Genomic DNA, 288358 nt, shown 5'->3' with positions numbered 1-288358 from the left:
TTTCTTCACTCCCCTCACAGGTTGTCACTCCGGACTAGGGCTAGTTGCTCGCTGAGCATATCCCTCAGGAAATTTTGCAATTCTAGAGAGGAACCAACCTTCCCTCCAAAAATTGCGCAAATCTGCTGGGCAGCCTGTTGGGCTCATAAATTGCGGAATGAAGTCAGACAGTCTTCCTTATGAAAATTGTGCAATCTGGCACAGCACTACAACTCAACCCATAATTTGCGAAAATGAGTTGGGCAGACTGTTGAGCTCCAAAATTGCACAGAGAAGTTAGACGGACTTCCTTGGAAAAACTGCACAATCTGGCCAGCATTGCAGCTCAGCCCAAAAATTGCACAATTATGGGCAACAGTCACTTGTTCCTCCTAGAAATTTCACAATTCCTCTGGGACAGGCAGACTAGCTCACCCTAGAAATTGCGCAAATTCCTCTCTTAGTCAAGCAGGTTGTTGCATGTGCCTTCAGGTTGACCAGTTCCCTCTAGGACCGAGAAAAACTGATTTGCATGCATGGGTTGCTCTTCCCAAAATAGCAAAAGGCGGCATGCAAAAGGCATCCCTAGATCTAGTGATCTATTCATAGCAGTTGGAGGTTACATGCAAAGCTCATTTTAGAAACCTCTCGCTAAGTGTCACATTTTCCTAGATTTGTGGCATGCGTGTCATAACCTTGATCTTATCAAGACTCATCAATCAAACGTTGAAAATCTCATTCCTCACATCGACCTTACAGCTCTGACATCCCACATTGCATCCAAGAGTCTTCGACACTTTCAACTTAGTTGTTTCATGGTAAGTCTTCTTTTCATGTCTTGCGTTGCGTTACTGTCACTTTTTGTGTTTCGCTTTCTGTGAGTGTTGTCTGCTTGATTTTAATGAGTGCTTATGTCATTTTAATGTATGTTATCTTGTAGAAGCACGTTTTAGTTTTCATTCGCATCTCACTATCGTCGCATGCATGACACTTTTTTTTCCACCAACAGTCGTCATTGCGGAGAATTGCTTCACATACATGCACGCTTTCTCGTTTTCTAAATCTTGCACTTACTGTTCACATGCATGATCATTCACTCTTGTTTACACTTAATATCACCATGCATTCAGACTTCTCATGTTTCTAGGCGCCCGTCGGCGGGTCTGGATTGCCTTAGCCTGGACCTTGCCTTTCCTGGATAGCATTGCGCATTTCTGGAAGTGAAGGCTCTGTCTTCCCTCTAGAAATTGCACAAGTCTGGCCTACAACTGACCTCCAAGCTTGCATTCCACAATTTTGGGAGGCAGTGCCTTGCTGGCCCCAACAATTACGCGATGCAATTTGCTGGTTTTCATGTTACTGCTAACTGAAATTTCACATTGTGCAGTTTCAGTCCTCAGCAGGCTAGGCTAGACTGGGCATTACGTAGTTCTAGCAATCAGTCAGCCTCCTGACACCTTGGACTGTGCCTTGTGTAGTTTTGTCAGTCAGTCTCCCAGCCTCTCGATGAAAATTGCGCAATCTTCATAGACAGTAACATAGGTATGTCGCATGTCAGTCCTCCATTTTGTTTTGGTTTTCGACTGACAGGTTGCTTGTCATGAGTGTTGCTCTGCCTTCCCTCCAGAAATTGCGCAAGTCTGGCCTAGCACTGACCTCCAAGCTCGCATTGCACAATTCTGGGAGGCAGTGCCTTGCTGGCCCCAAAAATTGCGCAATGCAATTTGCTGGTTTTCATGTTACTGCTAACTGAAATTGCACATTGTGCAGTTTCAGTCCTCAGCAGGCTAGGCTGGACTGGACATTACGTAGTTCTAGTAATTAGTCAGCCTCCTGACACCTTGGACTGTGCCTTGCGTAGTTTTGTCAGTCAATCTCCCAGCCTCTCGATGAAAATTGCGCAATCTTCATAGACAGTAACATAGGTATGTCGCATGTCAGTCCTCCATTTTGTTTTGGTTTTCGACTAACAGGTTGCTTGTCATGGGTGTTTCTATGTCTCCAGGTATCACAAATGTTCGTATGCCTCTTAGCAACACAGGTACAATGGATTACAAGAGAGCAGAGTTGAAGACATTGTTCAGAGCACAATTGGGGATGCAGTCGATCAAGTGTCTATGAACTTTCCTATCTATGAAGACATCAAATTGTTCATGGAAAAGGATATCAAGATGAAATGGCAATGATGTCACAATGAGAAGCACCATCAACAGTAGTAGAAGGTACCACACCTGCAAACGACAAATGCAAGTGGAAGGTTGTTGATAGTGCAAAGGTGGAACAAAGTTGCAAGCTCAAGAAGATCCACTTGTGATGAGAGTAGCTTTGGGGACTGAGGCTATGAGGTGATGATGTGACAAGAGGTTCGTGTGAAGGTAGAGAGAGAAATAGAGAAGGAGTTACAAGTGCTGAAGCAATAGCTCAAGGAAGAAAAGAATTTGCACAGATAATAGAAGGAGTTGCAGCGGGAACAAACACAACAGGAGGCGCAACATGCACAGACTGATGAAACTGTGCCCATATAGGTTATGGACCCATCCAGGAGTTGGCATGGAGCAGACAGGGTGATTAGTGTTTTCGATCACATGCAAGGGTATTCAGGAGCATGGATGTCATTGTGTGGACGCATGCGATCCTAACCATTTGGCACACTCACCAAAGTGAAGACAAGAAGCAAGTCCAACTGGAGCTAAACATGTATTTCGACAAGTTGATGCGCATGGTCACCAACACACACTTGGAGATCAGCACAAACACTATGCATCAGTATGTTGCTAGTCTAGTTGCACTCAAGACGATGATGCGCATGTTATCAGACGAGTTGGACAAAGGAGCCATATCAATCTACCCAGATGCAATGAAGGCAAGAGTTCGCTTTCAGCAAGATGTCACCATTGAGCGCATGGACACCATCATGGACGACCAAGCTTGGAATCAATTCGCCACCGTCGACCATCATGAGGATGTCGAAGAGTTGGTCGTACCACAATTGTCCGAGTATTAGTAATAACTTGCATGGCGTTTTCAAGCCTATTTTGTCTCACATGGGTACATGTGCAGATTGCATGTAACATCTTGTCAACTAGAAGTTCAAGTGTTGATAGTTGAATGTAACCGTCATGTAGTAGTTGAAGAGTCATGAGGGTAGGTGAATAGTCACAAAGGGGAATGTCAAGGGTCACCCCACCATTTTCTATTTATAGTACCTCATAACTCATTGTAGAGGCTTTTGGTCAGCCAAGCTTCCAATAGGAGTATCTTAGAGAAAGCTTGGAGATTATTGTAATGAGCCTTGGCTTTTCCACAGTGCAAAGCTAGTATATGACTGTAACGTTTTTCTATCGGGAGTAGTGGTTGGTCATGGTTGTAATATATGATTGGAACTTTCACTTCTTAATATAACAGAGCCATCACGTTTCATGCATATGTTGTTATTGTATTTCAACTATCTTGTTTTCTCTAATGATATATGTATTTGTTTTCTTACACATGCATGTATGGACTCTTTCTGTATAAGTATGTATGAATTTTACTGATATGTGCTATTGGTTTAACCATCACTTTGGATTGCTAGCTTACTTGCTTTCCAGTTTGTGATGCATCTTCACTCGTGGGTTCCCTTCCAAGCCACGTGCTTCCACAGGTTTCCAAGGGACGCACTCACCTCATTTTCCATGTGTTAGAACCGTTCATGCACCTTCCTTGGCTTGTTGCGCATGTCACACCCTTGTTACCAACAAGGACATCTTACTTGTTTCTGCATACAACCACGGTCAAGGCGATATCGTACGACCCACTGTTGGGACTCCTACACCAAACGGTCTGAGGTCTAGTTGGGACTTCTTGCCGGGGAGATCCCCTAACATGTTGGCGGATCTAGCACCATCAACAGGGATTATCGTAGAATTTTCTCAATATGAAAATCAATCATGGTCAACCTTGGTCAATCATGATCAACCATGGTCTACCAATGTTAGTCATATTCCTACGGATTAATAATTAATAATAATAATAATTATTCTTATTATCAATTAATCAATTAATTATTATTATTATTAATTTTTAGTATGATTATTAATTATTAATTAATTAATAAAATATTGTTTATTATTAATTATAATAATAATAATAATAATAGTTATTTTTGTAATACTATTATTATTATCATTTTTTTCCAAAGAAATATCTTGACAAATCCACCCAAAGGGATCACATCCCACTAACTTAATAAGAGAGCCTAACCCCGAGAGCATTGAGGAGTCGAGGAGATTTGACCCCGTGACCTCCATTGGCAAGGTGCTTTAGCAACGGGAACTCGACCAATTTAGCTAACCCTCAGGGCTTATACTATTATTATTTTTATTATTATATATTTATGAATATGAATATTAACGTTATGATTAATATTAGATCTATATCATTAACACCTATCAAAAAATTTTAACCACATTTACTAATGTGGTTGTGCATGTGATTGATATATGCTTATCGATGTATATCAACCACATTTATTAATGTGGTTGTGTTAGTAAATACTTGGAATAAACATGCTCTCATAAAGTCCCAATAAAATATCCTAAAATATACCAGCAAGCGAGTAAAACAACAAAAAATCCTCAGGGCAGATTAACAGGGGATTTTATAGTGGTATTAGAGTTGGTAGTCCTTCCAAGTTGTAGGTGGAATTAATTTGATGTTTCCAGAACATATCCAAATTAGTTGTGATGAAATATTGATTGTTTCAATGAGGAAGATGAATTCCACACAAGATTTGATTCCATAGTTGTTGTAAACCGTTCTAGCATGCAACTAGAATCTAACAAAATTGTTAGAAAAATATGAGCAGTTGGTATCCCACTTACCAGTTGACAGGAAAGTTCAAGTTAATAAAAATGGTGTTTCCGGGGAATATAAGTACGAATGCTAAGAATGCTAAAAAAAAATTGAAAATTGGATTGCAAGAGGATGATGATGATCCTTTTTTTGCGATTAACACTACCCTAGTTCCCATCAAGAAGTAGGGAAAGGAAAGAACACACAAGAAGATTATATGCGGAAAATTTCCTCCAGACTAAAAGAAATAGAAATGAAAATTCCAAGACTAGGAATAAATTATTTGCGAGACAACTCTACTGGATGTGACCAAAAGTTGTTGGATTCAAGTGATTTTTTTTGCAAACTAGCTAAGTTCAACCATGACCACATCTCTTATATGAAACTATTCAATCTAGCATTATAGAGAGTTTTGCAAGTTTTGCATCTGCATTATCTACTATGTTAAGATTATCTTAGGCAGGAATCTTTACTCTTGGTGACATATTAATGGCATGTCTAATACATTGGGGATATCCTAAAATTCATTAAATAATTCAATAACACATGTTTTGTCCCAAAATATGTGAAAAAAGTATTAGAAATACCATATGCAAGTAAAAAAAATTCATTAACAACAAAAACAAACATAAACTAAACATAATTTGATATATCAACAACAATCACAAAATCTACAACAACAGGTCAGTCCATAGGCTGTGGTGAAATTGGTTTGACCAGATGAGCAATACTATGAGGGGTTTGTCACATAATTGGTGTCCCCAAATTTATCAAAGACTTATTAGCATTGATTAAAGAGAAAGAGACATGGCTGAAAGGTGCCTTCAAAAAATCATGCCTTCAAAAAATTATGTTGATTTTATCATCTCCATTGCCACTACTTTCTAAGATTGTTTCTACAAAAATCAAGTAGAATTTACTTTTGAATATGGAGAAGTTGTTGTAGAATAATGGATGTAAAGTGTATTTTATTCAAGCTTGGGGATGGTTTATTCGCTTACTTGGGGAAAATGTTATAAAAAGCAAGTCGCTTGTTAACAAGATGTTGAAAATACCACAACAAACTTTTATAGATCTAGATACACAAGTCAACATTGCTACGCAGGCTACATGGGAAGCCTTGATTGATGCCTTCATTCATTATCCTGTGCCAAAAATGGTAGATCATACTCCAATAAAAAAATTGTCACTAGAGATGGTTCTTTTGAAAATATTAGGGGAAAATCATAAATTGCAAATCCACCCACCTCTCAAACACTTAAAATTTCTTATGATGCCCTTAGTGGAAGTCATGTCTAGTAAATGTGATGTCTCTGTGAGATTTTCTTGTTGGAAGACTTGTAACTATATTTTAAATAATCATGGTAGATTAGTTAATGATCTTGTTTTAAATCCAGTTTTTAAAGCTATTCTTAAGATTGGATTGAACAACAAAAAATTATGGATATGGAATCTTTGTTTGAACCTCGTGGAGGAGTTTGTATCTGTAAAATTAAAACATGATGAATTGAACATTCATGTAAAAAAATGAGGCCATATCCCTTAATACTCCACCCGTGCAATTTTCTCAAAAACCAACAAAGAAAACTTTTTCTATCTCCCTATCAAATGGTTACCTTGGAACCTCAATCGAATTAAGCTTTTGCTCAAATACATTGGAATTTTATGGAAATGTGGTTTTAGGGGTAACCAATGCTCTAATTTTAGTAGTTTAAATTTGAGTAGTTCCTTACAAATATTCCATTTGATTTTAAAAAGGGTACACAATGATTTAAATGAATGCTTAAAGCCCCTATAGGAGCATGTGCAAACTATTCACTTTATTCTACGCTTTGGCAAGGCTTATGTCAATATTTTTCTTTAAAAGCTTCCTTTGATTGTACCCAAAGTCCAAAACTTATCATTTTGAATTTAGTTGAAGTTATGAAGGATGAGTTAAGACCTTATATGTTGGTATCATTTGAATCCTTCCAAGTTCCATTAGATGTTGTTAGTTTTTGTAGCATCGAATGATGTTTTAGTCTCGATACTTTGTGGAGAGGCTAAAGCACAGGAGTTCTCCAAAACCAAGAAATAGTTTCTCAAAAATACATATAGAGATGACTCAATTAAATTAATTGACAATAATTAAAAATTTCTTAAGTCTTACTAAGGAAAAATAGTTAATTAATAGGAATTAATTTAGAAACATAAGAATTCTTTATAAACTCACATAGATCGACTTGGAGATGATATAAACCATAGATTAAGTTTTAATCGTGGTCTTTGAAGTCTCAATTGGGGATTATAAGAAGAGGTTGATGCGTAGATGGAGAACAAACCAGTGCAGGTACTTAGATGAATAGGTGGTTCTAATTCTCAATAGTAGGAGTGACTCAATAGGATAAACCAAGCCAGTAGATAGAGTAGTAGGTGGCAGAGGTGAAGTAGAGCAGTATTCTAGAGGAGTTTCCAGTTCTTGAGAGTCAGAAAGAGGAGGCCAAAATTATTCTCTAAGGGGTTGCGCAGGGGAAACATAGAGCCTCAATTGAGTAGTTAGATTTAGCTTAGAAGAAGCTCATTTTTAATTCCAGAGGCCAGAAATATTTTCCAGAGTGTCAGAGAGATGGTTCCCAGCTAGCAGTAGGCGGGACGACTTGATTTGCAAGAGTTCTGGGCTGAGCATATAGTAGAATGTGCAAGACGTATAGCAAGTTGGATGCCTTGCTTTTAAGAGGAAGTCAGGTGTCGATATTGCTTGGAGAGAGGGTAAAATACCTCATGTTACACAACATTTTGTCACTATCCCTGTACTCCCCATTCCTTGATCCTGAAGGACCTCTACAGTGAACCATACATGCTCTCCCTTCATGAAGAAACTCCCATTGTGTCCCTCTTCATGAGCATAACAATTCCCTTTTGCACCATTTCCCGAAAATCTTCTGTTTTTCCCAGTTTACAAGACTGACACTAATGACCCTTGTCCTCCTCACGCCGATATGTAGGGATTAACAGTGTCCCTAGTGCTGATTGGAGCGACTGAGCTTTTTTCTAGGCACGTTGATCCTCTTATGGAAAGTTTTTTAAATAAGGAGCTGAAGCTTCCAGCTCTAGAAGCTTCGTAACGAAAGTCTGGTAAATGGTTTGGCCGGATGGGGTTGAGGATGTCAGTTTGGGCTCCTTTCCCCTATAAGGATGGAACTACCTCAAGAGATAAGACCTTCTCCCATGAAAAGAGGAACCATCTCCCATCCATTCATGTTATATAAATCTCCATTTTTCCCAAGCACAAGCTAGTGTTAAGGTTGGTGTGCTAGTGCTAATTAAGTTTGGAGTAAACAACAAGCTATTCATAGTTGTAGCTCTCTAGTTGTGTGAGGGAGAAGTGTGAATTTGTTTTAGTGTGAAACCTAAAGGGAAGAGCCTTAAAACTATCATTGTTGAGGCCATCATGGAATGCTAACGGAAGTGTGTGGGAACCTAGTTTTGCCGGAGGAGAACAACAACATCAAGGCAATGTTTGTAATCTCTTCTTGATTCAATATATATGAAACTATCACTTGATTTCCTACATAATGTTTCATCTTACATGTTTGTGGCTTAATTTTTCTTGACTTGTTAAGTAGGTTGAATTACAATTTGTATATTATCACGGTTGTTGTTTACTTGTTTTAGGTGTTTGAAGAAGGAAACAAGATATAGCTAGAGAAATCAAGTGAGGTCATCATCAAACATGATAAGCGTACTAAGAGTTAGGCCCTCTTAATTGGTTCGAACCTAAGGAAATCTTCCATAGAATGTATTGGTTGTGACTAGATCCATTATCGGGCTAGAGGAATTGTTTGTGTCTGCACTCATAATTTTACTTCACCACAAATTGGTGACTCTGCTGGGGAATCCAATCCTTTTGTTTATTTGCTTGGAATTTCATTGTTTTGTGTGAACTTTTATAGTTCCGCTATTTCCCTTTGGTTCTATTTGTTTTCCTTTGTTTACTGGTCTGAGTTTGAAATTCATAGTAGCAAGTCTGGTCCCAACTTTAATTTTTATTTTTATTTTTAATTTTTTTTATTGGCTTCCTCGCTCAGCCCATTTAATTCACTGACAGTCACGTTGATCAATGCGATATGCTGAGAAACAGACGCATCGACCCCTTTCTGGCACTTGTTGTCAGTTAGGCAGTGGCGCCAATGCCTGTAAGTGAAGATTAGGGTTTGCCCCAAATCTTGGCCAGTGTGCTTTGCTCTCATGATTTCGACCCTGTAAGCCTTTTAGACTATCTTCTCCCTGACTAGAAAGTTGCTTTTCATTTGGTTTGTTTTCTTGTTGATTTATCATATTTTTGCTTGATTCCTTGGGTCATTGGATGGTTAGTGGCACTAGGACATCTAGATTGTCATCCATTCAGCTGATTGTGAGCTCATTGGGTCGAGTTGTTGGTGCATTTACTTCTTGCATTTCGTTTACGATCCTTCTACCACTTTGACCTCTATTACACAAAGTTTTCGTTTTCTTGTCTAAACATTTCTTTTCTGGCATGGATCACATTGCTTGTCTTGTGTTTGGTAAAGTCATTGTTTCATTAGTTTGAAAGAGATTCTCTTTTCGTGTTTTTTCATTTTCTTGAAGAGCTTATTGTCTCAAAAACTTTTCCATTGAAGTGTTTTATGAGAAAATTCATTTCGTCATTTCATGAAAAGTATAAAATTATAGTTTGTTGCATTAGTATGCTACGATAGTTAACATCACTGAAGACTAGGATTGCATTGGCATTTGAAAATAAAAAGAACTCTCTTTTCTTTTGAAAGGACTGTTAGGAATGTACTTGTCGGGAAATTAGGAATTGGAATGTATTTTTCATTAGTTTATTTTCTCAAAAAGAGAAGTAGTGAAAAATCATTTTTCTTTTGGTTGCTCAGTTGTTTGCATTCAATTGATTGTTTTCTACCCTCTCTAGTGTAGACAATTCATCGAATTGAAAGGGTATTGTCTCATTTAGTTGCATTTAGGGTTTTTTGAGTCACATCGCTAAGATCTAAAAACTGAGACATAACTCAAGATAAACTTTAAAATGAACTCAATTAACCTAAGGTGCATTTGAAATCTAACGATCACATATAGAAGGTCTAGGCTAGAGATGTGTTCCAACATCTTTAAACCTAGCAGCTGTCGTTAGCTTCAGCACTAGCCAAAGCTAGCACGGATTTGTGCTCCTCGTACCATCGAGTATATAACAGGAGACCCCTCTAGGTTGCAATCCTTTATCCATAGGAAGGTGAGTCGGCTGCCTTGCAAACATGATACACCAAACACAACATTCGGGGAGATTGTCTGCTCGTACTTCTCGGTTCGTCGGGAGGTATTTCGTAGTTCACGGTTGCCTGGTAATCCTTTTTACCGAAATAATCCAGAGCATTCATTTGATCTTTTTGACTCATTAAACTTAAAATATCATTCGAGCGCTTGTCCTTTCGAGATCGTTTCCAATCGAAAGCGATAGAGTTGTCTTTGTTTCTTTCTCAACTCTTAAAACATGAAAGAGCACCAATTTATTTATGCATCTTAAAAAATTGATCGCCCACGATCTTGTAACATCATGTTAGTCTTTTCTAGACCAAATCGTGAGTTTTCCCTAAAGAACATTTTAAATCCTTGAAGTTAACTAAGACAAGGATGTCGTGGCTGAACCATCTGGTTCACCTAGTTCCTCTTCCTCTCCTCCATCTGAAAGATTGCCTAAGGAGTCGTCTCCTGAATTACCAGAGTCACTCGAGGACCAAAGTGTTGAACTCAGAATCATTCTGAGAATTCAACCTTTGTCATCACGTCCTCCACTTACTTCATATACTGGGTCACTTGCTGATCTTGGCTCGGAATCTCTGGACAATCCTGTTCAAACTCCTAAGAGTTCGCCGACCACCGACGGTCAACTTGGACTGGTTATCTATTCTCTGAATCTTTTATTCGACCCTGTTTTGGTATCACTGTAGCGTCCATACAGTCTGTATGATCAGCCGGGTGTTCCTTTGGAATTATCCCCTCGTACCTCTTCGGTCGTCCACCATCGTTTGTTCCCAGCTATGGAACTCGAAGGCGATGCTCCACTCACCTCTCCGGATGAGTAAGAAGTTTCTACTCCACACACTATCGAAGAGGAAGAACATCCATTTCCTCCTGAAGGTTTCCCTTATACAGGGAGGATTCCTATCAGTGTGTATCGAGAATTTCCACCTAATTATGTATCCTTGGCACAATTGGTTTCAAGAACACCTAGTGCCTCATCACTTTACCATAACCCTGTTTGGGCGTCTGGCACCATGCCTACTACAGGTCTGTTCATTGTGTATTCGACCTCCCAATAGGTCGTTACCTCAATCCCAGTGCAACCCACCGCTCCAAACCCTCTTGTATAGTCTGTCCCAGTCACCTGTCCAGTTCAACTGACAGTCTCAAAGAATGTCACTTCTTCGATCCCTTTAGTAAGTGACTAGGCTGTGCCACCGCCTGGGGGGTAGAATCTGAGTGTTTCTATGGTGTCAGACGCCACCAATGTGAGTAGCTCACAGGCTCACATGGTTGGTATGAACCAACCTTCTTCTGGCGTTTTTCAAAACCCTGATGGTCCTGCTGGATCAAGAAATGTCTAATACCAACAGGTTCAAAATCCCATTGGTACGTCTAGGTCAAGCAATTTCCAGTATCAACAGCCTTATGAGGCTCAAGTTTAGTACCAAACTCCTTACGTTCCATATGGTTCTCAAGGGATGGTCAATCCGCCTTACGTCCTTCAGTCTGGGCAGTATGTTTAGCCTGGCTCATCCACTTTTCAGGGTGGCTATGGCCAGATTCAGTTCGAAAATTTTCCGAGTACTATTCAAGTACCCTTGAAACAGCGAGGACAACCTCTGCAGCAACAAGGGCAACCTTTTTTGTAGCAAGGGCCATCCAAGCAACATAAAGGGTAGATGATATCACAGCAAGGTCAACTGCGACAACCGCAGGGGAAACCCTCGCAACAATTGCAGAAAACCATGCAACAGTAGATGTAGTATGCTCCACAAACCGCCCAGCCTATGTCTTCATAAGACCAACCGATGTAGCACTAGGGAAGCTTTTGCAATCGCAAGGCCAACCCTTGCAACAGTAGAACCAACCTGGGCAACAACAACCCTTATATACATATCAGCAGGGTCAAACCTTGCAAGGACAAGGCTAGGGTCAAGTCCTGTAGCAGCAGGCCCAAAATCCTAATGTCCTAGGCTAACAGGTATACAATCATTTTGGCCAAGGGCAGCAGGTACAAAATCCCTATGTCCAAGGGTAGAAAGTGTACAATCCTTATGCCCAAGGGCACCAGGTCCAAAATCCTCTTGTCCAGGGGTAACAGGTTCAAAACCCATATGTTCAGAGACAATAGGTACAATATCCATATGTCTAAGGTTAGCAGGCTCAACAACCTCTTAACCCATATGTTGCTTATCAGAAACCTATGACTGGATAGTTCCAAGGTATTCAAGGTTAAAATCCTCCCTACATCCAAGGTAACCCATAATGGGGGCAGAATCAAATGCCATATGGCCAAAATCCCCCACTATGGAGCCAAAATCCTTACCAGCAGGGATGGACTCCTTCGGTTGGACCCACTTACCGACCTCCAATTCCTTTAATACTCAATTTCCATTCTTTGCCACACTATAGTTGCCAAATGTGTCTCGCCTTACGAATGATCAAATCCTTCATTCACCATACTAGCCTCCGGTTCCATCCAAGATCTCGAGCGATTGTCCTAAGTTTGATGGAAAAGCCAAAGAAGATCCTCAAGCCCATGTGATGACATATCACCTCTGGTGCTCTTCAAATTCTTACGTTGATGATTCTATTCGTCTCTGTCTTTTCCAACGAACCCTCATAGGTGCTACAACCAAGTGGTACATCGAGCTTCCTCGAAGTACTTACCATGACTTCAACTCTTTAGCCATGGCTTTCATCACGCATTTCCAGTTGCTAGTTCATTATGAAACTGGCACCTATTTACTCATGTCACTTAAGCAAGATATTGCGATGCATATCTCCGATCACATTCATGAATGGAGACATAGACTTCACCTGATCAAATTTGATATTGTCGATCGGTTGTTCACCATATGGTTCACTAAGACATTTGTAGCTCCAATTGCACGTGATATAGCTATGGGTGGATGCGTTAGTGGAGAACAAGCCATTGCTCATGCCCAGTACTTAGATCTAGTTTACTCTCAGTCAGGCACTTTGTATGAGTTATTACCTAATGTTCCACGACGATCTTCCGATCCCATGACATCGAAGTCGTAGGCTACACCTCTTGTGATGGAGTAATTGGTTTAGTGTCCTGTTTCTGGGAAAACTAGTGTCTTTTCGATCTGCTAGTCCCACTAGGATTGGTAGCTATCCTAGAAACAAACAATCAAAGCAATTTGTGATTTCCTTTATGTATGATAGATAAGAGAGAAGCAAAGGGACCAACCTGGATCTTCCGCTTGACTCCTTGCTTGATTTCTCTCTCCCTTGATAGAGTTTGCGCCTCTTCTCCTACTTATCCCACTCATTGAATACCTGTAGAGACAAAGTAACAAAACACCATCAAAGCATATCGATCTATTATGTCATAAACAATGCAGAATCAGAAATACATTGAACATACAATAGCATTCACAAATAACAACATTCGCAAATACAGGAATGTATGGAGGAAAACTCAAAGAACTTTATTAATAATAGAAGGGAGAATTAAAACCCAGCTGCCTGATCAAGCATCATCCTTCCAGCATGAAAGCCCTCTTCACCTAATGAAAAGCAAGATCACCCAACAATACAATGTCTTTTCTCAAAGACAAACTATCAACACTTCCTTACAAATTACCAAATTCCAACCTTCAGATCTCTCAGATGAGGGATCCATTTATAGATGTCTGCAAGGGTGTGAGTCATCTCTGGGTTTTTTATTAGTGTCATTCCACTTGTTGTTCTTGGTTCCACTTGGAGATTTTTTGGATCTCTTACTCATCTTTGGGCGAATTCAGAGAGGCAAGTGTCATAGGAGAAGTTTTTGGAAGATTCCATGAGCATCCACTTAGCAAATTGTCTCAGACATTTGTCCATCCTCGCTCATCGCACCCCACAAAAGGCCTCTTCAGTATGCATCACACCTGGCTAGTGTAGAATTCAGTATGCATCGTACCCTGACAGTGGAGTAGTCAGTATGGTCTAGTTTTGGCCAGTTCTGAGTGGTTTCTCAGGTGGAACTTTTGGGGAATGATGTAATTAGTTGACCATGATCCTTTAGGGTATGAAACAACACTTTTAGGGGTTAAATAGCCCTTGGTTTATCGACATATAAGATTGGGTTTGCAGTGCCCAAATATGTCTATAACATGTCCCAGACCCTTGCTAAATATTCTTCCAAACAGAAGTCAATCTCAAACACTGCTTCCAATAGTTCTTACCAAAATCCACCTGGCCCTGGTAAAACCTTAGAGGTCCACGCTGTCCAATCTACCACAACGGACAAATTCTCGAAAGGTAAGAAGAATGGAAAAGGCAAGGGTAAATTCGATGCCCCAAAACAGGGTCGTCCTAAGTCGTCTGCTGGTGATTCTTCACAATGGAAGCCTAAGTATCCATGCCTCATTTGCGAGGAGGATAACTATACCAAGGATTTTCTCCGACGATACGAAGTTATTTGTTTTCTCAAAGGGACCCCAGTTGTCCTAAAAGAGCCATTTCTGTCTCAGCAGACCCAAATGGTAGAACAACCTCAATCATCTTCTTCCTCAGGATATCAAGCATTTATGATGAGTACGCCTATTAATGTGGCCACTAGATCAAAATATTACCAAACTCCTACTCTGAAAACCGGGAAAGAGAGAGAGGCCACCCCTTCTTCTTTTGCCCTGAGTTCTGGCCCTCTTCATATCGAGCGCCCTAACCCTGATTCCGCTATTTGGCCACCCTCTCAAGGTGTGCTAAGGGAATCCTCATACAATCCCAACGCTTGAGCCGCTTAGCACTATAATATTGTTGAGGATTTGGCTTAGGCGCCGTCTTCTATGTCAGCTCTCGAGGTGCTCCAAAGCTATATGTTTCAATGAAAATATTTGTTGTCAGCTATTGGGGGTATTGATCCTACCGATTCCAATTTGATATGTTTTGATCTAGAGAACCATGTTTCGTGTCTGCCGCATTAGATTTCCTTTCTCATTAAGCTAATCATTAATGAGAAGACCATCCACAAGATTGTCATCAATGAAGGTGCTTCGACCTACATCATGTCAATCACATGCTGGAAGGCCATTGGTTCTCCTACTTTGAACCAGTCCCTGAACACTTTGGAATATTTCGATGGGCATGATTTGCGACCCTTCAGTGTCTTACTTAACTTTTCCATTACTTTGGAGGGAAAAACAATACAAGTCAAGGTAGAGATTGTTGACGCTAATCTCAATTATAATCTTCTACTCGGCTGGAGCTGGACCCATGCCATGCATGTTGTGGCCTCCTCCCTATTTCGCGTGATTAATTTTCCCCATTAAGGGAAGATTGTCACTATCGACCAGCTGTCCTTCTTTGCCTCTTCCTCCTCGGATGGAAATGTTTCATATGTCAAGCACAATGGTGCTCCCTATGAGAGTGTGGGGGCAGGTCTTTTTAAAGATTCTACCTTGATGGGAATTTTTCTGCTCCCACCTCCTCATGTTGCCTTTGTCAACATGATCTCGGTCAAATCTGATCCTTGGGTCATACCTTCACCAGATCTTGTTGATACCTAGGGCGAGGCTATGCCTCTTAGTCTTGCCGAAATCAATTATGTGGAGATCATTTCAGCCTTAAGTTCTGTATCCTATAATTCTCCTGTTTCAAAGACTTCTCTCAATACGTATTCTCAATCCCCATGGCTTGGTGCTTCGGAATCTTCTCATCCCTTAGCCGAGAATTTTCTTGATGACGAAAGTATCATGGAAGTAACGTCTCTTGAGGAACCACCTTGGGATGATACTCATCATCGTTCCTCGTTCCTACCTTGCCCAATAGTCATGTCTATGTGTCTTACACAGTTCTCTTCTCAGCTGCAATGGGGTTTCCATCTGACTTGTAACCCTCCCTCACCCAAGGGGCATGGGGGAAAAGCCTCATATGAGTTCCACTCCATTATTTGGTTGAGTCGATGCTTACTCGTCATGGCAACGGTAAAACTCTGATGTCCATCTGTGTTGATTGATTACCTGAGTCCTGACATGGACTTTCTCTCAAAGTACTATGCTTAGGTCATCTTGCATGGTTACTTGTGTACATTAGTGTGTCATTCATTTTTTTGTAGTGTGGTTTGGTGTGTTAGTTTTCAAACAAATTTCCTGTTTACTATGTTTTCCTTGCTTTGTAGATGTCTGTGACTCCCCACATTGGTTTCGTTGATGGTGCTTGCCGAAGTACCCAGAACCTATCATCCGCGGCATGGGTTATTTATGACCCTCACGGTGAGTTGATTGATCTTCAAGGTATTCGTTTAGGTCGCACAACTAAAAAAATTGTTGAATACAACGCAGTCATCAAACTATTGTCAGAAGCCATTGCTCTTGACATTCGAGAGTTGGTCGTCAACCTGGATTCAGAGCTTGTCGTCCTTCAACTCAACAGGAAATATTCCGTCAGAAACCCTCAGATATTGAGAATGTATCTCCATATTCGTCTACTGGAAAGACATTTTGATTACATTACATATCATCATATTCCTAGACGAATGAATACATTGACAGCTGCATTAGCAAATTATGTGTTGTATAGACATTTGCAAAACATATGAAAAACCAAAACAAATCATTTGTGCCATAGTAAGCAAGAAAATACAACATATAAAGACCACGGGGCACTATTAAGGCACTCCTTGCGATAGGTCACTGGTTCAAATCCCCTATGGGTGCTTACCTACCAAAAAAAAAAATATATAGCATATATATATATATATATATGGTGATAATGTTTGATACATCAAAACCCAAAAAAATTATATGTGGGTCCAAAACAACATTGGCGGCTCGCGGGCCTCATATATCCGTGGCACGTAGGCCTAAAAAAATGTAAAATGATGGACCTAGGAACTAATCAGCATTGTGATTGTGGTAACATGACACGACTCATGCAACATGAGTCAACAATTGGCAGATCGATCCGATACTCCCACCGTGTGTCTCTGGTACTGGTGAGGAATGTCTCCCACCCGAGCATACTCTGGGGTACCGCGAGTCAACCCCTCAAGGTTCCTCGTGATCTCCTCCTCGTTGTCACTTCCCTCTTGATAAGGAGTGACAACATCAAACTGGAGAGTGACGCGCGTGGCTATTGGGGACATCCCAACAGGACGCTCTGGTCCAACATTTGCATTGACAAAACGAAATGTTATGAACACATATATATATATAAAAAACAACTAAAAAATCACAAAATTAAAAAATCAATTTTTTACCTTCATCATCAAAATCCTCTCCATTTGGCAGCATAATTTATGGATCTCCACAGAAGTCAGTGCCACTATATGGCCAGTCCTCCACGACGATCGATTGTTGTCACAACCATGAAAAGAATGTGGGCCTGTAAGACATGTGATGGCCCCCAGTGATCCTAGGCATCAAACGACTCCAGCAGGCATTTTGTCACTGTCCTTGTACTCCCCGTTCCTTGATCCTGAAGGACCTCTACAGAGAACCATACATGCTATCCCTTCATGAAGAAACTCCCATTGCATCCTTCTTCATGAGAAAAACAATTCCCTTTTGCACCATTTCCCCAAAATCTTTTGTTTTTCCCAGTTTATAAGACCGGTGTTAATGACCCTTGTCCTCCTCGCGCCGATATTCAAGGATTAACATTGTCCCTAGCGCCGACCAGAGTAACTAAGCTTTGTTCTAGGCGGGTTGATCCTCTTAAGGAAATTTTTTTAAATAAGGAGCTAAATCTTCCAGCTCTAGAAGCTTCATAATGGAAGTCTGGTAAATGGTTTGACCGGATGGGGTCGAAGATGTCAGTTTGGGCTCCTTTCCCTTATAAGGATGGAACTACCTCAAAAGATAATACCTTCTTCCATGAAAAGAGGAACCATCTCCCATCCATTCATGCTATATAAACCTCCATTTTTCCCAAGCACAAGCTAGTGTTAAGGTTGGTGTGCTAGTGCTAATTAAGTTTGGAGTAAACATCAAGCTATTCATAGTTGTAGCTCCCTAGTTGTGTGAGGGAGAAGTGTGGATTTGGCTTAGAGTGAAACCTAAAGGGAAGAGTCTTAAAACTATCATTGTTGAGGCCATCATGGAATGCTAACAGAAGTGTGTGGGAACCTGGTTTTGTTGGAGGAGAACAACAACGTCAAGACAATGGTTGTAATCTCTTCTTCGTTCAATATATATGAAACTATAAACTGATTTCCTACATAATGTGTCATCTTACATGTTCATGGCTTAATGTTTCTTGACTTGTTAAGTAGATTGAATTAAAATTTGTCTATTATCACGGTTGTTGCTTGTTGTTGTTTACTTGTTTCATCTGTTTGAAGAAGGAAACGAGATATAGCTGGAGAAAGCAAGCGATGTCATCATCAAACAGGATAAGCATACTAAGAGGTAGGCCCTCTTAATTGGTTCTAACCTAAGGAAATATTCCATAGAATATATCAGTTGTGGCTAGACCCATTATCGGGCTAGAGAAATTGTTTGTGTCTGTGCTCATAATTTTATTTCACCACACCTCAGTGTATTTTTGCTAGTATTTCTCTTGGGTAGAATATCTTGTTTGTTGACATTTACTCTACTTAGAAATTTTGTTGTTGCATAATAATAAAAAACATCACTAATGCATCGGTTTTTCCACATTGGGTTTTTCTGGGGACAATTGTCCAAAAATAACGATGTCATAATTTTTGTGTGTGCGTTAGCATTTCTCAGTTTCCGATATTTTTATTTCCACAACGTTTATTTTATGTTGTGAAGAAATTGCAATGTGATTAATTCGATATTAATTGGGAAATTAATAAACTGAATAACTAGTTAGGAGAATTAATTCCAGTTATTGCATTTCAAGGAATTTTCACATTGTGTTAGAGCATAGTTGACAGATAGGAGGCTCAGAGATGAAGAGGGTGAATTTTGGCTCAAAGGGAGAAACAACTTGAATTTCCAAGGGGTTGCGCAGTGCCTGGTCAAGCAGGGAAAATTGTTGGACAAGGTTCGATTTTCCAGTTGCAAGTGGCAAGAATGATCAATTTTTCCATAAAATTGATTCTAGTAGGCAGAGGCGAGTAACACAATATTTTCAAAAAATACATTTCTTGTATGGGAATAAATGGTTTTGCATCAGTTTTGTTAGGTCCCTATAATACTAGTATAGCCCCTTATTGTTATTGTTAGTGAATCCCCCTTGTTGTTATTATTTTTCCCATGTAGTCCCCATATTTTTATTATTGTGCCCCATAGAAACCCACTATTTTAATTATTTTTCCCTTACATTTTTATTGTTGTGTAGACTTTGATTATATTGTGACCCCTTAGACTCCTATATATAGAAAGGAGGCATTTTCATTTGTATCATCCAAGAATTGTTCATTTATGTAATGTAAAGGAGGTTTCCCCCTTGAAGAGGATAATTTTTAAGTCATTGATATAACTATTTGTGAGTTGGTTGCATAACATGTGGTATCAAAGCTTTGGATTCTAGGGTTTCGCTACTTCAAACGGGTTATCTTGGAATTTTCGTTATAACTTCTTCTTTTTTTCCTGTGAGGCTTCAAAAGATAAAATTGAAACCACGTGGAGTCAAAATCTTGGTGAATTTCATGTCGATATTTTAGATCTTGGTTTGCTATATTTTTAGAGATATGATCTGAGGAAGTTAGGGTTTTTGCGGGCTCCAGAATTCATTCTCAAACAAGTGACCTAGGGAGAATCGTCTTAACTTTAGTTTCAGGAATCTGATTTGAATTCTGTAAAAAGTGGTTGAAAGTACACAGACTTTAGTTTTATTTTTAATCAATGTTAGGGTTGAAGGTTAAAACAGTGACATGTGGCATCCCGTACAACTTCGCTCTATTGAACCAATCCATGATCAGGTCATCGTGGGACATGTGGCATAACTCTTTCTTGAAGAATCCAATCTCGGTTAGGCTTGTGGGGTTGGAAATAAGACTCAGAGGGCTACCAAAGTAAGAAATTACAAAACTTGGAAATCCAAAATTACATAGTTACAACCATTTCAAGATGAAGCTCCTATATGCAAGAAAATGTGTGTATGTTTTTCAAAATTGCATAACTTTTGTTTGAAAAATCAATTTGAAGAAATTCCAAGGGAATATTGAAGCATATATATCAGTATTGGGTTCTAAAATTCCTCCCAAGAAAAATAATTTTACACCCATTAATCCCTCTGAAATCTCTACTATGGCACATGAAGAGGAATAATTGTGGCATGATATATATAAATTATTGGACCAAGTGAAACAAAATTCACTCTCACAAAAAGCAACCAAAGATGAACTAAAAGGGGACATGAATGGTTTAAAATCATAAATAAAAGGCGACATGAATGGTTTAAAAGAAGACATGGAAGGTTTGAAGGATGGCATGGAAGCTAAGATGGATGGATTGAAAGCAGATATGGAAGGTTTGAAGGATGGCATGGAAGCTAAGATGGATGGCTTGAAAGCATATATGGAAGGTTTGAAGGAAGGTTTGACAAAGTTGTTGCAAGAAGGGATTCCTGGTGGTAACAAGGTAATCCATGAAAATCGTGATGAGGACAAAAGGAATATGAATTATGATTTTAGAGACTCCAATGTGAGGTTTAAGAACCACCACATTCCAAATATAGATATGAGGAAGTTTGATGGCAAGGATTCAGTGACATGGATACTATAGATGGAGAAATTATTTGATCTACATGATGTGTCGAACACACAAAAGGTAGCGTTTCATCTTTATATTTAGAAAAAAAATTAATTTTTATGGTATCGATGGCTTTGTTCTCATAAACCACTTGTGACTTGGTCAATTTTTACGGAGGAAATGATAGCACATTATGAGGATACAAAGATAAATACCTTCTTTAGCCAATTGATGAATCTCAAACAAAAGGGTTCAATGTCGGAGCAAATTGAGGACTTCTAAAAATTGAATATAAGGGTAAATGATATTCTAGAGGAGGATAGGATTGATGTATTCATACGAAATTTAAAGGATATAATCCAACATGAGGTTAGCCTTTGGGAACCTGATTCAATGGAGAAAGCATTTAGGGTGGCAAAAAAAGTTGAAAGAAAAATTATGGAAACAAGGAAGTCCACCACTCACAACACAAAGATGTAAGTGTTGCTCCTAGCCTTCCACAACCTACAAGGTTGACACCACAACAAGTGGAATAAAAAATAGCAAAAGGGATTTGTTACAGTTGTGATAACAAATACACTAAAGGTCATAAGTGTGATGAGGAGAAATTATTATACATAGGTTATGAAGAGGAGGAAGAAAAAGAACAAGAAATGTCAAAAGAAGAGGATATACACCAGGAACCAACCCCAGAGAAAGAAGAAATGAATCTGACCATATGTTGTAATGCATTAGCAACAATTACCACTCCTCAAACTCTCAAGATAGAAGGAAAAATCAAGAAGAAAAAGGTAATAGTGTTGATTGATTCGGGTAGTACCCATAATTTTATTCATTTGTAAGATATCCAAGGAATTGAATTGCTTCCTATATCCAACACCATAGTGTGAAGTGATGGTTCAAATGGAGGAACTATAAATTTCTCTAGAAATTTCCATAATATAAGGTTAACCATGGGGGGATATGTATTGAATAGTCCAATTCTTTCCATTCCAATGGGTGGTGTTGATATTGTACTAGGAGTCCAATGATTACAATCTTTGGGTACAATAGCTTTTTACTTTTCAAGAACTTTTCTTGCAATTTTTTTGGGAAGGAAAGGAAGTTGAATTGAGGGGTATCACAGGGAAAACAAGAAATATAACCAGCTCTAATGGCATGAAAAATCTTATAAATAAAGAAAAATGGGGCATAATTTCACAATTATGCTCACTAGAGGTTCAAATATCGAAATCATCTATTTCTCCAGATCTCTAAAAAGTATTGGAAAATAATTCCAAGTTATTTGAGACTCCCAAAGGTATTCCACCTATTCGTGATGATGCATGCTATTCATTTGATTCTAGGAAGTGTTCCTCCAAACATCAGGCCTTATAGATATCCCCATGCCCAAAAGACTAAAATTGAACGTATGGTTGTGGAAATGCTAGAGGGCGGTATAATTCAACCTAGTCAAAGTTCTTTCTCTTCTCCAGTAGTATCGGTGCACGAGAAGGATGGATCATGGCGCATGTGCCGAGATTATAGGGAGCTCAACAAGCTCATTATTGAAGATAAATTTCCCATTCTTATCATTGATGAATTATTTGATGAATTACATGGAGAAATTTACTTCACCAAATTGGATCTTCATTCAAGATATCATAAAATTAGAATGAAGACTGAAGGCATTTCGAAAACAACGTTTAGAACTCATGAAAATCATTATGAATTTTTGGTCATGCCTTTTGGCCTTACCAATGCACCTTCCACATTTCAAGGTTTGATGAATTCCATTTTCAAACCCTTCCTTAGAAAATTTGTGTTAGTATTTTTTGATGATATAATAATCTACAACATGTCTCGGAAGGATCATATTCAACATGTTGACAGGGTGCTCAAAATATTGGAGGAAAAACAATTATATTAAAAAACCTCCAAATTTTTCATTTGAGTACATGTGGTCGAATATCTGAGTCATATTGTATTACATGAGGGTGTTAAGGTAGACCCTAACAAAATTAAAGCCATTAAGGAATGGAAAATCCCCACAACCATAAAGCACCTTCGAGGATTTCTCAGGTTGAGAGGGTATTATCAATTTTTTTTTTAAATTGTGGGAGAATAGAGGCACCTCTAACAACATTACCGAAGAAAGATGCATTTTCTTGGACTCCAGAAGAAACTAAGGCCTTTGAACATCTTAAAGAGGCAATGTGCCAAGAATCAGTCTTAGCTATGCTAGACTTCACAAAAACCTTTATTGTGGAATGTGATCCATCTGGAAATGGAATTGGTGTTGTTTTAATGCAAGAAGGAAGACCCATTTCTTTTGAAATTCTCTCAATCAAAGGAAAGTATTTACACAAACCTATTTATGAGAAGGAAATGTTGGAAATACTACATGTACTAAAGCAATGGAGACCTTACTTAATGGGAAGACACTTCAAGGTAAAAATAGATCATGATAGTCTTAAATACTTTTGAGAACAAAGATAATCTTCAAAAGAGAAACAAAAATTGGTTACAAAGATGTTGGGTTATGAATTTGAAATCATCTACAAAAAAGGGAAGCAAAATGTTGTTGCAGATCCACTCTCAGGAAATGATGAGGATGTGGAAGCATTGCTTTGTGCCATTTCTATTATCCAACCAAATTGGATAACTGAAGCAAGGGATGAATTGAAGAATGATGAAGAAGTCTGGACACTCATTAAAAAATTGTTGCAAGATCCCAGGACATCTGATACATTTAGCTAGAAAAATGATTCATTATGGTATAAATATCACTTATATCTTTGTAAGAATTCCCAACTCAAACAAAATATTATTTTGGAATTTCACACATCTCCCTTAGGAGGGCACTCGAGATTTTAAAAAACTTACCACAAGGTCAAGAAGGAATTTTTTTAGGATGACCTTAAATATGATATTAAAAAGTTTGTGGCATAATTTATTGTTTGCCAACAAAATAAAGTTCAGACAATTAAGATCCCTTGGTCTATTACAACCTTTAGCCATTCCAAGTCAACGTTGGGGGGAAGTCTCAATGGATTTTATCACAATTTTATCCAAATCCGAAGGAAAGAGTGTCATCATGGTAGTAGTTGATAGACTTACCAAGTATGCACACTTTTGTGCATTATCTCATCCATTTAGATCCAGTACAATTGCTATTGAAATTATGGAAATAATTCAAAAGCTACATGGAAACCCAAATATTATTGTAAGCGACAGAGATCCCATTTTCACTGGAAATTTTTGGACAGAATTATTATATTTTATGGGTACTCAATTAGCTCATAGCTCATCTTATCATCATTAATTTCATGGGAAAAATGAGATAGTTAACAAATGTTTGGAAGCATATCTTCGTTGATTTGTATCTAGTGTTTATCTCTGGCTAAATGGTGGTATAACACTTCCTTCCATACTACAGCAAAAATGACCCCATTTATGGCACTTTATGGATATCTTCCATCGTCCATCACATCATATTTAAGAGAAAAATCTAAGGATCAAGTAATGGGATATCACATCGAGCATCAACAACAGGTTCTCCAACTCTTAAAGTATAACCTCACTTTGGCGCAGAATCGAATGAAACAACAGGCCGATCAGTATCGTAGCGAAAGAAGTTTCGATGTAAGTGATCGGGCATTTTTATGGCTACAACCATACAAACACATGTCCCTCAAGCAAGCTAGAAAGGATAATAAATTATCACCAAACTACTATGGTCCTGAAAAGGTGTTGCAAAATATTAATACTATGTCATACAAAGTGGAGCTTTGTGCATCCTCCCGAGTGCACCCAATTTTCCATTTTTCATGCTTAAATAAGGTTATAGGTGACAAGATCCCAGTTCAAAAAATATTGCTATAACTTGACAAGGAAGGAAAAATCATATTGGTACCTGAAGTAGTCTTGGAAACAAGAACTTGAAAATTACGAAATCGATAAATTTTAGAGTATCTCATCAACTAGAAGAACTTACCCACTGACGATTCCACATGGGGGGATGAAACTTTTTACATAAGCATCCATAACTACTCCAGCATTGAGGGAAACATTTTTTCGAAGGAGAGGAGCATGCTAGGTCCCTATAATACTAATATAGCACCTTATTGTTTTTGTTAGTGAATCCCCCTTATTGTTATTGTTGTTCCCAGTAGTCCCCATATTGTTATTATTGTACCCCATAGAAGCCCACTATTGTTATTTTTGTGCCCTTACATTATTATTGTTATGTAGGCTCTAATTATATTGTGATCCCTTAGACTCCTATATATAGAAAGGAGGTCTTTTTATTTGTATCATCCAAGAATTGTTCATTTATGTAATGTAAAGGAGGTTTCCCCTCGAAGAGGGTAATTTTTAAGTAGTTGATCTATCGATTTGTGAGATAGTTGCATAACAAGTTTGCTAGAGAAGAATTAGTCACGAGTGGTAGAGAAAGTGCACACATAGAGGGAGTTTCTCTCATAAGGTTTCTATTGCAGAAATCCAATATTTCCAGTTGCAGTCGACAGTAGCAGCACCCAAATTTTCTCACTCCAAAAGGGAGTGTGAATAACAGAGCTCACATTCAAGTAAGATAAAGAGGGATATTTCAACTTCAGGTTGAGTTTTTGCAGATATGGCCACATTCAGGGTCAGAGATCAAGACAGATATGACAGTGCCTCCAACTATGTCATTTGGAAGGCCAGAATGTCCTTTCTCCTTGATGATCATGGTCTGAAAACTTATGTAGACAATGTTGTGGCAGAACGTACTGATCAACAATAGGTAGCAAACTTCAAAAAGGAAATGGCTAAGGCGAAGTGGATGATTCTCCATGGAGTTCGAGATCATGTAGTCTCACATATAATGACCATGAACATGACCAAATACATGTTGTATGCTCTCGTAGGGTTATATCAGAATTCTTCTAACAACGGAAGATGTTTCTGAAGGCGAAACTGCAGAATATCAAGATGCAGAAGGGTGAAGTCATAGATCCCTTTCTCACCAGAATTTAGGATATCCGAAGTCAACTTATAGCCATAGGAAAAGTGTCTCAAGATACAAAGCTTATACATTTGGCCTTGGACAGTGTCTTTGAGGATTGAGAAATATTTGTCCAAGGAATTTTAGGACGAGATATATTACCAAGGTGGGAAAAAATGTGGTCAAACCTATAGCAGGAGGAGATGAGGTGATCACTAGTGAATACCTCCATTAATGGCAACAACAACAAGGGATAAAAATGTGTGAAGGAGGAAGATAATGTGGCACTTGCATCAAAGGGGTAAGCAAAAGGTCCCAATCAGGGATAAGGCTCACAGGGGGAGAAGAAGAATAAACAAGATCTATCTAAGATCAAGTGGTTCAGGTGTGGTGAGTTTCGCCACTACATTACCCAGTGTCCTCAAAGGAAAAAGGACAAGCAAGAGAAGTAGGATCAAGAGGAAACATCTGCAGAGATTAAAAAATTATCCTCCAGGTTAGAGGAATATTTCACCATGTTTGAAGTTATACCTCCAGGAGTGAGGTGGGTTAATATAGAGATTTATCCGCAGAGTTTCATAGATATTTGGGAAAGATCTAATGAGGAAAGCATCAGATGGTGTTTGCATCAGATGGTGTTTTCTCATGGTTTACCCTTGCTATAGGGGCCCACAAATTCAGTAGAAATAGGATCAGTTGGTTGGTGCAGTCAATTCCAAAGTGTCAGTTGAGACTAGTTGTAGTAAGATGTTGAGTGTAGAAAAATGTTGATAGCATAGTAGAAGGCTTAGTAGCATAGTTAGCAGTATTGCATATTTCTTAGTGGACAGTGAATATAATAGTAGCAGTCAGAGACTTAGGAGACAGTTGTACCACAGAGACATATTTGATTCAGTATTTTGGATTCTCCTCAATTGTAGTGGTTGCAACAACAACAAAAATTGAGAGGGAGTGTTATATCGTTACAAGATGTAGAGTTGGAAACAGTACAAGATGTACAATGCACTATCAATAGAAACATAGATGCAGTTGTTTGATTTAGCTACAGTCAGTGGTAGATGAATTAGAGTTAGCACAGAAGTTAGTGGACAATGGTAGGAAACTATAGTTGTTATAAATCAACATCGTGTATGGAGGATGTTGCATAGCCAGGGTGTTATGGCAGATTGTGCAACACTAGAGAGAGAACACCTTCCTCACTAAGAGGGAGTGTTAAGTTTTTCCCTCATCGGATCATGTTATAGTCTTGATACTTTGTGGAGAGATTAAAACATAGGTGTTCTATAAAACCCAAAAATTGTTTCTGAAAGTTGCACCTAGATATGGCTCAATTAAATTAATTGACCATAATTAAAAATTTCCCAAGCCTAACTTAGAAAAAATAGTTAATTAATAGAAATTAATTGAGAAAGGTGAGAATTCTGTAGAAACTCACACAGATTAACTTGGAAAGGATCTCAACCATTGATTAAGTTTTTATTGTGGTTGTTGAAGTCTCAACTGAAGATAATAAGAAGAGTTCGATGGGTAGATGGAGAACACATCAATGCAGATACTCATATGCCTAGGCAGTTTGAATTTACAATAGCAAGAGTGATTCAGCGGGAGAAACTGAGCTAGTAGATCGAGTAGCAGGTGGCAGAGGAGCAGTAGAGGAGTATTCTAGAGGAGTTTCCAATTTTGGAGAGTCAGAAAGAGGATGTTAAAATTATTCTCCTGGAGGATGTGCAGGGGTAGCGCAAAGTCTCAATTGAGCAGCTTGATTTAGCTGAGGATAAGCTCATTTTTAGTTCTAGAGGTCAGGAAAATTTTCTAGAGTGCGTAAGAGACAATTTCCCAGTTAGTAGAACGCATGACAAATTGATTTGTAGGAGTTCTGGGTTGATCGTGTAGCAGACTCCACAGGGGTGATGTAGAGGCTGCGCAGATCATGTTCGACGACTTGCTTTTTAGAGGTAGTCAGGTGTTGAGATTGCTTGGAGAGAGGGTAAAATCCCTCAGTATATTTTTTCTAGTATTTATCTTGGGTAGAATCACCAGTTTGGTGACATTTTATTATATTCATAAATTTTTTTGCTGCATAATAATAAAAACCCTCAATGTTGCACTAATTTTCCCACATTGGGTTTTTCCAGGGACAATTGTTCAAAAATAATGGTGTCATAATTTGTGTGTGTGCTAGCATTTTTATTTCCACAAAAATTATTTTATTTTGTGAAGATATTGCAATGTGATTAATTCGATATTAATCGAAAAATTAATGAACCAAATAATCAGTTAGGAGAATTAATTCCAAATGCTGCATTTCAAGGAATTTTCATAGATGTAAATGTAATTTGGAAGATTAAAGTGGGGGGGGGGGGGGGATTTTTAGACAGTTTTGGTCACAAAGAGAACATTTAAACATTTTGAATTAGCTTGGAAAAAATTGATATGGTTACTCAAATTGTTTATCTTACATTGCTATGGTAGCATCTACTAGCTCATCTATGCTCTATTGAATTAGAGTAAGAGAAGTTACTAGAAAGAATGGAAAAATTAGCTCAAATTGTATCTTCTGGGGTTGACTCTTTGGAAAAAGTTCAAGTACTTGCATGTTTACTATATGTAGTTGGATTACAAGAAGGGCAGTATGTTTTAATGAAAAAATACCTTAAAACGATTACAAAATATAAAGCTATTGTTGAAAAATCTCTCACTACTCCTCAAACATTGGATGTCGAAAGCTTGAAGTTTCTGTAGTTGAAGGTTTCACAATTAGAACAAGAACTCGATGAGGCAAAGCTTGAAAATGAATAGGCTGAGAATAGGGAAACATCACAGTTGCAACATAGGAACACAATGATTAAAAAATACAAAACACTAAAGAGAAACAAGATGAAGTTAAGTCCATGCATGAAGTAATTAGAGTAACTACCACTGGAAGGAAAGTTCTCATCTAACCAAAGGAAGATATCTGGAGAAAGATAAACTAGAAAATTTTGACAGTACGGTCCTACGTGGTAATTCTCCCAGATTATGAGAAGGGAATAATTAGAAGTGTTAATTTGGAAGCCAAATGTACTTCTTTTGTGCTTGAAGAAAGATTGAAAGATATAGATCAACTTATTGATTTTATTAACACTCTCGAAGAATACATTTTCGCTCAGATGAACCTTCCTAAGAGGGACGAGTGTATTTTCTCCTTATACATGATCAAAGAAAAACATAACTCTATGCAACTCATGAAGGAATAATTTGAGAGAGCTACTAAGGAAATTGAAAATTTTAGAAATGATTGGAACTATTTGGGTAGGTTCGGAGTCTGTTCCTTTTGGGGGAAGGATATTTGGTTAATATCAAATGAAGTGTTCTACAATAAATTAAAGGTTACTGAACAAGATCTCTGTTTTTTATCGATATGCAATGAAGAATATTTTTCACCCCATTTGGTTATCAAATCCCTATGTAAGGACTTTACTATATTGGCCAATATAGACAAGCTAATCCAAAACCTCCCTACAGCTCATTATCAGATCAGATCAAACTTAATAGTGGCAATAACTAAGTAAAATAATGTACCCTACCTAACTCCAACTAATTGGGAAAAAATCACAAAGGTTAGGAAATGTGTGAACTAGAACGTCGTCTTGGAACAAGCTGCTTCCAACACTCAAGTGGTCCAACCTATCCAGCCAATGCAATTGGTTACAAATCATCTGGAGGATTGGGTTGAATGCCTACGGCAAGAATGCATGGATCTCAAAGTCCATCCCTCGCTACCACTTCTAAAAGGACTAAAGCATCCTAATCACGAAGGAATTCATAAGAAGTTTAATTTGTTTACCTTTAATTAAAGTTGTTTTAATTTTAATGTCAGTTAACTTAAAGACAATTACTATAAACAATTATTTTTGTAAATTTTAGAAAAAGACCTTGTGTCTCGCTCAAAGGGGGTCGATGACAGAAGAACAATTTTTTGATGTTACTATGTCTGAACATACTTGAAACACAAACTTCTTGTTGGTAGAATGATATACTCATGCATCCTTGATAAATCTATTTTTGATTATTTATGTGCTTACAGCAATTTAGAATGTTTTGAACGTTGAACTTGTTTCATATTTTGTAATATTTGATTAATTTAGTTACTTGGTTCTTTGATATTTACTGTCTAATCCAATGATTAGAATATTGAGCATTTGATTAAAGTTTAAGTCCGATGAGCTTGCCTCTGGAACCAAAGAGAATTCACTTACTCGATAAACTTTAAGACTATTGCATTTTGTTTTTCTTTACTGTGTTGACAGTAATTTGTGTTTACTATATGAATGGATCTTGAATTAATTATGATTTAGTGTTGATTGGTTACAACATTATCATCTTGATATTTATTATTAGTTCACGGTTTGTTGTGGGATTCACCGGAGATGAAGGAATGACTACACTTGCTACAATGTTCTCTACATTTTATCGCTGAGATAATATTTGTATCTTAAACATCTATATATAGTTGTGCTATCTTAATTTTATGTTTGTGTTTATTCTTTTTATCGTTATACTTTAAATATTCATTTTTGATGTATGAGATATGTCATCCATGAACATTAGTTGTTTAAAATTTATGTTGCCTACACCATCTTATTTCTAGAACATCTCCTTTTTATCAATGGCTAAATCTATTTTATTTGCCTATTGAAAATCATGTAATTAAAACCAGGGAATATTGTTTCTGGTGTACAGGAGACTAGCCTGAAGCACCTAAATCGAGAGGATCCTTAAAATCCTCAATGAATGCGTTCTTGAGTGGTTCCCATCAAGAACAATTTGAGAACCAACAATGTGTAATCTAAAAAGCACTAGAAAAAAACTGAAGAGGGTATAATCTTTGCACTTTCCCCCAGTGTGACCTCATGCTCGACTCATGTGTTAGAGGAGCTTCCAAACAAGTGATCTGTTGTAGTGTTTTCTTCTCAAAAATGTACGAAAAGAACCCACTTAAGATTGTGGATGACAAACAATCTCAACAATATAAATGACTACTAAACATTGTAGATCTGTAGCAACTGATAGAAACAAAACCTGCCAAAATTCTAATCGATGCCACAATCATAGTTAAATAGCAAAAAGAAATAGTAATATCTCTAATCATCCAATGGAAACGAGATATACAAAGAATAGATTTTATTATAACACCTATGAAGGGAATCGATAAATGTTACCTATCCCCCTCTATGGGATGGGTTCTTGGCTATCCTCAAACGTCTTCAACTTGTGTAACGCCTCTCTCCTCTATAATGTGTAAACCCAGCAAAAAATGGTGTGCGACAATCAAAATAATTAGAGTTATAACAATGAGTGCAACAATGAAAATAATCAAAAGTGAATAATGAATGGAAAACCATCCTATTTATAACAAAATATTGAATTATCCTCGAATAATGAGCAATAATAAAATATTATTAACCCCATTCTTGGAATAACCACTTGGAGTATTTTATTATATTTAGTTAGGAGGGAAAAAGTATTTAAACTTGTATTTAAAAATAATAAATAAATAAATTATTTATTTATCATCACAAGGAATTGGTTAAGGAATAATAAATAAATAATGATTTATTTAATTATTCCTAAGGGATTTAGTCAAATTTGACAAAGAATAATAATTAATTAGTGATTATTCTTAGAGAAAAATAAGATAATTAATGATTTATGTGTTCATTTTTCATAATTGGGTCAAATAGGACAAGGAATAATAATTTCACAATGGTTTAATTAATTATTCTTAGAATAAAATCAAATAAATAGTGATTTATTTAATTATTCTTCATGGGTTTAATTATAAATTAATTAACAAAGGTGGTTTATTAAGTAATTTCTCACAGTGAAAGCAATTTTACTATGGTAAAATTGACTTTACATGGCGTACTTCGATCCATGTAGTAAACTAGGCTAGATGATGAATTTTTTGGTGATAACATGATCTATGAAATAGTGGGTTTTGTCACTCTCCAGTGATATATAAATTCAATTTTGTTGTCTTAAAGAGATTCATCTCAAATCGTATGTCAAGGCCCTACACCCTATACTATGTTGGCTTTTTATAAACACAAATTATTTAATAGATTTTATTAATGTTTATATTTTAATATTTTTTGTTACTTAAAGGGTATAGAGTGATTTTTTTACAATGTTTTAGAAGATGCTTAACCAATCCAAAAAATGCACACTACATGCAAGATACACTTCTTTCAATTCGATGAAATTTATATAAGGAAAGGTAAGAGAGAACTTTCCTTTTTCTAAATGTCAAAAAAACCTCACAATCTCTCAATGGTCACTCATGAAATCCAAATTTTCAAAAGAAACTACTCATGAACTTGTTCATTCAATCTAAGGCTGGTAATGCAATTTTCAATCCCCAAGCACTCAAAAGAAATAAAATAAGGCTTTGAAAAAAAGTATGAGATGTTTTAGCTATATATGGGGGCAAACAAGGATATAAAAACAGTTAACAAAGAAATTTTTTATTTGCATGACCATGAGGTTAGTTTAAGAGACCAATTCCCTAATATCTCCACAAGGAATGAGATATTTCAAGTGAAATGAAAGACAAATACTAATTGAGAAACAAAAATAAGTTTTGATCACCTAATACCTTACTTGGATCACTCTTCACCAAACAAAGCACTCGAGTAACACACGCTAAGGAAATCAATTCAAAATGAAGAAAAATAAACCCTAATTTTCCAAAATCATATTGATATACTGAGGAAAAATTGTTTTAGTCTTGATACGCAAGGGATATTTCCATTTGACAGCGAAAAAAACTAGATGTAAGCCTCAATAGGGAGAAAAAGACCAAAATCTCCATAAAAAAGACACCCTACAGGCACCATCACTCTATTTAGGTGAATAACAAGTAATGGCAATAGGGTTATCACTTCCTTGCAATGTGAAAAAATTGGATACTTTAGATAAATCACTTTGTTAGAATATGGATAGAGTGATGGGTTGTTTGAGCTATATTTTTAAGAAATTTAAGATTAGATATAAGAAAACAACTGTAGATCTAGCCTAGAGAAGAAACTAAACAAGTAGCAATCATCATAGAGTTGCTAGAATACAATAAGAACCATTTAATTTCAAAGGGATGAGGAGAGATCAATGATCTTTCCTCAATATGGTCACTGGTTCTATTTACATAAAATTTCCTATTGGGAAAGAAGTTTTTGCTCCATATATCTTTCTTGTAGATCTACTAGATAGTAATGATAGACTACTTATAATTTTCCCCTAGATATTCTACACAATTCAATTCATATTCATGGAAACAAAGAGTAATATAATTGAAATACCTTCACTCTTCCCATGCTAGTGTGGGTTTCAACTAAATCAGCTACATAAGAGCTTATCTAACTCCAAAGATCCTACTCGCATAGTAAATTCTTGTATATATATGGGTGTAAGGTCGTTCCTTCCTAGTTACCATAGCTCCTTGTCCTTCTTGACTCACTCACTATGATTAAGCTCACTATAACACCATAAAGAAGTATTTCTGAGAAATTCATTAGCATAAGGGTGTTAACTATGTCTTTATATCTCTTTCCCCTCCCTAAAAGCGTCTCATTATATAGATTCTCATAGATCTTGGAGGATGGATTACAATGCTTAGGGCTAGGAGAAGTTAGGCTAAAAATTTCAATTGTTGATCTCATGCTAATTCATCTTATCCCAATTCAAATTCATCATCTTGGGAGAATAAAATATAGAAGATTTTACCCCTCATTTCTCTCTTGTTGAAGGAAATAGTTATGTTGAATCGCCCTTTGGTAATTGATACAAAGCGATGCATCTCCCGTTTGTTATGGATATGGAGTGATGAGGGATGAAAGTATGGTTATCTAAGGATATGGGAATGGTATCTCAACCCTCAACTAATATGAGTGAATATAAGGTCTCTCCTCCATACTAAGAGTGAAAAAAAGGCATATAACAATTGTGATCTTATAATAACTAAAAATTTCTAAAAAATAGGTATTTCAACTACAAGGGACCCAATTTAACATTAATTCAACATATCATCTCTAAATAGATAGTCAAATAGAAGTAATAAATAAGTGTTTTAAAAGTTATTTATTATGCTTTTTTCCTTGAAATGACTAGCCCAATGGGTATAGTGGCTAACCCTTATATAATGGTAGTACATTACCTCTTGTCATGGTGCCACAAATATGTCTCACGGTGAGTCCATTTATTGATAAAAATCCCCATTAATGGTCTCCTACCTACAAGGCATGACTTACGATCGAGAGGTGGATAAAACCCCAACATATTGTCTTATCACTCTTTCTACACTCAAGGGTACTTTGTTGTTAGCATAGAATAAAATGAAGCAACATAATGGTCAACATCAATTTGAGCACTACTTTAAAGAATCAAGTGTTTCTTTGTCTCCATCCCTCTAAGCAAACATCACTCAAGACGAAGAGCTACCAAAAGTTACACATAAGTTTTGTGGACTGTATAATATACTCAAATGTATTGGCTATGTTACTTATAGGTTGTGATATGTTGAATGTTAGTTTTTTTGTGCTAATTTCAACTTCAGATTTATAAACACATGTTTGTCAATTGCTTCATGTGCATAGGTTTCCTTATGGTGTTTGCGAATGTAAATAGGTAAATTTTATCAACTTTTATGAGAAATTCATGAGAAAAATAGCATGAAAAACAAGTTTTGAATAGCAGCAACTAAAAGTACAACAAACCATCAAATTGAATACTTAACACAACATTTTGATGAAGGAGTTCACCCCTCCTGGGCTACATCTCCTTGGTCCAACTTCCATGGCTTGGGCCTCTGTATTATCTCAATAATGGAAAAAGTGTGTTGTTGATGGTGTTGGACTCGCCAACATTTAGGGGATCACCTTGGTATGAAGTCCCAACTAGACCTCACGCCATTTGGTGTGGGAGTCCCATCCGGTATGATGGCTCGATTTCCATTATCTTAAGGATTTGCCTCAACTCTTGCTTTTCATCACAAGAGAGTGGTTCGCTTTGTCTTCAAGAAATGAGTTTCGCGTGCCTGGTGAGTGTAAGTGTACTTGTGTCAATGGTTCTTTCATTGTGCGGGGGAAAAGGTGAAGGTGAGTTCCAAGTTGAAAGGGATAAGTCCCAACTCAGCTAGGAACACACAACACAAAGGACATATACAGCTTCCAGCAGAGCAGTTCTATCGGATGTGGAAGTCACTACATACAAGGTAAGATAACATGTACAACACTCACGGATCAGTCTGAGCGAGTGAACGATTGTTACAGCAAGGTTCATGTGAAAGGTTTGTTTGATGTCTGTAAGAGCAGTTGACATGGATGGGACACCATTAGCAACATATACAACACATTTCCATTAATAGATTATGCATTTAAAAAAATGAATCAGTTCAGATGTATAACACAAGTTAAAGCAACATGCATTACAAGTGTTAAAGACCAGTCTTACAAAAAATACAATACATGTTTGAAAACGTGTTGGCCTATTGACAGGCTTCTAAATTAAGCGAAAGTTCCAAGACACATCGTTACACCATACATCACTAACCTCGTCAACGGGGCGTTGGAGCCACTACTTACTCATCAAAGAAAATATTACAGACCCTATTAGCTATGTGGGAGGAGCTGAGGTGAAAAGTCCTTTCATGTACAAATGAGGGGGGTATTTATAGCCAAGGATGAAACTAACCCTTGTGGTTGTTCGAATACCCTCATGACCGTTCAACTTCCATGACTTTCCAACTTACATGAGTCTATGTTCAATAAGTGGGTATCTTGGACTTCCACGTTACATCACATTGATTGAAAAAAAGCCCATAGTAGAGATTTGGGCAACGTGACTCATGACTTGACTCGACATGACAATGCTGGTACATTAGTGCATGCATGTCAAGCTGCAGTGCTGCTGGGTGATGGATTTCTTCATGGTGTATCATAGCTTCACCTCCGGATGGCGAAGTGCGCAGAGTCTTCGATGGTGCTTGGTTTGCTTGATGAAGCTCTAGCATGTCGTTCCTTACTTTCATGTTGGAAGGCTTGATAGGCTCACTTGTTCCGGAAGGTACATGTTCATTACGTTCGTTCACTTCGCATGCTTTGTTTGTTCGTCCGCTTCGCATGTTTCATTCGTTCATCCATTGGTGAACCTGTCCATCTGCATGTGCTCCCTTCATTCATCCCATTCATTGTCCTGACATGTTTGTTGGTGTACCTCTACCTGCAGTCACTCATGATGAGATGACATCAAATCCAAAACCTCCTAGTCTACCATGACATATGATCATTCGGATGCGGGTGACTGGGAGAGGCAGCAGGGTCGTGATGCGGGGTGATGGCTCCAGATAACTGTTGATGACAACTATGCAATAGTCACTAAGTGATGGAGATAGAAATTCTGAGTCGACAGTGACTGTCTGCAAGGTTTGGCTTGGATGGGAGGCAAACTCGTGCAAATTTTGGGAGGGACAGTCTGGGCTGCTTGAGGGCAGGGCAGACATGCCCCGCATATTTTCCAAAACGAACATTCAGCAGGGGCTAGATAGCCAAATTTGCACAATTTTCCAGTCGAACGGTCCAGGCTGCATGAAGGGTCAGCAAGCAGGGATTGCACAATTTTCCTAGGGACCTGCCCGGGAGGTTGGTAGCTAGATCTGTGCAATTCCCAGAGGGAACTGCTAGTTGGCTGCTGGGGACATTGGAAGCCAGATATGCGCAATTCCCAGAGGGAACTTCCAGTTGGCTATTGGGGTCACTGGCATCCAAATCTGCGCAATTCCCAGAGGGAACTACCAGTTGGCTGCTCAGTTATTAGCAACAGAAACTGCACAATTCCTAGAGGGAACAGGCAGTCTGCTGTTTGTAACTGTTGGCTGGGAAAATTGCATTAAGGCCAGGAGGCTGGCTTGCTGATCATCTCTGTGTAATTTTAGAGCTGAGCTGACTAATGGGCAGTGGGAGCCTTGCTCATGAGCACTGCGCAATTTCTAAGATGAACAGTCGGTCGACTGTCTGGGTGGCCAGCATGAGTGCTAATTGAATTGCTTGCGAGAAGCGCAACATGAAAGAAATAGCTTGATCCTTCTGCACTATTTTGGTTGAAATTCGATCGAGTCGAGAGCAGGGTGATGGTCTAGATGCCAGTGAGGAGTTTGGCCATCAGAACTTAAGCAAAAATGACTAAGTGTGTGAATAGTCGAAAGATGCATAGGTGATCATACGGAAACACACTCGCATGACTTGACGACGAAACGACCAAATCATCCGGACACACATGTTCAACATGACTAACCAACAGTGTAAGCGACACTCATGATTGATTGTTCATGATCAAGACAACGCTTGTATGATAGTGAATGTGACTTCGTGTGTGAGTGCGACAGATGCTTTCATGGCAAACACATCAAACACATATGAAGCAAAGACTTTAAGCATAACCAGAACACAGTTGCAAGCATGACTTAGACATCAACATGTAGAGACTTGAGTGTAATAAACAAGCAAGGTGAATGTCAAGACTCACACAAGCTCATGGAGTGAACCCGAGTATGTGCAGTCATCAAGTGAAACTCTCTATGGGAGGCTTCGAAATTGGTGCAGGCCAAAACTTTGGAGGGTGGTTGTACTTGCTACAAAACTTGGTGACACACTGGTAGAACTCCAGCGTCTCTGCTTAGGTTCATTGCTAGCACAGGGCCTTGGTCCTTCGGGGCGTATTGAATCACTGTGCAAGTTACTTTAGTTTCCTCACTTACCCTATGGACATACATGGTTCACCCTTTGCCAACTCATTTAAACATAAAAAGTTCAGCTTAGATCTCAGTGTTTCGAATCTGGGAAGGGTAGTTTAGCTCGTGAGTTGAAGATTTTTAGAGTATAATTTTTCATCTCTGGTGTTTCTCTGCTACCAGCAGGTCTGGACAGTACCCCGACGGAGTCACACGGGAACACACACATTTCTCCATTGCCAGCGAGCCTGGTTAGTACCCCGGTGGAGTTTCATGCTCCACCTCTCTGCGCAGGAAGCCTTTCTCTACTTTCGCCTTTGTATTTTTTAAGAGAATTGTGCATAGGCACTTATTTATTTTTGGGGAAGAAGAGGGATCCCGACTTATTGAGAGCAGAAGGGGTTGTTCCTTCAAAGAAGCATGTAGGACACCTGACATAGGTTTGATCATTTAGATTTTTCCCCTTCTTCGTTTCTACTAGTTGGATTAGCTTAAACACATAGAGCAGAAAGCTAAGTACAGGCATGGGGCTTCCTAGTTTGGACACAGGATCATGATTGGACCAAAGATTCCCTTACAGATAGTTCGTATTTTCCGTTAGGACTTCATCGGCCGAAGGTTGTAACCAAGCATAGAGAAAATGGACATAGGACTAGCCAAGTGTTGTAGTGACACAAGTCTCTTCAAATTTCAGCTACATACTCCATTCAAAATCCAGAACATAGTAGTTGGTAGTAGTTATTTTAGGAAAAAAAAATAGTAATATATCAAACAAAAATAATTAATGTGAACACAAATAGTAAGCAGAATAAAACAAAGCGAAAGAAAAGATAATAAGCAAAAAATATTGAATGAAAAAAATAAGCAGCAAGCAGACTATGTACATGGAACGGGCGTGGCTCGGCCTATTGGAAATAATGCTTGAGATCTTGGCCATTGACGGGAAGGTTGTCAATCCTCACATCGAGTGATTGCAAATGATATGTGTGTGGTTCAAGCTTCTCGGGAACTGTGTATGGGCCAATCCACAGGGATTGGGACTTCGTATGTTTGCCTTCGTCTTCATGGGGTTTATCCCATTTCAGAACTAAGTCATCCTCGTCGAAGTTAGATTTCCCTACAGACTTCTTATTAAACAACCTCTTGATACGGTTCTGGGTGAGCTTTCATCCTTTCTTCCCGGAGCTTATGGAGAGCATCCATCCTACGTCGAACTAGCTGGCAAGGCTTGCCTTGGGATTCCTGGGAAAGTTGAAGAGTAGGCAAGTAGATATTTGGCGGGAGGATGGCTTCTTTACCATAGACCAAGAAGTATGGTGAGGTGTTCAGAGAAGGCTTAGGTGTTACAAGGTCAGCCCATGGTGCATTAGTCAGGGCGGTATGCCAGTTATGTGTTCAAAGAAAACGATCTTCTTGATTATACGAATGAGGTTCTTATTTGTAGACTTTGCTAGATTGTTTCCTTGTGGATAGTAATTTGATGAATGCTTTAACACAATACCATTCTATAATGCAAATTCATATATTTTCAAAGACAAAAAATAAGTTGCATTATCAAAAACAAGTGATACCGGAATGTCGAAGCGTGAGATGATATTCTGCTGGAGGAAGCTGATTACCTCTTGGTCGTTCACTTGTTTGAGCGGAACTGCCTCTATCCACCACGTAAAGTAGTCAGTTGCTATTAGGATATAGTAGTGTTTCTTTGACGAATGAGGGAAAATTTCCCCAATAATGTTCGGGCCCCACTATTGGAATGGTTCAGTCACTGCAACAGGGTGTGGTGGGGCTACTGATCTTCATGTTCTATTGGCGCATCGCTGACAGACCGAGAATTTGTGGGCCAATAAAAATCAGCCCGTGTAACCTTGTGTGTCATGGTATTTCTCGCAAAGTCACCCCTGACAGATCTATCATGCAGATCTTGAAGTACCTTCTCTGATTCCTGTGCCTCCAAGCACCTAAGAAAAATTCCATTACTGTGCTTTCTGTAAATCACTCCATGCACCAAATGATATTCTAATTCTTTCAGGCGTAATTCCCTCTTCTGTCTGATAGAAAAGTGAGAGGGTACGGTGCCATGATCAAGGCACTGCCATACATCTACGTACCAAGAGGTTCCATTTTCCGTGGGGTTTGCTCACCTTACTTCGTACATTTCAATCTCCTGGTCCCATCGGCAAGCTCTTCTTCGTTCTCCAGAGCATGTAATACTTTAGCTGCAAGTCTGCAGAGTCCATGTCCTTTTATTGTGTGTACTGGCTTTATTTCAATATCATATTCTTGGAAACCTGTCATCCAGTTCGCACGCCATTCTCCCAGCTCTTTTTGTACTAGCAATGTACGAACTGTTGGGTGGGGAACAAAGACTATGTAGTGTTTCTTCAGCAAATAGGGCCTAAAGTGTTTCACCACCTTGTAAACTGCATAAGCCTATTTGTCAATGGCGGGGTAGTTAGGCTCTGGCCCCTACATGCTTGCACTCATGAAAGAGATGGGACATTCATCATTAGCCTCGTCTTTCTAAGTGAAACTGTAGCTAGTGAGTCATCGGAAGCAAAGGTGTATAACAGAAATAGTTTTTGAAATCTGGGTTGTAAAGTGCGGGCACTTCAGTGATGGCTTACTTAATTTGGGTGAATGCCTGCTTTTATTTCTTGCCCCAGGTGTACAATACATCTTTCTTGATCATGTCCTGCATGGGCTTGACTATTTGCGCATAATCGAAGATGAATTTTTGGAGGAAGTTTATCTTGCTCAAGAAGGACAGCATAGCTTTCTTGTTGACTAGGTGAAGAATCTGCGTGATAGCTTGGACCCAATCCGGATCCACCTTGATCCTGCTCTTGGAAACAATGTGTCTGAGGAGGTTTCCCTCTAACACGACGAATACGCTCTTCTTGGGATTCAGGGAAAACCCGTATCTTCGGTATCGCTCGAAACTTTTCTTAAGATGGCGTATTTGGTCTTCTTGTCTTCTTGAGAACATAGTCACATCATCGAGGTATACCACCATGCTCTGCCAAATGAGTCCACAAAATGCAATGTCCATAATGTGCTGAAATGTTGCACCTACATTTACAAGCCCAAATGACATTCATCTATATGTGAACATAGCCCACTTGGTACGGAAATTAGTTTTGAGTCTTTCAGGTTTTGCTACCAGAACCTGATTGTATCCTGAAAAACTGTCAAGAAGAGAGAACATCTATGCCCCAGATATTGTTTGCAAAATGTGGTCCATAGACAACAAGGGGTAGTTGTCTTTGTTCGAGGCACGTTAATGTTCCATAAATTGACACACAAGCAGATTTCCTAGAACTTCTTGCGCATAGGCACAAGGTTGGAGACCCAAGTGGAATGATGAACTTTATATATGATCTCTGCATCCAACAATTTAGTAAGCTCTTTATGTATGAGGGGTTCAAGTGACGGATGTAATTTTCTAAACTTTTGTTGATATGGCTTGACCCCTTCATTGATTGGGATGATATGTTGGATGATCTGGGTATCATAAGTTTTCAAGTCATCATACGTCCACGCAAACACATATCGGTACTGTTTGAACAAGCAGATGAAGGCTTGTCGTTCTTGCTATGTACAACATGTGCCAAGATTAACAAACTTTGGATCCTTTTCTGTTCCCAGGTTTATCAGTTCATGCCTCATGGTGGAACTATGGGTCTTGCTATTCCTTGGCCTTTGGAACCACTCTTGCAAGTCATATAGCTTTTCCAGTGATACCACACCTTTTGTGATAATGTGGCCTTTCATGTCATCAACTCATGTTTATAGAGAGCGCTCGTGCTCGTCGTCGTCTATTGTTGCATCTTTATAAACGTTAGCATTGGCCATAAAATGTAGTATCTATTGATCATCATTAAACACATGTAAGTTATTTATGTTGTCCAGGATAGACAGTTTGTACAAAATTTCAATAGTGAATCTATCCCTAATTGGTGACATTCTTGAGGCTGCATTTGCTAGTGCATTGGCATTTGCATTAAGCGTATGCAACACAACAATGATATTAAATTCTTGGAAGTTTGAGATTAGTCACCATACCTCTTCTTGGTAGTTTTTTAGATGTGGTGATAAATAGTGAATGGTGTCACGAACCTGTCATACCACTATCTCTGAATCACCTACCACTTTGAGGTTGATGGCCTTCTACAAGCCCAACATGAGTGCTTCATATTCTGCTACATTGTTCATGAACTCAAACTCCAAGCGACTTGACACCAGATGCTTCCTGTTGCAAGGGTCGATCAGAACACATCTATCTCCTGAGTCGTCTTGTGTCTTTATCCATCGAAGTCCACAACCCATCTATACGCGGATCACTTGATGTGCTAGTACTGCTGCTACTACTGTCGTTGCTACTATTGGTACAATGTGTTGTACAAGTTTCATTACCATCAGTTGGGCAAGGAAGGAGTCCCAACTGTGTGTCTAGTGGGGTTGGAGCTGGTTGTATAGGATAACACCCCAATGTTGTCTCAAGGAAGCAGTTTTCGAACATGAGTTCTGCGAGGGCCAATGATTCATTCTCGCCATTGATGGGAGTGGCATTATGTTTCATGTACCTCTCAGATTCTACCTGGATTTGGTTGCACTTGCCCTTGTATGGAAGCCACATATGATACTAGTCTGTAGTGAAATATCCATCTAGGTTGCAGGACCAGTCTCTGCTGAGTAATAAACCATAAGCTTTTGGTATGTCCACATAAACTATGTTGATGCATTGGTGGACTCAACTGTCATGGAATAGTTGGATGTTCACAGCTCACAATTCACCAATGGTTGGTATCGATGTTCAATCAAGTTGGATGATTCGAGCGGATGTCTCACTCCATTGTGCATTGATCTTCTTAGCAATGGAGAGTGGCATGACGTTGATTGCCACGCCAGAATCAACCAAGAAGTTGTGAACATTGTAGTTAAAAAATTGAAATGGAAGTATGAATGGAGGCCAACCTGAGTTTGCTTCGTCCATTCTGATCATATTTAGCACTGGGGAAAGTGATCTGGGAGGTGTGCTTGCTCCCTAGCTGGTAGAGGCTGCACTGTCTATTGCTGTCTGTACCAAAACACATAGCAGGATATCTCGCTGACTCTGGATCTTAGCCAACTTGAAGAAGATGATATTCACTCGCGTTTTCTTCATATCATTAACAATGTTGTAGTCCAGAGGTGGTTGATTCACCGAGGTGTCTGAGGTGGAACGGATGTTCGTGTTTTCTGACGGATTGTTTCGCAACTTTCTTCTCATGGATGTACTCTTATTCGCCGTTGTCTTCCCAGACTTGCTTTATGTTTGTTTCTTTGAGGGAGTCGGCGGGTCAGTCTTCCTTATCAGCAGTCTGACCTTTTATTGCATCTCTGTTAGTGTGGGGGGCACCCCTTTGCTTCTAAGACTGTAATGGTCAGCTTGTTTCTAGGGATGCTTGTCGGTGTTCGTCTTGGCCATTGTTTGCGAGCACTAGTATGTGTTCACCACATGCTCAGAGATTGATGGTTCATCAGGTGCAACCTCTTCATCATTGTACGTGTCTTCTGATTGCTCCTGCATATTTCTTCCCTCCTCAAGTGTACGACTGTAAAAAGTATTTGTGACTTGCTTCCAGCTCGGACAAGAGTTCTCAAGATGATGTTCTTTGTGGAAAGAACAAAATTTCAGGTCTGCACATTTTTCGAGCTGGAACATGGGCTTCTACATAGTTTTTAAAACGAACTCGCCACTACTTGCCTATCTCTACCTAGGCAAGTGACTACTTGCAAATGTGTCGGATCCATGTTGTTTGAGTTCGAACATTTTAGTGGACAAGCTCTTGACAAGATAATTGAGGGTCTCAATGTCGATTGCTTCCTTGTTTCTACCCTTGCCTGGCGTTGCTTGGGACTGCATGCTCGCATCCTTGGAGTCTTTCGTCGATTGATCATCCTTGATGACTCCAGCTGCACGCAGGTATTTCTCAACACTGATATCCTCTTCACAGTTTTCCAATAGTGTTGGTCTCCCAGCTCACTTCATGAACTGCGCAATGTTGGTTGGCAGTGCGGACATGTAGTAATCAGTGGTGATGGAGTCATGAGGCTTAGTGTCTGCTAGGAACCTATTCAGTATACACGTAAACCTCTGATTGAAATCACTCACTTTCTCTTTTCCCTCCATCTTGAGGCCTCCCAATTATTTGAGTAGCATGGTTGGGGTCTTGTCATCAGCAAACTTTTCAAGGAACATATGTTTGAAAGAACCCCAGTTCTTTACAAAGTTGGGTGGAAGGCTATGATACCAAGCAGCTGCCCAGACGTGCAAGTTACATGGAAACAATCTACATGCTATGTCATCATAAAGTACATCAAGGGTCTGCAGTTGTAGGTAGAAGTTATCTAAGTGGTCTTCTGCCTTCATCGCACGATCAAGGTTAATCTTGATGTTCATTCTCTCTGCTCGCTTCAGCATCTTGTGCAGAACAGTCGGGAGAGCCAATGGTCCCTGAGTCATCCATTCAAGATTTGGGTCAACCATCTCTTCATCCTCTTCATACACTTCCTCTCCTTTGGAGTCTGATGTGTCCAACTCTGAGTCCATTGGTCCGTCTCTGCCTCCACCTCCTCTGTTGCCTTCCCCTCTGCCTCCTATACCCAACTCTGATCCCAAGACCACAAGAGTGCCTTGTTCACTTTACCAGAGGATGGGAGATTTCTTTTCGTCTTCGATAGCTTCTCCTATACCTTCAAGTGTGGCAAGGGTTGCTTCTTCCACTGATGATACAACAACACTCGTGGGAGTGGCCTTTGGCTTCCTCGCTGCACATGGAAGATGTTGTCTGTCTGGGATTAGTCTGACTGCTTTCGCAAACTGGCGAGTGATGGGGCGAATAGAGCGAAGGTGTTGATCTGAAGTCTCATGCTCAACACTAGGAGGTGAGGAGTAACCAACCACTGAGTCGCGTGTAGGTGAGAGAGAGTGCGAGTTACTGCCTTGACCATATGTTTGTTGAATGAGTGTGAGGGGAATTTCAGCCATGTAAACTGGTTGCCCTCCTTCTAGTGCCAGAAATGTTGACAGTGCCCGGTATGAAGTCCCAACTAGACCTCAAACTGTTTGGTGTGGGAGTCCCATCCGGTATGATAGCCCGGTTGCCATTATCTTAAGGATTTTCCTCAAATCTTGCTTTTCAGCATAGGAGAGTGGTTCACTTTGACTTCGAGAAGTGAGGTTCGCATGCCTGGTGAGTGTAAGTGTACTTGTCTTAATGGTTCTTTCACTGTGAGGGGAAAAATGTGAAAGTGAGTTCCAGGTTGAAAGGGATCAGTCCCAACTCGGCGAGGAACACACAACACAAAGGACATACACAACTTCTGGTGGAGCAGTCATCTCAGATGCGGAAGTCAGAACATACAAGTTAAGATAATACGTACAACACTCATGGATCAGTCCGAGTAAGTGCAACAGTTGTTATAGCAAGGTTCATGTGAAATGTCTATTTGATGTTCGGCAGAGCAGTCGACACGGACGGGACAACATTAGCAGCATATACTACACATTTCCATTAATAGATTATGCATTTCAACAAATGAATCAGTTCAGATATAGAACACAGGTTAAAGCAACATGCATTACAACTGTTAAAGATCAGTCTTACAACAAATACAATACATGTGTGAAAATGTTCTGGCCTATTGTAATGCTTCTGAATTAAGCGAAAGTTCCAAGACACATCGTTACACCATACATCACTAACCCCGTTAGCGGGGCATTGAAGCCACTAATTACTCCTCAAAGAAAAGATTACAGACTCTCTTGGCTATGTGGGAGGAGCTAAGGTGAAAAGTCCTTTCATGTGAATATGAGGGGGGTATTTATAGACAAGGGTGAAATTGGCCCTTGTGGTTGTTCGACTACCCTCATGACCGTTCGACTTCCATGAATTTCTGACTTACATGACTCTATGTTGAACAAGTGGGTCTCTTGGACTTCCACGTTACATCACATTGATTGAAAACAAGCCCATAGTAGAGATGTGGGCAATGTGACTCATGACTTGACTCGACATTACTTGATATGACAATGTTGGTACATTCGTGCTGCTGCTGAAGTGCATGTTGAGCTATAGTGCTATTGAGTGATGGATGTATTCATGGTGTATCATAGCTTCACCTCCACATGGTGAAGTGCATGGATTCTTCAATAGTCCTTGGTTCGCTTGATGAAGCTCTAGCATCTTATTCCTTACTTTCATGTTGGAAGGCTTGACAAGCTCACTTGTTTGCGAAGGTGCATGTTCATCGTGTTTGTCCGCTTCGCATGCTTCATTTGTCCGTTTGTGAACCTGTCCATCTGCATGAGCTCCATTCGTTCATCTCATTCATTGTACTAGAATGTTTGTTAGTGTACTTGTACCTGCAGTCACTCGTGACGAGACGACATAATCTCCAAAAATTCCTAGTCTACCATGACACATGATCATTGGGATGCGGGTGACTGAGAAAGGCAGCAGAGCTGTGATGAAACATGATGGCGCTGGGCAACTTTTGATGAAAACTACAAAAGAGTCATTGAGCGATGGAGACAGACATTCTAAGTCGACAATGACTGTCTCCAAGGTCTGGCTTGGCTGGGAGGCAAAATTGTGCAAATTTTGGGAGGGACAGTCTGGGCTGCTTGAGGGCAGGGCAAGCATGCTCTATACATTTTTTGGAACGAATAGTCAGCAGGGGTTGGGCAACCAAATTTGGGCAATTTTCCAAAGGAAGCGTCTGGGCTACATGAAGGGTCAGCAGGCAGGGATTGTGTAATTTTTCTGGGGAACTTGTTGCACAAAATATTGTCACCATGGCATTCTGCAATCGGTGTGAGTCTATCACCACTCATACTTTCTTCCTTTGCAAGTCTTAAACCACAGTTCTTCATCTCAAGCCTTGAAAATAAGAGAAATCCCTTAAAAGTCTCTAACACTCTAGTTCCACACTTTCTCTTAGCATTACCTGCGGTCCTGCACCTAATGGTCATGTCCCCTACGCACCTGACCGCTTTGTCTCTGTGTAATGGGTGGGAACCCCTATAAAAGTCAAAAAGGCACAATTACATTCTTAAAAACTCACTTTTAGTAATTTATGGAAACTTCTAGAAGGAATCTTGAGGTGGCAAGTTCGCTCCTTTAAGGTTCATGCATTCCATACCTTAAGGAGCTAACCCCTTGATGTGAGGAGCTTATCCCTTTGAAGGAGGACTCTATCCCTTCATAGGTGGACCTGTAACCTCCTTCCTTTGCACTATAAAATGAAGCATTGGGCTGGTTACTTGAGAGGTTGAAAGCTGAATATTTTTTAGGTGAAATGCTACTGAAACTTAGTCTTCCTAATTGAGCTTTGTGAGGAAAGATTACATACCTCATTGATCTCATTTGGAAGAGTGTGAGGCTTTTCAAAGTAGAGGAGATTCCTGTTTCGAACCCTGGGAAGAGCTTGTACAACATCAAGGCACCAAAGGTTGTAAAGTTCTTCTATTTTCAAAGTTAATACAATCAAGTTTATTTTTCTCAATAATCTGTGTTTTATGGTTTATTTCATGGATTCCTTGATCACCATGATGAACATGATTTATTATATTAGCTATGTAGGTGTTATTTGATGTGTGCTTGTTTGTGATTGCAGGTTCTTAAAAGGAAACTCTTTTGGACGATCGAAGCATGGCTGCCACAAACTAGCATTGGACTTAAGGTAGGGTCTAAAACACCTCTCTAGCTTTTATTAATGAACCACAATATGTTTATAGAAAGGTAGATTTTCTTGTCCTGTGCTAGATATCTTTTGATACTAGGGAGATCGGCCTTGTCCGCAAGAACAATTTATCCGTCCAACAAATTGGCGACTCTGCTGGGGAACTGAATTTGGTTTTTTGGTGTTCCTTTTTCTATGACTTGAGAAAATTGTTCTTGTTTATGGTTTTTGATTGATGTGTGTGGGATTGGGTAGTTTTTAGGATCGGGATTATTTTTTGTTTTCCCGAAGTTTACAGGGAACCGCACTTTCTGTTTACAGACAGTGTGTACTTCTCCGTACTTTTCCTTTAGTACACAGAGCGGTGTCGCATCTAGTTCTACTGGAAGCATGCGGACCCTGTTAAATTTTTGAAAAAACTTAAAATGTTTTCTTCCAGTTAATTTTAGGTTTTATTTATGACTATTAGTGTCTACCAAGATCTACATGTGTTTTGTCAAAAATCTCTTGCAAGTAAGTTCCATTGGCATTTTTGTTTTAGATGATTTTCTAGAAGTTTTACATGCCTGGATTGGTTTTCACTTGGTATTTGTAGTGACTCAGAGATTAGAAGCCTAAAAAACCTTAGATTACCCTGGTCTTTTTTGTCTTCTTGATGAGTCTGACTAGTTTGTGAAATCTGCCCTTGGTGAGAAATAGATTTCGTTCTCTTTGCAAAGCTTTGAACGAACTTGCTTATAAGTTTTGAATTTCATTTTTATAAAAGAAAACACATTTGGATGTTTTTTGATTGATTTTTTTTCTGAATGAATTAATCCTTAGTTTATTGAATAACTAAGTAAAACGTCCTCAAAAATATTTGAAGCTTTTATACATTAGGTTTTTCAAGTTTTTAGATCTCAAAATTAGTTTTTTAGTTTCGAGTGTTTTCTAGAAATTTTAGGATCTCTTTTGAAAGAAAATTGTTTTTGTAGTTTTTGAATGTTGAAAAAGAAAAGGAATTTTTTGTGAGCTTTAATTAGTAGTCTCATTTTGAGTTCTTATTCGAAAAGAAAAAAGGATTTTCTTTTCATTTCTATGTTGAAAGAAGGATTTGTTTCTTAAAAGAATTGCATTCTCAACTCTTTCTTTTAGCTAGAAATTCATCGAAGGAAAAATGAATTGTTTATCATTTTTGGTGCATTTTTAGTGTTTTTGGAGTCGAGTCTTCACACCATCAAAGTTTCATTTCCATACATATTGACTTAAGGAACAAACCATAAAATTAACGCTTAAATAAAATTGATCTAGCAATCTTTTTTATTTCTAGGGCTCTTATCACCAATATAGCTTAGGCTAGTATCTTGGAGTAGGGAGTAATTAACTCTCCAAGATAGTTAAAACAAACAAGTAGCTATATCTTGCGGTAGGAAATAAATCCAATTGTAATTGATATAACCTGGGAAGCTTGTCTTTAAGGAGTCAATCACGAGATCATGTCTGAACCTTTGAGACAATCAAGTCTGTCTCATTGGGAAAGATAGAAGATTTGCACGTATTAAAAATGGTAAACCTCGGATTAACCATTGTCGAGGAGCTTGGGGTCACTTGTTGGTAAACCTCAGATTGATCATGTCGAGGAGCCTTCAAGGGGATTGAGCTTTGTTAATCTGCCCTTACACGTAGATCGGATCGTAGACTGTTCCCCCAGTTGTATTTGTTACTGTTGGTATCCTTAGTGACCATAAACTTAAGATTATTTCCTAAGGTGACGGTGAAGGACGGGTCTCACTGTACCTGGAGCAGACGTCGACTAGACTCACTAGGACTCTCTGGGGGGTTCTCTTCACTCGAGACAGTTTCGTGAAGAAACTTGTGCCAGTCTGTTTCATTAAGCAGGTTGTCGGGGTAACTGTTCCAACTGCCCTTTCTGTATTGAATTCTGCGACATTGGATTTCATCACCAACTAGTGTTTTTGGTATGGAAAGTTACTATTTGTGTGTGGTTTGAACTCTTAGATTTTTTAGGCGTGTGATTCACTTGTTTGTTTCTTTAGAGACTTTGGGTGCTTTTATTGAAATTTTCTTTGTTTGCGTGTGATAATTTTCATCCTACACCCAGAGATTATTATCCTTGATAAATCATGTCAAGACAGTCATCCATGTTTTCCCAATCGCCAGAAACATTTTTATATGGAGGTCCTATTATTCCTTTGGGGTACCAGTCACTTTCTGGTACTTTTTCAGGAGCAACTCCTCGACTGACTGAACATCAATTATCACCTAGTAATAATGGAACTAAAACTTTGAACGTAGAACAGATCTTTATGACGTCTGGTAGTATTCCAAATCCTCAACCTCAAGGTAGTCAATTACCGCCTGGGGGAAAGGTAGTCAGTTACCGCCTGGGGGGCAAGGTAGTCAGTTACCGCCTGGGGGCAACCTCAAGGTAATCAGTTATCACCTAGGGGGCAACCCCAAGGTAGTCAGTTTCGGCTTCGAGGGCTATCTCAAGGTTTTCAACCTTCAGGATAGTACATACCCCAAGGTCAACCCCATATTCCTCAGGATGCTTATCAACCCAGAATCAGTACATGCCTCAGGGTTATCAACCTCAAGGTCAGTACCCAATTCAAGGTTTCCAACCGCCTTCTGGTCAGTCATTTTTACAAGGAGCTAGAAATGTACCACCTAATTATCAGCCCTATGTTCAACCAGGTTATGGTCCTCCATACGTACAACCTTTTATGGGTATCGAAATGAATATGGTGTGGGATCTGTCTCAAACTCAACAGACTTTGCAACCTAATGTGAGGTTACCTTATCAAGCTGGACAACCTTTGGTTTCTGGTCCAATCCAAAAACTTGTCCAACCTACGGTTCAAACCTCTGCACCTGGTTTAGTTCAGTCGCCTAGGCCTAGCTCACCATAGACTCCACCTCGAACTGTTGTTGCAACTGCTACATTTTCTATTCAATTTACCACACCTATTTCTGGAGTATCTGTAGCTCTGGTTTCTACTATCCCTGCATCAGTGTCAACTCCTCAAGTCTCTGTACCCCAGTCAGGACCTACAGTTCAGACTTCGGTCTAGATGCCTGTAGGACAAGCTGGTCCAAGTACAATTTCCACGAGTCAAACGTACCAGGGATAGTATCAATCCGGTCCTACTGTACAAAATCCAGTTTATTAGTATCAACCATACCCTGGCTATACTTATAAACAGCCTCAACAACCCCAGTTTGGTCCGGTTAATCCTGGTTTTCCGGGAGGTTATAACATTCCTAATGCAAATCCGATTCCAGGTTATCCTGGATATCCACCTCCTGGAGCTAGTCTCATTACAGAAGGTTTTCATGAACCTAACCGTGAGTTACCATTTATTGCAACTTTGGACTTACCTGATTTGTTGTGCCTTACGAACAATTCGATTTACTATCTTCCATACTAGCTGCCAACGCCTAATAAGTTGCCTAGTGATATGCCGAAATTCGAGGGTAAGTCAAGTGAGGATCCATCAAATCATGTGATGACTTATCACCTCTGGTGTGCATCTAATTCCATTGTTGATGATTCAATTCGATTGCGTCTTTTTCAAAGAACTCTTATTGGTCTTGTCGCCAAATGGTACATTGAGTTACCACGAGGCTCTTTTTATAATTTCAGTTAGTTAGCCACTTCTTTCTTAACTCATTTTCAGTTGCCTATCAAATACGACAATGGCACGGAATTGTTAACTTCACTAAAACAATCCACGTCCACATATATTTCTGATCATATTCATGAATGGCGACGTAGAAGGCGTTTAGTGAAAGTTTTCATTTCGGATCAAATTTTAGCAGAATGGTTCGTTAAATCATTGTTACCTAAAATCACTGAAGATGTAGCTAAGGTAGGAGTTGTCACTGAAGAGCAAGTCATTGCTCAAGCTCAGTATCTTGACCTTGTCTATACGCAGTCAGGTACTTTACACGAAAAAATCCCTAATCTTCCGAAAACTACAGCTCCTTCAGGGTCTCATGCTGCTGATGGTATGCTTGGTTCAGTTAGTATTAAAAGCAAGAAGAAATCTTCAAAGAATTCTTCTCCTACAATAACTTTACCTGATTCCCTGAAAGGAGATTCTTCCATTGAATTTTCTGCCAATGTCCATGTCATAGATTCATCTACGACCAAATCCAGTAGTAAAGAGAAGGGGAAAAACCAAAACAATCAAAATTCAAAAGATAAAACAAAAAAAATGAATCTATTGATGAAAAACGAAAACTTCGCTATCCTTGTTTCATTTACGAGGAGGATCATTTTACTAAAGAATGCCCACATCGAGTAGAGTTTTCAAATTTCGTTAAAGGTTCTCAAACGCCTGCTATCTTGAAGGATCCCTCTCCTACTCAAGATAGTAAAGCAATTTCTTCTTCCTCAAATACCTTGGAAGAACCCATTATGATGATGTCTCATGTCAAGATTGCGATGTGATTGCAAGATTATGGTAGTAAAAATCCTGTTGATGGTAAGGAAGCAGAATCTTCTAATTCAAACCCATCAACTACACCTCCTCATGGGTCTGCTCCACTACAGATCGAGAAACCCAACCCAAACTTAGTAACCAAACCGTCTGCTAAAGGTACATTTCGGAAATCATCTTTCAATCCACATGCGAGAGCTGCTCAGAATTATAACATTGTTGAAGACTTAGCTGTTGCCCCTTCAGCAATGTCGGCTTTGGAAGTGTTGCAATCATGTCTAGCACATTGTAAATTACTATTGTCTGCTATAGGAGCTGTTGATCTTCAAGATTCGAACCTAATAATCTTCGATTTAGAGAATAGTACACCCGCCTTCCTCATCAAATGGCTTTCCAAATTCCAGTGTTAGTAAAAAACAAGCCTTTTTTCCAGACTTGTAATTGATGAGGGAGCTTCTACGTGTATTATTTCGATCCAGCGTTGGAGATCGCTTGGTTCTCCTACACTCAATCAGTCTCCGACAATTCTAAACGCTTTTGATGGCCAAGGGTTCCATCCTGTTGGTATTTTGGAAGATTTACCTATAGGGGTCGAAGGCAAAACTGTAAATCTAGATGTGGAAGTGGTTGATTCCCCTCTAGCTTACAACCTTATTTTGGGTCACAGTTGGTCTTATGCTATGACTGCTATTGTTTCATTGGTCTTTCGGCTTGTTAAGTTTCCTCATAACGGAAAGATCGTTACGATAGACCAGCTGAGTTATTTCTCATCTGACCCAGCCTCTACTGATAGTGTTCAGCATGTCGGTAACATGACTATCCCTTACAAGGATGTTGGCGTAGGATTGATTAAAGATTCTGGTTTACTAGGAACTTTTTCCGTCCCTCCTCTTAACGTATCACCTTCTATTGCATCTATTCATATGATTTCATCGAACACAATTGTTTTTTATGATCCTTGGATCGTACCTTCCGATTCCGAGGTGGATTCATTTGATGGCGCGATGCCTTTGAATCCCTTTGAAATTGCATATTAGGCGGTACAGTTGTTTTCTGATTCCTGACCTATAGCGAGGATAGTTTGTTCCCGTCTCAACCTTGTTAAAAAATGAAATTGGATGTTGCAAGGACAGTTCTTTTCCCGTGTCAACCTCGTTAAAAATGAAACCGGATGTCATGAGCATAGTTCCTTGTCTTGTGTCAAGCTCGTTAAAAAATGAAACAAGGAGTCATCGAGGATAGTTTGTTCCTGTCTCAACCTCGTTAAAAAAAATGAAACTGGATGTCATGAGCATAGTTCCTTGTCTTGTGTCAAGCTCGTTAAAAAATGAAACAAGGGTTTTGAGGAAAGTTCTTTTCCTGTGTCAACCTTATTAAAAAATGAAACAACTCCCTGTCTTTCCAAGATCTCGAAAGTGAACCTTCATTCCATCCACTTGTTAAATGCAATGAAGCTTGGGGGGCATGTACCTTGTTTTGCATCATTATGTTGGGGGCATGCAAACTTATAACAAGCAGAGTTCTCTAAGGTTCAAGCTTGTGTAAAAATGAACCCATACCCAATTTACATCTCGTGATTGTCGTTTTTATCCGCTAAATTCTGTTAGATGAGCCTTGGTTGTTTTCATTCCATCGCCCCCATCTCTTTGGCTAATCATATGCTTTCACTTGGTTGTTTACCCTTCCTGAGGGACTGCATCTATGAGTGGTTTTATTAGCCAGCCTCTTAACCATTACATGTTTTGAGCAGTTCCTCCATTGCCAGAACTAGTTGCTACCCTTTATACCACTCGTTCCTCTAGGACGAGTCCTCTTTAAGCTCTTTTCTGACTCGTGAAATATGAAATATTGCCGAGTTTTTCCTTTTTAACTCGTTAAAACGGAATTAAAAGGACATTCCACTTACAGCTCTTTTCTGACCATATAAACATGAAAAGATTGCCAGACTTTTGTCGTTTCAAGTTCGATATTGGTTATAAAACGACGTGTCTTTGATCGCTTTTTTAATTTTTCGGATCAAGACCACTAATTATGAAAATTACTCCTTGATCATAATGGTCAAGTGGTTCTCTCAAGTATTATTTTATACTTTTTCAGGTTTGGGAGACACAAATTTATGAAAAAGGACATCCATGGAATTTTCTTAAGTTTTTCTTCTGACTCCCTAAAATTGAAAAACACTGAGTTTCTCCTATACTGGACTCGTTAAAATTTAACAGTAAAGGACCTGTTCAATTTTAAACAGGGACGAACCACTCCTTCTTAGGGTTTGATTTTAAACTAATTTGGACTCATTTGAAGGATGAGCTTATAATCAAGCAAACGTTATCCTCCTCAAGCTTGTCAAAAATAAAGAGGTACTTGCCAGAAATGGTGGGGGAAAGAGAGAAAAATGAACATGTTTGTTATACTTTGTGCTTTAGAAAAGTAGTCAACCACTCTTGAACACGACACTTTTGTTCACCTGGGTTGGGAAATCCTTTGCCTAACAGTTAATCAAACCATATTAAAAGCCTTCAGCCGGTTTCTGGGTATTAGCTTTGGGTCAATTGTCACCAAACCATCTGCAATGTCGTTATGTGTTCAAGAGGTCAGTTCAAACAAACCATTCATCTGCAAAATATATGTCATCCATCTTGACCATCCCTGAGTTATTCCTTGCCAAATATGTTTCTTCAAACTTGATCTATGATTTCGTGTTGTGGGCTTGCCTATGACAGATTGCTTTCTATCGACTTCAGCTCATTATCTAGAAAAATGATCTAGAAATCATCAGTACCTTGGAATCTGCATGCCCTAATGGAAGGTTTCTCGCCTTCGACGACAGGTTGCATCATTGACCTTCGATCAAAGGATTCTATGACATGTTCAACATCGGCTCATCTATTCACATTTCATGGATTATACTGAGTACTTTGAGAGCCATTGACATTACTGGTAGTTTCTCTCACACTTGTTAACAGTTCACATCATTGACTGGTAATCAAGTGGTTTCTACCATGTTCGACTTCGACACATTCATTCACATGGATAGAATCATACTATTTCGGGAAGTAAAAATCAAGACCCTGGATCTAGTTTCCACCATCCAAGCTACGAGGAATTTTGTTATTCATTATACAGTGGACTATTCATACATAGATGGTTGTGCCCATACTGCATCTACATATGTCTATACTTGTGATGTATTACAAAATCATTCCTGTATCAGAGCATTTTAGTTAGTTTTCTAGTCAGTTTTGATCTGAGCATGGGAATGCCTACCTCAGCAATGATATGTTCACATATATATATTTTGTATTGAATGTTTTTACATGTTTCGACTGGGGTGTCCACAGGATGATCCTTGAAATGATAAAGTACTTTACTCTTCTTAGATGACAAATGCTATCCTCATCTATTACAGACTTTTCACTTTAGGGGGCAATCTGTTGCACAAAATATTGTCACCATGACATTCTGCAATCGGTGTGAGTCTATCACCACTCATACTTTCCTCCTTTGCAAGTCTTAAACCTCAGTTCTTCATGTCAAGCCTTGAAGATAAGAGAAAGCCCTTAAAAGTCTTTAAAACTCTGGTTTCACACTTTCTCTTAGCATTACCTGCGGTCCCGCACCTAATGGTCATGTCCCCTGTGCACCTGACTGCTTTGTCTCTGTGTAACGCGTGTGGACCCCTGCAAAAGTCAAAAAGGCACAAGTACATTCTTAAAAACTCACTTTGAGTAATTTTTGGAAGCTTCTAGAAGGAATCTTGAAGTGGCAAGTTCGCTCCTTTAAGTTTCATGCATCCCATACCTTAAGGAGCTAACCCCTTGATGTGAAGAGTTTATCCCTTTGAAGGAGGACTCTATCCCTTCATAGGTGGACCTATAACCTCCTTCCTTTGCGCTATAAAATGAAGCATTGGGCTGGTTACTTGAGAGGTTGAAAGCTAAATATTTTTGAGGTGAAATGCTGCTAAAACTTAGTCTTCCTAATTGAGCTTTTGTGAGGAAAGATTACATACCTTGTTGATCTCATTTGGAAGAGTGCGAGGCTTGTCAAAGTAGAGGAGATTCCTGTTTTGGACCCTAGGAAGAGCTTATACAACATCAGCGCACCAAAGGTTGTAAAGTTCTTCTATTTTCAAAGTTAATACAATCAAGTTTATTTTTCTCAATAAGCTGCGCTTTATGGTTTATTTCATGGATTCCTTGATCACCATGATAAACATGATTTATTATATTAGCTATGCAGGTGTTATTTGATGTGTGCTTATTTGTGATTGTAGGTTCTTAAAAGGAAACTCTTTCGGACGATCGAAGCATGGCTGCCACAAACTAGCGTTGGAATTAAGGTAGGGCCTAAAACACCTCTCTAGCTTTTATTAATGAGTCGTAATATGTTTAGAGAAAGGTAGATTTGCTTGTCCTGTTTGTTGCTAGATATCTTTTGATACTAGGGAGATCGACCTTGTCTACAAGAATGATTTATCTGGCCAACAGAACTGCCCAGGAGACTTGTAGCCAAATCTGCAAAATTCCTAGAGGGAATTGCCAGTTGGTTGTTGGGATCACTGGCAGCCAAATCTACGCAATTCCCAGAGGAAATTTCTAGTTGGATGTTAGGGTCATTGGTAGCCAGATCTGCGCAATTCCCAGAGGGAACTACCAGTTTGTTGCTGGGGTCACTGGAAGCCAGATCTGCGCAATTCCTAGAGGGAACTGCCAGTTGGCTGCTCAGTCATTGGCAGCAGAAACTGCGCAATTCCTGGAGGGAACAGGCAGTTTGTTGTTGGGAGCTGCTAGCTAGGAAAATTGCATTAAGGCCGGGAGGTTGGCCTGCTAATCATATTTGCGCAATTTCTGAGCTAAGCTGACTGATGGGAAGCGGGAGGCCTGCTCATGAGCACTGTGTAATTTCTGAGATGAACAGTTGGTCCACTGTCCGGGTGGCTAGCATGAGTGCTGATTGAATTGCTTGCGGGTAGCGTAGCTTGAAAGAAATATCTTGGTGCTTTTTCATTGTTCTAGTTGACAATCGATCGAGTTGAGAGCAGGGTGATGGTCCAACTATTAGTGAGGAGTCTGGCCATCAGAACTTCAACAAAAATGACTAAGTGTGTGAATAGTCGAAAGATGCATAGGTGATCATACGAACACACACTCACATGACTTGATGACGAAACGACCAAACCATCCGGACACACATGTTCAACACGAGTGACCGATGGTGCAAGTGACAAGTGAAACACTCGTGATTGATCGTTCATGATCGAGATGATGCTTGCGCGACAGTGAATGTGACTCCGCGTGTGAGTGCAACAGATGCTTTCATGGCGAACACATAACAAACATACGAAGCGAAGACTTTAAGCATAACCATAACATGGTCTCAAGCATGACTTAGACATCAACATGCAGAGACTTAAGTGCAATAAACAAGAAATGCGAATGTTAAGACTCACATGAGCTCACGAAGTGAACTCGAGTGTGTGCAGTCATCAAGTGAAACTCTCCAAGGGAGGCTCCGAAATTGGTGTAGGCCAAAATTTTGGAGGGTGGTTGTAGCCGCTACAACATGTTGTTTACATTTCTCTACTGCTCTCGAAACCTGCTTCAATGCGCTCAGAATGCCAAAATCAGCTAGGAACACCTTTTCTTGATCTCCATTTGGTCGAATTTTTCTCCAATTATGATCAAAATTGTTTTCCCTAGTAAACCTCCTCTAAAACTAGAGGAACTCCAGTTAATCTAGCTAATTTTGGAGTTGCCGCCAAAAATGGAAGAACTGCTAAAAGTTTTTCGAACTAAACTCTAGTTTAAATAACATTAAGCTTGATTAATTAACGGATTTTGTCCCTTGAGTCCCACTCTAAGGTATTCGACATTCCCTCTCTTTGAAGTTTTGGTTCTTCTGTCAAGTATGAGATCTTGTTGTAGCTCATCAAGATATTCTGTCGAGAAATCATCTATTGATGGCAGCTGAACATGCTCTCCTTGATCATCAATCAAAGGAGGCTCAAACAATTTCAAATTCTCAACATTAACAATAAAGTATATTTGCATATAAGGAGGCAAATCTAGCTTAAATGCATTGCTACCAATTTTAAAAGGACCATAATGGATTGGCCTAAGATTTTTACCTTCCCCTTGAAGTCTCTCTTTGCAAATATATAACCAAACTTCATCACCAACTTGAAATTTATGATCAACACAGTGTTTGCCATGCCTTGCCTTGTAGTTTCTCTGAATCTTTTCAAGTTGTTCGTGAACTGTGTGATGTATCAACTGAATTTTCTCTATGAACTTCCTTGTCTTATCGATGTCACTATGACCATCGATGGTAACATATTTCTCAAATATGAAGTCCAATGGAAATCTTGGTAAGTACCCAAAACATGCCTCAAATGGTGATGTGTTTGTGGAAGAATGCTTTGCCCTATTGTATGCATGTTGTATGTAATGCAATTGTTCATCCCACAACTTGGGATGATTGCTGCAATATCCTCTAAGAAGATGAATGACTGTCCTGTTGACCACCTCGGTTTTTCCGTCTATTTGTGGATGGAAAGTTGTACTCTTCTTCAACTTAGTGTCCATCATGTCCCACAAATTTGACCAAAATTCCCAACAAATCGAGAATCTTGATCATTTACAATGGAAGTAGGAAGACCAAAATGAACCCAAATATTTTGAAAGAAAAGATGAGTTGTTTGTTCAGCTGTAATTTTCTTTTTACATGGTGTTAGAATGGACATTTTGTTGAACCTATCTACAGCTACATACAAGTAATCGTGACCTTTCCTTGACAATGGAAGACCTCCTACAAAATCCATTGATATACTCTTCAATGGACGTGAAGGTACCAGAAGTGGAGTGTACAATCCTAGTTTCCTATTGCTAGGCTTACTTGTTGCACACAAAGAACATCCTCTAATGAAATGAGATACATTATCAAACATGCATGGCCAATAAAAATACCTTTGGAGATTCGTTATTTTCTTGCCTACACCAAAGTTTCCAACAATCAATGAAGTGTGTGCCTCCTTTATGATAATATTCTTTCTCCCTATGGAATACATTACTTTCTCAAGTGATACAACAAACTGTTATGTACATGGTAATCTAACTCTTCAATTTGGTTTCCTTGACTCAAGCTTGCATACACATCTTGAATGTCATTATCATATGCATATTGCTCAATGTAACTTTCATGTAAAACAGAATTGTGCTTGAGTATAATAGATGAATTTACAATAGGCCTAGAAACCATATAAGCTACCTTATTGTAGATTCCCTTTTTGTACTTGATAACGAAATGACATTGTTGTAGAAAATTCATCCATCTGAAGTTTTGTGATTGCTGCAACTTTGACTGTGACTGTAAGTACGCAATGGTTGATGGTCGGTATGGATAATGGTCTCCTTCCCCATCAAGTAGTGTTTCCATTTTTGACACTTTGTACCAATGCATAAAGTTCTTTGTCATAAGTGGGATAGTTAGTCACAACACCATTAAAAATTTTGGAATGAAATGAAATGGGATTACCATGTTGCATAAGAACTGCTCCCATGGCATAATCACTAGAATCCTTTTGGATCTCAAATGGCTATCTAAGATTCAGAAGAGCCAATACCGGTGCTGAACTGATATTTTGCTTTAAAGCGTCAAATTTTTTTTGCTATACATCTCCTCAATGGAATACTTTCTTGACACTAATCAATACATGTAGTGGCGTTGTGATGAAAGAAAAATTAGCAATAAATTTCCTCCAATATTATGCGGTCCCAAGAAAGCTTCTTACCTTTGTAACTATATTGAGCTTGGGCCAATTCAGAATGACCTCAACCTTAGAGGGGTATATCTTCAACTTACCTCCTCCAATAATGTGTCCCCAATACACTAAAGAAGTCTTTCCAAATTCACACTTTGACATCTTTAAAAACAACTTTTCTTTTCTCAAGACATCAAGTACTTTATTCACATGCATGACATGTTCATCTCTGGATTCGCTGAATATGAGAATATCATCTAAGTAAACAATGACAAAGTCATCTAGAAATTGTTTCAATACATCATTCATAACTTTCATGAAAGCATCTGGAGAATTTGTAAGACCGAAAGGCATAACAAGCCACTCAAACAATCCTTGTTAAGTTTTAAATGTGATTTTCCAAATGTCCTCTTCAGCTATTCTAACTTGATGATAACCACTTCATAAGTATAAATTAGTGAAATACTTTGCATACCTCAATTGATCAAGAAAATCATCTATTATTTGGAGTGGATAACAATTCTTTACAGTTATTTTTTTCAGTGCATGGAAATCCGCACACATGCGCCAAGTCCCATCCTTCTTTGGCACCAAGACAATGGGTGAACCACATGGCGAAGTAGATGGGTGTATGATACCTTTGTTCATCAATTCTTGAATTTGCTTCTTGATTTCCATGCTCTCCATAATCAACATGCGATACATGCTAATGTTTGGAAGTGAAACATCCTGCTGCAGCTACATCTCATGCTGAATTCCCCTCTTGGGAGGTAACCCCTTTGGTTCCTAAAACATCTCGCCATGCTTGCTTACCACATCAAACAAATCAGATTTTAATTTTTCATCACAACCTTCAAAAGATTCATAATCAATATCATTATTTTTCTTGATCATGAGAAGCACAAAATTTTTACTTGCATTTACTAGTCTTTTCATCTTCCCTGCATTAATCAAAGAAATGTTTAGCTTTTTGCGATGGGCTCTCACAATGTGCTCCACCCCATCCTTGAGCAATAGATATTTGTTTTCATGGTGATAAAATACTGCTTTCCTATCATACAAATAAGGAATTCCCAAAATGATTCTTGATATGTCAAGTGGAACTACATCTAACTCAACTTCATCAATGAACTTTTCAGTAATGGCAAACTTGAATAAGCACTTCCTTGTAACCTGTAAATTTGCATTATTGACTATCCAACCCAATGGATATGGCTTATGATGAGGTACAATTTCAAGGTTAAGCTTTTTGACCAAGTCTTTTGAAATTAAGTTTGATTTTGACCCACTATCAAATAATGCATCATCTTTGTATGATTTGAAATTACCCTTACATGGAACAACTCTATTCTTGATCCTTCATTTGGAGTGTTATTGCGACTATGTGAGGAACTAGTGCTTCAAACAACTTATTTTCCTTTTGTGACCATGGCTGAAATCTCGGTATCATCACCCGAATATGATCCAAGATGTTGTGTGGTAGCGGTTGTCTTTTGTTTTCCCTTATTGTTTGGTTTCTTAGGCCTTAATTCAGGATGTAATTTCCAACAATGGGTTTCATCATGCCCAACTTTGGAACAATGTTGGCATATAATTTTCTCCCCTTCTTTATTCACACTTGCATTCTTCTTTCCCTTCCATTTTCCTCCCTTCTCTTTCTCCTTACCCTTGAATGGCTTCTTCTTACTACCCTCTACCTGAATGTTCTTTCCTCTTGCTTCAAGGTGTGTGGCTTGCACACATACCTCATCCAAATTGCTTGGATTGAACAGAAGGGTAGTATGTTTTAAGTAGGAATGTAAACCCCCAATATATTTCAATAGTGTATCTTGGGAGTTCAAGTTTATTCCTAACAACAAATCCCTCTTTCTAAATTCATGGGTATAGTCTTGAACTGTTTGGCCCTTGAGTTGCCTAAAATTTTTCCAACTCATTATGGCTTTTTGCATATAGGCTAAAGGATAAAATTATCTTTTAATTGAAGAAACAAATTCAACCCAGGAAATGGATATCTTACCATGAATTTGCATTTCCTCTTGAGTCTTTGCTTCCCACCAGACTAATGCTACTCCTTCTAGCCTCAATGAAGCCAACTAGATGTTTATGTCATCTTCTTCAAGGTTCTGAATTCTGCAATAAACCTCCAATTGTCGAATCCAATTGTCTAACTTTTCTGCATTCACCTCATCATTATACATGGGAATTTCAAACTTAATGTCTAATTTGAGAAGGGATTTTTTTCCTTTAGGGTTTTTGAATGAGTATGAGCATTTTTTGTGGTGGAAGTGGAAGATGATGTTGTTTGAGATGGTGAGGATGATGAAGATGATGAGGAAGATGATGGATATGGTGGAGATCGAGGTGGATTTCCTCCACTACCCTTTGAATCCTTCTCCTCATCTTTTTTATCTCCTGAGCTTCCCTCTCCATGTGGAGGCTTAGGACTCTCTCTAGCCATTCTAGTATTCCTCTCTTCATAGAGGACTCTAACCATGGCAGTTAAGTCATATAAATCTTTCTTGAATGCTTCCTCTTCTGAAATACATTCATTCTCTCTTGCTCCAGACATGATGGCTTTGGATTCAAGCTTAGCTTCCGGTACTGCTTGTACCTCCTAAATCTCAATTGAAGGTAAAACTTGAGGTGTTTCAAGTGCAGCTAGGATTGGAACTTTGGGTGGAGATTATGGCCTTGCGGCTCTCCGTCTTTTGGGAATTACCTTAGGAGTTGCAACCAATAGTTTCCCTTCTCCTCTCTGCAACTTTAACCTTGTAAGCATCACAATTTTGCAACCGTTAAAACCCTACGTGCACAAAACTCAAGAAATCAAGCAAATAACCTTTGCTCTGATACCAACTTGATCTATTGTTGAATGTTAGTTTTGCTATGCTAATTTCAACTTCATATTTATAAACAAATGTTTGTCAATTGCTTCATATGCATAGGTTTCCTTATGGTGTTTGTGAATGTAAACAAGTAAATTTTATCAAGTTTTATGTGAAATTCATGAGAAAAATAGCATGAAAAACAAGTGTTGAACAAAAACAATTAATTATAGAAAACCATCAAATTGAACACTTAACACAATGTTTTGGTGAAGGAGTTCACCCCTCCTAGGCTACATCTCCTTGGTCCAGCTTCCATGGCTTGGGCCTCTGTATTAACTCAATAATGGAAAAAGTGTTTACAATGTTGTACTGCTCTTGAAACCTGCTTCAATATGCTTAGAATACCCAAATCAGCTAGGAACACATTTTCCTGATCTCCATTTGGTCGAATTTTGTTCCAGTTATGGTCAAAACTGTTTTCCCTAGTAAACCTCCTCTAAAACTAGAGGAACTCCAGTTAATCCCGCTAATTTTGGAGTTGTTGCCAAAAATGAAGGAACTGCCAAAAGTCCATCAAACTAAACTCCAATTTAATTAACGTTAAGCTTTATTAATTAATAGATAACTACGGATTAACACAAATGTAGCACAGTTATGTGAAATAGTTAGCATAAGGGTTGGCGGTCTCCGCAATGGTGGACACATGATGACAGTTAGTACAATACCCACGCGGTTATGGTGACTATTTTCTTGATGGTTATGTGTAGTGATCACATGGGAGGGCTAGCCCTCCTAACCCCCAACTGCAATTACATTAAACGTTAAATATATGCGAAACCCATTACATGTTAAGACTCATGGTGCGGGTGTAATGGTAAGACACAAAGGTTATATAGTGCAGGTCCCGGGTTCAACCCCCGACCTGCCATAAAATTTTATTGTGTGCCATAACACAACCTTTGGGGAGGGACACATGGCGACCTCCGGGCTTTCCACTTGTCCCCTCCTCATTATTCCTCCATTAAACAATAAAAATGAGCCACGTCACCACACCTGCAAACCAACCTCAACGCGACACTTGGAGTAACCTGATTGGATCATTGACCACCGTTGACTTTGCATAGTCACCTGCCACGTCAACAGTACAACTGCTAACTGTGCAGTGACTATACATTTTTTTCTTTCAAAAATTCCACTATTTGGCAAAGCAAACAGAACGCGATATCTTCCTCATACGAACTCGATTTTCAGTGAAACGAGTTGCGTTGGGATCGTTTCACCGAGATGGGTGTGGTCGTTTAGGTTTCGAGTGATTGTGAGAACTTTGATTTTTGAGCTAAATACTGAGCACTTGATTAGGTTGGCCATTTAATTGGGCCACTCTAACATCAACATAATATACTATCTGTCATGCTTGATGAAATTAATTCGGTCAAATTGTTAAGTTCAAACAATCTTCACAACACTAGATGATGAGGGTTCCATTTGGCTGCAACTTGAGGCCATTTTAGACAAAAAAAGAATGTCATATATGTCAATGCACTATCAAAGGAGTCTTGATCCTATGGAGGGATACATAACCCAAAGATACCATGTGCAAACTAGCCATGATCCTATAACAATTTTCACTCATCTAGCCATGGGGACAATATTTTTTTAAAAGGGAGGAGGGCTTGATAAGGTCCTACCCTAACTTCTGTAGTTTAGGGGATATGTTGTTACTTAATGTATTGTAGCAATCCCTATTGAATTAGGCCCACTAAATAGTTAGAGTGTGTAATCAATAAATGTAAGGTTGTCTCATTAAAAAAATTCCACTAATTAATAGTCTCTTTAATGAAAGCCTTCAAAATAATTAAGATTTTTCTAAGAAAAAAATATTTATAATAATTAAAAACCTATAATTGAATATTAAATATTAAATATTATATTGAAACTTTGCTCTATTAAAAATTACCCATTAACCAAGAACCGGGTTAATATTACCTTTTTTCTTCTTCTTTTAACCGGAACATTTAATATTTTATCAAAGATAAAGTACATCCAAATTACATCCATATCCCTTGTCATTTTCATGGTAGAAAATAAATAAAAAAGACAAAGATATCCTCTCAACAAAAAAGAAGCCAAATAAGACTTGAATTCACTATTCTATCCAGCGCCCAGAGAGCTATATCTGACAAAACTTCAAACAACATTCTCTAGAGAACAAACATCTTGTGGCCAAAAGAAAATATATGTCCATCCACAGACCTAGGTAACAACATAAATTAGACCAAGTACCATACACCCAAAGGTGAAAGGTATCCACAGAGTCAACCTTGTTGCACCATTAACATAAAACATAAGAAAAAAATCGACCATTGCAGCACCCGCAAGCATCACAGTCTCCAATTCCAATGACCAAGAGTTAGTAGCAAACCCCTTGATGAAATGTCAAACCAATGCCTAATGTAATTAACAAGCCTTTCCATCAAGCATGTTGAGACCATCTATGGAAAATTGGTTGCATACCCCTACTTGCATCAAAGTGGTTACAAAAAGAAATGGAAACCACAATTTGGGAGCATAAAATTTGGCATGGAAAATAATCTTCAATACCTTGTTCATACCAAATGATTTGCACATCTCAGAAGTGACCAAAAAACACCATAGGATTCCACATGTTTTTGTACCAAAGATGAAGCAAAATGTCAACATCCTTGAAACAATTTTGATAAATGGTAAACAAAAATTTTGATACGAGCTATTACTCTTGGTTTGAAGAGATGATTGTAAGATCTGGAGTGTCATCCACTGATGGATCCGTGGGGCCAGGAGGATCTGTGAGGTCTCCTGAAGTAGAATTCGATACTAAAAACCTTCCACCCTACTTAGACGAGAGTCAATATTTTCAAGACATAATTTATGATGCCTTAACATGCATTTAATATCCTCCAACCCAAAGAAATCGTTGTAGTTTTCTACTTGTTTGACCTTAAAGATTAAATGTAGCAATGTGTCCATTTGTTGATACATGGACACAAAGTGCAAGAAACGGAGTCTACTCTTCTTAAAAACGTCCCGGATTTAGAACCCATTTCAAGCCATCTTCAACAACCTCTGAATCAGAATGATAAGGGTGATTCCCTAATTCCTTCAATTCCAACAACATAATCTCCCTCCGCACTTCAAGGGGGACTGCATAATTTTTTTTTGCCAATGAGTCATAGGAAAAATTTCGAGTTTGTTTGAACCCAACATTGTCTACTCTTTTGCTCGTCATTCTCTAGCGAGGAGGCATAATTGCAAAAGCAAAGGAACAATGTAGACATACACTGATGGAACCACAACCAAATTAACAGTCAAATGGACGAACTACCACCACTTTAATCCCATTCCAAAAGATTAGCAAGTCAACCCCTAACTTCTAAACCAAAGGACTAAGTTCAAGCGAGCTTTGGAACTCACCACACATTAATGACATAAGACAATTAAATAACCAGAACGCAAGGAAATCTAATTGTCGATTGTTCCAGAAAATCAGACTACCCATAACAACACTTTTATTATTTGCAATCAAAGGAAATGACACCAGGAACAAGGTAAAAACCAAATTATACCAAACTCTTTTGACCAAAATTAAGAAATTGACATCCTCAGTCACAAGTCTACATTATACCAAGAACGAGAGCAAGAGAGGTCTGCGTAAAACCTTAGATATGGACCAGGACTCAATAACTAGTCAATACCACAGAGATATGTAACCAAGATACCAACAACGAAAAGCGAGAACTATGTAGGGGTACGAAATACCTTGAGAATTGCTATCTAGAAAAGGAAAAATTGAACAGATGGCCACCAACTTGAAAACAAGCCCAACCATTGTTGCATACAAATATACAACGACAAGCATCAACTCCACAAATTCTTTAGACTGGGCGAGAGCGACCAGAGTACCAAACTTGCACTAACAAGACAAACCTCTGGAACATGCCAACATAAAACCAAAGACCTGATATCAAATGGGTACATGTGAATGAGGATGAGGAATTACCCTAACCTCCATTCACCACTAGGGTGCATTACCTCTGCATTTATAACAATGCGATAGCAAGTACCCACTCCAAGATTTGACACTAGTTCGACGCCACGCAATTCTGAGAAGACGATAAGTGTAATAGAAACATGGAAACGGTGTTCGCTCGCACCCATTAGGGAAGTTAATATTACTTCTTATTTAAAATGTTATTACCATTTCAATATTGTAATTCTATTTTATTTATATTTATTAAATATATGAAAATATATGTTACAAACTAAGCCATTATAATTTTTCACCTAAATAACAAAAATTTCATTACTATAAATTATGAACTATAATAAAATTCACGCCCATATGCCCCATGCTATATTGCTCTGTACGACATAAAACAATTTTCAATTTTAATGTGTTTGATGCGAGATTTCAATATATAAGGTTTGTATGACAATCATGTATATTTGAGAGACAAATATTTATAAAATGCAATGATTTAGGCCCTAATAGATTAGGCACCTTTTTAGCTTCTTTTCGTACATACTTGGACTGATGTAGGTTTAATAATTGAGAGACTTTTGGAGTCATATGGCCCAACTGATATCTACATAGACGACTAGAGTCATTAAAAAAAAAAATTAGTGGCCTGCGGTGACTTTTGGAAGATACCAAGTAGCAACCTATACAAGGCAAAATAATACCTAGTTTCGACCTGGGAGTCTGATTTTTTAAAATGATGACGCAGCAATAATTGGCCACAGCAATGGCAGCCATGAAATTCCAAACATGTTTTAAATCTCTTTTGTTTGAAGCACGCGATTGGCGTTGAAGATTGATATGGAAAGAAAGAATAACCCAAACTCTGTATTTATATGGAAAGAAAGAATAACCCAAATTCAAATACTTGTGCAAAACGTTTCTGTACCTAGTCAGTCAAATCTCTATACTGTGATGAAATGACAGGAAAGTCAAGGTTCCATATCAAATACGCTAACACAAATCCAATCCCATGTTCCGTATTCTCTTCTTTTTCTTTTTGCCGTGTCTATGAAGCTTAGGCCAGGACCAGTAGACTGAGATTAGGCCAGGACAGGTAGGCTGAGCTTTAGGCCAGGACCAGTAGACTGAGATTAGGCCAGGACCGGTAGGCTGAGCTTAGGCCAGGACCAGCTCTTATATGGGAGGGTAGAAGTGCTAACAGTGAGATGTTTAAGCCAGGGCCAGCTCTTATATTGGATGGTAGAAGTGTGGACAGTGAAATGTTTTCAAAATTCCAAAATTGTACAAGATTAGATGCCCTTTGAGAAGTTTAATTGCCCTAAGTGAGTTCCATCCCAAACCCTCTATACCTCCATTATTTAAGCGAGAGGGATTAGCAGAAAGTCTTTAACTTGTCACCTGGGAAGTTTTTCAATTGATTGCAATGAGTGTGAGCGATGTGAATTGTAGCATCAATACTGCTCCGTCCAGCCCAGGACGGAATAGTTTATGCAGCAATCTGAGCGATGTTTTTTATTTGAGCGAGCCCACCAGTCCTACACATTTTCTCACCCAGCTTCTCCAAAGTTCCGAATCCCAATTGGGCAACAATCTGACAAGATCAGTTGGGGAGGAACACAGAAATGAATATATAACTGCACAGAACTCAAAAAACTGTGGAGAGATCCAGGCATTGAATGGTGTTGGTGACCATGTATCCAGTAGCACAAGCTTTGAGTTTGAATTCAGCTCACAACACTCTGAGATGGATGGAGATCAACCCTTTGCAGAAGAGCTTTTCGTCAATGGTCAAATCCGTCCTTTAAATGAGCAAAGACGCCTTCCTCCGTTTTCTGGATTGAATTTAAGGTCGTTTAATGCCTCAGGGGATGAGGATGAGTTTAACGTTGGTCATGGCGCTTCAGAGGGAAAAGATGATACAAAGATCAGTAAGGGGCGATCTACTTCTCTGCGTATTTTTCTTTGGGAGGACTCTGTGAAGGAGAATAGAATTCATCAAGGTAAGGTGAAGGTTGAACCTCAGAGAGATTCTTGTGGTACAGGTTCGAAACGTTGTAGACTCAAAGATTTTCTCGATAGACGCGGCAGCGACAGAAAAAGAGGGAAGGATATGCTGCGGAGATTGCCCAGCCTGAATATTCCTCCTGCAAAGCAAGCACAGAAGCATGGCATAAAGAAATATAATATATTCCAGAATCAATCGAAACAGGGGCGTATAGATAATTCGGCATTGAAGCCTGCAGCATGTACCGGGTATGATGAGACCAAAACATTATTAAAGCCCCCCGGGGGCGGAATTAGGGTTAATAAGCCGAATGGCGCGAGGATTTCGGCCTACTCACCTCAAGAGCTTCCCTGCAAGGAAAAGGGAGGTGAGGATGAAAAGGGGAGGAGATCCTTTCTGCCTGACACACGGAGCTTACTGAGAGGCTTGATGAATGGCCTCACAAGAAACTTGCATCCCTTCTCTTCAATATAGCTCTCGTTTCTGGGTTCCTCTCCTTTCATGTCCTTTCTTATATTCCCAGAAATTGCAAGGATCCTTTCGAATCTCTAAAGCAGGTTGGGTGTATTTTTCCGTTTCAACATTCAGAGTCCAGTGAATGTGTCCAAGCCTTTTCAGATCTTGAGAAGCAAGCAGTTAGATATATATTAGAAGAACATTCAGAGTCCAGTGAATGTGTCCAAGCCTTTTCAGATCTTGGGAAGCAAGCAGTCAGATATATATGAGAAGAACATTCAGAGTCCAGTGAATGTGTCCAAGCCTTTTCAGATCTTGGGAAGCAAGCAGTTAGATATATGAGAAGAATATCATCATGTTGTATGTTGCACTGTTTCAATGTAACCGAATCTTAAATTTCTACAAGTTTAGTGTAGTATGCACAAATGATTTAAATTTTGCGATTTGCACATTCCTTGAAACCTGACCTCAAGAAATCTGTTCGCCTCATTTCTGGTGTCAAAATATAGTTATTACTATGATTTTTTTAACGATTATGTCTATCTTTCTTTCTTTTCTTCCTTTTTTTTTTTAAATATAATTGAATGGTTTATAAATGCAGTATAATTACTCTGATATCTTTAACTATTAGGTGGATTATGTGATATCAGTAAGGTTAATTTTTTATTATTATTATTTTTTATATATATAATTGAATGGTTTATAATTATTTGATGATAAATTTTAATATTTCATTTATAAATATTACTAAAAACATTTGAGAATATTTTATGGGAATTAAATTTTTATTATCTAATTATTGATAATTAAATTAAAATTTTGGAAACAATATTCCAAAATATACATGGTTATTGACATAATCATAATCACTCGTAACATCAATTGGATTATGGCCTGTATTACCTCTCCATCCTTCAGTGTTCTCATCAATGGCTCGGCCTCTCACTTTTTTCACTCTGAAAGGGGGCTTAGGCAGGGCTGCCCACTATCTCCACTTCTCTTCCTGATTGTCATGGAAGGTCTTAGTCGTCTCATTGCCTCTGCTAAAAGGAATGGTGATATTTGCGGTCTCAGGATCTCGGAGGATTGCTCTCTCACCCATCTCCTATTTGTGGACGATGTGCTCATTCTGTTGGATGGCAGCATTCGGGACTCCAGAACCTTTTCTAAGATTCTTCTTCTTTTCTCTTCCGCTACGGGTATGCTCGCAAATCACTCCAAATCCACCATCACTTTCACCCGCACATCCGTTCATGAATCCCAATTTGCTCATCAGGTATTTCCCTACAGCATTCATCCCTTGGATAGAGGCCTCAAATATCTGGGTTTCTAGCTAAAACCCACTTGCCAAAGAATTGCTGACTGGGTCTGGCTTGTCTCTAAGCTGGAGAAGAGACTGTCAGTTTGGAGCTATAGATATTTATCAAGGGCAGGCAGACTGGTGCTTATCAAATCAGTCCTGGAGGCCACACCGGTCTTTTGGATGGCACTTGCATGGATTCCCCGGAACATTCTCGCTCGTATAAAACAACTCTGCAACAGATATCTCTGGAACGGGAATCAGGATAAAAGGTTATTTGCCTGGATCAGCTGGAAAAAGATAGCCCTACCAAAGAAATGGGGAGGATGGGGGCTCAAATATCTTCCCCTTTTCGCACAAGCTCTAGCTGCAAAAATGGGCTGGTCACTGGTGACTGGTCAGAATCTATGGGCTCATATTTCATACCACAAATACATCTGGCCACAGAGCATATTGGACTGGATCAGACTACCTACTTGGCCGTCGACGGGCTGCTCATCGGTATGGAAGGCACTGCTCCATACCCTTCCCCACATTCGAGACAATTTGGCATGGAGAATCAACGATGGCTCGCTGGGTAGGATCGGGCAGGATCCATGGATTGGCTGTGGGGGAAGACACATTCTTAATAGAGACCTCATCATGTACCTACACGCTCGAGAGATAAGGGTATTCTCGCACATTGCAGATCAGCAGAATACAGACATTTTCTCTCAGGCATGGAAGTCAGCTCAACAGCTTGACCTCCCTCCTCAATGGCATCAGGAATGGCATGAATTTACCTCAGCATTATCAGAATCGCACATAAGAATCAAAGAGGGACCCGATGAATTAGTTTGGGTTTTGGCAGAGAATGGAATTTATTCACCCAAGACAGGCTACTGCTCACTCATACAGCACAAAAAACCTGAACAGTGTTTGCTCTGGTGGAGAAATATCTGGAAGCTTACCACCCCCCCGCGCACCAGACTCTTCTTCTGGTGTATTCTAAAAGACATTGTGCCCACGGGGGAACACCTTACTCAGAGAGCGATTTACGGGCCATCCTGGTGTGTTCTGTGCAAAGAGGCATCAGAATCCACGGAACATCTCTTTCTACACTGCACAACAATCCGCACACTTTGGCAGAATATCTCCACACCTATCGGCTCTGCTGGGTTATGGACTGGTCTCGATATACACAGTGCTTGGGAGGAATGGTTTCACAGACATATGGGATCCAAGTTACAGAACCTTCCCTTATTGGTTAACTGGCATATATTGCAGGCCCGAAATAGATACATATTTGACAACATGGCCTTGTGCTGGCCGCGCATTGAGGCTGGCATTATCTCATCATACAATGATTTGCCAGAACCTATTCCCCCCAGGGAGAGACGCATTCAACCACCTCCCATCATTGATAAATCTGTCCCCTGGGCCTTCTTTGATGGGGCCGCAAATCAACATGGTTGTGGAGGTGGTTTCATACTCTACATAGATGAACACCATAGCTACAAAGTTAAGTTGGGGCTCGGTGCAGGCACAAACAATTTTGCGGAACTCATTACCCTCCGACACTTATTACATTTCTCTTTGGGTCATCGGTGTCACAATCTTAACATTTTTGGGGATTCAAAGATTGTTGTAAATTGGTTCAATCACACAACCATTTGTCACATTCACACACTCAACAACATATTGCATGAAGTACATACTTTCAAGGCTGCATTTAACTATATCTCTTGTAACCACATATACAGGGAATATAACTGCAGCGCTGATCAATTATCCAAGGAGGCCGCGCTACTACCCAGAGGAGAATGGCTAATACTGGAGCAGAGAGGGACTGAGGAATACCGCTATTATCACAGGCCATATATAGACCAGCAATATCAGAGGGACATTAGTCCCTGAACTATAAATGTTTTTATTGTAAAGATCTAAAGTTCAAATTTTGTAATCTTTTGATATATATAAAAGACACACCGAAAATGGACCTTGCGTGGTCATGAACAGGCTTAAATACTTTGATAGACTAACTTTTAAATAGCTATTTTTTGTACTTACAGTCAGATCACCCTGCGTGGTGTATCTGGACCGCACAGAACCCCACATGTTAGCACATGGATGGCACTGTTTACAGCATATGCTACAACATTTACAATATGTAATTTTCTCTATATTAATGAAAATTACGGATTTTTCCAGTGGAAAAAAATCATAATCACTCGTAAATACTTTAATTTATTAAGAATATTACTTTTGACATGAATTGATGTCAATCTATTCACTAATATGGTAATGGATTTGGATAAGATAAGTTTTTACAAACAACTTTATCTCTTTCAAATAAAACTAAGTCTTTTTTTTAAGAAATTTAATATTATTTTCATTAAATATATTAAACTATATAGATTTTTTTTAATTGGTTATAATATTTTTATAGTTTTGCTAATAATATGAAATTTACTATTATAATTTATAAAAATTAAGTTTGAATTTTTGTATAAAAATTATAATAATTTAAAATGATGATTTATAATAACTAATTTAAATCTATCTTAATTCCAGATCTATCAAGGGATTGAGAGGGGTTAAATCCCTTGAGGTGCAAACATCTTTTATGAGTGCAAAATTTGAGGAAAGGTTTGCACAACAGAGATTTGATCCTTCTTGATGCTTGATAAATTTGAGGTTAAGATGAATCTATGATGGTTTCGTTTGTGTGTAGCCATGGAAAATTTGTTGAACATCTAACTATTATGATTATTTTTAAATTTGTTAAATATGTTTAAGATTAATCTGGTCATTTTTATTTTAAATTTTCTTAGTTACCTTAGTTTGTTGAGATGATAGAGACTGTTAATAACTTGAATGATGAAATAAAAAATTTCAATGCAAAGTGACAATGTAATAGTGTTGAATAATAGAAAATGTGAATAATAAAAATGTAGTTAATTACAAATAGTTTTCATTGTGATCAATTTCAAAGTATTTTCTTTTATTGTTCTTATTGGCACACTTGTTAATTTTTCTATCTTTTCATATAAATTATATGAAAAGGAAGGTTGAAATCATAGACTATTCAGCTCTTTAACTCGGTCTATTGTAGTAAATGTCATATATTGTCTCTCTTGCTCTCCAATATTAGTAATAGCTTTCTCCAATGTCAATCATTGTGACTTATGGAGTGTTAAAACCCCAAGTAAGTGTCAATGGTAGTTGTTTTATATTATCTTGTTTGAATGCAAAGTGATTAACAATGTTGAGAGATGGAAAATGAGAATAATAAGAATGTAGTCAATTACAAATGGTTTATAGTTTTAAGAAGCAAACATTTCAGGTAAGTGAACATTTAATTTAAAATGAAAATTCAAATATTTTATTTATGGTTGAATTAACGTAACACATAAATCAATGCACATTGTCAATAATTTTTTGTGCTTACACTGAAATCAATGTATATTATTAAGATAATTATTTTGAAATAAATGCACATCATACATCTATATACATTAAATCGTAAATCAACATCTACACTGAAATCAATGCATCTAGTGCAAGCAATCAAATAGGATTAAAAGTCAACATCTATACTAAAATCAATGTGTCTAGTCCAATAAATCAAATAGGATAGAAATCAACATCTACATTGAAATCAATGCATCTAGTGCAAGTAATCAAATAGGAGTAGAAATCAACATCTACACTGAAATAAATGCATCTAGTGCAAGCAATCAAATAGGATTAGAAATCAATGACTCACTGAAATAAATGCATCTAGTGCAAGCAATCAAATAGGCGACTACACTGAAATAAATGCATCTAGTGCAAGCAATCAAATAGGATTAGAAATCAACGACTACACTGAAATAAATGCATCTAGTGCAAGCAATCAAATAGGATTAGAAATCAACGACTGCACTGAAATCAATGCATCCAGTGCAATTAATCAAATAGGATTAGAAATTAACATGTACAATGAAATTAATGCATTTTTTAGTAAAAAAAAGAAAAATGTTAATATCAAAGTAATCTAAACTCGAGTTATGACCTTACATATGCTTACCCATTTAATTTAGTGAAATTTCAATAATTTTTGGTATCTCATTTTTTATTTGATTTTGAGACTTTCATGGCATTCTAAATCCAATTTCTTTTATCTTTTCTAAAGATCTTACTTCATCTTCCTCTATGATTAATAATGTTCAATAATAATCACAGTATATAATTTTAAGCATATATAATATTATATTTAATATTACAATATTATATTAAAACTCTTCACCCTAATGTATTAATATATATTATAATGTATTAAACCCCTCTCTCTCTCTCTCTCTCTCTCTCTATATATATATATATATATATATTATTACCTTAATATTATATATAAGCTCATATTAAACCTAATGTTATAACATAATATTAGAACCTAATATGTTGAGCTTGTGGTTCCAAATATCGTCAACAACAGAGGGATTATTGATGAAGGGCATGGGGTATTCAATGGAGGGGATCTTGAAGTTGAGATGTTATATTTAGATACAAAATTTGTTCTAGACAACAATGGCATTGAATTCATTTAACGAGTCCACTTGATATTCCCGTTGAGGCAACCCATGTTTATGGATCTGTTCATTGGTAGTTTTTCATGGATATGTTCAATGGCCCTATGTCCTTTTGTATGTTTTCTTTCTATCCTTGAATGGATGGATGGATGAATACACATTGTGTATATATGTGTGGAGGCTTTAGAGTTTCCTGCTCCAACCATTCACTGTTATCACCACTACACATTACTTATTGGTTAAAGCCCTTTACTTGACCTTGGGAACTTGAAGCTTGTAGTGTTTCATCTACCCTAATGACATTAATTATGTTGTAGATCTTAAAAAACAAATTTCTCATTAATTTTAGGGTTAAAACCTTATGCTTCTTTGGTGGATTTGTTATTTAATGTATGTAGGGACTTGTGTAGTAGATTAGACTTGAAAGCTTTGATTATATGCATTAGCAAGGGTCCCTAGTCCTCAACTTTGAGATCTCCTCCATCAGACACCGCATGCCCTGCATAATTTTGAAAGAAACTTGAAGCTTTGGCAACTAAACAAAAATAAATTTTTGTGAAAAGAAATTTCGAAATCAAAGAAAAGTTGGAAATTTTAGGCATACCTCACTTCTTCAAATCTCTTAGCCGATGTTGCTTCACATTAATTTATGAGGATTGAAACACATAAGAGGTTGAAACCTATGAGGATTGAAACAATAAAAGAGATTGTTATATGTTATAATTTTTTAATTTTAATTGAGCTAGTTTTTTGTTACGTTTTTTTTTTTTTAAATTTATTTATTTATTTACCTGAGATTTAAATGTTTACACTCATTTACAACCACTAAAACATCTCCCCCATATTGGTCTATAGATCTCCTCTTAAAAGTCTTTTTTAATTTCATGGTTGATATTTCTTTGATGGGTATGGGCATTGGAATACCTCAAAAAATATGTTACTTCCCTTCATCATCAAGACAAGTGAATGCCTTATTATAAAAATATATGATAGCATGATGCTTGTCCAACTAATCCATACTAATTAAGAAATCATATGAACCCAAAGGTATAATGTTCAAATCTTATTTTGTGCTCAATTCATTCATATCCATTGGACATTCCTTCTATAGCTCATTGATCCTTATTATAGATCCAATAGCTAGTTGTGTAGGAACCTCCTAAATACTAAAAAAATATCGTTTATACTAATGGTGCCATACATACAAGAAATCTTATCAACAAAATAAACTTTATATCCTAAGGTCACAAAATTATAAAAATAATAAATACTAATAGTTTCTATTTTTAAATTAATTCATCCATGGAATGATTACAACCAATGTAAAGGATTATGCACATACAAGTAATTCATGGTACATATACCATAAATCATCAACTTTGCAATTATGAAACATTCCTTCAAACCTCTACAATCAATAACTAGGCATTAATAATATACCAAGAGTTTTGCAAAGCCTATTGCATAGGACATGACAACCGATAGTAGTGCATATAGAAAAAAATTTAAAGACCATAGATACCATGTACCGTGGGGATCGAACTTGAAACTCAGATTCACTGGTTCCTTGCACTCCCTTGACATAGTCCTTGTGCACATGCAGAATTATTGCATCCTAATTGAACTTCCCTGACTCACCAGTTGACCTCCTAGCCTTTTCGTAGGTACTCTTCTTCCCCGTGGACCCTCAAGCTGTCATGGAGCTATATGGAAGGAGGAAAAAACACTAGGAAGTGGAGGAGAGCCCTTAAGCTCAAGAGGCTCCCACTCACAAAGCCTCCACTTTAACCAAACTCACCATAGATCCAAATAGTCATTCTAAGTACACAATGGCATCAAGATAGTCATCCAACAATATGGTCCAAAAGTGCCTTTCTCATAAATTGCTCATTTTTTAAAAAGAAAGTTTCAATAATGAAATTTGTCAACTCATGCAAAATAATTATTTTCTTTATTCCAACATTTTTATTATTCATCAATCTATGTGTAAGCCCCTCACCTTTTTTTTCATGGCATTATTTTCTTAATTTCATATTAAAAAGACTATTTTTCCTCAACCACACATGTTTCCCTATTTCTTCTCCTATTTGTCCCTTCATCCCAATTTATACTCCCTACTGTGTGTTCATTAACTTAAGTCAACCGCTAGGTCTCATTATTTGTCCTTCAACTACTCCCTAATTTTCTCAAGTTAAAATATTAGTTGGAGATTTTTTTGTTATACTCTTGCCACATGGAGGTTTTCTAATGAAATTCAATTTTTAAAAAATATAAATTATTATTCTTTAGTTTCATGAATAACCCCCTTTTTCTTAATGAGTGTAATTTTTCAATGGATTAATGTTTCTATTTTAACATTATGCCCCCTTTTCTCTTTGCTATTAGGATAGTCTAGATACTTAGGAGTTATATATATATATAATTATGAATTTAAGGTTTTCCAAGAGTGAGGATGGTAGGGTTACTTATTTGGTTCCACTTATATATACATACATACATACATACATATATACATATATATATTCTCCTTTTCCCTAAGGTTTAACTTCTAATTTAATTTTCCTCTAAACTCTCTTACTTACATTATATGTTTTAGTGCTTATCATTGCATGAGCATGAAATATCATTTTCCTTCCATCTTTTTCCTGATGTCAAGGGTTCCAAGTTTGTTGTGCTCTTCAAGACCTTCCTTTTGAAGTTCCAAGGGTGTTATGCCACTTTCCTTTCAAACATATGTAACTGCAAGGGGAACCTGTGCATGACTATGGAGACCATTGTCCTTTCTAGTTCCACCCTTCGTTGTGAGACTAATGGTGTTAGGGATCAAGGAATATTCCTTGATGCGCAACCCCCAATAATTCCTTGTGAGTGACCCAATTCAGGGTCTTCCCTCATGGCATCATGAGTTTCAAGGCAAAGGAATCCCAATATCTTCTAGCCCAAGTCACAAAGGGAGTGCCAGAGGATGGAATAAAGGATGTTGTCCCACCCCTCCTATGAAGTTCCATCTGTGTTGTACAACCCATGATCCATGTGTGAGTCATTCGACTAAGTGACTAGCATGTGCCTACAACCACTATCATAACATAATTAACCATAACAGAGTATTAGTTAAAAATTTAAATTCTATTATAAGTAATATACAATTGATCAAACCAAAGGTCATTGATTCATCACATACACATGCATCTAGGTGGCCTCTTGCCACACTCAAATAGTCATAAGTAACATATGATCATAAGATTAGTCATTGATATAATTTCACATGACATAACATCACTATGACATAAACATAAACATAATCACTAACTGGAATCAAGAAAATAGTCCTCAAAATATGTAAAAAAAACAACATATAATGAATTCATCATCACAATTACATAAAATCATCAATTTGGTACATCACAGTCATCGTCACAACCAATAATAACATTAATTTGATACATCACAATCATCATCACTTCTACTAATGGCAATAGTAAAAATAACTAGATCCTCGACTTGAGGTCCTCAAAGAATAATGTATATGCCATAAGGATATAGAAAGATTAATATAATATCAAATTCAGTAAACTAGAGTGAGGCACTACATACACCCCTCTTAACTATAAACTACATCTTGAATTCCTCAAAACATGAAAGGAAAATGATGACACATCTCCCCGACATCCTTCCAAGTCGCCAACTGGGGCTATAACTATCTACTAAACCTCCACTTGGTCCACCAATTTCCACCTAAGATACAAATTTTATTGGTCTACAATGCAAATTGGCTTGGCCATCATTGTGCCCTCTCTTGAGACCTGCAAATGACTCAAATCAATAAAATGAAAAGGATCTGAAAGGTAATATTGACATAGTACAGACACATTGAACACATCATGCATACGTGTTAATGATGTAAGGAAAGCAAGCCTATATGCCACCAACCCCTTCTTCTCTATGACTTCAAATGGTCCCAAAAATCATGGAGACAACTTCACACCCTTCCCTAACCTTATGAATCTCTTTTGAGGTCTTACTTTCAAAAACACCCTATCTCCTACTTCGCCTTTCTGGTCAATCCAATGAGCATCAACATAACTATTTTTTTGATCTTGTGTTTCCTTTAGGCTTCCCTTAATCATGATCATTTTCTGTTCCATCTCTTACAATACTCTGAGTCCTATAATTACCCAATCCTCTAGTCAATCCCAGCTGAGAGGCATTCTTCAAGGCCTCTGATATAGGAACTTGAATGGTTCCATCTTGATGGAACTCTGATAACTGTTATTGTAGGAAAATTCCACCAATGGTAAAAGATCTTCCCATATTTTATGTTGGTCCATCACATACATACATAACATGTCGTCGAGGATTTGATTAGTCCTCTATGTCTAACCATCCATCTCAAGGTGATAAGTAGTGTTAAATATTAATTAGGTTTCCAAGGCTTCTTGGAAACTAGTCAAAAATATTTCAATGAACATCACACCCCTATGTGATATGATCTTTCTTGTTACTTTGTGCAATCTCACAATCTTGTTGGGTAGTGAAAGCCCCGCAGAATGAGTGTGGGGTACGAAACCCAGAATTTTGAGTAATATTAGGGTAAAAGACTCCACGGAAAGCACGAACTATAGTAGGTTGAGTCAAAGGGTAGTCCCACCAAAAATAATGTAAAGAAATAGTAATAGAGTCAGCCTGCGGAGGGATCGCGTGCCAAGGGAGAGTATAAATAGAGTGTGGCTCTACGAGGGAAAAGTAGTTCTTTTAAAAAGATGAAATGTAATGGGTCCGTGAAGGCAATATCTTGAAAGCGTCTGTAAGTCCGAGTCGAGGGAGTAGGGTAGAAGGTAGAGGCTTTGTAGCTGTGTGTGCAGAGGCCTGGAAAGTCTGCAGCTTTGTGCGCGGACCCCTATAGCTAAGTGCGTAGGGTGGATCTGGATGTATTGTGGAAGATTGATAATAAAGATAAGTTTCTTCTAAATTCTTTGTTGGTTGCGACTTTACTCTTTTATGGTAAATGAACTATTATGATTTCTGCATTTGCTATGGTTGAATTCATGTGAACTGGGTTAATCTTGATGCGCGAAGTAACCAAAAGTAATAAATGTTTGCTTAAAGACCGTTTTAACTAGATCAAACCAGTAATAAGTGATTCAATCTATAATAAACGCGATAAGGGTATTCCAATTGGCGAGGATCTAGCATAGCGCGAGGTTGCGGAACAATGGCGATCCCTAAACCACATCCAAGACATCCCCAGAGTGCGGAAACTTGGTTCCAACACCCTCCCCTGCTACCTCGGGTGAGACCTCAATCCGTGCTTCGCGGGCTATTGCTGAAAGGGCCGGTAGCTGCGAGATTTGTTTGGCTAAATAATTCTTCCAAACTTGGGTCAAGCCCATATAAGCCAAAAAATGGTTCTGTTGCCGGGACCAGGATTTGCCTAAGGGGTGTCTGTTGTGAAAGGCGGGCACGCTAGAGGAAAGAGCGACGAAGGATCAGGATGGTAGTAATGGCGAGTGCCATCCAATTACCAATATTCAAGGGAGCAGGAAGTGAAGATCCGGAAACGTTTTGGTTTGTATTAAATTCAGTATGGAACATGCAGCAGATCATGAATGATGATATCAAGAAATTCGTCTTAGTCAGCACATTGCAGAACTGAGTGCTAACATGGTATATGAAGTATTCGGGCATCAACCCAACGGCGGGGATAGCGGACATCTACACAAAGTTAAAAAATGGGTTTAGCTGGCCAAAATCGGAGTAGCATTCGGTTGTAGGATTCAAAGAAATCATGATGATGTCTGGTGAGACCCCATGGGATCTGGATAAGAGGTTAAAAAGCACTATTCGCAAAGCCAACATGACCCTGACGAATGCACAACACTGCGCTTGGTTCATCGCATCACTAATGCCATATCTGAAATCAGCTTTGTCACAACATAGATCTCAATCCAAGTAGAAGTGCTGGAGGCAGCAATGCGGCTGCACGAAACCCCGGTACAGGACCCAGGGTTGGGAGTTCAACAAATCCAAGCGCAGGTCCAAAATTTATGTTTGGAAATACAAAAGTTAAAACAAGACCAGTCACCAGAAGTTCGGGAAGAAGTTTGGTGCATCAAGTGTAGGGGCCAGGGACATGATAAAGACCATTGTCCAGTCACAGTAAACCTGGTGGTCATGGGGGGACAAACACCTTTGCGACTAGAGGCACAGGTAGGGCCAAGCGTGATCGCCCCGCTCTGGTGCGCAATCTGTCAAGTAGGAGGAAAACACAACACGGATAATTTCCATCTGTTGCCAAAATACAATCAGACCCCCCAACAGCTCTTTTGCAACTTTTGTAGATCGGTGGGTCACGAGGACAGAGATTGTCGAATGTTGGTGGATCAGGCATCTGCTTACCGAATACTGACTGCAGGATGAGGTCAAAATCCAGTTGCAACATTTGCGCTCGGGGGATTCCAAGGATAGGGTCAAGGACGAGGCAGAATGGGACTAGGAAGGGGTCGAGGATAGCTAATTTGTTACAATTGTGGAGGACTAAGACACTATGCGTGGGATTGTACAGATCCAACTCAAGTATCATGTCCCTATTTCGAACAATTTGACCATGAACTGCTAGATTTCCCTGTGCTGCTAGCACAGATTCACGAAGAAAGGACAACACCTCCTGCGCCAACACAGAATGTCCAGATGATGCGTGTGGAACCCCACGAAGAGGACACTATTATAAATATGGTGCGAAGGAACGGCACAACTGAAGGAGGGAACACAGGAGGGGAGTGAGGCGACCCGCCTATGGGGAACTATACTGTTGAACTAAAGCAAGGAAGGGCGGGGCCAAACGAAGATCAGCTGAGCTTCACGAAAGCCGCTACCTCAAGTGAGAAGGACCAAACGGAAGCCAAAATGGACCCCTACATGATCACCTCCTTTCTTGACGCATTCATAAAATTGCTGCGGAATTAGAAGGCTGTCCAAGGGCTATGAGAGTTGATTACCAAGAGCACCGAATTCAGCGAACCCTAGGTGGTCCAGAGGATAGGACAACATGCTCTACACACTGGACGAGAAATGAGAATGATGGTGCAAATAGGAGATTATGAGATGGATCAAGTCATCTTGGATTTAGGCTTGGATGAAAATATACTACCTAAGCAAACTTGGGAGCGTATAGGCAAGCTCGTACTGCAATGGTCCCCGATTCAACTATGAATGGCTAACCAACAAAAAATCTTACCAATGGGCCGATTGCAAGGGGTGACAGTGGATATCGATGGTGTAATGACCCAGACCGACTTTGAAGTCATAGAGCTTATCGATGATAGCAATCCTTACCCTGCTTTGCTCGGGATTGATTGGGCCATCGACATGAAAGGAATCATCAACTTGAAAAGGCGCACAATGACTTTCGAAAAGAAGTCACTTCGCGTAGTAGTTCCGCTGGACCCAGCGGAAGGGGAGCGCTACACAGAACCCATCCGCGATGAGGAAAATAATGATGAACTAGATTGCATTTATCAGATAACGACGCAAAACCCTGGTCAGATGCATTACAATGACAATAGAAGAACCTCATGGGAATGTGAGAGTATTTGCACTATCGATTTTGAGGAGGAGACAGAGCACTGGTAGAATCGATTGCAGGGAGTTACAATACTCAACTGTAATAGGGTGACTCAATTGGCACGATGTGAAGAAAGACACCACCCAAAAGAGCAAGACGCAACCACTGAAGACCAACCCACATGTGTAATACAAGAACCGCCCAGTGCGTCGGCAAACAGGGCGCGCGCACTGATGGAAGGATCGGGGAAGCTCAGATACACGAGAAAGTTTCGACTCCAAATTGGAAGATATGCGCGGTGGTTAAGTTGGCATAAAACGAAGAATATGGGTGTATGGCGGACGACTGACACCTCAAACAGATCATAGTGGACCATAAGATCATCAAGCTAGAGGGAACTGCTCCCATACGACCCAATCAACCACTATAGGCATAGCTTCTCCCATCATAGATGGCGTCCGTGACACAGTTCAACAATTGTGGGTTGCCATTCGGCGTGCAAAATGATGACTTGATGAGTTGGAACAAATTGAGGTCTGAATTCATGACCACAGTATGAAGTTGGATAAAGCCATTGAGAAACTTCAATTAGAAGTGGCCGCCCTAGACGACCGAAAGGAATTGCCTACGGAAACCAACATGGCTGGCTTTCTTACCTTGAAGCCACAAGGGAGCACACACCATAAATCCGTAATAGAAGCAGAAGGACATCTCGAGTGCTCACGACTCGGGTCAGAGGGGAACTAGAGGACCCACGGGAAGGGTTCGCCCTTCTGACTATCCATCGAAGGATCAGTCCTAGCACCCCAAGCAGTTGAAAGAGGGTGCATGACTGTAAAACAGGTTGCAGTATAGTGGCGCGATACGACCACTGGCTCTCTACAGAAACCGCATCTGCATCCTTGGAGATACGTTGCTGCAAAGGAAAGATGGAAAGTGACCATTGAAAATATTGCTCACAGTAGGATGGCACATTTAAAGCACCTTGAAGCGGGTAGCGGGTTAGTAAGGCAAAAGCATAATCACCCGAGTTGCATTTATGAGCTACCATGAAAACACACCATCGGTTTCCAAGTTCCATCAATATATAAATAAATTAAAGGTCACACCACCACGTCATACTATCCGGCAAGCGGGTCGGTTTGTATTGCCTACATCATGAGCAATGAGGAGGTTGAAGACAGTTTGTGGTTTCAGGTAGTGCCGCAACATTACAAAGAAGTCATCTTCAAAGCTCATATCTAGCCATGGTTGGATGAGGCATTTACAGTTTCAACCACCATAGAGCATAAGGTAGCACACATGAAGGCCGAATGCACTAGGATGGAGACAACCGAGACATGAGCAGAAATATTGGTACCACAGGTGGAATGGATGTAGCGCATGACGAAAGAATTTGCTGCTAATACCAGCGACGCACGGAAGTTGTTGACTGATCTCCGCGCAAAGATGGATGCACTAGCTCAGTGACTCAGGATGAGTCATGATGATTGTGTTGGGGGACTATTGGGTAGCGAAAGCCCTGCGGAATGAGTATGGGGTGCGAAACCTAGAATTTTGGGTAATATTAGGGTAAAAGACTCTGCAGAAAGCGTAGAGCACAAACTATAGTAGGTTGAGTCAAAGGGTAGTCAACCCAAAAATAATGTAAAGAAATAGTAATAGAGTCGGCCCGCGGAGGGAGCGCGGGCCAAGGGATAGTATAAATAGAGCGTGGCTCTACGAGGGAAAAGTAGTTCTTATAAAAAGATGAAATGTAATGGGTCCGTGAAGGCAATTGCTTGAAAGTGTCTGTAAGTCCGAGTCGAGGGAGTAGGGTAGAAGGTAGAGGCTCTGTAGCTGTGTGCGCAGAGGCTTGGAAAGTTCGCAGCTGTGTGCGCGGACCCCTACAGCTGAGTGCATAGGGTGGATCTGGATGTATTGTGGAAGATTGATAATAAAGGTAAGTTTCTTCTAAATTCTGTGGTTGTTGCGACTTTACTCTTTTATGGTAAATGAACTATTATGATTTCTACATTTTCTACGGTTGAATTCATGTGAACTGGGTTAATTTTGATGTGCAAAGTAACAAAAAGCAATAAATGTTTGCTTAAAGACTGTTTTAACTAGACCAAACCAGTAATAAGTGATTCAATCTGTAAAAAACGCATTAAGGGTATTCTGATCGGCGCGGATCTAGCGTAGCGCGAGGCTGCAGAACAACGCATGAGCCCCAAACCACATCCAAGACATCCCCAGGGTGCGGAAACCTGGTTCCAGCACCCTCCCCTACTACCTTGGGTGAGACCTCAGTCTGCGCTTCGCGGGCTGTTGTCGAAAGGGCCGGTAGCTGTGCGATTTTTTTGGCTAAATAATTCTTCTGAACCTGGGTCCAGCCCATATAAGCCAACAAATCTCATCAAAGAAAAATCTAGTTATTTAAGGTGCCTTATAAGTACTCTTGATTGCAATGGAATGGGAGCTTTTGGTTAGTGTTTTCACTACTACAAAATAGTATCATGTCTCCTTTCCATCATTTCTAGTCCTAGGATGAAGTCCATTAATATAACTTCCCACTTAGACTCCAATATTTCATGGGGTTGTAACAACCCTGTTGGATGTTTGTGCTCAACCATTACTCGTTGACACTCTAAATACCTTGCCACAAAATTACAATGTCCTTATTTATCCCCTTCCAGAAGAATAGTGGTTTTAAGTCCACAATCATTTTCTTAACACCAATGTGTGCCATGTACACTGCTCAATGAGGTTCACTCAATATTAGTTGGTGTATTTATTCATCCAATGGAATTTATATCCTCACATGAAATCGTAATAGGCCATCATTATCTAAAGAGTACCCAAAATATTTTGGAATCATCATTTCATATTCCCTTACACTTTGGCTAACCTCCTTGTACCAAATGTCCTCAAATTGTAATTTAAGTAAATACTCCTTCAAATTTGTCTTTAGGGCAATCACCGAAAATATTTGAGGCCTCCCACTTAAGGCATCTACCACCCTATTTACTACTCCATTTGTGTAAGTAATATCAAAATTATATTCACTTATTAGCTCACACCACCTTCTTTCTCTAGTGTTTAAATGGTCTTGCGTGAATATGTGTTATAGTCCACAGTGATCAGTCTTAAGTTCAAACTTCCTTACTAGCAAGTAGTGTCTCCAAATATTTAGTGTGTATATAATAGTCGCCATCTATAGATCATGTGTCACATAATTGTCCTCATGGGGTATATTTTTTCTTGATTCACACGTTATTACATTTCCATCTTGCATTAACACACACCTAAGGTCTTCCATGGAGGCATCGGTGCAAACCAAAAATTCCTACTACATGTTCAGTACCTTGAGATTGAGATTAAAGCAATTTTTAACAACTCTTTTAACTTCTTGAATACTTTTTTCACATTTTTTAGTCAAAAAAAAAAATTCCTATTCTTCCTTTGGATTTCAGTAATGGGGCTTTCTACCTTTGAAAAACCCTCGAAAAATATGCAACAATACTTAGCCATTCCCATAAAACTACATATTTCATGAACATTGGTTGATGTCAGCCATTCTTTGATGGCCTTGACCTTTGTACGATCCACTACAATACATTCCCTAGAGATAATGTGTCAGAGGTGATGGATCTTGGATTGCTAAAAGGAACACTTAGATAACTTCCCATATAATTGGTCCTCTTGAATAAACTACTAACCCTGTCTTGGGTGTTCATTATGCTCCTCTAGGGTCTTTCAATGAGAAAGATGTCATCGATAAATACTTACACAAAATTATTTGGAAATTCCCTGAATATCTCGTTCATTATGCTCATGAAAACACCCACGACATTTGTTAATCCAAAAGGTAATACTACAAGCTCAAAATGCCCAAACCTTGGCTTAAATGTTGTTTTTGGGATATCCTCTTCCTTGATTCTTAATTGATGATATTATAATCTCATATTTATATTCGAAAACACATTTCCCCCCTTATTTGGTCGAACAAGTCATCTATCCTCTGTAGGGGTATTAAGTTTTAATCATCAACATGTTTAGCTGATGATAGTCAATGCACAATTGCCAAGAACCATCCTTCTTTTTAACAAAAAATATAGAGGCTCCTCGTGAAGATACATTGGGCTCCTCGTGAAGATACATTGGGCCATATGAACCCAAAGTCCAATAATTATTTTAATTGGATTTACAACTCCTTCGATTCTAGAGTTGACATACGATATCATGCACTTGCAATAGGCTCCATGCTTAGTTTAAGTTTGATGGTAAATCGATCTTCCTTTTTTTGGGTATCCCAAGAAATTCTTCTGGAAATACATCCCTAAATTCAAGAAGAATTGTATGTTTATCTAGATTTCATAGTCATCATTACCATTTATTGTTGCAACCATGAACACTTGACATCCCTCTCTCCTACATTTTGTTAGTTTCATTGACAAGATGAACCTTAGGGACACCCCTTGGTTGCTTCCTATCAAGGATTTTCTCCAACCTTCATTGTCTATGAAATGTAGTATGTTCTCCTTGTAGTCTAGAACTGCCTCATGTTGTTCCAACATCCATTCCTACAACTACATCATAGGATCCTCACACTATAGAATATAAGGAATTCTTTGTCTTACATATGGCTAGATCCACCTCACAATCCCTTACCAACTTACCTACACTCCTTTTCATTCCACGCACCATCTCTACATGCCTAGATAATGTTATGTAGTTGCTTCATGTTTAACTTTTGACAATGCAATTGGAGAAACAAAATATTCAATAGCACTAGGATCCATCAAGATAACAAAACTTTCACCATCAATACTACATGTCGTCTCAAGTACAATGGGCTAGTGCTTAAACTGGCGATTGTTCACCACCGCATGGATACAATGAGATTTTACCAGTTCCCCCACTATGGCTTGTGGCTGAGATTTTTTAGAAATACCTATTTTATGAGGGAAATCCTTTTCTAAGTCTTGACCTTCACAAGTCCAACACCCCCTCTTAGGAGATTGGCTCCTACTATTAGCTTAACTAGGGGTTGGTCTGGAACTCTGTTGATAGGATTTATACTATTGCACTATATGATGTTGTAGTGTGCCATGGTGCTATTACATAGAATGATACTGTAATAACTGATGGTTTTGCATGGTAATATATCACATCTACTGAGATACATTGCATGAATACTGAGTTAGATATCGATATGATGGACATCGATTTCCTCTTGGTTAGTTTTGAAGACTATGAATTAGTCCCCTCTAAAAATTTGTGAAATCCATATTGTTTCCATTAGAAACTCCTAATCCGACAAGATTTTATGGCATGCTCGGTCCACTATTTAAGATCTCTTCTTCAGCAATAATCTCCAGCTAAACTGCTTCATGCAAGGTATGAGGAATCAAGATTCTAACCGTGGCACAAATGTTAAAATTTAATCCATACAAAAATTTGTTTTCTCTGAGCTTCTTTATGTTTAAGTGAGGGGCATAATGAAGTATTTCCATGAAATGAGCTTCATACTCATGTACTAATCAAATTCCCTACTTTAGTTTATTGAATTCGTTCAACTACCTTCCGATGAAATCCTCTGAGAGGCAACATTCTCTAAAATTTTGTTCAAACGACTCCCAAGTTACCTCTGATATATCCATTCCCAACTAAGGTAATAATTTTTTCCACCAAAGAAATAGACTTCCTTTTAATTGGAATACACCCATCTTGGTCTTCAGATTTGAGGTGTAATCCCTCAAGGTGATGCACATGGCCATGTTTTCTAGCCATGCCTATGCATTTTTTTCATTCGTGGATCCCTGAAATTCTAAAAACTATACTTTTTCCAATCCTAATGTACCTCATTTCTTGTTGGGTTTTGGGGCCCTTCATTATGTGTAGCAGGTCCTCCCCGCTCTCATTCCGAATGAGTTATTAAGGCCTCTGACATATGCTGGAATGATCTCATTAAATTCAAAACTTCACTGACAAGTATTTGTTCCTATGTTGTGTTGTGCTCCTTGTCATTGGGTGGGTGACAAGAGTTGGATGTTGTGGTGGTGCCAGAATTTTCCCTCAAGTAGCCCTACTCCTTCTTTCTCCTCTTCTAACCATGATTACCTATTCCAACCACATCAAATTTCGTACAAGCTATGATATATAAAATTTATGTAATCTCTATAGATCCTCTTTATAATATAATGTTGCCACTATCAATAACTACACATAGATAGGAGTTTTCCAACCTACCCAACCCTTCTCCCGTATTTTAATTAATCAACTCACTAAAACATATCTTTACCCAAAATATATATTATATTGTTTTTCTATTTTAACCATCGAATTTGATAACATAATTGGTGACAATGGGATTTAATACGACGTCATTATTTAATTCTTATAACACTACACCATTGTGTCAATATATATTTCCACAAAAGTGTTGTTGTAATGCCTACTCTAATTCATCATTACTCTGGAGTTGTCTTGGTGTGTTTATAGTACATTGATCATGTTTGATTAAAAATTGATGAGCTTCAACACTAGTAATTCATCATTCTTTTATACATACAATTATGCAAATCCATGAGAGTCCGTTAGTGATGTTTTAGCCATAAAATATAACTTGGGATGATTATATTAAGTGAGTAAGATACATGCTCTAGTATACTCATTAATAAATCACTAGGTCATATTTTATGGATATCAAAACAAGACACATACCCTCGAAAAGGTATGGAAACTTTAGAGTCTATATCTTTAAGAAGAAATAAAAATGAAAATGAAAATATGTAATTCAAGTTTGTTAAAAATAATTCAAATAATGTTGGATGATGCTATATATATATATATATCATGGTAAATAGGTTAATCTCCAATTTGGTGATAGTTCGTAAACTCCCTTATTTATATATTCATGTATTCTAACTAATTTAGTATTAACATCTATATCCCTCCTCTCTCTCACACATATATATCCATTCATTTCATGTTAAAAATATGCCATGTATTTTCATGTTAAAAATATGCCATGTATTTTTATGTATGTTTGTTTTTATTATATTTTAAATTTAAAAAGTGAATACCAAACTTATAGATCAATTCGGTAATAAACTATTCACTTATTATGAATCATTCCAAGTACAAAATTTGTTAAAAAATCCTCTATCGTGTAAATTTATGTTTATGTTACTTTATTTACCCCCAAATTCTGGCTACATTAATTATAAAAATGGATTTCATCACCAAAATCCAAAGTTGTTATACAATCGACAAGATTGTTGGGTTAATTAACCCATGATGAGATGGAAAAAAAATATAATACTAATGCACATTTTACCTAATTATTAATTTTAAATTAAATTTAAAGGATCTTCATTACTGAATCCTAGACTTTTGATGCACAATGATAAGATTGTCGTGTTGATTAACCCATGAAGAAATAAGTAGCAATATAGTTTACCTAAAGCTATTCCATAGTGGTTGACTTTTATTGGGAATGTTATGAGTATTCTCGACATTCCTCCCCGATGGGGGGTGATATTCCTGTTAAGATTCATCGGAGAAGATTGGATGGTCATTTTTTGGCATCGAAGTGTTCATAAGCTAATGGGTAACATGCATAGGTTTTGGGTGGCCAAGCTGGAGGCATCCCTTGGGGAGCATTTTAGTACCTCCCCTTGGCTCACCATTCTCGGCGTGTGCATAGGTATTAGTGTGTTAAGGGACGCAACCGTATGGTGGATGGTTTTGGCATTTATTTCATGAGGGTGGGTAGTGGAAATGGGATTGTTTTATACCACATCACATTATGTTTGTGTGTTCAACACAAGGATGGAGGAGAAGGCAAATGGGGGATTGGCTGTAGGATTGATTTTCTCTTACAAGTTATCGTGTTTCATTTATGATAGTTGTATCATGCAAACCGTTGGGCAAGTAGAACTCAGAGTGAGGTTTTACTTGGTGCCTAGAGGGTGTCTAGTCTCGACTTTGTTTTGGGATTGGGATAAGCTGAGATTTGTCTGCAAAATTATATATAAGCTCACTTGATGCATAAGGGTGGCGAATATATGCAGTATGTTCATGGTGGCGTCTCCCAGTTAACATCCACTCAGGGTATGCTTTGGATGTTCATTTCTTCCATAGTAACTCTACTTTAGAAGATATATTTCACTTCACTATCAAAGTAGCTACTCTAGTGCTTTTTTGCAATAACTTTAAAGGTCCTGGTCTTTTCAAGTCATAGTACTGGTCTTCGTTATACATTTATCAATGTCCAACTCATATCAAATATCTATCTATTCATTTGTCTCTGAGGTATTTATGTTGCCATTCTAGGTCAATTATAGGTATATTGCGTATCGTCGTCTTGAGTTCTTTGTGATTTAGTCTGTCCCAAGTCTCGTTGTTGGGTATTGTCATAGGTGGGGGTTATCTTTGGTAGTTTCTGTAACTGCCTCCTCCTATATTTACCCACTTTCACCGATTTTCCCAGGGTAAACATGAGCTGAGGGTCACTATTATTAGTCTCAACCTCCTAGATGACCTTAAGGAAATGGGGGCAACAACTTAAGATGCTACTGACTTCCCTCAGGTGGTTCCGAACCTCCAGGGGCTACCCAACCCCTTCAGGTATCCAACCCTTAAGTTAACTCTCCCTTTTCACTGACCTAGAGCCTTAGTTGCTCCCTTGGCAAGGCCGCCAAGTGACTATAAGCCTCCAGTCTCTCCCATAGGCCTTCTTCCTAGTGAATATGGACTTTTCTAGTCAGTTCTACACCAATGACCCCAAATTTTGAGCCACGTTTTCAGGGCTAGGACTCATGCCTTTGCCCAAAACTCAATGAAACTTCCAAAAATGATAAATAACATAGAAACAAAGCTTCTAATCCAAAAAATTGAAAAAAGACTTGACTTGACCCCTCCCAAGAAGGTCAGATGTTCTGTCAAACACATGGTAAAAATGCAACCTGAGATCCGAAACTTATCTGAGGTTTAACAAGAAGGACCAATTCCTTCTCACAATAGTTTTCACAACACCAATTAGGTCATGCATTCATTAACCAGACATTCATTAATTAAAATATGATAAGAGCCATACTTAAATTTTTCATATAACCACGATAATGAGATAGATAACAATGATAGAACAACCATTAAAGATGCATAAAATCAAGTATAATTACTCATTAAAGACAAGAGGAACTTATTTTTTCCTAACCATATCCGAAACCAACCAAGTCAGTGACTTCCACGTACCGCTCGGTCATAGATTGGCTGAACCAAATCTTTCTTTCAACCAATCACCCCTGTGCCATATTCCAAGCATGAATTTGGGATCTCATGGGATAAACCAATGGCATAAACAACTAAGGGAATCTATAGGTTAAACCACCTCCACCCTCATCATACAGTGATCTCACCTAAACTGGTTCTGAGATCAAAAAACCAAACCGAGCTTGGATGCCTCAAAATTCCTTCACATCCCTCGCGAAATTTTCCTGTCTCCACCCACCCGTTGAGGGCTTCCTAGAGAAAAACCATCTCCACCCCCAACCCTTGGGATTTTCCTGAGACCACCTCATCCAGGTCCAAAACCTTCTGGAAATCCAAAGATCAACCAATAAGGAATCCCATCACACCATGGCTATCTAGAAATGGCTAGGCAAGGCTAAAACCATTGTTGAAACCAAACAAAACCCATGCTAATGACAAAAAATGATCCAAATATACACATGCATATACCATGCATGCCAAAACCATTTAGGAAATCATACATGCAACCTGTTACTTGCAAGTATTCTCACTGAAGCTTCTTGATCCAACCTTTCCTTGCTTGATCCTTGCGTTCCTTATCCTTCCTTTGCTTTCCTTGTCCTTCCTTTGCTTTCCTTGTCTTTCCTTTGCTTTCCTTGCTTCTCTTGGTTCTCTTCTCCCCTTTGAGACTAATTCCAAAATTGACTTGACCAAAGGCTGACAAAAAGACGTGAACTAATCCTCTGAAGACTTTTTATTATTGATGCTTCTAATTTATTTATTTTCCTTAATTTTATTTCAATTTCATTCTTGCATGCAACTTGTGACCTTTCACCTCCCTTTTCTCCTATGTTCCTTTATTTTTATAAATAAAATGCCAATAATACATTTTTTCCTTTTCAAAACCTTTGTCATTTCCTTTTTCAATTTTCCTTAGCTGTAATACACAAGAAGTGATGTCGACTAGGATGTTTTTCCCAACATTCAACTTGGAATAAGTGTCCCATGACCTTGGTCTTATTTTTCCATTATTAACTTTATTACATGAACTTTTAACCCAGGGCGGTTACATACCCCTCCCCCTTAGGGGAACAATATCCTCAGTGTTATATGACACCTACAACCAGTAAAACCACTAAAAACCAAAAAATACTGCCCGTGGAGCTTTATAACCCAATTCGTTGTAGTATTTACAATGAACAACCTGCTTAAAAGCAAAATTATCATGACAAACATGACAACATAACAACCATACCACTTATTGGAGCTTTATAATGTATCTCATTGTGGTATTTACAATAGAAACTGTATATAAATATGCACAAATACCAAAATCACATTTGCCTCTACCGGCAAACAATGAAGGATACATAGCCCGCATCTATTAAGCCATATCCCATGTAGCTTCATTGGGCCTGAAGTGCTTCCACTGCACTTTAACCTACTCGATTACTCTATTCCGGAGCATGAGTTTTTTCTCCTTCTGGTTCCACCTGCAATACCGACCAATCAATAATACGATAAACATCCTTTAAATATCCCTTAAGCAATGAAACATGGAAAACATCATGGAATTTCACTGTCGGAGGCAATGCAATTCTGTAGGCCACAGTCCAATCCTCTCAAGTATCTTGAAAGGCATGCAATACCGTGGTACCAACTTGGCACATGATCCAATCCTCAAGGAGCTCTTCTTGGGCTTGATGTGTAAATACACATGCTCCCTGACCTAAGAAACTCCTTAAATACCCCGTGTTAGTCTGCATAACTCTTCTTCTGGTCATGTGCTACCTTTAGATTCTTCTTTATAACTTTCATTTCTTTTTCCATTTTCGCCAACATATCTGATCCAATAAGTACCCTGTTCATTAAATCATTCCAACTAATGGGAGCATTAAAAATCCGACCATAGAGTGCCTGAAATAGACTCATCCGAAGTGACTACTGATAACCATTGTTGTAATAAAACTAGACCAATGGAAGGTACTCCTCCCATCTCCTCTACTGTTACATGACATACATTATCAACATGTCCTCCAGAATCTTGTTGACCCACTTTGTCTGTCCATCTATCTGTAGATGATAAGCTGTACTGAAGGCCAACTTTGTCCCAAAACTTGCAAACAACTCCTTCCAAAACTTGGAAGTGAACTTAACATTTGTGTTCAATGCAATATTCTTCGGATAACCATGAAACCTCACTATCTCCCTCAGGAAGAATTGTGACACCTCACTAGCTGAATAAGTAGTCTTCACTGGAATGAGGTGAGCTACCTTTCTCAACCTATCAACCACAACCATGATAGAATCATGTTAACTCGATTTCCTCAGAAGATCTGTAATGAAATATGTGGAAATTACCTCCCATTTCCATTTTGGAATGAAGCAACCCACTTGGATGCTTACACTATGCTTTCACCTGCTACGAGTCCAAACATATAGCCAAAAAATTTACCACTTCCTTCTTCAGAATTGGCTAGTAGTAGAAATTCTTCACTATTGTCAATGTCGTCTAATATATTGGGTGACCTGAATATGGATTGACGTGAAACTCCCTCAAGATAAGCTTCTTGATCCTACTAAGATCCTGTCTTTGAATCTCACAAAACCATTTGTTGTGAGATGATAGTTCACATCCTAATCACTTGTACCCTATTGTAACATGTGTCGAATCTCCTTATACCTTTCATCCTATTGTCCTTTTTGTAAGTTTCGATCGTGTAAATTTGTCGCATATGAGCTCATCGCTGCAACATGGTTCATCTGCACTGTCATACTGAGAGCATATGCAACCATGTTCTCCTTACCCTTAATGTATCTGATCTCGAAGTAAAAATCATTGATCATGGCCAACCACCTGGATTTCCTGACAATCAGATTTGGTTGTTCAAACAAATATCTTAATCCACTATGATTGCTCATCAATACAAACCTCTTTCCAAGAAGATAATGCATCCACATCTTCAAGGCATGAATAAAAGCTTCCAACTCATGATCATGAGTTGCATAGTTCTGTCCGTGCTCATTTAGTTTCCTGGACTCATAACACACCACCTATCCCTCCTGCATCAAGACTCTATCAAATCCTCTTTTGCAAGCATCAATAGATACCATGAACTCTTTATTTGGATCTACAATCTTAATAACTAGAGCATTTGTCAACAATTGCTTCAATTGCTCAAAATTGGTTGCACATTCCTCTGTCCATTAAAAATTCTTATATTTTCTTTGCAATGATGAAATAGGATATGAAACGTGTGAGAAATTCCTGATGAACCTCCTGTGGTAGCCTGCTAACCCCATAAATGATCTAACCTCATCCACATTCTTAGGAGCTTCCCACTCCATTGTAGCCCTTATACTTTCCAGATCCACTGTTATGCCTTCCTTGGAAACAACATGACCAAGTAATGTACCTTTATCTAAAAGAAACTTCACTTGCTAATATTTGCATATAACTGATGCTCTCTTACCAATCTCAATACCATTGCTAAGTGTTCGACATGCTCTTCCTCATCCTTAGAATATATAAATATATCATCAATGAATACGATAACAAAATTGTCCAGATAAGGACACAATATATTATTCATCAAGCACATAAAAGTAGTTAGAGCATTAGTCAAACCAAAAGGAACCACAACAAACTCATAATGCCCATTCCTGGTCTTGAAAGAAATCTTGTAGATGTCCTCTTCTTTGATGTGTACTTGATGATATCCATTGAAAATGCAAAAAGAAAATCCTAATTTAATTTTGTCCTTGAATTAAATTAGGAATAAAATTGTAATTCCACATCACATGACAACTTGTATTAGTTAACTAGGTTAATTTGACTTAGTTGGCTCAGTTAATTTGAGTTGAGGGTCTAACTAGAGTCATGTAGAGTGTCTCCTACATTATAGGAGCCTTGGTTGAGTTTATTTTTAGTTGTAATTAATTAATTTAATTTAACTGGGTTAAAGTCAGTTAAACTAGTTCCAACTGATGGAGGAATTAGTAGGAGGTCAGACAATGGGGTGTTGCTTCATGTGTTCAACTAGTTAACTGATGATTCACTCATAAATAACTCATGCATGTCAGATTTGAGAGTTACCCAGTTGAGATTGGAGTTTAGGGACAATGTACTATCAGTTGTATAATCATCTGAATTATACAGGTGGTGCATGAATTTAGAAGAAGGCCTATGAGGATTGCGCATTTCCAATAGAGGAATTTCCCTAATTAATAGGGAATAATTCCCAAGGAAACAAGATAAGGAAATAGGGACTTGGGAAAGTAGAAAATTGGTTAATTATTGGCCTAGGCTTGTCTAGGAAGTTGTGAGATATATAGAGATAGTGCAGAGGTTGCTCGGGCTTGAGAAAATCATTGTAATCTTCTCATATTTTCTTACTAATTCAATATACAGATAGTAGGGGTTTTTAGCTATGGACTTCCCCAGGAAACCATTGTGTAATGTGTTGATTAAATTATTTCTCTTGTATGTTTCGTGATTTCACAATCATTTAATTATTTCCGTTGATAAGAGATTAGATTCAAGTCTATTATTTTAGTAAATTACAATTAGTAGTTTGAATCTACAAGGAATCTTTACATGGTATCAAAGAAAAAATCACTCTAGAAGAGGATAATACGAGTTTGTCTTTTGCAGGTGAAATCAAATTTGTAGTATCATTCTTTATAGCCAACAGGATGTCATTCTATGGATTGAGACTCGAATATGCCCTTGAGGGTAGTTAAAACTATATTACTTGGAAGGACAGGATTGAGGCAGTGTTGGAAGACAATGGGCTTAAGGAATTCATAGACAAAGATATTCCTAAGCCTCTTGCAACTGATGCTCAAGATCTGGTAGAGTGGAGAAAATGTGTTGCAAAGGCGATAAGGTTTATCCTAGAAGGAGTTCAAGATCATATTGTCTCGAACCTCCACGGTAAGGGGACTCAATATGCAATGTGGAAGGCCTTGACAAACTTGTTTCAAAACATTAATGACCATAGGAAGCTGGCACTAAAGGAAAATCTCAAGAAAAGCAAGATGGAGAAGGGTGACACAATACCAAATTACTTGACCAAGTTCACCCAATGTCAGGCTGAGCTTGGAAGTGTTGGTTTTATAGTTTTTGAAGATGATCTGGTCATCCTAGCACTTCTAGGCCTTCCCAAGAGTTGACACAACTACTAGGATTCGGTAAATGGGAGGATAAGCTACTAGAGTGGGAACATTTGTGGTCCGACTTGGTGCAAGAAGGATTTGTCAGAACACGAGAGATGGATCCTCATCCAAGCATGATGATGAGGAGAATTGTTGCTTAGCTAGAAAGGCAAAGAAAGGGAAAGGGAAGTCATCCCATTCCAAATCAGATTCTAGTTAGGATGGAAAGAAGAAGGACATGTCTAAGATTAAATGTTTTCACTGTCATGAGCTAGGAAATTATGCCACAAAGTTTTCACATAAGAATGCCGACAAGAAGCCCTTAGGAGGAGCGATAGGTAAAGCTCTTGCTTCACCATTCGAGTTGGATTTCACACCCATCACTTGCATGGTGACATTGGTGATGGGTAGCGTGTGGTATTTTGATAGCAGAGCCTCATTCCATATGACTGGAAACAAATAATTCTTCCATGACTTGGAGGATAAGGACATCTAGATGCACATCAAAATGGGAGATGATGGAAGGTATAGCGTGATCAACATCGATATTGTTACTTTTCAGAGAGAGTCTAGTTCTCCTCTCACATTAAAAGATGTCATGTATGTTCCGGGTTTGAAGAAGAATTTGGTTTCAGTTGCTATGTTGGAGGACCATGGCTACGATGTGATATTTAGAAAAGGAAAGGCTTTCCTTCGTCACATAGCCTCAGGACAAGTGAAGCAGATTGAGGTTCAAGTGAAGAACCTCTACAAATTAGATGTAGAATATTGTGTTTCTTTGAGCACAAAAGAAGAAAAGGTGCAGAGCCGAGATATCGATGAGTTATGGAATATAAGATTGGGTCACTTGCACCATATATTTTTGAAGATCATGCAATAGATTTCTGCAGGACTTCCCAAGGGTACAATAGAGCAGAGAGATACATGCAAAGGGTGTACATTGGGGAAGTACACCAAATCCACCTTTCATGATAAGGACCCTTGAAAGGGTTCACTCGAATGTGTGTGGACCATTCTCGACAGCCTCCATGGCCAAGCATAGCTATTATGTAATATTTGTAGATTATTTCTCACGTAAGTGTTGGATTTTCTTCATCTAGAAGAAAGATCAGACGTTCTCTAAATTTTGTGAATTTAAAGCACTTGTTAAGAAAGACATTGGCAGGAAATTGAAGGCTCTCAGGAGCGATAACGATGGAGAATATGTGTCGAATGAATTCAAGAATTTATGTGCATCAACAGGCATTTGATGAGGGTTAATAGCACCCCATAGCCCACAATAGAATGGGATGGTTGAAAGGAAGAATATAAGTATTTTGGAAGCTGCACAAGTGATGTTACATGATCAGGGTCTACTGTTGCACTTGTGGATTGAAGCCTGCAACATAGCTGTATATGTGCATAACATGAGTCCTCATCAAATTCTCGGGATGAGTACACCAAAATAAGTTTTTTTTAGGTAAGAAACTAGATATGGCATAGATCAGGATCTTTGGTTCATCATTTTATTGTCATGTTACCAAGTATGCAAGGAAAAAGCTAGAACCGACAGCTGAGTTGGGCATATTTGTAGGGTACACTGATACACCTCACAACTATCGGGTGTACTTGCCATCTCACAAGATGTCAGTGTTTTGTAGTGATGTGAAGTTCAATGAAGAGAAGGCCATGAGATGTTCCCTTGAGAGGCAGATTCAGTTACATGCAAATGAGGAGCTTTTAGCTCCAAAGGGAGAACCTCAGGATTGTGTGGAGCAACCACATGCAGAGTAGAAGAGAGTCTAAGCACCCACTCATGTAGAGACTTCTAAAGATGGAAGGAATCACACCAGAGAGGATGACATATTTATGAATGATGCTAGAGAGAATGTGGGATCACCCACTTCACAATGCTGGAAGAGGAGGTCACTAGATTAGTACACTGGCTACATTGATTAGATGAGCAAGAGTGTAGAGATTGAGCCATCCTCATGTGAGGAAGTAGTGTAGAAAAAGGTATGGGTTGATGCCATGGTAGAGGAGTATGATTCCATTATCAGAAAGAGTGTTTGGGAAGTTGTCCCAAGACCAGCAGACAAGTCAGTGGTGAGTTCCAGATGGCTTTACAAGTTAAATCAAGTAGCTGATGGGAGTGTGGAGAAACAAAAGGCTAGATTTGTGGCAAGAGGGTTCTCTTAGGCGGAGGGAATTGATTACGAGGAGACCTTTTCTCCTGTAGCAACATACTCTTCAATAAGATATATTCTACTACTTTCAGCGCAGATGTGATGGAAGATACATCATATGGATGTGAGACAACATTCCTCAACATAGTGATTGAGGAAGAGGTATACATTGAATAGCCAAAAGGATTTGATAACTTCAACAGAGATTCGCATATGTGTAAACTCAAGCGAGCATTGTATGGATTGAAACAAGCACCCCATGATTGGTACACCAAGATTGAAAACTATTTCACTAGGTTGGGCTTCACCAAAAGTGAAGCAAATGTGAACCTTTACCATATTGTGGTTGAAGGTAAATTGTTGATTATAGTTGTTGGCTTGATGGGCCCTGAACCAAGTTCAACGTTAATTAGCTAAGAAAATCCCTACACTACTGGTCCTTTCGGCATTAATCCATAGAGCGCGGACTAAATTCCCACCCAAAACAGTATGGGGGGATGCACGAACCAAGTTTCCGCACCTTGAGATAGTTGTGATGTTGTTTTATACCCTAACCCTTCCTTTGCGCAGATTGAGAAGCCCTTTAGAGCTTATTAATGTACTTCTCTTATTTGGCTTCAAGACCTTCGCAAAGGTCTGCGATCGTCCTTCGTGTACCCTAAACAAGCAATTCAGATGCTTATGCGCCTCTATAATTACCCTTACTTCTGTGTCTACTCAGATTAGCTTAAGTATTGGTTAACTTTAATTTGCATTATGATTATCTTCGCGTAAATAGATATTCATAGTTGTGTTCATATGACAAAGTAAAACACATAGATTCGCGCATCAATGCAGTATTAAATCATAAACCTTGTATTCAGCATAACATAACCACATACATTCATAATAGAAGTAAAGTAGATCATACACTAATATCTACATAATAATTCTCTTTATTGATGGTTCAGATCTTCAATACACACTCTAACTTCCTTGCACACATAGTTGCAGACTTCTACCCTAGGCCTCTGCGCACTTAGCTACAAAGCCTCCTTCCTACGTTAAGACTCTTCACTCTTAGCTCTCACAGACCCATTACATCAATCAATTTCCAAAAAAATTACTAGAAATGAATTGCCTTAGACTCCCTTTTTATACATTCCCATGGTCCGCGGTCCAAGGGTGGATCTCATCAAGCCCACACAAGCTACCTAAACTAAGGGTGGAAACCCTTTTTGAATGTTTACATCTTCGTGCTCAGTGGCCCCAAAATGCGGAGACTTTACATTCTTTATGAAAAACTTGGGCCTTTAGCCCCAAAACTTGGGCTTTTCACCCTAAAATTGACCCTAGGGGACCTGTTCCCAACAGACCCCCAACACAAATATGGTGACTCGCCCCGAGTCACTTAGTCAGTGCAAAGTATTGTCATGAAGACCTCCCAACTCCACCTGTACTACTGCAACCTCAGTGGTACATTGCGTCACCGCCTGCTTAGCTTGCTCGACCAGCTGCTCCATCGCTGGTCCTGCGCTATCTTCCTATATTTTCTATTGTATCGCTTGCAGACTGGCCAATTTTCCTTCAATAGAGACCTGGAGCACATAGGCTTCCTCTAGCCAAGGCCTCAACCTGGCCTTCAGTACTGCCTCCTTGCATTAAGCTGCTTCCACGTGTTCCTTTAGTGCCTTCGCTTCCTGTAGCTTTTCCAACCTTTGCGTGATGGCGACGATGTGTGTCGTTGCTTTGACCTTGTCGTACCTCTGTTGTAGTTCCTGTTAGCACTCGAATTTGCCCCAGGCTGAGGAAAGAAAAACTCAAGGCAACATCAAACCACGCTCAGCCTCGTAGCTAGCCCTACGAGGACAGGAGAGGGCTCTCTCCGGGTCAATCTCGGAAAAATATAATCAATGAGGCTCGAGATGACTGAAAATGTAACTAATATTAGGCTAGGTATTAAGTGCAGAGGCTTACAGGTGATTTTTTGGGATTTTTGTTAAATCAAGGGAAAGGCAATTTTGGGTGTGGGGATGAGACACAGTTTCTGCAGAGGTCTGATTGGAGCAGGGTAGGCAATTGTTTTGATGCTTTAAAAGCAATGAGGTGAAATAGTTTAGACAGGTGAGCAGCTAAGGAGAGCAAGAAAACCTCAAGAGTTCTCCTTAAACAGATGAAAACATAGGATATCAAACAAACTTAAAGGCAGAGCATTACAGATTATGAATTCTACCTTAACACTTCATTTGTTCAATTGTAGAAGATGAGAGAAGGAAAATGATACACATAACAAACTTACAAGTACTGAAAGAAGCACTCCATCAAGACATAAAGCCACAAGAATTCCAAACAGTGCTGCAAAACCCTGGTCTTTCCTTTGCCAAAATGCTGAAGTAAAATGTACAATAAAGTCTCAAAGCCTCTTCCCTAAGAGTCCAACCATGAAAATGATTTAGAAAATACATAATATAGGCAAGCCAACCCATTCCCTTGCCTCTACGGGTCGAGCTCCTCCTTCTAGGAGCTGTTTCAACCAATTTTAAACAAGGAACTGAAAACTAGGTAGTCAAACAACTAACCCCTATATGCTAGGAAACTGATTCATTCATTAAATTTTTGCTATTTTGTGAATGAATCATCTAGAATAGGTAATATAGTGCCAAAATTACATCATATACATCAAATTACATCAAGGAAAACCAAAAATTACATCAAGAGGTGAAACTGGTCAAAACTGGCCGAAATTCTGAGCTGGAAGGTGAAAAATTGGCCAAAATCCTCAATGCGCAGCGCCCTGATCTCTACGCGCAGCGCACTTTTCAGGCTGATTTTGAGGCACTTTCTGGCATCCAAATTGAGCTCAGGTTGGCTTGTTGGAAAGCCCTGGATGTCTACTTTCCAACCCAAGTGGAATTTTCCCATTTCGTGTCCATTTGCCCCCTCAAAATTGCATTCTCCCAGAGGTACTTCCTGTGTGTCCAACAAGGGGTAGTGAGGTCATTTTTTGCATGTTTTTTGACCCTTTGGGGACCCAAACCTTGATGAAATGCCTTGGCAATAGCTGAGCAGGTATATTTCATCATGAAAAATCCAAAAATGCAAACCATTTGTGATTTGGACCTCCCAATCTTATGGGTAGCGCGCTGCGCGTTGAGCCAAAAAACCTGTTTTTAGAGCCAAAAAATTCAAAATTGACAAAATTTTCTCCAAATTCCTTGAAATTTGGGTTGGGGGTCCCCAATCAAGTATCATGCTCAGCCAAAGAGGCTTCGGCCAAAATCCAAAGACGATCAAGCTCTTTTTGTCTTTTTTGCTTTTTGACCGCTTTCTTCAATTTTGCCTTTAGACTCCTAATTCGCGCCTTGCAAACTAGGTTCCGGGCCTTGTAATGCATAGCCATGTGTTTCAATAATGCATTGTCTCTATTGGCCTTTTTCAGTCATTCCTCCAAGTAGATGTTGACCCTCTCAAGCCAAGTCTCCCGGTCAGCTTCTATCTCCTGCTCAATGGGTGTCATCTCATGTATATGTCTTCGGACATCTTGTCGGTCTTCACGGATTTGTCGCAGCTCCATAAGTGTGTGTTGAAATCAAAACTTCAATGCATACTCAAAACCCAAATATGTTTACCAAAGAATCATGAAAACCAAGCCATAATGGTCATGCTCTGTTTCAATGAATTGGCATAAAACAATCACTGTTTGACAAATGGACAAAAATATAATGTGTACCCTTTGCAACGTTGACTAGAGTTTACAAATGAGTATGGGACTGTTGTTCATCAATAGAGGATGGAAAATCTTCACAAAACCACCCGCATGTCCTTTAAAAAACCCTTAAGGAGTGATTTTGACATGAACATAGGGTTTCCGTTTTCAAGAGCCAATACAACAAATTTCCCATCTTGAAACACACTTCAAACATTATAACATTGACTGAGCAGCAAGGAAATACCTACTTGCAAGTTTTGGAGTGGATTTGGTATGATCTGGTTGCATGGACAGATTTTTCTTGTTGCTGTAACCCAATGTGCAGCACACACACCCAACGCACAGCGCACCCCTCTATGCGCAGCGCCCTTGTTAATTTACACTGGCCAGTGAGGCTCAATGCGCAGCGCACTTCTCTATGCGCAGCGCACACTTTCTATGCGCAGTGCATTTTGCAGGAGGATTTTGGAGGCCTTCCTGGTGTCCAAATTTAGCACGGGATAGCTCGTTGGAAAGGTATTTGAGTCTAATTTTCAACCCAATTAGAATTTTTCAATTTGGAGTTCATTTTCCTTGTCAAAAATTAAATCTCCCAAAACTGGTCAAAATGTGCCAAATGAGACTGCCTCAAGGCAGAGTGCTGTTGCAGTCAACTTTTGAATGCCTTCATCAACTCCAAATTGAGCTCATGATAGCTCATTGGAAAGATATTTTCGCCTAGTTATCCTTTGACTCATCAAGAAATTTATTTGACCAACCAAGCTAGGAGAAAAATTGATTTTCCCAAGGTCACTTCAGAGGTGCATCAATTCTCCCAAGGCGATTGTATTTTTTGACATTTCTCAAAAACCATGACACCTGTGTAAAAAGTGAAGAAGTTTTTTCTTCCTTGGCCTGTTGTGGACAAAAACCTCTCTCAGTTTTCCCAAATTCATCTTTGATTGCTCAGAAACATCATTTGAGTGAAACCTATCCCGATGTGTGAAACAAGGGATTTTGTCGAAATGAAGCGAAATGAAGGGGATAAGGGGCTTCTAAATTCTTGGGGAAATTTTTGGAAGTAGGGAGGGATGTTAGGAAGCAAGGGAAAGTGGAATCTCAAATATTGAGTGAGGGGAAGGGGTCCAAAAGCGCAAAACACAGGCCCAACCTAGAAAATTGCCAGGTTGTAGCAAGAAACTAGGGTTTGTGCGAAAACGAAGAATTTGGGGGATCTCAGTGATGGGAAGTGTTTAATAAGGTACATTAAGGATAGGGGAAGGTGTATGAACATCAGGATACAATTTTTTCCAATGATTTGACCATCCAAGAGAAATTACCTCCAAAACCCTAGGAGAGGGAAATGAACCTTGCCTAGGCGCAACTGAAGCATGAACAAGGTGTAACATGACCCAATGGAACCTGAAATGATGATGACAACCCTCTGAATGATGATACAATCAGCTGAATGATGACATGGAATGACATTTGGGCAACTTTGAAAAGAGTGAAAGCAAACCCTAGATCTAATGCCTAGTGACCAAATTTTGCTTGAAGACTCACTGAAATGACAAAATTTGACCTTGACACTCTAAGACCACTTTGTAAGAGCATATTTGATCACTGGAGGAAGGCTGGAAAGACTGACACTAACATTGGCTCCAATGGGGATGGTAGCTCCTTGGAGGTGCCAAGAACGACAGATCTCTGGAAGAGCTAGACAGTGCCTTCATCCATTGGGCAATGGAGTCAAAAACTCAAGCTGAAATGCATGACTGAAAACTGATGACTTGACAACACAAATTGACTCTCACTCAACTAAAAACTGACTCGATACTTAAACACAACCGACAAACTGAAAATAATGCTCAAAGGGGAGCTTATTCATCACAACCTACTCTAACAGTTTCATTCATCACCTGATCAAGTGAAATGAAACAACCATTGCAACCAAGTAAGTATTCCATCTGCTGTTTGAATTCTCCGCAAGTGCTCGCTTATGAACAACAAGAGAGAACTACTGAAAGGCAACTCCCATGACAACTTTGAAACAGATCTGTTGAATGATATGGATTCTCTATCCACCTCCAAAAACACTGCATAAGGATCTTGAAATTCAAACACACTGGAACTTAGCTCATCCAATGGATTAGTTCTCTTTTTCTCATACCATGAATGCAAACTTTGATCTGAGCCTTGTGACAAGACCTCTGCTGAAAATGAAAAAGAAACCGGCTGCCGGATCAAGTTTGTATCAATACACGTTTCAAGCTCACATGTAGTCAATGGAGAAGGATTTTTACTACAAACCTCATCCAAAACATCAGCTATTGGATCATGAAAAACTTGAAAAGACTGCTGCAACCCATTTTCTATTGGTTCCAATGTGATTACATAATTGCCTAGATGCTGCTCATTACTTACTGAAGATTTACTTTGCAATTTTCCCTTCAAAAGTTGAAATGATTCAAAACAGAAAGGTAGGGAACCTTCTTGGATCATTTGATCATATGTGTCAGCTTCCATGCCTTCATCTGCAACTTGACAACCAATGGCATTCAGGGGTTGCAATTCTAGATATGACAAGTCTTGAACAAAGTTTTCATTGCTCTCAAGATGGTCCAAATCAAAACTTGTTGACAGCTGATTTCTGATTGCATGGAAGTTGTCTTTGATGAACTGACATGAATCAAAACAAAATGGCAAAGATCCTTCACTTATTTCAAAATTTGCTGCACTTTCCTCGTCATTGTCATAGCTGATATGTGATGGCTGAACATTGTATTCAAGCTGCTGAAAATGAACTTCTTCCTCCGACAAACTAGCTGCTGATTTGTCTGTAAGATTAGCTTCTGTTTGGAGAACATAATCATCATCATACTGATCAAACTGAGGCAAATCATTGGTATAAAACATATCATCAAGCATACATGTCATATCAACAGTTCTTTCTTCGCCAAGGTGATCTACAAAACAATCATTATCAGATCTATGACAACTAGGATAAGAAACAAAATGTTTTGGATCAGCAACTTGTTCTTCTTCAATCAGCGAGCCATGAGCTTGAACATCATAATCATTCCTTGCGTTGATCTTGTCCATCATCTTTTCCACTGCACTTACCAAAATGTCAAGCTTCACCTCTAGAGATGTTGATTCGGCTGGATCTATGTTTTTCATCTCTTCTTCTTTCAACCTTGCCCGTCGGATCAGCAGATGAGCCTCTACATTCACTGCACTGTTTGGCATCTCGTGAAGTGTTGCAATATCCCTTTCTCTCAGCTTAAACTCCATCTCCGGATCAAAGGCGCCCGGATAGTGCAAGAGAGCAGATCTAGGAGTAGGCCTTATCTCAACTGGCATTGAATAATAAACTTGATTAAATATGGCCGAAAATTGTTGTACTATCTCCCCTGGTAGTCTTTTCAGCTGGTTTTACTCTTCTATAATTAAGAAAAGGTTCTGTATGATCATCCACCTGTCGAGAAAAACTTTGACGAACTACCGGAAATCTGAGATGCTCGCATCAGGCAGGGTTTTGAACCAACTCTTCACTTTAGCTTGCAAAGAAAGAGCAAAAAGCATTATACTAACATCTTCATCATCAACTTCAAAAAGGTCTAGAAAAGACTCAAAATTCTGCACATGTTGCTTAGCGTTGACATTCTTACATTCACCATCAAACCGCGGCAAGTATAGATCATAGTTTTTGGGGAACACATGGAGAACCAAAGGTAAAACAAGAGGTTTATACTGATCTAGAATTTTACAAGGTGTAGGGGTATATACAGCAAGTATAGAATTAATCTTGGTCTCTTGAGGTTCATCAATTTGAAGATGGTCATCACAAAATTCGGAAAAAGGATCCTGATCAAGCTCAAAGGCATGTAAATCTTTGGTATTCACAATCTTCAAAGGGAAAGAATCAACTGCAGGTCGAGGATCTGTTCTCAAATACAGTATACTTTGCAAAACTGTCTTGACATTCTCGGGAAAAGGGAGGAAACAATTTATGACAAAGAACAAAATGTCTTGGATGAAATTCCAACTTGAATACCTGATCTTGCCATGTTGACCTTTCATGTTTTTGCTGGTCAGGATCATCCTCCAGTGGAGTCTTTGGATCTGATCTCGAAAATGATTTAGAGTCGCCAGGTGAATGATTTCAGCCTTGTCAGTGCCTGATCGTTTTTCACCATCAACCATCAGATCTGAACTTGATACATGTACTGGGGCAATTAACAAGTTAGATGTCACGTTTACAAACTAGACCGGAGATTGACTAAAGCAGTGTTTATCTACTTCCGCTAATGCAAATCAAAAACGTTTCGAAGGCTACCTGGCATAACTTCAGGCTCCGTCTGTAGCTATAAAACAAATGACATCAAAAAGCAAACCATTTTCTTCCCTAGTATGGTCGCCACTATGTTAGCGCTCGAATTTTCCCCAGGTTGAGGAAAGCAAAACTCAAGGCAACATCAAACCACGGTCAGCCTCGTAGCTAGCCCTACGAGGACAGGAGAGGGCTCTCTCCGGGTCAATCTCGCTAAAATATAATCATTGAGACTCGAGATGACTGAAAATGTAACTAATCTTAGGCTAGGTATTAAGTGCAGAGGTTTACAGGTGATTTTTTGGGATTTTTGTTGAATCAAAGGGAAAGGCAATTTTGGGTGCGGGGATGAGACACAGTTTCTGCAGAGGTCTGATTGGAGCAGGGTAGGCAATTGTTTTGATGCTTTAAAAGCAATGAGGTGAAATAGTTTAGACAGGTGAGCAGCTAAGGAGAGCAAGAAAACCTCAAGAGTTCTCCTTAAACAGATGAAAACATAGGATATCAAACAAACTTAAAGGCAGAGCATTACAGATTATGAATTCTACCTTAACACTTCATTTGTTCAATTGTAGAAGATGAGAGAAGGAAAATGATACACATAAAAAACTTACAAGTACTGAAAGAAGCACACCATCAAGACATAAAGCCACAAGAATTCCAAACAGTGCTGCAAAACCCTGGTCTTTCCTTTGCCAAAATGCTGAAGTAAAATGTACAATAAAGTCTCAAAGCCTCTTCCCCAAGAGTCCAACCATGAAAATGACTTAGAAAATACATAATATAGGCAAGACAACCCATTCCCTTGCCTCTAGGGGTCGAGCTCCTCCTTCTAGGAGCTGTTTCAACCAATTCTAAACAAGGAACTGAAAACTAGGTAGTCAAACAACTAACCCCTATATGCTAGGAAACTGATTCATTCATTAAATTTTTGCTATTTTGTGAATGAATCATCTAGAATAGGTAATATAGTGCCAAAATTACATCATATACATCAAATTACATCAAGGAAAACCAAAAATTACATCAAGAGGTGAAACTGGTCAAAACTGGCCGAAATTCTGAGCTGGAAGGTGAAAAATTGGCCAAAATCCTCAATGTGCAGTGCCCTGATCTCTACGCGCAACACACTTTTCAGGCTGATTTTGAGGCACTTCCCGACATCCAAATTGAGTTCAGGTTGGCTTGTTGGAAAGCCCTGGATGTCTACTTTCCAACCCAAGTGGCATTTTCCCATTTGGTGTCCATTTCCCCCTCAAAATTGCATTCTACCAGAGGTACTTCCTGTGTGTCCAACAAGGGGCAATGAGGTCATTTTTTGCATGTTGTTTGACCCTTTGGTGACCCAAACCTTGATGAAATGCCTTGGAAATAGCTGAGAAGGTATATTTCATCATGAAAAATAAAAAAATGCAAACCATTTGTGATTTGGACCTCCCAATCTTATGGGTAGCGCGCTGTGCGTTGAGCCAAAAAACCTGTTTTTAGAACCAAAAAATTCAAAATTGGCAAATTTTTCTCCAAATTCCTTGAAATTTGGGCTGGGGGTCCCCAATCAAGTATCATTCTCAGCCAAAGAAGCTTCAGCCAAAATCCGAAGACGATCAAGCTCTTTTTGTCTTTTTTGCTTTTTGATCGCTTTCTTCAATTTTGCCTTTAGACTCCTAATTCGCGCCTTGAAAACTAGGTTCCGGGCCTTGTAATGCATAGCCATGTGTTTCAATAATGCATTGTCTCTATTGGCCTTTTTTAGTCGTTCCTCCAAGTAGATGTTGACCCTCTCAAGCCAAGTCTCTCGGTCAGCTTCTATCTCTTGCTCAATGGGTGTCATCTCATGTATATGTCTTCGGACAGCTTGTCGGTCTTCACGGATTTGTCGCAGCTCCATAAGTGTGTGTTGAAATCAAAACTTCAATGCATACTCAAAACCCAAATATGTTTACCAAAGCATCATGAAAACCAAGCCATAATGGTAATGCTCCGTTTCAATGAATTGGCATAAAATAGTCACTGTTTGACAAATGGACAAAAATATAATGTGTACCCTTTGCAACGTTGACTAGAGTTTACAAATGAGTATGGGACTGTTGTTCATCAATAGAGGATGGAAAATCTTCACAAAACCACCCACATGTCCTTTGAAAAACCCTTAAGGAGTGATTTTGACATGAACATAGGGTTTCCGTTTTCAAGAGCCAATACAACAAATTTCCCATCTTGAAACACACTTCAAACATTATAACATTGACTGAGCAGTAAGGAAATACCTACTTGCAAGTTTTGGAGTGGATTTGGTATGATCTGGTTTCATGGACAGAGTTTTCTTGTTGCTGTAACCCAATGCGTAGTGCACAAACCCAACGCGTAGCGCACCCCTCTATGCGCAGCGCCCTTGTTAATTTACACTGGCCAGTGAGGCTCAATGCGCAGCGCACCTCTCTATGCGCAGCGCACACTTTCTATGTGCAACACATTTTGCAAGAGGATTTTGGAGGCCTTCTCCGTGTCAAAATTTAATGCAGGATATCTCGTTGGAAAGGTCTTTGAGTCTACTTTCGAAAAAAATTGGAAATTTTCAATTTGGATTTCATTTGCCTTGTCAAAAATCAAATCTCCCAAAACTGGTCAAAATGTGCCAAATGAGGCTGCCTCAAGGCAGAGTGCTGTTGCAGTCAACTTTTGAATGCCTTCATCAACTCCAAATTGAGCTCATGATAGCTCATTGGAAAGATATTTTCGCCTAGTTATCCTTTGACTCATCGCAAAATTTATTTGACCAACCAAGCTAGGAGAAAAATTGATTTTCCCAAGGTCAATTTAGAGGTGCATCAATTCTCCCAAGGCGATTGTATTTTGACATTTCTCAAAAACCATGACACTTGTGTAAAAAGTGAAGAAGTTTTTTCTTCCTTGGCCTGTTTTGGACAAAAACCTCTCTCATTTTATCCAAATTCATCTTTGATTGCTTAGAAACATCATTTGAGTGAAACCTATCCTGATGTGTGAAACAAGGGATTTTGTCGAAATGAAGCGAAATGAAGGGGATAAGGGGCTTCTAAATTATTGGGGAAATTTTTGGAAGTAGGGAGGGATGTTAGGAAGCAGGGGAAAGTGGAATCTCAAAGATCAAGTGAGGGGAAGGGGTCCAAAAGGTCAAAACACAGGCCCAACCTAGAAAATTGCCAAGTTGTAGCAAGAAACTAGGGTTTGTGCGAAAACGAAGAATTTGGGGGATCTCAGTGATGGGAAGTGTTTAATAAGGTACATTAAGGATAGGGGAAGGTGTATGAACATCAGGATACAAATTTTTCCAATGATTTGACCATCCAAGAGAAATTACCTCCAAAACCCTAGGAGAGGGAAATGAACCTTGCCTAGGCGCAACTGAAGCATGAACAAGGTGTAACATGACCCAATGGAACCTGAAATGATGATGACAACCCTCTGAATGATGGTACAATCAGATGAATGATGACATGGACTGACATTTGGGCAACTTTGAAAAGAGTGAAAGCAAACCCTAGATCTAATGCCTAGTGACCAAATTTTGCTTGAAGACTCACTGAAATGACAAAATTTGACCTTGACACTCTAAGACCACTTTGTAAGAGCATATTTGATCACTGGAGGAAGACTGGAAAGACTGACACTAACAGTTCCCGTGCCTCATTTTCTAGCCTTTGCAGGTTGGGATCTTCCTGTAGATTGGTAATTAATTCAAGCGCCTATTCGAAGAGCGCACTGTAATCCTTTACTATTGTATTGACAGCTGCAACAACTTCTTTGATAGCAGCCTCACACGCTCTCTGACTTCTGGTGGAGTCGAAGGTTCGGCCCTCAACTCAAGTTCTGTGATCTTTAGGTTTAGTTCAAATTGAACCTTAGCTAGCTTTGTTCATGCGTCGTGCACACCTGCAGCGAGCTTCTGGATCCTTGCATCGACTGGCGCATCTTCTAGGATGTTCAACTCTAGAACAGTTCGGCATGCCTCAGCCACCGTAGCTATTGTGCACTCATTTTTTTCTGTGACCTTCTTAAGAAAGTCAATCACGGACATCTTTTCTACAAACATTTGGGCGTTGTTCACCTTCTTCTCACTGATAAAAATCAAGGCGCATTGTTCTCGAGCCCATAGTTCCGTGATCACACCATCCTGTAGGGTGTGAAGGGATTCACTTGGAAGCATGGCCAATTTTAACCTGACCTTCTTGAGGGCGCTAATAGTGGCCCTGTCAGCCTATGTTTCTATAGTCGATGCTCCATCCATCAGTGTGACGGCCCTGGGATCCATTGAATGGACCATCTATGTTGCATCTAAGGTTCTAGGCATCAAAAATATTAACGTCACGCTGCCTTGCCCTACATTGGTCTGCACCTGAGTAGCCTGGATCTGCAACTCGTGCAGACCCATTTGAATGGCGACCAAGGCCTGTTTTTACTGCTGCTCAAACTATTGCATCAGTTCTGCGATCGCGTCCCTCACTATATCACCAATATCATTCAAATCACCCTCTGTCAAGGTGATTGGGTCAAGGGATGATTTGCTGGCCTTGGACTTCTTTCGCGGCCCTACTTTCTCCTACTCCCTTGTGTGCTTAACTCGGAATGGAGTAGTCTCCAGGTCTTCTCCTCCCTGTTCTGAGTGCTATTCCTCCTCCTTTTTCTGTGGAGAAGGTGACTTCTGACTCCTATCAGAGTTGCACTCTTCCTCTTCCTCCTCCCCTTTTGCCTTCTTTTTGGCAGCGCGCTCTACTTTGGCTTTGTACTCAACTTCCTTCCTCCATATTTCGGCCAACTGCTCCATCTTTAACCAGGCCTCTTCCTTCCTTTTCTTCACGGCAGACTTACTAGACCCAACTGATAAGTCTAAGGTTACGTGCCACTCTGCTGGCCAACTCTCCAGAACTGCGGCGATTGCATCATCTGTTGCTAGGTATGGAATATCATACCATTTTTGTGTGGGGTCCTTTTGCACTCTGGTGGAAACGCAGTGGAAGTTTGCCTTGAACTCCACATATTCGTACAACTACTCAAAGACAGTCAGTGAGAGTCACATCTTGCTATTGACTACGGCATGGATACTTGATTCCATGAGAATAAAAAATATCTTTCTGTCCTTGACCCTTTGGGGGTCCTTCGTGGCCCAATGCGAAGCGAACTTCATTGCTTGTGGCAGCTCTGCTGCAATTGGAGGAAACTAATGGCACTCCGGTGAGTCCCACGCAACTAGTACAATCAACAGCAGCAGTCGTGCATAGTGGAAGGTCTTGCTTTGGGCTTGTGCTACTCTGTAGTTTGCGAGGAACTCGCTATAGAGGTAGCACGACCAATTAAATTGTACGCCCTCGACACACTGGGCTGGTAAAGAAACAACCGGTGCTAGCACTTCATCTGCGCGACACTTCCTCATTATTTTCCCCGCCAAGATCTGGGTGGCTACTTTAACCGCGGGGTCGGTTATGTCAGAGATGGAGTAGCCACATGGCTTCTTGGAAAGATTGAATTTGTCCTTCATTCGCTCGGCAAGGTCGCGCTCACCCATCTTTCCGCCAAATGCCGTGGTCGAATTCAAGCCTGAATGCGGAAGAAAAGTGATCCTATGGATTAGCATGTTAGTGATCGGTATCGGTTCTCCTAACCACAGGAACCCATCGTTGCAGGTTCAACAATCCTACCTTATCCACCCCTTTTGTCCACTGTCTTAGCTCTAGCGCAGTCACACCAGAGTCTTTATAGAAGATGCAGTGCATGAGTGTATCGGTTGCCAAGTGGGGAAAGCGCTCTATATCTGCCAAATCCCAATCCTCCAGCATTAAATGGGTGACGTGCGCTAGGTGCGGACCTTCAAATGTGATCTTGTCTGGCAACAATAGTGTGAAAAGTGTGCTTTTGTTCTAATCGATGTCCTTTGGGACCTTCACCTTGCCTCGATATGGAGGGATGTATGTTGGCAGCTTGGAGATAGTGTCTAACCCCTCAACGTCAATTTCTTCTGCCCCCATATCAACATCTTCCATGCCCATATCAATGTCTTCTATGTCCTCGTCAGGTTCCAGGTCTACTACCTCGCCCTTCTTCTGTGCAGTGCACTTTTCTTTCTGTAGGTGTTTTCTAGGTGATGCACGCACCGGCTGTGCTGCTTTCTACTTATCCTTCTTTGGTTGGCGTAGGCCTCGGCCTGGGTGACCTTAGTGATTTGGGTACTTCTGCAGGTATCTCTACACTTGCTACCTCAGGGGCAGCTCCTGCAGCTACCATTGCTTTTCCAACACTTGCAATCTCCACGAGTGCCAACATGATGCCAATTAAGTGCTCCTGAGTTTCCTTTTGTAATTTCTCAAACACTGAACTCACTACTAAAGCCTCGAAATAGTCAAGGTTCATATGCGCCTGATAGCTCAACACCTCAATTCTCAAAATTCCAAGTGTTTTTCGTTGGTCAGCCATTTGTAATTTATAGGCAATTTCGAATTTGAATACGACCATTCCCCCCAAAATCTGTTCATAAATGCTAGAGTGGCAGCAGATTTTCAAAGATCTTGCTCTTAAATTCTGACTTAATTGTCGCCCCCCCACTCCATTTAGCCATTTTCCCACTATCAAATCATGAACAGTGACCATAACGGTCACTTTCTGGCTGCCCTGGGTAGTCTCTCTTTCAATAGTGTAGCTCCCTTCGCGCTTCTACTGACACTATGACAATCCTCCATTCCGGGTAGTACCCCAATTGCGTAGCTCTATAACCGGGTAGTGTAGTTTATAGTCTCGCGCCTCCTTTCAGATGCCTGGAGCGCTAAGACTGTGCTTCCACCATATAGTCATCTAGCTGGATCCCCAGTGTATGGCTTCAATTGGCTACCATTCACCTTCCCAGGAAATGGCTCTCCCTTCAACTTCACCAACTGAACTGCTCCACCATCGGTAATCTCCTTGATGACATAGGGCCCTATCTAATGCATCCAGAATTTTCTTGGAAATTTATCAAACTCGATATCATATAATAACACTAAATCATTTACCTTGACGGTGCGTCGTATGATGTGCTAATCATGCCATTCCTTTTTGCGCTCCTTTTGAACTTGTGGATGGAATCCAATAAAAAACCTATCTTCTTCCAGTTCTATCAATTGTGCGAGCCTTTCTTCCATGGCTCCATGATCTACCATTCTTGTGAATGCTGCTATGCATAGACTAGGTACAATGTATTCCATTGGCATCATAGCTTCAACACCATAAACCAGCCTGAAAGGCATTTGTCCAGTCAGCTTCTTACAAGTTGTTATGTAAGCCCATAGCACCAGAAGTACGTGCACATCCCAGTCATTTCTTTGTGAATTGAAAACCTTCATCAACGCACTCTCCAGTATCTTATTAAATGCTTCTACCATTCCATTAGCCTACAAGTGACATGGTATACTCTTTTGATGGTAAACTTGAAATTCCTCCATCAACATGTTGATCGTTTCATTAAGAAAATGTGTATGATGATCACTCATCAAAATGTTTGGACAACCAAACCTTGTTAGCACATACTCAAAGATAAATTTTGATTTTGTTGCACTTGTACAGTCCTTCACAGACTACACCTCTGCCCATCTGGTTAAATACTTAGTTGTTGTGATGATGTACCACGCACCTGTCTTCTTTCCTGGGGGCTAAATTGGTCCTACAAAGTCAATCGCCCACTTCTCGAATGGTTGTAACGATATCTACAGATTCAAAGGTAGCTCATCCCTTCATGATGGTCTGCCAGTCCTTTGGCATGCATCGCATGCCCTACAATACGCTTTTGAATCCTTACGCAGTGTTGGCCACCACAACCTAATGCGTAGAATCTTATGCACTGTTCCTTTTCCCGTATAATGTCCTCCCGTGGTTCCTCCATGAGCCTCAATGAGGATGCTGCTTCGTTCAAATTCTGGAACATAACATCACAGTATGTCATTTGATCCCATTTTATACAAGTGTCCTGTAATGATAGAAAAGTCTATCGCGCGCACCACCAATTCCTTCTTTTGTTGGTTAGTATATCCTTCTCGAACCATTCCCGTTATTAGGAAGTGTATAATATATTCAAATTGACTGTCAGCGAGTGCACCACAAATAACTGCACGTTAGGTAGTCCTTCCTCCAAATTAGTAGGCTCCTCTCCTGTTTTAATGCACAATAGATGATCTGGTTCGGGATTCAATTGTCTTGGTTTCACAATAACTTCAAAATCATATTCTTGAAACAACAACAGTCATCTGCATATTTTTTCCCCCAACACAAGTTTGTTCACCAATTACTTCAATGCAGAATGGTCTGTATACATCTTAAAGTGTTCTCTTGACAAGTAGTGCCTGAACTTCTGGAGCACGTATAACATAGCTAGACCTTCACACTCTGTCGTTGAATAATTCTTCTCATATTTAGATATCTTCCTACTTGTGAATGCTATAGGATGATCCAGTTCTCCCTCACTGGATTGTGTCAGTACTACTCCCAGCGCAATACATGATGTGTCCACATACACATGAAATTCCTTCTTCCAATCTGGGAAGATGGGGATCGGTGTGGTGACCATTTTTTCTTTTAGTACATCCAAGCTCCTCTGACATTCTTCATTCCAGAAGAACGTAGCATCCTTTTTTAACAGTTTCTCCATCGGCGTGGTAATCTGGGCATAGCTTTTGATGAACTTTCTATAGTACCCTGTATGCCCCAATGTTGTGCGCAATTGTTAACACTTCTTGGTGCCTCCAAATTGATTATAACCGTGATATTCATAGGGTCTACCATCAAGCCTTGTCTACATACCGCGTGACCTAGTAAGATCCCAAAAGGGACACAGAACAAACATTTCTTCAGATTGAGTGTGATCTAGTACGTGGCGCTTTACCAATCCAAACACTGTCCAATCGTCAAAGTATACCTCCATAAATTTGTGAATGAAATCTTTGGACACTGTGATGACTACACGTGAGAAGACCGCTGATGTGTTCTTCAGCCCAAAAAGCATCATAGTATACTGGAAGCATCCCCATTCATTCACGAAGGTCATCTTACTTCTATCCTCCAAAGCGATCTTGATCTGATGGTACCCTAAGAACCCATTAGTAAACAAATACACTTCTTGGCTGCCAACATTATCCATCACCTCATCGGTGAATGGAGTTGGGAAAGGATCATGCACACAATCATCATTAAACTTCCTAAGATCTATGCATATCCGTATCTCATCCTTCTTTTTCTTGTCCTAAACTACCATTGGGCTTACCCAATCAAACTCTTATACTGGTTCAATGATGCCTGATGCAAGCATTTTATCCAATTCCAAGTGGACCCTTTCTTTATAATTCAGGTTGAGGTGGTAAGGCCTTTGCTTAATTGGCTTCATGTCTAGTTTTAGAGTGATCTTCATGACACCCAAGTCCCCTATTATCCCTTTCATATCTGAAAACTTCGTAGGGAACGGATCCTGATATTCACAGAGCAATTCAACAACCTTATCTACTATTGCGTCATCCCAGTAGTTCCCAATCTTTGAAAACCTCAGCTCTGCCTCCATGCCATTGTTCACCTGTCTAGTTTTGAGAGGCTCGGTGATGTCTAGATTCTCTAGTTGCGGTCCTTCAACTTCACGGTGACCTTCAGTCTCTAGAATATTAATATTCCTTGGGTCTTCATCTTCTTCTTCTACTGTCACATTGTAGCACTCCAACGCGTGGCTCAGCTGGGTAGTCTAATTAGGTTGAATCAAATCTAGAGGATCCTACGGTATCCTGAAGATCACTTCCTTGACCTCCTGCAATGCTTCATCAATACATTCAAACCCATCCTCAAAGCTAAACGTCATCAAAATCCTTGGCACAAAACATCCCATTCTTCAGTGCCATGGTGAAGCTTTGTCTCCAAGTACCAATTCATCGGTATAACATCCAAGGTATGACAAAATAGATGTACCCACTTTGGCTGAGGCTCCACTCCATACACTTCAATCCATTCGACCAAATGGTCACACGGGTCATTCATCCCATAATATTTTTTTGTTAGCCACACTTGTGGGTGACCAAACTACACTCTCATCATTTTCTATATACCCACCAATCATCAAAAATATCTTGTGTGTGCCCCACCATCTTGTAGGCGTAGTGCGCAGCACCCAGTCCAAGGCCTGGAAGTGATGCTTCTCTGGCACTTCTCTCTCGAATGCATCCAAAAAGTTATCAACATCAGTTAAACCATCATAGTAAGGTAGATTTATTACCTCTGACGATACACAGCGCAACGACTTGGTCATCATGTTACAGCGCAGCGTAGATACTTCATGTAGTCAATTCTGCCAGTGCTCCAATTCTTCATCTGAATCTGATGTGCAGGAACTTTCATGGTCCCATGCAATATGCCCATCTTCTGTCAGATTCACCCAATCTTGATCTCACACTATTATCTCGTAAATCTGGTCAAAATCATCATCACTTTCATAATCGCGGACCTGTTCAATATAGCGCGGTCCTTCTACAAGGTTTAGGGGCACCACTACGTGGAGTGATTTCTTCTCAAATATCATCTTCCACTTCTTTAAATTAATTAATCCATTCATGTCAATGGCCTAATCGATCCCAAGGTGTGCGGGGTGGGGATTTCTATCATCCACAATCTCTATTACTTCAAAATCATCTATGTTCTCGCGCCCTCAATATCAACCATTACTCCTTGCAATCTTCCATGGGGATTATTTTCTGTTGATTTTCCATTCTTAACTGAATCAGAGACCACTGTAGCACAGGTCTCCCCATTCTCTCCCATGTCTGATTTGGCAAAACATTCGTGTCCGACCCCAAATCTAGAATAAATTGATCCATCTCATATTCTCCTATCTGTGCAGTGAGCCTCATCTCATGAACCGTTCTCGCCTTATGCCTGCCAATATTCTTGACTACACGTGCTTTGTTAGTACCATTTTCCTTCCCAGCGCACCTATTGATCAGCTCCTGCAGTCCCTTCATAGCCTTGTTATCGCGAAACAACTTCATACAGGTTTATAAGAAAGTAGTAATCATGGACGGGTCCATTTCTTCAGCTGGCTTTTCCTGACTTCCCGAGGTAGAGGCCTCAACGAAACTTTTCTTTGCTTCCATAAACATTTCTCTTGCACGTTCTAGATCAAACCCGGTCTCTTTTTCTGGTGCTTTGCAGAACCACTTATGTTCTTTATGCTTCTTTCCCTTATCTTCGCCAGTCATCGCTCCACTCTGCAGCACAACATTTACCTTAGGATCTTCCTCGCGAGGCTCAACCCTCATCATCTACCAGTTCTGAGTCGGCTGCTAAGGTTGCACCCCCTTTTTGCGTATCTTAGCTAACAATATGGGGCAATCCTCTATCACATGGTCAAACTGAGTACAATAGTGGCATGACATAAGATTTGGGTAGTCTCGCACTTAGTGTCCTGGTCCCCCATAGTTGTAACAAATGACCTACCCTTGACCTCTACCAGGTCCTCCTCCACCTCAACCTTGTCCGCACCTCTGATACTTGCCTCGCGCTCCCCCAGTGCCTTGGTCTAGAGGCCAGGTTTTTTCCTGCACCCTATATGCAGGCGTTCTATCCATCATTAATTCGTAACTACGACAATTGCGCTCATCATGACCCACCGATTGACAGAAGTTGCAGAAGAGTTGTTGCAGTATCTTTTTGGATTTCTACACCAAATGGCAATTATTTGTCACATGTTTTCTAGCTACCCAATAAATAGCACACCATAGCATGGGCCCTGTATTGGGCCCTACTGGAGCTTCCGACCTCAGTGGCATTGGTCCCCCTGCTGCAACATAATTTGTGAAAACTAGACAATGATATTTGTCATGCCCCTCGCGTTTGCGTTTCAGGCACCAAACCTTTTCACGCACCTCGGGCCGAGTTGTTCTATCTTTCTTCAGACTCTGCATTTCTAGGCAAAGGTTTTGCAACTGTGCATGAATTTACTGAACCCCTAGATTAGCATCTTGCATCGATGTCTCATGCAATCTCATCGTAATTTCCAGGGCTTTCGCCTGGGTTCCAATCTTTTTTTGTGATAGCGCAACCCTTAGATGAGGCAGGAGCGAAGCCACAAACCATTCGTGGTGCTTCCCATTAGTCAGATTCATGTTAGCTTCATGGATTGTACACTTCAATATCTGATCCAGATCCCAGGGTGTCTCGCTAGGCTTCATCATGATCTCTTTGAATCCCATAATTGATTGCGCTTCAAACTTAGGTCTACTGAATTCCTTATTCAGTGTAGTCAGGATATCTACCAACGCAAACGCCAGTTTATCATTGTAGTACTTAATGTACCACGTTAGTGCACGATCCTGCAAAGCACTAACCAATGTGGCTTTCTTCATTTGATCATCCATGATATCCTAAGCTTCCCATACAACCTTCGCGACAAACCATAACTGTCTGGATCTTCATTTCCCACGCCCTTGAACACATGTAGCTTTACTGAGTACACCATATTGAATGGTAGCAGAGGTGGCGGTGGTGTAATCGAATGTGTATGTGGTGGAGGTGAAGATGGAGATGGAGTGGGTGGATGGGGTATTCGTGGGAACCCTTGCTCTATCAGCTGAACAGTGCTCTGTGAAGATGCTTGCGTTGCTTCCTCATCATCACTCAGAGGAGGTTCAATTAGTAGGCTATATTCAGGGCCTGTTTTCCCCTTGTTCCTGAATGGCCTTCCACTTTACGTAGCCCCAAACATCAAGGTAGCTGCACAACCCACTTTTCACACAAGAGCATCTTAATCTAGGTATTTAACGATTTTAAATACTTACCTCACAGCCCCTTGAAGAAGTGGCACTCTACTTCATTGTAACTGACCGAGGTATTGACTGCAAACTCTGTCACAAACCTTCCTATGGTATGATCAAGCCAATGATCGACAACGCGTGTGATATTATCTTTAGAGGCTTCTAATCTCCACACTAACTCTGAGGTCCAGACTATTATACCGTCAAGCCTCCACCTTCCTTGGTCGTCTGCCAATTTCATGATCCAATCATACAACTCGACCGTGAAGGAATAGAAGAAGATCTCATGTATCTCTATGTACAAGTATCTATCCAACCATTATTCTTTCATCAATCGTGGATTCATGTTGTCTTGCGTTGCGAATTCGTGAATTTTTCTATCCAACCAGTCTTCGATCTCCTTCTTAGTTAGATTCTAGTGATGTGACATTGCACATCTCATTATGCAAATCCCGGTCCCAGCAATGAAACCATTTGTTGGCTTGATGGGCCCTAACCCAGGTTCAATGTTAATTAGCCAAGCAAATCCCTACACTACTGGCCCTTTCGGTATCAATCCGCCGAGCGTGGACTGAAGTCTCACCTGAAGCAGTATGGGGGGATGCACAAACCAAGTTTCTGCACCCTGAGATAGTTGTGATGTCATTTTATACCATAACCCTTCCTTCGCGCAGACTGATAAGACCTTTAGGGCTTATCAATGTACTTCTCTTATTCGGCTTCAAGACCTTCACGAAGGTCCGCAATCGTCCTTCGCGTACCCTAAACAGGAAATTTAGATGCTTACACGCCTCTGTAATTACCCTTACTCTGTGTCTGCCCAGATTAGCTTAAGTATTGGTTAACTTCAATATGCATTATGATTATCTTCGTGTAAAAAGATATTCTTAATTGCATTCATATGAAAAAGTAAAACACATAGATTCGTGCATCAATACAATATTAAATCATAAACCCCGTATTCAACATAACATAACCGCATACATTCACAACAAAAGTAAAATAGATCATACACAGATATCTCCAGAATAATTCTCTTTATTGATGGTTCAGATCTTCAGTACAGACTCTAACTTCCTTGCACACACAGCTGCAGGGGTTCGTGCACTCAGTTGTGGACTTCTACCCCAGGCATCTATGCACTCAGTTGCAGAGCCTCCTTCCTACGCTAAGACTCTTCTCTCTTAGCTCTCACAGACTCATTACATCAATCAATTGCCCAAAAACTTACTAGAACTAAACTTAGACTCCTCTAAGACTCCCTTTTATACATTCCCATGGTCCGCAGTCCAAGGGTGGATCTCATCAAGCCCACACAAGCTACCTAAACTAAGGGTGGAAACCCTTTTTGATTGTTTACATCTTCGTTCTTTGCGACCCCAAAATGTGGAGACTTTACATTCTTTATGCAAAACTTGGGCCTTTAGCCCCAAAACTTGGGCTTTTAACCCCAAAATTGACCCTAGGGGATCCATTCCAAACAATAGTATTATATGTCGATGATTTAATTCTAACAGGTGATGAGAAGCTCGTAAAATCTTGCAAAGAGGATCTTGCAAGAAAATTCAAGATGAAAGACCTGGGGCTCATGCATTATTTCCTTGGTATGGAAGTATGGCAAGGAGATGAGGAAATGTTTCTCTTAGGAAAAGTATGCTAATGAGATACTGAAGAAGTTCCACATGGAGAGAAGTAAACCCATGGAGACTCCTCTAGCACGGAATTGAAGGAAGGAAGATGCTACTTCAAGTGAAGTAGTGGACGCCACTATTTACAGGAAGGTTGTGGGTTCACTTATGTATTTGGTGAACACATGACCAAACATATGTTTTGCAGTTAACCATCTTAGTCAAGCAATGGTTAATCCAACCAAACTATATTGGAAGGCAACTAAACATGTGTTGAGATACCTCAGAGGCACCACTCAGTTTGGTCTTTGGTATAGATGGATAGAGGGAGTGAAGCTGTAAGGCTTCACAGATGCAGAATAGGTAGGGATCCCATCTGATAGGAAGAGAACATTAGGGGGAATATTTAGTATTGGGTCAACAATAGTTTCTTGGTACAACACGAAGAAAATATCAATTTCACTCATTTTGGTAGAAGCAGAGATCAATTGCACTCAGTTTGGAAGAAGCAGAGTACTTGGTTACTAGTCAAGAAAATTTTTAGGCTATCTAGAGGAGGAAGACCTTGTTGGGTTATTTGTTCAGAAGATGGATCCTAAAGTGATTTACTGTGACAATCAAAGTTTTATCAAAATCTCTGAGAATCCAGTTTTTTTATGATCGATCCAAGCATATCAACATCTGGTATCACCATCTACGAGATTGTGTGCAGAGGAGAATCATGTTGTTAGAGTACATTCCTACAGAGGAACAAGATGCAGACATCTTGACTAAGGCACTCTCAAGAGGAAAATTCGAGTTCCATAGAGGCATAATCAGGGTAGCAGATAATCCCTTTCATGTTGAGAGGGAGTGTTGAAAATGCAACAAGAAAATCATAATTTAATGTTGTCCTTGAATTAAATTAGGAATAAGATTGTAATTCCACATCACATGACAACTTGTATTAGTTAACTAAGCTAATTTTAATTAGTTAGCTCAGTGAATTCAAGTTGAGGGTCTACCTAGAGTCATGTAGAGGTTCTCCTACATTATAGGAGCTCTAGTTGACTTTATTTTGAGTTATAATTAATTAATTCAGTTTAACTAAGTTAAAGTTAGTTAAACTAGTTCCAACTGATGGAGGAACTAGTATGAGGTCAGTTAGTGGGGTGTTGCTTCAACCATTTAAATGATGCATCACTCATAAATAACTCATGCATATCAGATTTGAGCATTACCCAGTTGAGATTGGAGTTCAAGGACAATGTAATGTCAGTTTTATAATCATCTGAATTATATAGGTGGCGCACGCAGTAAGAGGAATGCCTATGAGGATTGAACAATTCCAATTGAGGAATTTCCCTAATTAATAGGGGTTATTCCCAAGGAAACAATGCAAGGAAATAGGGACTTGGGCAAGTAGAAAGTTGGTTAAGTTTTGGCCTAGGATTGTCTAGGAAGTAATGAGACAGATAGAGATAGTGCAAAGGTTGCTCAAGCTTGAGCAAAGCATTGCAATCTTCGGATATTTTATGAATAATGCAATATATATATAGCAGGGGTTTTTAGTTATGGTTTCCCTAGGAAATAATTGTGTAATGTGTTGATTGAATTCTTTCTTTCTATGCTTTGCGATTTCAATATTGTTTAATTGTTTCAGTAGATGAGTAGAATATATTCAAGTCTATTGTTTTAGTAAATTACAATTAGTAGTTTGAATCTACAAGGAATTTCTATAATATCTTGATCTTAGATCAATATTCTAGAGCATTGTTTCTCCCTTCAACTGATTAAACAAGTCATCAATCCTTAACAATGGGTACCTTTTTTTGATGGTCACCTTGTTTAACTTCTTGTAATCAATGCAAAACCTAAGAGTACCATCCTTCTTCTTTACGAAAAATACTGGTGCACCCCATGTAAATACACTTGGCCTAATGTATCACGTATCAATAATTTACTTCAACTGCAACTTCAACTCTACTAACTCTAGTGTTCTCATCATGTAAGGTGCCTTTGATGCTGGTGCTGCTCCTGATACCAAATCAATAGAAAAGTCCACTTCCCTGTGGGGAAAAAACTCTGGAATATCTACTGGAAACACATCATGAAAATGTTGTAATACAGGGTACCTCTTGAAGATTTATTCATCCTCAACATCCTTACCCTTTTCACTAGAAATATGTACTGCAAACATTACACATATTTTCCTACAACTATCCTTAGCCTCTATAGTTGTGACCATCCTAACTAATGTAGGATTCTTCTTTTCCTACAAGATTCTCTTTTCCCCATTATCATCTAAGCACTCAATAACCATGTCATAAGAATCTACTTTGGTCCTATGAAGGTACAAACAATCCATTCCTAAAAGGATACTATATGATCCGAATGGAAACACGTTTAGATGTGTTGTTGTAGGAATACCATTAAGCTCAAATGCACAAACTCTTACCCAGTAATGAACTTTATTCTTAGTACCTATAGCCAACTGCACCAACCAAGACTCAACATGCACTTCTTTTCTCAAGCGACACTTGTACACTATTTTAGGATCAACATAACTTTAATTACATCTAGGATCAATCAAAATAGAAACAAAATGAACACAGAGCTTACCTTCCATATCAATAATGGATGTCTGGTGATCTGCCTGCTTGTTTTCCACAACTACATAAATATGAGGAATGTTATGGCCAACATCCCCGACTGTCTGTGCCTCTTGACTATAGATCTTAGGCATTACACCCTGGTACAATGGACAATCCTTCTTGCAATTATATTTGCCACATATCCATCACTATAATGGTCCCCTACCATCACCTCTATTCTGTTGCTCTCTAGTATGCGACCCATGTCCCTTCCCAACTACTTTAAACTTCTTTTAAGGAGCAACATTTTCTTTCTCACTTGCATCTTGAGGTCTTCAACACTTCAATGGCCATTTCCATTTAACTTTCTCGTTTCCATTCAAATCACGCTTAGGCTCAGCTTTACACTTTGTCTGCTCATAAAAATTCTTCAACTTCCGAATGACATCCTCTAACGATCTAGGCTCATCAAACCCAATCTAGTGTTTATATGTTGTTGGCAACCCACTGGTGAATCTCTGGATCTTAGCCTTCTCATCCTTGAGGTAAGGCACATACCTCAACAACTCCAAGAACCTGCAAGTATACTCATTATCTGTCATATAACCCATCTGTAGTTCCTAAATTTCTTATCTCTATCATCATAGTACCTCTCCGACAGATACTTCTTCTTGAAGAGTCTATTGAACGCATCCCAAATCAACTCTTCTTCTCGAATGCTTATGACATTTTTCACATCTTCCCACTAAATATTTGCTTTCCCTTTAAGACCGAAGGTGGCTACTTTGGCTTTCATGTTCTCTGAGTAGTTATGAAATCTGAATAATTTCTTCATCCCAAGAAACAATGCCTCTAAATCTTCTAACTTCTTCATCTCTCCATCGAATTAATGTACGAGGCTTGACTTTCTTGAACTCCTGAGGCAACTACTCACTCCTCCTATAAGGATGATGAAGGTGATGTCTATGATGGTGTCTCCTGTATGAGGAACTAGTAGGATGCCCATACATGTCAGCCCTCATGTTAGGTGTATCTAGTGATTTTTCACCTTTGAATATATCCCCTCTATCCAACTTGTATCCAGACCAAGACTTGCTACCATAGGCTCCACTGGCTTTCTCTTCCTGCTCTTGACTGATCCTAAACTATCCTTGTCTCTAAAAATCTGAAAATCTCTAAAGAATCACTGCATTCACTTCTTCCTGCCTTTTGTGAGCCCTTTCATGTCTTTCCTGATCCTTAACCAACCTTTCATTGTTCGCGTTGCAAATTTTGATATTTTCCCTCAAACTCCTCAATGTATCTACTATACCGAGGGAATTCCCATCTCCTTGTTACCCAACTGCTCTGTAGGGAAAGTCACAAGAACTATAGTCTACCATTTTTTCGTCATCTTAGATTTTATTCTTCCTGCAAGTAGGCCATGTTAGATAAACCAAATAGATACCAAAATCAAAGCCATACCTCATTGACGTTCAGGGGAGGCTTATCTAGTTCGCAAAATCAATCCACATTAGCATGATACATATATAATAATAAGCATATCAATATAACAACATCATTTGTAACTATGCCAATTGTATACCATGACGCCATGCATGACAACCATAACCTTTAAAACATCAGATTTTACCCAAAGAGAGTGCAACTTGGCTTTGATACCACCCTGTAATCACCTCCTACCACATTTACCCACTTTCACTGGTTTTCCTGGGGTAAACATGATCAGAGGGTCACTATGATAAGACTCAACCTCCTATATTAACTTAAGGAAATGGAGTCGACAAATCAATACCTTACTGACTTCCCTTAGATGGTTTCGGACCTCAAGGAGCTACCCAACCCCTCCAGGCATCCAACCCTTGAGTTAACTCTCCTTTTCCACTAACCTAGAGCCTCAATCACTCCCTTTACAAGGCCTCTAAGTGACTATAAGCCTCTAGTGGATCCTATAGGCCTACTTCCCAATGACTAGTGGATCCCATAGGCCACATAATAATAAGTATAATTACTCATCAAAGGCAAGAGGAACTTAGCTCTTATTAACCATATGCAAAATCCAACCAAGTCAATGACTTCCATGTACCACATGTTTATAGATTGGTTGAACCAAATATTTCTTTCAACCAATCACCCTCGTGCCATATTCCAAGCATGAATGTGGGATCTCATGGGATAAACCAATCCATAAAAAACCAAGGGAATCTAGAGGTTAAAACACCTCCACCCTCACCATACCATGATCTCACCTAAACAGGTCCCGAGATCACAAACAAAACTGAGCTTGGATGCCTCAAAATTACTTCACCATCCCTTGAGGAAGCTTCCTATATCCACCCACCAATTGAGGGATCCACGAAGAAAAACCATCTCTTTGGATTTTCTTGAGACCACCTCACCTAGATCCAAAATCTTCTAGAATACAAAGCTCAACCAAGAAAGAATCCCATGACACCATGGTGTTGTAGAGGCTACAACCACCCTCCAAAATTTTTCATTAGCCTATTTTGAAGCCTCCCTACCAACCTTACGCAAAAAAATTTCTTGCTTCTTCAAGTACTCAAGCTTCAGTGTTTTCCTCGCACAAAGGCAGCCTATCGATCATAATTGATCCATTCCCCTCATAGGCTGCTTACCTGGACTCGATCCAGTTGCAGGTCGAGGAGATTCCCCTTGAAAATTGTGCATTTCTAGAGGGTAACCAGCCTTCACTCTAGGAATTGTGCAATCCTCTCTGACAACCTATTGGGCTCTAGGATTGCGCAATCCTGCCAACCAACTCTCCCAACAGGATTTGCGCAAATTTTCCCAGTAGCAGGTTGTTCAGGCCAGGATTTGCACAAATCTGGGGCAACAGTCAGATTCTCTACCTAGAAATTGCGCAAACCTCCCAGGCAGTCATCCTGGCTCCCAACCAGGAATGTGCATTTTTCCCAAGCAATTGAGCACTTGCATGCATGGACAGTTTGGTTGACCAGTTCTACCTAGGACCGGGGAAACTTGACTTGCATGCATGCATGATTTGATCTTCCTGGAATAACAAGAGACAACATGCAAAATGCATCCCATGATTTAGGGAGTTATTTTTAGCAGCTGGGGGTTACATGAAAAGTTATTTTAGAAGTTTCCCTCCAAGCGTCGCTTTTTCCTAGATTTGTGGCATGTGCGTCATAAGACCAAACTTATTTATTCAATGCATTAGAGCTCATTCATTCACATAGATCATGGATCTCTGACACCCCACAACACATCTAGGACTCTTTGACACCTCCAGCTCGACTATTCATGGTAAGTGGCCTTAACTTGTCTTTTTTAGCATTTCTATCACTTTTTGTGTATTCGCTTGTGTGAGTGTTGTTTTCTTGATTTATTTGAATGCCTACTATCATGTACATATATTCTATTTTGTCCTAGATATGTTTTAGTTTTCGTTGCTATCTCACTGTTGTCACATGTGTGAAATTGTTTTACATGGATGTTCACCCAACCGGTGAACTGCCTCACCCACATGCATGTTGATCTGTCTTTTGATTCTTTCATTCATGTTTTTCATGCACTGTTAATCACTTTTGCTGTCACTTAGTGTCGCCATGCATTTCATTGTCTTACTTGCTTTCAGTTTCTCATTGGTGAGTCAGGCCAACCTTGGCCCAGTCTCTGCCTTCACCAAGGCTGCATTGCTCAATCTGAGGAAGGAAGGCTCACCATCCTCTCCATATTTGCACATTCTTGACAAACATTGGCCTACAAGACTGTTTTGCACATTTCTAAAGGACAGTGGCTGCTTGGCCCAAAAATTTGCGCAAATTTGTCCCTCGGCGAGCAGTCCTTCCGAGTTGGAATTGTGCATTGCGCTATCCCAAAAACCAGTTGCTGGATTGGATTGCACATTTCACATATCTAGTAACCAGTCCAGCCTCCTAGACAACTGAGACTGCCTTTTGCATAGTTCTGTTAGCCAGTCACCCATCCTCCCAGTGAAATTTGTGCAATCTCGCTCATCAGTTCCCCAAGTATGTGTTGTGTCCTTCCCCGATTTTCTTTGTTTTCAATGACATATTTCTTGCCATGCATGCTGATTGTTTCCAAATATTTTAGGTGTTCATTTGTCTCAATGGCTTCCAAGAGGGCAGGAACTTAGAAAATTGATGGTATTGCAGCTGGAGCAACAGTTGAGAAGGTGTCCTCTAATCTGCCGATCTACAAAGATATGAAGTTGTATCTAGACAAGGACATCAAATTGAAGTGGTAAGAGGTGAATGAAACATTCACATGTACTTTTGGGGAAGACCTTGAAGACCTTTAGGTGTACATGAACATTCATAAGTTTGGCTTATACCATATTTCATGCAGATACCCTGCTTTCCCATGCACGAACATGATTCATTGGATCGTTTCTCACACTAGCCTCTAGATGATGACCTTGAGCACTGGGAGTGGGACGAAGCTTGCAACCTTCAGGACACAAGATTATGATGAGATGTATCAGATGACCGAGCCCATGACTGTCATGACTCCTCCATTTAGCTTGCTCAATAGAAGCTCACTCCAGAGACATTATGAAGTATTGGCTAAAGGAGCTAGCTTGCTTCAGGATGACACCCAACTAGATCTACAAAAAAAATATATTGAGGAAGGTGTACCAATACTTGGTCATATTCGCATGTCGACTGAGTGGCCAAGCAAGTACTGAAACCTTTCCTCAGAGTTGGGTGATCGCATTGGACCAGCTGGCTAGAGAAGGAAGACCATGCAACTAGTCCGGCATACTGGCTCACTAGCTGAAGGAGCAAATCATGAAGGCTCGATAGTCACCCAAGGTTATGCATGCAGAGATTTATATGTTTTCTTACATTCTAGATGCAGTCTGTGCACGACATGAGTTCTCGAGCTTGGAGTGGGCATGGTCACCAGCAGAGACTATTGTGAACATGTTTTTCAAGATGTTGTCTAAATGCAGCTTTAAAGGAGTGATAATGCAGCTGTTCGACCATTTTTTCACCCCAGTATACACATTAATATTCAAACAGGATCCACCCTGCATGTTAGAGGATGCAATGAAGGCATTTCTAGGAATTGTAGATTGGTATGCCTCACCGTTCGACACATTCATCTGAGTGTTCAATGCGGAGAAGTCTCCTTATGTTCTGCCAAAGTTTGCCTTGGACATGTTTGTCAGGCAAGAAGTAGCATACCACATCTCGGTAGGATTGATAGCTAGACTGTAGCGGAAGAAGAAGGAACCTTGGCTTGCTCTTCCATTGCGGATTGGGTTATATGAGATCCAGAGTATCAAGAAAGCGAATTTCGAAGCAGAACATATGAGGAAGTATCCTTTCAACCTCCAAAGCTTCAACCTGTATGACCCATGTTACATTATTAAGGATCACTGCACGAGATTTTAGTTCAACTGGATCCACGGGGCATGTCATTGGGCCAAGGAGGACTCATGGAGATACTGTTACAATTCCTCCAAACCTAATGAACAGGTCGACTTCACCATATAGTGGTTAGCAAAGCAACATGAAGTAGCATCACGAAGAGCACCAACAATAGCAACAATAGAAATAGTAGCAGAGGTAGCAGAGCCAAGCATACTTGTGCACGACAAAGGCAAGAGGAAGATTGTCAACTGCAGGGAGGGAGAGCAAAGCTGCAAGTTTTGAGCAGATCCACTTGTAGAAAAAGCAACTATGGTTATTCAGGTGAAGAGGAAACAACGCAACAAGCGAATCGCGTGAAGGCAAAGGGATAAGAAGAGAATGGAAGAAGCAGAGAAGGAGTTGCATGAGCTAAGGGAGGAACTCCAGAAAGAACAAGAGCTGCGCCAACAGGAGCAGGAAGCACAACAGCAGTAGATTCAGTATGGGGCACATCACGTATAGACAAACGAAGTAGCACGCGTGCAAGTAATTGATTCATTTGAACAACTAGCATCAGGTGAACAAGGTGAACCATCATAAGGGCGAGACTTTTCTCATGAGATAGAACAGGAGCTTGAAAAATTGGATGTAGACATGGAGCAACAGGAGTTGGAAAAGGATACTGACCTCATTCCTCACCACAAAGAGGTCGACTCACCCACTTCATTTCATCCCGATGATGAGCAATTCTTGAATGACCAAGGAGGCACTGAGATCCTTAGTGGTCAACCAGAAGCAGAGATGCATAATAGCTCCTTTGACGAATCTCACAGAGTCGTGCAGTCTAAAAGAGTACCGACTCTAGAGGACCAAACATCCCCTGCGCAATTTGAAGAGCAAGTGATCGTGACTAGCATGCACAAGCATCCAGCTGCTTTGGCTGATGCAAATAGAGTGTATGCCAAAGGCACTAGCTCAAGTGTTTGTTTTCTCATAGCTGAGAATGAGCAAATCGCGAAGCAACTATAGGTGGCCAAGCAGGGAGGAGACTTGGTGACAATGTCCACCCAAGCTGAACTGAAGAAGGCAATACTAGATGAAGTATTGTCTTTGGACACAGTTATGCGAGCATTGTACTCCAAGATTGGTATCATGCATCAAGTAGTCGTTCATCTCCACGCATGGTAGCAATGGTGTGCGAGAAGAGAATGCATCTTGAAGAGCATACATACTGTTGTTGATAACATCAAGCATGGACGATGAAGTACAAGGGAGCCCCGCTTCACCTGCCAAAGACGATGAAGGAAAATGAGGTTGAGCTGGAAGCACGTATCCAAAGTTAGATCCATAACTATGAAGACCTACTGCAACTCATCACTAGCGTACTAGATTCCTATGCACGAGTATTCAAAAGCATGGATGTTATAGTGCACACTCATATGATCCCATCACTTGGGACTCTCACCCAAGTGAAGACCAAGAAGTAGGTATGACAGGATCTTGACTCGTACTTGTACGAGTTGATGCACACCACCACCAGCCCAGACTTTCCTATCAGTGCAGACATCATGTGCAAGTACGTTGTCGGTCTGACCACACTGAAGACAATGATGCCCATGCTCATAGACGAGTTGGATAGAGGAGCCTCAGTAGTGTACCTAGATGATATGGAGGCAAGGTTCAGGTTTCAGATGGATGTCATAGCAGAACACACGGACACTCTCAAAGACTACCAATCTTGGCTTCAATATGTCACTATTGTTCGGCATGAGGATGTTGAGCAATTGGACTTCTATGGTTGTCTAAGTCTGAATGATGTCTCGTTTGGCTTGTCCAAGCCATTGTTCACATGGGTACATGTGCACTGTAATGTTGAGTCATGTCAAGTGTAATTCGAGTGTCAAGAGTGGATGTAACAATCATAGAGTAGGTGAAGAGTCATGAGGGTAGTTGAATGGTCACAAAGGGGAATGTCAAGGGTCACCACACCCTTTGCTATAAATAGTCCCTCATAACTCATTGTATAGGCTTTTGGTTATTCAAGCTTCTACTAAGACTATCTTGAAGAACGCTTGGACAATATTGTAACCCGCCTTTGCTTCTCCACTACACGGAGCTAGTACATCTCTTTGGAGGAGTAGGCGGATGTGGTTGTAACATTCCACTGCTAGGGCTAGCAGGTTTACATGAATGTATTGTATGATTGTGACTTACATTTCTTTATATAATAAGAGCCAACACATTTTCATGCATATGTTGTTATTATAGTTGGGCTGCTCCGGTTGCTTTAATGATATATGTTGTTTAACTTACGTACTTGTGTATGAACTGATTCACATGAAATTATATGAATCTTGTTGTTAATGTGTTGCATATGTTGTTAATGCTGTCACCATCTGTGTCGACTGCTCTGCTGAACATATGACGAACCTTTCAGTTGAACCTTGCCATAACAACCATCGCAATCATCTCGAACTAATTCATGAGTGTTGTACATGTTATCTTACCTTTGTTGGGAACGGGATCCCCCAAGGACAATTTTGGGGCTAAAAGCCCATGTTTTGGGTCAAATTTTGTAATAAAGTTGTAAACTCTCCGCATTTTGTGGTTGCGGAGTGCAAGGTGTCATGAGTCATAAAGGGTTGTCCGCCCCTATTTCTGTAAAGTAAACTCGGCTGTAATTGTATAAAAAGAGCTAAGTAAGTAAGCTCTAGGGGGGATAAGAAGTCATAGGTTGTAGAAGGCCTTGAGTGATAAGGAGAGAAGTCTATGTTTCGGGTCTTAGCATAGGTAGAGGCTTTGCAACTGAGTGTGTAGAGGCCTAGGGTGGAAGTCCACAGTTGAGTTCGCGGACCCCTGCAGCTATGTGCGTGGGGAAGATAGAGTCTGTAATCATTTGGAGATATCAATAAAGAGAAGCATTTTACAAATTGTGTGTCTTTGTTTCTTGTTAATGGATCTTTTCATATTGTGTATGAATTTCATTTATAATGCTTATGTGATGTGCGAATGTATGCAATTACATTAGATAATTGAACACAAATAAGGATATCTGTTTACGCGATGCTAACTGTGATTGTTTAATACGATAAGTAAGACACTTAAGCTAGTTTAGGAATCTGCACGATACAATGCCCTAGCAGCGCAAAAGTACCTGAACTGCAAGTTAGGGTTGTGTGAAGGCCGATCATAACCCTTCACAGAGGTATCAAAGGGAGGAGTAAAGGGCTAGACAGACAGCCCTAGAACTCAACGACCTGCACGAAAGCAGGAATAGAAGGAATAAACCAACATCATGACCATCTCAAGGTGTGGAAACTTGGTTCTAGCTTCCCCCCAATACTGCTTCAGGTGAGACTTTAGTCCATGTTCCACGGGCTAATGTCGAAAGGGCCAGTAGTGTAGGGATTTGTTTGGCTAACTAACATTAAACCTGGGTGGGGCCCCACCAAGCCAACAAATGGTTCCGTTGTGAGGACGAGTATCTACATAAGAGATGTGTGATGTCGTATCACTAAATCCAACTAAGAAAGAGATCGGAGATTGGATAGATAGGAAGATCCATGAATTCACGGCGTAGGAGAATAGAAATCCGCAACTGACAAAGGAACAGTGGCTAGACATGTACCTATATACAGAAATACACGAGATATTTTTCTGTTCCTTTTTGGTTGAGCTATATGAGTGGATCGCGTAGCTAGCAGATAACCAAGGAAGGTGGAGACTTGATGGTCCTATTGTTTGGACCCTGGAGACAGAGACTAGAAGCCTCTGAGGATAAGATCGCATGCGCTGGTTATTATTGGCTTGATCACATCATAGGAGGATATGTGACTGAATTCACGGTTGATACCTCAGTTAGCTACAACGAAGTGGAGCAACACTTTTTCAAAGGTTGGAAAGGTAAGTACTTGAAGTCTTTGAATACCTAGATTAAGATGTTATTGTGTGAAAAATAGGTTATGAAGCTACCTTGATGTTTGGAGCTACACGAAGCAGAAAAAATTACAGGAACGAAGGAAGAAAGGGTCCTGAATATAGTCCATTTATTTCACCTCTATTGGGTGACAAAGAGGTAGTAGGACAGGCTTCTCCACGAAGTGCTATTTAGTTAATAAGAGAAGGATTCCCGCGACTGCCACCTCCACCCACACCACCTCCAATTTTGCCACCATCATTTGCAACTTCACCCATACTGCCTCCAGATCCACCGTAGTTCAGTATGGAAAATTCAGTGAAGCTTCCTTTCTTCAAAGGCTTGGGAAATGAGGACCCGAACCAGTTCTCGTTCGTCGTAAAAGATGTCTGGGAAGCTTAGGGTGTTAAATATGATCAAATGAAGAAGGCAACATTATTTAGTGCTCTACAGGATCACGCTCTAACCCGGTACATTAAATACTCTAATGATAACCCAAACGTTGGGGTGGCAAACATCCAGACCGCACTGAATAAAGAATTTAGTAGGCCTAAATCCGAAGGACAGTCGATTGTGGGGTTCAAGGAAATCGTGATGAAACCAGGCAAGACACCTTGGGAGTTAGATCAGCGGTTGAAGTGTAAAATCTGCAAAGCTAACATGAACTTAACAGACGGACAACACCACGAGTGGTTGATGGATTTGCTCCTGCCACACCTAAGGGTTGCGCTATCACAACAAAAGATAACGACTCAGTCAGAGGCCCTGGAGATTGCAATGAGACTGCATGAAACTTCGATGAATGATCCGAATCTGGGGGTTTAGCAGATCCATGCGTAGTTGCACAATATTTGCCTTGAGATGCAAATTTTGAAGTAGGAAAGAACAGTTTGGCTAGAGGTGCGCGAAGAAGAATGGCGCCTGAAATGCAAGGGCCAAGGGCATGAAAAAGACCATTGCCTGGTCTTTGCGAACTACCTTGCAGGAGGGGGACCGATGCCTTTAAGGTCAAAAAGTCAAGCAAGACCAAGTGTGGGACTTGCGTTGTGGTGCGCTATATGTTAGGTAGCAGGAAAACCTACCATGGATAACTATCATTTGCTGCAGAAGTTTGTACAGACACCACAACAACTGTTTTGCAATTTCTGTAGGTTAGTAGGGCATGATGAGCACAATTTGAGAAGCTATGAATTGATGATGGATAGAAATCCCGCCTATAGGGTTTAGGTGGAAACGAAACCCCCTGACTAGAGCACGGGGATGGCACGAACACGCTTTCAGGGGCACAGATAAGGTTGAGGCAGAGGATGACCTAACAGAGGGCGGGGACAGCTAATCTATTACAATTGTGGAGGACCAGGACATTATGCTCATGATTGCACTAACCCCACTCGTTCGTCTTGCAAATATTGCACTCTATTTGATCATGAAATGGAGGACTATCCTATGCTAATAGCAAGGATACGCAAAAAATGGGCGCTACCACCTCATCCGACTCAGAACCTACAGATGATGATGTATGAGCCTCATGAAGAGGATCTGCATGTGAATATAGTGCTCCGAAGTGGAATTGTGACTGGAGATGGTAAGGGGAAATAACCTGAAGAGAGTGCTTGTGTTTGCAAAGCTCTAGTGAAGGAGATCGAATTCGATTTGGAGCACACACGCGAAATGTGGATTGAAGCATAGAAGAGCTTCGTTGAGGCCTCCACCTCAGGAAGCAAGGATAAGCCTGATAAGGAAATGGACCATTCTATGCTTACAACCTTCCTAGAGACCTGCATGAAGTTGCTATGTGATAGTAAGGTTGTGAAGGAATTACAAGAGCTTATAAATAGATGCGCTGGAAGCACTCTAGGTGAACTGTGTGTGGTACGAAAGATTGGTAAGAATAAAAAAAGGGGAGGACAAGAGATGAGGCTGACTGTGCAAATAGGAGAGTATGAAATGGATCAGGTTATTTTGGACTTGGGGTCAGATGTGAATGTTGTATGGAAGAAGACTTGGGAATGGATGGGAAGACCCATGCTGCAGTGGTCCCCGATTTAGTTAAGGATGGAAAATTAGCAGAATATCATCCCCAAGGGGTAGCTACAAGGGGTGACTGTAGATATTGAAGGCGCAAGCGCATTGGCTGACTTTGAGGTAATAGAAATTTTGGATGAGAGAAACCCCTATCCTACGCTCTTTGGAATTGATTGGGCTACTGATATGAATGGGGTAATCAACCTAAAGAAGTGAAAGATGATATTTGAGAAGAAATCACTCCGCTTAATAGTACCCCTAGATCCTGTTGAAGGATCGTGCTATACTGAACCAGTCTGTGATTATGAGAGTGATGACGATCTAGGCTGTATCTATAAGATAGTAGTGCGAGACCAAGATTGGGTGAATCCCACAGTGGATGGATGAATTACATGGGATCGAAATAGTTCTTGCACCTCGACTCTGATGAAGAATTAGAGCGCTGGCAGAATCGGTTACATGAAGTAACCACATTGAGCTGTAACATGATGACCTGGTTGTTGTGTTGTGTGTCATTAGAGGTAAGAAATATGCCCACTTATGATGGCTTGAATGATGTAGATACAGTTTTGGATGCATTTGAGAGGTAGGTACTAGAAAAGCAGCGCTTCCAGGCTTTGGAATGGGCACTGCACGCTATGCCCACAAGGTGGTGGGGTACGCACAAAGGTAGCTTTAACGATTGGAGCGAATGTAGGAAGATGATGAGAACATGCTTTGGGAAGTCAAAGGTACAAATGACAGACAAATATGATGGGAGGGATAATCCACACACGCACTTGGCCAAATGGACCGAGGCTTATGGAGTGAGGCCCCAACCTGAATGGGTGCACTTTTTTTGTCACACCCTATATGTAATCCTGATGAACTGGTACTTAGAAACAGAGCTCCGCCATGGTACAGGTGAATGGGATATTCTACACGAGGGATTCATAATGACATTCAGCTTTGAAGATGACTTTGACTATGTTGACGAAGTGCTACAAGAAGTAAAAGCAACAATCTTTAGGATACCATAGGATCCTTGGACCTGATTCAACCTGATTGGACTACTTAGCTGAGTCACGTGCTGGAATGATATAACGTAACTGCTGAAGAAGAAGATGAGGATCCACAAAATATTAACATCCCTGAAATAGAAGGTCACCGTGAGATTGTAGGACTGCAGATTGAGAATCCTGATATAATTGTGCCACTAAAAACGAAACAGGTAAATGTTGGTACAGAGGCAAAGCTAAAATTCGTGAAGATTGGACATTACTAGGATGACGCGACTCTGGATAAGGTCACTGAATTGCTCCGTGAATGCCAGGATTTGTTGCCTACCAAGTTTATAGATCTCAAAGGGATAATCGGAGACCTAGGTGTTATGAAGATCACGTTGAAGCCCGATGTGAAGCCAGTTAAGCAAAGACCTCACCATCTTAATCCGAAGTATAAGGAGAAGGTCCGCTTAGAGCTAGACAAGATGCTTGTGGTAGGCATCATTGAGCTCGTAGAAGAATTTGATTTGGTAAGCCCAATGGTGGTACAGGAAAAGAAGCAGAAGGATGAAATGAGGATATGCGTAGATCTTAGGAAGTTAAATGATGCTTGTGTCCATGATTCTTTCCTGACTTCGTTCACTAATGAAGTGTTGGACGATGTAGGTTTCCAGGAAGCATATTCCTTCATTGATGGGTTCTCTGGGTACCATCAGATCAAAATCGCGTCGAAGGATAGGAGAAAGACGACATTTGCAACTGAGTGGGGGTGTTTTCAGTACACCATAATGCCTTTTGGATTGAAGAATGTGCCTGCAATATTTCTCGTGCGTAGTCGTTGCTGCGTTCAAGGAATTTATTCATAAGTTCCTGGAAGTGTACTTTGATGACTAGATTGTGTTTGGGCTGGTGAAATTCCATGTGGCAAGTTTGTGCCTGATGCTAGATACCTGTCGAAGATACCAGATCATGTTCAATCTGAAGAAATGCCTATTTTTTGTTCCTTTTGGGACCCTATTGGGTCATATGGTTTGTAGATAGGGACTGATGGTAGATCCCATGAAGATCGAGGTGATACTTAACTTAGAAGCACCAAGGAGTGTGAAAAAACTACGTGCCACCCTAGGACATACAGGATATTACAGAAAGTTTATCAAGGGCTATACCTAGATCACCGCCCCTATAGAGAAGTTGTTGAAGAAGGATGTCACATTTTGTTGGAACGAGGATTGTAAGAGAAGCTTGGATGTATTGAAAGAAAAGATGGTCACCACGCCGATTTTAGTCTTCCCAAATTGGAAGAAGGAGTTTCATATACATGTCGACACGTCATGTATATTGCTAGGAGTAGTACTGACACAGGCAGGTAGAGGAGACTTGGACCATCCTATAGTGTTCGCAAGAAGAAGGCTATCCAAGGTGGAGAAGAACTATTCCACCACTGAGCGCGAAGGGTTAGCCATGGTATACGCGCTCTAGAAGTTTAGACACTATTTGCTAAGTGGCCATTTTAAGATTTATACAGATCATTCCTCATTGAAATACCTAGTTAATAAGCTAGTGTTGGGTGGGAGAATCTGCAGGTGGTTGTTATTGTTTCAGGAGTATGATTTTGAAGTTATTGTGAAACCTAGACAGCTGAATGCGGGACTAGACCATCTATCACCCATCGAAATAGGGGAAGAGCCCGCTAATTTGGAGGAGGGATTGTCTGAGGCACAACTATTTGTAGTGTGCATCACAGATGGTCATTTTGAAGATATCATACACTTCCTAACGACAGGAACTGGCCCAGAAGGATACACTGTCCAACAGAAGAAGGAGTTAGTGGTGCACGCGATAGATTTTTTTGTCATTGCTAGGCATCTATACAAAATGGGGTCTGACAAAATATTGCGACGATATGTACCGGAGTTTGAAAGGAGTAGTATCCTCACAGACGCTCATGGGGGCACCGTGAGAGGACATTATGCAAGGAGAGCGACCGCGCAGAAGATTCTACGCACAGGCTTATGGTGGCCAACCCTCCATCAGGATTCAAAAGCTTACTGCAAAGCATGTGATGTGTGTCAAAGGATTGGTAGGCCATCACGGAGGGATGAACTGCCTCTGAATCCATAGATGACGTTACTACCCTTTGAAAAATGGGTGATAGTTTTTGTGGGACCCATTTAGCCCCAAGGGAAGAAGACGAGAGCGAGGTACATTATCACCATGACAGAGTATTTCAATCGATGGGTAGAGGCACAACCTATGAAGGATTGCACAGGCGCGACTGCTTCAAATTTCCTCTTTGAGTATGTATTGACATGATTTTCATGATCAGCGCACTGATGAAGGAATTTCAGGTATATCATGAGAAGAGCATGCCTTATCACCCGCAGGCTAACGAGATGGTGGAAGTATTCAATAAAGTGTTGGAGAATGCGCTCACCAAGGTTTGCAATGCTCAATGAAGTGATTGGGACCTAAGCATACCCGCAGTACTATGGGCCTATTGTACGACATGAAAGAAGTTGACTGGAGAGACACCCTTTCAGCTTGTATATGGTGTTGAAGCAGTGATGCCCATGGAATACATTGTGCCTAGTCTGCGCATAGTAGCCCTCATGGGTATGACGAATTGTGGAGCCCTGGAAGAAAGGCTCGCGCAGCTAACTGAGCTTGAGGAAGAAATATTCCTAGCTGGATTTCACCAACAGGTCCAAAAGCAGTGTGAAAAAGTGTGGCATGATCGGTACATTAAGTTGCGTAGCTTTCAGGTAAATGAGCTGGTATTGTTATATGACAACAAGTTTGATAAATTTCCAGAGAAATTCAGAATGCACTGGTTAGGGCCCTATGTCATTAAGGAGATTACTGACGGAGGGGTGGATCAGTTGGTTAAATTGAATGGAGATCCCTTCCCAAGAAAGGTGAATGGCAGTCGATTGAAGCCATAAACCGGTGGTCCAGCCATGTGCCTATGTGAAGGCGGCACAGTCTTAGCGCTCCAGGCAGTTGAAACGAGGCGGAAGAATATAAACTACATTTCCCGGGTTGGGGAGTTGTGGGATTGGAGGAATGTGCAAAGCAAGGTAGTGTCACTGGGTTCGCGGTAGCACAAAGGGAGCTATGCTACCCAGGGAGAAATCACGCAGGTTGGCTGGAAAGTGGCCGTTAAAGTCACTATTCATGATTTGATGCTAGAAATGAGGCCAAATGGAGTAGGCGACTGGCATTTAAGACGAAATTTATGGGTCAGATCCTTGAAAATCTGCCGCCAATCCAGCATTAATGAACCAAATTTGGGGGGAACAATCGGATTTGAATTCAAAATTCCCTATAAATTATAGGTGGCTTCCCAACGAAAAACTGTTATGAAACCAGCTCAAGAAAAGATAGATCAACTCCTTAGAATTCAACCTCTTCGAGGGGGCAACCTTCTTTACATTACATTAATGAACAATTCTTGGATGATTCAAATGACAAAACCTCCTTTCTATATATAGGAGTCTAAGGAGTCACAATATAACCCAGACGACCTAACAATAATAATACAAAGCCACAAAAATAACAATAGAGGGATTCTATGGGGCATAGTAATAACAATATGGGGATAACAGGGGCACAACCATATTAATAAGGGTTGAAACTACAATATTAATGAGGTAATCACTAGTATTATAGGGACCCAACATGCCCCTATCCTTCAAAAAAGTGTTGTCCTCAATGCTTGAGTAGTTATGGATGCTTCTGTATAAAATTCTCATCCTCCCATGTGGAATCTTTAGCGGGTGAGTTCTTCCACTTGATAAGATACTCCGAAATTGATCAATTTCGTAGTCAATTCTTTTGTAAAAATTGCCCAAGTGATAATTTTTTTACGAGAGCAAAGCCATTGATACCACACAAACTGATTTGGTTCCAAATATAAAGTTGCAATACGTACCTTTTGTGTGTTTTGCACATTATTGAGATCGAAAAATTGCTCCATCTGTAATATCCATGTTGCGGGATCCTTGCCATCAAACTTCCTCATATCGATTTTTGGAATATGGTGGGTCTTCGATCCCACATTAGAGTCTATGAAATCATGATTAAAATTTCTTTTGTTCGCATCATGAGTTTCCTTTACAACCTTTTCACCATTAGTAAGTATTTCTTGTAGAAAATTTGTCAAATCTGTCTTCAAATCTGCCATGTCTGTCTTCAAATCTACCATGTCTCTCTTCAAATATGTCTTCAAATCTATCTCTAAATTGTCCATTTTAGCTTCCATGCCCTTTATCTTATATTCCACGCCATTTATCTTAGCTTCTGTTAGCTTTTGTGAGCGTGACATTTGTTGCACTTGTTCTTGTAATTTTGATATATCATGTAGCAATTCTTCATCTTCTTCATGAGTCATGCTAGGGATTTCAAGTTGCTTACTAGGTGTTTGCATTTTCTTTCCTCGGGGCATCCGTTACCGATAATAATGTTCTATTATGCCCTTTGAATTCCTTCAAAATAAATTTTCAAACCAATCTTAAGCAAAAATTTAAAAGAATCTACACACCTTTTTTCACTTTGTAGGAGCTCGATATTACCTCTGATGTATCTCTGTACTTTTGGATCATCCAGTTCTAAAATTTCGACCTATAGTAGCCCTCTATGTCCTCTTTCCAATGCCACCATTCTGATTCCAATTGGATTCTCCGAGGAAGAGTTATGTCAAATCTCCCATAGTGACCTGATTATAGACTAGTTCAGTAGAGCGAACTTGTACGATGTGCCACGTGTCCCTGTTTTGACCTTTGGCTCTGAGAAAGGTATACAAGAAACTACAGTCCGTCCTTTTTCTGTACTTTATTACGAAATTTAAATCTGATGTTGAGAGATAAAGTTATGATGATTTTCCCCAGGTCACTTGTTTGGAATGTAATTCAGGAGTTTGAAAAAAGGCCAATTTCCTCAGATCATATCTCCGCAAATATAGTGCGAAAAGATCTGAAATTCAAAGCCGATATTTAGTGAAATATCTTTTCAAATGGGTTTTTTTTTTAGCTTCTGAAAAGTCGTAGAAAAACAGTTATAGCGAAAATGCCACGATGACCTGTTTGGAGCAACGAAACCCTAGAATCCAAAGCTCTGATACCAAATGTTATGAAACCAGCTCAAGAAAAGATAGAAAAGATAGATCAACTCCTTAGAATTCAGCCTCTTCGAGGGGGCAACCTCCTTTAAATTACATTAATGAATAATTCTTGGATGATTCAAATGACAAAACCTCCTTTCTATATATAGGAGTCTAAGGAGTCACAATATAACCCAATAGACCTAACAATAATAATATAAAGCCACAAAAATAACAATAGAGGGATTCTATGGGGCATAGTAATAACAATATGGGGATAACAGGGGCACAACCATATTAATAAGGGGTGCAAATACAATATTAATGGGGTAATCACTAGTATTATAGGGACCCAACAAAAACACTTGGCATTTTGAGAATTGAGTTGTAGAGCTCTCAGGTGCACATGAACCAAGAATTCTTCGAAGCTCTGATAGCAAGTCCAGCGTTTGAGAACTTACCGGAGACGTCACGAGCACTATTGGAAAGCGTTATGTTGACACCTGCAATAGCTATAGATACCGAAGAAGTGATAGCAAAGGAGTCGGTGCCAGAAATTGTTATGGAAGAAGCTTCTCCAGAGGTTGCCAAAGTGTTAGTGGAAGTCCCCAAATAACCAAGGACACTGGGACCAAAGCCCACCCCAACCAAGGAGAGTGTGAAGGATAAGAAGGGCAAGTAGCCTGCAATATCGATATGTGCATTGCCAAGAAGAAACCCACTGAAGCCTACCAAATAGGAAAAGGGCAAAGCCATCAATTTGGAGCCACAGTAGGAAGAAATCGAAGACATCCTGATGGATGATGAGGATGTGGGGATAGATGTGGAGGAAGTAGAAGCCCAGGGTGCTAACCCTATCACTTGGTTGCCTAAGTATGTCCCTCTGCACAAGGGCAAGACCAAGGTGCCGAAAGATATCGATGAGAGAAAGGTCCCCTTGCAAACCCCTCTGTTGTCGGATGAAATTGTTTTTGAAGGACCATGCTTGGGGCAGGTTCCTCTGTTAAAACTTGAAGACTGGGACTTGGCTGACCATGAGAAGTTCCCACACCTGGTGATTGAGCAGCTGATGCATCAAATTATCGATACAACCACCGAAATGACCACGTTGGATCCACAGAAGTGGCTCAGAGGAGTAGACAAGGCAGGTTTTCTCAACTTGCTATGGGTGTCGCAGTACAACCACACCTTGGTTACATTATTGGTCATCAAGCAACTGTTATGCTTGGTGCATGATGGGTGTCTATGGTTGGAGGAGCTAATACCAATCACTGACATATTGATCCACAGGATCACGTGGTTTCCTTACACAGGAGAAAATCCGGCCATGATATTTGGTGGAAAAGGTGGTGAATAGGCCCTCGCGGAGGCCATGAAAGAGAAGTTTAAGCTGGTAAAGAAGCCATGTGGATATGCCATATCCAGCATCTGTGACCTTGCTGGAAAGGTGGCTACGCAGATTTTAGCAGGGAAAGTGATGAGGAAGTGTCGCATTGATGAGGTGTCAACGCCTGTCATTCCGCTAACAGCCCAGTGCATTGAAGGAGTTCAGTTCAGTTGGGCAGACTATCTCCATGGTGTGTTCCTTGTGAACTACCACGAAGCACAAGATCTTAGCAAGACGTTCCAATACATGTGGCTCTTGCTATCTATTGTGCTGGTAGCATGGGAGCTACCAGAGGATAGCCAATTCCCTTCGATCGCGCTAGACCTACCAGAAGCTGTGAAGTACACTTCTCTGTGGGCAACCAAGGATGCGCAGTGCATCAAGGACAACAAGATCGTATGGATCTTGATGGAGATGAACATCTGTATGGCCATCAATTGCAAACCGCGGCTGTCGCATATGGTGTTTTCCAACCTACAGGGCTACGCAAAGTTTAAAGCAAACTTTCACCATGTGTCCATCAAGGCGCGGAAGGACCCTGTGCAGAAATGGTATGACTTGCCTTACCTGGCAACGGATGATGCCATTGATGTGGTACTTGATCGATGGCTGGTAGAATGGTGCACTACAACAGACTTGGCGGTGGGAGGGAGCAAGTCCACCACGCAGAGAAAGAAGGAGGAGGCCAAGCTCAAGATGACGCAGCTGGCCAAAAAGAGAAAGAAAGAGGCCGCTGATAAGGTCTAGGCAGAGCACGATGCCACTCAACAGATAGAGAAGCAAACCAGTGGCACAGAGCAGGGCTTTGACAAAGGCGCGAGGTCGCCTTCACCCGAGACAGAGGAAGAGACAAATGAGCAGAAAGAATAGCATAGCGCAAAACCACAAATGACATTCGCTTGCATCAAGAATCCAAGGGAGCACGAGAAAGGTGGGTCCATGAAGAAATCCAAGGCTACTAAGACATCACTGGACCCAATCACCCTCACAGAGGGTGACTTGCATGACATCGGTGACACGGTGCAGGATGTCACTACGGAGGCCCTACAATAGTTTGAGTAGCAACAACAACTAGTATTGGGGGCTATCCAGATAGGTTTGCAGGAGATGTGGACCCGCGCATCACATGCTAGCCCAGTGTCCACCAGCTTGGCTATCGGAACTTTAGAAGCTGTCGAGATGCTGCGCGCAAAGGCCTCTAGTGCAATAATGCTACCTGATGGAGCACTGACCATGAAGAACGAAGCTGATAGGCCCACTGTTAGCACCCTAAAGGGAGTAGGGTTGAATCTGGCAGTGCTCCCTGGTGAAGCACTCCACCTTTTGTAGGATGGAGTGATTGCGGAGTTGGGGGCCCATTTGAATCATGCCCTCCAGGTGATTAGTGAGAAACAAATTAACAATGAGCAGATGGCATTACAACGAGACTCTACCATCGTCACTGTGACTAAGGCAACTGACCAATACAAGCGTATAATGTAGGTCATTAAGGAGGCATGCCGAATGGTCCCAGAGTTGGCCATTCCTGAGGAAGAACCAGTTGAGGTGGCGTCCGCAAGATGGCTACAGGGGTGCGTGATGCATGTATAGAAATGGTGAGGGTTCAATTGGAGTTGAACCTGTAGATCACCAAGTTACAGTTGAAGGCCCAGCCTTAATCCCCGCCAGAAGTAAAGGAGCAGCGTGCGACCGTTGTCACAGAAGCAATAGTGGTAGTTGACAGTGTAGTAGCATATTGCACGCAACATTTTGAGTAGTCGTTTGAGGTCCTAACGAGATAGTAGGATGACCCTACTGTACAATGACTGGAGATAGAAGCACGCGAGATACAACAATGCTATGATGAGGTCAAAGACACAACATGAACCGTCGCTCTCACACAGAGACTGGCAAAGCTGTAGGAGGCCAAGCAACTGAAAGAGTAGGTGGATGAAGCATTGCGCAAGGAAGCAATGATGAAGGCACGATTAAAGCCCTGGATGGATGAGGCTTACACTGTCACAACCTCTATTGAAGGAAATCTTGTGACTTTGCGAGCAACTCAGCAAAAGCTTCAGGCTGACAATTCAGGAGCAGTAACCGAGCAGATGGTTGAAGACGTGAAGCAAGCAACCGCAAAGTGCACTACAGAGGTTGCAGTCATGTGGTTTGACCTGGGAGGTCTTCACGCTAAGATCTCCGCACCTGCCGTGTGACTCAAGGGTGAGTCACGATGTTTGTGTTGGGGGCCTGTTGGGAAGGAGATCCCCCAATGATAGTTTTGGTGCTAAAAGCCCATGTTTTGGGTCAAATTTTGTAATAAAGTTGTGAAGTCTCCACATTTTGTGGTCACAAAACATGAAGGTGTCATGAGTCATAAAGGGTTTTCCGCCCTTATTTTTGTAAAGTAAAGTCGGCTGTAAAGATCTACCCATGGTCCGCAGACCATGGAATTGTATAAAAAGAGCTATGTAAGTAAGCTCTAACGGGGAATAAGAAGTCATAGGTTGTAGAAGAAGTCTTCAATGATAAGGAGAGAAGTCTAAGTTTCAGGTATTAGCATAGGTAGAGGCTCTGCAGCTGAGTGCACAGAGGCCTAGGGTGGAAGTCCATAGCTGAGTGCGTGGACCCTTGCAGCCGTGTGCGCAGGGCAGATAGAGTTTGGAATCATCTGGAGATATCAATAAATAGAAGCATTTTACAAATTCCGTGTCCTTGTTTCTTATTAATGCATCTTGCCATATTGTGTATGAATTTCATTTATAATGCTTATGTTGATGTGTGAATGTATGCAATTACATTAGATAATTGAACGCAAATAAGAAATATATGTTTACGCACCGCTAACTGTGATTGTTTAATACGATAAGTAAGACACTTAAGCTAGTTTAGGAATCTGCATGATATGCTGCCCTAGTAGCGCGAAAGTACTTGAACCACAAGTTAGGGTTGTGCGAGGGCTGATCGTAACCCTTCGCAGAGGTACCGAAGGTAGGAGTAAAGGGCTAGACAGACAGAGCCCTAGAACTCAATGACCTACATGAAAGCAGGAATAGAAGGAATAAATCGACATCACAACCATTTCAAGGTGCAGAAACTTGGTTCCAACATCCCCCCATATTGCTTCGCGTGAGACTTCTATCCACACTCCATCGACTGATGCCAAAAGGGCCAATAGTGTAGTTATTTGTTTAGCTAACTAATTTTGAACTTGGGTCAAGCCCCATCAAGCCAACAACCTTGTATGATGTGACTGCTGCATCTGAGTGGACTGCTCCGCCGGAAGCTGTGCATGTACTTTGTGTTGTGTGTTCCTACCCAAGCTGGGACTGAACCCTTTCAGCCTGGAACTCACCTTCACCTCATTCCCACTTCGAAGTGTTGGAACCTGTCATACACCTTCCTTGAGTCATTTCATCAGTCACACCCTTGCTGCTGATAGAGTTATTCTACTTGCTTCTATGCGACATCGCAGTCAAGGCATTACCTTACGACCCATTGTTGGGACTCCTACACCAAACGTTCTGAGGTCTAATTGAGACTTCTTAACAAGGAGATCCCCTTGACATGTTGGCATGTCCAACACCGTCAACATTTCTGGTGCTAGAAGAAGGTCCTGATGACAAGTTATGTCCTCTCATCCAATTTTGAACCTTTGAATATCTTTCATGGAGTCTTTCACTCTTCTTCCCCCGAGGTGTTTTTCTAAATGTGAAGATGTCTCCATCTCAGGGAAGCTTTTGGATCTCTTGTCCACTCACACATATGATCATGAAGGCGAAGTGGCCTGGCCTGAGCACTTACATAACTTTCTTTCCATGATTCAAGAGGAAGATGAGTTTTCGTATGAACAGGCTGGTTTGATGCTTGCATACACACTTCATGAATCTTCATTTCTTTGGGTGCTCAGCCTACCGGCTGACACTGTTCACTCATTTGAGCACTTCTGTGATCTTATTGAAGACACATTCTATAATTTTGATCCAGACCATCTTGACTAGAAACTGTTACAGCAACAGAGGGCTCCACATGAATCCGTTATTGATTTTTGGCAGCGCTTCTGTGACTTGTAGTTTCAAGCTTCGAGGAGCCAGATTAAATTTCTTATCTTTCAGACTAGTTCGAGCATTGCCTTAAGAAATCTGCCCGTCCCAAGAGGAAGCTTGATATCAAGCCTCGCTCAACATTATTCATTGATGAAAATGCACAATATCTTCTGGGAGCGGGCACTGTCTCAACAAACTGTCTGCCTCTCTCTCATTCAACAGCTCCACCACTACTTAGTGATGTTGAGGATCATGGTCACACATCTGTTCATCCTTCACACTCTCCCAACATCACTCCACTCAATTTTTGTGCAAATGTGGTTGTGGGTCCTTTGAGTTCTCATATGCATTCTTTTCTTAGACCTTCGTCTTCGCACTCAAGTGTTCCTCCAGATGATGTTGTCTTGGGTTCATCCATTCCATACTCTTCACTTGTTGTGAACGAGGAACAACCTATTGATGGAGTTGGTGTTTCACAACCAACATGCACTGTCATTCATGAAGAGTATGAGTGGGAGCTTGAACATCAACAATCGACGAAGGATGACTCCCTTCTGTCCGAGCCCCCTCCGTGCTTTCCTAACTTCTTTGGTGAACCTCCCATCCATGATTTTGCATGTGTATCTTCATCCACGGATGCACCCATTTTTGATCAGTCACAGAACTCACCAGATGTTAGCCCATCATTTGACAATGGAGAGGATAAGTTATTCATTGAAGATCCACTTGATCCTTCATTTGTATTTTCTGGAAACATAGAGGATGAGTTCATTCGCTTTTCATATACCCCTCTACTTGATTCATCTGATCATGAGGATGCCGAATAATTCATTGATTTTTCTGATCATGGCAGTCATGATCCATTTGATTCCAATTTTGATCATGATCATGAATCTATCACAATTGATCTTTCGAAGCCACCGGTGTATGATGATCTACCTGATGATGAAGTTGAGACACCCAAGACTGTCGAGGCACTTTAGCCTGAGCTAATGGTTATGTCAAGCCTTCACTCTCTTGGGGTTAGTCTCACTTTTGATCATGAAACTGTTCAATCACCCAAGGCTTCTCATCACTCATTTGTATGCATTAAAGATCCATCTCACTCATAGATTGTGCTTCCTCCACTCGAACTACATGATCCCATTACTCATGCATTGGAGGAGTCTTAGATTGCAAGCACTCATTCGTCACGCAAGTTATCTTTGTTTCTTTCATCTGCTTTCATGTCACAGTTGTTGTGGGGAAAAGTATCCAACACGGAATGACCCTATCCCACTCTAAGGGTGACAGTTCCTTAGCAACAGCTGAAAGCAAAGCTATCTAAAGTTTCTTCTTTATGACATGCAAGAGATAGAAGGAAAAGATCCACTTACCGATGTCTCGCGCAAATGGTCGATCCAATCTCCTTTGTTTGCTGCTTGCTCCCAGCTCCAAGTCTTTTCACGGGCCCAGCTACACGAGATCCTGCAAATAAGACAAGAAAAGGAAACTACAAGAAGCATGCATTCATAATTGATTCAAGGATTAGCATAAATCAAATACGCAAGTAAGACAATACACCATTGAAACACATGCGAATAGAAGAACCTCAAATGCTTTATTAATACATGGAAGTAAGGTTTAGGCGGTGATACAACCATGAGAGGTCCAATCCAGCATCACCTTCCCGACGGAGAGAAATCTCTTCTTCACCTCCCTCAAGCAATCACCCAATACTCTCAGTTGTAAACCAACAGCAATTCTCTGCACAAAATTCCCGGCTTCTAGATCCCATGGGATGAGATCCTTATATAGAGTTTTGGAGTGAAGATAACTCAGCTTGATGTGTGACCATGGTGAAGGGACCGGTGAATGATAATAACCCAACCCGATATTTACGGAGGCAAAAGTGTCATGTTCAAGAGCGACTTGCTACCATTAAGCTTTGAGGTTCTTCCCAATTTTTCCCCAGTCATTTCTGACCAGTACCTCTTTATTTTTGTCAAGCTTGAGGAGGATAACATATGCTTGTTCTATAACCTGCCCTTCGGGCAAGCCCATCGCTATGTTTTAACGAGCCTAACGATAGGGAAACTCGTTCTCGTCTAAAGACAAGTTTGTCGCTATCCAATATTTTTAACGAGCCCAGCGACAACGACAACTCGGTCCTTTTCATTTTTAGAGAGTCTGAAAAGGGTACATAAAGTGGACTCCAGGGGTCCTTTTTCGTCATCTAATCCCTTAAGTCCGAAAAAGTATAAAACAATACAGAAGGGATGAATGTTCGATATCTTTATCGAGCCGAACTAGACAAGCGCTCGATCTTTTTGTGCAATAATCCCTCAGGTCCAAAAAGATTAAAATCTAGAGGAGGGATAGCTCTTCCGGTCCTTTTAACGAGCTGGAAGGCCAAAACTCGGCAAACTTTTCATATTTTACGAGTCAGTGAAAAGAGCTCAAAGAAGACTCGTCTTTTGAGGAACGAGTGATAAACAGGGATAGCAGCAGATTCCAGGTACAGGTTGGAATTTTCCAATCACGGCAGTATTACAAGGATGGCTAGGTGAAATCACTCTTCGCAGCTGTTCCTCAAAATAGGTAAACAATCAAGTGGATGTGAATGATCGGCCAAATGCAAAGTGGAGGTGACGGTGCAAACACGACCAAGGCTTTTATGGCTGATGAATTTATGGTCTCAGATGGTTATTTACCGGTTCATTTTTCTTAATGAGCTTGAACTCTGGGGGAAGCTTGCTCACATATGTGTTTATTTTTTAACGAGCATGAACCCTTGCAAAAAATGCTCGGTTTTGCGTTTATTTTTTAACGAGCATGAACTTTGCCAAAACTGCTCGTGTTTGCGTTTATTTTTTAACGAGCATGAACTTTGCCAAAACTGCTCGTTTTTACCAGTCATAAAGTAGGAAGGTCTCATGGAAGATCACTATTTTTTAAAGAGCTTCATCTCCCTACGCTTTGCTCCACATCCTCTCTTTATGCAAGCTGGGTATCGGCCTATCCTATGGGTTAGAGGGGTTATTCCTACCTAAAACTAAAAAGCCGCCCACGCTTGCATTCCAAGAGGTTTGCATGCCCCCAGGTGTAAGTCTAATTTCAAGGTCGCCCCTACTTATCCGTCAAAAACCCTTGTTTTCAACGGGTGAGGCTTACCTCTTTCAGGTTACCCAAAGATTGTTCTGCTAATTCTTTCAAACAGAAACTTTCTTCGACGATGTCTATCATTAGGTTACCCAAAGATGGTTACAATTTGTTGCAGCAATTGAATCCCTTTCTTTGGAGGCTGCCCCTACTTATCCTTTAAAACATTTGTTTTAATGGGTGAGGCTTGCCTTTTACCCAAATATGGTTACTACTTGCTGCCGCAAACGGATCCCCTTCTTTGGCAGAGCCTACTTATTTAGACAAAGGTGAATGACGGCGCTTCCGCCACACACTTAACTTTAACAAAAGAATCTTCTTCTAGAACAACCCCATTCCTAACAGCCCCTTCTGAGATTCCCAGTCTCTCTTTGTCTTCTTGTCCTTCTTCTCTACGAAGATGGCTCAGAGGAAGATTCACAAAGATGAAGGAGGGGACGGGGTACCGACTAGTCATATTCTCCCGCGGAAATTCTACTTTACACCCAAGGTTTTTTCTGCCTCCAGAGCTGACCAGGATGCATGCCCCCTAGGCTCCTGCGTTCCTTTCCCGAATCACTCGCATTCATCAGGAAGAAGAACCGGGGGAAGAGACCTTTCTTGATCGAAAATACCATTGAGGATAGGTATGTGACTACTTGCGATGCGTGATCCCGGAAGTGAAAGTTGGTCTACGAGCTTGACCATCCTTCCTTCGTATGGAAAACACATTATTCGAAAGAGTGAGGAGACTATTGCTTCCATGCAATATATGTAGTCTCGTCCAAGGAGTAGGTTATAATCCAAGGGTCCTTGGACGACCATCAAATTCATCTTGATAGCCTTCCCTTTCAGTGTAATAGGCACATTAGGTAGAATCCCTAATGGTCGACTGGTTCCTTTGTCAAAACCCGAGAGATGCCTTGTCTCGGGCAAGAGCGCTGGGCAACCCAGTGCTTTCCAAGCAATAGAGGACAGGATACTCACAGACGCCCCTTCATCAATGATAGTCCCAGCCATCGCCATTTTGTATATTTGGACTATAATTCTAAATGGTATACTGGCTGGTAACCGAGGTTTGCCTAGTTGGTTCCAATCAAAGGACACAACCAGGTTGCTTGGTGGTGGGACCGAATATACGGCCGGGTATGATCCTGACGGTGCTCCTTCCTGCGATAAAGGAGTGGGCACATTGCCCTGATGTTCATCAGAATCAGTGATAATGAAAAGAATCTGGACGGTGTCATCCTTACTCTCTTCGGTAGGGGTGTCAGCTGAAGATGAATCATCAGTGACTGTGGTATCTGAAGATGAAACTTCTGAAGGGAGAACCGGGTCAACTGCCGTTTCGACCTTGGGAATTTCGTCCGGTCCGGATTCAGTAGGTTCACTTTCAGTGACTGACACTTCAGCTGGCCCTATGAGCGGGGCAGCTGTATTTTCGACCAACGAAGGACTTGGCGCGAGTTTATGGTATCCAGGAGGAAGTAGCAACGGTGCAACCGGTTGGTCTTCCAAAACTCTCTTTGCTTCGTCTAAAAAGGGACAACGGCGGAGGGTGTGATTGCCTTCACACAGTTCGCAGGGGAATCTCATTCCCCTTCGTTGTCTAGAACCTTCACTTTCGTTGGTCGACGGTAAGCATTCAACCTGGTTGTCAGAGGTTGACGCTTCCGAACTGTGCAGACGAGGGGACCAGTCCCTTAGTATCCGGGGAATACTGGGACAATCACGGTGGAGGTGGTCTCCTCTACATATGACACATGGCGATTTGGGCCCGGTCCGTGCTGTGTGTGGATTTTTGTTAGATGCCTTTTGCTTGCCCCCAGGCGCCTTTGGCTCCTTCTGCTTCTTTTCTTTCTTCTTCTTTTCCTTCTTCTTTTCTATGGGAGCTCCGCTTTCGGCGGCTTGACCTTTCGAAGAAGAAGGATCGGAGGAAGGTTTATAAGAAGTGGAAGGCTGGAGGGTAGCTCTAGACTGGTCTAACTGTTGACTCGACTGTTCAGGAACCGTGGTGTTCTGAACTACAGTGGTTGAGAATAGCCAAACTGGCAGGCCAATTGTCAGTCCTGGAAGTGACAATGTGGCCATGTGGGGCGCACCAACTTCTCCCCAAGAGGAGAAAGCACTAGGGGTCCCATCATGTGGAATCCATTGGTTGGTGTGTTCCATGTTCTCAACCTTAAGATCAACGTAGGAATCAGGGGTAATTATGTTCCGTTTAGAATGAATTTTATATGACGACGCTTTAGACACAACTTGCTTTTTCACTTTTTAAGAGTCGAGAAAAAGCTAAAGATGACTCTAGTCTCCTTCGATGTATTAACGAGCCCGAAGTGATAAATGCTCGGATGGACTTTTTCAGTTATAGAGTTTGAAAAAGGCCAAAAGAAACTACTCTGGAGTTCTAGGCAGAGGGTGTGCCAAACCTTTCGCGAAACCACAGAATACGTTTTACGGTACGAGTGGTCGATCTTCGTGAATGCTGTGTTCACTGCATCGCGATCAGTAGGGCGGCAGACACGGTTTCCTATGGATAAAGGCTTTGTTCCTATAGGGGTCCCCCAATATACGCGACGGTACGCGGGGGCACAAATCCGTATTAGTGCTATCGTCCCTCAGGAGGAATCACCCACCTTCGTAGAGATCGACAGTCACTATGTTTAACGACGCTGGTTCACGTCTCTACCTAGACCTCTACTGTGTTTTGTTATGTTTCAAAGCGTTGTTAGATAAATTCAGTTCTTTTTAGGTTGATCTTGCTTAGCAGTTTGCCTTTATGGATCACCACGTGATGTATGATACAACTCCTAAATGCAGTCTAAGAATGATAAGCAAGCTTCTTCAATTCTTTCAACTTATGAAAATCTTAACTACTGAGGGAAAAGAAAGACATCATCTTTTCAAACAGATCATAGAGCACACACTGATGCACTTTTCCTAAATCGACATGCAAACTGTCAAAATGCACATGCACAATGCAAGTATTTCTTTTCTTCTCTCTTAATGTTTGGTGTATGACAAAAAGAAAGCCGTTGTACGATTTCGAATTCAATTTCGAGCGAAAGCAAACAAGTATTTGTCCAATAATCAAAAGAACACCTTAAGATTCACTCGTTTCAAACACAAGAAATACTAAAATTCGAACCATATAACGAAAGCAAATGCTCAAGCAGCTATGAACAACAATAAACTAGCTCTTAGAATCACAACGACACTTTCTCACAGGTCTAGATCCAAGAGGTCACAGCAAGACTAGTTCACTTTCGCTATGGGAAACTGTGAATGAAAGCAAGAAATACAATAAGAACAATCACGGTTTCTTCATACAACTGAGGCGGAATGAGGGCAAAGAAAGGTAGTTTCATCTGGGTAGACAGGTTGACAGCAGGCTGCAAAAACAATATTGAAAACTGGGCAACAGACAGTGGGGAACCCCAGTTGCACAAGGCAAAACTGGATCAGCGCAGGTACTGCACTGTCAATCTGACATGTAGTGCAGGTAGCCCCTTCGGGACCTGCGTTGCAGCGCAGGTAGCCTTTGTGGCAGCTGCACTGATGAGACAACTCTCGTCTCACTCAGATTCCGGGTCACAGTTTGCTCAAAAATCAACAGTTTTTGGCCAAATCAGAAGCTATCAGTCAAGTATACTCTAGAGGATGATTGAGGAAGATGAACACTATCACAAAGAGCTAAAAAGAGTCCTTGTGGATCAGCTCTTTAAATCATGAACATGCCCAGCACTGGGCTAGAGTAGCTGCCCTCTACTTTGCATTCGAAGGATTCGAATGCAGTTCGATTCGGTACTCCCTTTGTTCAAGAGATAAATAGCAAGAATACACAAGCTACCAACAAGACACGATCCCCAGCGGAGTCGCCAGTCTGTTGTGGGGAAAAGTATCCAACACGGAATGACCCTATCCCACTCTAAGGGTGACAGTTCCTTAGCAACAACTGAAAGCAAAGCTATCTAAAGTTTCTTCTTTATGACATGCAAGAGATAGAAGGAAAAGATCCACTTACCGATGTCTCGCGCAAATGGTCGATCCAATCTCCTTTGTTTGCTGCTTGCTCCCAGCTCCAAGTCTTTTCACGGGCCCAGCTACACGAGATCCTGCAAATAAGACAAGAAAAGGAAACTACAAGAAGCATGCATTCATAATTGATTCAAGGATTAGCATAAATCAAATACGCAAGTAAGACAATACACCATTGAAACACATGCGAATAGAAGAACCTCAAATGATTTATTAATATATGGAAGTAAGGTTCAGGCGGTGATACAACCATGAGAGGTCCAATCCAGCATCACCTTCCCGACGGAGAGAAATCTCTTCTTCACCTCCCTCAAGCAATCACCCAATACTCTCAGCTGTAAACCAACAACAATTCTCTGCACAAAATTCCCGGCTTCTAGATCCCATGGGATGAGATCCTTATATAGAGTTTTGGAGTGAAGATAAGTCAGCTTGATGTGTGACTTGTTGTCCTCTTCGACTCCAGTTGTTCTTCAGTCCTTCACTCAGAGTTTCTGCCTTCCACTTGGAGTTTTAGAAGCTCTTAACTCATCATTAGGCGAATCTTCTGATCCAAGTGTCACTTTAGAAGCTTCCTGGGCACTGGCACATTGAGAAAAAGATTCCTCCACATGTCCAAGTACGCCCAACGCAGGTAGCCTTTGTTCTACTTGCTATGCAACGCAGGTAGCCTTTGTTGTACCTGCTATGCAGCGCAGATGCCTAGTGGAGCAGCTGCTTTGATCCAAAATTGACCTGTTTTTGAGTGTTTTTCAGTGGAGAACTGATCTGAAGTGCTGTGGTTTGCTGACCTTGTTCCTCTAGGGGTAGGAACAACATGTTTAGGGACTTTGGATCCCTCAGATTATTGACATTTCATGCTCTATGCTGTAAGGCACAAAAATGTCTATAACAACAGTCAAGAGCGTGCTTTTCCTTCAAAGTTGCATGTAGTGTCACACAGCACCACGATAAGTCCATGGACCACTCGTCATGCACATGTACTCACTCATGTCCCATGGGAACTTTGAAACATGAAGTGTGGTTGTCTTCATTGTTATATCTTTCTTGCTTGCTGATTCATACCACTGGGTTGCTTGCAGACCAAACCTTCACCAACATGGGTCTACCAATGTGCTAGTGACTGCATTGGAAGTATCACTTCATGTGATCAAGTCCATGCACCGTTAGTGTAGGATTAGGAGTAGTGTTTTCTTTCAGTTGTTTGCTTGCATGCTTGTTTTCTTGTATTCTTTGTTTGTGTGTTTGTTTGTTTGCTTGTTCACTTACCTAATTTTCTTTCACTTTAGCTTTTGTTTTTGCTTTGATATTTGTTGGTTCATTTGTTTCGTTCATAGGTTAGCCTTGCATGAAACCATGTATGACTCTTGAAGTGAGCTGGGTAAAGTACAAGAGGACTTGTACAACTATCACTACTTGGTTATCTGTCATCTTGCGTCTGTATGATGAGCTTGTTACTCTTATTCCATGATACATCGAAGGAAAATACGTATTGTTCAAAGTGAACCTTGGTGTAAACACAACGCTTGTGCACTAACTAGTGTCACCTTCTCTAGTTGGTTGTTTTTGGGTTAACCCTTGTTAGCTCAGTCAAGTAGAGGAAGGTGAGGGGGGGAACCTTAATAGGCACGTCAGAGATATAATAAACTACTTCTCTATTGGAACAACCTCCTCTTCTCTCAATAAGTCGGGATCCCTCTTCCACCTCTAAAATTAATAAGTGTTATGCACAGTGAAAATGAAAAATGATAAGTCAAAAAATGAAAAATGAAAAATAAATAAGGAAAAAGAAGAGAAGGCTTCCTGCGTAGGGAGGTGATGCAGGTAACTCTGCCAGGGTACTCACCAGGCTCACTGGTAGTGGAGCCATGCTTGTGTTCCTATGTGACTACACAAGGGTACTTTCTAGGCCTGCTGGCAGTGGAGAAACACCAGAGATGAAACTAAGACTTTGACGACTATATTGTTTGTGCACCTATATACCCCTCAACCCCAATCGAAGTAATTGGGTTTCCTTGGATTGGAATGTTTGCCAATCGAGAAAGGGCTTCATAGATGCTACATCTTACAATCAAGTTAGTGTGAAACCAAGATGAGTTGAGAACTGAACAATACTTCCGGAGGTGTTAGACTTGCTTTTCACGAACAAGCTCTATGCAAAGAGATGGAGTTCTACTAGTGTGTCGCCAAGTGTTGTAGCGGTTACAACCACCCTCCAAAATTTTTCCTTAGCCTGTTTTGGAGCCTCCCTACCAACCTTAAACAAAACTTTGTCTTGCTTCATCAAGCACTCAAGCTTCAGTGTTTTCCTTGCACAAAGGGAGCTTGTTGATCACCGCTGATCCATTCCCCTCACAAGCTTCTTACCCAAACTTGGTCCAGCTGCAAGTTGAGCAGCTTCACCTTGAAAATTGCTCATTTCTGGAGGGAAACCATCCTTCCCTCCAGGAATTGCGCAATCCTCTCTGACAAACTGTTGGGCTCCAGGATTGCTCAATCCTTCTAGCCAACCCTCCCAACAGGATTTGTGCAGATTTTCCTAGAAACAGGTTGTTCAGCCCATAATTTGCACAAATATAGGTAGTAGTCAGCTGCTTTGCCCAAAAATTGTGCAAACCTCCTAGGCAGTCAGCCCAAATCCCAGCCAGGAAAGCACATTTCTCCCAAGTAGTTGAGCACTTGCATGCATGGAGAGTCTGGTTGACCAGTTCCACTCGGGACCGGGGAAACTTGAATTGCATGCATGCATGACTTGATCTTCCCGAAATATCATGATAAAGCATACAAAAGGCATCCCATGATTCAGGGAGATATTTTTTAGCAGCCAGGGGTTACATGCAGAGTTGTTTTAGAGGTTTCCCTCCAAGTGTCACTTTTTCCTAGATTTGTGGTATGTGCATCATAAGGCCAAAATTATTTATTCAATGCATCAGAGCTCATTCATTCACATCGACATTGGAGCTTTGACATCCCACAACACATCCAAGACTCTTCGACACATCCGGTTCAACTATTCATGGGTAAGTGGCCTAAACTTGTCTTTTTCAGCATTTCTGTTGCTTTTTTTGCATTCACTTATGTGAGTGTTGTTTGCTTGATTTATTTTAATGCCTGCTGTCATTTACATATATTATAGCTTGTCCTAGCTGTGTTTCAGTTTTTAGCGCTATCTCACTGTTGTCACATGCACGAAACTGTTTTGCATGGACGTTCGCCCAACTGACGAACTGCCTCAGCCACATGAATGTTGATTTGTCTGTTGATTCTTTCATTCATGTTTTTCCTGCATTGTTAATCACTGCTGCTATCACTTAGTGTCGCCATGCATTTCATTGTCTTACTTTCTTTCAGTTTCCCATTGGCGAGTCAGGCCAACCTTGGCCCGGTCTCTGCCTTCACCAAGGCTGCATTGCACAATCTAGGGAAGGAAGGCTTACCTTCCTCTACAGATTTGTGCATTCTTGACTAGAACTAGCCTCCAAGACTATTTTGCACATTTTTGGAGGATAGTGGCTCCTTGGCCCAAAATTTGCGCAAATATTTCCCTGGGCCAGTAGTCCTTCCCAGCTGGAATTGTGCATTGCACAGTCCCAGTAGCCAACTGCCTGACTGGATTGCACATTTCGTAGATCTAGTATTCAGTCCAGCCTCCCATACAACCGAGACTTCCTTTTGCCCAGTTCTGGAAGCCATTCACCCAACCTCCTAGTGAAATTGACACAATCTCTCTCATCAGTTCCCCAGGTATGTTTTGTGTCCTTCCCCAGATTTTCTTTGATTTCACTAACATATTTCTTGCCATGCATGTTGCTTGTTTCTAGATCTTTGAAGTATTCATTTGTCTCAATGGCTTCCAAGAGGACAAGATCTCAGGACACTGATGGTATTGCTACTGGAGAGGTAGTTGAGTAGGTGTCCTCTAATCTGTCGATCCAAGAAGATACGAAGTTGTATCTAGACAAGGACATCAAACTAAAGTGGCAAGAGGTGAATGAAACAATCGCAGGTAGCCTTGGGGAAGACCTTGAAGACCTTCAGGTGTACGTGAACATTCATAAGTCTGGCTTGTACCGTATTGCATGTAGATACCCCGCATTCCCATGCACGAACATGATTCAGTGGATCTTTTCTTACACTAACCCTGAGACGATGACCTTGAGAAGTGTCAGTGGGATGAAGCTTGCAACCTTCTGGGCACGATATTACGATGAGATGTATCATATGAGTGAGCCCATGACTATCATGACTCCTCCATTCAGCTTGCCCAACATCAGAGCTCACTCCAGAGACATTCTGAAGGATTGGGTAAATGAGCGAGCTCACTTCAGGATGACACCCAACTAGATCTACAAGACAAAGATATTGAGCAAGGCATACCAATTCTTGGTCATATTCATATGTCGACTGAGTGGCCAAGCAAGCATTGAAATCTTTCCTCAGAATTGGGTGATCACATTGGACCAGCTGGCTAGAGAAGGAAGACCATACAACTGGTCTGGCATACTGGCTCACCAGCTGAAGGAGCAAGTCAAGAAGGCTCAACAGCCACTCGAGGGTATGCATGCAGAGATTTATGTGTCTGCTTACATTCTAGATGCAGTCTGTGCTAGACATGAGTTCCTGGGCTTGGAGTGGGCATGGTCATCGACAAAGCCTGTTGTGAACAAGTATTTCAAGCCGTTGCCCGAAAGCAACTTCAGAGGAGTGATCATGCAGTTGTCTGACCATTTTTTCATGCTAGTATATAGGTTGATATTTGAACAGGATCCACCCTTCATGTTAGAGGAAGCGGTGAAGGCATTGCTAGTCATTGCAGATTGGTATGCCTCACCGTCCATCACGTTCATTCGAGTGTTCAGTGTGGAGAAGGATCCACATGTTCTGCCAAAGTTTGCCTTGGACGTGCTTGTCATGGAAGAAGTAGTGTACCATATCTTAGCAGGATTAACAACTAGACTGTAGTGGAAGAAGAAAGCACCTTGGCTCAGTTTTTCGTTACAAATTGCGTTATTTGAGATCCAGAGTATCAAGAAAGCAGATGTTGAAGCAAAACATATGAGGAAGTATCCTTTCAACCTCTGAAGCTTCAACCCATATGACCCACATTGCATTGTGAAGGATCACTACGCGAGAGTTTAGTTCAACTAGATCCATGGGACATGTCATTGGGTCAAGGAGGACTCATGGAGATACTGTTACAATTCCTCCAGACCCAATGAACAGGTCAGCTTCGTCGTAGAGTGGTTAGCAAAGCAGCATCAGGGAGAGCACCAACAGTAGCAACAGTAGCAACATCAGTAGAGGTAGTAGAGCCAAGCATGCTTGTGAACGCTAAAGGGCAGAGGAAGATTGTCGACCACATGGAGGAAGAGAAACGCTGCAAGTTTCGAGCATATCCACTTTTAGAAGAAGCAACTATGGCATCAAGAGTTCCATGAGCTAAGGGAGCAACTCTGGAAAGAGCAAGAGTTGCGTCAACAGTAGCAGATTCAACAGGGGGTGCATCACATACAAATAGAAGAAGCAGCGCTGGTACAAGTAGTTGATTCATCTGAATAGTTGGCATTAGGCAAACAGGGTGAACCATTGCAGTTGGATGCAAACATGGAGTAGTGGGAGTGTTGGGCCTCCAAAATGTCTTCAAAATGACATCCACTTTCACCTTTATCACCACCATTTCACTCACATGTCACAACTCCATAACCATATAACCTTTCATTAGCCAACATTTTCATAAATATATGGGTTAGGATCCTTATTTACTAAAGTTATTTATTTTATGTGTTTAAAGTGAATCTATGATTGAAATCTAGGAAATTAACATGGTTTCATGTATCTATATATGTGGCTTGAGTTTCATGACATGTGTAGGTCATTTGGAAGCTTCCAAGGCACCCTTATGTGGCCTCCAATGCTCAAATTCGAATTCCCTCAAAGGAGATTTGGATAAAGGTCAAAGCAGGATATGTGTCCTATTTGGATTGTAACTTTATGAGGTGTCTCATTATTTCTTATTTGGATTAGAACTCTATGAGACACTTAGGGGATATGTGTCTCATTATGAGCTATTTGGTTGTAAATATATGAGATTTTAGTGGATATTCATTAAATAGGGTAGCTTCTTATGTTTTTTATAAATAGGAGAGCCTTCTCCTTTGAAAGGAATGTGTAAAGTTGGATAAATGCTCATGTTTTTAATAGAGAATTTGGAGCTTATACTAGGAGATTTGAAGATTTAGTTTTGCTTGCATATGGAGCTTCTTCACTTGCCATCCTCATACACCATTGGAATGGCCATCTAATGATTGTGAGATTTAATTACTTTTATAGATTAAAGTTCATTTTCTTTCTTAGTATTAGTTTTAGAATGACTGTGTAATCTTTGCTTTTCTACAAACATTTCAATAGGGAAGATTTATGTATTTTCTAGCCGGATTAAGTTTGAAGCAAGGGCTCATAGTTATTTAGTTTCCTTTCATGTTCTGTTATTTACTTTCTTAGATCAAACTATCAATTCATTGTATAATTAAATAAAGGATCAGGCCAAGAAGGTGACTTCAAATTGGGTTATTGAATTTAAGTATAGGGGGTTTACGCAATGCATTATATTAGATATCATTTTTGGGATTCAACTGCGTTAAGTAAGTCATTCACGTATGACCATTTCCATGAGAGGTAGTCGTAAGTGACTAATTACTCATGATTTGAATAGTTCACTTAGCACTCATTGCATCGGGTGATGCTCACAGGGGTGAAGAAGTGGGATTGAAACTGGTGAAATAAATCACATAGCGTCAATCATCACTTTCGGGGCTTGCACCCGGTAACCAGGACTTCCCAGAAGGTCACCCATCCTAGATCTCCTTTGGCTCAAGCACACTTAATTGTGGAGTTTTCCCCACAATCAAGCCCACTTAGCTTGCTACCCCATTTGGGTGATTGAATGTTCAACCTATGCAATCATTGAGCTTTACTTTTTCATGCTTTTATATTTGCTTTTAAGATCCTCATTTAATTGCATTAACTGATATTCCTAAAGATCATTCTAAGAAATTGATTTAATCATATTTCAAGATTGAATGGCTGAATATTTATAGAGTTCAGGCTTCTGTGATCCATATCCAGTTTGTGAGAGATTTTTCGGCATAAATCACATAAAAAACCATTTGTCGACGCATTTCGAACCAACTAGTGTGGTTCATTGTCAAGCCAGGATGAACCACACTAGTTGGTTCGAAATGCATCGACAAATGGTTTTTTATGTGATTTACGCCGAAAAATCTCTCACAAACTAGCTGAATATTTGATACATGCAATTACTGAGTTATTTTCTGCACACTTTACTTTCTTTTCTAGGACATTAGAAGTTAAAGTATAAATAGTTGCTTACACATCATCTCAAGAAGGTAACACTTCATAACTGAATGTTGGAGTAACTAAGCATACATTAGTTGTTTTTAATTTCACAAGTTAGCTGAATTTCATTTTCATTATTTGATTTCATAGATTAGATGAACTAGTTTTCATTATTTTGTAGTTAGATTGATCTAAACTGAAAGACAATTTCTAGCACATAAAATGCACGCATGCTTCACAAGTTTACAAAACCCCTGGGTTGACAAATTAAATGACAGGCAATCACTTTGCCCCAACATTTTGGCGCCGTTGTCGGGGAAGTGTGCATATGAACTAGCTTTTAGTTTAGAGTGTATTTTATTTGTTTTTGTTTTTACTAACCATTTATGGACATAGGATCTAGAATTCAGCCCAAAGACTACATTGAGGAATGGTATCAAGAAGCAATTACGCCACAATATTCATGAATTCTTGAAGAGATCCTTGTGGAAAATCAAAAGGTCAAGTCAATTTTACATATCCTTACAAACAATTAGGTATATTTTTCAAGTTGGGATATGAGATTTCGAAAATTCTAATCCTTAAATGGCTTCATTGGAAGCATGAATATACTTAAAAAAAAAAAAAAAAAAAAAATAGATAGAGAGGAAAAATATATATTTTTAATATAGTTTTTAGGATAAATTTGATGTTTTATGGTGCAGTAAGAACCACCCATCTACTAACCCTTTGTAGGGAAAATTTGTAATAAAAGAAATGGTTGAGAACAAGGAGAGCAAATGAAGATCACGAACGATAATTTAAGGTATGAGATCAAGCCTTTTCATTTTATTTTTGCAAAATTTATAGAAGAATTGATTGATAAAATCTTGACTATGCTAACAAAATAAATCTCTCAAGTATGCTCTCCTTCTGCACTTCGTGTGACCTGAAGGATCAGAAAAAGAAATTGTTTTGTTAGTATATCATAAAAAAATTCTGCAGCTAATTTCTGTTTTCATGATTTGATTTAATTCAATTTGATTTTTCAATAAACTTCAAAAAAATAAAAAATAAAAAATAAAATAAAATAAAATAAAATAAAATGCATTTTCTTTTTAATAAATTGTTTTGTTTTAAATGAAATATATACGTATATATTTTTAATTCAAAAAAAATGTAACATATATAATTAAAAAAAAAAACAAAATAGTAAAATGTAATAAACATACATAACCCACCATATGTGATAAAAAAATTCAAAAACCAACGACAACGAATTGACACAAACATTGTTTGAGAATTTGAAAAAAAATGAAGGTTGAGAAATGAACTTCTACAACGTTGGAACTGTAGCATTGGATCCTATCTTTCATGGTTAGGCTTTGGCATTCAACATGTGAATAAAATAAAAATTGCATATGTTGTCAAGATCCTAGCCTTAGCACATTAATCTACTCTGCAGTGAACCGTTTTTATTTCATGGCAAGTAAAATAATGGTGAATCGTCAAGATTGAACCTGGTTTTGGTTGTTGGGGACTTCAATCAACCTAAAAATAAAAAAATGAATTCGGCATGCAATTTAACTTCTAATCATTGGTATTTTTTGTTGCAATCGATTGATTAAAACGATGAACGGTTGTGGGTTTCATGTGATTGGCTTATGCATTAGTTGGAGGTTCGATTTTGTGGAGATCTCAACAAGCGTAGCAACACTCTTGAAATCTATGAATTCTAGTTGGAGCGTGGCTACAATTAGGTCAGCGCTCATCACTTCCTACCTGTACACACTATCTTTCATGTGCTTCGTTCGGTCAGAGGGAGAACCGGAATTGAGGCTCATTTTGGTGGTGGAGGTGTAGTCTGATGGGAAATGCTGGTTCTCTACTTATTCAACTGATCAACACTATAGAAAAAGTAGTTCTTCAATTGAAATAGAGGTCTTGGACGCACTATTCTTGACAGAAACCAACAACAAACCAGCAAATAAAAAAATTCAACCATAGTAGTTATCTGAGCAGAGGAAATGAGCAATACTTAAAAATGTTAATTTTAAAAGGCGATTTCCGGCCAAATGAAAACAAATTTTGGAAAACTGAGACATGGGTTTTTATCAGGATAGGCTGAATTAAATAACCTAGAAATGGTTTCCTCAATTTCACAATCGTTGGAGAGAAATCTGAGATTTTTCGGGACACTATTTCACTGACTACATGAGAAAAAAACGGATTTAGAATTTAATGCATAGATGGAAGTTGCAGCCATGCAATGAATTTGATTTTCCTGATTTACAAAAGGAAGATTCGCCACATATATTTCTTGAGTTCCAGTGATTGAAGGAGTAGAGGTTATTAATACAACTGGTGACATGGATTTGTTTGCCACTGGTTTTCTGGAAGCAGATTGTTGCACACCAAACCACTGCTATCAATGTGACAATAATGCAACCTATCCATATGTCATGGTCAAGCCACATGGAAAAATCCCTTATTCAACATTGCCTAGTCAACTAGTTAACCCTAAATGAAGACCAATGCATATCTGTCCCACATTCTCATGGGCATAAAAACATTTTTCCATTTCACCATTGTCATCCTAGACATATTCTGCAATCATAGCAATTCGTGAGATAACAATTCACTCAATTATGATCAACCTTTTTCTTCCAGATTCGATTTTGAGAAAAACAGTTCTTTAGTCTATGCATCCTTTAGGCGTTGTCACTTAATCCGTTGCACTTCTATCCTATTTTTGGTAGATATATTAAGTGGATCATCCATTGATGGCATTTCGCCAGTGTGAGCAGGCTACTTGTGGTTACTGCATTTTTCTCATATACCTTTTATACATGGCAATTTTCTATAGATATATATATATATATATATATATATATATATATATATATATATATATATATATATATGATTGCTAATTTTTCTGAAAGAGGCATTGCAATTATCACTGGATTTTGGCTCCAGTAAACCACAACATTGTTTCTTGCTATTTGAATTCATTTTTGGTTATTTACTAACTTGGGTTGTTTGTTCAGGATTTTAGCTACAGAAACTGTGCACATTCTGCAGCTAAACAACGATTCTGCAGCTAATCAACATTCTACAGCTGAACAACGATTATGCAGTTAATCGACAATTCTTCAACTAGAAAATTTTTTTGCAGCTATGCATTTAACTCAAAGATTTATCTTTCAAACAATGCATTCTAACCATTTCATCTGCTTACATCATCTTTCATTGTAGCATCATGTTCCTATGCCACTTTTTACATGACAATTTTCACTGTTTCATAAAAATTTCAAAACAGTCTAACTTTCTCATACGACATCGGAATCCGATGATTCAAGTGTCGTTGGAAAGATCTCAATGATATCTAGAAAATGAGGAAGCTATTATCAGATTTTGAAATAGGAATGAAGAAATTGCTGAAAAGAAACAACAGGTAACTTGAGGCACTACTTTCAACACAGGTATAAACTCTTTTGGTTTTCTTTCATGAACTTGTTTAATAGTACCGTTTTTTTTTTTTTTTTTTTTTTTTTTTTTTTTTTTTTTTTATGTAAATGTCATTAACAGAGAAATTGATCACCTCTCTATTTGATAACCTTACAGTTCATTGGAGAAGAAGTACTAGTTTTTGCAGGTTCCAAGAGGAAGAACATATGACCATAAGCAAATAGTGTCTCTCAAAGATCACATATATTTCACAAGAAAATGATCAGAGCTGCAACAGAGATGTAACATCAATGCATGAAACATGCTAATGCATATCAGATATAGTAGTTGCAAGCCTTTCAGATGCCATTGTTTCTATTGCATCCATACTCCTTCAGTAAATAAAACCTTCATCTCATTTCCTTTACAGTTGCATTGCATTTCACTTAGTCAGTCAATAAAATTCTCATCTCATTTTCCTTCATTGCTCATTTTTATTCATAGAAACTATATTTTCCTACCTTGCTTTCACTAACTCATAACCCATTTTCATAAAGACATTCAACTCGCTTACATGCTGATTTGTCCTTTTACTTTCCATTCACTTGTCATTTTCCTTTCCATTAAATAAACCTTGATCCACTGCAAAATTTTCCATTCATAGTCCTTCAAAATCATTGTTTCATGCTCGCGTTACATGATGGAGGATTCCTTAAGGCCTTCCTTCTAACAAGCCTTGGCCTGTCGACATCGACACATTATCTAGGTCCAAAGCTAGAGTCCTCATTAGTACCTTGAGGCTTATATGCCTTAATGACAGGCTCTCTCGCCAACAATCATGGGAATACATCAATGTCCCTTGATCGTTGGATCTTGCAAGTGGCTCGACATCGGCTCATTTATTCGTGCTTCACAAGATGTACTTAGGTACCTTGGCACTCATTGACATTAACGGCAAGTTTGCCTCGCATTGGTTAATGACATTCATCAATGGTCAGTAATCCGATGACCTCTCTTCATGCTCGACACCGACACATTTATTCGCATGACTAGAGTTGTACCATCGATTTTATAGCGATTGAATACTATATCATTTCAACATTTTGTAGTAGATACAATAGATTTAGTAGCAGAAATAAAGAATCCACTTCACAACCTCATCCACCATTTATGCAACCAAGAAGCAGATGAATTCTACATTTCATTCCATGATCCAAAAGCAGCCACACTCTTCAATTTCCATAACTCATGCACATTGAAGGTAAGTGAAGGTATGTGGTTTTCTAATTTTTAGTCATGCAATTCCTTAAAATACTAAAATTGTAACTTTGAGAAATTCCTCACTTCCTCTTTCACATTGTCATATCTTTAGTTAGGGGGAAGGGACATCATTTCATATTCATATATCATATACCCTCACACATTTTCATTTCATCATAACATACTTGTCCTAATCGATTATGATTGCATTATGGTTCAAAAAGCTATATGATTTGCAAATAATGTCTAGATTAAGAGCACACTATATGGCTGATTTTAAAGATGCATTCTTAAATATGTTCAATGAATCTTACTGCAACAAAAAGAAACAAGGTATTGAAACACAAGAACCAATACCAATTAGAATTTGGTTGAAACACAAGAACCAACCAAACATGTTGCAATTCAATGTATGACAAGGAATACTTTGCAAAAATAAATAAAATGGTAAAATGCAAAGTTTAAGGACATATGATATAATCCAAGCTCATTCAAAGGTAAAGACGTTACGAGAAAATCAAAGGAATTAATGCAATATTTTCATGAGGACACACAATTACTCTAGTTGGGGGGTATGTTGGGCCTCCAAAATGTCTTCAAAATGACATCCACTTTCACCTTTGTTGCCACCATTTCACTCACATGTCGCAACTCCATAACCATATAACCTTTCATTAGCCACCATTTTCATAAATATATGGGTTAGGATCCTTATTTACCAAAGTTATTTATTTTATGTGTTTAAAGAGAATTTATGATTAAAAACTAGAAAATTAACATGGTTTCATGTATCTATATATGTGGCTTGAGTTTCATGACATGTGTAGGTCATTTGGAAGCTTACAAAGCACCCTTATGTGGCCTCCATTGCTCAATTTCAAATTCCTTTCAAAGGAGATTTGGATAAAGGTCAAAGAAGCATATGTGTCCTATTTGGATTGTAACTCTATGAGGTGTCTCATCATTTCTTATTTGGATTAGAACTCTATGAGACACTTAGGGGATATGTGTCTCATTATGAGCTATTTGGTTGTAACTATATGAGATTTTAGTGGATCTTCATTAAATAGGGTAGCTTCTTATGTTTTTGTATAAATAGGAGAGCCTTCTCCTTTTAAAGGCATGTGTAAAGTTGGATAAATGCTCATGTTTTTAATAGAAAATTTGTAGCTTATACTTGGAGATTTGAAGATTTAGTTTTGCTTGCATATGGAGCTTCTTCACTTTCCATCCTCATACACCATTGGAATGGCCATCTAATGATTGTGAGATTTAATTGCTTTTATAGATTAAAGTTCATTTGCTTTCTTAGTATTAGTTTTAGAATGACTGTGTAATCTTTGCTTTTCTAAAAAAAATTCAATAGGGAAGATTTATCTTTTTCTAATTGGATTAAGTTTGAAGCAAGGGCTCATAGTTATTTAGTTTCCTTTCATGTTCTTTTATTTACTTTCTTAGATCAAACTATCAATTCATTGTATAATTGAATAAAGGATCAGGCCAAGAAGGTGACTCCAAATTGGGTGATTGAATGTTCAATCTATGAAATCATTGATCTTTACTTTTTCATGCTTTTATATTTGCTTTTAAGAACCTCATTTAATTGCATTAACTGATATTCCTAAAGATCATTCTAAGAAATTGATTTAATTATATTTCAAGATTGAATGGCTGAATATTTGATACATGCAATTACTCAGTTATTTTCTGCACACTTTACTTTCTTTTATAGGACATTAGAAGTTAAAGTATAAATAGTTGCTTACACATCATCTCAAGAAGGTAACACTTCATAACTGAATGTTGGAGTAACTAAGCATACATTAGTTGTTTTTAATTTCACAAGTTAGCTGAATTTCATTTTCATTATTTGATTTCATAGATTAGATGAACTAGTTTTCATTATTTTGTAGTTAGATTGATCTGAACTGAAAGACAATTTCTAGCACATACAGTGCACGCATGCTCCACAAGTTTATGAAACCCCTGGGTTGAAAAATTAAATGAAATCACTTTGCCCCAACAGGGAGTTGGAACAGGATACCGACCTCGTGCCTCACCACAAAGAGGTCGACTCACTTGCTCCATTGCATCCCGATGATTAGCAAGTCTCAAATGACCAAGGAGGCACTCAGATCCTTGGTGGTCAACTAGAAACAGAGATGCACAACATCTCCTTCGACGACTCTCATCACAAAGTTGTGCAGTCCCAGAGAGTACCGAATCTAGAGGACCAAACATCCCCTGTACAATTTGAAGAGCAAGTGATCATGATAGATGCGCACAAGAATCCAGTTTCTTTGGTCTATGCAACTAGAGTGTATGTTGAAGCCAATAGCTCAAAAGTTCATTTTGTTGTAGCTAATAATGAGCAAATGGAGAAGGAACTATAGGTGGCCAAGCAAGGAGGAGACTTGGTGACAATGTCACTCGGGCTTAACTGAAGAAGGCAATACTAGATGAAGTATGGTCTTTGGACATATTTATGCGAGCATTGTACTCCAAGTTTGGTATCATGCATCAAGCAGTTGTTCATCTCCATGGATGGAAGCAACGATGTGCGAGAAGAGCACACATCTTGAAGAACATACATACTGATGTTGATAACATGCAAGCATGGATGATGAAGTACAAGGGTGCCCCACTTCACTTGCCAAAGATGATGAAGACCAATGCGATTGAGCTATAAGCATGTATCTAGAGTTAGATCCAGAACTATGAAGACCTACCGCAACTCATCACTAACATACAGGCTTCCCATGCATAAGTATTCAAAAGCATGGATGTTATAGTGCACACTCATGTGATCCCATCACTTGGGACTCTCACCCAAGCGAAGACCAAGAAGCAGGTTTGGCAGGAGCTTGACTTGTACTTCCATGAGTTGATGCGCACCGCCACCAGCCCAAACTTTTCTATCAGTGCAGACATCATGCGAAAGTACATTGTCGGTCCGACCACACTAAAGATAATGATGTGCATGCTCATAGACAATTTGGACAGACGATCCCGAGTAGTGTACCCAGATGCTATGGAGGCAAGGTTCAGGTTTTAGACGAATGTCATAGCAGAACACGCAGACACTCTCAAAGACTACCAATCTTGGCATCAATATGTCACTATTGATCGGCATGAGGATGTTGAGCAATTGGACTTCTATGGTTGTCTAAGTCTGAATGATATCTAGTTTGTCTTGTCCAAGCCATTATTCACATGGGTACATGTGCGTTGTAATGTTGAGTCATGTCAAGTGTAATCCAAGAGTCAAGAGTGGATGTAATAGTTATAGAGTAGGTGAAGAGTCATGAGGGTAGTTGAATGGTCACAAAGGGGAATGCCAAGGGTCACCCCACCCTTTGCTATAAATAGTCCCTCATAACTCATTGTACAGGGTTTTGGTTATCCAAGCTTCTAATAAGACTATCTTGAAGAATGCTTGGATAGTATTCTAACCCACCTTGGCTTCTCCACTACACAGAGGTAGTACATCTCTTTGGAGGAGTAGGCGGATGTGGTTGTAACATTCCACTATTGGGGCTAGCAGGTTTACATGGATGTATTGTATGATTGTGACTTACACTTCTTTATATAATAAGAGCCAACACATTTTCATGCATATGTTGTTATTGTAGTTGGGTTGCTTCGATTGCTTTAATAATATATGTTGTTTAACTTACATAATTTTGTATGAACTGATTCACATGCAATTATATGAATATTCTTGTTAATGTGTTGCATATGTTGTTAATGTTGTCACTGCCTGTGTCGACTGCTCTACCAGACATCAGACAGACCTTTCACTTGAACCTTGTCATAACAACCATCGCACTCGTCTTCGACTGATCCGTGAGTGTTGTACGTGTTATCTAACCTTGTATGATGTGACTGCCACATTCGAGTGGATTGCTCCGCCGGAAGCTATGCATTTTCTTTGTGTTGTGTGTTCCTAGGTGATCTGAAAATCACTCGTGAGTGATCTCAGTTAAATAATTAATGAATGAAGGTATTACAGACTCATGTGCTGGTGTGTGTCTATGTTATTTTAGGCAACAAATCGATCAGATTGAAAAATGCACAGACATTGGAAAATGGAAAACAGTAAGGGAAACATAGTAAGCAAATACAAGAACACAAAACATTAATATGGAGTTCACCCTATTCTCCAAGGCTACGTCCCCGGTCCAGCTTCAGTGGTGGCCTTATTTCATTGTGTCTTTAAAGCAGAGATTTACAGAGAGGAGCTCAATTTGAGTCTCCTAAAACATATAATGCTTGGTAGGGTGGTTTTTGGATTCCCCAAGCCACTAGAGTGCATAGACTCTTTCCTTACCAAATCTTGACCTCTCTGGTCTTTAATGGGAGGAGCCCAATGTGGTACTCAATTCCTGACAGATCCTCACAGGGATTGCTTGAACCTCTCAATCCTTCTGTCTACTTAATGCTACCTTACGCTGTAGGTCAGCTCAGTTCTTTGTCTTTCTGCCTCTTGCTTCATTGTCTCTTTCATATTTTTTTCACTGTTCCCTTCTCTGGCTCTTCCTGCTCTATTCTTTGTCTGTTCATGGCTCAAATCCAATCTGTGCTTGACGGTTCGCTTCCTCTTCCGCCCCTTCAGATTGCCTATTATTGTTTGCTTGGAGTTCCCTGCCTCTGCATCATCGCCAACATCTCACAGGGAAGTGGCCACTAGTCCTCTCACGCACTATGCCAGCTCTTCCTCAACAGTTCGGTATTTTGGTTATGTTGTGAAATGATTCATCCGTCAACTCAACTGTCAAATCGGCCTTCAGACTTTTATATGTCGCGGCTTATTTGCCCTGTCAAATCCGGTTTCCCTTCGGGCACAATCTCCATTGTCAGATCTGGAGCCCCCCATATCATACGGTGTTCTATCTTATTGCGCGGTTGACTTGCTCGACCGTTAGCCCGTGATGAGAGGTGGTTTTCTCTCTCATCCGCTGGACACGCATCATCCAATATATGGAATTGCTCGTCCTCCTGCGAAATCCACTTACTACCCAATATGCCTCCAATATTCCACCAGTTTTGGAGCGCAAGACCCGCCTTTCGCCTTAGCGCTTTCCCTACGGTTTCCCAGCTTCCCATGCGACTGAGCGCTTGGGGCTTTTCCTTCTCGAGGGCTAAATGTGCATCAGAAACGGCCTCCATTTTGTGATGTGGGCTTCTGAACTGCCAGTTTGCGTCCTACGCGGTCTCCATGTGCCTCGGTCAGCGCACTTTGGCCAAGGTCCTTGTCGTTCCTTACTGGCTACAAACTGCCACTGTCAAGAGGTCTTCCTGATAGCTCTTTGTTCATAAATTTTGAAGTCTGTCCTGATTTGATATAGTCATAGCACTTTGATGGATCCAATTCGGATCATGACCTTCCCACTGAAAAAGCTTTCGGACCACCAAAATTTGGTTTTCAAGCATCAACTAAGTGAGGGTACAATTGTCTCACTTGTCTAATCTCTATCCACTTTGCACTGCTTAACTTTGAACCCTTCAGCCCAACCCTGAGGTACTCGACATCTCCCCTGTGCATTGTACTCACCTTCATATCTAGAACTGTGTCTTCCTGCAATTCATTAATATATTCAGTAGCAGGTCATCAATAGAATGCAATTTACTCTTCTCTTCGGGATCCTCAATTAGTGAGGGTTCAAACAATCTCAAGCAATCTGCATTTACGACTAAGTAGATGTGCATGTAAGCTGGTAGATCAAGGTGAAAAGCATTCTCACCAATCTTCTCAAGTATATTGAAAGGTCCATACCTGATAGGCTTTAGCTTTTTACCTTCACCTTGCATCCTGTCCTTGCTGATGTATAGCCAGACTTGGTCACCAACTTGGAAACTATGCTCCATCTGATGCTTGTCATGCCTTGCCTTGTATTTGGCTTGGCTCTTTTCTAACTGTTCCTGTACTACCTGGTGGATCTCTTGGATATGTTCAATGAACCTAGTTGCCCTGTCCACATCACTGTGTCCCTCAACTATGGTGTCTTTACCAAATAAAAAAATCCAAAGGAGACCTTGGTGTGAAACCAAAATAGGTCTCAAAAGGAGATCTATGTTTAGAAGAATGTTTTTCTCTATTGTAAGCATGCTGCACATAACACAAATGTTCATCCCAAAGCTTAGGATGTTTGCTGCAATATCCCCTGAGCAACTGGATCACTGTCCTGTTGACTACTTCTATCTGGCCATCAGTTTGGTGTCCATCAATTCCCATAGACTTGACCAAAACTTCCCCACAAATCGGGTGTCTTGATTAGATACAGTGGAAGTGGGTAATCCAAAATGAACCCATACATGTTCAAAAAATAGTTTTGCAGTTTGTTCAGCTATAATCTATTTATTACAAGGTATCAAAATACACATTTTGCTGAACCTATCCACAACAACATATAGATAATCAAGACCTTTCCTAGATTTAGGTAGTCCTCCAACAAAATCCATGGAAACACTTTCCCAAGGGTGAGGTAATGGAGTGTACAAGCCCAGTTTTCTATTGCTGGGCTTTCTTTTAGCACATATAGTACACCCTCTTACATATCTAGAAACTGTCTCATTCCTTTTTGGCCAATAACAAAATCTTTGCAGCTGTGCAACTGTTTTACTTACCCCAAAGTGACCTGATATTAGAGAAGTGTGTGCTTCTCGAATTATCTTTACTCTTTCAGTTTGTGGAATGCATAACTTCCCACAATGGTATAAGAGTTGGTCCTTTACATGATAATCCAATTCTTCTACTCGTTTACTTTGACTTAAAGTTGCATATACATTTTTAAAGTCTATATCTTGAGCATATTGTTTAATGTAGCTCTCATGTAACACAGAATTATGCTTAAGTATAGTAGATGCATTTATAATGGGTCTAGATAACATATTTGCAACTTTATTGTGTATGCCCTTTTTATATCTAATGACTAAATGAAACCGTTGTAGAAAACCCATCCATCTATAGTGTCTTGATTACTGCAACTTAGTTGTGGAGTGTAGCTATTGAAGTGGTTGATGATCAGTATGTATTACTATCTCTTTGCCCATTAAGTAATGTTTCCCCTTTTTCACACTCTGTACTAATGCATACAATTCTTTATCATATGTAGGATAGTTAACCACTGCAGAATTAAATGTCTCAGAATGATACCATATGGGTTTACCGTGCTGTGTCAACACTGCTCCCATGGCATAGTCACTGGCATTTGTTTGGATCTCAAATAGTCTTTGAAGATTAGGCAGTGCTAGTACAGGTGTTGTACTAATATTTCTTTCAAGGTGTCGAAGGCTTTCTGCTGTTTGCCTCCCCACTGAAACACCTTGTTCAATCTTGTTAAAGCATGTAAGGGAGTTGCAATTAAGGAAAAGTTAGAAATGAACTTTCTCCAATATTGTGTTGTTCCTAAGAAGCTCCTAACTTCTGTAGCAGATTTGGGTTTAGGACAGTTTACAATGACTGCCACCTTAGAGGGATCTATCTTCAATTCACCACCCCCTACTATATGACCCAAATAATTCAGAGATGTTTTGCCAAATTCACATTTTGAGAGTTTAACATAAATTTTTTCTCTTTTCAAAACATCTAGTGTCTGATTAACATGCTTTAAGTGTTCTTCCCACGTTTTGTTAAATATCAGAATGTCATCCAGATACATAATAAAAAAATCATCAAGAAAAGGTCTGAGTACATCATTCATTAATCTCATGAAAGTAGCAGGAGCATTAGTTAAGCCAAAAGGCATAACCAGCCACTCATACAATCCCTACTTTGTTTTGAAAGCAGTCTTCCATGCATCTTGTTATGCAACTCTGACCTGATGGTATCCACTATGCAAGTCTAAATTGGAGAAATAAACGACTTCTTTCAATTGATCTAAAATGTCATCTATGCGAGGAAGGGGTTAACGATTTTTTATTGTTATCTTATTCAGGGCTCGATAATCAATGCACATTCTCCACGAGCCATATTTCTTTCTCACCAAAACGATTGGTGACCCACATGGTGATGTGCTAGGTCTGATGAACCCTTTCTCGAGCAACTCCTGCGCCTGCTTCTTGATTTCAGTATTCTCTAAAGCAGACAACCTGTACATTCCAATGTTAGGCAATGGAGCATCTTGCTACAAAATAATATCATGCACTATTTCCTTTTTGGGTGGCAAACCTTTAGGTTCTTGAAACAAGATATCATACTCTGAAACAACCTTTTCTAAATCAGCTTGTTGTTTAGCATTACAACCTTCAAATACATTGGTTTTATCAGGTTTCTTTTCCTTTACAACCATCAGTAAGAATTGTTTACATGAATTTATCATTCGTTTCATTTGCCCTGAGTTTATGAGAGTATAATTATTCTTGAGCTTATGAGCTCTTACAAAGTATTCGATTCCACCTTTAACAAGTAGATACTTGTTCTGAGCTCTATAGAAAATAGCTTTTCTATCATACAAGTAAGGACTTCCTAAAACAATTCCACATATATCCAAAGGAATTATGTCTAACTCAACCTCATCTACAAATGCTGACCCAAAAGAAAACTTGAGTTTGCACTGCCTAGTCACTTGTAGTTGTGCTTTATCATTTAACCATCCTAATGGGCATGGTTTCTTGTGAGGTGTAGTTACTAATCCCAACTTCTTTAAAATTGCTTTAGAAATTAAATTTACTTTTGAGCCACTATCGAACAAAATATCAATATTTTGATGTTTGGAAATAACTCGAATATGGAAAAGCTCATGTCTTTTTCTATCATTTTCTTCATCAATAGTAGATTGTGCAGAATCACTAGTAGATGCTTTAGAATTCCTACCTTTCATACCTATGGCTGCAATGGTTTTTTCATCTCCTGAGTCTGACCCCAAATCTTTCTGAATAGATACAACAGTCTTCTTCTTCTTGCCCTCAAACTTCTTAGGTCTTAGCTCTGGATGCAGAATCCAATAGTGCTTATCATCATGCCCATCCTTTTTATAGTGAGTGCATGAAGCCTTGGTTTTCTGTGCAGTGTTAGCCTTCCTTGCTTTCCATTTCTGGTTTCTTTTCTCCTTATTCCTGCTTGCAGTGGGTTAGTATGATCGCCCAACTTCTAGACTTCCATTCTTTCCTCTAGCTTCTAGATGAGTAGCTTGTACAGATACCTCATCTATACTAGTGGGATTAAACATGAGGATAGTGTGCCTCATCTAGCTGTGCATACCACCAATGTACTTCAACAGAGTCTCATGTGAGTCTAATTAGATTCCTAGAATCAATGCTCTCTTTCTAAATTCGTGAGTGTACCCTTACACACTTTTCCCTTTCAACTGTCGAAGAGTTTGCTAACTCATCATGGCTTGCTACATTTAGGCCAATGGATAGAACTATTTTTTGATTGCAGAAACAAATTCACTCCAGATAGAGATCGTCTTACTATGTCTCTTCATGTCAGCATGGGTCCTGCCTTCCCACCAAACCAAGGCAGTGCCTCCAAGGCGTAGGCTTGCCAGCTGAATCTTGCTCTTGTCTGAATTGATATTCTACACTCTACAATAAACATCAATTTGCCTAATCCAATTGTCTAGATTTTTTGCATTCAACTCTCCATCATATATAGGTAAATCAAATTTGACATCTAGTTTGATCAAAGATGCTTTCTTTTTGTGTTCAGGGCTATTAGGAGGTGTGAGAAAGCTTTCTTCTTTCCCTTTTCCTTTTGAGTGGTCATGGAAGTGAGACTCATCTTCTCCATTGTCTTGTTTGGAGCCTGATGAATCTTCATCCTTGTGTTTTCTAAAGTCCCTATACATTTCCTCTACCATGGAATTTATGGCTAGGAAACTATCTATGAATTGAGGGTCTAGCCCCATAGAACCTTCTTCTGACATTGTCTTTCGAGGATAGACTCTCCCAATTTCAGGATTAGTTTCGACCAACTCTCCTTCTCCTAATTTTAGCTTTGATCTAGTTAGCATTCAACAACTAAATCCAACACAAGCTTGTCTAACCTTAACAACCTAAAGATCTGATACCACTTGATCTGAAAATCACTCATGAGTGATCTCAGTTAAATAATTAATGAATGAAGGTATTACAGACTCATGTGCTGGTGTGTGTCTATGTTATTTTAGGCAACAGATCGATCAGATTGCAAAATACATAGACACTAGAAAATGGAAAATAGTAAGGGAAACATAGTAAGAAAATACAAGAACACAACACATTAATAAGGAGTTCACCCTATTCTTCAGGGCTACATCTCCGGTCCAGCTTCAGTGGTGGCCTTCTTTCATTGTGTCTTTAAAGCAGAGATTTACAATGAGGAGCTCAATTTGAGTCTCCTAAAACAGATAATGCTTGGTAGGGTGGTTCTTGGATTCCCAAAGCCACTAGAGTGCACAGAATCTTTCCTTACCAAATATTGACCTCTCTAGTCTATAATGGGAGGAGCCTAATGTGGTACTCAATTCCCGATAGATCCTCACAGGGATTGCTTGAACCTCTCAAGCCTTTTGTCTTCTCAATGCTGCCTTACGCTGCAAGTCATCTCGACTCTCTGTTTTTCTTCCTCTTGCTTCACTGTCTCTTTCGTCTTTTTTTCACTGTTCCCTTCTCTTGTTCTTCCTGCTCTATCCTCTGTCTATTCATGGCTTAAAGCCAATCTGTCCTTGACAATTTGCTTCCTCTTTCACCCCTTCGGATCATCTGTTGTTGTTCACTTGGAGTTCCCTGCCTCTGCGTCATCGCCAACGTCTCACAGGGAAGTGGCCACTTGTCCTCTCACGAACTATGCCAACTCTTCCTCAATGGTTCGATATTTCGGTTATGTTGTGAAATGATTCCTCCGCTAACTCAACGGTTAAATCAAACTTCACAATTTTATATGCTGCAGCTTAATTCCCCCGTCAAATCTGGTTTCCCATCATGCACAATCTCCACCGTCAGATCTGGAGCCCTGGATCCTACGGTGTTCGCTCTTATCGTGCGGTTGACTTGCTTGACCTTTAGCCTACGATGAGAGGTGGTTTTCTCTCTCATATGCTAGAAACACGTTGTGCAATGTATGGAACCGCTCGTCCTCCTGCCAAATCCGCTTACCGCCAAATATGCCTCCGATATTCCGCCGGTTTTGGAGTACGGGACCTGCCTTTCGCCTTAGTGATTTCCCTATGGTTTCCTGGCTTCCCATGTGACCGAGCGCTCGGGGCTTTTCCTTCTCAAGGGATTTTGCTAGCGATGCACGGTTAGCGATAAGCACTAAACGTGCATCATAAATAGCCTTCGTTTTCTGATCCGGGCTTCCGAACTACCAGTTTACGTCCTACGCGGTCTCCATCGGCCTCGGTCAGCGTGCTTTAGTTGAGGTCCTCATCATTCCTTACTGGCTACAAACTACCACCATCTGCCACCGTCCAGAGGTCTTCCTGATGGCTCTTTGTTCATAAATTTTGATATCTGTCCTGATTTGATACAGTCATAGCACTTTGATGGATCCAATTCAGATCACTAGCCGAGTTGAGACTGATACCTTTCAACCTGTAACTCACCTTCACCTCCTTCCCCCTTCGAAGTGTTGGAACCTCTCATACAACTTCCTTGACTCACTGCATCAGTCACACCCTTGTTGCTGACATAGTTATTCTACTTGCCTTTGTGCGACATCGCGGTCAAGGAATTACCTTACGACCCACTGCTAAAACTCCTACACCAAATGGTATGAGGTCTAATTGGGACTTCTTACTAGGGAGATCCCCTTGACATGTTAGCGGGTCTAGCACCATCAATACATGGCTATCCAGAAATGGCAAGGAAAATTAAAACCATTGTCGAAACCCGACAAAACTCATGCCATTGACAACAAATGAACCAAATACACACATGCATATACCATGCATACAAAAACTAGCTAGGAAATCATACATGCAACTTGTTAGTTGCAATTATTCCTATTGAATCTACTTGATCCAACCTTTCCTTGCTTGATCCTTTCTTTCCTTATCCTTCCTTTACTTTCCTTTTCCTTCCTTTGCTTTCCTTGTCTTTCCTTTCCTTTCCTTACTTTCCTTTCTTTCCTTATCCTCTTGGTGCTCTTCTCCCCTTTGAGACTAATTCCAAAACTGAACTGACCAAAGGCTAACAAAACGCTGTGAACTGATCCTCAAAATCCTTTTTATTATTGATGCCTCTAATTTCTTCATTTTCTTTCAATTTCCTTCTCACATGCAACCTGTGACCTTTCACCTCCATTTTTTCCTATTTTTCTTTACTTTCATAAATAAAAGTAAATAATACCTTTTCTTTTCAAAGCCTTCGCCATAGCCTTTTCCAATTTCCCTTAGCCATAATACACAACAAATAATTCCCACTAGGATGTTTTGCCCAACATTAAGCTTGGAATAAGGGTCCCATGACTTTGGTTTTATTTTTCTCTTATTAACTTTATTACATGAACTTTTAACTCAGGGTTGTTACAGTTTTGCTTCCTTTGTATTTTTCACACTAAAATTGTTATCAGAAGGGTCATGGGGTTAAGTGAAGGAAACCAATGCTTTTGGTGTGTTTTCTACACAATTCATTGTTTGGGCCTTCATTTGAGTTGGTCATGGTTCTCCCTTTCACTGATTTACAATATCTTAAACCATATGGTATATCTTTTAACTGCCTAGCCTTGGTTGTTGGAGTTTGGTACAGTGGTTCATTTTCTATTTGGTTCTAATGATGTTTGCGTTTGAACCTTCCAGGGGTCATGTTGGACATCTCAAGGGGCCATTTTGTCATTATTTTTGCGCCTCAATTGTTTTTGTGCCCATTTAGGTTTCAACATACATTGTTGTAGGTTCCTGGATGATGTTAGTATCGTGTTGATACCAGTGTATTCACAACTACCAGTCTCTTTCTATGTGGTAATCTAGAGACTTGTGTCTTAGCCCTATCTAGTATTTCATCCAAAATTCTCATGTGGGTCATCCCAAATTTTCTTTGTAAATTTTGTTTGCATGTTCTCATTTCATATGGCCCTGCAATGACGATTAGCAAGTCATGTGGGGGCGTCATAAGGGGTAGCCTACTCTACACAACGACGTCTTTTTGGTTGGGAGTCAGTGGCCAACATATTTGATGTTGTCCATTTGGAGATTCGAAAGGAAATTTGTACCATGGAAGCAAGATAATTTCGAGAAAAAATTTATCATTCAGATTCTTAATTTTGTATTGGTAAAACCAAGTGGGTTCCAGACCCAGGAAAATGGAGGAGGCAAAGACTACACTTTATGTACTCGTTATTTACATACAAACAAATGGATAATATTCTTCGTATGATGCTACAAGATAAACATGTTGATATTTATAAGCTTCTTTCTAGTTAGGAAGAATTGAAAAGGATAATGAGGGATTTCCATTATGACATGAATGACATTGCGGTTCACCTTGATAAAATAGAGCACTACATAGTCTTCGACTCGAACACTAATTCCATTTCACCTCATAATGGAGAAGCGGTTATTAATGCTACCCCAATAAACATGGTCAGTGCAAATTCCTCTCCAAAACATCCAATGATTGTTCTAGATGAATGATTCAACTTTTGATTTCCTACTCTCTGGAGTTGCTCTCATGTTCTCTTGGTATTTTAGCTTATGTTTGTTCTATCATACTAGTAATTTTTCTTTTCCCTTGTGGTGTTAAGCTTTGTAATGGACAAAACTAACTACCAACATCTTTTGTTTTTTGTATATCTGGACAATCCTCATGATTATCTATTCACTATAGTGTAGTTGCATTTTTGTAAGAATGTCAGTAGCTTTTGGGCTTATGATATCAACAGTTTTTGGATATGGTTCACCAGGTCAACATGATGCTTCAAAGAATATCAGTTGTAATTTTGTTTTATTTTGAATATCAATAGAAATCTTGGTCAGATATTACAAAGAAAAAGAGTATTCTCGACATTCCTTACATGTCTAACTTGATCATAACTGGCTGTGAGTGGTTAATTCCATTACTAGGCCAAATTTATCTCATCAAGGTTATGATGTGTTATCACTCAGAATTTTCCTTAGAAGTTATCAGAAGAAGGAAGCAACCGAGGTAACCACAAACCAATCTTTTAGGCTTAGGCTCTAGCCAACCTAAGTATAGAGAGGGTTCTCTCTTTAGGCTAGTTCTTAGTGTTCATGGGGTTTTGGTTTTGAATTGAAGGTTGGGTGGTGGAATTCTTGGAGTAGATGGATAGAGCTAAGTCTTCAAGCCATTGGGATATGGAGTCAATGAATGGATAGCATAACTGGACCAGATCATTAAAAGGAATGTTCACAAGGCAGGCTAGTAAATCAAAATTGTAATGCCCCACTTAAATCTTATCATGCAAATTTTATTAATGTTTACATTACTTGAACATATTGAGAAATATTGGTGAATACCTTCATTTTGGAAACTATAGATTTATTTACTAATATAAAATTCATTATTTCTATTTTTAAAATTCCCAACTTGCCTTCAAAAATTGAATCTTAGGTAGGATATGGTCTCCTTCCATTATATAAAATTATATATATATCTATATATATATATATATATATATATATATATATATATATATATATATCATCTCACATTACCAAATGTATTCTCACATTTAATTAGGAGAAGACATGGTCCTCTCCCTTTAATTATCAATACATATATTCATCTCACATTCCCAAATGTACTCAGATTTACCTGGAAGAAGACATGGTCCTCTCCCATTAATTTCCCAATTTTATATTCATATCACATTTCCAAATGTACTCCCGGATTTACTTGGGAGAAGAGAATTCAATTGTAAGGATGGAGGAGAAGTTAATGACATTAATGAGAGTTGGTTGAGATGGAGAAGAGAGGGAGGGCATAAAAGGGAAGGAGGAAGGGAGAAAAAGGGGAGGTGGGGGTCTTTCTTTGATTTTGGGTTGGCTATGATTTTAGGATTGGTGTGATTTTGGAGACCTAAGGAACCTATGGAGGTTTCTTGGGTTTGTTGAGAGGAGGGAATAATTGTTTATCTTGGTTTGGATTATTCATTTTGGACACACGACATTTGGTTGGACATGGGCTCGGAGGGTTAGGGAACCTGTGGAGGTTTCCTAGGCTAGGAATTATTTCCTAGTTGGTTGGGAGGTAAATCCAGTTGGATTAGTCAAGAGGAGCGTTCAATAGGAGCAAGAGCTCAAAGGCATCTCCACCAGCCACCGGTATAGGTATTCCTCTATAGATTACTCATGTAAATTTATTGAAATGAAATGTTCACTATAAGTTATAGGGATTAGAATGTAAATGGTAAAATTTTCATTGTTTTAAAAGTCTTGTAAGAAAGTAAATCATTGCCTCTTATTGCATTTAAATTCCAGAGAAATAGATTTGTTAGAAGACCCTAGGATAGGGCCCTACAAAAATGCAAATCTTTAGGCCTAATGGGTGAAGTAATTCTAACCAGGGTGAAAGGGCACTTAAGAATCCTTGGACCGGGATCAGAATGAAGAACAGAGGATGATCATGAGCAAATGGCAATTGAGAATCCTTTGCTATAGACTAGAGGAGAAACTACGAAAGCTAAGGAGCAGTTAAGAATTCCCTAGCTAAGATAGTTTAGGAGAAAACATTCAAAATGTAAAACAGTCAAGACAGAGTGTATTTAAGCAATTTGTGAAATATCATTCCATACTAGACATATAGATTTTAGATATACAAATAAGATTATGGAAAAAACGTAAGGAAAAACAACATTGAACATGAGAGAATACTTATTTGTATTTCGCTTTTACAAGAATCCTGTAAAATATCTGACCTTTATTCCTTGACCCAGCAAGCCAATCAAGTCATTGATACAATAGAATTTTGATTTGAGAGAAAAAGTCTATAGAAATGTTTAGAATCCACCCTACATACTTCTAAATGTGAAGTATTTATACAAAAATATTTACAAAATATCTCAAAACAACTTGAGACTTAATCTAGGGAATAAGAATATCTTCTTGCATGAAGATAGAGAAAAATGTTAAATTGCTTCATGTTGTCCCTTTTATTTTTGGTGTTGCTTGATGTTTCAGTTAAGTTGGAGCCCTTTAAGCTGACTGATATTTGTAGCATTTCTACACTAGAATCTTGTTTACTTTTATATTTCAACTGATACTCTTTGACCCTGCTACTCTTCGACCCTATTGCTCTACTTTTACCTATTTCACCTAGCTGCCTTCATTTACTGTGCAATAACTTTTTAATGTAAATTATTACAGTAAAACTGTCATGTTTTGCCACCATTCTACATTAGGAAGTTTTAGATTCATCATCCTTCTGTAGATTTCATCGGCCTCTGTGTACTTCGCTAAATTTTGTTTATTCAGGAACAAGTGTTTCACCTCATGCTCCAGGAAAAACAAATTTTCAAATGTATCATATAACACTTTGCCTGTTGGCAAAGCTTTAATAGCTGAAGAGCTATCTTGTTCCTTGGCCAACTTCCTGAGTCTATCACTATAGCCCAGCTTGTCATTTATGACCATAGGACTTGGAAGACCCTTCTCCCTCAAAATCTGAAATTTAGCCATGAATCTGTCAATGGCTACCTGCATGTTATGGCATTTCTCTTCCAAGTTAAGCATAAGGTTTCTTTTGGAAAGAACCTTCCTAATCTCCAGAATGGCCTTAGTCCTATCTTCTAGGATAAGCTCATGGAGCTCATATCTATTCTTGCTATTTAAAAAATGGATGAGTCAATTCACATCCTCTAGTTTATTCCCCAGTTCTTCCCTTACTTTTTGGATAACTTCAGTAGCTACCTTCACTAATTCTATCTGCTCAAATATAACTTGAATTGATGGCCAAATATCATTGACAGATTCAATGATATTTCCCCAGAGAATTTCTTTGGTTTGTCCCAGTGGTTTCTGTAGTGTTAAACCCTTCTCCAGGATTTTGATTCTCTCACCCATTCTCAGTGCTTTTTGTGTTCCTTCCTTTTGCTGGAGTTGAGAAAATTTACAATCAGTCTCCAAACTTGTTATATTTTCCTTTAATATCTTCATCTCTATAGCTTGGATAGACATATCTTCCATGAATTTTACTAACTCTGCTGCTTTCTCTCCTTGTGTACCTGTTGCTGCTGTAGGTTTTGCTGTTACTGGCAATGCTGTGGCAGGTGGAGCTGTGGGTGCCAATGATGCTACCAATGTGGATGGAACTACTATAGATACTATGGGGATGACAGTTCTAGAAGTTGTGACCAAGTCACTTTGCTTCGACTGAATTAAAGTGTCCAACTCCTTCTCTGTCTCCTTCAGTTGATCGTTTAGCTTCAGTACCAAGTCCATGAGCTCTTCATGTCCTTACTATTCTTCTAGGACTTCCTGTGTCTGTGGGTGATGCAGTTGGGGTATATTTAGTTGCTTCTTTAGTGTAGCAATGTCATCATGTTTCTTCCTAAACAGATGATGTGCAGCTTTTACATCTTTGGTATCGTTTCCCAATTCAATCACTAAGTCCTCTAAGGACTTGATTCTATTATATTTAGCCTGTGAGGAGGCTTTCTCCAACTAAAATTGGGCTGATATATTGTTCAGGGAGCTCTGTAATTGGTGGGCAGTAATGGCCTTCCCTATTAATGTGGAGAATATCATCTCCCCTGTTTGCTTGTGCAGTTCAATCTGGTTAATGGGATGAATATGCCTTGCCAGTACTTAAAAGTACACTTTCTTAAAATATGATGCTTTCCTTGGCTGCTAAGTGGTTGGCTTGATGAAAGTCATTTGCATTTTTCCCTCTTTGACATCAAAGGCTGAAATTAGCCTTGTTTGATTAGTGGGGGTCATCTTCAGATACTATGCATATGTTTGGGCCTTAAGCCTCTCATTCCTAGCCTTGATCTCTTTGTATCTCTCCTTAATATCTTGGTCCTTACCTGTAGACATTCTCAAGGAAGACACTTCAATACTTTGTTTCCTTTCCAACATCTGAGTTTGTGATGTGGAAGGCTCTGGCATGCCTCTAGATGGAGTGGCAGGCCTGCTTCTATTTCCTTCTGCACTAGTGATCTCTGTTGTTTCTTTTGTGTATTCCTGTTCAGAGACAAGATTCACTCTCTATCTCTTAACTTGGCTTGATTCTGTATAAGCTTGTGAAGTTGTTGTTGTTGAAGTGGTGGCCCCTTCCCTATTTCTCTTTAGGTTTTTCTCCTCATTTAGAGGAGTCTGTACAACTGGGGGGGTGCTCATGGTTGTCTCTGGTCTGTCTGATTTCTCTGGTATGTCTGATTGGTCTGGCACCTTTGATTTCCTTGGTACCTCTGATGGTTCTGTCTTGGTTGACTGATCTGGCCTATCTGATTGTTCTGGCCTATCTAAGTGTTCTGGCACCTGCAGGAAAGAATCCTCATCAAGTTGTTTTTCCAGATCAATTAGTGTGTTTTCGACAACAACTTTAGTATTATCCCTGTCCTCTAAAGTGTTTTCCACCCACTGTAATTGGTTGGCATACTTTTCTATCTCAGGGATGTGGTGGTGGATATAGGGAGCCATCTTGTTCTTCTACCTTGTTTTGTAGATGAAATCCAAGGGATCATATATCCATATGAAGCTCTGTTTTAGTTTTAACATTTGAAGGATTAGGTCTACCTCCTTTCGAGCTTCTCTGCTATTACAAATAAAGGGACCCAATTGATCTTTTATCTTGAGCTTGGCTTTCTTTTTGGCTTTAACAAATTTTACCTCATCTGAATTTATTATTTTCCTGTAGTAATCCAGGGTAAATAACCTCATTGGGAGGTATTTAGGTAGTTTGTATGGGGCCAAATCACAGCCATAAATCCTGATTTCAATATGGTTTTGGTACAACTACCAATATCCCACCTAATGATTGATGTTTAGATGAAGGACCCTCCTAATCTCAGGACTGATTCTTGGTGGAGGGGTTCCAGTGAGCATGGTCATCACAGTGTGGACAAAGGAATCAATGAATTCATTGTATGAATAGGGGGAGGGATGTTGATGAATCAATGGGGTCAAAAGATAAGTGATCTTTCTTGGCCCTTGGTGTCCAATTTTTGCAAGGTAAGTGGGAATTTTTCAAATTGGTAATATGGGAAAAGGTGATAGAAGACCGAGGAGTATTTGAAGACTCTCGTTACTCATTCCGAGGAATTGTTCATGCATCCTGTCAGCTATGAACTGAGCATAGTCATATATGACAACAGGAGGCTATCCTGGAGTGTATATGGACATGAAGGTTAAAATATTCTCATCAATATATTCACTGGTGGTATAACCCAAGACACTAGATATCATATCCACAATACTTCTGCCCCAAAGAGAAAATAAAGATGTTGCATATGGAGGGGGGTCTTTGGAGGTATACTTCTCTTCTAGGATGAAGGTTTGGATTACTTGGGCCAATCTTGCAGGGTTGAGCTTGGGAAATAAGTCCAACAGGTCTCCAATGGAGAGAGGAGTCAAGTTTTGTCCAGGCTGGAGTTGTAGCATCTCATTTATAGATTCAGCGTGATAGTGAAAAGTATGGCCTGGTTGGGGGACATGACTACTCTTTGACTGGGGACATAGTTGGCATGGCAATAATGTACAATTTCTGGGAAAATATGGACTCTAGGGAATTGGTTTTTAGGCAAATTGGACTCCCATAAACCAATTTCATCAGCCTGGTTCAAGTAGCTATCCCTACTTTGGTAGTGCACTTTGAGTGGGGATTCATGGACAGAGGTGTCCTTTATCTGGAAATCCCTATCATCCAGGGGAAGGTGGTCCAGATCTAAGTGGGGTGTAGAAATGGGTCTCACATCCATGGAAATTGGGGTAGCCATTCTTAGTTCTTGTGGATTTAAGAATGGGGGAGGTAATTTGTAGTGTTTTTAGGGCAATGGTGGTTTAGCATAGAGTAGGCTTAGGTCCTTGAGCTTCTTTGATTAATTTTTATCCTAACTAAGAAAACTCAATAACTGGTTTCTTTGAATTTGACAGGGTAGTGGGTGAATTGCGGCTTAAATACCTGGAAATGGGACGAAATGGTTTTGAATATGGTGGTTAGCGACTGCAAATGGTCGAAAGGACTCTGTGTAGGTTGGAAAGCTAACTGGGTTCTCTGTAGCATCTCTAGAGTGCAATATTAAGTGAGTTGATGGCTTCAAATGTTTGCAGACGACGTGCATGTGCGCAGAGGTTTATCGTTGAAATTTCACAAAAAACAAATGATTTGGGGCTTTTTGGCTTTTATGTGCGAAAAGTCAATTTTGGCGGGTATGAGGTGAACAATGGACATTTTGTCGTGTAGCATGTGGCCAATAAATGGTTTCTATCGCACCGCTCTTGGGCGTTTGGTGGTATTGGGGAGAGGCTACCCGATTCCACTCATCGGTGGACACGTAGCATCAGGGGCTAGTGGAAAAACCACTTTTTTGGGTGGGTATAGTTCGGCGGATGGGTTGGCCCGATATGGATAAGGGCTGTCGGATGTGGAGGGAATCGATTGCATGGTGATCGGGAGGGGAAACTGCACGGAGGGTAGTGGGGGGCCTGGTGGGCACTTAAGTGCAGTGGTATCGAGGTTAATGATGGGTTAAGGCGGGATTAATGACTAAGGGCGGGATTTTAATATTTTTTTAGGGATAAGGGGTAACACTATAGTTTATAACTAAACTAATGGGTGGGGTTATTTTATATATGGGAGCTATATATATATGGGGAAATGGGCTTTTCATCGGGAATTAATATAATAAAATTAATAATTAATATGAATGGGCGAAAAGGGACAACACACTAAGAAAATTCTTTTTCGCGATTTAAATGCTTCTCACATATTAACATTAATACTTAGGGTAATGTGTTTTTGTGGGTTTTTTGGGAAAAAAGGGGTTTTCCATGGGGGTGATTACTTTCCCTAGGCAAATAGTGTTTTAACCTTAGGAAAAGGGGTTTTATTAGGGAAATGAGGGGGAATGGAGGGAGATGAATTTTTATGAGGGGAATTTAGTACTTGATAGCCATAAATCATTGAGCCAGGGTCCGGTCCCTCCAAAAGTCAAAGAAATTCTCTAAGCCTCTTTGACTTAAAGGTTTTAAGTACTTTGAACTTATTTATGGGAAATTAGTAAAGTAAAGGGGTGAAATGAATGGGGGAAGTTAATTAATTGACTTTGTAAACCTTATGCATGCTTAATTGCCCATTCACATTTGAAATACATGTTGAAAGATGATAAATGTGCTTTTGTCTAATCAATCATCATACTTCTGCAACCTTTCTTCTACTTACCCATCTACTCATCCTACCATTTTTACTTCTCTTTATTAGGGTGTATTTGAGCTAGAAAACCCTTATCAAACATTTTTCTTTCTCTTTACAATAGTAAACTAACTAAATCTAACCTTATTACATCCAAGGGCTCAGATTAAACAATTGAGCTCCTTTTATTTACTCTACCTATCTACTTATCAGCCAAGGTTACACTGTTTGGCCAGATTTTTATTCTCTATCTATAGACATGAAATTGAAAACATGAAATAGTCAATTTTAAACATTTTGACTATCATGCATTGTGGCAAGACTTACAATCTGCATGCAATCATTTATTCTGCACAAAAAGTAAATAGTAATGGCATTTTGGCTTGCTCACTTTCATGGTATTTTTCCTTTTCTTGGGATTCACATTTTTTCATTTTTTTTCGACCTTTTTGTTCTTTTTGTCCTTTGATTATTCTTTCAGAACATACCCTCTTTACATTTTTTAATTTTTCAATATGGAAAACATTTTCAGAAAGCAAATGTATGTACATATTACAAGTTTTAATCTCAGTCATTCAAAAATTATGACTCATATTGGTATAGGAACCTAACATGATGTATATACAACATGGATACTCATTTCCATTGTATTATAGTTCACTTTAAAATTTTCAATTAATACGCAATACCACTTATAACATATATATACCATTATGATGAAATTAGAATACAATTTACTACACTGTGTAATCAATTGTTTTAAAATTTCAACAAGAACTATAGTCAATATTTTATTTTTCCAATTATTCTTTCTTTAAGGCGCAAAAAGCATATAGGTAGGAAGGAAGGCGTTGTTGGGCATTATTTCTATATGTCATTACATACATATTATTAAAGAATATATATACATGGTTTTCATACCCCATTACACATGTAGTATATATGTGTGGGGAGGTCTTATGAGATGAGAGACAAAGATAAATCCGTTTAAGGAGGAAAGGGGGATTTCATGTAATTCATTGTTTTGTTTATAGTATGGCCTAAAAACTAAGGAAAAGTTGACAGAGAACCTCAAAGGGATCCAGATTAAGAGATGGATAACAATTGTGGAATTTTAACTGTGTCAAGCATAGGCTTAAATCATTCTATTTCCAAATGGAATTCATTAGAATCAATGGGTTGGAATAAAAGAGATGAAGGCGAAAATTGATGAAATGGGTATCAGGTTTTCAAATGCCCATAGGTCGAAAGCCTCTTTACAGACTACAAGAGGCTTCTTTCCAATTCCTACAAAGTTTATTTGTTGACAATACCCCCACGATTCCCAACTGAATACCATAATTGTGAAGGGACTCTTATATACTGGAGTTAAGAATTTGTATATAAGGAGTCCAAATTCCCAGTATTCGCAAATTTCTCCCACACATGTTCCAAAATTTTATGCTAACAGACACAATGGTTTCTTCCATAAGAGAAAACAATGGAAAGAGTAGGAAAAAAGTGCTATTGTATCATCATTAATAGGATGTGAATAATAGAATGCAACTATTTTTGAAAACTAAAATCAATAAGAGATTATAAAAATGAAGAAAGAGTTCCTTGAGAAGTAGTGCTAGTTAGCATATATCCAACCCTCTTGTTACCTTGAGTATTCGTTCAATTATGGTTCAATATTCAATCATATGAACTATAAAACAATGATGCCAATGCTAATGCCAAATTTCTAGAAACTAAAATACCAAATGTTCCAATACCCAACATGCATTTAGATTCTCCATCTTAAGAATCTTGATAATTTGTGTTGTAACACTTCCAATCAAAAGCCAATAAGCCTCCAGTAAAAAGACAAATGGGATTCAAACATCAAAATCCTACTATAGCCTCATGATGAAACATCATGCTTGAAGAGAAATGGAAATAACATTGAAGATCTGACTGACATTTCCACTTAATGGTCCACTCTATAATGTTTCAAGAGAAAAAAATATGCCTTCATGCCCAATTTATATATTCTTAAACAATTTTTTTTCCTCTCATTTATAGTGTAGATGTGTTATGCTTCAAATAAAGGAAAATTTTCAAGATTATATCCTTCCATTCTAGGGCACCAATCTAAGTGCATATAAGGATGTGGGTATGGTTCTTGTATAGGATTCTAGGAATTAGGGATTAAGGGGCGTGCCCCAGTTCAATGTGTGAACCAGGATCTGATACCAAGTGTATGAACCTCCTAAAGTGTTGATTACACACACACACACACTAATGGTGCCATACATATAAGGAATCTTATCAACACAATAAATCATGTATCCCAAGATCATCATAATTATAAAAATAATAAACAATAGTGGATGATATTTTTAAATAAATTCATACAACAAAGGATTACAACAAATGTAAATTATTATACACATACAGTTTATTCAAGGTACATATACCATAAATTAGAAATTTTGCAATTTTGAAACATTCCTTACAAACCTTTATAATCAATAACTAGGCATTAATAATATACTAAGATCTTTGAAAGGCCTACTACATTGTACATCACAACTTATAGTAATGCATATAGAAAAAATTCTAAAATACCATCAATACCATGTGCTGAGGGGATTGAACTTGAAACTCAAGTTTGTTGATTCCTTGTGCTCTCTTGATGCAATCCCAGTGCACGTGTGGAATTCCTGATTCTCCGTCAAACTTTGCTTACTCACCCATTGACTTCCTAGTCTTTCCTTGAGTACTCTTCTTCCCCATGAACACACAAGCTGCGATGGGGCTATACGGAAGGCAAAATAATGCTAACAAGTGGAGGATAGCCCTCAAGCTCAAGAGGTTCTCACTCACAAAACATCCACTTCCACGAATCTCACCATAGATATCAATAGTCATTCTAAGTACACAATGGCATTAGGATAGTCATCCAACAGTAAGGTCCAAAAGTTTCCTTCTCATAGCCCACTCCCTTTTAATAGAAAGATTCAATAATGACACCTGTTACCTCATGAAAAATAATTATTTTATTTATTCCAATATTTTGATTATTCATCAATCCATCTGCCAACTCCTCACCCAAGTTCTCATGAAATTATTTTCTTACCTTTTATTAAAATTACTATTTTCCATCTCCCACATAGGTTTCCATATTTATTCTCCTATTTGTCTCTTGATTCCAAGAGTGCAGATGGTAGGGTTAATTATTTGGTTCCATTCTTATATATATACCTATTATCCATTTCCCCAAGGTTTAACTTCTAATTTAGTTTTCTTCAAAACCCTCTTACTTACATTTGTTAATTTTCCGTTGTTCTATGTTGTTACAATCACTTTAGCTCAATTCTTATCTTCAATTAACAATATTTCAAAAACAATTCAGTCTTCTAATGATCAATAACAATTATATATGGAAAATTAAATGTAATGATAGTAGAAGACAAATCAAGAGAAATAACAAGGGGACACTAGTATTGTTCAAAGACCATGGAAAAGACCCACAAAGGGGGAAACAATTTCAAATTCCTCTTGTTATTGGATTGTAATAATTTTTTCAACAAAGAGAATACAATGATCCAATTCACCAATCCAAAGTCAAGGTCCATCCTTTGACTATCCAGGAAAACCAATCAAACAATATCCAAGAGTTAAGAAAAGTTTTTTGGTAGAAATCACATAAGGAAATTTTTGGCCAAAAATTTCTCTTATGTGATTTCTACCGAAAATTTTTCTTAATTCATTATGGAGCACAGAAGCTTGAATATAGAAATATCCAAGAGATGATCCGAATAAACAAATCTTATCAAAATCAATGCCTTCAAGCTTGTGGTCAATGGTTAAAGTCTATATTCAATGGTAAAACATATCTTACGTCATAGCCGCACAGAGCTAGTGACAATCAATGTGGTTTATCTCTCCATCTGCATGGAGCACCCTATCAATTGAGTAGTTCTATCAGAGATTTCTTCGAACCAACCCTGCAACTCCATATTAGTTTTTTCCTCTCGCACGTGTGAGCTTGGACCCTATAATTTTCAGACCTGTATGAACCAATCTTAGACCTGTACGAACCAATCCAAAATAAGAGATAGAAGAATATGCTTGATGTGATGATAAAATGAGGTTGACTTGTCTTGTATTTATATGCTTCCAAGGGTATCCAATTTCTATTTATAGTCAACCTATACTTTTGTGCATAAGTGGGTTTTCACCTTAAAAATACATTTTTTGATACACGCCTCTTCTTCTGTCACCATGTTTAGAAAATTTATCTTAACATCCATCTAGTGAATTTTCTATCCCATCTATGCTGCTAGAGATATCATGGCCCTGATAGAAGTGTATCTGGACACTGGAGAAAATCTATCATCGTAGTCTATGACCTCTTTCATTGAAAACCCATTGGCCACAAACCTATCATTATACTTTTCCACACCCACCACTTGCAACATATTGATATTGTAGATCCCACGAGATCCAACTACTTCGCATTTCACTAGTCTAGGCATGACTTCCCATCCTACCACACCTGATGTTGCATGGCCTCCTAATATTTGGAAGGCTTTTGTCAATGACCTTTATCGACAATGCCTTATACCAGTCTAGCTTTTGTACTCTCTAGTCCTCACTCTAAGAGCTCCCACAAACTCCTGAACATATCTTAATGTTTGTAAAACCTCCTTATTTCTTCTTCTTCTAGTGGTGGGTGGAGCTTCAAGCTCCTCATCTTGCCCCTATTGCTCCATCTATTGTGAACATTCATTTGCACTTGTACCTACATTTGTACTTGTCACTATACTTGTATTGGTGCCTTGAGACTGAGATCCCTGTTCAAATCTTAGAGCTTCTGCTAGCCTACTCTGATCATCTATTAGAAACTAGCGATATATTTTGAAGGATTTCTCCTCCTATAATTTCACATCCCGTCTCACAATGATCTTCCTGTAGCTAGGAATATAGATATTGTATGTCTTGGAAATTTCATTCTACCTAACGAAATATCCCTTCTTTGTAGTTTGATCCAACTTAGTGAATTTTTCATCTAGCATGTGGCAATAAGTTATACTGCCAAAGATTTTGAAGTGTCCAACCTTTGGCTTCTTTCCCATAAAATCCTCCTTGAGTGTCATCTTCCCCAACAACTTGTGAGGAACTTTATTTTAAATATACATTTTTGTACTACATGCCTTTCCCAGATAAATCTAGGCATGTCCCGGTCATATAACATCACCCTTGTCACTCCAACTATCAATATGTTCTTCCACTTTGCGACCTTGTTCTGCTATGGGTTATATGGAGTTGTCAATTCTCTCCTCATTTCCTCCTTCACACATAATCGTGTGAATACCTTATTTGTGTACTCATCTCCATTATATGTATGAAGAACCCTGATCTTTCAACCCATCATGTTCTCCATAAAAGCCTTGAACACTTGGAAGTGACTGAATACTTCATCCTTTGTCTTCAAGAAATATATCTAGGTTTTCCTGGAGAAGTAATCAATGAAGTTTACAAATTATTGATAACCCATGAGATATTTTCTAGATAACAGCCACATATATCATAATGTATTAACTTGAGCACACCCTTAGCTTTACTATGACTCCTTGGGAATTTTTCTTTTGTGAATTTCCCAAGAATGCACCCTCTACACACATCACCTTGTTTTGTGCTTAATTTTGAACTCTTGTTATGGTATCTTTGAGAAACCTAAGTGCTCCATGGTGTATGTGTCCTGTCCTCCTATTCCATAGTTCTCCCACATCCTTGCTATTGTTGCTACTAATTAGTGCTTTTGGAGTGTCGAACTACAACTTATACAATGTGTTTATTCTTCAATTTGTTTCACCTTTTTCCAACTCTAGTGTTTTTTGTACAACTTTTTCCGAACAAAATAGACATCATAACATTTTCCTCAAGTGTAGAAATTGAAATCAAGTTCATTCCTAAACCTGGCACATGCAACACATCTGTAACACTAGTGTTCTTACCTAACTACCTCTGAATGTTGACAGTCTCTTTCCCAACTCGAGTAAATTTGGACTTCTCCTCTTCCTGATAATTAGAAAAGAATTATCTAACTCCCATAATATGTGTTAATGCTCCACTGTCAATATACCATACATATATAGATGTTGAGCTATAGAGGCAAGCTATGAGATAAAATTCATCCTCTAATCTTGAAAACAAATCCCCAATGTCCCTTGAAGTTGTTGTTTGCTACTTCCTTTTCTTCTTCTCTCCTTCTTCCAATTTGGACATTGGCTGACATAGTGACCTTGCTGACTACAACCAAAGCACTTGATTTTACTCAAGTCCTTTTTCTTCTTCTCTCCCTTAGACCCTTTATTCGATCCATTATTATCCTTTCCCTTTCTTAATAGGGCCATGTTTTCATCATCTTTATGCTTCATATTTTTCCACTACTACTGCCATTAACGAGGCTCAACCTAAGTTGCTCCTGAGTGAAATTACTCCATAGGTGATCCAAACTTGGTAACTGGTCTCTTCCATTGATCACTTGGACGAATACATCCCACTACTTTGAGAATATGTTTAACTCGATCCTCATGGGTTCATCATCATCTGGTTTATCAACGATAATTCTTAACTCGTCTCTTGCTAATATGACTCTATTGAGGTAACTTATAACACTTTACCCTTTTTTCATCATCTTTCTCATATTTTCTCTAAGAATCAACTTCCTGTTTGTGATAGCATTCTGGTATAGGTTCATAACTGTGCCCCAAATCTTCTTTGTAGTATCAAGATTAGCAATATGTGGAACTATATGGTCCTTGACTCTATCAAGGATAATCCTCTTGGATTTAGCATCCTCCTTGTACATTATGAGTTGAGTTGGATCTGTAGGTACGATAGTCACAATGGTTGCATACTCCCTAAAACCATTCTCCTCCTCCAACAAGAGAATTATGGAGTTTCAGATGCCAAAATTAGAGGCTCCATCTAAGTGTCCTAATCTCTCAAACCTACTGAGGCCATCTCTAAAATTTCTTTGGAACTAGATAAAATAAACCAACTAAATATGGAGAGGTTCGAACTAGGTTTTACAAATCCTCGCTTTCTCTTCCTATGCCCTATACTGATTTACTCCTACAAAACCATGTGGTTTATATCTGCTTTGATACCATGTGAAATTTCCTTAATTGCAACAAATGGAAATTATTCTTCTATCTATTACAGATTATTTGTCTTAAGAAAATAATCAGAACAAATGACCAATAAAATCATTATTGCAATTTTCACCAATAATAATAGGATCTGAGAAAATAATGCACACACACAAAATTTAGACATCGATATTTTTGGACAATAGTCCCTGGAAAAACCCCAGTGTGAGGAAACTAGTTCTGTAGATGAGGGTTTATATTATTAATAAATCTTAAACAATTTGAGAATTACAACAATTGCTTTCCTCTCACTAGAAAATTGAATTGGAAACACAATTTCCTTTCTACAATCAATTCAACCTCTCCTAAGTAATTCACACTTCCTCTTACAATATGAACCAACTAACTATAAATTCGAATTCTCCTTCTCGACAATTCACACCATCTCTAGGAAATAAATCTCATGAATGAATCTGCCTCCAACAACTAAATTTACCAACTCACGTCACCTCCAGGTGGTAGTTCTAGCAACTAGAAACTGAAATAAGTCTATGAAAACTCACACTGGATAAACTACCTACACGCACTAGCTGAATTGACCTCCCTCTTGTAGAATAATTCAACCTCCTTCCTTCTCTGGGAATGTTAGAACTACTGAGGAGAATTTATCTGAAAATTCTCTCCTCAATCTCTCTATTTAAACCCCACTGCTAGTGTCCTCCACCATGCCCTTGCTATCACCGCAATTTGTTGTTTCTGAGTGATCTCCAAAGCCCCATAAGCTTTCTCTTTATAATCTCTCATTGATGAATCAATGACCATGATCTAACTCCAATCGATGGCTAAGATCATCTTGACCCCATCTCATGACTTTTCTATAATTCTAGAGCAAATCGATTTTGTCTCAATTAATTTGATTTAATTAACCATGTTTCCTAAGTTAGACTTAGGAAAATAAATAAAAATTGGCTAATTAATCTAATTAAGACATTTTCCTTAGAATTTTTTTGTGGGTCTTAGAGATAATTGTCCAATTGTGTTCCTTAGCCTCATAGACACCAAATAGACACTAAAACACTTGTATGAGCTACAAAACTAACACAAAGTGTTGACAAAACTCCTAAAAGAAAAAAATTGTAAGTTAAATAAGTAATATATATTGGGGGATATTACATTATAGTGGTAAGAATTGACCCCTTGTCACATGATTATGAAACCAACCCAATACTTGATTCCTCAAGATGCCAGATAAATAAATAAATACTACAATACTACAATCTATTTATTACAGAGTTGTAATTACACTGAGAGATGCATTCTACAACCCAGTATGATGTGTAATGTTGTTCGTTCGTGGTCAAAATAATATTTAACGTCGTCTCATAAAAAAATTTAAATAATGGTATAAATAAAAATTTAATGTCGACTCATAATTTTTTAAAATAATTATATAAATAAACAATTACAAATCTATTAACCCAACACAATTCGATCACTATTATTAGCATTCGCTAGATTTGTGTTCACTGAATTTGTTTTGGCTGAATTGTTGGGTTTGCTGGATTTGTTTTGGCTGACTTGCTTGCTTTGTGTTCTCCGTGCTCTGCACTTACAAGTAAGTTCGCTACACTCTATAAGAAACAAGAAATTATACAAACATGAAACAAGAAACTGTACGCACATGAAACAAACTTCATTTGTTATTTAACCGTAAAAGATCGTGAAAAAATTAAGAAAACAAGCACATTATAAACCCTCCTTTCTGAATAATTCCATTTGAAATTATGATATATATTAACTTTAAAATATGTGTATCAAAGCACTTCCAATGTATAATCAAGGACTCACATTAAATGTAATTATAATGACTTGCACCTCGAGTAGATGTTGGATCTATAATTATAAGCGAATGGATCTAAAGCTCGAGGTAATTATTAATGGAAGGGAAGCCTATCCAGATAATTAAATCTAAATTATCCCTCGAGCTTATCCAGGATATTACCTCTAATAATTATCCTTCCAGGCTAATTGTCCAGGGACACTTTGCCTTATCCGGGTAATTCAGTTTATCTTCAGAGAATAATTCTAATAATTATTAGAATTACCTTACTAAAATTGCTATAATTATTAGAATTACTGGGATAAGCCTTATTATTGATAATTACCTTCCATTAATAATTATCCTCATAAGTGATAATAGTGGATACATCCAATATTTGGTATAAGTGAGGATAAAAATAAAGAAATAAAATTAATAATTAATAATTAAAATCTCTAAAGACATAAATATTTCCACTTCAAAGTTGTAATATTTGAGAATTTTTTTATCATGCCATGTAAAAAATATCATTAAATCTAATATTAATATTAATATTATAAATTTAATAACTTAGGATTAATACAATATTAAATTTGTTATATTATAATATATATTAATATATCACGATATATATTAACTCTAGATATATATGGGAGGGAAGAACAAAGATAGAGTGATAGAGGTGGAGAGATAGAGGGAGTAAGAGGAAGGGAGAGAGAAGAAGGATGAGAGAGGACTTGAGAAACAAAAGGAGAGAGGGAGAAATAGAGAGATAAAGACATAGAGATAGAGAGAAGAGGGAGAGAGAAGGAGAGACAGGTAGACAACGTTGGAGTGTGGAGAGAGAGAGTGAGACAAAGGCAGAGAGATAAGAGAGAGAGACAGAGGGAGGCAAGAGAGAAAGGAAGAGAGCTTGGATGTGAGAGAGGAGAGAGGAAGGAATAGAAATAGGGAGGTAAGAAGAAATACACAAAGATAAAAAGGTGGAGTGAGAGAGAGGGAGTGATAAGGAAGATGGAGAGAGAGGGAGAGAGGAGAGCAAGAGGGAATAGAGATAGAAGGGGGGAGAGACGGAGAGAAGGGGAAGAAAGAGAGAGAGGAAGAGGAAGAGGGAGGAGGAGGAATATGGAATGACAGACAAAGAAAGATAGATATATAGATGGAAGGTGAAGAGATGGAAGAAGAGATAAATAGAGAGAGGGAGAGATAGATAGAGAGACAAAGGATAGATGGAGGTAGATATAGATATAGATGGAGGGGTTGGAGAGGGAAGAAGAATTCTTGCACTAGATGCATTGATTTCAGTGTATATGTTGCTTTCTAATCCTATTTGATTGCTTTCATTGAAGGATATAAACTGAAGGACATGGGAGAGGAGGAATGAAGAGAGATAGAAGGAGAGAAGTCAAAGATGGAGATAAGGGTAAGAGAGAGAGATGGAGACACAAAGATGGAGGGGGGAGAGGAGGAGAGAGGGAGGGAGATAGTGATACGGTTGGAGGGAAAAGAGAGAGAGAGAGAGAGAGAGAGAGAGAGAGAGAGAGAGAGAGCATTGCAAGAGCAAGGGAGAGAGACAACTTGAGAGAGAGGAGGAGAGAGGGAGGTGTTTGTTCAATTCAATGTCCTTGAATTGGAAATCATAAATTATCAACCAGGGTGTGTAGACTGATGAAGTACGAGTGCATAATATGTGCTTAGAAGTTATTCATTAGGTTGTTATGTATTTGTTAGGGTCTAAACTCAAGATGGGGGCAGTGTTTGTCAACTGTATTAGTGTTGTAATTCTTAGGGATGTTGATTAAGTTTCCTAGGGATTGATCTCTATCCAATGGGTTTGTAGATGATGTGAGGGTGATTTTACATATGTTAGATTGTTGGGATTTTTGATCTTAAATATCTTTGTTGCAGCTCCTAAATCTCTAAGTACAAAAAGAAACCTATTCTATCAGCTATGAAGGAATACTGTTGAACTCAATTGTCTTAGGAAAGGTATTCTCACTTGTTCAATTTCTGCTCAAACAAAGTAATCCAAGCAACATCTATGAATTGAACACACTTCAATTATGCTGGATAATAAGCAAAGGAAATAATTGTGCAGTACCAGGTATAAAGAAAATTAGATAACAGTCTAAGCTAGGTATAAAGAAAATTAAAGTTCTTATGAAAATAACAATTCGAGATCATTATACAGCATTATCACACAAAACAAAGCAATTGAAGAATTAAAAGAAATCAAATTGTATTTGATTAAAACATGCCACTATTTGTAGGGGCCCTACACATAGTAGTTCAGAGCTTCAAATCAATACAATGCTTGCACACAAAAACCGATTTCATTCACATGAAATTCACAAACTGTTGATAAACATATCATTCAGCACGCACCCAAATAATAGTGCGGCCATTAGTTTTATAACAGGTTTCTTGGCATAACTGTATATAGATTTTAAGCATAATATCTCTTAATCCTATCTAAACTTATATCGTTAAACTGCCATTTTTATATTCCTAAAGAAAAATGATAAGGTTTCAGCTGATCTTGGGTTCTATTCTGCGTTAATTTGGCGGTTGACTTGGAGTTTGAACGCGATCTCCTATGCTTCTTTTGGAAAATTGTTTCAAGTGGATAGGAAGGTATCCATGAGGGAGTAATCTTCTATCCATTTGTACCTTTTGCTGCTGACCTGAAGCTCTGGAACCTTGCGAACAATGAAGATAGCTATGGAATCTTGAACTAGCTGCGGAAATAGACTGATTCGGTAGCCAATTGCAACTTTAATTAAAACAATAGGGTATAAAGTTGAATATGAACAAGAGAACATATTAACACATTCCTTCATCAAAACCTGGTAGACATGGCTTTATTTAAGTGGTAAATATATATGAAAAGAGAGGATCTTTAGGCAAAATGGAAGTCATGGTAGGACAATCTTTAGACTCTACATTCTCCCAAACTAGACATGTTGTATGTCCTCATACATTTCTTCCTTTTATTTTTCTTGAACCTCTTGTTTGTCATCTCCCTGCTTCATTGTTTTCTTCTTTTTGGCAGAGATTGGCATTCTAGGCTTCCCATTAGAATTTTATATTTGACACTGATTATCTCTCTCTGCATAATTTTGTTCTCTTTCTTCAGCTTCTTGTTTTTCTTATACCACAAGCTTAGATGTAGGATGAGAATGTCACTCTTAGCAATTTGTATCTCATTTTGTGTCTTCAGGGCTTGATTTTCATTTTTAAGATACCGATTCAGTGTTTCTAGTTCAAAGATTTCCTGCTTCAAGATGTTTGAGGCCGATTGTTCATTCACCTGGTCGCTTCCTTCTCCAGGGCTATGTATTGTTTCCTTTTTTTTTGTCACCTTCCTTTCTAGTGACTCTATGTAGTCATAGATTTCCTGATGTGCGGAGTCAATTCCTAGACTATGTATCGGGCTAGCTAGAGGTGAGCTGTAAGGCTGTGGTGATGATCTTAGTGACCCTTTTGGAGAATTCCCAGGGCTTTCAATTGACTCATCCTCTATTGGCTCAATCTCTATTGGAGTGTTCTCTATTGGCTCTTCTTTAGTTGGCTCCTTTCCATTTGGCTTGTTTTCTTCAAGGTTAATATAGTTTATAGGCTTTGAGATTGTTTGTGGAATCGTGCTCAACCTCGTGCTCCTTCTCGACCCTAGGGTTTGTGTTTTCTGCACTTTCCTCCTTTTATTCTCTGATTTTTCTTCTAGTGGAGAGGTTTTAGTTTGTGAGAATTCTTCTTTACCTGGGCTAGCTTTCTTTTTTCGAGGGTTTCCCCTCTTCATTATCTGCCAAATTTTTACTATAGGCAACTCTTCTTTTGTTACCTCTGTTTGAGTTTGAGGGGCCTATTCCTTTATCTTTTCTATAGTTCTCTTTCTCCCTCTGAGGGCCCTGCTGCTACTTGGTTTTTCTAGGGATTTTTCCTCAAAATGATTTCTTATTAGGAAACTCTCCCAGTGATCCTCTATGCTTCAAAGATGAAATTCGACCAATATTTTTACCAAACCATGATGATACATGGGGTTTTCTATGCATTTAATTTTCTTTTGAACATTTGTAGCCATTTTCCTGAGGCTATTCAAGAGGAAATAGGGGAGGTTCATCTGATGATCCTCGAGAAAGTGCATCATCATTCTAACATGATAAAAATCAATCTGCCCGAACCTACCCTCACAAGTGATAAACTTCTGAAACACAAGTAATAAGTTTCTCCATTTGTTTTTAAGAGTAGAGCTTGGAATACCTTTTTTATAGACCATGGTGTCCATGTTAGGGTTCTTTAGGAAAACCTTCCAATCCTCACTGTCAATCCCTCTGTTTTTAAATCATTTTTCTCCATGTCTTGGCAACTTAGTGGCCTCAACGATCATAGGCTGCATTACTGTGAGTTTTATGCCCCCAATTTCAGCCTCCATTCCATCGAATGAGCGCGTAAATGTCTTGGTTACCTCTTTGTGGAAGCCATTAAATTTCTCAATGAAATGCAACCATTTTCTTCTTTGCAACAACTCCCTAGTTCGTGGGTACCCCTCTAGGAATTGCTTCCCTGCTGGCTCAGTTCGAACAATTAACCCCATGCCGAAGGATGCTTTGCCTTGAAGATTGGCTACCTTGACAAGAAAATTGGACTAGTAGGGTTTGCTAGTTGGCAGAAAGATGGAATGACTGTGAAAAAATAGAGGAGTGTAAGAATAGGGAAGAACAGATGGGTTATCAAAAGGATTATGGAAATGAATTCGATCGGCACATTCAAACTTATGATTTGGTATTTAATTTGGCAGATTTGGCACAAGGTCGTGATATGACTTTTAGAGTTGTGGCATATGATATTTCATTGGGTGGCCATTACCCTTAGGTTATGATGATTGCACTTTAGTACTATATTTTCTTACTCATACATGCTATATAACCTTCCCAATTGTTAAATTAAAGTAGCACATACCTTTTAATTTTCTATTGCTAACCTCATTTGTTGTCCTTTAATATCCTGCAGGTGCCTTGTTGTCAACTGTCCTTTAATCCAGATCACCAAGTATTCTTGTAGACTTCAAAATTTTTAGGCTACCGAAATTTGTTTAGCTACGAAAACTTGTCCAAGCTGCGGAAAGTTGTTGTTTCTGTAGCTTAAGAGAAAGAAATATTTAGTAGATGAACTTAATTGTTTTTTTTCATTTGAAAAGAAAATTTGAAGTGCCAACAAGTTGGTTTTCACTTTAAATTTCATGTATAAACATGCCAACAACATGTTGGTTTTCATGTTTATACAAAATTATTACTATTATTATTATTATTATTATTTTCATATTATTATATGTATATATATATATATATATATATATATATATATATATATATATATATATATATATATATATAGGTGCATATACACACACACACACACATATATATATATGAAAAACAAACTGAATGGAAATTTCTAAGGTGGAAAAGAAGAGGAATTGTTCTTGACCATCTTTAGTTCTGAATTATCCTGAAATATTTTAACAAATTCCTCTCTTGTTAATGGTTTCTGATAAATCTTGAGTTGATGTCCATTTACTAATAGAGGAGTTCATTCTTCATCAATAGTCCTGATTCTAGCTGCACCATTGTCAAAGACATTCTCAACCTCATAATGTCCAAGCCAATGGGTTTGGAATTTTCCTTGGAAATTTTTGAATTTTGAATCAAAGAGCAATGCCCAATCTCCCAGATGAAACTTCCTTTCTTTAATGTACTTATCATGCCATATTGACCTCTGTTGTTGCACTAAGCTGGTCCTCTGGAAGGCCTCCTGTCTGATTTCATCGAGATCATTTAATTGTGTCATCCTTTGCTTCTGGGCTTCTGTCAAGTCAAGATCTAACTATACTACTATCTTATAGGTATGGATTTGGAATTCTATTGGAAGTAAGACTTGCTTCCCATAAACAAGTTCATAGGGAGTATGTCTTGTAGTATTCCTCCATGTAGTCCTATAGGCCCATAAGGCTTCTGGAAGCTTTTCCACCCAGTCTTTCCTATGTAGATGTACAGTCTTTGTAAGGATAACCTCAACCACCTTATTTGTGGACTCAACTTGTCCATTGGCTTGTGGATGGTATGGAGTTGACTTCTGATGTTTTATATTGTATTGGTCCACAAGCTTTTGTACTAGTCTGGAGGTGAACTGTGTCCCTTGATTGTTACAATTTCTCTTGGAACACCAAAATGAGTAACAATATCCTCAAAAATAAATGAAACTACACTATTTTCAGTAGCAAAAGGAAGTGATTTAGCTTCTACCCATTTAGTGACATAATCAGTATATACCATAATATACTTCTTTTGCTTTGAATGTGGGTTGATTGGTCCAACAAAATCCAATGCCGATTTTTCAAATTGTTCGATAAGTACTTGTGGTAGTAGTAGCATCTCATTTGAAAGAGTTGGTTTGCCCATTCTCTAACAACTATCACATCTCTTAACATATTCCTTGGTGTCCTTGAAAATGGAAGGCTAATAATATCCTAAAAGAAGGAATTTGTAAGCAGTTCTCTTGTCAGAAAAATGTCCTCCACATGGATCATCGTGAAAAGCCTTTAGTATCTCTGGTATTTCGTCCTCCCAAACACATCTTCTGATGATGAGGTTTGGTCCTGTCTTATATAATTCCTCATTTATCAATGAGTAGGATGTGCTATTGTGGACTATTCTTCTTTTTTCTCTACGAGATAAATGAAATGGCATTTTTCATGTGGCCAAATAGTTATAAATATCTGCATACCAAGGTGATTAAGTAGATGCTGCAAAGAGATATTCATCAGGAAATTTATCTTCTACAGGTCGATCATTTTTTTCATTTTGTATTCTAGATAGAAAATCAGCAATTGTATTATGTTTTCCTGGTCTATCTAGAATGGTTATGTTGAATTCTTGTAAAAGTAGGAGCCATCTAATTATTCTTCCATTAGTGACTGGTTTATTCATTAGGTATCTAATGGCAAAATGGTTTGTGTGGACAAAGGTTTCATAGCCAGTTATATAATGTCTGAATTTAATAATGGCATGAATTACAATGAAGAACTCCTTTTCAGTTACAGTATAATTTAACTCTGCAGGGATTAAATTTTTACTAGTATAATAAATGGCATAAGGAGTGAGGTATTTTTGTCCTAAAATAGCTCCTAAGGCTAATTTGGAGAATCTGTTGAGATATGGAAAGGAAATTTCCAGTTAGTTCTTGTTAAGATGGGTGCTTTAGAAATTCTCTTTTTCAATGTTTCAAAGGCAACTTGACATTCAGAATCCCAACTAAATTCACAGTCTTTGGTGAGTAATTTAAAGAGTGGGGATGCAATCTTTGTGAAGTTTTCTATAAATCTTCTATAGTATATGGTAACATCGAGAAAAATTCTAACATCCTTTTGACAACTTGGAACTGATAACTTGGAAATGACTTCCACCTTAGATGAGTCTACCTTAATTCGATCTCCAGAAATAGGGTGACCTAGAAAAATTCCCTCGTTAAACATCATAAAACATTTTTCATGGCTTAATGAGAAGTTTGTTTCTTGACATCTTATTAAGACTTTTTCCAAGTTTTCTAGTGCTTCATTGAAAGAATCCCCATAGACTATGAAATCATCCATATGCACTTCCATACAATCATGGATAAGGTTAGAGAAAATGCCAAGGACTGCCCTTTGGAATGTTGTTGGAGCATTACATAACCCAAAGGGAAGTACCCGGTAAGCATAAGTTCCCGATGGATGAGGGAATGTGGTTTTATCCTGATCTTCAAGGGCCACCTGAATCTGGTTGTATCCACTGAACCCATCCAAGAAGGAGAAATATTTTTTCCCTGCTAAAGTATCTAAAACCTGGTCTATGAAAGGTAACAGAAAGTGGTCTTTTAATGTTGTTTTATTCAACTCCCAGTAATTGATGCATACTCTCCATTTTACATTCTTTTTAGGGAATATTACTAGGGGTGAAATCCATTGGTTATCAGATATTGGATAGATGAAATTTACATTTACTAATTTTTGCAATTCTTCCTTAACAATTTCTTTTAGATTTGGGTTCATTCTTCGTTGAGGTTGTCTAACTAGTCTTGCATTTTGTTCAATGTAGATATGATGTATGCAAGTTTTAGGATCAATCCTCTCATGTCAGTGTATTCCTATGCAAAGGCAGAATAATGTTTCTGTAAAATTTCTATCAATTGTTTCTTTTGCATATCTTCCAAATTTTTATTTACATTTAAGGTTTTTCCTAGAAATATTTCTATCGAGGAATTCCAAAATTTTTCCATGGAAAACAATGATACTTGTTTAGAGGAGAGATATTCATTTCGACTACGCTCATAATGTGAAGAAGATTCATTATTTTCTAGTAAATTCAAAAGTTTGTCTTCCTCTTGTACTTGTTCAGTGACAAAAATAGTTTGTATATCTTCTCCATCTTCTATCCATTCTTCAGATTGTGTATCTATTGTTGTTCTTGTAGGGGGGTATAATGTAAATTTCTTTGTAGAATTTCCATCTGAGATAAACATATCACCTGACCTACAACCAATAAAAGCGTATGTTGTAGCCAACCAAGGCCTCCCTAGAATTAATGGATGTCCTCCTAGATTGTTCTTGGGTGTTAAGACCATGAAATCAATAGGATATTCCCAAGAATATAAAGATACACAAACACCTTCTAACACACCATATGGTTTAATAATAGATCTATCTACTAATTGCAACAAGGTTGGTGTCTATTAAAGGTTAGGAAGCCTAAGTGTGTCCATAACTTTTTTTCTCATTATGTTTATGGTTGCTCCTAGGTCAATCAGCGTGTTTGGTATTTCAATTCGATTGATGTAAATTTTTACAATGGGGCTTCCTGGGTCTAAATATTTTTGAATTGTTGTCTTCCCCATCATAATGTCTACACTTTTTCCGACTAACTGAATTCTTTTTATATCTTTTCTTCTTCTCCCTGGTCATTGTGTACTTAATTCCTTAATTTTTTTGCAAAAATTGGTATTTATTTTATGGCTTGTAATAAGGGAATATTAATACAAACATTTCTTAATTCATCCATCATATTGTAATCTGGAAAGATAATTTGTTTCTCTACTCCATCGATTTTCAGCCTTTCTGGGAAATGTGGTTTAATTGATATTGAAGGTTGTTCTATGATAGGAGCATCTATTAGAATTTCTTCTATTTGTTCAGTTTCTTTTTGAGGGAGAGAAGTCTCCCCTTCTTCTGATTGATTCTTATGTTTTTGAAGATTAGATTTTGTTCTTTGAATGACAATAGGATGTTTTTTGGTAATACTCTTCCAGCCCTTAATTGGACATTGTTTAGGTCTAGAGGGGTTATCACATAAGTTTGAGGATTTTGATCCTCCATGTTGTATACTAGTTGCTATGGTATTTTATTATTAGGATTTGGAAGTGGTTGAGCGGGTAATTGATTTTATTTTTGTGGAAATGGTAGGGAAAGTTGTGGGTTTTGATTCTATACTGGGACTTATGGCAATTGATTAGCTTGAGGAATTTGATTGGACGGGGTTAAAAATTGTGGTGGAAGGTAGGATGGCGAGTATTGTTGATATTGAGCATAGAATCCATAAGGATTTTTCCATCCTTGATTCCAAGGTCGTGATTGTGGCAGAGCCCAAGACTGCCAGGTTGAATTCCAATTACTTTGCGAAGACTAGGAAAACTGTTGTGGTCTAAATCCTTGTGATTGATTTGGTTAGGGGTTTTTCCATGGTCTTTTGGTTATAAAGTAGAGAGGGTCTACTGGTTTTGAGATTCCTCCCTCATTGAATACAACTTTAAGACCTGGTAAGGATGGACATTCCTTTGTATCATGATTATCTGCACATATAACACAGGTTTCTATGGCTTTTGAGTCTAAGGGACACTCTCTCAGAACATGTTTCTTCCAGAATTTGGGACAGAAGATGGATAATGCAACATTTTTGGAATTTTGCTTGTTTTGTATTTTAAGGGTGTCTATTTGTTCACTTAGACTCCCTAAAATATCTATTTTAATGGTGTAAAGCAGATTTCCTATTTATGCCCTACTAATGTCCCAGCTATAGACTTGTTTATTCTTGATAAGAGAGGGTCCCTAGGACTCTTTCCAACTCTTACTTTTCCCCTTGAGATATGTACACATAAATCACAAATATCTACAAACGATAGTTGGGAAATATCTCCTTTTCCAGTTAGGTTAAGGAGGTCGATCCACTCATCTTTAATGGCTCTGAGTAAAAGAGATTTTAAGGTTTCTTCATCCAAATTATCCATTTTTTCTCTTTTAACATTATAAACAAACCTTTCTACCAAGTCTTCAAGATTCTCATCTTCTTTTTGTGTCATTTTGAAGACTTCATCTTTAAGGTTACTAGGCATATAATAATCTCTATACTTGCCTAAGAAAGCCTCTTTCATCTGTGCCCATGTTGTTATGGAATGCACTCCTAGAATCATGAACCATTTTAATGTTGAGTCTTTTAATGTGGCGGGGAACAATTTCAGCTTTTGAGCATCATGCAGATAGTCATATGATCTGCATAATACTTCAAATTCGAAGAGAAATGTCTCAGGATCTTTGTTTATTTTAGCATGGAAATTAGGAAGAATCGAGAGTGATATATTTTTCATTGTGAGGGTTGTATCTTCATCAAGAATAGGGAATCCTGAAGGATCTTGATTTCCTCTGCCTCTACCCCCTCTCTACCTCTACCTCTTTCTCTTCCTCTACCTCCAATCCTATCTTCTTCACCATGGACATTGTGTACTTCTCCTTCTTCTTCAACCATGATAGATTCTTCGGAGCTAAGATAGTGTTCTTCTAATTTTTCTTGTTCCTCTATCAATGGTTGTTCAGAATAAGTTTCCAATTCCTCCTCTTCACTAGGAATTTCTAATTCTTCTCCCACAATTTGTTCACTAGTGGGGGATAGAAAGATTACTCCTATGGTTGGTGATGTAGGATTGTCTTCAATTACAACTTCAGTAGACGAAGTAGGTGAAGTTCTGGATTGAATTTCTAATCTTGAGAGTTCAGGAAGTCTTTGTTGACCTCTAAATGGAATTCGGGTTTGAGTAGGTGGTGTGGAATCTCGAAATCATGGTGGAGTGAGTGGATTTGTTGGAATTAAACTTCTTCCTCATCCTACAAATCTACACCTAGAGTCTCTATCCCTATGCATGTCATGTTTTAAATTAATGATGGTTTTTTTTACTTCTAATTGTACTTCCTTAACAATGGTGCCAAAATGTTTGGTCAATTCAATATCCTTGAACTGGAAATCATAAATTGTCAACCGACGTGCGTAGACTGATGAAGTATGGGTGCACAATATGTGTTTAGAAGTTATTCATTAGGTCATTATGTATTTGTTCGGACTAAACTCAAGATGGGGGTGGTGTTTGTCGATTGTAGTAGTGTTGTAATTCTTAGGGATGTTGATTAAGTTTCCTAGGGATTGATCTCTATCTAATTAGTTTGTAGATGATTTGAGGGTGATTTTATGTATGTTAGATTATTGGGATTTTTTTATCTTAAATATCTTTGCTATAGCTCCTAATTCTCTAAGTACAAAAAGAAACCTATTCAATCAGCTATGAAGGAATACTGTTGAACTCAATTGTCTTAGGAGAGGTCTTCTCGCTTGTTCAATTTTTGCTCAAACAAAGTAATCCAAGCAACATTTATGAATTGAACACATTTCAAGTATGCTAGATAATAAGCAAAGGAATAATTGTGCAGTACCAGGTATAAAACATGTTAGATAACAGTCTAAGCTAGGTATAAAGCAAATTAAAGTTCTTATGCAGATAACAATTCAAGATCATTATACAGGATTATCACACAAAACAGAGAAATTGAAGAATTTAAAAGAAATTAGATTGTATTTGATTAAAACCTACCATTGTTTGTAGGGGCCCTCCACATAGCATTTTAGAGCTTCAAATCAATACAACACTTGCACACAAAAACCTATTTCATTCACACAAAATTCACAAACTGTTGATAAACATATCATTCGACGCGCACCAAAATAACAGTGCAGTCATTAGTTTTATAGCACGTTTCTTGCATAACTGTATGAATATTTTAAGCCTAATATCTCTTAATCCTATCTAAACTTATATCATTAAACCATCATTTTTCTATTCGGAAAGCAAAACAATAAGGTTTCAGTTGATCTTGGGTTTTGTTCTACGTTAATCCGGTGGTTAACTTGGAGTTTGACTGCGATCTCCTGTGCTTCTTTTGGAAAACAATTTCAAGTGGATAGGAAGGTATCCATGAGAGAGTCATCTTCTATCCATTTGAACCTTTCGCTACTGACCTGGAGCTCTCGAACCTCGCAAACAATGAAAATAGCTACGGAATCTTGGAGTAGCTACGGAAACAGAACGAGTCGGTAGCCAATTGTAACTTTAATTAAAACAATAGGGTATATAGTTGAATATGAAAAAGAAAACATACTAATACATTCCTTCATCAAAACCTGGTAAATATGGCTTTATTTAAGTGGTAAATATATATTTCAAAAGAGAGGATCTTTAGGCAAAAAGCATGTCATGGTAGGACAATCTTCAAACTCTACAGGAAGTAAGAAAAATGACATATAGAGAGAAAAGTGGAGCGAGAGAGAGAGAGGGGGAGTGAAAAGGAAGAGATGGAGAGAGAGTGTGTATGTTTGGGGGTGAGATAGAGAGACAAACAAGGAGAGATGTTGGGAGACATAGATATAGATGGAGGGGGGAGAGAGGGAAGAATATTTCTTGCACTAAATGCATTGAAGTCATGGTAGATGGCGATTTATAATCATATTTGATTGATTGCACAAAATGCATTAATTTGAGTGTAGGTATTGATTTCTAATGATATTTGATTGCTTGCACTAGATGAATTGATTTCAATGTAGATGTTGATTTATAATCCTATATTATTTCTTGCACTAGATGCATTGATTTCAGTGTAGATGTTTTCTAATTCTATTTGATTGTTTGCACTAAATACATTGATTTCAGTGTAGATTTTGATTTCTAATTCTATTTGATTAATTGCACTATACACATTGATTTTAGTGTAGATGTTGATTTATAATTCTATTTTATTGCTTGCACTATATGTGTTGATTTTGGTGTAGATGGTGATTTCTAATTCTATTTGATTACTTTCACTAGATGCATTGATTTCAGTGTAGATTTTGATTTCTAATCCTATTTGATTGCTTGCACTAGATGCATTGATTTCAGTGTAGATGGAGATTTCTAATATTTGAGTCCTTGAAATAGATGCATTGATTTTAGTGTAGATGTTGATTTCTAATCATATTTGATTGCTTGCACTAGATGCATTGATTTCAGTGTAGATGTTGATTTCCAATCTTATTTGATTGCTTGCACTAGATGCATTGATTTCAGTGGAGATGTTGGTTTCTAATCTTATTTGATTTCTTGCATTAGATTCATTGATTTCAGTGTAGATGTTTTCTAATATTATTTAATTGTGTGCATTATATGAATTGATTTCAGTGTAGATGATGATTTCTGATTTGATGTAACTCAATGTATGATGGTACATTAACTTAAAGTGATTGGATCAACAATGTGCATTTATTTCAGTGTGAGCACAAAAAAATGACTTACAATTTGCGTTGATTTTTGTGTTATAGTAATACAACCTATTAATATTGGAGAGAAAGAGAGATGTATGATGTTTACTAAAATAGTTTGAGTTAAAGAATTGAATGGTTTACATTCTCAACTATCATTTTCTAATAATCAATATGAAAAAAATGAAAAAACTAGCAAATAATTTAAAGATTTTTTAAATTTGACCACTCATTAAAAAAATCAAAATTACATTATTTATTGAAATTTGCTAAACAAACTATAGATAAAAGAAATATTCAAAATATTTTGAAGGGAAATAAATTATTTCAAACATTAGAAATGAAACAAATGATTTCAAGAGTAATCTTGATGCAGTAAATTATTAAAAGTACTCTTCAAAATATATTTAGAAATACCTGGAGGGACACTATTAAGAATGATTAATTGTCAAAAGTTGTGATACCTAAAAGTAAATGAACTATGTATGCAATATCAATCATATTGCAAACTATCGCTAAGATTGTCTCCCTCCTTCATCACCAACTAATTACTAACAGACAATTAAATACAAATATATAAATATAACACAACAATTGTAAGATTCACAAACATTACCATCCAAATCCAAACACATAAACACACAAAACACTCAAAGAATCCAAGCGCGGACATACAAACCATTCAAGGCAAGCAGTAAAAACAAAATTAAAGAAGAGAATGATATAGTCATGTCAAACAATGAAAACATAATGTAAATTTCAAATTATGAAATTTATCTCAAGCATATACATAATAATGATAATCTAAAAATGTGTCGTTGTCGCCCTCAACTGGAACAAGCCTAGATCCATCTAACTCTGGATCTATCATGCACCAAGAAGGATCAAATCCGTCGAGATGCAAACCTTTCCTCAAATTCCAAACTCTAAAAAGAAGGTTTTCACCTCGAGGGATTTGATTCCTCTCGGTGCATGATAGATCCAAAGTTAGATGGATCTAGGCTGGTTTAAGAAAAAGAAAAGAAAAGAAAATAATTATTAATTTTTCAACATTGAAATAATATTATAAGAACCTACAATTTAATGTAAACTAGCAAAGATCCTTGTTATCCCTTGATCTATTAAGTTTCAAGAATGAACAAAATTAAACCTTTGGAGGTTCTTATAATAAAAAGATGTCAAAAAGATAAAGAATAATATAAAAATAGAAAGGAATGACAATTAAAAAAATAAATGATATAAGGATGAAATTAAAAATAGTAATTTAGTTAAAAGTAAAAAAATAAAAAGGGGTGATAGGAGGGGGAGGCATTCTCTTCAATCTTGATGGAAATCTGGAAATTAATTCTTCTTTATGATTGGGTCAAAGAACGAACAATCTTGTTGAGATGTATGGACTCTTCCTTGGCTCCAGTTTGACAAAGTTCATGACATCTCTTCCATTGTCATCGTGGGGGATACTCTTATCACAATCCATTATCTTCATTTGGGTTCTTTACCTAATAATAATATCCTTTTACTTCTCCTCAGAAGAATCAATTTCATCCTTGAATAATTTACACACAAATCCTATTATCATATCCTCCATGGACAAGACAAGTATCAAGCACCTCCTTCCAGTTTGTTCGAAGCTTCCAAGTATCTGTTGTTCCCTTTGCAACAAGGAGGGAAATATTTGGCTTTCTATGAGCACTAATATCTTCCACTTTTATCTTAACTGTGGGCTCAATTCACCTAAGACGCGACTAAGGATCCAAAATATTTATGGACAAAAGGGTAGGAAGAGTTATCACTTTGACAGAGGAAGTCCAAAGTCCACAAGTCAGAATCAACTAGTTGGATTAGATTCGTCGCCATCCAACAAACTTGTAAGACTAAAGAAATCCAAAGGAAAACAAAAGCATGACAAATAGCACCCCCAGAAAAAAATGTCGATTGATCCTCCTCCATAAGAAATGCTTGCTCCAAGTAAATGCATTTTGTTATGCGGACAATTCTATGGAGCCTACAGTAGCAACAATTTTTGTTTTTGCTCTATGTATGTACCTAGAAAAGGTCTTGATGTAAATCTTAAATTTCCTCTCTTTCTACTCGTTGAAGACTTTGTACTTCTGAACATAATGTAAAATTCCCTAAGTTTTTCTGTTGTGGTTGGGCACAAATTTAATAGAAAACCTTTATCATTTTTGTGAAAAAAATAAAAAAATAAAGATAAAAGAAATTATAGAATAAATGTATAGAATGAGTTAAAAAAATACAGGGAAAGAATAAGAAAATATGTAAAGAGAAAAAATGAAGAATGTAAAGAATGAAATATCAATTAAGTAACCATAAAAATATTAAAAAACAAAGATGATGAAAAGGAGGTGGAAACCAAAAACAATAGTGTTTAGGGAAATAAAAGATAAGGATATAGAAAATGGTATAGTAAATATAGATTTTAGGATTAAAATGTGAGATTGAAAAAGGAAGAAATTGAAATATAAAAGAAATAATTGTATGCTTTCAAATTTTTACTTCATTGAAGAGTGGATTACATAGTTAGAGTGAGAAAAATATACATGTATAAAATAACACTTACATGTTATTGTTGAGTATAGAACATTGTCTCTGGACATCAAAGAAGATGTTGAGATATTGAAGTAATTGCAGAAACAAATGAGAATGATATCTAAATATGAAAATGCATAGCTTGAAACAACATCATAGTAAGAGAGTAGCCTTGTGACTATAGAAATAGAAATAGAATAAAAATAGAAATTAAACATAGAAATAGAAATAGAAATAGAAATTAACTTATAAATAGAAATAGAAATTGACATGTACATTAAAAGAAATGCATTGATTTTATGGTACATGCAATGATAAAGTACTCTCAAGAAGAATAGGAGACATCTATGTATGCAAACCATCTAATGGTATTTGAATCCTTACAAGAGGAATTAGAATAAGAAAAATGACACTATATTTTGAGCATAATATGCCAACAAAATTCTATTGGCTACACATATTGACAAATAGAAATAATGAAAAGGAATATGAACAACATTTGTAATTACAATCCTATCAAAACCCATGAATATTAGTTAGCCTATTAACTTTTGTAAATATCGTTTAAGTCTCTTTGACAATCAAAAAGTAAACATAGACATGCAAGTCAATGAATCTTTCTAATTCTAAGAAAACTTTAGTGTACCTAAATTTATTTTAGTACATATTTTTCATCATTTCTACATGAATGCCTATAGATATTGGCGTGTACCCTATAATCAATGCAGTAGAATTTAAATTGAAATAGAAATAATAAAAATATCTTTTGGCATTGAATTATAAATATAAATATACCTATACATTGAAATCAAGACATTGATTTCAATGTGCATTTTTCATCATTTCGATAACGACACATCTAGAAACTGACATACACACTAAAATCAATGCTTTATAAATTGAATATAAATATAAATTTAGATAGACATGTATACTACAATCTATTTGTTATAAATTGACATGTATAATGAAATCAATAATGTGTATTTATACTAAATATAAATATAAATTGACATGTACATTGAAATCAATACATTGATTTATGTACACATGCATCGATTTCAATATAAAATCTCATCATTCAATATTGTTACTTTGTTTCTATTCAACTTATTCGCCATGTAATTCTTAAAATGTACTTCTAGATAATACTATTTATGCTCTCAACAAACAAGGGAAACTAAGTAAATTAAAATGATCATATTCATCTTAGACAAATAGATAAACATAATTTTTATCCTTTACAAATTGTGTCACTATTATGAAAACTAAAGAAAATATATTGACATTGATCCTTCTTGACTACATTGAGAAGGATTCAATAACTTAATCATTTCATTTTGCTACTATCCAACATCTTCATCACTAAACATTATTAGTTTGTTATTATTGGATTCATACGATCCAAATTTCAAAGGATCATGTTCATCTCCAACATATACATATACATAACAATCATCATATAAAAATTCACGTTGTTGATATGCCTGAAACCAACATAGATCTATCTCAACTCCATATCTATCATGCATCGAGATGAATCAAATTGCTCAAGGTGCAAACAGTTCCTCTCTAAAATGAGGTTTGTACCTCAAGTGATTTCACTGCATAATAAAATTGGAGTTAAATATGAATATTTAACTAAATTTAAACATGAAATTCTAAAATATCATGATTATAAATATGAATTATCATTATCTAAATCTTTTATTTATTTTAAAATATGATATGCATATTATGATTTTTTTTAATTATATATAATTTTATTAATAAAACAAAATTGTAATGCAACAAATTACTTCAACCAACTTATTATTTTTATATTTTTTTAATTTAATCAACATTACATTTTTTTATATTATTTTTTAATCTATTACTTCACAATATCACCATTATGTAATGCTTTGCAAAAACATCTTCCCCATCCTATATTATGATTTTTTTTAATTATATATAATTTTATTAATAAAACAAAATTGTAATACAACAAATTACTTCAACCAACTTATTATTGTTAAATTTTTTAATTTAATCAACATTACATTTTTTTATATTATTTTTTAATCTATTACTTCACAATATCACCATTATGTAATGCTTTTCAAAAACATCTTCCCCATCCTAAATTACAAAACTTCTTTTTAATGTAATAAATAAAACATTAAAAAAAATAAAATTGTTTTCTTGTGTATCTATTAAAAAAAAATGTGCTTACTAATTCTTTATTTAAACTCTCCACACACACACACACGCACATGCGCAGGCGCATGCACACACACACGCACATGCGCACGCACACGCACACACACACAAAATTGTTTTCTTGTGTATCTATTAAACAAAATGTGCTAACTAATTCTTTATTTAAACTCTCCACACACACACACACAAACGAAATTGTTTTCTTGCGTATCTATTAAAAAAAATTGTGCTCACTAATTCTTTATTTAAACTCTCCAAACACACACACACACACACTTTTATTTAAACTCTCCAAACACAAACACACACACACTTTTATTTAAACTCCACACACAAACACACACACACACACACTTTTATTTAAACTCCACACACACACACACACACACACAATAAGAACCTTTTATTTAAGATATTTTACATCTAATTTCAAAGTAACTCCTTTTATAGGTTGTAACGAATTAATTATTGAGATAACTAATATTTGGATGAAGGAGCTAGAAGTCCCCCTTGCGGAGGATATGCAACTTTAGTACATGCCCTTGGCAAGGCATATGGGCGGTGTAATTCACAAAAATCCAATTTTCCATCGCACTAGCAGTGGAGTAGAGGACTAATGAATGGGCAGAGGTTCTTACCCATTGGGAAACCTGCAAAAGCAACATAGTATATAGATAGAGTCATTGAGAGTCACCAAAGATTATTCATCCATACCGAGAGATGGGAAGATTTAGTTGCACGTGATACATAATAAAATATTAAATTATATAAAGCCAATGATAGAATTTAATTTTTTCATACTAAGAGCACGGGAGATTCTCTTTCACATCACAAATAATAAACTAGAAATTACACCGAGAGGTGCAAAATAACCTAGATAGAAAGAGTGGGGGAATGTGTAAGGAAACTATCTCCTTGTGCAACATATCAGGCTACATCATTGATGTCACCTTATAGGGTGCGCAATGGCACATTGAAGGCAAAGAACTTCCTAACCTCTAGACCTCAGGAACCACTTGTCCTTGCATTCAAAGGGGGCCATGTCAAGTGAGATGTTTTATTGTGTGGAAGGTGAGCAAGTGATGTGATTTGGGTGGTGCAAGTGTCTGACTTTCATTTAAGTGCTTACCATCGAGAGTGATCAAAGGACTTGAAAAAATTGTTAGGCCAAAGATGAAACACATACATAAACAAAAGTGAGGTAAGAAAACACACAAGGGCTTACATAGGGGTTCTTCCAAGTTTTGTACTCTAAAATATTCTTGCACATTATGAAATTTGATCCATTAACACTTAATAGATCCATAATTAAAATAAATATATAATACATACTGTATTATAAGAAAATATCTCCCCTATAATAAACTTGGGCATCAGTATGATAAAATAATGTTTTTAAAAAATAAATACTATATGAACGATAATTTTGAAACTCAATGCATAAAAAACCTAATCAACTACTGTATTAGTTCCTTCCGTTTTGGGCCTATTGTAATCAATTTTGTTCATTTTGATTAATTTGCACAAAAACCAAGCTGCAAGCCAAGTAATTAGCCTAAATTTTTTAAAGTTATATTATATATAGCATTTTTTTACAACCAATAAGAAAATTTCCACCACTATTCCAACCACTTGGGAATTTAAAGATCTTGTTTGGCCTCATATTGAGGCAAGATATGGGAAAGCTTAGGATAGGTTTCAATTCATTTGGAATGTTTTCGTGGAATTGATTAATGCTAGCATAGGTAAACATTTTATACCTCTAAACCTCTTAATGTTTACACATGGCTCACCATTGTTCATTGTTCCTACTTAGTTGCCAGTGCACTATCACTGTTGTCAACCATTGCTTCTGGCTGAGTAATGACCCAGAGCAGTTGTATTGGTGTTATTTCATTTCACTTTAGCCAGTCTGTTCTAGCTCTTAACCAGCACGGTAAACTAGGGTATTGGTGTTTTTTCATTTCACTTCAGTCAGTCGGTTATGTCTCTTAACCAGCACAATAAAGAAAGGTTGAGGAGAGCTCTTAACCAGCACAATAAAAACTCAGTATGCTCACTCCAAACTGTGACAACAATGACAGGACACAATCTTCATGGCCTTAAGCTTGCATTGTGCCCACTGCAATACTGCAACAATAACTGACTTTCACTATGCCCATTGCTATTAATCCCTTCATACGTAATCCACATCCCTTCTTCTTTACTGTAGGACTCCTTCTAGAATCATTTTTTTCTATGACAAAATATGCTATGTAAATACCTAGTTTACATATACATTATAATCTAAGCCCTAAAAAATAATTATGCTTCCAAGAATGAGACAGGCATCCACTGGAAGAAAAATAAAATAAATAATAATAATAATAATAATAGTAATAATAAATCCTAATTCAATTCCATATTTTTCTATGACAAAATATGCTATGTAAATTCCTAGTTTACATATACATTATAATCTAAGCCCTAACAAATAATTATGCTTCCAAGAATAAGACAGGCATCGACTAGAGACAAATAACTAATGGCAGAGAATCTTCTTGCACATACAGGCCTTGGGCACCAATAATTTGGGGAATTATTGGCTCAGGAAAACAATAATAATGATATCCCTATCATGGTGGCATATTTGGACTCTAAACACCTTGAACATCCTGTCTAGAAGAAACAAAGATGTGATTCTATAATAGATCACACCTTGGAGCAACACCAGAAGTGTATGATCAAGAATCAAGAATCTGTTGTTAATTCAAGAGAAAGGAGACAAGTATGGGATTCGATCTTTCTAAACTTAGATGGAAACAAATAACTATAATTTTCCCTTACCTATTGCAGCCTCTATTGTTCATGCTTGAGTCCAGTTGCAGAACGATTTATAACCCTTCCTTAGATGATAACTTTCATCAAAGCCGCGCAACTTTGGACCATCATGAGATGAACTCGCCACTGTTACTTTTCCCAACTCCATGGACTCAATCTTCTTCTACCTTTGGATCTACCTTTGGGGTTTCTCCCTTAGCTGATTGCAAATCTATGGTTCTGTAACGCCTCCTCCCACATTTACCCACTTTCACCAGCTTTCCCAAGGTAAACATGAGCTGAGGGTCACTATGATATGACTCAACCTCCTATGTGACCTTAAGGAAATGGATTCGACAACTGAAGACCTTACTGACTTCCCTTAGGTGCCATAGGTCCTCCAGGAGTAACCCAACCCCTCAATGTCCAATCCTTGAGACAACTCAATTTTTCCCTGACCTTGAGCCCAATCACTCCCTAGCAAAGCCCTCCATGCAATTATGGGTTCCTAGTCACTCTTATAGGCCTGCATCAATGTGACTGTGGGCTTTTTCTACTAGCATTGTGCCAACGAATATGAGAACTAATGCTACTTTCCAAGGTTAGGGCTAAGCCTCTGCCCAGAAATCCATGAAACTTCCAGAACTCATAAAAGACATGAAGACAACACTTAAAAACCAAAACTGGAACCAAGACTTGACATGAACATCCCTAACTGAGACTAACATTTTTTTCAAACACTTGGTAGATGTGCAACCTATAGGTCATGAATGCAATTCTGAATGCAAGGGACTGAAAACTCAACTGAGGTTTAACAAGAAGGGTCTCTACCTTCTCACATTAGATGTCATATCATCAATTAGGTATTGCATTCATTATTTATTTAGTTACAAGTAAAAACATGAATAGAGCCATGACTAAGAATTGTCATATAACCATGCTTATAACCAACATACAACCAGATAAATAACCATAAGAGAACAACCATTAAAGCCACATAATAATCAATACATTTCCTTACCAAAAGCAAGAGAAACTTAGCTTTTATTAAACATAGGCAATTACCAACCAGGTTTGGGACTCCCACATTCCACTTGACCATAGATTGGCTGAACCATATCTTTCTTTCAGCCAATCACCCTTGTACCATATTCCAAGCATGAATGTGGGATCTCATGGGCTAAACCAATCCAAAGACAAGCAAGGGAATCCAGAGGTTAAACCACCTACACCCTCTCCATACCATGATCACACATTAATTGGTGTCGAGATCACAAAAACGAACCGAGCTTGGATGCCTCAGAATGTCTTCACCATCCTTGAGGAATTTTCCTGTCTCTACCCTCAGTCTTTAACGTGCATTCGACAATTACTAGTCAAGGGATTCCTAGGCCTTTGGGAATTTTCCTGAGACCACCTCACCCCAGATTCCAAAACCATAAGGAAATCCAAAGCTCAAATTGAGAACAATCCCATCACACCATGGCTATCCAGAAATGGAAAGACTAGGCTAAAATCCATTGTTGAATCCTGACAAAATCCATGCCAATGACAGGAAAAGAACCATATACCAACATGCACATACCATGCATGTCAAAACCAGCTAGGAAATGACACATGCAATCTTTTACCTGTAAGTATTTCCATTGAAGTTTTTTGATCCTTGCCTTCCTTTACTTTTCCTTTCTTTTCCTTGCTTGCTTACTTTCTTTCTCCTCTTGGTGCTCTCCTCCTCCTTGAGATAAATTCTAAAACTAAACTGACAAAATGCTACTAACTGATGCTCTATGGTATTTTTATTGATGAGGCCTCTAATTTCTTCAATTTTCCATTATTTTCCTCCTCGCATGCAACCTGTGACTTTTTACCCTCCTCTTCTCCTAATTTCCACTATTTTCATAAATAATGTGCCAAAAATACCTTTTTTCCTTTCCAGCCTTAGCCATTTCCTTTGCCAATTTCCTTTATCCATAAAACAAAACAAGTGATGCCCACTAGGATATTTTTCCCAATATTCATCTTGGAATAAGTATCCCTTTCCTATGGTTTTATTTTACCTTTATTAACTTTTATTTCATGAGATTTTATTCCGAGACTGTTACAAACCCCCCCCCCCCCCCCCCTTAGGGGAATATTTTCTTAGTGTTAAACCAATCCTAGACCCAACAAAACCGCTAAAGAGAAAAAACATACTACCTATGGAGATTTATAACCCAACTCATTACAGTATTTACATTAACATCCTACTCAAAAGCAAAACCATCATAACAACATGAAAATATAATAACCATACTGCTTATTGGAGCTTTATAATGTATCTCATTGTGGTATTTACAATAGAAACCATACATAATTATGTACAAATACCAAGACTCATTTTCCTTCGAAAACAATGAAGGATACATAGCTCGCATTTGATCATCCATCTCCCATGTAGCTTCATCGGGCCCAAAGTGCTTCCGCTACACTTTAGCCTGCCTGAGTGCTCTGTTCTAGAGCATGAGATGTTTCCTCTACAATATGCGTTGGGGTTCTAAATGGAATTATCCTTCTTGCTCCACCTGCAATACAGACCAATCAATAACATGATCAACATCCTTTACATATATTTTAAGAAATGAAACATGAAAAACATCGTGGAATTTCATTGTTGGAGGCAATGCAATTTTGTAGGCCACTAGTCCAATCCTCTCAAGGATCTCAAAAGGTCTGTAATATTATGGTGCCAACTTTGCACATGATCTAATCCTCAAGGAACTCTTCTTGGGTTTGAAGTGCAAATACACATGCTCCCCAACCTGAAACTCATTAAATGCACTATGCTAGTTTGTATAACTTTTCTGCATGTCGTGTGCTACCTTTAGATTATTCTTTATAACCTACATTTCCTATTCCATGTATGCCAACATGTCTGATCCAATAAGTACCCTATTCACTGGATCACTCCAACTGATGGGAGTGTTACAACTCCACCCATATAGTGCCTCAAACAGACTCATCCTCAGTGATTCCTGGTAACATTTGTTGTATCCAAACTCAACCAGTGGAAGGTATTCCTCCCATTTCCTCTGTTGATTCATGACATACATCCTCAACATATCCTCCAATATCTAGTTGATCCTCTCTGCCTGTCCATCTATCTTTGGATGATAAGTTGTGTTGAAGGCCAAATCTATTCCCAATCCTACAAATAATTCCTTCCAAAACTTAGAAGTGAACTTGGCATCCCTGTCTAACACAATCTTCTTCAAAACACCATACAATCTCACTATCTCCTTGATGAAGACCTATTCTACCTCACTAGCTTAATAAGTAGTCTTCACTGGAATGAAGTGAGCTACCTTGTTCAACCTATCTACCACAACCATGATAGAATCATGTTGCCTCAATTTCCTTCGAAGACCTATAATGAAATCCATATAAATGACCTCCCATTTCCACTCTGGAATTGGAATAGGATGAAGCAAGCCACCTAGATTCTTACCTTTTCTTTGACTTGCTAACAGTCCAAACATCTCGCGACAAACTCTGCAACTTCCTTCTTTAGATTCAGCTAGTAGTAAAACTTCTTAATTGTTGTCAACGTCTTTTGATATCTTGGGTGACCTGATTATGGTTTTACATGAAACTCCCACAAGATAAGCTTCTTGAATTCTCTGTCATCTGACACATATATCTTGTCCCTAAATCTCACCAAGCCATCTACTGTAATATGATAATCCACATCCTGATCACCTATACCTTGTTGTAACCTGAGCATAAGCTCCATGTACATGTCATCCTATTGTCCTTCCTGTAAGACGTGATCTTATAAATTTGTCCCATATGATCTCACTGACGTAACATGGTTCAAATACATTTTCGCAACCCTGTTCTCCTTTCCCTTAATGTATGTTATCTTAAAGTCAAACTCACTAAGAGTAGCCAACAATCTAGCTTGCCTGGCGTTCATATTCATCTAGTCGAACAAATATCTCAATCCACTATGATCTCTCATCATCACAAACCTCCTGCCAAGAAGATAATGTCTCCACATGTTCAAGGGATGAATAATAGCTACCAATTCAAGATCATGAGTCACATAGTTATGCTCATGCTCATTTAGTTTCTTGGACTCATAACATATCACTTGTTCCTCTTGCATAATGAATCCACCAAGCCCTCTCTTGCAAGAATCTGTACACACTACAAACTCTTTGTCCAAATCACACTAGAGCATTTGTCAACAACTCCTTCAACTGCTCAGAATTGGTTGCACACTCTTCTGTCCATTCAAACTTCTTACCTTTCCTCTACAATGATGTAATAGGATGTGCAATGTGTCATAAGTTCCTGATGAACTTCCTGTAGTAACTTGTTAAGTCCATGAATGATGACTTCGTCCACATTTCTAGGAGTTTCCCTCTCCATGATAGCCTTTATCTTCTCCGGATCTACTACTATGCCATTCTTGGAAACAACATGTCCCAAGTAGTGTAATTTTGTTAAAAATAAATTGCACTTGCTAAGCTTAGCATACAACTAATGCTCTCTTAGCAACCTCATCATTGCTACTAAATTCTTGGCTTGCTCTTCCTCATTCTTAGAATATATCAAGATGTCATCAATGAATACAATAACAAACTTGTCTAGATAAGGATGCAACACACTATTTATCAAACACATAAAAGTAGCTGGAGAATTAGTCAAACTGAATGGAACCACAAAAAACTCATAATTCCCATACCTAAACCTAAAGGCAGTCTTGTAGATGTCCTCTTCTTTGATGCATACCCAGTGATATCTTGACTGCAGATCAATATTTTAGAACATTGATTCTCCCTTCAACTGATCAAACAAATCGTCAATCCTCAACAATGGGTACTTGTTATTAATCGTCACCTTGTTCAACTACCTATAGTCAAGGCACAATCTAAGAGTACCATCCTTCTTCTTCACGAACAATATTGGTGCACCCCAAGGCGATACACTTGGTCTAATGTATCCCTTATCAAGCATCTCTTTCAACTTCAACTTCAACTCCACTAACTTTGGAGTTCTCATCCTATAAGGTGCCTTTGATGTTGGTGTTTCCCCTAGTACCAACTCAATAGAAAAGTCTACTTCCCTGTGTAGAGGAAACTCTGGAATCTCTGCTGGAAACATATCCTAAAATTGCTGCAATAGAGGGTACCTCCTGAATATTTATGCATCCCTAACAACCTTACCATTGTCATTGGAAATATGAATTGTAAACATCACACACTCTTTCCTGCAACTATGCTTAGCCTACATATTTGTGACCATCCTCAATGATGTAGGATTCTTCTTCCCCCGCAAGATTCCCTTCTCTCCATTATCATCCAAGCACTCAATAGCCTTGTCATAACAATCTACCTTGTTCCTGTGGAGATACAACCAATCCATACCGAAAAGCATACTATACAATCCCAATGGCAGTATATTCAAATGTGCTACTATAGGCATATGGAATTCAACTCAAATCCACAAGCTCTTACCTAATGATGAAATCTCTTCTTCGTACCGATAGCCAACTACACCAACCAGGACTTTGCAAGAACTTTTTTTCTCAAGCCACAAGTCTTATCCACCAGGTCAGGATTAACATAACTATAATTAGACCCAATATCAATCAAAATATAAATCACTTGTTCACAAATATTACTGTCCATCTCAATGATAGATTCTTGGTGATCTTATCCACCGGGTCAAGATTAACATAACTATAATTAAATCTAGGATCAATCAAAATATAAATAAATTGATCACAAAGATTACCGTCCATCTCAATGATAAATGCTTGGTTATTTGCTTGCATATTGTCCATAACTACATAAATATGAGGAATGTTATGACTAACATCCCCAACTATCTCCTCCTCCTGAGAACTATAGATATGAGGCCTACCTCCCTGATACAAAGGATAATCCTTCTTACGATGATCTTTGACACATATCCAACACTGCAATGGTACTCTACTATCAACTCTAGTCTGCTGCTCTCCAGGCTACGACACATGTCCTTTCTCAACTGTACTAAGCTTCTTGTAAGGAGCAACATTTTCTTTCTCACTTGAATCTTGAGGTATTCCATGCTTCAGCGACCATTTTCCTATGAATTTCTCATTTCCTTTCAAGTCACACTTGGGCTCAGCTTTTCGCTTTGACTGCTCATAACAATGCTTCAATTTATGGATGGATTCCTCTAAGGATCTAGGCTCATCAAACGCAATCTGGTATTTATATGATGCTGGCAATCCACTTATGAACCTCTAAATCTTAGCCTTCTCCTCCTTGAGTTATGGCACATACATCAACAACTCCAAGAATATGCTAGTGTACCCATCATATGTCAGAGAACCCATCTGTAGCTCATAAAACTCCTTAGCTCTATCATCATAATACCTCTTCGATAAGTACTTCTTATTGAAGAGCTTCTCAAACTCATCCTAAGTCAAGTCTTATTCCTGAATACCTTTGGAATTCTTCACATCTTGCCACCAAATATTTGCCTTCCATTTAAAACTGAAAGTGGCTATCTTAGCTTTCATGTTCTCTGAGTAGCTATGCAATATGAAGAACTTCTTCATTCCAAGCAACCATGCCTCTACATCTTTTGGCTTATTCATCTCTCCATCAAATGTAGGAGGCTTCAACTTCTTGAACTCCTCAGGAAAATACTCCCTCCTCCTGTAAGGATGATGACGATGATGACTGTAATGATGTCTCTTGGATGAGGAGATAGAATTATTCCCATACATATCATTCCTTCTGTCATGTGTATCCAATGATCTTCCACCTCTAACTGTGTTCCCTCTATCCAAACTATATCTAGACCGAGATATGCTACCATAGGCTCCATTATTTTTCTCTTCCCGCTCTTGATTGATCATCAGCTGTCCCTATCTCTGTAACTCTGAAAAACTTTGAAGGATTGCTGCATTAACCTCTACCTTCTTCTCCTAAGACATTGCAATTCTTTTCTGAGCCTCAACCAACCTGTCATTATCTACTTTGAAACTTTTGATCTCTTCCCTCAAGATCCTCAATGTATATGCTATACTAGGAGAATACTCTTCTCCTTGCCGCCCAACTGATCTGTAGGTGGATTCATGGGAACTTTAGTCTACCATTTTTCTTCTCATCTTTGATTTATCTTCTTCTTGCAAGGATACCATGTCAGATAAACCAAATAGATACCAAAATCAAATCTATATCTGAGTGATTTTCAGGGGAGGCATATCTCATTTGCAATATCAATCCACATTAGCAGGTACATGTATAATCATAAATATATCAGTATAATAACATAACATCACCACAACATTATGCATTATCATATCGACTGTATACCTTGATCCCATGTGTGACAACCATAACCTTGACAACATCAAACTTACCCAAATGGAGTGAAACAATTCTCTGATACCACCTTGTGGTATCATATATGATCCAAAGAGAGCGCAATCTGCTCTAATACCACCTTATAATTCCTCCTCCCACATTTACCCACTTTCATCAACTTTCCCGAGGTAAACATGAGTTGAGGTTCACTATGATATGATTCAACCTCCTATGTGACCTTAAGGAAATAGAGTCGACAACTGAAGACCTTGCTGACTTCCCTTAGGTTCCACATGACCTCCAGGAGTAACCCAGACCCTCTAAGTGTCCAAGCCTTGATACAACTCAATTGTTACCTGACCTTGAACCCCAGACACTCCCTTTCCAAGGCCTCCATGCAACTATGGGTTCACCGTCACTCCCATAGAACTACATTAGTGTGTTTATGGCCTTTTTCTGCCATTGTTGTGCCAACAACTATGATAATTAAGGCTACTTTCCAAGGATGGGGCTAAGCCTCTGCCCAGAATTCCATGAAACTTCCAGAACTCATAAAAGACATGAAGACAATTCTTATAAACTGAAACTGGAACTAGGACTTGACCTGACCATCCCCAATCGGGACTAACCTTTTGTCAAACACTTGGTAGATATGCAACCTACAGGTCATAAATTCAAGTATGAACATAAGGGATTGAAAACTTAATTGAGTTTTAACAAGAAGGGTATCTACCTTCTCACATTAGTTTTCATATCATCAATTAGGTCTTACATTCAATATTTCTTCATTTACAAGTAAAAGCATGTATAGAGCCATGACTGAGAATTTTCATATAACCATGCTTATAACCAACATACAACCTGATAAATAACAATAAGAGAACATCCATTAAAGCCCCATAATAACAAATACATTTCCTTACCAAAAATAAGAGAAAATTATCTTTTATTAAACTTAGGAAATTACCAACCGAGTTCGGGAATCCCACATTCCACCCGACCATAGATTGGTTGAAACATATGTTTCTTTCAACCAAAATTCCCTCGTGCCATATTCCAAGCATGAATGTGCTATCTCATGGGATAAATAAATCAAAATACAACCAATGGAATCCAGAGGTTAAACCACCTCCACCCTCTCCATAACATGATCACACCTAAACAGGTGTTGAGATCACAAAACTGAACCGAGCTTGGATGCCTCATTATTTCTTCACCATCCTTGAGGACTTTTCCTATCTCCACCCTCAGGCTTTATCATGGATCCCACCATTACCATTCAAGGGATTCCTAGGCCTTTGGGAGTTTTCCTGAGACCACCTCACCCCGGATTCCAAAACCACCTGACAATCCAAAGCTCAAACTGAGAACAATCCCATCACACCATGGCTATCCGAAAATGGCAAGGCTAGGCTAAAATCCACTGTTGAATTCTGGAAAAATCCATGCCAATGGCAGAAAAAGAACCATATATCAATATGCACATACCATTCATGTCAAAACCAGCTAGGAAATCACACATGCAATCTACTACATGCAAGTATTCCCACTAAAGTTGTTTGATCCTTGCCTTCCTTTTATTTCCTTGTCCTTCTTTTCTTTTCCTTTCCTTTGTTTACTTTCTTAATTTCTTTCTCCTCTTGGCACTCTTCTCCTCTCTAAGACAAATTATAAAACTAAACTGTCAAAAGGCTACCAACTAATGCTCTGAGGTATTTTTATTGATGAGACTTCTAATTTATTCAATTTTTCATTATTTTCCTTCATTTTCCTCCTCGTATGCAACCTGTGACCTTTCACCTTCCTTTTCTCCTATTTTCCATTATCTTCATAAATAATGTTGCAAAAATATATTTTTTCCTTTCTAAAGCCTTAGCCATTTCCATTGCCAATTTCCCTTATCCATAAAACACAACAAGTGATGCCCATTAGGATATTTTGCCCAACATTAAGCTTGGAATAAGTGTCCCTTGCCCATGGTCTTATTTTACCTTTATTAACTTTTATTACATGAGCTTTTAACCTGAGACTATTACAAGTTCCCTGGGGAAAGAAACATTAATATCCAGGGAGGTGGATGCAAGTGCCAATGCATTGATTCAGAGTGAGTAGTTCCAAATCTAGGCATGGAATGAAGGCAAAGCCATTTTGAAGATATGAAAGCGCTTATCAATTCAACTGGGTTGTCGCCTCCCTGCTGGGTGATGGTCTAACTACTGGTAAGGAATGCACCAGATCAAATGTAACTACAGGTGCCATAGCATTGTTTCCCTCCTACATGGGCATTTGAATGCATATTGACTATGTGTCTACGAAATATATAACATTTGTTGAAGGCATGTAAACACATATAAATAGATTATGTGGTATACATTACCATTTAATAATATATATTAAATATGTGGCATTTCTCTTATGGTATTATAACATCGCTAATTATTTAATCACTATTTATAAATTTTATTTCTCATTAGTTGTTTTACTAGTTGTGATTACTTAACTGTGCTTTGGGGATGTAGTACTTTTATGAGACATCTTCATTCAATTTTACAATGCAAGTTATAAGACTTCATAGCTCGTGTTGTTTCAATCCTTCAATTGAAGGAAAATTGGCGTGTTACTTTCATTTTCTTGAAAGAAATGTTGCCTCGTTCTCTTGGGGAATTCTTGTGCCTAGTCTCTATATTCCAATTGATTAAGTCGTTGAAGAAGAAATTTACTGAGTATTTTAAGGAGTTGATTTTGATTCAACCCTTGTTCCAACAACAACAACTTTAGAAGATCCAGTAGTAGACCCAGCATAGCTATCAAAAACACCAATAGTTTCAGAATTTGATCCAGCTTATACACGAATTTGCAATGGATCCCTTCCATTTAGATAGCCCACTCCATACCTTCTATATGGTCTCCTTTAGCAGAAGGAAAATTGGTGTGTTACTTTCATTTTCTTGAAAGAAATGTTGTCTCATTTTCCTAGGGGAATGCTTGTGCCTGGTCTCTATATTCCAATTGTCTTGGTACAGTAGATAAACTATGTCAATGATCTTCCCATTTTTAATATTTTGATTTTTAAGAGTTGGGTTAGGTACTGCAGTGTCCAAGGTTCATCGAAAGTATGATACCTATTTGATCATCTTGAGTGTGTAGAATTTGAGTGAGGCCAAGAGGGGTGGATGTCTAAGCCCATCATATATTTGTTTTGTTCTATTAAAAGTGAAATTACTCATGGGTAGAATCATTATTTTCTTTGTAGAAACTCTGTAATGCTATATGTTTCACATATTTCAGAATTCTCTCAATTTTTTCATATTGTCAATGTCATTTTCATCATCGAATTCGACAACAAGAAAGATTGAAGGCCCTGCCCCACATAGAAGTTTAAGTTCCCATATAAACCATTCAGTGGTCCCATGGACACTGGATCACTCTACATATTTCTTGGATTTTTATTTTGAGGCACTTCCTCTGTGAAATTGAGCCAGGTCCTTCCAAGGAAAGTTTAGAAACATATGCACAAGGAGTTAAAATTTCGGGCGAGATGGATCTCTATGCAAATCATAATTTAAGTTGTAGACAAGATTATGATTTTTCTTCTAAGACTACACCAAGAGACCAGTTTGGACTTGGAAGATATCTCAAGAGAAATGGATGTTTGAGGCATGAAGACAGGCACAAGAGCTTACCTCAAAAATATGCACCAAATACTTTCAATGATTTGTGGGGAAAATTTTGGTTGTGCAGGCTCTAAACAATGTATACTAAGAGGGAAAATCAGGTTGATCTATGTCATTCTATGGTTTTCATGGTACATGCAAAACCTCATGTCCAAGGATATTTTCAACAACTTTAAATTGTCATTCTCCAAAGTAGCTTAGGCCCTGTGGAGCATGCAGTGCATGTATAGCACAAATCAATGGAGAGAGCTTAGATGTCAAGGAAATTAGTTCCTTTTGTAACTTGGATCTTGATAATATTTGCGGCCTCTTGGATAAAATGATTCTCTCTTCATCCTCATCTCACTACAAAGTGTTTATATTGGATGATTGTGATACTTTGAAAAGTGAATCTTGGAATACCATCTTAAGGTTTCTTGATCAAGTGACTCAACATGTAGTTTTCATTCTTATTATGACAAATCTAGATCAGCTACCTCATACAATTATAACTAGGTGCCATAATTTTTTCTTCAACAAATTGATGCATGTTGGCATCATAAACAAATTGCAAGTAATAACATTACAAGAAGAATTCGAAATAGATAAGGATACATTAAAACTTATAGCATCAAGGTCTAATGGCTCTTTGCGGGTTGCTGAAATCACACTTGACCAATTGAGCCTTTTGGGACAGAGAATATCTCTTCCATCCATTCTGGAACTTGTAAGTTTATTTTCTCTATTTCCATGGTTCTACCTTTTTCTTTCTTGAATTCGGTAAGGTAAAACCACTCAAATATTATAGTTTTGAATATCACCATTTTTTTTTATTTTGCACATTTTATCTGAAAACTTTAAAAATCATTCTTAAAGTAAATACCTTTATTTGAATCACAAGAAACATATTTCATTTTCAGCTACATGAAACATATATAATTCAAATTTTGGGCATTGGTTAGGTTCTGTTCAATTCAATGATTTTCTATCATCCTATCAATTACCATTTTTCATCAAATGAATATTAGAGTGTGATGAGGGTATTTCACTTTAGTTAGTACCTATTATAGAATATTTGTTTAAGTGGTGATATGATTTTCAACCTTACGTTAAAATCTAAAATGTCTGAGGAAGGACTACAAATTATTTTCTTTTATTTATGTTTTTTTATTTCCCTGATATTAACATGTATTAGATAGGAAGTATATACTACGCTCTATCAGTAGCATCCATTCTTGCAGGTTTGTACCCTAGATTAATTATTAAGTAATTAGATACAAGTGAATTCCATTACTCAACTGACATACATAAGGGAAGATGATCCAAAATTAGACTTGTGACTAAGTTTTCTATTTACAATTACAAGTGCTTTCATTTAGTGGCTTCAGGGGATTCATATAAATGTGTTTCAGAATTTAGCTTCTTTATGCACAATAATGTTCGTTACTCTGACTTTTGATATGAAAGACAAGAATAAAAAAATTCTAGAAATAATAGCAATACATCATACATGAAATTAAACAATTTACACAAGGACAAACAATTTTTGTTCAAAAGTTTGTTCTTCAACAAAATGCAAGTTTTACAATTTTGTCCACTGAAAAGTCTTCACTGACAAGCACGCATTTCTCCAAATACTAAATTAATGACAAGCATGAATTTATCCCTCTAGGCTTGGTACATAAGAGAGATTTTATGTTTTGGGCTCTTCCATATTTTAACTTTTCAGGGATAATACTTTTCTTGGATATGCTTTTGGATTTTCTCTGACATGTGTGTCTTCATTGCCTCATTTTTAGGCGCTCTGACATATATGTGTCTTATTAGGCTCATTTTTAGGTACTGTTATCACTCAGGTTATTCCCTTTGACTCCTAAGGGAATACGGCCGAGGTAACCACAGACCAATCTTTGGATCACAGGTCCTAGCCTACCTGCAATCAGAGAGGGCTCTCTCTTTAGGATTTAGCTTTGTTTTGGTAATGTTTAGGCTAGTTATAATGCACTGAATTTTGTTCAAAGTTTTGGTTGAATGATATCTTCTAACAGCTAAAATGTAATCTTCAAGAGTTTCAGTCCATTGGGCAATGGAGTCTGTGATTATGTGTTGTTTGGGGTATTGAGTGAGAGTGATGGAACTGCAGGGCCATATGGATACTCATGAAACAATCTTCAAATTGTGGAATATGGACTATCTCCAGTCAGTGAAAAGGCAACTAAGAATCTTTCACTAAGATGGTGATGTGGAGGAATGAAATATTGATCAGGAGCAGATTAGAATTCCTGAACAGTATTTACTATGAAAGATTTAGTATGAAGGTGAGCAATTAAGAATTACACATTCATAACTAATTCTGAAGAAAACATTCATAACAGCATAGATTGAGTTTAGGGTGTTCAATGAACAAATCCTGAACTATTCTTTTTCTCTACTGCTAAACCTATGAAACATACAGCATAAGTGGATTATGAAAGAGCGAAATACATAATAAGATGGTTCAGAAAACTTATTGTGACATGAAATAGCATAGGAATCCTGTAGCAGCAAGCAAGAACACCACAACACTTCAAACAACTCAGAACTTCAGAAATTGCATTAGCCTCCGGTATTAAAAGTCTGAAATTACAGCATAGCTTCTCCAGAAGAAAAATCAACAACCCCAATAAGTTTATGCGTGGGGATATATATACAATCGTTTTACAAAATATCTCAATGATGAGTCATTTGCTCAATAATTGTCTTTACCAACTTTCAAAAATAGAAGATACAATAGTTATTGCTACTTTAAATGGACAAAGAATGACTGTTCAGTTCTGTCAGAAATTCTTTGACTTTTGGAGGCAACTGGGTCTGTCGGGTGCTGCATATTGATTCTGAGTAACACGCCCTTTACTGCTTTGTCGTGGTGTTGCTATCTCAGCCTCGTCATCTGCATCTGTAGGCATCTGCTTTGGTGGTCAAACTTGATTGCTGAGTTGGCCCTTTCAATTGCTTTCCCAGTCAGAGCGAATATATCAATTTTCTGAAAATGCTGACTTGTGATAAAAATACAAAAATATGGTGAACAACCTGTTTCTTCACAGCAGTGTTTGTATCATGCCCGTCCACCATTCCTGTGTAGGCAATTGGTGTCTTAGGATTATGCCTAAGGTTTCATCTGCCTCAGTATATTTGTAGTAGTTTGGAGGCACTTCAAAAAGATGTCTAATCTCATTCACAATAAAAAACAAATTCTCTAGTTTGTCATAGAGACTTTGCCCAGATGGAGGCCCTGTTTCCTCTGGGGCACTTGCTGCTGCAGTGATCTGATTTGTGGCATATGTATTGACCCTCTTGGCATAGTTTTCATGAGATAGTAACCTTCCTGCACTGGTTACCAAGCTGGGAAGACCTCTATTATGTAATGCTGTAATTTTCTCAATGAATTTGTTCACCTCTGTCTGCATTTCTTGACACCTTCTGTCCAATGTTTGTACATGATTTCTCAAAGTGAGCACTCTCTTCACTAGTAAAATGGTATCAGTTCTGTTAGTGATACCCATTGCTGCCAGCTGGGGGCCAGTGCGATTGTTAAGGACATTGATCATCCTATTGGCTATTTCAGGCATATTGCCTAGAGATGCTCTTGCTCTTTGACTTTCTTTTTGGGCCCTGCCTATGAGATCCATATGCTCATGGATGGTTTCAATATATTGCCACTGGTCTGTAATAGATTGACCAATATTAGCCCACATGATTTTCTTGATTTCAACTACAACCTTATCAAGAGAGAGCTCTTTCTCCAGTTCCTTTATTCTCTTCTCAAGAGCCCTTATCTCTCTTGTTTTTTCAGCTACACTTTTCTTGGATTTATCATACTTTTCTTCAATGGCAGCCAATTTATCCTTGGTCTCTTGCAGTTCAGCCATCTGTGCTTCTAAAGCTTCCAGCTCCTTCATCATGTTCTGCATGCTTAGGCTGGGTCCCTGATCTGGTGTTGTTGCTGGCGCTGATACTCCTGTAGTTGGTGCTGATGTTGAAGGGCCTGCCTCTGATGTTTATCCGGTAGGAGGACCTGCTGCAGTAGTAGAAAGTGGCGCACCTTCAGTGGATGCAGATGTCTGTGCTAGCTGCATTGGTGCCTCACCTTTTCTTGATTTTAGTGCTACCTCTAATGCACTTTCTGTTTCCATCAATCTCTTGTATAGACTCAGGAGTAAAGCAACTACATCCTGATCCTTCTTTTGCTCTGCCACCTCTCTAGTTTGAGGGTGAAGGGTATCTGGCAGCTTGATATGCTTTCTCATAGCTGCTATGCCTTCATCTCTTTTCTTTAATAATGCCTGCACACCCTTAGGGTCTTTTGGATCATGACCCAACTCTATAATGATCTCTTCCAAGGACTTGATTCTGTTGTCCTTGGCTTGAGATGATGCCTTCTCCAATTCTAGTTGAGCAGCAATGTTGTGTAAAGAATTTGGTAATTGGTGTGCCAGTAGGGTCTTATCAGCTAATGTGGAATATATCATTTCCCCGGTTTGCCTGTGTAGCTCAATCTTATCTAAGGGGTGGATGTCTTTGGCAAAAATTTCCAGATTAGTTCTGCTATAATCGGCAGCTGTTTGAGGTTGCTGCATAGTAGGCCTGAAATGACTAAGAGTCATTTTTTGTTCTTGAATGTCATAAGCAGACATTAATCTCTGCTGATTAGTTGGTGCCATTTTCAAGAGATGGTTGTAAATTTGGTGTTTTAGGGGCTCATTCCTTTTCTTGATATCTATGAACTGCTGCTTGATGCTAGAGTTCGCCTTAGATCGCTGCCTTGAAGAGCTCACCTCTGTCCCATGTGGCATGTCCTGTCCTTGCTGTAAGGAACTGGCCGCTGTTTCAATGCTAGGAGGGGGCATATTATCAATTGGTCTTTCTGGTAACTCCTCCTCTGAAAAGGGGTTTAACCTCTGTCTTTTTTCTCCTTGCTGGTCTGTTGAAGTAGTAAGAGGAGTGTCCTCTTGCCTATCCCTTTTCCTTGTTCTTTCCTCATTAGCAGGTGTTTGTAAAACAGAGGACTCAATTGTTACCTCCTGCCTTGGAGGGATTTTCTCTTGTGTTTGTTGTTCTGTGGAGGCCGGTTCCTTGGCTGTACCTTCCTGCTGCTCTACTTGTTGTTCTACATTTGGAGGTGACTCTTCTTGCTGCACTGTTTTGCCTTTAGCCATGTCTGTTGCTGGATCAGTTGTTTTGGCAGGCTGCTGGGGAATGGTGGATGAAGAAGCAGCTTCTCCAAGATGCCGAGGGCCTGAAGACCAAACCTATCCAAAATATTCCAAGTCAACTGCCTTTTCTAAAGTTTTAATGGCTTTCTCTGCTATTTCTTATTCAGTATAATCTTCCACTAATGTGCCCTCTTTCCACTCTAATTGGTTATCATATTTTTCAACTTCTGGAATGCTAATGTGGTCATATGTAGCAAGCCTATGCTTGATTCTTTTGAGGCTTATGAAATGGTTAGGGTCATAGGGTGCCCAATAGAAGCTTGTCTTGAGCTGGAGGGCTTTTAGCATTTGGTCTGCCTCATCCCAAGCTTCTTCCCTCTAGTTAAAGATGAATGGACCCAATTGATGCTTAATTTTCAGCTGTGCCTTCTTGTTTTTGCTATGGAAGTGAATCATATCTGCTTTGCCGAACTGCCTGAAGTATTCTAGTGCAAAGAGTCTCATGGGAACATACTTTGGTAGCCTGTATGGTGCTAATTCAGTCATATATCCTGATCACTGTGTGGTCTTGGTAAAAGTACCAATCCCCAATGCTATAGTTCTTGGACAGCTGGAGGATTTTCTACATATCATCGGTAAGTCTAGGAGGAGGGGAACTCTGCAGCAGTGACAAGGCTGGATGAATGAATAGGTCAACAAACTCACAGTAGGTGTATGGTGAATAATGAATATGATGACAGACTGATGTCCAGAATATTACAGATCTTCGGTTTCCCTTTGCATCTAACTTCTTGAGGAAGACAGGGAAGCTGTCAGGTTGATTGTGCAATAGCAGATGATATATGTAGGAGGTGTACTTGAATACCCTCTCTCTCTCCAAGTTCATGAACTGTTCATGAATTTTGTTGGCTATAAATGTAGCATAGTCATACTAGACAGCAGGGGGCTGTCCTGGGGTAAAAATGGATAGCACTACCAGTGTTGTCTCATCCACAAACTCACTGGTCTTGAACCCTAGGATGGAAGATATAATGTCCACCAGCAGTCTCCCTATGTCATTGAACCAGTCATGCAGATAAGGGGGAGGCTGTCGGGGCTGGTACTCTAGGCGCATAAATAATTGGCCAATTCTTGTAATTTGTGAGTTGGAGAGCTTGGCACCCTGCTCTAGTAAAAGCTACATAGTAAGAGGAACCAGTGGCTTTGTAGGCTTAAATTGTAGCATTTGGTTGATGGCCTCAGGAGTGATACGGAACAAGACAGAGCCTGAAGGACTCAGCACAGCTCTTTGATTGGGGTCATAGTTTGTGTAGCATTGGTGAATCAAGTCAGGGAACTCATTGACCTGAGGGAGATAGTAAATTGGCAAATTGGATTTCCAGATTCCCAGGAGGTCTGTACCATCTCTGTGCTTCTTTCTCAACTCACAAACTATTTCTATGTGGTATGTGATGCCCCTCTCTATAGTTTCTCTCATCTGATAATCTCTGTCAGCAAGGGCCAACCATTCCAGGTTCTTGTGTGGGGCATTTAATGGGGCAATGTTTAATGCCACAGGGGTCTCCATGGTCAACTGATACTTGGAATTATATTTGAACTTGCTTCTTGGGCACAGCAATACAGAGCAGTGGATTTCAATGAGCAGGGCAATTATTTGCAGAGAGAACAAGGTGAATTGGGGTGACACTGAATTGAAATACTCCTGGGGGAGTTTCAACGAGCAAATGCTGGGATTGAGAAATGTTTTTTTGGTGAGTTTGTTTGACAAAGGTTTAGTTTCGAAAATGCACCATAAGCTGTGAATTTGTGGTAATTTGGCACAATGGGGGACCTCTGTGGGTGAACTTGGGATTACAGTGTGGAAAAGAAACTCTGGTTATTAAGGATTCCTAGTAACTCCTGCGTTTTTCCCTCTTTTCTTGTTTGCTTCGGTGAATTATGCAAAAACTAAGGCACGCAGAGGGAAACTGATAAATACCTGGGTGCAATATGACAATGGTGTTGATATACAGGTGAATTCATGGCGCCAGCAGCAAGGGAGCAGTCTTCAGAGTTGGCGGACAAGCAACGTAACCGCTCATGCAGGAGTACAGTGAGTATTTTTGCAAATAACGCGAAAAAATGACTTTTTGGGCAAAATAGGGAAAATTTGGCCTTTGGCGCCTTTTTTTGGATGATGTCAGCATGACATCATAGGTGGGGTCAGGGTACGGAATGATGACGTGGCGGCCAGTGAGCGGCTCTACGTGGACAGGTGACATGGCAGACAGCTCGGAGCAATGGCGGATCGGGCGGTAATATGATGCTGAGGCGGCAATGACGTGGGGATGACGTGGGAGTGACACATGGCGGAATTAGGAGGGTGGTAAGCGGTAATATCGGACCGCTCATGGTACGGGTGTGGTTTTGGCAGGAGGCCGCCCGACACAACCATGGAGCAACACGCGTCCGAGCCCTGACGTCACCCTCTGACAGATTTCAGGCGCTAATGTTCAGGCATCGGGGGTGGTCCGATATTGCCGTGGGCCGTCGGATGGGAGGGCCCGGATCCGACGGTCGACGGGCTGCGGAGGTGATGGGTGGATACGGCGGATCGGGCAGGGATTTAATAATATTTTTTTATTTTTTATTTTTCTTTTTTGTGGTGAGCGCGCCGAAACACATACTTTGGAAAATCGAGAAAAAGTGGGTTTTTTAACAAAGTTTTATACAATGGCGTGGATAATGCACTGTGATGGGTTTGGAAAGCGGATAAGGGTAGGAATAGGTTATTAAACTAACCAAATGTTAATTCAATCCCTGACTTTAAATGAACCAAATACAACAAAACCTTTGATTCTACATGATTCTCCAAACTTTGAGCATATGGCTATAATGCCAAAAAAGGGGGGTATTTACACATTTTGTGGGCTTTTTTCACAATAGTAATATAGTAGTAGGGGAAAAGGGGGACATAGGGAGTTAAATAATAGGGTTAGAAGTCAATGTGAATTGGGGATATGAGAGATTGGAAGTGAGGAATAGGAAACTAAGTTTAGTGAGTAAACTTAGATTTTTAGGAGTTGATGGGGAATGATTTTACACAAGAAATGTGGCTTCTTTTCGGAGAAGAAAGTGAGAACTTGTTATGAAATTTCCCAGAAGAAATACAAGGAGGATTATTTAGGAAAGTCCTGAAGTCCTCCATGGGATGTTAGAAAGAGAGTCTTTGGGGGAAAACAGGGGAGTTAGACATGCTTCTATATTTTGCCTTCAAAATGTTGCATAGATATCTTTGCAACTGCTAACATATGCCTTCTTGATCAAGGCCAAAACTGAATAGGATCAGGATTCTGCAACTTCTGGCTACCTACCCAACTTAGAACCTAGCATTTTTTGTTACTTCAGGGAGGGTGCACTTAGACTTGCAAACCCTCTTATGCTCTTTTCTTTTTGTTGCCCTCCTATCTAAATCTACCCTTATATCTTCCAAGGGCCCAGATTAAGCTAGTGGGCTCCTTTCTTTCTCTATCTAGCTAGTCATCTGTCAAGCTTGAACTGTTTGAACAGGTACTCATTACCTACTCTAAAACAAGCAATTTAAAACATGGCATGGCCCAGCTTGAACTGTTGAGCCATCCATCAAGATAGCAGTGGCATTTTGATTGGCCACTTTCCTGGTCTTTCTTTCTTTTTTTTTTTCTTTTGACCATTTCATTTTCTTGCCTTTTGATTATTCTTTTAAGGCATACCCTCTTTACATTTTTTAACTTTTTGCTTTGTTCACAAAAATGGAACCTTTGTATCATCAAAGATGATCATTTTTAGCATTTCCACTGTCAATCATGAAATATGAAACCCTATTGGTATAGGAGGCTAACAGTGGCTCCACTTGGGGATGACTTTTCCAAATGAAAAGTCAAGATCAGCAGGTCAGATTGCCTTCTTTTTTCACCCTTCTGCAGTTTAACCTTTCCTTTTGTTGAAGACTGAACATCTGAATCCATGAAACTTGCATGCAATACTCCTTAAGCTAATCTGCTGCGAAATTACAGCCCTGTTTTTGCCTTGCTTCTCTGATTGTTTCTCATCTCCCAGATAGTTTCCAAGTACCTTCTCCTATTTTCTCATGCCAAGGTGAATAATATTCATCAAAATAGTGTTGCACCTTAGTTTTTCTCAAAATCTGCTTCTTTTGGACCTTTATCTATCCGCTGAAAATAAACATACTGAAAATACAAATTTATGTACAATATACAATTGAGCAGTGCTTGATCAGATGGGATCAAAGTAATGCTTTAGCATCCTCCCATTGACTGGGCCTTCCTCAGTGTTTGAGCCATCCAAGATCTTTAGAAAATAAGTGTTATTACCTTGTACAACATAAATTACATAAGGTCCCTTCCATAAGAAGTCAAATTTCCCATGTTTTCCTTTGTCCTCCCTCCTGGAATCCCATCTCAGCACTTTGTTTCCTATAGAGAAGTCTTCAGCTTTGGTTCTTCTGTCAAATATTCTTTTGAGCTTTTCTTGCAGTACTTGGGTTCTTTCATAGACTTCCTCTCTCGTCTGCTGTAGGTGAATTGTCTGATTGATCCTTCTTTGAATGTCATTTGGCTCAGCTTGTATCTCTTGCAGTAACTTGATTACAGGAACACCTAAAGATGAAGGAAACCTTGCTTCCATTCCATAAACCAGTTCATATGGACTTGTACCAATGGATCTCTTGGTGGTTAGCCTATCTGCCCATAGAGCATTTACTAACTTCTTATGCCAATTCTTTTTGTTTTCCTCCAAAACTTTTTTGATGATATTGATGAGGCTTTTATTGGAAGACTCAGCCAGGCCATTGCCTTGAGGATAATAAGCTGTGGAATGACCTAAGGTCATATGATATTTGTGGCAAAAGTTGATCATTTTTTTGGACTTGAAAGCGGCAGCATTGTCTGTGATAATTTTGTCTGGACAGCCAAACCTGGACAAGATGTTGGTCTCTAGAAATTGTATGATAATGGAGTCATTGGCCTGCCTACAGGGGACAACTTCTATCCATTTGGTGAAATAGTCTGTAGCAGTCAGAATCCACCTGTGCTGGCCAGAGGATGGGGGGTGAATTTCACCAATAAATTCTAAACCCCATTGCTGGAATGGTCTTTCAGTTGAAACAGGTTTGAGTGGTAAAGGCAACAACTTTCTCTTCCCTTCAAAGATTTGACATTTGTGACAAGACATTACAAATTTTCTTACATCGGTAAACAAAGAGGGCCAATAAAAACGAGCCCTTAGGATTTTATCAGCTGTGGATTTCCAGTATAAGTGTCCTCCACAGTCACCTGCATGAAATTCTTTGAGGACATTGTCAGTTTCATCCAATGTTAAGCAATTAAGTAAGATTCCTTCATGATTTCTCCAAAACAAAACACTGTCAATAATACAAAATTTTGATGCTTTCATTTTCAAGAACCTTTTCTTAGTTCTGGACAACCCTGGAGGAGCTTGCAGGTTTAACAATACAAAACATATATCAGTATACCAGGGGGATTGCATAAAGGCTTGGTTGATCTGTGGAGTCGCCATCTCCTGTTCATTGTCCAGTTCATTAATGTCAAGGGCTTGGAAATTGGTTTCAGCCATCAACTTGGCTAGACCCTGTCCTTTTATCAGTTTGGTAGGCTTGATTTCCATGTCATATTCTAAGATTTTGGCGATCCATTTGCCCCTCCTACCTTCAATTCCTTCTTGGGTCAAAATGTCCTTCACTACTGCATTTGGGACATAGGAAATGATGTGGGAGTACAGGATATAGATTCTAAAGTCCTTGATTGCTTTTACCAGTGCATAGGCTTGTTTTTCCATAATCTGATATTTCAAGGGGGCATCCCTAAGAGCTCTGCTAAAAAATGCAATAGGTTTTTCACAGCCTTGGTCATCTTTTTGTAGCAGAACATCAACAATTGTATGCTCAAAAGCAAAAGAAAAAATGATGAAATCTCTATCAAATCTAGAGCTTGTTAGGACTGGTGTGTTTGTCAATGCTCTTTTAATGTCCTCAAAGGCTTGTCTAGCTTCCATGGTCCATTTGACCTTGGAGTCCTTTTTCAGCATGTTGTTTAACAGTCTTGTGAGCTCAGCCAAATTTGGAATGAACCTTCTCAAGAAGTTGATTTTTCCTAGAAAGCTTTGTAGTTCCTTGATGTTTCTTGGATGTGGTACTTGTAGGATGGCTTGAATTCTGTCTAGATCGATCCTAATACCATCTTTTGAGATTATATGTCCTAAGAGTTTACCTTCCTCTAGCCCAAACAGTGATTTCTTTGGATTTAAAGATATGCCATATTTTCTACAAATTGTGAAAACTTGCCTCAAGTGTTCTAAATGTTCTTGGTCTGATTTTGAGAAGGCAGTTAGATCATCTAGGTAGACCACTAGAAAATCATGAATTTCCTTGGCGAAGGCTATATCCATTGCTCTTTGGAAGGTGGCCCCTGCATTCTTAAGCCCAAAAGGCATTTTGACATATTTGAAAGTTCCCCAAGGTGTTGTGAAGGCAGTTTTGTCTTGGTCATCCGGGTGTACTAGAATCTGATTGAATCCTGAGAAACCATCTAATAATGAGATCCTAGAGGCTCCCACTACCCTTTGCAGGATATGATCCATTTTTGGTAAGGGGTAATGGTCTTTGAGAGAGACTTTGTTTAAATTTCTTAGGTCAACACATAGTCTGATTTCTCCTGTCTTTTTCCTAGTAGGCACTAGGTTTGAAATCCATTCTGAGAATCTGATTGGAGCAATGATTCCTGCTTGATACATACGTTTCACCTCTTTTTCAATGAGAGGAAGGAGCACCGGGTTCACTCTTCTAAGTTTTTGTTTAAAAGGCTTTTGGTTTTCTTTTAAAGGTATAGTGTGCTGGATGACTGAGGTATCATAAGATTTGAGGTCCTCATAGCTCCAGGCAAAGACATCTTGGAACTCTTTAAATAACTCAATGTATTTCAGTTTCTGCTCAGGTGGTAATGCTTTGGATAACTTTATCATTTTGGGATTTTCTGTAGTTCCAATGTTACAATCTTCAATTTCAGCACTCAGTGGCTGCATTTTTGGTTTTCTTGAGATATCATTTGAATCAAACAAGTCCTCCAAAGGGGTTAAACCTGTGGGCAGAAAATTATCTTTTAGCTCAATTACCTCTGCTTCTGTTTCAGCCAGTTCATCTTCATCTATTTGCCTCAACTTTTGTATACTTTCGTTGTTAAAGGTGGTAGGGTGCAAAACCAGATTAACTGTTTCAGCTGATATTTTCTGTGTATTTGTGTGTGCTTGTTGTTGATCATCTCCAGTGATTGAGTCAATGTTAATGCCAGAGAATTCCTCTTTTAGAGTGAGGAAATTATTTATTTGAGTGTCACTTTCAAAGACTTCCCAGTTTTTGATGTTGTCTGGAACTCCAGGTCTATGTTTGATTTCAGCAGTAAAAGTATGATTGGGTTTGAAAGGCAGCTTACAAGTGCTGGCAAAGGTTGCCAAGCTGTGAGCATGTAGATTGAGTTCTCTGGAAATTTTAGTCAACTATGATTGTGAGAAGGTATCAAGTACCTGAATGGCTGCTGCTTTATATTCCCTCAACCTTAGATCTTTTGTGGTAAAGTTTCCTTTGATTTGTTGTATGATTAGATCTGAATCTCCTAAGATTGAAACTTCGGTTGCACCCAAATTTTTTATGAGTTTGAGCCCTAACAAAAGAGCCTCATACTCAGCCATATTGTCTGTACATCGGAAGTTTAACCTGTATGCGTGACCCTCAGCCTGGTCATTGTGCATATTATGGATCCAGACTCCTACCCCAGCTCCTAACTTGTTTACAGAGCCATCAAACTCTAAGTACCATAAGGTTTCATGATCAAGACTTGGATTGATATTTTTAGTAAGTTGGATCATGGGCAGATTTGTTTCCTGCAAGTTGGTTGATACATTGTGTTCTGTTGTTACCTAAGTTAAGCCTACAATCCTTTGGTCTTGGGGGGCACATTGTTCATTTAATTTCTCTGCTTCTGCTACTATTAATAGTTCAGAATAAGCCTTGCTGCAGATGTCAGCATTGTAGAGAATAAATGAATCCATGTCAGAGTGTATTGAATAGATTGGGAAGTTTTGGGGCTTCTCTTGACTGCTTACCACATATTTCATCAATGTTTCATGGTATAATCTCTTTGGCTGCCCAAAGACTGAAATGGTTGCATAGGACATATCTAATTGCAAAGATCCTTGGAGTTTGGCCCCCCAGGATCTGGACAAGAGCATACCATACTTAGGAGGTATGTCAGCTACCACTACATCCATCAAGATTGTTTTGGTTGGGTATTGGACCAGGGAGACACATAAGTCTTTAATCAATCCTAAGCACCTGACTTGGCTTGAATCAAATGAGAATAGATCTTTATAAGGTCTTGTGATGTCTAAGTCGAGTTTTTCCATTACAGATTTGGGCATTAAGTTGTGTGAGGCCCCGGAATCAAACATTGCATTGTGTAGAACCTTATCATGAATGTTTAAACTGACATAAAAGGGTGGAACCCCTCCATTTTCTGTTTTTCCATTAACCTCAGGGCCGAACAGCAACTCTGGTTGGTCATCTAGGACATTCACAACATCTTTATTGTCTGATACTTGAAGTGACTTGTTAATCTGATGTCTGTATACTTCATATTTGGCTAATTCCGAAAGAGGGACTGATATCTTCAGCTTACTTATTTCTGTTTCCAAGTTAAAGGGCTTTTCAATTTGCATCTTGGCATTAAGTGCAGCAGGTTTTTCTTTTTCAGCTGGGTTATCAATGATCTTTTGTTCATGGTTGGTATGGTTTTGAGTAAAATTGGTACCATGTTTGTTTCCCGGGGTGGTATCTGCCTTTGTTTTTGCGGGATGGAGTGGGGCTGGCTGGTTTTCAGAGGGTTGTTGTTCTGAGATATCCTCTACAGTGACTTCTGTGGTGAGTGGGTTTGAGTTGCCAGCTGATTGTGGGAGAGTAGTCTTATCATTGGTCTTTTTTGGCTGCTTATTGTCCCTTGGTTTAAGAGGTTCACGTACATCTATTGTTCTAGTCCTTAGTTTATACTGTTTGTGTACCTCATAAACAGCTGCATCATATCCTTCTCTGAAATCAAATGATTCTCCTGACTTAGTGTGAACTTGATTGTCATTATAAACCTCTTGATCTTCTTGCGTTAAGAAGACTTGATGTTCACTGTCCAAACCCATTAGATTGATGTGAGGTTCTTCAGTTGGTTCATTAGATGTTGAAGCCTCAGCATAATTTTCTTGGAAAGGAGGTCTGACATGCTGGTCAGGATCAGTCCTTCCAACATTAGGATTTTAATTCTTTCTAAAGTTTGGGTTTCTAATATTGCTCGGTTGACCTTCCCATGATGATTTTCTTTCTATGGTTTCCACCCTGTCCCCAAGTCTATCCATACCTTTGATGATTGCATCTAGCTTTTGCTCAAATGATGAGGGTTCTTCCTTAAAAGTGGTTCTTCTTTCAGTTCTTGCCCGGTTTCTTTTAACAATCAGATTTGCCTCTACGCTGACAGCTATGTTTTGCATGTCTGCAAAAGTTGCAAGGGCTCTTTCCCTTAGTTGATATGCCATGTCAGCATCAAACCCATTAGGGAACTTAATTAATGCCAAATCAGGTGGAGGCCTAAGATTTTGAGGAATGGCATCATAAACTGTGTTGAATCTGGTGCAATAATCTAGTACAGTTTCTTGAGGGCCTCTCCTTATGGAGTCATACTCGGATAAAATGTGTAGAGGGTCCTTTTTCTTTTCCCATCTGTTTAGGAAGGATTGATAAAGAGCGCCTGAGTTAGGTATAGAATTTGCAGCAAGTGCTCTGAACCAATTTCTTACTTCACCTGTTAAGCTTTGGACAGAAATTTTCATCCTTACATCATCATCATCTATCTCATAATTCTCAAAGTAATCTTGCATTTTCTTGGTATGCTGTAAGGCAGTGTATGTACTGGTTGCATCAAAATAAGTGATCTTACTTTGGTAGTCCTGAGGCATAGCCCCCGGATTACCAGGAAGCTGAAGGGGAGCATAACGATTAGCCATATTTGGAGGGATAAGTGGGACAACAGGTAGAAGGGGAACAACTGGAATAACAGGAACAACAATAGCAGTTTGTGTATTGGATGGGGGTGTGGACAGTATGTTTTGGGAAGTGGATGAGGAAGAGGGGGAAGAATGGATTATATGTAGGTGAACTGATGGTTTAGCAGGGGTTGGGATATAACTTTGCTGAACTGCCTCAGTGTTGGACTCAGCAGATTCTCCTGGTTCCTTTTGGTTCCTGAGAGTCCTGGGAATCAAATTAGGGTTATCGAAAACAGGAGGAGGATTTGGGTTAGGATTTGACCTGGTATGCCTAGTTCTCTTTTTAGGAGCTAGCTTCTGAACTTGTTTTTGGTATTTTTGAGAATATTTTTAGAATGGTCAAGGGATTGCTTAAATTTTGGAACCACTATCTAAAGAAGACAGCAGTTGAAACATTAGTTCTTCCCCAGTGGAGTCGCCAGTAATGTTATCACTCAGGTTGTTCCCTTTGACTCCTAAGGGAATACGGCCGAGGTAACCACAGACCAATCTTTGGATCACAGGTCCTAGCCTACCTGCAATCAGAGAGGGCTCTCTCTTTAGGATTTAGCTTTGTTTTGGTAATGTTTAGGCTAGTTATATTGCACTGAATTTTGTTCAAAGTTTTGGTTGAATGATATCTTCTAATAGCTAAAATGTAATCTTCAGGAGTTTCAGTCCATTGGGCAATGGAGTCTGTGATTATGTGTTGTTTGGGGTATTGAGTGAGAGTGATGGAACTGCAGGGCCATATGGCTACTCATGAAACAATCTTCAAATTGTGGAATGTGGACTGTCTCCAGTCAGTGAGAAGGCAACTAAGAATCTTTCACTAAGCTGGTGATGTGGAGGAATGAAATATTGATCAGGAGCAGATTAGAATTCCTGAACAGTATTTACTATGAAAGATTTAGTATGAAGGTGAGCAATTAAGAATTACACATTGATAACTAATTCTGAAGAAAACATTCATAACAGCATAAATTGAGTTTAGGGTGTTCAATGAACAAATCCTGAACTATTCTTTTTCTCTACTGCTAAACCTATGAAACATACAACATAAGTGGATTATGAAAGAGCGAAATACATAATAAGATGGTTCAGAAAACTTATTGTGACATGAAATAGCGTAGGAATCCTGTAGTAGCAAGCAAGAACACCACAACACTTCAAACAACTCAGAACTTCAGAAATTCCATTAGCCTCCTGTATTAAAAGTCTGAAATTACAGCATAGCTTCTCCAGAAGAAAAATCAACAACCCCAATAAGTTTATGCGTGGGGAAATATATACAATCGTTTTACAAAATATCTCAACGATGAGTCATTTGCTCAATAACTGTCTTTACCAACTTTCAAAAATAACAGATACAATAGTTATTGCTACTTTAAATGGACAATGAATGACTGTTGAGTTCTGTCAAAAATTCTTTGACTTTTGGAGGCAACTGGGTCTGTCGGGTGCTGCGTATTGATTCTGAGTAACACGCCCTTTACTGCTTTGTCGTGGTGTGGCTATCTCAACCTCGTCATCTGCATCTGTAGGCATCTGCTTTGGTGGTCAAACTTGATTTCTGAGTTGGCCCTTTCAATTGCTTTCCCAGTCAGAGCGAATATATCAATTTTCTGAAAATGCTGACTTGTGATAAAAATACAAAAATATGGTGAACAACCTCTTTCTTCACAGCAGTGTTTGTATCATGCCCGTCCACCATTCCTGTGTAGGCAATTGGTGTCTTAGGATTATGCCTAAGGCTTCATCTGCCTCAGTATATTTGTAGTAGTTTGGAGGCACTTCAAAAAGATGTCTAATCTCATTCACAATAAAAAACAAATTCTCTAGTTTGTCATAGAGACTTTTCCCAGATGGAGGCCCTGTTTCCTCTGGGGCACTTGCTGCTGCAGTGATCTGATTTGTGGCATATGTATTGACCCTATTGGCATAGTTTTCATGAGATAGTAACCTTCCTGCACTGGTTACCAAGCTGGGAAGACCTCTATTATGTAATGCTGTAATTTTCTCAATGAATTTGTTCACCTCTATCTGCATTTCTTGACACCTTCTGTCCAATGTTTGTACATGATTTCTCAAAGTGAGCACTCTCTTCACTAGTAAAATGGTATCAGTTCTGTTAGTGATACCCATTGCTGCCAGCTGGGGGCCAGTGCGATTGTTAAGGACATTGATCATCCTATTGGCTATGTCAGGCATATTGCCTAGAGATGCTCTTGCTCTTTGACTTTCTTTTTGGGCCCTGCCTATGAGATCCATATGCTCATGGATGGTTTCAATATATTGCCACTGGTCTGTAATAGATTGACCAATATTGGCCCACAGGATTTTCTTGATTTCAACTACAACCTTATCAAGAGAGAGCTCTTTCTCCAGTTCCTTTATTCTCTTCTCAAGAGCCCTTACCTCTCTTGTTTTTTCAGCTACACTTTGCTTGGATTTATCATACTTTTCTTCAATGGCAGCCAATTTATCCTTGGTCTCTTGCAGTTCATCCATCTGTGCTTCTAAAGCTTCCAGCTCCTTCATCATGTTCTGCATGCTTAGGCTGGGTCCCTGATCTGGTGCTGTTGCTGGCGCTGATACTCCTGTAGTTGGTGCTGATGTTGAAGGGCCTGCCTCTGATGTTTGTCCGGTAGGAGGACCTGCTGTAGTAGTAGAAAGTGGCGCACCTTCAGTGGATGCAGATGTCTGTGCTGGCTGCATTGGTGCCTCACCTTGTCTTGATTTTAGTGCTACCTCTAATGCACTTTCTGTTTCCATCAATCTCTTGTATAGACTCAGGAGTAAAGCAACTACATCTTGATCCTTCTTTTGCTCTGCCACCTCTCCAGTTTGAGGGTGAAGGGTAGCTGGCAGCTTGATATGCTTTCTCATAGCTGCTATGTCTTCATCTCTTTTCTTTAATAATGCCTGCACACCCTTAGGGTCTTTTGGATCATGACCCAACTCTATAATGATCTCTTCCAAGGACTTGATTCTGTTGTTCTTGGCTTGAGATGATGCCTTCTCCAATTCCAGTTGAGCAGCAATGTTGTGTAAAGAATTTTGTAATTGGTGTGCCAGTAGGGTCTTATCAGCTAATGTGGAATATATCATTTCCCCGGTTTGCCTGTGTAGCTCAATCTTATCCAAGGGGTGGATGTCTTTGTGAAAAATTTCCAGAGTAGTTCTGATATAATCGGCAGCTGTTTGAGGTTGCTGCATAGTAGGCCTGAAATGACTAAGAGTCATTTTTTGTTCTTGAATGTCATAAGTAGACATTAATCTCTACTGATTAGTTGGTGCCATTTTCAAGAGATGGTTGTAAATTTGGTGTTTGAGGGGCTCATTCCTTTTCTTGATATCTATGAACTGCTGCTTGATGCTAGAGTCCGCCTTAGATCGTTGCCTTGAAGAGCTCACCTCTGTCCCATGTGGCATGTCCTGTCCTTGCTGTAAGGAACTGGCTGATGTTTCAATGCTAGGAGGGGGCATATTATCAATTGGTCTTTCTGGTAACTCCTCCTCTGAAAAGGGGTTTAACCTCTGTCTTTTTTCTCCTTGCTGGTCTGTTGAAGTAGTAAGAGGAGTGTCCTCTTGCCTATCCCTTTTCCTTGTTCTTTCCTCATTAGCATGTGTTTGTAAAATAGAGGACTCAACTGTTACCTCCTGCCTTGGAGGGATTTTCTCTTGTGTTTGCTGTTCTGTGGAGGCCGGTTCCTTGGTTGTACCTTCCTGCTGCTCTACTTGTTGTTCTACATTTGGAGGTGACTCTTCTTGCTGCACTGTTTTGCCTTTAGCCATGTCTGTTGCTGGGTCAGTTGTTTTGGCAGGCTGCTGGGGAACGGTGGATGAAGAAGCAGCTTCTCCAAGATGCCGAGAGCCTGAAGACCAAACCTGTCCAAAATATTCCAAGTCAACTACCTTTTCTAAAGTTTTAATGGCTTTCTCTGCTATTTCTTCTTGAGTATAATCTTCCACTAATGTGCCTTCTTTCCACTCTAATTGGTTAGCATATTTTTCAACTTCTGGAATGCTAACATGGTCATATGTAGCAAGCCTATGTTTGATTCTTTTGAGGCTTATGAAATGGTTAGGGTCATAGGGTGCCCAATAGAAGCTTGTCTTGAGCTGGAGAGCTTTTAGCATTTGGTCTGCCTCATCCCAAGCTTCTTCCCTCTTGTTAAAGATGAATGGACCCAATTGATGCTTAATTTTCAGCTGTGCCTTCTTGTTTTTGCTATGGAAGTGAATCATATCTGCATTGCCGAACTGCCTGAGGTATTCTAGTGCAAAGAGTCTCATGGGAACATACTTTGGTAGCCTGTATGGTACTAATTCACAGCCATATATCCTGATCACTGTGTGGTCTTGGTAAAAGTACCAATCCCCAATGCTATAGTTCTTGGACAGCTGGAGGATTTTCTGCATATCATCAGTAAGTCTAGGAGGAGGGGAACTCTGTAGCAGTGACAAGGCTGGATGAATGAATAGGTCAACAAACTCACAGTAGGTGTATGGTGAATAATGAATATGATGACAGACTGATGTCCAAAATATTACAGATCTTCGGTTTCCCTTTGCATCTAACTTCTTGAGGAAGACAGGGAAGCTGTCAGGCTGATTGTGCAATAGCATATGATATATGTAGGAGGTGTACTTGAATACCCTCTCTCTCTCCAAGTTCATGAACTGTTCATGAATTTTGTTGGCTATAAATGTAGCATAGTCATACTGGACAGCAGGGGGCTGTCCTGGGGTAAAAATGGATAACACTACCAGTGTTGTCTCATCCACAAACTCACTGGTCTTGAACCCTAGGATGGAAGATATAATGTCCACCAGCAGTCTCCCTATGTCATTGAACCAGTCATGCAGATAAGGGGGAGGCTGTCGGGGCTGGTACTCTGGACGCATAAATAATTGGCCAATTCTTGTAATTTGTGAGTTGGAGAGCATGGCACCCTGCTCTAGTAAAAGTTGCATAGTAAGAGGAACCAGTGGCTTTGTAGGCTTAAATTGTAGCATTTGGTTGATGGCCTCAAGAGTGATAGGGAACAAGACAGAGCCTGAAGGACTCAGCACAGCTCTTTGATTGGGGTCATAGTTTGTGCAGCATTGGTGAATCAAGTCTAGGAACTCATTGACCTGAGGGAGATAGTAAATTGGCAAATTGGATTTCCAGATTCCCAGGAGGTCTGTACCATCTCTGTGCTTCTTTTTCAACTCACAAACTATTTCTATGTGGTATGTGACGCCCCTCTCTACAGTTTCTCTCATCTGATAATCTCTGTCAGCAAGGGCCAACCATTCCAGGTTCTTGTGTGGGGCATTTAATGGGGCAATGTTTAATGCCACAGGGGTCTCCATGGTCAACTGATACTTGGAATTATATTTGAACTTGCTTCTTGGGCACAGCAATACAGAGCAGTGGATTTCAATGAGCAGGGCAATTATTTGCAGAGAGAACAAGGTGAATTGGGGTGACTCTTAATTGAAATACTCCTGGGGGAGTTTCAACGAGCAAATGTTGGGATTGAGAAATGTTTTTTTGGTGAGTTTGTTTGACAAAGGTTTACTTTCGCAAATGCACCATAAGTTGTGAATTTGTGGTAATTTGGCACAATGGGGGACCTCTGTGGGTGAACTTGGGATTACAGTGTGGAAAAGAAACTCTGGTTATTAAGGATTCCTAGCAACTCCTGCGTTTTTCCCTCTTTTCTTGTTTGCTTCGGTGAATTATGCAAAAACTAAGGCACGCAGAGGGAAAATGATAAATACCTGGGTGCAATATGACAATGGTGTTGATATACAGGTGAATTCACGGCGCCAGTAGCAAGGGAGCAATCTTCAGAGTTGGCGGACAAGCAACGTGACCGCTCATGCAGGAGTACAATGAGTATTTTTGCAAATAACGCGAAAAAATGACTTTTTGGGCAAAATAGGGAAAATTTGGCCTTTGGCGCCTTTTGTTGGATGACATCAGCATGACGTCATAGGTGGGGTCAGGTACGGAACGATGACATGGCGGCCAGTGAGCGGCTCTACGTGGACAGGTGACATGGCGGACAGCTCAGAGCAATGGCGGATCGGGCGGTAATATGATGCTGAGGCGGCAATGACGTGGGGATGACGTGGGAGTGACGCATGGCGGAATTAGGAGGGCGGTAAACAATAATATCAGACCGCTCATGGTATGGGTGTGGTTTTGGCAGGAGGCCGCCCGACACAACCACGGAGCAACACGCGTCCGAGCCCTGACGTCACCCTCTGACAGATTTCGGGCACTAATGTTCAGGCATCAGGGGTGGTCCGATATTGCCGTGGGCCGTCGGATGGGAGGGCCCGGATCCGACGGTCGACGAGCTGCGGAGGTGATGGGTGGATACGGCGGATCGGGCAGGGATTTAATAATATTTTTTTTTTTTTTTTTTTTTTTTTTGTGGTGAGCGCGCCGAAACACATACTTTGGAAAATCGAGCAAAAGTGGGTTTTTTAACAAAGTTTTATACAATGGCGTGGATAATGCACTGTGATGGGTTTGGAAAGCGGATAAGGGTAGGAATAGGTTATTAAACTAACCAAATGTTAATTCAATCCCTGACTTTAAATGAACCAAATACAACAAAACCTTTGATTCTGTATGATTCTCCAAACTTTGAAAATATGGCTATAATGCCAAAAAAGGGGGGTATTTACATATTTTGTGGGCTTTTTTCACAATAGTGATATAGTAGTAGGGGAAAAGGGGAACATAGGGAGTTAAATAATAGGGTTAGAAGTCAATGTGAATTGGGGATATGAGAGATTGGAAGTGAGGAATAGAAAACTAAGTTTAGTGAGTAAACTTAGATTTTTAGGAGTTGATGGGGAATGATTTTACACAAGAAATGTGGCTTCTTTTCGGAGAAGAAAGTGAGAACTTGTTATGAAATTTCCAAGAAGAAATACAAGGAGTATTATTTAGGAAAGTCCTGAAGTCCTCCATGGAATGTTAGAAAGAGAGTCTTTGGGGGAAAACAGGGGAGTTAGACATGCTTCTATATTTTGCCTTCAAAATGCTGCATAGATATCTTTGCAACTGCTAACATATGCCTTCTTGATCAAGGCCAAAACTGAATAGGATCAGGATTCTGCAACTTCTGGCTACCGACCCAACTTAGAACCTAGCATTTTTTGTTACTTCAGGGAGGGTGCACTTAGACTTGCAAACCCTCTTATGCTCTTTTCTTTTTGTTGCCCTCCTATCTAAATCTACCCTTATATCTTCCAAGGGCCCAAATTAAGCTAGTGGACTCCTTTCTTTCTCTATCTAGCTAGTCATCTGTCAAGCTTGAACTGTTTGAACAGGCACTCATTACCTACTCTAAAACAAGCAATTTAACACATGGCATGGCCTAGCTTGAACTGTTGAGCCATCCATCAAGATAGCATTGGCATTTTGATTGGCCACTTTCCTGGTCTTTCTTTGGGGTTCATTTCAATTCTTTTTTCTTTTGACCATTTCATTTTCTTGCCTTTTGATTATTCTTTCAAGGCATACCCTCTTTACATTTTTTAACTTTTTGCTTTGTTCACAAAAATGGAACCTCTGTATCATCAAAGATGATCATTTTTAGCATTTCCACTGTAAATCATGAAATATGAAACCCTATTGGTATAGGAGGCCAACAGGTACTTTGGGCTCCAGGGTACTATATTAATGATCAACATGAATTTATCACATTGGACTAGAAGCGAGTTAATTACTCTGGACTTACAACACAAGAGAGTTTTTATGTTTTGGATTCTTCCACATTTTCAAATTTTTAGAGATATCTCTCCATACTCTGACATGAATTTAATTTATCAATCTAGACTTACAGGTGATTTTATTACTCTAGACTTACCAAACAATAAAGCATTCTTGTTTTGGATTCTTCCACATTTTCAATTTTTTAGGGATGTCTCTCCATACTCTTTTCTCGATATGCTTTTAGATTTTTCCAATGTTTCTTCTGACATATACCTGACAACTTTGGCTCATCTTTTTAGCTATAGTCCTAACTAAGATAGGGTCAGGCACATCTAACTAAGACAAATAAGTCCATTTCTATTAATGTTTGTAGCTCATTTGTGGATTCTCATGTCCATATTTAAGTTCTGGCATCATGTTAGGTTTTGTTTCCAATATTTTTCAATGTGCACTTCATCGAGACTATGCATAAATGTTCTATTTCCAATTTTAGCCAATGTTCACTTCATTGAGACTATGCTAAAATTTTATGTCACCAATGTTAGCCATTTCAATGACAATATTAATTGTAGGTTCGGTTCCAAGCATTATGGTATGAAGAATCATCCTCAACTCTTGTCGTTGTAGGATATTTTGAGGTTTTGATCATCACCCTTTCGGACAATGGTTCCCATTGCTAAAGGCTCAAATAATTTTCCTTCCCCTCTTTTATAGGTAGACACCACATTAACTATAGTTTATGGATCACAAGCAAGGGGGTCAATGTCATTGTGAGGTAAGAAACATTATTGTTTAAAGGTGAGGGCAAGGCTCCTTTATTTAGTGCCAATGGATCCCTATATGGTTGTCCTTAATTCCACTAGAACCTAAGCAATTTGCTTGTTTCTAACCTTCCCATGAGGGGGGATTTAGCATGAAGTGAATAGAAACTTCCACTTAGAAATGCCTCGTTGAGCATATATTCATTTGTAGTTTCATCCTATGATTCACTTGTTGAAGAAGAAATTAATTGAGTGAAAGCATCAGCTGGAACAAAGGAATCATGTGATAAGGCAGGTGCAGGTGCAGTTGAAGTAGCAACGGAGCAAGCAACGCTAGCAGCAGAGACCACGTAATTATGAGATAATTCCCTATTTCAAGTGGTGCATGGCAAGTTCAATCCACTCTACATCAAAAAAGTTCTATTTATCTATCGAGTCATGACATCAAGGGAACTAATCTAAGGTGAACAACCAAAAACAAGTGTCGAAACAACCTTCTAGGCGCCTGCCATTTTCAAGGCACACATGCTTATTCTCACATAGATGTTCTACATCACGAATTAGCTCATGAAAATGGTCATTTTGACCACATGTCCTCGTACAACCCTTCATGACGCAATATATTATGGGCTTCTTCGCCTATGATTTTTTGATCAAGGGCATTCGTTACTTGGACTCTTGACCTCCCTATTTCATATTCTTTGTTATATATGAGATTGCACAATTTCATATTTTATCTTATTCATTTCTCTATTTCCTTCTTATCTATATCTCTAGCTAGAAAAAATACTAATTATTTCTTAGGAAGGCTAATACATTATCTTCTTAATGTTGATCTAAATCCTAAAGTGTTTATTTTCTATGAAATCCAAGCTATCTAATTTGAAAACTGATTTTGCGAAGATAACATTCTTTATTGCAAACATGTTTATGATAATTTCACTTGTGTGGACCCTCATGCCGAAGCTTAATACAACAAGACTTATTATAGCTAGATGACTTCCTAAACAAGTCATTGACTTCCCCACATGTGTGAGTTTCTCATTTTACAATCACGGTGGCCTTCATGCCTTGTCAAGTCTTTACATTCCTCAATCGAATTCTCTTCTTCCTCCATAGAAGTTACATTTTTCTAAACATACATAGCTATCCATGGTAGAATGAGAGGAGACATTGCCTTTTTTCATGCATACATTTCCAAAAGAATTTATAACATTTACATCCACAAATATACAACATTTACTTCATTTATGCAATACCCATCCTATAACTGTCATTTTTTCACCTCATCAGAACTAGAAAAATCCATTGTGTTTGAAATCAACCACTATTCAAATCACTTTCACCTTCGATCTGCCAATGCACCCAAAAATATTTTGAAAACAGAGTGCCACCATTCACCATCATTTCCTTTTCCTGGCACAGTAATTTATAATCTTGACCTGAGCTGAGAGAAAATGTTTGTGGTAACTCTTGTTGGTTCTTGTGAAAGTGCCAATTCTAAGCCAGTATCAGGGAAATCATTTAATGTGAACTCCTCAACAGCAACTGGAAAATCTGAAACTTCTTGCTGCGTATCCAAATTAAATAGCATTTGGATTTCCCTTGTAGCAGAATGGCATCCTCTATCTATACTATAGAATACTACATATTTTTCCTTAGTATGTCCACCCTGAGGGATACACATTGACTATCTACAGAAGTCCAGTCTTTACCAACAATCTTAGGATTAACTAGCTTCACCCCATTAACAAAAGAAATATTGTTTTGATAGCATTAATTTATATTTTCTATTGTACTCATGATTTATCTTAAGATTTCCTAGTAGTTGGGCCGATTATATGCAAGCATTGTAGCTATTTAAACCTTTAGAGGCCATTTAAAGTAAGTCCAACTACACTACTAAAATTTGTCCATTTCATGCAAAGTTGAAGGCTAATGTCATGCTGGTTGGCCCACTCAAGGTAGGGACTTGCTACCCCACAACCCCCCTTGTTTAATTTTAAAATATACATTGATCGAAAGAGAATTTGGAGAACATATTAATAAAGAGCATGGAGAGCGTATTATGGGTAACATATTCTACTTTGGATAGCATGCTTTTCCATTACACATTAAAGGGTATTGAAGCATGGATACCTTTCGTTATCATAAATCATTATTTGAAGGCATATGCAAGCCACATCAATGTCATAGTGAAAAATAGTAATACAAGTAAAGAGCAAATGGCCCCAACCACATTGAAGGTTTGTTCTTTGAAAGATGCTACAAAATGTATATTTAAAATGGATCAAGTTGAATGTTATTTGTGGCTCTTGAGGAATTTTTAATTAATTATGAAGATAGTTTTCCAAGGATAGTGCTAGCTCATGGCGCTTCTTTTTAGGGAAGACCATATATAGTTGGGTTAGCACTGCATCAAGCAAATAATTGACACCTCAACACACAATGCTAGGAAATTTCTCAAAGAAGATTATTTGACATATTTAGAAATGTTTGCATTTCGTATTCGTTGCATTGATTACTGAACATCAAATTCCCTCCCTGCTCTGATCACTCAACCCTAGCTCGTTGTCTATGATCAAATCAGTTGAGTCGTTGTGAGCCCTGCTCAATGGAGTTTGGTTGCATGCTTGGCTGTATCCAGAAGAACCTATTCCAATTGTTTGGTGCTCGAGCTCATGAAATGGAAAATGGAGGTGTTATGTTCTTATGTGCAAGGGGTCGCCACAACTCGGCACCTGCAAAGAACCAACTAAGTGCAGAGTGTGAACACTGTGGTGCCAACTTGTGGTAAGACCTTATCTCTCCAGTAAATGACTCTAAAAAAATCACCTTCAAATGTCCAAACAAAAATAAATATTTCATTTCACAAATAGGTAAATCTTGTTTGGTGAAAGGAACCATGGGGACGGAAAGAAAAGACAAATTCTATCTATCTTGCCACTTTTTTGGGTACATTGATTGTTAGGACCCTCACATCTCAATGTGCCTATAGATGTTTCATCAAGACCTGGTTTCTAAGCTCCGAAATAAAGAGCATAGGGAGATACAAAGGTGCGAGGAGAAGACCAAGCAAAATCAATGTACGTAACTTGTCAGACGAGGATGATAGCAATTGAAAGTCCAGGAGCAACATATACACACACATGACTATGGCGAATCCATAGGACATTACTAGTAAGAATGGCCTCTGCAACGAGAGTAGGTAGACCATAGCAGGAACCCCGAAGTTGAAGAGCATGAAAAAGGATTTGGTGGGGGGGGCTATTCCGCTTTGGATGGAGATGTAAACCACCACGCTCAACCCCACGTAACTAGTGGAGAGCCCCAACGCGAATCTTCTGTCATAATCCCAACGACCTGTAAACCTGGAAGCAATTTTACACACATCAAATTTTAACAGGAATGATGACAAAAATAGAGATCTAGGATTGGCTGGGATGAACAATGTTTGCCCAGCCAACTCCATAGAGAAAACACCTTTCGGTGTAAATATTAAGTTATTTATACTCCAATGATAGTATTAATCTATGTGATCTATATCTATATAGATATAGATATATATATGAGAACATTTATTATAATTTAGTCGTATGTTATTTTATAATGCAAGTTGACTGAACATTGTTATTCAAGGAAAACCATGTCACATGGAATTACCTGCTAGTGGTTTGTAAGGTGGAAAACTTTCACTCTTGCTAGATGCCTCTGCATTTTGAGTGGTTAACCTGTTTCCTTACATTCTAGGAAGAGAAACACTTAGCCAAACAAAATTAGTTTTAGAGCATGCATATTTTTGTATTTACATTGAAATGATAAATTAATATTATTAATATGAGGTATTAATATTATTTTATCTAATATACATAATTTTATATTTAAAAAGTTAGTAATTTTTTTTTTTTTAACGAATTTTAACTATATTTTTTTAGTATTTTAATATTATTATAAAATTTTAAATTAATATGTCATTGATCCCTCTTACTCACTATAATATTACATTCTTTAATAATAGAATATATATTTAAAGTAGTATATTTTATATGATTTATAATTATAAATTATGTGTATGTTTTAAAATTATAGAATAAAATGGGTATTTAGAAATTTATAAATTCATTTTTATTTTCATTAATGAAATTATTTTATAATTTTTTTTTATAATTATTTTTTGAGAAAAAGTATATCATAATTTAGTTATTAACTAATAGTAAAGAGTTATTATTGTTTTTTATTGGTTAATGTAGGTTGATTTATTCTTGTAAGTTTAATTAACAAAAAAAACTATATCATTTGAAATAATCTAATAGTGGTTTATGAAGAAATAGATTTTCACTCTTGTTAGATGCATTTAGGTCTCTACCTATTAACTTGTGTCCTTATCTCCAAGCAAGATGAACTCTTAACCAATTAAAAACAATTTTGTGTCTTATTTCACCACCCTTTTTTCTCAAGATGTGGTACGATAGTGAGCATTACCATTATTGGTTGTACTCAACAAATGTGAGCTAAATTATCATAGTTATTCAATGAAAGTCATATCATATGGGAAGAGTGTCACTCCTACCTCCTACCAATTGTATGTGGGTCTTGGACCATAAGGCTATTTTCTTATATCTAAAAAAGACAAGTTCTTAGTCAATTACAAGAACTTTTAGGTCTTAATCCAAAATTAATGGTGGTTTCAACCTAAATAGTATTCACAATAAAATCATTGCCATTTGTAGTTATAGTTAAAACTACCTTCAATGTAATCATGCAATATTTAGTAGCATTTTAACTTAATTCCATACATAAAACCAGATAATATATCAATTATAATTTAACCTCCTCACAAATGTCCAAGTTACTTGAGGTGAATGAAATCGAGGTTCCTTATTTTCATGCTTAATGCAATCTAAATGAATTAATAGTGCCTAGATCCATCTTAACACCAGATCTATCAAGAGTCGAGAGGGATCAAATCTCTTTTCACTCTAAAAGAGGTTTGCATCTCAAGATATTTGATCCCTCTCGGAGTTAAGATGGAAGGCTAGACTGGTTTAATTTCCCACTTTAAATAGGCCACATTCCACATGAATACCATGGGTAATTTGTATTTATTATTATTTTATTTTTGTAGAGTTATTTTTATTTTTATTTTGATAGACTTAAAATGTTTACAGTAAATTACATTAATCTTTCTATTTGATTAATTTAATTTTAATTTGATTTTTATGTAATTTGATTTAGCTAGAATATTAAACATTACATTACAAAAACTCTACCATACTTAGCTAGAGGGAACCTCAGAGGATCAAAGGAGACATTGTGGAAGGATCAACAATTGTTGTTCTACAACCTATAGATGTATATCATGATTTTTTTGGTCAAAGTTTGTTAACTCTTGAAACACCAATAATGATTCAGTCTTGTCCATCTAAAGTCGACATTATATCAAGCAATTCACCTAGGAGCTACAAGAGAAACTGTATTAAAGATCATTTGACTACTAAGAGAATTCATTAGCATTGGGAAGGAGAAGGTGATTCCAAGATAAATGTCCCTTAAAAATAATTATGCTTCTTGACATTTATGTGTGGTGTAGGGTAAATTCCCCTTAAAAAAGACCTTTGCCGAAAATATTATATCTAAATTCCACATAAAAAATATTCTTCAATATAGTTTTATAGTTCTACTATGGTCCAAGTTCCATTCATTCCCTTTTGAACACATTTTTCATACTAATTAATTGACATGCTATGAGAGGAACAATACAGATTATCCTTCATATTTAGTTTGTTGGTTTGGGATTATAAGAAAACGGTGTATTATAAGCAATAAGCTCTCATCTACCCATATTTTCTATCTTTTGTTTCTTTTGTTATCACTATCGACTCTACATTTTTCTTCCTAATTTTTAGCTAGCAAGATCCATTTTAACTCCATATCTACCAAGTGCCAAGAGGGATCAAATCTCTCAATATGCAAACCTCTTTTTAAGTGCAAAATTCGAGGAAATGTTTGTGCCTCGAGTGATTTGATTCCTCTAAGTGTTTGGTAAATTCACAGTTAAACATGGATATATATTGATTATTAACAATATTAAGAGATTTGTTTCCTCTAAGTGTTTGGTAAATTCACAGTTAAACATGGATATATATTGATTATTAACAATATTAAGATATTTGATTCCTATAAGTGTTTGGAAAATTCATAATTAAACATGGACCTATATTGATTATTAACAATATTATTTATATTTATATAAATTTCGCACCTCTATATCCAAAAATATTATGTTTTTTATATTTATTAGAACCCTTTCACATGTTTTATATGTTTTTGGGCCGAGAGGGGCTCTCTGGAAGAGATGTTGTTATGTCCTATCTTGTCCTATGATGTAAACATTTTTAAAATAAAATAATTACTAATTACTAATTAAAATATTTTAATTTCCTAAAAATTAAAAATAAAAATTAATAATTTTATTTATAATGATAATTAAAAAATAAACCAACCTAGATCCATCTTAACTCTAAATCATGAGAGATCAAATATCTCAAGGTGCACACATCTTTTAGAGTGAAAAGAGATTTTAACCCTATCAATGTTTGATAGATCCAAAGTTAAGATGGATCTAGACTAACATAACTTATTTTTAATGTGATATGCATAGCATTGATTGAGTCGAGAGGTGCTCTCCAACCCAATATGGAAGAGAAGTTGTTATGTTTTGTAAACGTTTTGACTTGGTCCAATTACTAGAGGTTTTTAGACTCTCTCTTTTGACAACCCATGTACAATAAAATAAAATTATAATTATAATTATAATTAATTTTTGTTGGGTAGTTTAGGTTACGCATTGTTTTTTAGCTCCAGATTTATGAGAACTCATGATATTCATATGGAATATAGCCTATTTAAAGGGGGGAAACTCTAAGTAAATGTGTCCTTTAGTATAATTGGGTGAAAATTCAAAATTTGTAACTATTGTCTTGTGTTTTGGTGGGTAATATTTATAAAAAATCCTATAATTTTTTTTCCATATTATATATTAAAATTGAATCAATTTATTATTTATTGTTTTTATTACTTTTTTAATTAATTTAACATTATGTTTTGTTTTTATTATTTTATTATTTAATGTTTCATTTAAAGGATACTCCAATATTTTTGTCTACATTTAAATATTTATACTCATTTACAACCACTATAACATTTTCTTCATACTAAATACCTTTTAACACAATTTTTTTTTTATTAATTATTTATAAACAATAAAAAACCATTTTTATTTTGATAAAAAATACTATGATTGAGTCTCAAGTATGTCCTAAAAAGACTTCTACTTGGTTAAGAGTTCATCTTCTCAAGGAAACAAGTTAACAACTCAATAATCAAATACATCTAAACGGAATGAAATATCCCAGTAATGATAATAATATTGAGTAGGGGAGAGCCTTCTATTGTTTTGCAGGGACCAATACTAGTTATAGTATTGGTCCCACACATCGATAAAAAAATATTCATAAATCATCAAAAATATGCACATAAATAGTTTATATTAAGTTATATAAGTTATATAATTTAGTCCAAAATGGGTCCACATATTGATTGGGCCAACAAGTGTCAAATACCAAAACTTAACATCACATGTTGACAAGACATAATGTGTAATGATCCTTAATAGGAATACAAGTAATAACAAGAAAATAATACATGCATCAAATTATAAAAGCAAAATATTCAGTAAACACCCATATAAAAGCTGCAAATGGAGAACTTCTTAGCCATTTTATTATATTTCTACAAGTCAAATACAATAGATGATGGAATGGTACACCTGGGATTGTATTAAAGGACAAATAGGACCAAACTCAGGTAGGAAAATGGTTGAGCTGAAGGTTGCTCAGCTGCTGCACCAATCTGCATTGCGCTGCCTAGAAACTATTGCTCTTCTGAAGTTCGAATGGCTGGAAGGTGCACTGAAACTGCCCAAAAACTTATATGATTTTAACTTTGGACTCCTTGGCCAAAACCCACAAAAACCCAAAAATGGTTGGCCTGATTTGGACTTCCCAAAGTCGACCCCCAAAGGCACTATTCAATCCCCAGCAATTCTACAATGTCTGCTGCAAATATACGACTTAAAACCCCACGTCCATTGCTTAGAAAATTATGAAACTTTATATTTGGAATCCTTTTCATAAACCCAAAAAAACCCAGAAAGTATTTTGGTTGGTTTAGACTTTTGATTGTTGACCCCCTTGGAGCCTCACGCCAGCTCTAGTTGCCAATTTCGACTTACTGGAAACTGCCTATGAATCCACCTAAAAACTTCTCCAAAATATTGATTTCACCCTTGCTATCCAATCCCTGACTCCCCAGATGATCTCTTGGCCCAACTCGGCTGCTCTCAAGTACCACAAAAATCTGTTGTGTGGCCTCTACATTGTCCCCCAGCCCATCAGATCGAATTGCTGGAATGCTAGCTCAGCTGGCTATAAAACCTAGCAAGAATGTTGGTCTAATGTTGCTACCTCATCTCCCCAATTCCCAAACAAGAAATCAACTCTCTTCTTGCCTCAATCTCCCTCTGCGTGTTTCATGGCTGCCCAGAAATACGCACTCCTTGCTCTATGTTGGTTTGTGGTGCTATGTCACTGCCCCGAAACTCCTGAAATCCTTATAGAACTGCCTCTCTAGGGTGGGCACGGATGGTCCCCTGAAGTAGAGGTTGAATCTCCCGCTTGAGAGATTCATGGCTAAACAGTCGGTTGACTCAGCTAAACAGCATAGTGAATAGTCAAGTGATTTTGTTTGCAAGATGTATGAATGAATCTAAATGAGATCTCTCTCCTCCTTTTATCTTTGTGGGCCTTCCTTGTCTCATGTGGGCCCCTCCATCCAGCACTTCGAATTCCATTCAAACCATTCTAATGGCCTAGTTTTAATTCCCATGTGGGTGGCCCACACCTTCCACTAGCAACCAAATTACGTTGAATTTCCTCCTAAGTCCCTAAGTCGGAAATGATGGATTCTTTCCCTTAGCCAAAATTGTGCAAAAATGTGTGGAAACACCCTGTTACAAATGTGTTTGAGAAGGGACATGACATAATGTCCCAAATATCTTTAGCTCTAAATTACCAAATAAGTCAAAATGCATTACAAAACATTCCATTGAATTCTATTCAGGAGTACACCTATCCTATCAAATAGCCACCTATAGATTTCCATTGGAGTAACACATCCCATTGCTCAGTAATACCTACACAAAAATAGGTGAAATGTGTGTCAGCCATATGTACATGTGGGTTTAACCGTTCAACCTATTGAAGAAAATAAATGATAACATTTAATTCAAGATTAAAGACAATAAATGACAATATTCAATTCATGAATTAGTTCAAAGGATGCAATAAATGACACTGACCCTTTAAATTCAAGTATTAAACACACCATCCTTTTCAATTTAGGAATTAAAAATAGGAAAGCGCATGGATCAACCATCAAATATTATCAACCATTTGATCATGTACAAATCAATCTAGGCCACACGTTTGAATTTGGGAGATGGAAATCCATGCCAATCTTCCCTACAAATTAAATTCTATATGAAAAAACTATAAAACATCAACTCTTACTCATTTTCATTTCAAACATTCATTATACTCATTAGCTATTGGAGACATGCAATCAAAGTGTTCAGACACTGTTACATTCATTCTATTCAGAAGTTGTTAGAAACATACAAACTGAGTATGTGAACATTGTTACATTCATTCTATTCATTAGCTACTAGAGACATACAAACAAAGTGTGTGCACAGTGTTACATTCATTCTATTCATCAGTTGCTAGAGACATACAGGTATGTTTTTGTTGAATATTGTTACCATTTTTGTTGAATAATGAATAATGTTATTTTTGTTGAGAAACAAGGGTAAATTAAAGCGATTACAACCAATTTCATTACTGATTTCCTAATTTGCTGATTTAGAAACCAATTTCATTGCCACTATAACATCAAATTTGACCCCTGCAATTCAATATCAGGCTACTATAATAGAAAAGAATATCCTTTCAAAGAGAAAATTCTGATGTCAGGTAGATTCATTTTCTGGTTATAGAAGCATTTCTAAATGAATAATAGACCCATTGGTTTAGAAATTATCTTTTCCAATCACAAGGGGGTCCCCTAGGTGTTGTATGATGCCAACAAACCCATAAATCTGTAAAGAATCAAAGTTGATTGGCACACAGAAAACACAGTGTGAGATGTTGCCCCTAATAAGTCAACAACAAGGATAATTTCTTACCTATATTAATGCTTGTTGAGATCAAATGCCTCCAACAGTATAACAGCGTAAATAATGACAAAACTAAAAATATATGTGCCTGAGGTGAATCTAAAATCAAAATACGTATCAAGCAAACCAAACATTGCAACACATCTAACAACAATTAGTAGAGAGAGTTAGGGTGGTGATATCACGTAGATTTGTTTCAATCGATTCTTCCTCGACATGACATGATGAGCATAAAAGCATGAAATCTTATTAGACTCAGCTATCTAACAAACAATGGCTCAATAATGCATGTAATTGATTGATATAAGACTAAATTATGTATGTGTTGTATATGAGATTTGTTTTATGATTCTAATCTGATGGATTTTGTATGATTGATGATGTCTGATGGCTTTCTGATCTGAAGTGCAATATTATGTGAAATGGGTTTATGAGGGGCATTCTCAGTATGTCTTTTTGTGTGTATATTCCTCATTATGCAATGCAACCGCATATAGTTTTCGGGAGAAATTCACAGATCCAAATTGATATGCACATAAATCTCCGGTGGGGTTTTGACAAGCTGGTCAATCTTACCCCGGTTAGGTATGCTCTAGTTGTTGGCTGCTCTGCATTCATAGTGCTTTATTTCATTTGGTTGTGTAAGAATCATTCTTCAGTGAAATCAAGAATTGCACTAAAGAAGACACTTTGAAAACTTGTTTCTATGGATCAAGAAGTCAATATAGTGTTGTTGCTCCAGGCGGGACTAACAACATTAATAAGCACTAGTTTCTTAAGACTTTAATAGGACACTATTGTCCAAAGAATGAAGACTATGTTGGGGTGGCTAGTCACCTATGCATTTCTAAATGAATAATAGACCCACTGGTTTAGAAATTCTCTTTTCCAGTCTCAAGGGGGTCCCCTAGGTGTTGTATGCTGCCAACAAAACCATAAATCTGTAAAGAATCAAGTTGATTGGCACACAAAAAACTCAGTGTGAGTTTTGACCCCTAAGAAGTCAACAACAACATAATTTCTTACCTATATTAGTGCTTGTTGAGATCATATGGCTCCAACAATATAACAATGAGTGAATAATTACAAAAATGAAAAGATATGTGCCTAAGGTGAATCTAAAATCAAAAGAAGTATCAAGCAAACCAAACATTGCAACGCATCTAACAACTATTGAGCCAATAGATTCTAAGAACCCGAGATAAGGCATAATAGAACCAAACCAAATATTATTTCAGGTTGAATTACACCAAAGTGAGGGCAACATTGAAGGCATATAGTGCACCATTAGGTGTGGAAAACCAAAATTGTAATAAGTGTGAGAACATGGTATATTATCTCCATTAAGGTCTGTCAAAGTTCTGCATAAACTTAAAGTGAAGGTTTCAGAATGCTATCATGCAAATTTGCATCAGTGGACCTGCCTAATAATTACAGTCCATCTAGCCTTACCAAGATTATGCCTCTCTGTTTGGACTAGTAATTTTCTAGTCTCAAGGGGGTCCCCTAGGTGTTGTATGCTGCCAACAAGCCCATAAATTTGTAAAGAATCAAAGTTGATTGGAACATAGAAAACTCAGTGTGAGTTGTTGCCCCTAAGTAGTCAACAACAAAGATAATTTCCTATCTATATTAATGCTCATTGAGATCAGATGCCTCCAATAGTATAACAATGAGTGAAGAATGACAAAAATGAAAAGATATGTGCCTGAGGTGAATCTGAAATCAAAAGAACTACATAAATAGACTACAACTGAGAACCCTTACATAAAAACATGCTAACCCTTACTAGGAATAAAAAAATGGCAAGAACAAAATGAGTGCCAGAAACAATGATTTGAGGACACAAAAAGTTAGTTGGGTTGAAGAAACTTAGTTATGTAAAAGTTGTTACAAAAAAGAAAAAGGAATAGGTCTTCCTAATAACTCTTATTTTTACCAGCTAGGAATAAAATGAATACCAAGAACAAAATGAATGACAAGAACAATGATTTGAGGACACAAAAATCTAGTTGGGTTGAAGAAACTGTGTTATGTAAAAGCTGTTACAAAAATAGATAGGAATAACTCTTCCTGATAACCCATATTTTTCACCGGCTAGGAATAAAATGAATGCCAAGAACAAGCATTTGAGGACACAAAAAAATAGTTGGGTTAAAGAAATTGTGTTATGTCAAACCTGTTACAAAATTAAAAAGGAATAGCTCTTCCTGATAACTCATAAAAATCATCTAAGAATCAAATAAAGAAGTTTAAACCCTTTCAATAATTATTTTCATATCCAAGATGTATTTAGTTACAATATATGGATAAAGCATTGATTGTTGTTTCTCATTGATTGCAAAGGCTAATGAATTTCCTTGTTTTCTAATATAGTTTCAGAATTTGGTGGTAACTTTGCAGGTTGTTGCAACCATGCCAAGAGTTTCTATTGCAGGTCATACAAGGAACAGGAGGAGGTGAGGGGCGAGTGGGGCCCAACTGTAATCCATTTCATCAGATGAGGATAGGGGGGGTGATGTGAATGCTCCCAATGCGCCTAGTAATGTCATTGAAAAGGACACTGTGGTGGCAGATCATGTTATCCCACCATCAACCACAAAGCCGCCTTCAACCACAGTGCAAGGTGCAAGTTCAACAAAGAAAAGCAGTGCCATCAGAGGCTAGACAAAGAAAGACATGCTAGCTGCAATTGATGACATCGAGTTTAAGGGACATTCAATCTGTGCCTCTGCAAAAAAACATGGTATTGCTGCCTCTAACATACATTATTGGATAAATGGGTTGACTAATACAAAGCGTAGAGGGCCTGTTACAGTTATGACCGAAGAGGAGGAGGTTGAGGTGGTTGAGTGGTGTAAGGAGATGGCCCAATTGGGACATGGGTTAGAGATTATACAACTTAAATCCACAGTATCTTAAATCTATTAAGGGAGGCCAAACCCCTTCAAAGATGGGTTTCCTAGTAAATCATGGTGGAGTGGATTTAAAAAAAGGCATCCAGACCTTGTGCTACGTACAACTGAGGGCCTTGATAGAGATAGGGATTTAAATCTACACCCTGCAATTGTGTCCAAGTTCTATAACACTCTTTCTGCTACATATGAGCAACACTCATATGCCCCAGACCATATATGGAACTGTGATGAAACAGGCTTACAGGCAGGAAGGAATTGTGGTATGCAGGTAATTTCCAAAAGAGGGAGCAGAAATGTGCCTAAGATTTTTCCTAAGAGTAGGGAGTGGATCACTATTCTTTCTTGTGTCAATGCAATTGGTTCTTCAATCCCAGGATTTTACCTATTCAAAGGTAAAACACAACTAAAAAAATATATACATAACTGTGAACCAGGTGCATGCATGGCAGCATATCCCCATGCATGGGTGACAAAGGACCTATTCCTGAATTGGCTTTGTCACTTTGTTGCATCTGTACCAGGTGGTGTCTTGCCTAAAAACAGACACCTATTGATTTTAGATGGCCATGGAAGCCACATGGCTTTGCAGACAATTGAGGAGACCAACAATTTTGGTATTGACCTGTTAAGGTTATGGGCTCATACCACTCACATATTGCAACCCCTTGATGTCAGTGTGTTTGGGGATTTCAAGATTATTTCAGGATCGAGCGAGATTTGTGGATGGAAAAGAATCCAGGGGTGGAAGTAAAGAGGTTTGAGCTAGCTGAGCTTGCAAGTAAATAATTAAAAAGGGCCCTCACACCTTCTAATATCAAGGCTGGATTTAGGAGGACTGGTATATGGCCACTTAATGTTGATGCTCTCGTGCATGATACTTGTTGTAGCCAAGCATTTTATGTGGAAGGTCAAGAAGTAGAGAACTTACAAGACCATGTTGATGCCCAAGAAGATGTTGTTGCTACTAAAGGTATAATGTCCCTTTATGAAGGGCACTTATGTGGTGATGATGATGAACATGTGAGTGAGACATAGTTCAATCATGCACCAAATTTCAATGTCATGGAGGCTGTCACAACCACTGAACCACATGCCAATTCTGCATGTGATATTCCATATGAGGCAGTTGATAAAGCAAATGAAAATGCAAACTTGATTTCAAATGATAATGCAACATTAAACAATGAAAAATTGAGCATGCCAACCCAAGTAAGCCCAGCATCTTGGTTGGCAGAGGTCATGATGAATATCAACACACATAATGTGTCTACCAATAATGAGGAAAGCATGGACATGCCTTCACAACCATCATAGTTGAATGCCGAACTTGTTCATTATTTTGTGGACAATGGTTCATTGGAAGAGGAGCATGTTCACCATGAAATACCTGAAGAAGACAATAATGGGGGCCAATCAGTTGTACCAGAGGCTGAAATCCATGTGTCGGATCCTAGGGAGTATGGGACAAATCAAGATTACTTGGTGCATTCCTAAAGCTACTAGTAGAGAGTGAAGGCCTCATCAAGGCACTCAAATGCAGATTGTCTTCGTTTGGGGAGGAGTTCACAGTTTCTCACATCTGAAGATTATATGAATTTATTGTTTGACTCTGAACGTAAAAAGAATGAAATTCAGGAAACCAAAAAGAGAAAGAAGGAGTTGGCCAAGGACAAGAGAGATGCAAGGACTGCAGCAACAGAAGCTCGATCAAAGGAAAGGATGGAAAGAAAAAAATCAAGGGAATATAAGGAACATAAAAAGAAATTGGCAAGGCAATAGACAGAGGCAAGAAAGGTTCAAGAAGTATTGGAAAGAGGAGGAGGGGTGACAAGGAGGGAATTCTATGGTTCAAGCCAGTTTGAGGCAAATAGGATGATGTTCAATACGCTGGACCACATTGTAGAGCACACACCATCATACCAAGAGTTATTGACATCCAAGTCCCCCGCTATTAGCCAGGGGTTTTTCCCACCTCATATACCCCTACCAATGTAGGTTTAAATCCTAACTGTGTTTATATGACACTTGCACTCAGTGTTGGGGTTAGTAACACAAGTGGACACTTGGGTTACTTAGTCCCTCCATGGCTACAAGGATCAAATTAGAGTCAAGGATATGGTAACATTCAAGCACATCCTAATCAACCAATCTTGGGTACTCCACCATACTTGGGTTACGCAGGAGACTCAACATATTCTCGGCAATGCAAGAAATGGAGGCCATCAAGCATAAGAGTGGCATGAATTAATTTTTGTAACCACATCGCAATGTGAATTTTGTAGGGATGCAATATGTTGATTGATTCCATAGTAGAAGCTAAACTATAAACTATATTGAATTTGAATTGGAATTATGATCTGGAATTATGATGAAAGGAAACATAATAAAGAAGGAAAAGAAGTGAAGATGAATCAAAAGTAGTTACCAATAGAAGATATTCACTGTAATTAAAAATTATCACTATAATTAGGATCATTACAAACATATTCACTGTTGAATAATAGGTAGAAGCTTTATTGTAGCTCTTTCCACCATGGGGATTCCCTCAGCTTTATGGACCATTTTCATTTTCAAAGGAAAGATATGCCTAAGAGCATGTGTTTTAGAAGTGCAATAGAAACCAGCCCTCTGTCTGCTCACAGAGGCAGTAAACAAAAGAATCACTTTGTTCTCACTAAAGGAAATTCAAGAGAAAATAATAGAAAGTAAAGATCAATTGAATCCAGTTTGAAACAACATTGCAAAGGAAAAGAAGTAGTAATTACTTAATTTGGTAATTACTTGATGAAAGGCAACATAATAAAGAAGGAAAAGAAGTGAACATAAAGCACAAATAGTTACTAATAGAATATACTAATAACCATTGAGAAACTGAGCATGAGGGGATTCAACAAGAGACAGATATCTATAATATATATCTGTAATATCTATCCAGTGGAAGATATTTGTTTTAATATTTCAAGAGAGGTTATATATTGCACATATAAAGATAAAAAATTATCACTGTAGTTAGGATCATTACAAACATATTCACTGTTGAATAATAGGTAGAAGCTTCACTATAGCTCTTAATGGAATTATGGTCCATCATGTTCTCAATGTTAATGGAATTATGGTCCATTCACTTGAAAATCTATCACATTTTGTCCTAAATCTTGAATGGAATTATGACCCAACCATTATGACAGAAAATAATACATGCTTCTAAAAGTATTCCAAATAAACACTAAATAAAAAGAGATGAACCAAGTAGGCCTCCAACAAAGAAATAACACACCATACCAAAAATGGTTTGCACTTGGATAAGGCAAGATAAATAGCTGTAGTGATGAATGAAATTGAAATGTGTATGTTAACAAACTTGAAAATTTGATGTACATCTAATGTACAGTAAAGTCATGAGAGTGGAGCTAAACAGTGCAAAGCTTCTTGACAAAATCCACAATGCAATGAAAGATTATGACCCAACCATTATGATAGAAAATAATACATGCTTCTAAAAGTATTCCAGAGAAACACTAAATATAAAGAGATGAACCAAGAAAGCCTCCAACAAAGAAATAACATACCATACCAAAAATGGTTTGCACTTTGATAAGGCAAGATAAATAGCTCTAGTGGTGAATGAACCTGAAAGGTGCAGCTTAACAAACTTGAAAATCTGATGTACATCTAATGTATAGTAAAGCCATGAGAGTGGGGCTAAAAAGTGCAAATCTTCTTGACAAAATCCACAATGTGATGAAAGATTATGACCCAACCATTATGTTGGGCATGGAATCCCCCCACATCATGTTTTAGGGCTCAACGCCCAAGTTTTGGTCAAATATGTTGTAAGACTCCACGAATTGTGGGCGCGAAGCACGAAATGTATATTGAGTTATAGGGTTGTCCACCCTAAGTGTTGTAATGTAATGTCGGCCTACCCATGGTCTGCAGACCATGGGATTGTATAAATAAGAGTGAGGCTCTAAGTTGTAAAGATAGCTAATTGGAGATGAGGAGAGATGGATTAATGTAATGATCTAGTAGCGGATAGAGAAGAAGTCTAAGTGTATTAGGTCGTAGTAGTAGGAAGAGGCTTTGCAGCTGAGTGCACAGAGGCCTAGGAGAGTCTACAGATGAGTGCGCAGACCCCTGCAACTGAGTGTGCAGGGCGAAGTTGAGTCGGTAACCCAAGAAGAAGAGTAATAAAGAGAAGTTTGATTCTAAATACTGTGTATCGGGTTTTGTGTGATTTTCTATGCATTTATACTGTGTTGTTTATCATGCGCACTTATATGAATATTGAACATTGTTAAGTATAATTGGGCTCATACAGATAAGTTAAGTAATCAGATAATATCGGGTTAAGAACTTGGATAATAACATGGATCGCACCTCAAATAGAGTTGCGTGAAGGCAACATTGTAGGCTGCGAGGTACTGATAGGTGTGCGTAGCGACGTGCGCGCAGGGTCAAACCGCGGACCACCGAAAAACCATCAGACATCTCTAGGGTGCATAAACCTGGTTCTAGCACCTGCCCATACTACTTCAGGCGAGACCTCAGTCTGCGCTCCGCGAACTGTTGCCAAAAGGGCTAGTAGTACTGGGATTTTTTTGGCTAAATCACAGGTCAGGCCCATACAAGCCAAAAAATGGTTTTGTTGCTGGGACCAGGATTTGCATAAGGGTTTTTTGATGTCATGCCACTGGAATCCAAAAAAGAAAGAAATTTAAGGGTGGTTGGACAAGAAGATTCACGAGTTTGCGGCGCAAGAAAACAGAAATCCATGAGTATCTAAGGAACAGTGGTTGGAGCATTACTTGTATACAGAAATCCATGAAATTTTCTTTGCATCCTTTCCTTCTGAGCTATATGAGTGGATCGCAAAGCTAGCAGACAAGCAGGGAAGGTGTAGGCTCGACAAACCAATCGTGTGGACTCTGAAATTAGTGCGCAGACTAGAAGCGTTAGGAGATAAGATCACGCGAGCTATGGACCATTGAATTGAATGAATTATAGGAGGATTTATCACTGAGTTCGTGGTATATATGACCGTCAGCTACAGTGAGGTGGAGCAACGTTTCCTCAAGGGACCGTGAGGTAAGTATATTAAATCTTTGAACACTTGGATTAAGATGCTATTGTGTGAAAAGCAGGTTGTGTGAATAAATTAATGTTTGGGACTACACGAAGTGGGAATATCTACAGAAGTGGAAGTAGTGAAGAATTATAAACCAGTCCCTTAATTTCCCCCTCGCGGGAAAGCGAGGAAGAGCTCGCAAAAGTTTCTCTGAGAAGCGCGGTCACTCTGATAAGGCAACGAATTCCGCGCTTAACACCTCCACCTACACCGCCACTCGTCTCACCTTCCTCACCTCCATCTCCACCCACCCCACCTCTGCCACCACCACAGTTCATTATGGCGAGTGTGATCAAACTACCAATATTCAGAGGAGTAGGGAATGAAGATCTGGACCAATTATGGTTTGTGGTAAGAGCGGTATGGGAAGCACAAGGAGTCATGGATGATAATATCAAAAAGGCTACGCAGGTAAGCGCGTTGCAGGATCGCGCATTAACATGGTACATCAAGCATTATAATGACCATCCAAATGCAAGAATCATAGAAATCCAGACCATGCTAAACAGGGAATTTAGTAGGCCAAAATCGGAAACACAATCAATCATCGGGTTTAAGGAGATCGCAATGCTCCTGGGCGAGACCCCCCGGGATCTTGACCAAAGACTTAAGGGTATGATTCGTAAAGCCAACATGATGTTGATGTATGGACAACACCATGCATGGTTTGTAGCGTCACTAACACCGCACTTAAGGACGGTGTTGTCACAAAAAAACTTTCCACCCAGGGCGAAGCTTTGGAGGTTGAAATGAGATTACATGAGACCCCTATACAAGACCCTGGTCTAGGAGTCCAACAAATACACATACAACTGTAAAATCTGTGTTTGGAGATGCAGAGTTTGAAACAGGACAGGACACCTCGACTAGAGGCGTGCGAGGAGGTATGGTGCATAAAACGCAAAGGCCAGGGGCATGACAAGGACCATTGTCCAGTGTTCACGAATTACTTGGCAGGAGGAGGGCTGATGTCGTTAAGACCTAAGGCATAGACAGGACCAAACACAGCACCCGCATTATGGTGTGTGATCTATCAGATAGGAGAAAAACACACTACGAATAATTGTCATCTATTGCAGAAGTATACGCAGACGTCCCAGCAATTGTTTTGTAATTTCTACAGGTCGGAAGCTCATGATGAACACACCTGTAGAAGCTACGAGCTAATGATGGATCGAACTCCTGCCTACAGGGTGAAAATCGAAATGTGAGCCCTCGACCCAAACGCAGGAATGGCGCACACTGGATTTCACGGGCGCAGTCGAGGTCGAGGTGGAATGGGACCAGGAAGGGGTTGTAGACAACTCATTTGTTACAATTGCAGAGGGCCAGGGCACTATGCCCGCAATTGTACAAACGCGACAAGGACATCATGTTTGTACTATACTTAGTTTTATCATGAGGTAGAAGACTGCCCTACATTGATCACGAGGTTGCCCCCTCTGACTCAAAATTTGCAGATGATGAGGTCTGAGCCAAGCGAAGAAGACCCGAATGTAAACATGATGCTCAGGAGCGGTATGACCACTGGCGATGATAAAGGTAAGTAATAAGAAGAAATTGCATGGGTTTGCAAGGCTCCTACAAAGGAACCCGAATTTGATTTAGAACGCGCGAACGAGACATTCATGGAAGCTAAGAAGAGCTTCACGGAGGCCTCCACTTCAGGTAGTAAGGATCAACTAGAACCAGGGATGGATCCTTCAATGCTCACCACCTTTCTGGAGAAATGCATGAAACTGCTACGCAACAGTAAGGTAGCAAAAGGACTACAGGAACTTATCACTAGGTGTGTGGGGTTAGGAGAACTGCGAGTGGTCCGGAAACTTGGAAAGCATGCATTGCACACAGGAAGGGAAATGAGGTTGACTGCGTAAATCGGCAAGTATGAAATGGATCAGGGAATCCTGGATCTTAGATTGGATGCAAATGTACTGCCAAAACAAACATGGGAATGCATGGGCAGAACCATGCTAGAGTGGTCTCCTATTCAGTTACAAATGGCGAACCAACAGAAGATCTTGCCCATGGGAAGATTGCAAGAGGTAATAGTAGATATTGAAGGTGCGAGCACACAGGCGGATTTTGAAGTGAAATTGATTGTCGATGACAGTTATCCCTATCCCGCGCTACTAGGAATAGACTGGGCCACCGATATGAACGGAGTCATAAATATCAAGAAGCGCAAAATGATTTTTGAAAAAATTCACTACGCGTAGTAGTACCGCTAGATCCAGCCGAAGGAGCGCACACTGAACCAGTGTGCGACGATGATAGAGATGACAATCTTGATTGCATCTACAAGATAACTGCATGAGAACGGGATTGGGTGAATCTGACTGTAGATGGAAGAATTTCATGGGAGCGGGAAAGCTCCTACACTTCAGATTTAGACGAAGAAGTAAATCGATAACAGAATCTACTGCATGAAGTAACAACGCTTAATTGCAACATGATGGTTAGATCACTGCATTGCATGACAACAGAGGCAAGGGATCTACCTAAATATGATGGGTTGACAACAGTGGATGAATTCCTGAACAAATTTGAAAGCGCAATACCAGAACAGCAGCGGTTCAATGCTCTGAAGTGGGCACTGAGTGCAACGCCGCACAATGGTGGGGTATGCATCAAGGAAGTTTTGAGGATTGGTGTGGATGCAGAAGGATGATGCACCTATGATTTGGAAAACCCCCACTTAGGATGAGAGCCAGTCACCAGGGGCGGAACAACTTGCATGCCCACCTTTCCCAATGGGTACATACATATGTCGCACAGCCCACACAAGCACACACCACTCCTAGAATAGAGAATCAAAACAAAAAAAAGTAGCAGGAAAGGTGACACGCACTACCAATTATCCACAGAGAAGCATTCAATAAGTTGTGCGAAGTACTGAACAAGGTTCACCAGGCGAGACACAGTGATTGGGACCTACGTGTACCAGCAGTTCAATGGGCCTATAAGACCATGTGCAAAACCCTAACTATGGAAACGATTCCAAAGGTGCGGAGAAAAGTAGGGACTGCAATTTCTGAAGAGAATGAAAAGGGGAATCCACATGTAATAGCGCCCACAAATGTGACAGTGCACGAAGACCAGGATTAAGAAATCACACAGCTACGCAGGGTCAAAAACATTAGGCTTCAAGAAGACATTTGGCGAAGGAACCTTAGACTTCACGAACTCGAAAAAGCCCCAGTACAACTGAGGAAGAAAAGCATTTTGATGGATGCAGAGGTCAAGAGGCTAAAAAATGAGATCAAGCAAGCATGTCTCGTTAATAAACTAAGGATGGCAGGGCAAGGTGCGGATGAAAATACCACTGAATTAGAAGACTATCACCGAGAATTTATGACTCTGCTACCATGGCTATGACCGCATCTCACCAAATGCAGTAACCAGGGGAGCGCACTACATACGATAGAACGCGTGGCGCCGGCTGTCGCGAGGGCAATTGAGGATTTTTCGCAGACTATACTGGAAGACGATCTGAAGCCTCGCACAGGTAGTGTGACCACCTAACTAGCTGTAGGAAGCACAGTCTCAGCACTCCAGGCAGTTGAAAGAGAGTGTGGGACTATAAAAGAGTCTATTTGGGAGCTGCGCAATAAGGGAGGTGCACGTAGAATCAGCATGTCACAAGTTTCGTGCCCACGCACGGGGGGCTGCTCTGTGACACGGGTAGGCTGGGAAGTGACCATTGGTGCCACTATTCATGATGGGATGTCTGGTTTTAGGTCAAATGCAGTGGGTGGTGGACATTTAAGATAGTAGTTATGGGCAAGATTTTGGAAAATCTGTCGCTAAGAAAGTATTGATGGCCCGGAATTGGGGGGAATGGTCGAATTTGAATTCAAAAGGCGCTATAAAACTCTAGGGGTTAGCCACGAGCATAGAGTGTTGAGCATTGAGCGATATTTGAGCCCCTAGGTTCGTGAAAGACCATATACAGTACAGACAAGATGATGGATACCAGGGCAAGTTTGGGCTTTGAAGAAGGAATCGCCGGCGAGGCCACACCGACGCACATGGTACACAATGTTCCCAAAACTACTGGGGTTGCGCCAAAAATCCCGAAGTCCCCTCAGACGCCAAGACCGAAAAAAGATAAGCAGACAATGGGACCAGTCTGCATGTCCCCTACGAATCCACGGTTCGGTAAGCTATCAATGGAGGAAAAGGGCAAGTTTTTCACCATTGAGTTAGAAGAAGATGAGGAGGACTTACAAGCTCTGAATGCCGAGGTTGAAGAGGAAGAAGATGTGGAGGTGGACATCCAACCAATGCGCTTTACAGCAAAATTGCCCGAGTATGTCCCTTCGTGAAAGGGGAAAGCTAAGGTACCAAAGGATCTGGATGCAACGAAGAGTGTGATCCAAACCCCGCTCCTCCCCGATGGAATTACCTTTGAGGGTCCACTCCTAGGACGTGTGCCTACCCTAAAATTTGAAGACTGGGACCTCGCGGACAATGATAATTTCCCACACTTAGAGACAGAGAGCCTAGTAAAATAGAATACGGAGGGGCCAATGATCACATTACAACCATGAAAATTGTTGTGCGATGTGGAGAAGTTCGGGTTGCTTCATCTACTATGAATACCACACTTTCACTGCACGCCCATCACCATTTTTTTCATCAGGCAGCTGCTTTTCCTGGTTCATAATGGGTACTTAAGGCTGGAGGAGCCTATTCCCATCATAGCGAATCTCATCCATAGAATTTCTCGGCTTCCCTATAAGGGAAAGGACCCTGCGATGATAGCAGGAAAAAGCAGCGATTGACTCTCATGGAAGCCATGAAGAAAAAAACATAAGCTCGAGAAGAAAAAGAGGGGTTATGCCATCAACAATATCAAGGATAAAGGGGTGCATGTAGCCACCCAACTCCTGGCTGGGAAGGTAATGAGGAAATGTTGCGGCGATGAAGTACCAGTGCCGGTAGTTGCGTTGGCCAAACAATGCGTAGAGGGGGTCCAATTCAATTGGGCCGAGTTCCTCTGTGAGGAATTCTTGATCAACTGCAAGGAAGCCCAAGAGAAGGGTAAGACCTTCCACTACACGTGGTTGCTCTTGTCCATTTTGCTGGTAGCGAGAGAACTTCCGGAGAACAGTTAGATCCTGAGCATTGAGTGTGACTTACCAAAGGCCGCGAAGTATGCATCACTCTGGGATACCAAGGACGCGAAGTGGATTCACGATACAAAGATCTTCTGGGTGCTCATGGAGGCGAGCATTCGGATGTGGATTAATAGGAGGTCGCGCTTGTCCCCCACAATGCACAACAATATGCAGAGTTTTGCAGACTTCAAGGTGGACATGCACAATATTTACATCAAGGCGCGAAAGGATCTGGCACAACAGTGGATAAAGCTCCCATTCATAGCCACTGATGATGTGATCTTTACAGTGTTAGAATCATGGCCTCCTGAGTGGCGCGCCCAGATCTGGCGGAGTTGGATAAGACAGTAGCACAAAAAAGGAAGGATGATGCCAAGCAGCATGTCACCCAACTGGCCAAGGAAAGGCACAATGAAAAAGTGGCAGCCGAGGTCATGGTATCCCGCAAAGTGGCACAGGCAGCCGCGGAGCAGAAGAAGGCAGCCGAAGCAGTAGTAGCATAGACAACAGAGGCTGAAACAGTGCAGGCAGAGGAGGGCCAAGCAATGTCTATAGAATAGGAGGTAGAGGACATGGACTTTGCAGAAGAGAGTGCGGACCCAAGAACCACCTTGACCCAACTCAAATGGTTGCGCGTCATAAAAAGAAAAGGTCCCAGAAAAAAGGTCAAGGCCTCAAAGCTGGCCATCGACCCGATCACCTTAACTGAAGGTGACCTCCATGACATCGGCGAGATGGTTCACGATGTCACTAGTGAAGCGCTCCAAGACTTCATGACGGAGCAGCAGAATGTGTTGGGGGCCCTCAGGATGTAGTTGCAGGAGTTAAAGGTGCGGCCCCCTCAGGAAGGTATCCTGTCTACCCACGTAGCAGCGGGCACTTCAATAGCAGAACAGATGTTACGCACGTGGATGGGCAACACAATAGTGTTGCAAAATGAGCATTGGTATCAGCAGATGCGACAGACCGAATGACTATTAGCATGATCAAAGGCCTTGGCCTTAATCTAGATTCCCTTCCCCAAGAAACACTCTATCATCTACAGGATGGAATAACAACAGAGCTGCGTGCCAAAGAGAGCCACGTGATCTAAGTTATGAGCAAGCAGAAGATTAATATAGAACATCTTAGCTTGCAACGCAATGAGCTGGTGTCATAGAACAAATAGTTGGTGCAGACGTTAGATGACGCTTGCTAAGATGTCCTGTTAGTGTCGATATCTTCATCCCTACGTCAGTGATCAAATTCTCTTGTTGCATTGCATGTTAGGTGTCTCACCCGATCAGCTACATTCCATTAGGGTCATGGATCATATGATAGTAGTGGCTTATTATATATATTTCCTTCATGTGCTGGCCTATTTTCATTCATCTAGATCATATGCAGTCAATTTTGTCTTTAAATCTGTAAAAGTCATTTTTAGGGTTTTAGGTCTCATTAGGTCTAGGGTTTTCGTCTATAAGGTTTCAAAATGCTCAGTGATGGTCAGCAGGCACATTGGGAGGTCAAATAAAGTTCTAGCAACAATAATTTCCATAACCACTCACTCAATGATTGATTTTTTCTCAAAACCCTGTTTTGAGGAGAAATAGAGTATTTTATGTTTTTATGTATAAATTTGATGTATTTCAATTCTTTCATATGTAAACAAATTCAATGGAAACCCTGGCCACCTTGCCAAGCTTCAGTAACTCCATCCCCTGCAAGGCAAACAAAAATCAAATCATTTAGTTCATCAAAGGCAAAAATGAAGTAAACTGCCCAAAAACAAAGTTTAAAAAGTAAGTCACAATACAAACATTATAAAAGTGGGTTTTATGAGTGAAAAAACAAAATCTCTTGTATATAACTCATTGGTCATGTTCGAAGAACTCATTTGCATTCAAAGAAGAAATATTGAGCAAGAGAAGGCCGTGTTGGAGAAAGGGAGCCAGATTGAAGCAAAACTATGCAAATTCAGGGGCGCGGCGCATTGGGTCGTGGCTGTGACGCATTGGGCCACCCTCAACAGTGCAAAAAATACACTGGCGCGACGCATATAGAAGGTGTGGCGCGTTGGGTTTGTGGCATGGTGCATATAACTGCAAGCCCGATTTCACCATAAACTCTCTCAAATTTCCAAATTCGCTCAATCCTATGGTGTGCAAGTAAGTCAAGCCTTCTTCCCTTGCTAGTGAAATAATTTTTCTTAAAATTTATGGTGGTTTAGTGAGATAAAACTCAAACCCTACCTCCTTGCAATTTTTTCTCAAAAACAATTGCCTAGGGTTTGCATTTGTGTTTTTGCTGCCAAGTCCACTCCATCACTCCCTCACTCTTTGACTCCTCCATTTATTTTCCAATTTCATCCACTCATTCCCTAATCCCCATATTCCTAAAATTCACTAAACTCATATCCCTAACTCCCACTATCCCAAAACCATAGTTACAAATTCCTAAACCCTAATTTTTGCCCCTAAGCCTACATACTATTCCCTAAACCCCCTATTTCCCAAAAAAAACTTGTCAATAACATTTCCAAAACCCCTCATACCCTCTCCCTCCTCAGTCCCTCATATATTCTCATCCTTGGTAGCAGGAAACTAAAAACACCATAAATCTCTTCATACTCATCAAGAAAACTCACACATTAGCAAACATGGAGTTTAATCCCTCCTATGACCGAGATGAGGAGACACACAATGATTCTCCTAGAGAAATGCATACACCAAGAAGACCTCGCAAGGGTGGCAAACATATACAAGAGGAGCCTACTTCACTTGCCGAGCTGCAAGCATCCTCTTGTTGTCACATGTTTTCAACACCAATCCTGTTATCAGTTCTGTGAGATGGTAGAGAGAGTCTAGTACCATCATGGGTTGGCCAGGTTGTTTGTGCTCCATCTTCAAAATGGCCAAGTCACTCTAGCAGGTGTGACATTCACCTTAACACTGGAGTCTATTTCTCTAGCAACTGGAATTCCCAATGTCAGTGAGCAGTGGAATAAGAGGCAGCAGATTGACAGAGAACATTATGAGCCTTACATCAAGGCTGGTTATTTGAGACATCTCATCAGATTTTTTCCCTTCCGGTGTCTGAAAGACTCATATGCTCCCTTGATGAAACTCATAATTAAGTATTTTAGTTGTGAGCACCGATTTTCTCACCTGTATGCCTACCATATCATATTGTTGATGCACTTCACTAGGGTGAGAATGATGAACCTCCCCTACTTTATTTGCTGGAACATTGAAAAGATGACCACCTTAGTGCACAAGAAGACTTCTCAGCAGCAGTATAAAAGCATATATAATTTTGCACTAATCAAGATTGTGGTCATGCATCAGCTCAGTTTACAAAACATCTCATGGGAGGATTTCATTTCACAAGAGTTCTTCACCGCACCTCAAGTACCTCCAGCATCTTTTCATGAGACAGGTGGACCTTCACATCATCAGGAGCTTCATGAGACACAAAACGCTAGTGTGCTAGTATATGTCACCTACCAAAAGGGCACTAGAAAGTTGTTTGCAGCAACAAAGCGAGTATTATCTCCACCCGGGGTGGAAGGGGTCTCGCCTCGTCCATCAGTAGAGCAGGTACAGGACAAGGGAAAGCAGCCATTACAGGATGAGGGGCATTCAGGAGGGCAGGAGATAGATTTTATTCTTATTCAAGATGATGACACCAATTTGGGCTCACAAAACTCAAAGCTTAGAGAGATCATCCAGGAGCAACAAGATGAAATTCAGCATTTGTCTCTCAACCTACAAAGAGAAAAGTGGATAGTTAAATATCTGGAGCAAAGAAACAAACAGCCAGAGGATTAGCAAACCATAATGGAGCTAAGAAACATATGAAAAAACTGGCAAGATGCCAAAAGGAGGAAGGTCAAGTTCACAACACTTGAACAAGAAATCAATGCTAATCGTGAATATTGGTTGGAGAGGAAAAATATCCACTTGGAGAGGATGTTGGAGAAGGCCATCAACGAGAAAAATATGTTGAGAAACATGGCATATCACTACTTGTCAAGAAATATGGTGTGCCAAGCAAGAATCAGGAACTTGAAGGCCAAGTTGAAGAAGGCATCAAAGAGGCAAAAAGAGCAAGATAAACTTCAGATCTTGGCCGAGGCTTCCTTGGCCCAAATTTCAAAGAATTTGGGACACTTTTTGTAATTTTGGAATTTTTGCCTGAAAAAACAGACTTTTCTGCCCAATGCGTCGTGCCACCTGGCGCTCGCTTTTGATGGAGACCTCCTTTTGAGGAAAACTAAACATATTTGGATTTTTCATGAAAAAATATGCATGCTCACAAATGGCCAAGAAATTTTGATAGGTTTTGGGCTTCCAAAAAGGTCAAAAACACCCCAAAAATGACCTTTCTGCCCCTTTTTTGACACACAGGAAGCAGTCTTGGAAGAACTTAGTTTTGGAGGGGTAAATGGAGGCCAAATTCAAAAATTCCACTTGTGCTGGAAAGTATATAGGTAGGAATTTCCAAAAAGCCCACTTGAAGAAATTTGGACACCGGGAAGGCCTCCAAAATCAGCTACAAAAAGGCATTACGCATAGGGAAATCAGTGCCACGCATTGGAGGAATTTTGCTCATTTTTGGTCAAAAAGTCTGTTTTTTCGCCTAGTTTTTCACAGTTTGACTTTTTTTCCTTCTAATTTTCAAACTCATGATGTAATTTAATGTGACATGATGGATTTTGATGTAATTATGCTAAATTTTCACTCATAGAGGTAGATTCATCCATCAAAAGGTAGTTTGCAACTGAATGAATCAGTTTCCTAGTTTTTAGAGGCAAGCTGTTCCACTGCCTACTTTTTAGTTCTCAGTTTAGATTTTGTTGGAACAGCTCCTAATCTTATGAGCTCGACCCCTAGAGGCTAGGATGAGTTGTTGGTTGCCTATATCTTGTAATTTTTCAGTCATTAGCATTGTTGGACTTTTGGGAAAGCTTGGAGCTTCATTGTATACTCATTTCAACATTTTGGCTAAGGAATAGACCAGTGGTTTGCAGCACTTTATGGGATTCATGTGGCATCTTGCTTTGGTATTGTGTTTTCTTCTGTAATTGTAAGTCTACATGTGTTTTATGTATGCCATATCTCTCTTTATTTCATCTTAACTAAATCAAACAAGGATAAAGCTAGAATACATTGAAAGCTCAGTGCTCTACCTAGGGTTTGCTTAGTTATCTATGTTTTCAGCTGTTTAACAAGGATCCCTAAGTTTTTCATGCCCTTTTCAACTCCTCATCTGTCTAAAACCTCTCCATATCACTCAATTTGAAGTACCAAATCACTTGCCTACCTTGCCCCATAGAGATCTCTACAAAACTGAGCCTCATTCCCCAAGCCCAAATCTGTCTTTCACATTTGAGCCAACGAAACATCATTAAATTCAATCAAACACCTCTATACACATACCTAGCCTAAAATTAGTCATTACATCAGTCATCTCAAGCTTTCATTGGCCATCTTTTCTGAGATTGACAAGGAGAGAGCCCTCTCCCAACCTGGTAGGGCTAGCTACCAGGTTAAGCGTTGTTTGATGTTACCCTAGATCCTACCTTTCTTAGCCTGAGGTAGATTTAGGCCCTAACACATCCCAAAGCTGGCTATTGCAGCAGATCTACCGGTAAAAGTGCAGATTCACAGTTTAGAAAGTAGAGTTCGTGATGCTAGAGAAGAGACAACAAAGGTGCAGCTGGAGCTGAATCTCCAGATTGCTGAACTGCGGTTGAAGGCGCAACCTTCCACTCCCCCAGAGGTCAGAGAGCAGTGCACCAGCGCTATTGCAATAGGGATGGAAGAGATTGGAGGTGTAGTGTGCGACTGTACCACCATGTTGGAGCAGGCACTTGAGGTCCTCATGACGTTGCAGGAGGACCCCAACATTCAGCGGCTGGAGACAAAGGCACATGAGCTCTAACAACAATATGACAACATCATAGGGACTGCGCAGATAGTAGTCCTTACTCGGTGGCTTGAAATATGCAACAAGCCAAGGCATTGAAAGAGCAAGTGGACGCGACGCACCGTAAGGAAGCCATTCTCAAAGCGCATGTCCAGCCATGGATTGTCCTTCACAATCACAGCAGATTCAGGGGATGCAAGTACAGATGCATTGTAGCACGCTAGAAATAGAGGGCTCAGAAGACAGAATGCAGTAGGTACAGCAAGCAGCAGCCCAGTGTGCTTCCAACATTCAAGCCGTTCGAGACCAATTGGATGGACTCCACACCAAGATCGTTGCACCGACTGAGTGACTCAAGGGCGAGTCTTGATGTTTGTGTTGGGAGCCTGTTGGGCATGGAATCCCCCCATAGAATGTTTTGGGGCTCAAAGCCCAAGTTTTGGTCAAATATGTTGTAAGGCTCCGTGAATTGCAGGCGCGGAGCGCGAAATGTATATTGAGTCATAGGGTTGTCTGCTCTAACTGTTGTAATGTAATGTAATGTCATGTCAGCCTACCCATGGTCCATGGACCATGGGATTGTATAAATAAGAGCAAGGCTCTAAGTTGTAAAGATAGCTAATTGGAGATAAGGAGAGATGGATTAATGTAATGATCTATTAGCGGATAGAGAAGAAGTCTAAGTGTATTGGGTCATAGTAGTAGGAAGAGGTTTTGTAGCTAAGTGCGCAGAGGCCTAGTAGAGTCCACAGTTGGGTGCGTAGACCCCTACAGCTAAGTGTGTAGGGCGAAGTTGAGTCTGTAACCTAAAAAGAAGAGTAATAAAGAGAAGTTTGATTCTAAATACTATGTATCTGGTTTTGTATGATTTTCTATGCATTTATACTGTGTTGTTTATCGCGCACACTTATATGAATATTGAACATTGTTAAGTATAATTGGGCTCATACAGATAAGTTAAGTAATCAGATAATATCGGGTTAAGAACTTGGGTAATAACACAGATCACACCTCAAACAGAGCTGCGTGAAGGTAGCATTGCAGGCTGCGAGGTACTGATAGGTGCGTGTAGTGATGTGCACATAGGGTCAAACCGCGGACCACCGACAAACCATCAGACATCTCTAGGGTGCGGAAACCTGGTTCTAGCACCCGCCCATACTACTTTGGGTGAGACCTCAGTCTGCGCTCCGTGGACTGTTGCCGAAAGGGCTAGTAGTACTAGGATTTGTTTGGCTAAATCACCTCTGAACCTGGGTTAGGCCCATACAAGCCAACACATTATGATAGAAAATAATACATGCTTCTAAAAGTATTCCAAAGAAACACTAAATAAAAAGAGATGAACCAAGAAGGCCTCCAACAAATAAATAACACACCATACCAAAAATGGTTTGCACTTTGATAAGGCAAGATAAATAGCTCTAAAGATGAATGAAATTGAAATGTGCATCTTAACAGACTTGAAAATCTGATGTACATCTAATGTACAGTAAAGCCATGAGAGTGGGGCTAAACAGTGCAAAGCTTCTTGATAAAATCCACAATGCAATGAAAGATTATGAACCAATTGTTATGACAGAAAATAATACATGCTTCTAAAAGTATTCCAAAGAACCACTAAATAAAAAGAGATGAACCAAGCATGAGCTTGTACTAGAAGGTAGAATGAGCTCTCCCCTCAATAACCAAACAGAACCCAAAAATATATATTTTTCAAAAGGCCAAGCTCCAACCTAAACCTAAACACTAAGATATATAACACTTCCATTATCTCATAACTTAAACAAACAGAACCCAAAACCCTAAACAAACAAAACCCAAAAAGAAAAATATATTTTTCAAAAGGACAAGATCTAACCTTAACATTGAGATATACAACACTTCCACTAAGTCATAATATAAACAAACAAAAGCCAAAAAGATATCTTTTTTCAATTCGACAAGCTCCAACATGAACACTGAGATATAGCACTTCCACTAACTCACATAGAAACCAATACCGACACAAGACCAAAGCCCATCAATTCCACTCCAGCATGTCCCATTCTTAGAAGGCAACCTAGATAGCTAACAATTTTGACTGTGGTTGGTTACCTTGATAGCTTGTCATCTTTTGACTTCTAGCCAAAAATAATTTCACAACCTCTAAAGATGTTTTTAAGCTCCATCCTGAACACTGAAATATAGCACTTCACTAACTCACATAGAAACCAATACTGACACAAGACCAGAGCCCATCGATTTCATTCCAACATATCCCATTATCAGAAGGCAACTTAGATAGCCAACAATTTTTACTGTATAGCTTAGTTGTCTTCATGGCTTGTTATCGTTATCTTTTGACCTCTAGCCGAAAATAATTTCACAACCTCTAAAGATGTTTTTAAAATTATCTTTTCATTTTTCCTCTTTATTTTTTTTATAGTTTAAATTGATGATAAAACAAATATCTAAAAAAACATATGCCCTTAAAACTCTGCAAAACTTCCATCAAACATTCCCAAAACAAAATTAACCCACCTTCTGGACTCAAACCTTCATGCTGAAAGCGAAAACCATCATGCCAAAAGCGAAAACCATAATGCCAAAAGTGAAAACCATCATGTCGAAAGAGAAAACCACTCATGTCAAAAGAAAAAACCACTTAGGAGGACGTCCCCAGACAAAGAACCACAAGATATGGAAATAAACACAAAATGCCACAAAACTGAAAACCCACAACCCAAAACCTAAAACCCACAACCCACAACCCAAAACCCACAAAACTAAAAACCCATAATTAGCCAAAACCCACACAAGTGAAGGTATTTAAAAATAGATACACAAGCATAACAAAGGCACAATAATCAAATTTCAGCTAAATGTGTTAAAAAACACAATATTCAGGCTGGTAGGACAGTGTCCTACCTTCTATGTCCAGTTCTTGTTTTTTCTCCATGCTAGAAAGCCATAAGAACCCCATATGCTCCAAAAACAATACCTTAGATTGCAGCAACCTACAACAACCTACAAGATAGCATCAAAATGGTTATATATCCCCAAAAATATAGAGAAAATGTGAAATTGAAGCTCATAAATTTAACTACAAACCTAAAAAAATCTATTTGGAGCGCGAAACGGCCATGTCCAACACCGAGCCGAGCTAAATCCACCACAGGGAGAAACGTAGACAAATAACGAGCCCATACCACCAAATGGGGAAGAGAAACCAGTCGAAAAAACAAGACAAAATGGATGAAAACAACCGAATAACCTCCAACACGACCATCTCTATTGGTCCATAAACGACCACCTGCATCATTGAAACCACTACCCGCATCACCAACAGTTGTAATGGCAGTGACTGCCATTGGAGCAGTAGCGCACAACTACCCAGCAGAGCGAACTGACAAGAATAGGACCCAAACAAAAATGAACATAGCACAGAACAAGGTGCACAGTTGTACGCATTACAAACCCTAAACCTCGCCTCCACCTGCTGAACTAGTGAATATATGATGTCAACTGGTAACTGCATGCATTTGGCACGTTTCGTACGAAGGGTGAGGTGCCAGCGTGGCAGGAGGGTCGCTTGATGTGGACTTGTTCAAGCACTGGTGGCTCTCCCCTAACCACAGTGAAATATCTGAGTAATAATATTGATATTGAGTTATGATGATGAGTTCTCCCACCCTTTATAGGGGAGATACTTCTATTTTTTTGCAGGGACTAGTAGTTGTTATAGTATTGGTCCCACACAACCATCAAAGCATGACAAAAAAATTCATAATTAAAACATGAATAGATAATATTAAGTTATATAAGTTATTCAAATATGTCCAAAATGAGCCCATATATTGATTGGGCTTACAACTTTCCCACACTAGCCTTTACTATCACAATTTGACAAGTCATCTTGTCTCAAGTACCTCCAGATCTGATTTAGAAAACAATACAAAATTAACAAGAAAACCTTCCATCCCATACTATCCAACATGACATATATCACATCAGACCAACCCTAATAAATATAAACTGGAGCAGCTATTCCCAAAGTTCATTGCTACCTACACAAGAATAAAGAATGTATGTGTCTTCCATAACTGCATATATGTTCCTCAATGCAACCTGCTCAAAGCAATAAACGACACCAACACACAAGATTCAAGAATTAAACAAAGGATTCAGAAATTAAACAAAAGAATACACAAGGATCAACCATAAGAGTTTATCAGCCATTGGATGACATCCAAATCAATCCACAACACACATTCGAATTTGAGAAAAAAACAATCCATGTCAATCCTCCTTCCAATCAAATTCAACAATCGAAATCTATAAAACCACCTCACAATTTCTTCATAAATTTTCATTCTACTCATCTGCAGCTGGATTCACTCCATTAGATATTGTGTAGATTGTAATTAGGTTTGAACAATTCAAGTATTTTCTTTCTGTTTTTCTAAATCTTTCATTAATTTACAATACAAACTTAAATTTTTTTCCTTTATTTCTTTATGTTATTTTTAATCTTCCAAATATTCAATTAATTTACCATATGAAAAATTTTTGTGTGCAATTTAGCTTCCCTATGTGAAATTGCAAGCAAAAAACCATAGCATTTGAGTCAACAAAGAACAAATTAATCATGCCCAACATGCAATTTAGCTTATGTGTGTGAAATTCGGCTTTTGTGTCATTCAAATGTTATACAAAAAATAATCCATCACATTTCATCTTTGGTTACCTAAAAGAAAAATGAGGCTCTCTTAAGATAGATCTCTATCAAATAAGTGGAGGAGGTAGTAAAATCTATGCCCTCGAACAAGGCTCCTAGACCAAACATCTTCACTACTAAATTTGTTTTGGCCTACTATTCAACAATCGAATATGATATCTAGCAAGGAATGTATGAATAAAGGAGATTGAAAGGCATAATGAAATCTCTTGATGTTACCTTCTGAACTTTAGTTCCCAAAACACACAAATTCAAGGAACTCAGAGCTTTTTCTCATTGCTCCATGAAATGTAATCTACAAAGTAATTCTAGACAAAGTCTTACTTGTTGGTTGTGTGGGAAAATAGGCCATCTAAGAAATAGATTCCCACAAGAATAAGCCTCCAAAAGAGGTAAAGGAAAACCATGACAAGAAAGACTTGAACTGATCAATGAAAAGGTAGAAAGTTCACAACAGATCTTCTCTACTCACTGCAATAGGTTTGTCTCAGATAGACACAATACAAATCAATGTCTACATCATCCTTTTCATATTAAGAGAGAAGAAATCCATATTCTAGATGAAGGATGTTGTTCTTCAAGTACAAAAACTTCAAAATTTGAAATATATTCCAAAGATATATGTAAATGATTCAACAAGAAGCCCTATCTATTGCTAGTCATTGTTCTTGTAAATATCCCGATGTTTGTAACTGCAATATTGAAAGCATTAATTGCAGTAGTGAAGAAGAAAGATCAGATGAAGAACCAAATATTGCTAGAAAAAAATTAAAGGTTTGTATGGCTCAAGGAAGAGGAGATGGAGATGCATAAATGATGTCTCAAATAAAACCTTTGCTTGAAGGAGATATGAAGACAACTCTTTTGTATTCCTTCCTTAAAACAATGGCGAAATCTTGTAAGTTCTCAGAAATTCCTGGCCACACAAGTAGAAAGCCTAATTTTGTTGATGCAAGCTTTGAAAGAAATACCAAATCATTCATAAGACATAACAAAAATGAGAGAACACAACCCCTTACAATGAATGATTTAGGCAAAGAAATAAATATTCTAAAGAAAGAAGTCGCAGTACTCAGAGCAAAAATTGGTAGGATAGAACAAAATAATCAAACAGATCTCTAGGCTAGACAAGAGATAAATGAATTAAAAGAACAAATTAGACAACTTAGACAAATGCAACCTCCATTGGAAGATTTTGATGAAAAGGGAAATCCAAACATTAATATATTTGATACTCAACATATATAAGGACTTAATGCAATGAGGATACTTTCCATACAACGTCAAAAGTATCACATCCTCATAAAAAATAAAGATCAAGGGCCAAAGTTTTAAATTGAAAGATTTGATATATCCGGGCTCTAACCTAAACATTCTAAACAAAGAGGTCATCCCCAGTATTTTATGGGTTCATACAAATCATTTTTCTATTGGACTAGGGAATAAGTTAATGTAGATGGATTATGAGATGCCTAAAGAAACTCTATGCCTTTATCACTACAATCTAGATATGAAATTTCTACTTGTAGATATCCCAGTGGCCTGCATTTAGGAATGATATTCCTTGTAGTATTAGAACCCCATGGATCTACGAGAACAAAAGATGGGAAAGTAGGGTATTTTATCACAATCCCATCCATCCTAGGAATCTGCAAGACCAAAACCAAACCTAAGATCATCCTTCCATTTTTATCCACTCCATAATTGTCCACAATAGTCCAAGTAGCAGAAACTTTAAAAATAAAGTAGCAAAAAAATTCAGGAGCTCAAACATATCAAGCCTATATATGAAGATTGAAGAGTAATTGCAGAGAAAAGAAATCAAGGAAAAGGTACAAGAAATGTAGAAACAATTTGAAGATCAGGTTTCTTCTGAAAACCCAACAACATTTTGGAAGAGAAAAAAAAAATTTGTTGAAATTCTCATACAAGTCCTCCTATGAAGGATGACCTTGTAAAAGTAGGGCTATTTTGATGAATGCCAAATCCTTGACATGCCTATAGAGCTATGTTTATAAGCTTGTGCATGTTAGAATAATGAAATGATGTTAAGGAAGGGGAACAAGAGATTTCAATGCAAAGTTAGCTCATCCAAGTGATAGTTTAAGAAATGATTTGAATAGGATGATGCGATCATGTGCTATTATGGGAAATCTAGGGTTAATTCTCTTTAAAACCTACACCATCACTAAATATGTATGTTCATTATCTTCATGCAACAAATGTGGGCTCAACATAGGCACTTCATCCTCTATCAAATTATACCCTTCTCTACAAGGGCCACAACACATCACTAGACAAATGCCATGAGAATGTTTGTCAACTTCCACTATGGATTCTATATGGCAATAAAATATGAGTGGCTAGCATCAAGTAGGTTGTCAAGTGAAAAACACAGTAACTGTCCAATGAATATCTAAAGGTAAAATTTAATGAATGGGCCCTAGACACTAGTTATTTAAGAACCAAAGACACCAAGAG

This window comes from Pinus tabuliformis, chromosome 1_2 (genome assembly GCF_031772625.1).
Source record: "Pinus tabuliformis cultivar Carrire ecotype Pingquan chromosome 1_2, CPIR1, whole genome shotgun sequence".
Classification (NCBI taxonomy): domain Eukaryota; kingdom Viridiplantae; phylum Streptophyta; class Pinopsida; order Pinales; family Pinaceae; genus Pinus; species Pinus tabuliformis.
The sequence above is the reverse complement of the archived record's forward strand: the minus strand, read 5'-3'. Positions refer to the sequence as shown.